General features: G+C 41.2%; 2 protein-coding genes, 2 long non-coding RNA genes and 1 pseudogene across 11 annotated transcripts; 3 read left to right on the forward strand and 2 right to left on the reverse strand.

Moving 5' to 3' along the window:
* Positions 1–37034: 37034 nt before the first annotated feature.
* Positions 37035–128738, reverse strand: INTS7 (integrator complex subunit 7). Of its 2 annotated transcripts, XM_053209810.1 has the most exons (20): positions 128486–128738; positions 116650–116779; positions 115691–115837; positions 108479–108616; positions 101163–101209; positions 97191–97390; positions 96581–96703; positions 79563–79680; positions 74777–74911; positions 71657–71754; positions 68892–69131; positions 67186–67323; positions 65906–66112; positions 55791–55985; positions 55185–55289; positions 54069–54136; positions 46634–46766; positions 42856–42954; positions 41390–41575; positions 37035–38309 (listed from the first exon to the last, which is right to left on the reverse strand). In XM_053209810.1, exons 1-20 carry the CDS (start codon positions 128577–128579, stop codon positions 38022–38024), a joined length of 2889 nt encoding a protein of 962 aa, XP_053065785.1. In that variant the 5' UTR covers positions 128580–128738; the 3' UTR covers positions 37035–38021. The 2 variants fall into 2 exon arrangements, with proteins under 2 accessions (XP_053065785.1, XP_053065786.1); XM_053209811.1 differs by lacking the exons at positions 115691–115837; positions 116650–116779; positions 128486–128738 and adding an exon at positions 111456–111579.
* Positions 128739–128876: 138 nt separating this feature from the next.
* Positions 128877–177206, forward strand: DTL (denticleless E3 ubiquitin protein ligase homolog). Of its 7 annotated transcripts, XR_008293385.1 has the most exons (17): positions 128877–129082; positions 133880–134005; positions 135039–135137; positions 136393–136454; positions 136539–136659; positions 139540–139605; positions 140784–140896; positions 142126–142199; positions 143508–143611; positions 143901–144005; positions 147173–147285; positions 153738–153827; positions 156406–156541; positions 165993–166825; positions 168732–168842; positions 168945–169037; positions 176934–177206. XR_008293385.1 is itself a non-coding variant. In XM_015062916.3 (16 exons), exons 1-15 carry the CDS (start codon positions 129031–129033, stop codon positions 168828–168830), a joined length of 2193 nt encoding a protein of 730 aa, XP_014918402.1. In that variant the 5' UTR covers positions 128877–129030; the 3' UTR covers positions 168831–168842; positions 176934–177206. The 7 variants fall into 7 exon arrangements, 5 of the variants coding, with proteins under 5 accessions (XP_014918402.1, XP_026930284.1, XP_014918401.1 ...); XR_008293384.1 differs by having other exon boundaries at positions 168732–169037; XM_015062916.3 differs by lacking the exon at positions 168945–169037.
* A 22546-nt stretch (positions 177207–199752) lies between these two features.
* On the forward strand, positions 199753–279927 carry LOC113603839 (uncharacterized). Its single transcript, XR_008293039.1, has 4 exons — positions 199753–205768; positions 222696–222756; positions 223956–224122; positions 279645–279927. It is a non-coding gene; the product is annotated as an uncharacterized LOC113603839 (long non-coding RNA).
* LOC113603838 (40S ribosomal protein S10-like) lies at positions 214587–217233 on the forward strand (annotated as a pseudogene).
* On the reverse strand, positions 253462–267155 carry LOC106966822 (uncharacterized). The gene is made up of 3 exons (XR_001428847.3): positions 267057–267155; positions 261769–261822; positions 253462–253762 (listed from the first exon to the last, which is right to left on the reverse strand). It is a non-coding gene; the product is annotated as an uncharacterized LOC106966822 (long non-coding RNA).
* Positions 279928–288358: the final 8431 nt, after the last annotated feature.

A 288358-nucleotide genomic window follows, 5' to 3' on the forward strand; every position in this document is an offset into this window, starting at 1 on the left:
TCCCCCAAAGCTGGCCCCGGGCTGACTTGAGGCATAATCACTCCCCTGTACATCCCACTGAATGTTACTTGTATCTACGTTATAGCGCTGTGTTCTGCTTTGCTTTGTAGTGGTTTATAAAGGTCTAACTTCCTTGCAGACTTTGTTTCTTTGGAGCAGGACCAAGTTTTACCCACCTTTAGGAGGCAGCTTGGCAGAGGGCCAGCAGCAGAGGCCAGGAGATCAGAGAAACCTGGAGCGAATCTTGGCTCACCAGTGACTGACTAAATAAATGACTTATACAAGGAGTGATACCCAAAGGTGTTGCCAGTTTACATTTATGACTTAACCCAGAGACTAAAATAGTTTCAGATTACTTCCCTACCCGCTCTCATAAATAGATAGATAGATGGCTGGCTGGCTGGCTGGCTGGCTGGCTAGATAAAGATATCAATCTCAATCATTCTTTCTTCACACACACACACACACACACACACACACACAATCAGCTCTGCTTCTTTCTGTAATTGCCCTCATTTTCTCCTACTATAAATGAGCTTCCTCCATACAAGTGGTGGCAGTGGTTTCAAATACTTTGATTTCTTTAATTTCTGCTCAGCAACTCAGAGGGAAAGAGGACTTCTCTTTCTCCATATTAGTATGTATGAGCCCAAAGAAGTCTCTGATTAGCCATATCTGGGTTGTATGACCACCCTTGGGAGGGGAGAAGGGCTTTGTATTGGCAGTCCCACCAGAATCTACTGGTGCAATGGGGAGAGGAAATTCCCTAGAGGGAAGGGTCTTTGTAAATGCTGTTAACAAAAATAAGAATTGAGGTGTGTGTGGGGGGAGGGGTGGGGGTGAGGGGGGAAGGTGCTGAATTTGGTCAGACAAAATAGCAGCCATCTATTTCAATCAACAGGATGCTATATGTAAGGCAACAGGGCCTGGTACGAAAATAGACATTAAACTGAGCCACCCATGTCTTCCATTTTTGGCAGCTTCCAGTCCCTCTGTTCTTGGTGTCTCCTACCTCCTTTCTTAAGTATTTTTGTCCCAGGCACACCCAAAGTTACTTCTGGGACTGTAGGGAAACTGCAGCCAAAGGGGACACAAAGGACCCTGCACCGCTTGACTCCATCCAGGAGCAGGAGAGAAAATACGCTTTCATTCTGGAATAGAAGGAAGGCTCACAGGGAAATCCGAAAGCTGCAGTGGTAAAGGAAAGTGAGCAGAGAGGCCATTATCAGGCCTACTCTCTTAGTGCTTGAGGAATCGTGAGCCGGGGCACAGCAAGTCCCATCAAAATTAGTGGCAGGATGGGGTGCCTGGGTGGCACAGTTAGTTGAGCGGCTGACTCTTGATTCAGGCTCAGGTCATGGTCTCACGGTTCTGGGGATTGAGCTCCGTGCTGGGCTCTGTGCTGGCAGCACAGAGCCTGCTTGAGATTCTCTGTCTCTTTCTGTCCACCCCTCCCCTGCTTGCTCTCACGCTGTCTCTAAAAAATCAATAAATATGGGCGCCTGGGTGGCTCAGTCGGTTGAGTATTTAACTTCGGCTCAGGTCAAGACCTCACGGCTTGTGAGTTCGAGCCCCGCGTCGGGTTCTGTGCTGACAGCTCGGAGCCTGGAACCTGCTTCGCTTCTGTGTCTCCCTCTCTCTCTGCCCCTCCCCTGCTTGTGCTCTTTCTTTCTCTCTTTCAAAAATAAACATTAAAAAAAATCAATAAATAAACTTTTTTTTTTTTTAATTACAGGAGAAAAAGAATTAGTGGCAGGGTTCAGGGAAGGGCCAATAGACTGATAGGTGGGGTTTCCTTTCTCCTTCCCCTCCTCCCTCTCCTCCTGCTTCTTCTCTTCTCTGCGGTTTTTCCACCGTATCAGGGAACTCAAGGCAGTGTTTCTCCCCTTGCCAGAGGCTCGGCACAAAGAGTGCCCCACTCAAGGGCTGAGGTGTTTAATCAGGAAGCAGAGAGTGATTTAACTCAGGCCCAGATAAGGCCTGGGGGTGGAGGGCATGCCAGGTTTCAATCCAGTAACCTGCACGGTGGGGCTTTGCTCTGAGTCCGGGACAGAGAAGACACCTGTGCAGGAGGGGTTGCTGACAGACCCAGGCTTGGGTTTGAGCAAGTTGGCCCTGGTGACGGACTCAGAGCCAATGGGAACCATTTCCCCAGCACTGGGAAGAGTCAACACCTACACAAGGGTTTGTACTGAGTCCGTGATGATTTTCTGTTTCTGGTTTTGTTTTTGTTTTTCCGTTGGAAGCACACTCCAATAAGACTGGAAGTGCAGAGAGAAAGAGATAATATATGGTTTCCCCAGTTCTCGGCCATAGCTGGGGGCTGAGTGATGCAGGAGGTTGGGGACAGGAGAAAGTAAACGATGGAAGTTTAAGGCCCCCCTCCCAGGCAGCTGTGATGTACTGAAAAGAGAAGGGATGTGGAATCAGGAGATCTGAATTTAAAGTCCGACTCAACTTCTTACTCACTGGGTGATCTTGGACAAGTTACTTGGCTCCTCTGTGCCTCAGTTTCCTCATTGGAAAGAAGAGAGACAATAGTATTTCAAAGGGTTGTTGTCAGCACGAAAAGAGTAAATACTGCTAATGTATTATTCCATTTCTCTGGGCCTACTAACTTCCTCAGGAAGCTGGAGAATGTAGTTGTTAAGGGCTTCGACGGTGGAATTTGACAGAGCTGACTTTAAATGGCCATTTTGAATCACAAATAGAGATATTTACGTCTGGAATGATCAAATACCTGGGATTTGCTTCAAAATAATGCCGGAAGTGGAGAGCCAGCGGGGTCTCACAGAAACCAGACTGGCCAGAGGTTGATAATTATTGAGGCCGGGTGATGGATACATGGGGGTTTATCAGAGAATTGCCCTACCTTGTATATACAGGCGGTCTTCACTTTGCATGGTTCTGATATGCATGGATTGCGGTTGCCATGGTTTAGTTAGATAACAACAGTCCGTCCACAACACAGTTCAAATTTCAGTTACCACGGTATATTAACCGTGAGTAATTGCGTAGAGCACACGTTCTGCTGCCAGCTCTTCAGTGCTCAAATCACTGCATAAAAACCCGACGCATGTCACGATCAGTGAGCTGTCACATCACTTCTTTTAAAGGCTGTCGCTTGGTTGTTGGTCACCGCCCATCTGTTGTTGGGCTCATTGGCAGACAGGGAAGCATGTGCTGAGTTGCCTGCCTGTCCCCCAGGAATAAACCCACACGACATTGTACAAAAATGGATAATCGAAAGAGAGCATTGGCCGACAGAGATGGACATGCACCAGAGATATGGAAAGTGATAATACTGAAGGTGAAATGGGAGATCACGACTGTGGGTATGTTGGTGTTCCCGCCATCCGAGACCACAGATACAGCTGGAGGATGTCGGCAAAGGCAAGCTCAGGGACATACGTGCTTGTGACGAAAAGGATGATGGTGTCTGAGAGGAAGTGACACCAGGAAAATGTTCACATGGAAGGCACTCTGGGAGGTGTTTCACAAAATGGAAAGTCCAAATGATAAAATGTTGGAAACTGATCCAGTCTTAGAAAGGAAGTTGACAGTTTGCCAAGGCATTAAAAAAATGCTCAGTCTGTGTTGTATGTTACATGAGGAGAGGCACTGTTCAAACTACTCCTGATATGTTTTTTTTTTTAGAAAGAAATAAAATACTTTTCTTTGTGATGTGTCTAATGTTTTAAGTTGCAGGGTACTAAATAAACATTAGCATTGCTTTTTTTTTTTTTTTCATGTCCCGATACATTTACAACTGGCAGAGAATTTTAAATGTTTTGACAAAAATATTTGAAGGTCGGGGCACCTGGATGGCTCAGTCGGTTAAGCGTCCCAACTTCGGCTCAGGTCATGATCCCACAGTCCATGAGTTCGAGCCCTGCATCAGGCTCTGTTCTGACGGCTTAGAGCCTGGAGCCTGCTTCAGATTCTGTGTCTCCATCTCTCTCTCTCTCTCTCTCTCTCTCTCTCTCCGCCCCTCCCCCTCTGGTGCTCTCTCTCAAAAATAAATAAATAAACATTTAAAAAAATATTTGAAGGTCACCAAACAATTGTAATTTTTCTCATTGTTTACAAACATCCCTTTGCACGGTTTCAGCTCTCAGGGCCGTTTTAACAGTCCTGTGCACTGTGGTGAGTGCGTTTTCCATTTAGACATTTTTCAATACTGAATAGTTTTTTTCTCATCCCTATTACCCACTTTTTAATGCAAACTAACTTTCCTGTGCCTCATCTGTCAAATGGGAACAGTAAGAGTAATCACTTTGCTGTGTTGCTGTGAAGTTTTAACAAGTTAACGCCTGTCGGATACTCAGCAGAGTGAACGACGACGGCAGTAAAGCATTTAATGCATGTCGGCCGCTGTTCTATTTATTCGCCTGGACCAGAGACAGATAAAAGACACTGAGAGATCACCAAGTATCACTGTGTTATAATAATCACCACTGCTACCGTCAGATGTCTCAGTCGTTTCCTGTTTACCTACTTCCTTAAAATGCTGCCCAGAGTACTACGCAGGACATTTCAGACATTTTCATTTGGATGTTTGAATGTTACTATAGACCTGACTAATTTCCTGCCTCCTTCCTCTGAACTGCATTTCTCCTCCTGTGCTCTGGATCCAACACACTTAGCCTCCGTATCTTTCAAAAATGCATCTGTCATGATTCAGCTCCTTGACCCTCAGGTAGCACAAGTGGCCTTCTCCTCTAGCATTTTCTCCTCCTTCTCCTGTAGCATTTTGCATCTCTCCTGTCACTCTTTGCTTGTTTGTTTGTTTAATTACTTATTTGTTTAGAAAGAGAGAGTGCCTGCACATAAGCACAAGCGGGGGAGGGCAGAGAGAGAGAGAGAGGGAGAGAGAGAATCCTAAATAATCTCTGCGATCTTAGTAGAGCCCGACGTGGGGCTCGAACTCAGGAACCGTGAAATCATGACCTGAGCCAAAATCAAGAGTGGGATGTATAGCCGACTGAGCCACCCAGGCCCCCCCCACCCCCCGCCTCCTGTCACTTTTCATTATGAGCAGATTACAACCCGGTCTCCCCCTTTCAACTGTAAACTCCTTGCAGAGGGAGACTGTAATAGGAAAATGGCACCGCATCCTTTGTGCGATTCCCTGACACCACCCTGATTTTCACTCAGGTGTTTACTTTCTGGCCTATTAGCTTTGGGGAAGGATGACTCTACTCCCCCACCCCAACCAAAAATATGGGATTTTATTGCCTAGAGGTAGTTCCTGTTGTGCTGAGGCAATTGGTTTAGGCTTGGGTTTCTGAACCAGTCAATGCATGACATTTCTTTGGATGTGGGGATTGGTTTTGAAAGGAGCACATGGTCCAGTTGGACCAATGAAAAATGGAGTTAACTTTGCTAGGTGCTTCTGGGAAAAAAGTGTCTTTGCTTTTAAAAGTGAACCTCCAGGGGTCCCTGGAGGACAGTGGCTCAGTCGGTTAAGCATTCGACTCTTGATTTTGGCTCTGGTCATCATCTCACAGTTCTGTTTGTGAGCTCGAGCCCCGCATCCGGCTCTGCACTGACAGTGTGGAGCCTCCTTGGGATTCTCTCTCTCCTTCCTCTGTTCCTCCCCCACTTCTGCTCTCTCTCTCTCTCTCTCAAAATAAATACGCTTTAAAAAAAAATTAAAAAAGAAAAAGTGAACCTCCATAGAAAGCTTTCCTCTCTTTGGGAAATCCTGGCCTTTAGAAGAGCTGTGTCACAACGTGGGAAGCCAACCTGAAGATGAGGTCACTATGCAGAGGGAAGATGACCCAGGAGCCACTGAATTAATCCAACACTGAAGCCTGAACTTCTGTAGACATGAGCCAAAAAAACATTACTTATTAATTGGAGCCTCATTCTCTGGAACTTGCCACGCAAGGGTACTGAACTGAACTTTATCTTCAACTCTGTATCCACTGTAGCGTCTGTGATATGGCAGGCAAGAAATGCTTGTTGGCTTGGATAAACTCCTGATCCTAGTACAGTTCCCTTCTGGCTCTCTGCATCTTGTCTGTAGAGCAATTCTCCTCACACAGGTCTCTGAAAGCTCCCCTCCTCACCTGAGCTTCTGATTTGAATAGTTTATTTTTCTAAAACTGAAACAGAGCTGCCTGAAGTGACGGGAACGTTCTTGTGTACCCAGTCCTGCTCTCTCTTGGAATTTCCTTGATGAACACTGGCAAATCTGAACTCATGGACTCCCCTTTTTTAGACTCTGGTCTGCCACTTTTTAGATTGCAAGTGTAGTCACTTCAAAATACTTTCATGAAATGTTAACTGTATTACTTCCCAGCACTAACTTTGCAATCACCAGAATCTAATCAATCAGCTGCCTGCAAATTGCATTTTAGGGTAGGTTGTTGTTGTTAAGTATTCAATCACCAAATACTCGAGTTGCAAAATCCCACACTATGGAATGACATAATTTTTAGAAAGTTTTCTGTTTATTTTCTTCATCTCTGGATATGGATTATTAAGAGCTTTGTTGTTATTAAGTAACATTTCTTAACTTAAATATATTGTCCTTTGTCTAATTTATACCTGTCCCATCAGTTATTGTTTTATTTAATTTTTTAATTTAAGTTTATTTAAGTAATCTCTACACCCAACATGAGGCTTAAACTCACAACTCTGAGAACAAGAGTTACATGCTCTTCCAATTGAGCCAGCCAGGCACCCCTCATTTTTTTTTTTTAAATGGTACTCCCCTACCTTAGGGATAGTAAATAGGCCCAGAGATTAACACTGATCCTAACACAGATACCTGTAGGCCGCCTAGAAATGGTTTTGCGTGAGAGTATCATCCAATCACATTGCCCTATACTATGCTTGGGCAGATAATTAGACCATCTCTCAGACATTCTGAGTATGAACCATAGATAGGGAAATGCACACTGAGGAATTAAAAAAATTAAGCTTAATCACATTAAAATTAAGTACTTCTCATCATCATCAGAAGACCAGATAGTGAGTGAAAAGATGAGCCCCGAGGTGGGAGAAAATATTTGCAACATTATGTAATAATTGTTACATAAAAGAATTCCTAAAAGTTAATATGAAAGAGACAGACAACCCAATAGTTCTACTCAAAAGTTTTGAATAGGCACAAAAGGGCAAGTCCAGATGGCCAATAAATAATATAAAAAGATATTTAACATCATTAGAAGTTGGGAAATGTGAATTAAACCCCAACAACACAACGTTATGCCTCTCCCAGTTAGACGATATTAGAAGATCCAGAAATAACACATCAGACAAGGGTATGGGACAAAGGGAACACAAATACACTGTAGGAGGGGCTGTAATTGGCACAATCACTATGAGAGTTTGACATTACGGAGTAATTAATGACCCATTAATTGTACCCCTAAGAATCTACCCTAGAGAACTCTGTCCACTTGTGCACCAAGAAATATGTAAAAGAATGTTCATAACATGATAACAAAAAAACCCAGAAACAACCTAAATATCTATAAAAGATAGAATGGCTAAATTATGGTGTATTCTTACAAAGGAATACCACCAGCCAATGAAAATGACCAATAGCTACATGCAAACAACGTGATTAATCCCAGCTGGCAAGAAGTGGTAAAGAGTATGGAAGAGGTATGTCCATTGACCTTCGTGGCTGATGGCTTTGCCTTCTTGAGGTTATTCTGCCATCTATTTTTCTTCCTGGCAGCATTTGAAGTGAGCTCTGGATTAAGCCCTCTTTGGTGCCATGCAAATTTCACAGCTGGCTTCCTACTGGGGCATATGTCAGAGGCTCAAGGCCAAGGGTTTCTTTATGCCTTGAAGAGTTAGAGATTTTTTTTTTTTTTCTGGATGAGGCTTGTTTCTTTGGCAATGTAAAAGTCTAAAAACCGTAAAAGCTTCAGTCAGTTCCATGAACCAGTCACCATTCCCAAAGTTCTTTTCTGAACATCGTTCGTAAAGCTGCTTTATTTCTTTGTTTCCTTGATTGATCAATAACTCTCTCTCTCTCTCTCTCTCTCTCTCTCTCTCTCTCTCATTTTAATAGTGGCTACCTTGAGTCCATCTGAAATGATAGGCTTCAGGGTAAATTCCTAGACCCTTAGTCTCACCTTTGCCACAGGCCTGGCTCTTGGTTCGGCTAAGAAGTATTAACTGACCTTTGAAAAATGCTCTAGACAACTATAGTTTTATATCTTCTTGTTTTGGGTAGAGAGGCAATTGACTTTAAAGATCCCTATTTCTGGGTTCATGGTGGTCTGGCCAGTGTTTGCCAGCACTCTGTTGCAGTGTATTACTAAAAAGCAGGAAGGAGCAGCCAGTATATACTAACAATGTGGTTTTATGCAACGACTTCATGTAGATTTAGGGACTTAGGCAAGTGGTCTGTCCTTCAAATAATGGCAGGTGACAATCTTGACAAGTTTTTGCCCCAGCATAACAAGGACACTGTCTCTCTAGTAAACCACATCAATTATCTTATCTCCCAACTGCTAAGCCAATGCCACATATTTTTGCTTTTTATAATAACAATACCATACTTTTGGTACCAATTTCTGTATTCATTAGGGTGAGGTTAGTTTGCTCTAACAAAGAGACCCATCAAAAATCCCATGCCTTAGAGAAGACAGAAGTTTAGTTCTTTGTCAGGTGACAGTCCAAGGTGAGTGCTCCAGGCAGTGGGGGGCTCTGATCTACCTGACATTTAAGGATCGAAGTTTCTTCCATTTTGTGCCTTCTCCATCGCCTAGGCCTTGATGTTGTCTGCATGGTCAAAGTTAAGTCATGACCTTATTTGGATCCCCGTGTGTGGGAAGAGGGGAAAGAATAAGAACGAGGCACAGCCTGTTCACAGGTAGAGGCCTATGGCATACGGCCCTTCTGCTCACAGTTTTGGTTTTTTTGGAAGAAATTTAGCCACGTGGCCATTATATCAAGGAAGGCTGGGAGATGTGGCAAGGATAAAGGAGAGAACAGATATCAGTAGGCAATTGAAGTTATATTATCCCCAAAATTTCCATCTGAAGCCTTCAACTTACTTTTCAGCTCTGAGAATAGAATGAGATTACAGATATTGATCATACACTCAGAGCTACATAGAAGATCAGAAAAACAAAAGGAAATTCCCTCGTGTATATTATTAGCTGAAAAGCTGAACAATGTCACAAGCATTTTGCTGAAATGCTGGGCCATTGAGATTTTGAATAATATCTAGCAAGCCAGACATAGTAAAAGAAATTAATTAATTCATTATTAGTAATTGAAGGTACCTAAAATTTCATAGATAGACTCTTAGAAAGTTGTATTCCAAGAAAGAAAGAAAGAAGAATAAGAAAGGGAGAAAGAGAGAAAGAAGGAAAGAAAGAAGAAGGAAGGACGGAAGAGAAAGAAAGAAAGAAGAGAAAGAAAGGGAGAAAGAAAGGAAAGAAAGGAAGGAAGGAAGAGAAAGAAAGAAGGAAAGAAAGAAAGAAAGAAAGAAAGAAAGAAAGAAAGAAAGAAAGAAAAGAAGGAAACAAAGAAAGAAAGAAAAAGAGAGAAAGAAAAGAAAAAAGAAGGAGGGAGGGAGGGAAGAAGGGAAAGGAGAGAGAAAGGAAGAGCCTACAACAGTGCCTGGTATAAAGTAGGTCCTTAAATGTCAGTTTCCCTCTCTTCTGTCATATTTATTCCTCTCTGGCGGCTGCCTCGGTTCACCTAAAAAGAAGGTGATGTGATGCAGAGGGGGCTGTTGCCTCCCAGAGAACCCAAAGACTCAGAGGGCAAGGCAGCAGCACTGAAGTTGCATTCAGGGTTGCCCACCGGGGACCAGTACCCTGGCCACCATGAGGTGGGGGTGGCCAATATAACCCCCACGGAGCTGCTTCTCACTCATGGAGGCCTCTGCTGGCTGGCAAGCCTCTCCCCTCTCCTGTTCTCCCCCGTCTGCTCCAATTCCATCTTCTCAAGCCACTGTCTCTGCCTTGTTGTGAAAGACCTTCAGCAGCTGGGGCCAGAGGCGGGGGAGCTCGCCTAGTGCGCTGTGCGCAGCCGCGGCCTGACTGGTGGGGACGGCGGCGATCTCCCAGTGGCCACTTGGGAGGTTCTTGTTTGCTCTGTCAAAAAGTTGAGGAACGTGATGCGATGGATTTTTCCAAGTTCAATGAGGCCAATTAAATAGATATCTCTATTCCTGGACGTTTGAGTAAATTCCTGTCTGTTTGTGTAATGGATTCATTCACGTTGAATCCAAAGCCCTGTGTTGAACTATGTCCACTGTCAGGAGGGGGCCGGCCACAACGAGAGGAGGGAAAAGGACAGGACAGTGAAGAAACTGCCATCAGAGAAACTACCTGTGAAAGAATAAGCACGGTATCATTATTTTGAGCTCTGTAAAACAAACACAAAACATACACCCCAAAACCCCCACGAATCGACACCAGTTGTACGTAAAACCTTGTGCTAGGGATGAGAAAGAGAGCGAAAGGAAGGCCTTCGCTTTACAGCCTGTCAGGCAGACAAGGACAAAACAGGGAAGAAAAACTTGTCCCAAAAGAAATGATATTAGTGAAGTAAAACAGTATTGCTGGTGTGTCAGCACATTCGTGTGAAGAGACCCTGAATGAAATGAGTCCAGGAGAGAAATGCGTTGGTTTAATGATTCGTCCACAAACGCTTATCAAGCACCAACCATGTGCCATCCACTGCGACAGGGGCTAGAGACACAAAAACAAATAGGACGCAGACTCTGCCCCAAGGCCCTTCCAAGACAGGTAGCTTGGAAGACGAAGCAGGAATATGTCATAAGAGCTCTCACCGACATTGGTACAAGGTTCAGGCGATTCCAATGAGGTGGGGAGCCTGTGGGCAGAGCCAGGAAGAGGCTTTCGAGAAGGTCTAGCAAGGGTGACAGCAGCAGTGTATAGGGAGCAGGTCCAGGGTGAGATGCTGCGGTAGCTGCTAGGGGCTTAGGAACCCAAGTTCCCAAAGCATCTGTTTCTGTGGCGTGCCGTTGAAACCTGGAGAGCGACAACATCATGGGAAAGGTGCACGTTCTGGGGGCGATGTGATGTGGGGAACTATTAAACGGTCTGAGCGAGTTGAGCAGCTGCTGAACAGCCCTCTCCCCTCATCAGCGCAGCTGGTTATGAGACAGATGACCCCTGACAGGCACAGAAACCACCTTGATGAAGCAGAGAGCACGCCGTCCCGCCAAACCTCCTTTTAGGAAGTGTCACCCTAAAACTGCCACTCTGGAGCAGACAGAAAGGGGCTGGGAGATCCCCATGGACGAACCTAAGTTGGAAGACTGGCCCCTTGGTTAACAGATGGACAAAACACCGTATTAGTTCAAAACTTACTGGTTGCCAGGAATAGACGCTCAAGCTAGTGTATGCAAAAAGGGTCAACTTAACTTAAAGATAGAGGGCTGTCTCTTAATACTGGAGGGCAGGAAGGCATCCAGGTCCCAGGAAAGAACGGAGCCGTGGAAGTGGTGACTGCTTACCAGGCAGCACGTGGTGCACTCTCCCTGTCTCTGTTTCTCTGCGTATCTGATTTCTCTGTCTGTCTTTCTGTCTCTTCTGTTCTCTGTCTCAGCATAACAGAATATGGCCACCCACAGTGTCCTTGTGTCTATTTTACAGTTCACGGAAAGCTAAGATCTCTCTTTGGACACAGTTCCGGATGCCTGGGGGGAGAGCTCGGACTCAGCTGAGGTCAGGAGAGCAGGGTTCATGCTAAACAGATGGCTGCTGAGGCAAGGGGCAGTTCCAAGGTTCGTGTGAGTGAGGCAGGCACGCCAAAGGAGGTCGGCCATTGCTCCTCCTTCCTCTGGACCCTGATCCCTGAAAATAATAGGCATTGCTCTACCTGGTTACTGACTAGATTTGATGAGCCAATATATGTGAAGCAACTACCATATAGTAGATCCTTAGTAAATGGAAGTGGTTACAATGATAGTAAATATAGAATGTGATCTATTTTTAGGAAAGCCCAACCCAGGAGACTGGCACGCAGCCTTCTTTCCTTCACCAGAGCTGTTCACGTTAACACGAAGCTATGGAGCAAGGCCTCTCTTCGTTTGCCTCCCCCCCGCAACTGTGCCCCCCAGGCTCTTATTTCTCATCTCTTAGTTGCAACTGGAAGCTCTCCCCACCTCAAGCTCTCTTTGCTATTACAAATCAATCATTTATATTTTGGGCCCCTGCCAGGCCCACAGGTACTCATCTGTAATGACAGTATTTAAGAATGTTAAGTTTATACAGTGATTATGTGTCTTTCCTCTTTTATTAAACTTTAAACCTGTGGTCTGAGGGGCACCTGGGTGGCTCAGTCGGTTGAGCAACCGACTTCGAATCAGGTCCTGATCTCACGGTTGGTGGGTTCGAGCCCCACGTCGGGCTCTGTGCTGACAGCTCGGAGCCTGGAGCCTGCTTTGGATTCTGTGTCTCCCTCTCTCTCTGCCCCTCCCCCGCTCACGCTCTGTCTCTGTCTCAGAAATAAATAAGCATTAAAAAAAAAAAAAACAACTTTAAACCTGTGGTCCGAGAGACCACATCTTAATACTCCAGACATTGTCGTGTATCTATTGTTCACTTGATGATATTTGTTGACTTATCATGTTTTCGCAGCAAGGGCCATATCCACTTATAGTCTCATTAGAGGAATCTCAAGAACTCATTTATTTTCGGTCACTGCCTTTAGCCAAGACAAGGCTGAAGCTTCCTAAATAAATGGTCATATGTTTTATTTTCACTCCCATGTAAGCCTACGGTCATACAGCCTGGGATTTGGAAGGGATTTGGGAAGGGTCTTAGGTCAGGTACCTCCCCAAGGCAGAATTTCTCTCTCTAGGAACGCTGAGACATGGGCATCTGGTCTCTACTTGCACAGGGAGTTTATTACCTTGCTGGGAAGCTCATTCCAGCTTTATTCTTTTACAACCTAGAAAGTTCTTCTTTGTTGAAGAATCTCACATCTGCCTTTGTGTCACTTCCATAAAATGTTCCTACTTGTTTAGGACTAATACTAATGCCTCTTCCCCATGGCACCTCTCCTCGCATTTGGAATGAGGGCTCAGGTCACTGTATCATGACTCCTCTAAGCCTCTTCAACCCAAGTATACTTAAATCCTTCTCCACGAGAAACAGTTTAGAGACCCTTTGTCTCCTCTTTCACGCCTTCATATGTTGTGTTTTCCTTTGTGAATCTTTCTTAGAGTTCAGAATCCAGCACTTCATGTAACACTTCAGTGTGGTCTGATTGCTGAGGGGAGTAGGATTAGGACCTTTGTTCTACATGTAGCTGCTGTGATTTTATTAATGCTGTGTAGATTTGAGCTAGTGTTTTTCCTTCTTCTTCTTCTTCTTCTTCTTCTTCTTCTTCTTTTGGTAGAACTATCACAATTTTAGCTCATATTCATTTTAAATCTTCATATACTTTTTCAAAATATGGAAATTACTGGGGCGTCTGGCTGGCTCAGTCAGTGGAGCATGTAACTCTTGATCTCGGGGTTGTGAGTTCGAGCCCCATGTGGGATGCAGAAGTTACTTAAAAATGAAATCTTTTTTAAAAATATGGAAATTACTCTTTTTTATAAATGTAACATACGTTATTCTGGAAAATTCAGGGAGAAAAAAGCAAAACATGAAAGGATAAATAAGAGAATAACAACCATATTGTAACCATCCTCTTAAAGATAACCATCATTTACATCTTGGTATGTACTCTTCCACACATCATTCTCTATGCATAAACATGCATATGCATACATGTGCATGCATGAGCGTGCACACACACACACACACACACACTGACAGACATGGAGGTAAACCTCTGTGGTCAATTAGAGATGGCTGCAAATTCTTTGCCGCTCCTCTCATTGATAGGTGAGGTCTATTTCCTCTCCTCTGTGTCTGGGCTGGGCCTGAGTCTGGTTTTTGTTGTTTTTTTTTAAAGTTTATTTATTTTGAGAGAGAGAAAAGCAAGAAGGGGAGGGGCAGAGAAAGAGAGAGAGAGAGAGTATCCCAAGCAGGCTCTGTTTGACATGGGGCCCAAACCCACGAACAGTGAGATCATGACCTGAGCCAAAACCAAGAGCTGGATGCTTTTTTTTTTTAACGTTTATTTATTTTTGAGACAGAGAGAGACAGAGCATGAAGAGGGGAGGGGCAGAGAGAGAGGGAGACACAGAATCCGGAACGGGCTCCAGGCTCTGAGCTGTCAGCACAGAGCCTGACGCAGGGCTCGAACTCATGGACTGTGAGATCATGACCTGAGCCAAAGTCGGACGCTTAACCGACCGAGCCACCCAGGCGCCCCAGCCAAGAGCTGGATGCTTAACCGGCTGAGCCACCCAGGCACCCCAAGGGATAGTTTTTTGGGTTTTTTTTTAACAGCAATAGATAACTGAAACAATTACATATAATGACAGCAAATGTTTCTACAGTATTTTCTATGTGCCAGGCACAGTTATAAATCCTTTATACATATTCACTCACATAATCCTCACAGTAACCCTATGAGACAAGTACTATAATTACATAGCACTGTTCCCATTTTACAGATGCGGAAACTGAGGCACAGGGAAAGAAGAAGCTTGCTCAGGGCCACATAGTGAGTAAACGGTAAGGCTGGGATCCGAACCCATGCAGTCAATTAGGTTCCAATGTCTGTGCTCTAATCCACCATACCCGCTGCCTCTCTGCTGCTTTCTCTCATTTTAGATACTGTGAACAACTTTCAGTGTCAATAAATATCAATCTGTAAAATCATACTTAAGGGCCACATGTTGAAATCTGTTGAAATCTCAATTTGATCATCTAAAGTATTAGCAATCTCTTGCAATTCTGAGGTCCTCTTTGTTGGATATATATGCTACTGAAGTCTTCAAGTTGATAAAATTTGTTGACTAAATCAGAGTTCAGGAGTGAGCCCTCTTGAACCCAGATGAGATCTCCTTCCAGGATAACATCATTTGACAATACTTTGTACAGATTATTCAGCAATGTCTTATTTTCTCATACACTGGTTCCCAGGCACAGGCTGGGAGATGTGCCACATAAAATCATGTGAGCGCTTGTTAAAATACAGATTCTCAGGCTTTGTGCCAGACTCCCTCATAAGAGACTCTCTGAAAATGGAGCCCAGGAATCTGCCTTCTAGTAACCCTTCACACACGATGCTGGTAGCAGCTAGATTTGGGAACCATTGATCTAACCTCCCTTTCTCCTTTTCGTCCATATTGGTAGCTCCATCAAATCCCATGCCAAATTCCACGTACACTAGGCCTGTGGGAACACTCTAATAACCATTTCGAGAGATGTCCCAGCTTGGCTGTTAACCGGCTATATGATTTCATCTCTGGACTTTTTTCACCTGTAAAATAAGGAGGTGGGATTAATTATTTGTGGGTGCCATGGTGTGCCCACACATTCTTTCTTCAAGACCGAGTCACTCATCCCCTCAGCTCTTGGGAGTGTTGGCTGCTGACAGTTCACAGGTGGTCCAAGGTCACACCTCGTCTGGGAGCATAGCCTATATCCCTGACTGGTTGATGAGGTAGACAGACCCAGCGCCCTAGCCTCAGGGTGAGCCAACTCTAAAGAGCCAGTCTATGGGGGCGGACCTGAGATTTTTTGCATCTGCATTACAGTTCAATCCTGTTTCTATCCCCTTCACTCGCCCAATCGCCATCTCAGTCTGTTTCCTACGGAGCTGATTACCACAGTGAACTTTTGCTCCTGATTTGGATTGAATTGATAGCACAGACTCTTTTCTCACACTTTTTCAAACATCCTGGGCTCTCTGTTGAACTTCAAGGGCATTCTCCTCTTTATCCTCCTCCCATTCATTCTCCATTCCCTGAAGAAATTTTTATTGTACTCCTACTGTGTGCCAGATCCTGAGCTCAGCCTGAGCATTCAGAGACCTGGTTGTGTCTCCAATAGAAGAAAGAGAGCAAGTACTTAGGACCTTAGTGTCTCTTCTGTCTCTTTGTCACTGTTAACACTGTGCTGTTTCCCAAACTGTGGGTCTAGCCCATCTTCTTGCTCTGAACATGACCCAGTGGGCCTTTTTATTGCCCTGGTCATGATTGGCAAGGCCCACCTTTGTAGGGGCTTTAACCTTCCTGACACCATTCTTCTGGGTTTGTGTCTCTCCTTGTATTACCTTCTTTGCTTTTGGGTTCCTCGTTCCAGCTCTTGGCAAGGGCCAACAGAAATATTTCGTTCATTTAAGATACTAGTGTCTATTTCATGGTTACTGGGATTGGGATAGTGAAGGATCTGAGGGGGAAGGATCTTGAGGTCTTCCAGAAGGGCTAGGGTAAAAGTAAGGGAGCAGAGCTTAAACTGGCATCCAATAATCCATCTAGGACCTCCCTACCTCAGGCAAAATAAATCAGCCACATTTGCTGCTGCCACCCTTCTCTTTTATCACCTCCAGCAATTTCTCCCCACTCCTCTTCATGGATTTACAGCCTCCCTGCTTTCTGTTCTGCACACTCCCCCCTCCCTATGCTGTCAGTCATTTTCATTTTTCACTTGCATGAGACTGAGTCGTAATGCATCTTGTCTAGGGTTTATCACATTTGAAGCGTGTTCTTATACCACATTGCAACATAGGGACAAAGAATCAATAGACATTAAGAAAATAGAGGGCTCTTTTCAGCCCTTGCAATCACATCATGTCCAAGAGCTATTCAGTGAACAGATATAATAATCTAGAAAGAAAGTAGAAGGAATCCAAACCCACCATTCTCATTGTATAGATGAAGAAACCAATGAACAGTGAGGTCAAGCAGATTTTCAAACATCCCACAGCAGTAATCACTAGAGCAGGAAAAATTAATGGATGGTACATTTGGGGAAGGGCTTTGCCTGTAGGAGGTACTCATTTATGGATACTGCCTAAGTGTATTTTGATTACATACGGAAGTAGACCTATTCTTATTAGTCAGGCCTCTTTTCTCTGCTGCTTCTCCATGGTAGGTCAAGACCAAGCCTTGGTCTTTTTGACTGGCTTTTTGACTGGGTCTTTTTGACCCAGTCTACCCTTTTTGACTGGGTCAGGAGCAAAAGAACCCAGGTTCCAGCCCACCTGGTTCCAGCCTGTACAAGCTGTCTGACCTTAAAAACACCATTTAACCACATATCCTTAGTTTCCCAGCCTGGTCTTGCCCTGGGTATCAGGCAAGACAAAGCACACAAAATCTCTCTGAAGGATGGAGAGCACTTTACAGCACGAAGAGCTGTTTTCCATTCTGCCTGTGCACTGGAATCCTTCATGGAACTTGAAATAGGGAGTGGGGGGTACTGGGGCTGGGACTCAGTGTCTGGGAACTCTTTAAAAAGCTCCATAAGTAATTTTGATGCACAGCCAAGCATGGAAACCACTGACAAAGTATAAAAGACAAATAGGAGAGGAGAAATAAATGATATTATTAGCCAAAAAGAAGTCTTAGATTATCTGATTAAGGTGGTTAACAGATAACCTAAAGAACAATGAAATTGTCTGCCTTTTTCAGAGCCCCCAGAACCCTAATCTCAGATTCCTTTCCTCCTCCTAGAAAAGATGTCTGTTACTTCAGTGACACTCCTTTTACCTCAAAGTACACACACACACACACACACACACATCATGAATCATCTCAACCCACCTCCATGCTGAAGTCAGATTCCAAGTAATGTCTTATATTCTTTGACCTCTGAGTAACAATGCTGCCCCTGTTCTGTCCTTTCAGGTCCAGGAAAACCATCTGATTAGGCCATGGAGAGAGTAACCCAAATCTCCACAGGGCGATCTATAAACCAGCCTGCTAATGTGCTCCCTGGGGAATATTCTGTCAGAGTCCTAGTTCCTCTTTGAAAGTAATTGAATGGCTCTGAGCAAACTGTCCAATCGCTAGGTCTCTCAGATAATTGTTGTCACCTGATCGTCACCCTCACCAAGCATTTCCTTCCCTGGAGCAGTTCTCTTTGGAATACCAGTTAAGTATGGTCAGAAACTGGCTGCAGCAGCTATAACATTAAAGAAAATGAACCAGAAGGAGAAGAATGAATTTGGGGGAACACTTCATTCAGTCCCTGAGACACCAATGGAGACAGTTGGTACTTCTGTCTGCCCAGCACATCTCTCCCCTCTTCTGGGAATGGAGCTTCATTCCTTGGGAGAAAGCCTTTCTTCCTCTGCATGGTTCTGGGTGGCTGACCAAAGTACCCTGGATTGTTCCTCTGAGGCCACAGGGGTGGACCTGTCCCCTGACTTATTTAACCATAATAACATCCTACTCACCTGGCCACAGCAATTGGTCTGGGGATTATCCAAGGACTGATCAAAAAAAAAAAAAAAATAATAATAATAATAATCAGGGATTAAAAAAAATAAAGCTGGTGGGGAAACTGTCTTTTCTTTCTGGTCAAGTGGCTGTATAACTGTGACACCAGAGCTGCCACATGAGAAGGCGGAAAGGATGAGGCTGCCATCCAGAGATGAGGTTGTGAGAGAGAGAAGGAAATGAAAGAGTATGTTTTTATGGGGTCAAGTTTTGTCTGACTTGGCATCATCCGGCAACTATTCTTTTGATTCTTTGAGTTGCCCCAAGATTTTTGCCCAAAGCCTCTTTTTTTTTTTTTTTTTTTTTTTTTACTTAAGCCAGTTTGTATTAGAATTTCTGTCACTTGCAACCCAGAGTCTTGATGGACAGAAACACTTTGACAGCATTCCTCTCTACCATCGACTTTTCTGAAACTTCAAAAATGTGTCTGTGAATCTCAGAACTGAGTGTGTTCCTGTCTTTCCCAGATCACAGTGTGGGATTGCTGGATGATCACCTTGATTATTCTGGGAACTGTGTTTCCCAGCACCCCCTTCCCTGAATGACTCTGGTTAGGGTGGCTAGAAGTGAAGTGGCATGAGACGGTGAGGGCAGCAGTGAAGCAGCCGCCATCTTGTGCTGAAGGCCACTGTTGGCTGGAGCTGGTGAGGGACACAGAGATTCAGCCAGGCTCCTGTGTGTCCCCGTTCTTCCCTGCCCCTCTGGGACTGCCAGCCCTGCTGACCAACAGTGACCCCATGCCCACTCTCAGACATTTTGCTGCAAACTCACAGAGGCAAGAGCTGCAAAGAGCCAATGAACTCCAAAGAGTCAATCCTTCCAAAGATTCTGCATGAGCCCTGGAAGGCCCCATTCCACAGCTCGACCTGCCTTGCTTTCTGTAAGCTCCACTTGGTTCAGCCACACCAAGACTGGTTAGTGACTTCCGTGATCTTTTAGATTTTTACTCTCCCAGCTCCACACCCCCATTGTGAAAGAGCTTATTTATTATGATAAATTCCGTATTCTGTACTAGTCATAGTAGTTCTGCTTCCAGAGTTCAATTCTGACTCATACAAGTGGCATCGGGTGGACCCAGACACAGAAGCTTCCTGATTCCTTTCTTTGCTTGGTACCTACACTCAGTCCATCCGTCTTTGTAATTCTCCTCCTCTCTGTTCACTACAACTCCTTCATCTTCTCCCGGCTCGCCCATGTGTTCGTGGGAAGACCTGACTCTGTTCCTGATCACCTTACCATTGTGCTATTTGCTGTCTCATGCCAATTTCCCCCCGACCTCAGTCTGACTCACTTTCACACTATTTCCTGCTCTCCCTTCCAATCACAAGACTGCAGGCAGTCTAGAGGTTTAACACACACTGCAATCCAGTTAAGGCAAAGGCCAGGATGTCCTACCCAGAGGCTCCCACTCCTGATTTCCATCTAGGAAATGTCATTAAAGAACAAAAAAGAGAACTTAATGGGTACTGTGTGTTGTCAATAAATATTTTTAAAATGAATTAATATAGTAAAAACTATTTGAGTTGAAAATTACCAAGCAATATTTAAAAAATCAACATGGCATACTATTGGCCCATTGAACGCTGCAGGCATGGGTTTGAAATTTCCACTGTGATGGGCTCAAGGTCTCTTCCAGCTTTGTGATAATAGCTCAAAGTCCAGAACTACTAATCCCTGCCCAGCCATTGCTCAATGTGCAACCTCTGTTGAGTCAGCTGGCCTTTCTAGGCTTTGGCAAGTCTATCTGGATCCATGAAGTCAACAGAGAAAAATCTTAAAACTGTGGTGTGTCAGGCTTGGAAGCAACCTTAGGGGTTACCCGTAATTTGGAAGCTGCTTCTTGCTTATTTCCATCCAATCCCTCTGGCAGTATTAACCCTTCCAGCTGGAGCCATGTGGCCATGGGGCGCTGTGCCACCATTGTAGGAAGAAGCCGGGGATGGTGGTTTGTGCCTCTGTTGGGACTCTGTCCAAGAGAAGAACAAGTCTAACAGCAGACTTTTCTTCATATAGAATTAGGCAACCTAAATTTTAAAAAGGATACTGTTACCCAGTTGACATGGGACATGAACAGCAAGTGAGTACTGAGGGAACTTGGACCATGCGAGAGGAAGAATAATTTATTACAAGCAAGAATAAAGCAAGTAGCTACCAGTATTGAGCATCTACAACGGGGTGTGTTAACATTTAATCTTCACAACGACCCCATGAGTGAGGCTGTGCTGCCTCAAACTTACAAATTTACAGATGAGATCCAGCAATTTCGAGTAACGTGCCTCAGGTGGCACAGCTGGTAAGTGGCAGATTTGGGATACCAGACACTTTGGAGTGACCCCAACCTCTGTTCTCTTCCCGTATATAATAACCCTGTACCTCTATACCTGTCTCTCAGTCATAGTTGATTCAGGGTCCTTTCTAGTTTTTTGGTAAGAAAGGAATTAGAAGCCAACACTTTGTATCATTATATTGTGTGTGTGTGTATATATATATATATATATATATATATATACACACATATATCATATTGTATCATATCAGTGGTTGGTTGGGTAAATTTATAATTAAACAATGAAATGCTCTTTCAGTCATTCAGATTTGGTTATTCTTCCCTCTTCCTTCTTTTTGTCTATATACACTCCCCACTGTAAAACTCCTCTGGCTTTTTGGGCTACTAGGTGGATTCTGCCAGGTCATTGAAATCAAGATTGTATATCCCAACCAGGTGAGCAGGGACCTTTAACTGAGGTTGGTTTGACAATATTTTCTTGGTTCACATCCATTCGTATCTGTCCTCAGGACCTCCTGGAGTGCTATGGGCAGGCCAGCAGAGCCCTGACTGCAGCCCAGAGAGGAAAATGACTTGCCCAGTCAGTAAGTGGCAAAGTGAGTACCAAAGGCCAAGTTCCTTGACTCTTGTGTGCATGTTTTGATGTTCCTTTCATACATGTAGGATGCATTTTTACCCAGGCCTAATGCGGAGCAGGGTTGGGAGATGTTAGCCACCCTCTCTTCAACTCTAACAGCACCCCGTCCCTCCACACACTCACCTTTTACTTGGCCATGAACAGCTGATGTTCCCCTAGTTCAGGTAAATTCTGTGCAAAGATGACAAGCTGGGTCCCCAAGCCCACCCTTTCCCTACCAATGAGGGGCCTAAGTCCTTCCTGTATCGAAATTCTGGAGCCACCATAACTGCCTCTTCTAGGAGACTGTCAGCTTCTTCCCAAGGACAGGAAATAGAACCCCTCCCCCCACCGCTTTCTCTGATGTCCCCAGAAGTATAATGTGAGCTCTGCATAGTGTAGACTTACAATGAATATTTGCTCCCGGGCCTGCTGCTGGAGTGGCCAACTATGCTCAGTCCCAATTAAGGAAGCTTGTGTATTTGAAAACCAGGATTCCTTGCATAGTCTCTCTAGGACAAGCCAGGAGTTAAATAATAAGATGAATTTCAATTTTTCATGGCTCATATCACTTCGATGCTATATATCATGGATTCCTACCCTACACTGTGGATTCCTCAAGCAAAGCCACCATGTGTCAGCACGTAGTTGCTACTCCGTGTTTGCTAAGTGAATGACTCAGAATCTGGATACATGATCCTTATAGTACCTAATAGCATACCTAAGGGCAGCACACCTTACTTGAAAAGACGTCCGACTGTACTATCACATAACAGTGAGTGATTACATAATGCTTTTTACCATCAGAGAGAGATAAACAAATGGAATTTACAACACAGTGTAAAATATGAAGGCGATCATTGGTCACCTCTGTGCCTTCTGCTTTTCACATTGTAGTGAGGTGACTGTTATAAGAAAGGATGGTACACATTTCAGGACGGCTGTAGACATACACTGGGTTATCTGCTCAGTTGTTATCTTCTCGGGGTACAGTTCAACCTGCCCCAACCCCCTCCAAACACATCCGCTCACCACACCCCTTGGTGTGGTCCAGGCAGCCATGTTTATGCAGTGACCTGCTCGGGTTCTCTCTTGTAAGAATTTGGAATTTGAAATATAGAGACACAAAGAAAGGAGGCTGTCTGGAGAGGCAGACCCATTAGTGGCAGCCCCACTGGAGGGGAGGTTCACACACACACACACACACACACACTCACAGAATTGAAATGGAATCAGAAAACTTGGTAGTTCTCAGGATTCAATATATAGAATCTGAAAGTGAATTAATCTTTTCTCCCTGTTGCTTTCTACACCTCCATGGTAAAAATAACAATAAAAGCTTGTATTTTATTTCATATTTCGAATGATTCTAGAAGCCCATGGAGGGCAAGAATGCACTTACCTTTCTACTTCCCATGGGCTTAACGAATCCCTGACCCTCCTCAGGCACTCAGTGAACATTGATGTAGCTGAAGTAACTTGATTGACCGTATTGACAAAAACAGTGAATTTGCACGTTCCTGGGGTAAACAATATTAAGACTCTACTCACGTTTAATCACGTATCTGCTTTAACAACGACACCACAAGGATGAAAGGGAAATTCCTGTGGGATGTTTTAGTGGCTTTCTCTGCCCTCAGGCTTCCCCACTGCCTGTGTCCCCAGGGACCCCACAGGGGACACACCGTTGGGAAAGGGTACAGAGAGCAATCGGGGCCTGCAGTCCGTGGATACACCCTGAGCAGACTCTCTCCAGGCCCAGGCTGACCTTCTGAACTTTTGAACCAGCTCTTTGGGCACAGAGAGTCCAGAGGCTCTGGAGAGAGTTGACAATGAGCTGGGGGCGTGGAGCCTGGACAGAAGGTGGGTGGGTGTGGAGGGTGACAGCTCACCCCTGAGGACACAGTTGGCAGAGACCTTCAGTGGTTGCCTACAGGTGAGTAGCCTCCTGTCTGAAGAGTTTGTTAGTTCACTGCACTGGCCGCCTAAAGTCACTCATGAAGGACTGAGGGATGGTCTTGGTGAGGTGGGGAAGGGTGCAGAGTCAAGGCCGGCAGTCCCAGGGGTCAAAGCATTCGGGGTGTGGAAACCTATCCCCCTGCACTCCACATCAGGTGTCCTTCAGTTCCCTCGTTCCTGCCCTCTGGGAGGCCCTGCCCTGATAAACAGCTATGGAATGTCGACACACATGTGAATGTGCTTGCAGCTGAAGCTCTTGAACATTCAAATGCCTTCCCTGCTGGATCATCTCTGAAAGAAGTTGGACAAAGGAGAGGGGAATGGACCCAGGGAGCTTAAGAAATGTTTTTGTAAACCTGTATCCGGCCACACTAAATATGTATGCAATGTAGGTGGGCCTTGCACTCTGGGGGGGTTTCCATTCATGTGTTAGGATTTCAGTGATAAGAAAATATATTTTTAAGTTCTTTTTCCATGCCTGTGATGTATCTTGGAAAGTTAGCAGCTGGGGAGATTTTTTTTTCCTCCTGCATCCTATTTAAAAAAAAAAAAATTAAAACAAACCTTTTGATTTTTTAAAGTAATTATGTGTACCATTTAGAAAAAGCTACCTTATTAATATTTTGATAGACTTCCCAGACTCTTACTTACACACCTATACATGAAAAGATACAGCTTTAAGAATATGAGATCATACCATACTGTTTCATAACCTGACTTTTTTTTATGCAAGAATCTATAGTGAACCTATGTCCATGGACATCAAAAGATGTACATCATCATCATCAATCTTAATAGTTACATAGTATTCTATTTTATGGAGTTAGTGTAATTTGATCAATTCCTATTGACAAAACTTTATATTGTTTCCAATTTTTGTCTTACTAAACCACGTTTGATGTTCTTTTATAATATCTTTGCTCTCTCGTCTCTATCTTAGGGAAACTTCTTAGAAGAAGTATAATTTTTACATGGATAGGAGAGACATTCTCGTTTCTAGAAAAGTTGTATTGATGTATATCAATACATTAATTGGCAGGGGCCAATGCATTGGCAGGGGCCTCCCAACAGCAGTTGTGTCCAAGTCTTTTAAAAATAATTTTAAGGATACCTGGGTGGCTCAGCCAGTTAAGCGTCTGACTTCTGCTCAGATCATGATCTCATGGTTTGTGGCTTTGAGTCCTGCATCAGGCTCTGTGCTGACAGCCCAAGAGCCTGGAGCCTGCTTCAGATTCTCTGTCTCCCTCTCTTTCTGCCCCTTTCAAGCTTGTGCGCGCTCTCTCTCTCTCTCTCTCTCTCTAAAAAAAAAAAAAAAAAAAAAAAAAATTAATTTTTTAATTTTAATTTTGTTTCTATTAAATACATGAAAATGATATTTCTAACATGTGAAGGACATAAAGACTGATAAAACATCTGTGAATTTACCATCTAGCTTAAGAGCTAAAAGATCATAACCACCCAAAGCCCCCATCCTGCTCCTCAGAAGAATCTACCTTCCTGAATTGAGTCTCTACCAGCCCCTTGCTTTTCTTTAGTTTCACCACATATGCTCATATTCTTTAACAATATATGACTTAGTTTTGCATGCTTTTTCCTCATGTAAATGAAATAATGCTTTGTGTGTGTATTCTTTGAGGACTTGCTCTTAAAAAACATTTACAAGTGAAGTATATCATGCATACAAAAAAGTGCACTTATCATGAAGGTTTAGCTTGATGAATTTTCTCAGAATGAACACATCCTTAGATCAAGACACAACATTGTTAGTGCCATAGAAATGCACCTCAGCCCTGACCCGGTTACTACGTCCTTCCAAAGGGAACCAATATTCTGACTTGGAACACCATAACATTCATATAAATGGAATCAGAGTGACTAACTTCATACACTCAACTTCATGCATGTTGCTACCTGTATCTGTAATCATTTGTTGTTAGCATTGTATAGTGTTCTATTGTGAATATATCATAATTTATATATCTACCTATTGATGGATATTTGGGTTCATTCCAGTGTTTGCTGTTACAAATAAAGATGTTACAAACATTCTCCCATGTGTCTACTTATGCCCAGATGCAAAGTTTCCTTGAGGAGGAATACGGAATGGAATTGTAGGGTCATAGAATATAATTATAGTTACCCTTACTAGGTAACATTAAATGTGAATTCACCATATCGCTAAAAATAAAAATCTATGCCAATCTAATAGCTGAAAACAAGGAAATCTTTTTGTTTAAATTTGGATTTCTTTCATTACATTTATTTCATTATAACGTTTTTAAAAGCTGTTCATTAGCCATTTGTAATTTTTATTTTGTGGATTTTCTGGATCCTCAACCCATTTTTCTGTTGGGTGCTATTATTTTTCTTAATGATTTTCAAAGACTTTTATATATTAAGGATAGTACTCATTAGTCTATTATGAATATTGCAAATATATCCCCTACCATTTGTTCTTTTTATCTTATAGTTTGGGTTATGGTGTTTTTTTTTTTCATTCAGGAGTTTGAAATTTTTGTGCAATCAGAGCCACCATTCTTTGCAGATCCTGTCCTTTCTTCTGTCAGAGCAATGCTTCAACATATTTTTCCATGTTGGATGATCTGTTTGTTAAGGGAGCTTTATTTTTCACAGATACAGTGCATCTGGGTGGTTTTCTAAAGTTGCTGCCCAGCGGTAGCAATGGCTGGGTCAAGATGTGACCCAGATGGGACTTCTGCTATGCAGAGTTTAGAAGCAAAAGTGGTGATGAATTTTCTAGTATCTGGAGACCCATCTTCGTCATACAGAGAATGAAAAGTAACCTGAACTGTGCTAAGGCCAATTCTTTCCATCTTATGCAAGGGATGTGGAAGTAATGGTTGTTTCTCTCCAGAACCCAGCAAACAGGCTAGGCTCATTAGAGCAGGGAAATGTCACCCAAGTGAGAACACCTGAGGGACAAAACTGGGCCGCCTACAACGACCGACCGAATCAACTCTCCTGGCATGGGCTCCCCTCCCACAGGGGTTGTTGACTGCTCAGGCTTTTACAATTCTCAAGCCCTGTTCCAAGGAGCTTTTGTGGTTTAAATCAATGTGCTTCTGGGAATAAGTGCCCTTATTATTCCTAGTTTCCATTATTTGCCGTGGTCTTATACCACTGTGACATAATATCCTTTGTGCAGCTGAACAATAACAGTCCTTTCAGGAATCCCTAAGAGCTTTCTAATTAAGACCCACAACCACATGACAGATGGAGAAACTGAAGCCCAGGGACAGGGATGACAGAGCTTCACCTTGGTCACAAAGGGGCCAAGCCCAGGTCTGGCTCCTACCGGAGACTGCAGGGCCCGGGCCACACTACTCATGGAGGAAATGCACCTCTGCAGCAGTGACTGCAGTAATTATCAGGTTGCCCAAGTGCATGGCCGGGACTGTTGGGCCCTTTTAGTACTGCTTAGGCTCCCCCGGGCAGTTGAACTATCGAGTTGAGGACTGAGAACTAGAAATGCCCATTGGGCTGGGCAAGAGCTCTTGAGTTTGCAATCTGTTCTCAGTGGCTTGGCTCCCAGGACCACAAACTGTACCATGGCTAGGTCATTTGAATTCTCAAGAAAGTAAACTTGACCGATGGCCTACCATGTGTCAGGCACCAGGAATGCAAAGATGAACTTCCAATCCCCCCCTTGGATGTTCACAACCTAGACAGAAGAGGAGACAGATATGTAAGTGGGGAGTTACAAGAAGCTGAGGGCTTTAATGGAGAGTAGACCAGAAGCTAGGGTGGTGCCCAGCTCTGTGGGGCTTTCAGGGAAAGCTTTATGGAGAGGCAAACTCTCCACCTGGGTAAATCTTTAGAGGTGATCTGAACTTGCTAGGCAGAGCCATAGGGAAGAGAGCAGTGCATGCTGAAAGCCAAGTGTGCACACAGGCCTAATATGTGAAATGCATGGAGGTTCAGGGAACGGTTAGGATGCCAACGTGTCTAAAGTGGGGCAAGGTAATCCTATTGTTCTTCCTCTCTTCTATGTTAATGCTTTTTTTTTTTTTTTTTTTGAGAGAGAGAGAGAGATTGGCTAAGCGTGGAGCCTGAGCCTGATGTGGGGCTTGAACTCATGACGGTGAGATCATGACCTGAGCTGAAATCAAGAGGCCATGCTTAACTGACTGAGCCACGCAGGCTCCCCTTTCTCTTCTATTAAAAAAAAAAAATTTTTTTTTTAATGTTTAATTTTGAGAGAGAGACAGAACATGAGCAGGGGAAGGGCAGAGAGAGAGGGAAAAACAGGCTCCAGGCTCCGAGGTGGCAGCACAGAGCCTGATGTGGGGCTTGAACCCACGAACTGTGAGATCATGACCTGAGCTGAAGTCAGACACTTAATCGCCTGAGCCACCCAGGCGCCCCTTTCTCTTCTATTTTTATAGGCCAAACTCTATCTTTTTTTATTCTTGATATCTTCCCTATGGATGTTAAAAAGACTAAACATGGGTTTTTTGTTTTTGGGTTTGTCTTTGCATTATTGCTTTAACCTGTCACTCTTCAGGGCATTGTGGATGCCTCTGACTAGGGAAAGATCAAGTATTGGGGAGTGCCCAGATGAAAAGCACAAAGATAAATGTTTTCCTGCATTATAAGGACACAAGGGTGGCTTACGGAACCTTGGACAGGAAGTCAGCTGGGCTGTCTTCTTTTATATAGCCAAAAACATGGCCCTGGATGGCTCCTGAGGTTACCTGCTCCAGGCTCTGTCACCCAGAGGGAGGTTCCATTTGTGGATTAGAAGCTGGCAAAAGCACATGGGGATGCGAGGGGGAAACGCGAGATGGCCAGCAACGTAATAGAAGACCCGTACGGGAGTGGAAGCATCAGATTTGAACTGTCAGAGTCTGATTTGTAGCTGGCTCTGGAGTCAGGCTAGATTGGGGTGGCGAGAAACCAAAAGCCACCTCCGCTTCCTCTCCTTCCCCTTTCTTCCTTGGTGCCCTCCATTGCCCATTTCACCTCCCATGGGCTTTTCTGGACGGCACTTTATATACCTCCTGAGTCAATGAGAATAATGATGCAGAGTGCTTCTCAGTGTCCCCTCTGTGCACGCTTGGCACCTCAGCCAGCCCTCAGCACCACGGACAAACACTGTCACCCTGACGTATGTGACGACTACCCGCCAAAGCTTCCTGAGAGCGCGGACTCTACCCAGGCAGTGCCCTGCATAGAACAAGCACTCAATCAGTCCACGGAGACGAAAGGCAGGGAGAGAGCAAGGGATGAAGAGAGGATGGACCGGGAAGAACCCGGCCAGAAACCAAAGCTCGCAAAGTATCAACGCATTCTAAGTTCTGACCAATTCCAGCTGCTGCTGGAGGAGAGTGAAGAGGACTCCAAGGAAAGAGCCGAATAAATGATCTTTAAATTTTTTTTTTTTTACTTGGGGTACCTGGGTGGCTCAGTCAGTTAAGGGTCCGACTTTTGATTTCGGCTCGAGTCGTGATCTCATGTTTGTGAGTTCAAGCCCTGCATTGGGCTCTGCACTGATAGCATGGAGCCTACTTAGGATTATCTATTTCTCAATCTCTCTCTCAAAAATAAATAAACATTAAAAACAATTTTTTTTTTCTCATGAGCTCTAGGCACTGGTCCTCTCCCTCCTGCCTCAGGCCTTAGATCAGAACCTGAGCTGTACTCTGGACCTCTGCTGGGCCCCGTGATACCTATAGGCTGTGCTCCCACCATTACACTGCTCAGAGCTCAGAAACAGCAGAAAGCTGGTTCCACACCTCTGATCTCTAAGGTGAACAGTGGGCCGGCGGGCAGATCAGACAGGGCTGCTCCTTGCAGGGATGAGTGAGGGCTGAAGGCCAGAGAATAGCCACAGGCCAGTGGGGTGGGGGCGGACAGTGGAGGGAGCCATTTGTTCTCATCAGCAGGACATGGTAACATTAGCTACTATGTGTCTTCCTTTATGCCTGCCCAAGGGCCAAGCAGCCTGACTGCTTCACACAATATTGAATAGGATACGGGCCATGCAGGAATCCTGCACCTGGCTGGAGAATCTGCCCACGGAGGGATGAACAGATTTTTCAGTGATGCCGAGAGGAGCATTCAAGTGGAGGGAAGATATGAACAAAACCATGGCAGTGAAAAAGTGCAGACTGAGTTCTGGGGATGTCCAAGAAGCCAGTTTTCCCACAGACTGGGCTATCCACGCAAGTGTGGCCAGAGGTGAGGCCCTCCCGGCCGCTATGCTGACGTCTCCTTGGCCGGCGGGAGGCGGGGAGGGGGGGGGTCTTCAATGACACACTGACGAATTGGGGCTGTTTCGAGAACCCAGTGGGAATGAAAGTTTTGGTCCAGACGAGTGAATTGGGAAGCAATGGGAAGTATGGATTCCTGAGGAGACAGAGACTGGCAGCAAGGAAAATAGGAAGTGAAGGTGATATCCAGGAAGACATAATGAGGTTGCGAGCAAGCATGATGGTTGTGGGGACAGAAGGAGAGAATGTTGTGAAGGCCAGTCTCCCTCCCTCAAAAGTAGGGCAGCTCCTCCCTTTGGCTAGACACGTATCTCATATACACACACACAGACACTCACGGAGGAGGTGAGAGGAAACATAACCTCTTCGCCACCCCTCTCTTCTCAGCCGTCAAGCCTGACCCCCGCCCCCCAGCCCTCCTCCCACCTCGGTTCCCTTGTCCTTCTGGGCAGTGTCCAGAGGCATTTACCCTAAAGCCAGGAAGAGTCAAGCAGGGGTTATTAATATCTGCAGCCGCAGTGCCTGAGTACTGTCTGGAGGGCACGTGCCTGGTGGGGAGGAGGGCCACACCCCGTCTCCCAGGCAGAGCCCTCAGCTGGGGACGCTGCAGCCGCCAAGAGCTCCTGCTGATGGAATGGGCCAGGAGGTCCGAAAGTCCGTCCTTCTGCCTCCAGAGAGGTAACTGGCAAACACATCCTTCTGTTTGGACCGAATAGCTCACACAGTCCAAATGCCTCCTTCCTTTAGTATTTAATTATTTTCACAGTTCACGAAGTTCTTCCTTCTAGCCAACCTAAACATCTCAATCTTCGGCCTCTGTGCCTCATGGTCCGAGTTTGGGGGTAATGGCAAACTCTGATCAGTAGGAAAATAGTTACGTTCTGTCAGAAAGCGTCCATTGAATCCTGGGGCTTCTGTCCAGTAGATTTGATGGCAAAGAACTAAGTTTGGATATAAGCCCACTTATTTTGCAGCTGCTAAATAACTCCGAATGACAGAGAAGCCTGGGTTGGCTCATTGCACTGGTGACATTTCTCTATTTTTCCCTCCCCACCGGGCCCAAAGATGATGCTGACAAGGATGCCGATAAATGTAAATGCCCTCCTCCCAAGAGAGAATAATAAATTTCTAGTGAGTCTAAGACATTTTAGTACTTTTAGGTCCTCAAATGCCCTGGGACGTCATCTTCCTTTAAGATGGAGATGAGATGATCTGAGACAAACATCACTGTTTCAGAAGGCTGGTTTCTCTTCTTGCTGTTCTCTGGGCCACCAGGCCACACTGGCCACTTGACCAGAGAGGCCGAAGGCAACATTTGGTGGGTCCTTGCCAAGGAGCAGGCTTGGTACATGTATCATTTACATTTAATACTGACAACTCTCCAAAGGGCAGTCATCAGCCCCATTTCACAGATGAAGCACCCAGGGCTCCCAGAGGCAGTATGAAAGGAAACAGAGACCCTGAAAATAGCCAAATGGCTGACGTGGGGCATGGGACAGCATAGGGAGCTGTCTGTTCCTATGAACGGGACGTGGCAACTTTAGCCACCATTTGTCCACATTTGTGCCAACCCTGAAGGCTGGGCAGCAGACCGTACCCAAGACTGGGTTGGATACTGGTCACACAAGGGGACCAGCTCTCGTGTCTGGCTGAAGGATCAGGGCAACGGGGCCTCTGCCAGGTCTGGAGGGTCTGGTATAGCTGGGGTCAGGGGAGACTGTTTTGATTAGAGCTATTTCCCTATGACCGTGGTTTGGGGGAGTTTTCCATTTCCCTCAAACACAGAGAAGCAGGAGGCTGACTGCCATGAGGGGTTTAAGTTGGAGAGAAGGAAGAACTTAGCAAGGCGTGAAGATGATAGATACAAAAGGAGCCGGCATCAGGCTAAGCGCTTTACCGAAGGGCCGCACTGGAAACTGCGAGGGCTCTAGCCTCGACAGTCCTGTCCAAACATTCTTTTCCCCTTTCATTGGAGCAAATGATCAGAAGCTCAGATCCACCAGCATAAATCAAGAGCACGGTGGGTTTCTCACAGCCTTCCCTCCCGCGGTCTGTGCAAACACAAGTGTCAGGGCCATAAACCCAAGGAGCTTGTCCATCATAAGCCCAGTTCCGGGTACCCTGGACGCATTCGATAAACATTTATTTGGTGAATGAATAAAAAAGGTCACCTGTTCTCAAAATTGTTTGTGTCCTTGTTGGCTGTGCCTTTGGCACAGATCTGGGGAATCTGTCCAAATTCACAAACTCCAGTTCAGACGAATGTTGCTGACTGAGCTACAGAGCCCTGTGATGTCAGCTGAGGTAGCTTTAGTGCTCAGGAGGAAGGAAAAGTGCTTTCCATCAGCTACTCCTGGCCCCAGCCGCTTGAGGGAGGAAGGAGAGGTACTGCTTAGGACAGACTCATGGGCCCTCTCCTGTGTCAAGGGCCCTCAAGGAGAGATTCCTGATGAGCTCACTCCCTGAGAGACGATTCTAGCCAGGGCAAATATGCTTTTGAGCATCCCAGGGGACACTGTAACCACTAAGCAGGATAGATCTGATGTTGCTTAAGTGATTCTGTGATGACAGATTTCTCCCTAAGGCCCTGATACCTTGGAATGTGACATTGGGGGTTTGTGTCATTGAACAGCCTGGCTAGAAGCAGCAGTGGTTTCTGCAACATGAGACAATATTTAATTCTTTTTGAGTGTAAGCTCCTATCTCCTTGAGGCCAAATACTGACTTTACACTTTAGGAGTGTATCTTTTTTCCAAATGCTCTTGTGTTCCTCTCTGGCTTCCAAGGAATAGGTACCCAATAGGTCTCTGATTACGTCAAGAAGCTGTCTGAGGAGGAAGGGACACTTGCATTTCCAAGTGCTGCAACAGGAGAAAATGCCAAATGATGGCCGCTTTCTAATCGCCTAAGAGCCAGTCCTGTTGCATACAAGGGGAGACACTATTAGAATTTCAGGAATGGCATCTTTTGGGCTCTCTCGATAAGCTTTTTTTTAATTAAAAAAATTTTTTTTTAACATTTATTCATTTTTTAAGAGACAGAGACAGTGCAAATGGGGGAAGGACAGAGAGAGGAAGACACAGAATCCAAAGCAGGCTCCAGGCTCTGAGTTGTCAGCACAGAGCCATACGCGGGGCCGAAGTTGGACGCTTACCCGACTGAGCCACCCAGGCGCCCCTCTCACTAGCTTTTATAAAGCCCTCTCCACGTTCTGTAGAAATACAAGTCTCCTTCTGTCAAGAGACTACAAGTTGCTTGAGGGCTCTATCAGTTTTTTGCATTTCCCACACCTAGCTCAGAGCCTGGTATAGCGTGGAGCTCACATCAGGGAGGCCCTTCTCCTCAGGTCCCCCGCTTGCATTTGTACAGTAGGCTTTTCATCTACTCTTGTCCTATGTGTGGGTGTTGGGAGGGTTCAGAACTGACCTTCCTAACACATGACATCTGCCTTTGTTACTGGCTGGGGGTGGGAAGGGAAAGCCAGGTGGGGGACACAAGTCTTAGCAATGCGTCATCACTTTGCTCATCTCCCCAGAGTGAGAGGACGAATAAGGCAAAAAGCATCATTAGCGTCACTGCTTCCAGGGATGGGGGTCGACTTGGGGCAGTACTGCCTGTCCTCACCTTCCATGACACACAACTAGACATTGCTATCTTCTCGCGATTCCTCAGCCTAATTTAGCTCTATGATGTCTTGGTTTTCCATTTGAAATATTTTTGCTTCTTGCCACAAAGAACCTTCATCAAAACCCACCCATGAATCTCCCAAGAAAACCAAAAGGTGAGGTAGAGAATATTTTCTCTCTGTAAAACAATCTGATTTTCTTTAACTCATCCTGACTTCTGAGGGTAGAGATGTTCATTTTGCTGACTGATTCATTTCCTAATACCAAATGAGTTAGTATTATTTTACCTTTATAATTTGCTAAAAATAACTGCAAACAACAATAAAAATATTTTTAGTCTCCGTTTGCCAGCTAAGTACTACAAGACGAAAGCTAGCCCTTGTAGACAGGATCTGAGAGGAAAACAGTCCCTCAACTCGTTTCATCAAGTTTCAATCTTTAACCAAGCCTAAACAGAGGACAGTTATTGCACAACAAACTTGACTGGACATGACAGAATTGCTTTGGGGGAGATTAGCAAGGAAGCAGGAAGGGAAAAGATATAGACTGAAAAATGTTTTGTACCTGCAGTAGATTTGAAAAAAGTAAATTTACATTTAGCATTCTACATTAGAATGTGGAAATCAATGGCTCCAGGCCTTCATATATTAGTTAAGGAGAAAAACATGTCTCATTCTGTTTAAATCCCAACCGCAATTAAAAATTAAACTGCTCATAGAATGAATACGTTAGACCAGGAGATACTACGGGGTAATAATGGCCGAGGTGCACTCAAGCCAATAAAATACACAGCCCATGGAGTTAAAGGTCTTTGTGTTCTTGAGCAAGAAGTGAAAAGGGAGACCATGACCTCTGGCTGTTGGGAGGAGATCTAAGCCCACTCACCAGACTTTTGGACCTCGTACTTTGAATGTTGATGATTGACAAAGGCTAAATCCAAGGGTTAACTACAGAAAGAACAGGGCTGGGTGTCTGAGCAGCACAGTATTCCTAGGAGCAAAGCACACCCACGAACCCCGAGTACCTTCCTTGTCATTTACAGTCTTCCATGTGAAACCTTCAGGACATCAAAAAATTCCAGTGTAGACAGACCTCTTATCTAGAAATCTATTTAAGAGTTATCTAGGCCCTAAGGGAATAGAGAATTTTATTTCTTCGCACTCTTGCACGGTCCCAATTTTGCAGGCAGTAGCCATGTGAGGCTCTTTAAATTTAACTGAACTAAAAGCAAATAAAAGATTCAGTCACAGTAGCCATATTTTAGATGTTCAATAACTACATATGGCTAGTGGCTATATTGGAAGGCCAGACTTAGAACATTTCCCTCATCACGGAACCTTCTATCGGACAAGCGCTGCATATACGCTACATACCAAGCGGCAGGATCCTCTCACTCCCAATGCTGGCCAGTGTTGGCACAGAAAGACCAAGGGACGAATCTAAGGATCCATGGCAAGGGAGTCTTAAAAATACAACTCAAACTGGCATCTCTGGGACTCTCATCTGGGCATCTTGGTTTCTTCTTCTAGGAACTATACCACAAGGTGAAAAGTCACTTAGTGCCTCTAGCTGCAAATTACCTGCCACCTTGGTTAGTCTGTGCTAGAAAGGTCATTATCACAAGACCTCTTAGGTCAAGCTGGAATATAACAGTACTTTAATTTCTAAATGGTCAATATACTATTGCTGTCACCATTGAAGACAATCAGCAGCTTTGGAAAGTATTTTCATGATCTTCTTCATACATGTCTTTAAATATTTTAATTAATAGGATTTATAGTATTGGTTGTAGACAGGAATTCCGTTTTGTTTGGGTCAACATTATTTTGTTATTACCCCACATACCCAAATTGAGAATGTGGGAAGATAAGCTTAAATGTGTGTTTAGTAGCAGAGGAAGGTAACTTTTATTATGAATAAATAAAATGCTAAGAATAAGAACTGATCTAACACTGTGAAAAATAATATTCGGGAGGGTATAATAATAGAAGTAACAATGCTAGTGAACCTGTATATCTGCTTACTCTATGCTAGGGTTATTCTAATTGCTTTCCTATACTACGTCTATGTTAACTCACTTAATCCTCACACCTATCCCATGAAGCACTATTAAACTTCTCAATTTTAGGAGTAAGGAAACTGAGGCAGAGAGATATCAAGTATCAAGTAGCCTGTGCAAGGTCACAAAGTTAGGTACGTAGGATTTGGACCCAGACAGTGTAGCTCCAAAGGCTGTGCTCCGACCCCCCAGGTTATAATGCAAAATGACTAAACACAGAAAAATCAGCCCTGTCTTCCCTAGAATCGATCAGCCAATACCCTTTTTTATCCATATTTGTAAATTCACAGAACACGCTCACTTCACAATCAGTATACATGTATCTTTCGTTCCTTCATCTTTCTTTTTCATTTATAATTATAGTGTAGAAATTATAAACACAATTTCCCCTTACTTCAAATAATTGCTTAACAGTTGATGCCAGAAATGCAGTAGACGTGATACCAAACATAAAATCAGAATTCTAACCCTGGGTCTAACGGACACACTCAATTAAAATAGCCTTTTTTGCTTCACAGAGTTATTTTCATACTTTGAACTATTTGGATTCGTTTTTATTAATAATTCCTACAGTGCACCAAATCAAAGAGTTTATAACTACAGCTATCAAAAGCTGGTCTTTTAAGAACATAAAATTTGGGGGGCACCTGGGTGGCTCAGTCGGTTGAGCGTCTGACTCCACCTCAGGTCATGATCTCACGGTTTTTGAGTTCGAGCCCCACGTCGGGCCTTGTGCTGATAGCTTGGAGCCTGGAGCTGCCTCGAATTCTGTGTCTCCCTCTCTCTCTGCCCCTCCCCTGTTCGTGTCCTGTCTCTCTCTCTCTCAAAAAAACAATAAACGGTTTAAAAAAAAAAAAGAACATAAAATTTGGGCAGGTCTCAAGGGAACTGGGGAGGGCTGGCGGCTTACAAGATTTGCCTCTTGAGAATTCTGCTTCAAAACAGTACCAGAAACCCGACAGTGACATGATAAAATTTCATGCTGAAAATAGACAATTAAAAAAAAAAATTCTCCCCTAATTTAAGAGTCTTTTTTTTTTTTTGGTCTTTTAGTCTTTCAGTCACCTGATAAAAACTCTAGATTGACTTGAAGAGATCCAGTCTAATTCAGTCATTCTAGAGACAAGGAAACTAGCCTAGAGAGATTGAGTAACTTGCCCAAGGTAACTCAGCTAATTCATCAGAGCTAAAAGGACAACCTGTGCTTGCTGGGTCAGCTCTTTTTCCACGCCTGGCAGGTCAAGGGGTTCGTAGCCTCCTCCACATCCCTCTGGCGGTTCTTCCTAAAGCCTGTGCCCTCAGATGCTATCACAACTGTGCACACTGTGCACTGTGTACAATGGGGCTGAACATAAAGGGATGCCATCCACAGTCAACACTGGAGATTCGTACGTTTTGCCATGATGTTCTGGCTGGCCAACGGCGAAGAGGGACAATAGCTCACCCGAGCCCGGCAATCTCAGAGGGACCCGAATCGCCAATCACTTCTCATCCCTGGAGGCAACATGACAAGGGAAAAAGAAATACCAACTCATTTTTTTTTTCTTTGAGCCAATGTTGACTTTAAAGGGAAAAAAAGTGCAAAACACAAACAAAGAAAATGGGAGATTTATTTAAAAAGGGAACCTCTATGAGGGTTGATGGGGGGTGGGAGGGTGGGGGATGGGTATTGAGGGCACCTTTTGGGATGAGCAATGGGTGTTGTATGGAAACCAATTTGACAATAAACTTCATATATTGAAAAAAAAAGAAAAAGAAAAAGAAATAAATAAATAAAAAGGGAACCTCTAGGGAAGGTGCCCAGCTCCATCTCGGGAACTGCTTCCAGCCCAACTGCCCCACACACGTCATGAACATACATGCGCAACCCTACGATCCCTGATGTTTGGAAACCATGATCCCAAGCACTGAATGATCCCAAACCGAGAACGAACAGGTAAAATACATCTAGTATACTGTGTTAAGACAGGAAAGTTTATTATTATTATATTTTATATAATGGTTTTCAACCAGTATTGAGATAGAAAAAAAGGGATTTTCTGGCTAACCAGAAAATTTCTATTCCCTGAGCATCCCAACTAATTGAGGTTGTGCTATAGATTGTTTTTTCTAGACAATCAAGTCTAGCATTACATAACTTAAGAAGAAACCAAACCAATCAAAAGATCTGCCCTCCTAATTTAAAAGATTAAGATATTACATGTGAGTGGTTTTTTTCACTCTTGGAAATAATGTAAAAAGTCTATAATATAAACAAATATTAGAAAACACAAATGATTACTTGCCAATCTTTGTAACTGTTAGCTGGTTTTGGGGGGGGTCAATTAAATACTGAAACAATAAATTAAGATTGCTTTAGCATGGAGAAATATAGGTGAATAGTTGAAATAATGTAGCGGGATGTTTCAATTCTGCTAGACTGCTTCCTCTCAAAATGCAGAAAACTGGATGTTTCAGGGGACACACTGAAGTCAGTCGAGGGGAGAACTGTCTCTACTCCCACAGACTCCTCCGTACCAACTAGTCAGCACTTCCCGATGCCTAGCTCAGAATGCGAGGTCTGTGCCAGGTAGTGAGTGATGTGTTTTGGTGGAGAAATCAGTCAAATATATGCATTCAGTGATCCCAACACATGACTTTTCTTGAAAGAGAAAGAAAGGCTCAGCAACAGAAAAACAATGAAAATGTCAAATAGAAGATAAAGGACATGGTTTGAGAAGGAACAAGGGGAAAGCGTCTTTCTGGCTAGGAACCCAATTATTTCTCAAATTAAATTTTTAAAGAAAAACCAACTCTTTTTTTTCGCCAGAGTATTACATTATAGAAACCAATGAATAGATGGACTCCACATTCTTTTATATCTTAATCCATATGAAGAATCAAATTATTTTTGCCCATTTGATCAATTCCTGTAAAGTCTGTAGTGCATTCATCATGTGGCTAAAACCGTGAGTAGGCATTTCGTTGTTGCTGCTGTTGTAATGGTTGTTGGGCCTGCTGTTGTTGTAGGCGAATTTGCTGGGAATAAGGGTCTTCCAGGGATTTTACAAATATGGTAGTTCTGGGACCCGTCTTCCATACAATACCATTGGCATCTTTCACAGAAGATTCCACTGTAATGTTGTGTGTTCCAAGGATAGCAAAGTTCAACAGAAATTGAGTACTGAAGTAATCATTATGAGGTTCAACCCTCTGCTCCATCTCATTGGTCATATTGTCAATGGGTATCTGAAACGAAAAAATTGTTAAATAATAGTAATAGCTAATATGTACTGAGGTTACTTACTGTGAGGTAGGCCCTGTACTAAGCGCTTACTTAATCCCTGCAAACAACCAAGAGGTGCAGGTACTATTATTATCCTTGTTTTACAGATAAAAACACTGAGGCAGAGAGGTTAAGTCATTTCTCCAAGGTCACAGCTAATGAGTAGTGGAACTGGCATCTGAACCAAGGCAGGTGAACTCCAGAGCCTACACTCTTTATCACTAAGTGATACTACCTCCTCACTACCAGAACAAGCTCCCAGAGCCTGTCTCGACCCCTTCATATGCTGCCTTTCCTCCTTGTGAAGGAGCTCAGGACACGCCTCTTCAAAACAATGCTGCTTTGGCACATTGATTCTTTTCAACTAAAGGCACTTGCGAAACAGAGGATATAGGAAGGGTCTCTGACCTTGCCATTTTTACATAAAACAGGCCATAAAACCTCCCATGAGAAAGGTGCCTTCTCTGTACCAAGAGAAGGAGAACATCCTTATCACCAGAGACTGGGAATCAAGGTTGAAATGCACGGACTGCCGCCCCATCTCTCTCCCAGTCACTCCCCACCTCTTTACTGCCCATTTGTCTTAAGTCTCCACAAATTTACTGTTTCCTTGTCTAAAAGTTACATAAGCTTTCTGCTCTGGTCACTTCTCTGGGTTTCCATTGTCTGTGAAGACTCCCATGTATGTGTACAATTCTAACAAACTCGTATGCTTTTCTCCTGTTAATGTGCCTTAATGTTAGTTTAATCGTAGGCCCAGCTGGAGACCTTAAGAGGGTGGAAGAGAATATTCCCCTCTTACACTTGCTTACCCAACCCCAACTCTGATTCCCATCTTTCTTTAGTCTGTAAAGAGAAATTCTGAAGAAACAGAGTACAATCACCTGTTTCAGGGAGTTTAAAATCTAAGAGACTGAAAAAGAACATAACTCTAAGTAAATACAAGTTGGGGTTCCTCCTCCTAGCCAGTCTGATTTTGTATTACTTAATACAGTCAACCCTCCCTCTTTAAAACAAATTAATTTTATAACTTGTACAGTGCTCATTTAATAATCAGTGTCTTGTTCAGATGGGCAGCACAATATATTCTAAAACACAGATTTATGGGCTTGTTCACTTATGTAGCTTGACACTCATGCCTTTGTCCTTCAAAGAACAGAGTAACACTTGCTGGTATACCCTGACCTGTACCTAAGATTGAAGTATGTTAAGAGAGACACTTATTCTGAGAATGCATACACAGGTAACCTTAATGAATATTTGGCCAGATTGTTCTACATTTATGTGTGTGTTTCTGTTGTATAATTAATGATATAAATGTGCCCTGAAGCTTTGTGACTCAGGAAACAGGTTAATCTTTCCGTAACAGCAATGGAATGAAGTCACTGACCAATTCAAGATCTTAGATTTATAAGCCCGGTTTTGTTTGTTTGCACAACTTCTATAGGGGTTTTATGTCCCTAAACAACATGCCTACCAAACAAGAACTTCCTTAAAAGGACCAGAAATAGGCCAAGGCAACCTGATCGCTCTGAATGGATGATGCATTTCAAGTTGAGAACTCACTGCATGTAACACAACAGAGCCATCCTGTCCTACATAACTTATATCAGCTTCCAGGCATTAAGCAATGCCTCCAGAGGTAAGTCAATAAGCAGAAGACTGGTTTGAAGGTTTTTTTCTTAAGAGTGGAAATCATATGCAAGGAACAATAAGAATCATCGTTACTGTTCTCTCAAACTCAAAGTGAGGAGACAGCTGTTGAAAGGGGTAAGTTAACTATGTAAATTCTCACTAGGATCTTCTGTGACAATAGGGATCACCCACGAACATAGCAGTTGTACTCCAAATACAGTACATCATTCATCAAATATTTGCTACATAAGGCACCATGCTCCGTGTTGTGGGAGTCAGAGAGGAAGAGAAGAGAATGAAGGCTGAGCCATATCAGAGTGGGCAAAGAAGGAGGAGAAAGTTACCAAAGTAAAGAAAGTAAAAACGGCCTAAGCCACACCTTCTCTTGGGTTTTTAGCCTAAAACCACCAAAGAGAATAAAATGCTCTCTTTTTATATTTCTACTAATACTCCTTTCCTTGCTATGGAGCTCAGTTCAAGCGTGCCCACAATAAACCCAGATACAACCAATGTGGGCATCTGAACAACTCCGTCCCTACAACTGTGTACTTGTTCCCTTGTTCCATTGACTGTGAATAAACCATCAAGGAACCAGAAAGAGATGTCCACAGAAAGGAACACTCTGCATTTGGAATACTGGTATTCCATGGTACTCAGCATCCCGGTCTCGGCTAACAAAGCAAGCACGATTTTTGGTTACCTACCTCGTGATTTCTCAAAGCAGCCAATTCCTAGGGTTACACCCTTAAGGAAAGATTTTACTTTATCTGACCATGCCTGTCAATGTTGTATAGCCTTTTGGAGGGAAAATGCTAAAATTCCCTTAAAATAGAGAAAAATAATTCGATGTGTGCTTTTTGGGGGAAAGGGAGCACTTATTCCCTCAGTCCTGAGGTTTCCCTCCGTGTGGAGGGACTTTTCATTAGATGGGCAGTATTGGTCTCCAGGGAAGGAGGTAAATCCTACTGATGGGGAGTTTCTGGGTAGGAACTGAGCATGGGGAGCTAAGATCTTCTCTTTGCCTTCTCTGGGACTCAGGGCGCTCCTTCCTACCATCAGTTTTACAGGGGCAGGCTCTTGTGTGTGCGGGCTGAGGCTGGTGGGAAAATTCAGTGGTACAAAGCTAGAAGTCCCTGTTGCCAGATACCTGAGCGGGGTTTCCCGACAGCTATAATAATAAAACTCGTATTTGATTACTGTCTGCCTGGATGTTTCTCCATCAGCTGGCTCAGGCAGGGAAAAGAGAAGTGCTGTTCACGAGCCCCCTCAAGCCTCAGAATGTGCTTTTAACTTGTGTCCGTATCTCATCTGTTAGGAGGTGTAACTGCAGTCTGCTTAACACTAGAAAACCTCCATTAATGTAAGTTGATAAAATCCACATCATAACTCTGCCTCTTTTCTAAATTACCTTGTAGTCTTGTCCAGATTTACTCTGTAGTGTAGAGGAAACATTCAGACAGACGGACTGAATTTTGCGGAAGAGTCCTGGTTTTGATCCATGTTGAACCACTCCCTCTACCTTTAGTGCCAGCTGCTGGTTATTCTGGACCGCGATGGGCTCTGCAGGGTTCCGGGGGGATGGCGACAGAGCAAGCTAGAATACCAACATTAAAATAAATGCTAACAAGCAAGAGCAAGCTCTCTTCCGACAGACAAGTTTGTGCTAATTATCATTTATAGGTTAAAACGTTACACATACAACTAACGACCTGGCTATGCCAGGACAACCAGGCAGATGTACCTTTAAGGTCAAGAGTTCCTTCTCCTAATGCTTCCTTTTAAATACCACTGTGTTTTCTACGTCAAACCCCAGCTCCGTGTGAGGGTAAAAGAGGATTAGAAAAAAGTGAAGGCACTATTCTTGCCCATTTCTGTGGTGGGGCCTTTCTTTGACAAGGAACCAATTCCAGTACAGAAATGCATCATGTAAATTTTCATATCTAGAGGCTGTCCTCCGGTCTTTCATAATTTTAAATACACTAAATTCAAAGGCAAACGTACTTAATATTCTAGGGTTACACATACAGTCAAGTCACAATGGTATAAAAGTCCATTTTAAACCTCTCATTAGAGTAGTTTTTTATTTAAAAACATATTTAAAATCCCCAATACACTTAAACTACTGAAAGCCCAAATTCTGCTAAATGAAGAGATGGAAGAAATTGGGTTTTTCTGATAATGTGGAGCATTGCCTCAATCAACCCTGCACACATCTTACCTAAGGTAATCAATTTTCCTTGTTATTCACGTCATTCTGAAATGCAACCCAAAACATTCGAATGGATATGCAAAGTGCACGGAAGACATTTACTGCCAGGGATAACCTAGAAAACCTCTTGCGGGTGACAGTTTTCCTCCTTTCCCAAAAATTCCATTCTCTGAATTAAAAATACATTTTTGAATGTTGAGTGGCTTGCATATTTTCAAATACTAGCTCTTCTCATTGGCCAGCTCCTCAAAACTGGATATTCACAGACAAAAGTGCCCTGGAGGTAGGACTGGTGATGTTTTATTGGACCTGATTTATTCTGGGTCTGGAAAGTCCAATCACACACGGACTCAACTCAAGATCCTTGTAGGTGACTATCATGAAACCTCTCAAATTATTCTTGGAGACAAGGGACAGAGCTCCAGGTACCCAAACACCCGTCTCGCTGCATCTGGCACTGACAGGTCACAAGGGAGAGGGTTTAATCCCCAAATCCCGTTCCTTTCACCAAACCACTCAGTAAAGGGAGAAGAAATTCACAACTAAAGGCTGTAAGTTTCATCAAAACCAAAGGTAAGATCCTGAAGCAGAGCTCTATCCCACATACTCTTCAAAAGATAACTGGGTTTTTAACCAGTATTAACCTCTATTCTTGCTATTATTACCTTGATGCTGGTAGACTGCAGTTTCTGGAAAAAATATCTCTGAAATGAAAGAGGAACTTTCAGCAAGGAAATGATGGCATTGCAGAGGCATGCTGTATGCTGGGGGGAAGAAAAGAAACTAAGTCAAATAAAAATAAATTTCCAAATTTCATCAACAAATGGTACTTTAAGGAAGAAGTTTAAAAAACAGAAATGGTTGGGGCACCTGGGTGGCTCAGTTGGTTAAGCGTCCGACTTTGGCTCAGGTCATGATCTCACGATCTGTGAGTTCAAGCCCCGCGTCGGGCTCTGTGCTGACAGCTCAGAGCCTGGAGCCTGCTTCGGATTCTGTGTTTCCCTCTCTCTCTCTCTCTCTGCCCCTCCCCCACTCATGCTCTGTCTCTTTCCATCTCTCAAAAATGAATAAACGTTAAAAAAAAATTTTTTTTAAAGTACAGATGGTCCTATGATTATTGCAAAGGTACATACCTATCAGGAAATAGGCATAACACCCAAATGTTTGCCAAATCTCTCATGTCAAGGAATACAATAGCAGATTTTTACTTTACTTTGAAGTATATTCGATAAAATAAAAAGTAAATGTAGAAGAAAATCCTCAAGGCAAAATAATGCACAAACTTTGCATTTCCATAGCACTTAGAGCTATTAGATATATTATTATATAATGATTTTAGTTACTACAATATAGAGTAACTATTGTATGTTAAAGTAGGATAAAGAAAATATGGTAAAGAAGCCAGAGCAGTATATTGATGTCCGAGGCCAGACCGCAAATCCCACGAACCCTGACATCCTCATTCTTCCATCCCATCTCCATCTCCATCTCCACATGGTGGCTTCCCTGTCCCTATAGCCCCAGAGTGAGCAATGGGGGAAACTTACTGGAATTCAGATGAAGAATGACAATACAGTCCAACTCTATGGAATTCCGAAATTTTAATAGAATACTTTATTTCAAATATCTATTTCACAAATTTAACTGAGTTTTGAAAATCCCAGCATAGCTGAAGAGAATCACTACAATGAATCCTTTGAGTCTTAGTAAGAGGAGCCACACAACTAGAACTTAAAAGAGTTCTGAGATATTATATGTATGTATGTATGTATGTATGTATGTATGTATGTATGTATTTAAAACCACTTTATTGAGGTATGACCGACATACAAAAAACTTTACGTATTTAATGTATCCAACTTGGTGAGTTTGGAGATGAGCATACAACTGTAACACCATCAAAGATACTGCAAAGATCACCCAGTCTAATCCTCAATTCTGCTGATAACACAGGTCACCCAGACAGGTAATGGGACAAGCTGGGACTAGAACCTGGGTTGCTTGACTCTTAGTTCAGTGATTTGTTTTCTATTTCACCAATGGTTTGCAAACTTAAGAGAAAAAAAATTACAGCACCATCAGAACACTTGTAACTTGAGGTGACCTAGAACTGCTCCTGTTGGTGTACCCTCCCCTCCCCTTCTCAGTCTACTTCCCCACCAGTGGCCTGAAGTTGCAAGCCACTCTACTGTGCTGTCTGCCCTTCTGAGCTGCTGATTCCAAGCACAGTGCCACCTAGTTGCCTATGTTTGTGAACAATTTTAAACAGCTGGGCATTAAGGCTCTAGGCCAGAAGAATCCACTCCTTATTGGTTTCAGGCTGTTGAACATTTCGTGCCCAAGAGACTCCTAATACAAATGCCAGGTCTATTACTTGAGAAAACCACAACACAGATTCAAACACATTGGGTCTATTTCTTCAGGTTTAACTGCTAAGGCAACATTATTCACCTTCCTGCAACGAGGAATCTGGGAAGCACTTGCAGGGACATCCTACTGGTGGCGGAAGTCTGATGCTAACAGTATTTTAGGAGAGAAACCTCTTTAAAGGCTGGACTTAGGGGACCCAAGTGCCCTCAGGCTGTTCTGGGGCAAAAAGGCACCATTCTCTCTTTTAAAAGAATGGAGGCAGATTTTGCAATTCCCCATATGGAGAGTGTGGAGTGCCTCTGAGGCCGATGGCCCCTTGGGCACATGTGCATAGGTGTGTTAGGAGCAGATTACCATTATAGTTAACAGTCTGGAAATAGGGAGGCACACAGTGTAGTTAGTAAGCCAGAAGGAGGACTAGCATAGCACCAACACGCTCTTCTTTGTTGAGTCTGATACTTTACAGCCTTTGTATTTTTTTTAAAGTTTATTTGAGAGAGAGAGAGAGAGAGAGAGAGAGAGAGAGAGAGAGAGAGAGAAGGCATGTGCAAGAGTAGGGGAAGGGGCAGAGAGAGAATCCCAAGCTGTGGGGCTTGAACACACGAACCGTGAGAGCATGACCCAAGCTGAAACCAAGAGTCGGATGCTCAACCGAATGAACCACCCAGGTGCCCCCAGCCTTTATATTTTTTGACATCTAATCAATGTCTTGCATGGATGTGTGTATTTCCTTCAAAGAGAATCTTTACTCTGTCCCTTAGCAACCAAGTCTCTGTCAAACAACCACCCAGGTCAATTCAACTCAGCAAATACATACTGACGATCTTATGTCAGGGAATGTATCTGTCCTGAAAATCTAATCTAACTCTTCAACAACATATCTTACCAATTTCTTCTTAAACACCTGATAACGGGTGAGAGTACAGAGCGAGAAGAGCGGGAGCCAGAAAAGAGCTACAGGGAATGTCAGCATCTAATGGGTGGCCAGGGCAAGGGAAACTCTCCAAGGTACAAGGTCACAGATGGGTTGTTATGGGCTGAATGTGTGGCTTCCCCAAACTCCTGCATTGAAGCCCTATCTCCCAATATGTCGGTAATTGGAGGCACGGCTTTTGGGAGGGTATGAGGGTTGGATGAGGTCATGAGGATGGGGCCCCATGATGCGATTAGTGTCCTTACAAGAAAAAAAGAGACCAGAGCTCCCTTTCTCTTCCACGTGTGAGGGCACAGTGAGAAGGTGGCTGTCCACAAGCCAGCAAGAGGGTTGTCACCAGGAACCAAACTGGCCGCCACCTTTGTTCTGGACTTTCCGGCCCCTACAACCATGAGAGAGAAGTGCCTATTGTTTAAGCCAGCCTGTCTACGGGTATTTTGATACAGGAGCCTGAGCCGACTAAGACACTTGGGGAATGGCCAGACAGGGAGGAGAAAATCTGGGTGAGGGTGTGTCAGTCTGTCCTGTGATGGAGGAAACTGAAGGAAGAGGAAGAGCTGAACAGGGCCAAAGGCAATAGATTCAGCAGGCTAAAAGGACATCAGTGGCATCATCTGGCAGGAAGTGATTCACTGCCTTGTAGATGACAAGCACAGTTCTTTCTGTTTCAATTGGCCAGTGGTTCTCAACCCTGGTGGCAGGACAGAATCAATCACCTGGGAGCTTTTTATAAATACTAATGCCTGGGCCTCAGCTGCAGAGATTCAAAGTTACTTGGTCTGGAGTGGGGCCTGGGTAGTGATTTATTTTTTTTAAAAAACTCCCAAAGTGATTCTAACGTGTAGCCAGGGTTGAGAACTATTGCAACTTCAGTTCAATTGTTAAAAGGAAAAAAAAAAAGTGCATTCTGGTAGAGCAGATTTGACACATTAACGTAACTCTATAGCAGTGAGAGATGTGCTAAGTGCTCCATGGATTAGCTCATTTCATCCTCACAGCAATTATTAACCCTTATAAAATAGGCACAGCAGAAAACAGGCAGAGAGGGGAATTCGATGAATTCCCATGGTTAGTAAGTGTTGGATAAAAACCCACTTCTATCTATGTAATGAAAACTCAATAAAACAAATGTCACTTGCCATGTAAGAAACAGGGGTATATTTCCGATTGAGTGATTCCACTTCCTCCAAGACATGATTATACACAGACATCATTCTCCTCTCATATTCACTGTCAGCATAGGCTGCTCCAGTAGATCCGTATTCCTGGAAACTGAGGTCAAATCAGTATCAATTAATCAACCAAAATAGTCACTACTTCAATGTCTACATGTGTCAGGCACTTTGCACATGTTCTCATTTAATTTGTAAAATAACGACGTAGGCACGGTTGTTTCCATTTTACAGGTGGGGGGAAATTGAGGCTTGGAGAGGTTAAGTAATAAGCCTGGAATTCAAACCCAGACTTGACTTCAAATTCTGTAAGTCTAATCACTTTGGTGTTAGGTAGTAGAAAAATGTTTAAACCCTGTCTGTGCCATGAGGGGAAGGAGACCTAAGACATTTGAAAAGGTAATTATCCATAAGTGCCAAATAACCAGTGAAGATCTATAAATAACAGATCAGCACATGGAGAGAGGGGAGGAATGCCACAGAACAGACAGGTCCTGAGCAAATCAGCGGGCAAGCAGGATGGAGATGTGGAGAGGTGGAAGTGTGCAGGGCATTTGTGGCTGTGGAAACGGCATGGATCCACAGCATGGATGTGACAGGCACAGGCATGTTCAGGGGAGAGCTAGTATATAGAGCATGCTGGAAAGTTTTACCGAGATTCCTTCTTTCTTCCTCTACTGCCTCAGACCTAAAAGTGTTTTTGAAAGTCTTCCTAAGTGAAAAAAGAAAGCAAACCTTTTGTATTCCAACTAAACTTCAAGGGGGTTATTCGAAAGTGCAACATAGGTAATTCAGCCACACTGGGCATAACACTGTTCTTATTATTCCCTTATTATCCTTTTTAAGAAACGTTTATTTGTTTAGAGAGAGTGTGAGCATGCGAGTGAGCAGGGGAGGGGCAGAGACAGAGAGAGGTAGAGAATCCCAAGCAGGCTCCATGCTGTCAGCACAGAGCCCAACGTGGGACTCAATGTCACAAACCATGAGATCATGACCTGAGCCAAAACTAAGAGTCAGACACTCAACTCACGGAGCCACCCAGGCGCCCCTCTCTTATTATCCTCTTAACATCAAGTGGTGTGTTAAAGGCATAACTAAAGCACTTCCCTTAGGTACTTTATACAGGTTATTTCAGTTAACCACCACAACCACTCTAGGAGACAGGCATCACAAGTTACCTATAATTCATGCATATGCGGCTCAATGTGATGAAATCACATGCATATATTTATACAGCTAGGAGTGAATGACAAGGGATTCATGTTCGTATTGGCCTGGCTCCAAAGCTTTGTTTCCTGCTCTGTACTATATCTTAAGTTCGAATAAGACAAGAACTGAACCTCATTTATAGGACTTTAAGGAAAACTATACACACAAAGCATAAAGAAACTAAAGTCTTTTACGGAGTTACCTGCTACCAAAAGGGTCTAAATTCAGAATATACTGCTCTACCTCCCACTAAAGCATTCATTTACTTAAGAAATAAATTTCATTAAGATGTAAGTTGAAGGACCTTGGTACCTTTGTCAAAAATCAAATGATCACATATGTGAGTGGTCTCTCCATTCTACCATCAAACAAATATCATATAGTCTTAATTACTATAGCTTCATAGTAAGACTTGAAATGTTTATTAAGCCCTCCGCTTCAGCTTTTCTCCTTTATTATGCAATATGGTAAATTACACCGTTTGGTCTTCTATTGTTAACCTGGTATTCCTGGGATAAAACCTACTTAGTTCTGATGCATTATCTTTTGTATATTGCTGGATTCAATCTGTACATGTTAAAAGTTTTTGTGTCTGTGTTCATGAAAACTGTTATTCCCTTATGGCTTTTAATAGCTGTAGGACTTGGTCTGGTGTTCTTGATTTCTGGTATCGGTAATTTGTGTTCCTTTACCACTCAGACTAACTGGTTCTATCAGTTTCATTGTCTTTTCTAAGAGCCAGCTTTTGGTTTCATTGATTTTCTCCACTATTTATTTCTAATTCATTTATCAGTGCTCATATTTTTGTTACTTCTTTCCTTCAAATTATTTTGAGTTTAATTTGCTTTCTTTTTGTAGCATCAGATAAGGTAGAAACTTAGATCACTGATTTTAAACTTTTTATGTTATATAAAAACATTTAAAGCTGTCAATTTCCCTCTAGGCTCTGCATTCGCTGCATCCCACAAGTTTTGATATGTGTTCTCATTTTCATCCTGTTTTAACATATTTTCTAATTTTTCTTCTGATTTCTTGACCAGTTAGGTTATTCAGAAGTCTTATTTAATATTTAAATGTGTGGGGATTTTCTGGAGATCGTTTTTGTTAGTCAATTCTAACTTAATTGTCAGATATCATATTCTGTATGATTTCAATGCTTTTAAAAGTTCATTGAGATTTGTTTTCTAGCCCAGTGTATGGTTTATCTCATTAAATGTTCCAAATGCACTTGAAAAGAACATATACACTGCTGTTGGTGCATGTCAATTAGGTCAAGATGATTGATAGTGTTGTTCCAGTCTTCTACATCCTAAGAAATTTTCTGACAAGCTGTTCTTTAATTACTCACAGAGGAAGTGTTGAAAACTTGATAATCGTGGATTTATTTCTCCTTTCAGTTCTGCCAGTTTTTGCTTCATATGTTTCTTTGTACATATTTAGAATTATGTCTTCTTGATGGATGGATTCCTTTATTATGATGAAATGTACCTTGTACTGAGGTCTATTTTGTATGATATTAATATGGTCACTTCAGCTTTTAGAGTTTCAGGATATATACTTTTCTGTCCTTATGTTTACTTTTATCTGTGTCCTTATAATGGGTTACTTGTGGTGAGCAGACAGTTGGGTTTGCTTTTGTATTCAGTAGGGTAATCTCTGATTTTATTTAGAGTAAGACTACATTTACTGTAATAGCGGTTATGGTTGGGTTTATGGCTACCATCTCGTAATTTGTTTTCTACTTTTCCATCTGTTCATGGTTTCTTTTTATGCTGTCTTCCCCCATCTTCTTTTGGATTAACTGGGTTTGTTTCTGTTGTTTTTAGTATTTCATTTTATCTCATCTCCTGGCTTGTTTTATTTTTTAGTGGTTGCTCTAGAGTTTATTCGTCCTTAGTTTATCACAAGTTATCTTCAAATAATTTTCTATATGCTACTTCATGTAAAACATAAAAATCATACAGCAATCCCCTCCCTGTCATGTCTTATTTCCTACATTTTACTTCCACATGTTATAAACTCCCATAGGTATTATTGTTTTGAATGATCAACACTTTAAAAAAATGAAAGAAGTCTTTTACATTTAGTGACATATTGACCATTTCCAGTGCCCTTCACTCTGTTTTGTAGCTCTAAGTTTACAGTGGAAATGGTTTCACTTCAGCCTGAAGAACTTAACATTTCTAGTAGTGCACATCTGGTGGTAACAAGTTTTCTCAGATTTTGTCTGAAAAGGCCTTTATTTAGTCTTAATTACTGAAGGATAATTTTTACTGAATATAGAATACTGGGTTACCTTTTTCACTTTCATAACTTTAACGATGTTCTAATTGTCTTCTTGCTTGCATTATTTCTGATGAGAAATCAGTGGATTTCTGATCTTTCTTCCCTTCTACGCACTCCCTTTCTCCATTTAAATTTTTTCTCTTCATCATTGGTTTTCAGCAATTTGATTACAATGTATGGCTTGTTATGGTTTTCTTTGTTTACCTTACTTGTGGTTTGTTAAGCTTCTTGAATCTGTGGGTTTACATTTTTAATTAAACATTAAAAAACTTCAGCCATTTAAATATTTCCCTTTCCTTCATTCCCCTCTTTCTAGGATTTGTGGTTGCATGTATATATTAGTACAAATGATACTGTTCCACAGGCTAGTTTTGACTCTGTTGTTTTTCAGGCTGTTTTTTATTTCACTGTCCGGTCTGGGTAGTTTTTATTGTTATGTCTTCCAAGTTCACTGAACTTTTCTCTTGCAATATCGAATGTACCATTAAACCTAACCCAAAGTTGAATTCTATATCCATCAAAATTATCTTTCAAAAATAAAGGCAAAATCAAGATACTGTATTTTCTAGCTCTAGAAATTCCATTTGGTCCTTTTTACATCTTTAATTTTTCTCCTAATTATGTTATCTTTTACCTTTAAATCTCTGAAAATATTAGTAATAGCTATTCTAGAGTCCAACTCTGTAAATTCCATCATCTGTCATTTGTTGTCTTTTTCCTAAATGACTTAATTTTCTCCTGGTTATGTCACATTTTCCTGCTTCCTCTCATGTCTAATAATTCTTGATCTGATGCTACAAGTGTGGATTTTATACTGTTGAACTTTTTATTTTATTGTCTTTAGAGAATGTTAAATTTTGTTTCGGTAGACAGTCAAGTTACTTGTATATAATCCTGATTCATTTAAAGCTTATCTGAAAGACTGCTCTAGACTTAGTTTAGCCCTACTGCTAAGGTGGTGTGACCCTTCTGGTGTTTCTTCTGAATGCTCTCAGTGTTCAATAAGGTCTCTCCATTTGGCTAGGTGGAACTCAAAACATTTCTCAGACATGTGTGAACTCTAGGAATTGTTCAGCTTATAACTTCTGGTCATCATTCTTCCCCCAGTAGTTGTTTTTTGCCTGGCCTTGTGCAGTTACCCTTACATATGTGTATCTTAGTACACATATGCTAATCTTCAGCCAAAGAATCACAGCCTATGAAATTTCTGGAGCTCTTTCCCTGGAAAGCTGCTTTCTCTCCCCTGTATTCTGTCCTGCAAGTTCTAGCTTCTTCTGGTTCCCTGAACCCTGATTCCTATCTCTTCAACTAAGCAAGACCACTGTGTTCTGCTGAGTGCCTCCAGGGAAAAGAAAGGAAAGACTATGGTAGGGTTTACCTTTTTGTGTCCCTTCACCAAGGGATGACATTCCTGAATTTCCTATTGTCCAATGTCTGTAAACAGTTAACTGTTTACAGTTTTACATAAAATTTTATGTTTTATCCAGGTTTTAGTTGTTCGCAGTAAAAGGAAAAGTCCAGTCTATTTATTCTGTCATAGCCAGGAAGTGTTCGCTTATCTTTTAGGCAGTAACATAAAGATTAAGTGCAAAGGACTCATTACAAATAAAAAGTCAGAATAGAAAAATGCAATGAACCACCATCTCAAAATATTTCTTCTTGATAATTCTAAAAAGTTGGAATGAGGTAGACAATTCATAATTATAAACATCTACCCTGTCATAATCCATATTTACTGTTATTGGTTCAGGCACTATATTAGGTGCTAGAGATACAAAGCTGAATAGTAAGACAAAATGCCTTCTTCCAAAAAAGCTTCTAGGCTATGAAAAAGATAGACACATTTTTGTAAAAACTACAGTGAAATACCTATGTTATGCCTCCTTTTCTTGAGTTTTTTTTTAAATTAACTTTTAAGTTTATATCCAAGTGAGTTAGCATGTAGGGCAATAATGATTTCAAGAGTAGATTCCAGTGATTCATCCCCTATGTATAACACCCAGTGCTCATCCCAACAAGGGTCTTCCTTAATGTCCCTTGCCCCATTTAGCCCATCCCCCCCCCAACCCCTCTGGCAACCCTCAGTTTGCTCTCCATATTTAAGAGTCTCTTCTGTTTTGTCCCCCCCCCCTTTTTATATTATTTTTGCTTCCTTTCCTTATTTTCATCTGTTTTATATCTTAAATTCCACATATGAATGAAGTCATACGATATCTGTCTTTCTCTAATTTTGCCTAGGATAATACCTTCTAGTTCCATCCACGTAGTTGCAAATGGTAAGATTCATTCTTTTTGATTGTCGAGTAATACTCCATTGTATATATATACCATACCTTCTTTACCTATTCATCAGTCGATGGGCATTTGGGCTTTTTCCATACTTTGGCTATTGTCGATAGTGCTGCTATGAACATTAGGGTGCATGTGTCCCTTCAAAACAGCACACCTGTATCCCTTGGATAAATACCTAGTAGAGCAATTGCTGGTCACAGGGTAGTTCCATTTTTAATTTTTTGAGGAACCTCCATACTGACTTCCAGAGTGGCTGTGCCAGTTTGCATTCCCACCAGCAGTGCAAAAGAGGTCCTCTTGAGGTTCTTTTTTAGCTGCAAGTCCTTCTTTACTTGGAAGGCACAGAATATATAATATCGAGAACAGAAGTTTTAGGAGGAAGCCACTCTTAGCAGTTGTATACTATTGAGAATGAAACCCAAAGAACCCTCCTTCAAGGTACAAGCTTTCTTTTCCAACTTTTCCCTGCTATGAAGGGCAGAGGCTAGAAGAACTGGTTTGGAGAGTGAGGGGGCGGAGAAGAGTGAGAAAGAGAGTAGCAGCATGAGTAAGCTGGCTGGATAACTCCCTTCACCCCATCCCTGCTGACAGTGCACCCAATCTCTGTTAAAAAGTCAATCAAGAGAAAAACATGCCTATCATACCAGTCAACAGTACAATGATATCTGGGTGCTAAGAAGTAAAATGAGTATGGCACAATAAAAAATGGTGTGATGTGAGTCTTGAATCAGCAATTAATTGGCAAAGACTCTGTAAAGTACATGAAAGTGTAAGCACACTTTGAAACTTAAAAGGAAGGGGTTTGTTTTTTTAAAAACAAGCACTGCAGGTCTGAAGGGAAAATGAACACTGGTGAGAACAGGATAAAAGGAAAAATAAGCAAATATTAGTATGTTATGAAAATATTAAAATGGATCAGATGAATGGGGAAAAAGATAGCCAAGCGGCCTAGTCTAGGAGTAGGCAGAATTTTAAGACAGAAGCAAGGACTTTGCTATTGTCCGGAAAGGAAATGGTGAGTGAATGCTTCAGGGTAGAGAAATTTTACCCTGCTTTGTTGATTGTATTCTTTGAGAAAGCTGACCCTGGAATCACAGGCCTTATTAGACTGGAAATTACAGACACCTGAAAATGCACATTCCAAAACAGAATAGTATAATGGGAAAAAAACAAAAAAACAAACAAAAAAACCAGTGGAACATTCCTGAATAATTAGTTAATGGAAGAGGAGAGAAGAATATTAATGAAGCAAAAATAGGAATATCTTTTTGTTTAGGAAACCAAGGAATAAAAATGTCAAGCTTAATTATATTATTAACCCAGTTTTCCAGACCAAAATTTAGTTACAGTATACAAGAAGAAAATATTCAAATTTGAAAGAATTTCTTCTTAGTTATTTTTCCAGGTCAGTGTTTTAAAAATAGGAGGCAGGAGGTAAATAAACAATGGAGTCGGAAAAATCCATGTTTTGTCAGTAGCTGTGACCTCAGGTAAATACTGGAGAAGTCCCTGTTCTTTGTTCTTCTGTAAAACCTCTTCCAAAACACTGTTGTGATGACTAGGTAAGATAACATATTTGAAAATGTACTTCAATGTAAACTATTATTAGAAATACCTTGCTGATTCTGGATCCAAAATGAGGGCTTCTATTGCATGAGATATCAATAAACAGCTCTGCTGCTGTCTGGATGGATGTTAAGGTTATACATGAAAAGAGAGAAATCCACATAGACTTTATATTCTCTGAAGTTCAAGTCGAGATGAGGACCACATTTTAAGTGAAGGCAACAATAATGTTATCAAATCAAATAGTTTGGGACTCTATTTTTTCCCCCTTTTATTGTTTATAATAGTGACTCTCACATTCTGTTCCAGGAAGAGTACTCCAGAGGCCGCCTAATGTGGGGGTGGGGTAGGGGGCGGGAACCAAGCAACAGGCCCTGTGATTCAATCACAGAAACGGTTTTCTTCTGCTTAGATGTAGAAGTTTCACTGATAAAAGTTAAAAACAGCAACAACCAAAATGGTCTCTAGATACCCCAGAGGTTCCTAAGCTGGGGCTCAAGGGATCTGTTAACCCTACTGCAACTTTACAAATCTGCTGGGGGGTGTGCATAAATGCATTCTGGAGAGGAGAGGGTCCACAGCATTCATAAGGTTTTTACTTAGAAACCCAAAAGGCCCAGAACTACTGGTTTATAGGCCCTACAACTTAAAAACAATTTATCTCTGCCCTCCTTTCAAAAAGGGTTTGAGGCTGCTAATAAGAAAATACGGAAAACCCAAGGAAGGCTTAGGGAACAAAAGGGACAATGAAGATTATGGAATAATAGATCATTAATAAAGGTGATGGGAACCAGGGTTGTTCACCATGAAGAAAACAGAAGTGATGCGAAAGAGAAAATGGTTTTCTGGTGGGAAAATGTGTCACGTTTTCTGCTGCAGCTCAAGTGAGCACCAAGTATGTGGCACTGGGGGACCCGGGTTTTGGATGCTCTTCTTAGCGGTGGAGAAAGGCCACAACTGAGTCACTATTAATTTTTAAAGCCTGGCCGAAGTTAAAAAGTACAACTGTACTGCTCATACTAGATTTCAAAAGAGAAGTTATTAATTATAATACATTTGTAGGCTTATCTACTATATATTTTTTAGTCAAGCACATCTGAAGCATTAACTCTACATTTAAAAGAATACTTCCAGAGAACAAGAAATAACGAGGCGGCTTAGGATATAGTTCCACATTCCTCAAAGTTGCTGAATCAGCATCAAAAGATGCCTGGTAAAGATCCCCATATCGGGAAGCAAGGCTTCGGAATTCTTCCATGGACTGTTTCATCTGAAAAGAAGGAAAAGTATCCATTACCAGAAACAAACATGCTATCATTATTGTATAATAACAGACCACAAAAAAAAAAAAACAAAAAACAACCCTCCTCAAACAAACAAACAAATCCAAAAGTAGTTCAACTCTTTTCATTTCCATTCCATTCATTCTTACAAACGTTGTTAAATAAAATTAACAAAGATGGTAAACGTTCAAGGAAATATAATAATACATATAATACACAGAAACAAAAAACATTGCTTTTTTAGCTTCCAGTTCCACTAAAACAATTAATACAGTTATAAACATGCAGCACCTAGTGAGACATCTTCAATCATTTTGCCACTAAAAAAATGTCAGCCTATTTTTGGCAAGACAGATGAGTTAATAAGCATTTGATAGTTAATGTCTTTTAGTCAAACCGCTGATTTCAGAATTTTTCATCTCACAACTAACCTCAAAAACCTCTAAAGTATAAATAAACACTGCACTGAAAATAAAGTTAAGACACACCTGATTGGAGATGCGACCACACCTCTGAAGGTCATTCCCTAAGGTCATGGCAATGGTTGTAGCAATTGCAGGTGGAGGGCTTGTCTTTAGGCTATTGCAAGTACAGATAAGTTGAGAGAAGGCTTGTAGAAGGTCAATCCTGAGTTTTACAAATTCACACTGAAAACTTAAAGGATTCAGTGGTGTACTGGCAGCCTGAGGGGAAAAAGATATATATAAGACAAAATAAACGTAAGAGCAAGATGGGGCCAGACAAAAAGTATTCGGCACCGTTTGTGCATAAGAGCAGTAGCTCTAACACTGATGGATAAACAAACACCTACATCATACGAGGAATGATGTAATATTAGAAAGAAAAACTTAGCATACTTAGCATCAGCTCTGAAAAACTGTTTCATCAGCATTCAGGTTCTTTACTACCTACATTCACAGTCTCTACAGCATGTGGGTTGGTTCGATCATCACCAGTAGGTTATCATTTGAGGGACACTTCAAGGACATTATCATTCTTCCAAAACCCCCTTATCACCACCTTACTTTCTTTAAAAAAAAAGATTTTTTTTTAGGGGCACCTGGGCAGCTCAGTCGGTTGGGCGTCGGACTTCGACTCAGGTCATGATATCGCGGTCCGTGGGTTCGAGCCCCACGTCGGGCTCTGTGCTGACAGCTCAGAGCCTGGAGCCTGTTTCAGATTCTGTGTCTCCCTCTCTCTCTGACTCTCTCCCATTCGTGCTCTGTCTCTCTCTGTCTCAAAAATAAATAAATGTTAAAAAAAAAATTAAAAAAAAATTTTTTTTAACGTTTATTTATTTTTGACAAATGGAGCGGAAGCAGGGGAGGGGTAAAGAGAGAAGGAGACACAGAATTCCAAGCAGGTTCCATGTTGTCAGCACAGAGCCCGACGTGGGGCTCGAACCCACGAACCGTGAGATCATGACCTGAGCCAAAGTCAGAGGCTTAACCAACTGAGCCACCCCAGGTACCCCACCACCTTCCTACCTTTCTAACCTGAAATTCTCATCACTGGAATCATGAATAGGATTTTTAAAAGTTGGGAAGTGAAGGAGGAAAGAAAGATAAGGGCAGAAGAAACATGGTGCTAGACAGTCACTGTTAAAAAAACATGTTGTCTCATAGCTGCATTTTCCCACTGTGAGCCCAGATTAATACTAAAAAGAATTTCTGAGTAGACATGTTTAGAATGCACAGAGAGGCTAATGGAAGGAAGAACAGTTCAAAACACACAAATAAGTTTCAACGAAGATGGAGAAGTATCAGGGTACTTATCTAGGGTCCTGGATAGTAAAAGCAACATTTGCTACGTAGAGGGGGCAAAAAATGTTAAGTCAAGCCAGAGACTCATTGGCAACGAACCAGGACAACTTTTAACTACTCAGCAACTACTCTAGCAGAGAACCCAGCATGGTGCTTTCAACACAAGGCATACCAAAAATATGCTAAATTAACAATAAATGGAGGCATAGTGAAAATAATTTTCCTCTGATATGACTAGCTTAAAACATGCTGATGCTGTTTGCTCCTTAGATACTACCTCACTTAATACTATCCTTTCAGCAGGAGAGCAACGCATTTGACTTAGGGAAGTCAGGTACAATATTACCATCTAGCCAAGTATCACATATTGACCTTAGTGTACTTCTCTCTACTTTTAATGTCAAATAGTAAGTTTTGTTATTTGGTAGTATTCATATTTTACTCTAGGACTTAGCCACTCCCTAGAACACACACCTGCTCTAGTATCCTTCTTAAATTCCAAGGTCCTTGATGATATTTAAAAGCTACATATAAATAGAGCTATAGTAGTTAGAGGTAATAATTGTACTCAATATAGTGAATTCTGTGGTTTTCATGCTTTTGGGATGTCTGTTCTAATCATGACACAGCATAGATTAGGAGATTAAACAGATCAGCTCAATTGTTTTTAATTCCTTAGAGATTTAATTTGCTCTTATAAGACCTCCTCTGCTCCTTAAACGATCTCCTTAAACCTGCTATTTTTAACTTACTGCTTGTCAGTAACTTTACAATGGTCAGGAATACAAGTAGGTGTATATGATACTTTTATATAAATACAGACCATCTAACCAGACAAAAAACACTGGCAATCTTGTGCCAACATGCATTATAAAACTGAAAGAGAAGCAAGATGTTGTTACAATGAGGGAGATTTACTGCAATTCTGGATTTATTTTTGAATATTTTATTGATGATGTAAGATGGTCACCTTGAAAGTGACTGGGCATCTTGGATTGTGTTAAACTGAAGGAAAGCAATGCTAGATATAACACATGTTCAGAAGAACACAGAAAAGATAGATTTGTCATAGAGGTCAGAGGCTTTACGGTAAGATCACCCATGAAAGACAGAAACTGTGTAAGAAATAAAACTTAGATTTATAGCAGTATGCATAATGCTAATAAGGAATATAAAGAATATTATTTACTTTTCTTTGTATTGAAACTAAAGCTTAAACAGAAGTTGGGAATCTAAGGTTAACAGGTAAAGCAAAAATTATGTGTAACTAATATTACCCTTGCAACTTCCTCAAGGAGGAATGATATTCAGTGAATTCAACACATGCCAATGAAGGAACAACAGACTCAGAGCTCTCCCTAAGGCTTACTCTGAGGCATCAGCTAATTGGGAAGAGCTATCCCCACTATTTGGATTGCTATTTTACTTCCCCGTTAAATAACTATTTTTCTCCTTCCTTGCTTTTTTTTCCCTTCCTTCTTTCTTTTCCCCTAAACATTTACAGTTAAATCTTTGTTAGGTATGCAAATAACACTACTTAACTGTTGACTTGTAGTACTTACCCAATTTTCCTTTTTTATTTTTAAAGTTTATTTCCTTTGAGAGACAGAGAGACAGAGAGAGACAGAGCATGAGTCGGGGAGAGGCAGAGAGGGAGACACAGAATTCAAAGCAGGTTCCAGGCTCCAGCACAGAGCCCTACGCAGGGCTTGAACCCATGAACCGTGAGATCATGACCTGAGCCAAAGTTAGATGCTTAACTGACTGAGCCACCCAGGTGCCCCCCCCACCCAATTTTCTAAATGGAGCTACCTAAAGAAACCAACATGGCTTAAAAGAAAGCTATCTGATGAGCCCAGTTAAAAAACAGGGTGTGTGTGTGTATGTGTAAGCCATAATGCAAACTTTGGACCTGGCAACCACCATTGTACTTTTGTTCCTATAAATCCGACTTCTTTACATATCTCGTACAAGTGGAATCACGTATCATGTGTCTTTTTGTGTCTGGCTTATTTTGCTTACTATAAGCTCAGATTTTGAAAGAATAAGCCAAGCATAAAGCAATCATGGCCTAGACCGTTTTAGACCAGGCCTCCTGCTAACAACAGCAGTGAAGACTGAATACAATATTAAGAACATCTATTTGAAAGCACTGAAGAGCTTAAGGCAAAAAAGGATTTTGAAGTAAAAAATCATGGAGAGATGGAAAGTGCAAGGAGGTGAGACTAACATTTGGTAACATTTTCTCCCTTGAGATATTTGCTAACTTGCAAGCTGCTCCTGAGAGTCTGAGAAGCTGAGCAGAATTGCTGGCAATCTCCTAGGACCAAGGGGGTGCTGGGAAGAACAATTTCAGGCTTTTGGCTATAACCTCAAAGGGCTACGCCCCAGGAGTCAGGAGAACCCAAAAGTGTACTGGCTCTCTCCAGGACTGAAGCCTAGCTTTGAATCAGTTCAGTCCTTGGTTGGATTAAGGTGATCTTACCCTAACTGCCTGCCAAGGGCAAAGAAAGAGATGTAAGGCTCTGGATGATGTAATCGGATACTTTTTCATCCACAGTGTCCAAAACCAAATAAAAAATTACCTAGCATACAAAAAAGACAAAATTCTCCAAACCAAGAGGCAGAAAAATCAGTCTAAGACACAAGCCACAATGGATCCAGAAAACAGAACATCAGACATGAATTAGTTAAAAGAAAGTAAATGGCAAGACAGAGTCCTGGCAGAGAACTGGAAAATATAAAATAGCCAAATGGAAATTCTGGAACTGAAAAAAAAAAACACAACAAATGAAATTAAGGACCTAATGAATAGGTCTGACAGCAGATCAGACACAATGTAAGAATCACTGAATTGGAAGATAGGTCAGAAGAACATACATAGAGCTAAGAATAGAGAGATAAAAAGATGGAAAATGCAGAAGAGAATGTAAGAGAAAAATGAAACATGGTGAAAAGAGTTATTGTAGGTATCTGGAGTCCTAAATGAAAGAGAAAGGGACAGAAGCTATAGCTGAAGAGACAATGGCCAAATGTTTGAAAATGATCAAAGTCATCAAGCCATAAATTCAAGAAACACTATGAACCCCAAAAAGCATTTATACTGGTAAGAGTCTGAGCTGGAAACCACCATGGGAAACTTTTGGTGGTATTTATTAAGGCTGAATCTCAGTATATCTTATGACACAGCACTACCATTCAGAAGAAATGCACACATCTACCAAAAGATGTACATTAGAATATTCATATCAAATTACTCTTAACAGTCCCAAACTGGAAATAATCCAAATGTTCCCCAGTGATATCAAAGATAAACAAATTGCTTTAACAGTCACCAAAAGAATATCACAGAGCAATGAAAATGAATGAATTACCACAATATGTAAAAACAATAAAATGAATGAATAAACATAAAGCTGAGCAAAACAAGCTACAAAGGTAAAGGAAGCATGAACTGGGGAAAAAAATTTTTAAACAAAAACCATAAAGGAAGAAAGACCAATAACTTAGACCATTAAGTCTTAGACTACTAAGAACTACTGTTCATCAAAAGATAGAAAGTGGGGAATAAAAGCTACAAAATAAGATATTTGCAACTCATATCACCTATAAAAAAACTAGTATCCAGAACATATAAGGAACTCTGACAAATCAGTAAGATAACCAGCCTGCTAGGAAAATGAACAAAAAACTTCAACTTTCACTTCTATGAAACATCTTTTCTCTCTCTCTCTCTCTCTCTCTCTCACACACACACACACACACGCACGCACGCACGAGCGCGTGCACACACACACACACACACAAAATACAAGTGGCCAAATATGAAACAAATGTTCAATTGTTTCAAGAAAATAAAAAGGCAACTACTGAATGGGAGAAAAGATTTGCAAATCCTATATCTGACAAGGGGCTAATATCCAAAATATATAAAGAACTCTTATTAACCCAATAACAAAACAAAACAAAACAAAACAAAACAAACAACAATCTGATTACAAAATTAGTAGATCTGACTAGACATTTTTCCAAAGAAGACATAAAGATGGCCAAGAGGTACATGAAAAGATGCTCATCATCACTAATCATCAGGGAAATGCAAATCAAAACCACAAGATATCACTTCATATCTGTTAGAATAACCATCATCAAAAAGATAAGAAATAAATATTATCAAGGATGTGGAGAGAAGGAAACTCTGATATACTGTTAGTGGGAATGTAAACTGGTGTTAGCCACTATGGAAAACGGTATGGAAGGTTTCTCAAAAAACTAAAAACAGAACTACCATATAATCCAGCAATTCCACATCTGGGTATTCATCTGAAGAAAACAAAAACATTATCTCATATATGCACCCCATGTTCATTACAGCATTATTTACAATAGATATGGCAACAACCCAAACGTCCATCAACAGATGAATGGATACAGGAAATGTGGTGCATATATATAATGGAATATTATTCAGTCATAAAAAAGTGAAAATTTTGCCATCTGCAATAACACCGATGGACCATGAGGGCATTATGCTAAGTGAAATAAGTCAGACAAAGACCAATGTTGTATGATCTCATTTATATGTGGAATACAAAACAAAAAACAAACAAAAAAAACCCCAAGCTCATAAATACAGGGAATAGATTTGTGGTTGCCAGAGGTGGGGAGGTGGGGGGGGGGTGGGGTGGTAGGTAGGTGGGTGAAATGGGTGAAGGGGGTCAAAAGTATAAACTCCCAGGTATAAAATAAATAAATCATGGGGATATTGTGTATAGTATGGTGAGTATAGTTAATAATACTGTATTGCATGTTTCAAAGGTGCTAAGAGAGTAGATCTTAAGTTGTCAGCACGAGAAAAATTTTTACAACTATGTATGCTGATGATGGATATTAACTAACTACACTTACTGTAGTGATCATCTTACAATATATACAAATATTGAATCATTGTGTTATATACCTGAAACCAGTATGTTACATGTCATTTATACCTAATAAATAAGAAAATAAGTAAGTAAAATGTTTAATTGAATTAATGACTTGAGAAATGTCAATCAGAACTTCTAGAATATACCAAGTCAGGAGAACAATGCAGAGCAACAGAACTCTTATACCCTGCTGGGAGGACTAGAAGTTTGTAAACCACTGTAGAGAGGCTCCTGGTATTAGTTAGTCAGTTGAAGGTACACATAACCTTGCCATTATCCTCCTAGAAAATATATCAGAGCAGTATTTCTTAGCAGAGGCAGGAGTGTCCTGGGCATTTCAGGATTAAAGCCAGTAGCAGTCCCCCTTACCCTATGACAAAGAGAAACATCCCCACACACTTTGGAGCAGGGGACAGATACACCGCTTTGATTGAGGCCTACTGCCCCAGGAGAGGGTTTTCAACCTCAGTGTACCAGCCACATTTTGAACCAAGTAATTCTTTGTTGAGGGGACTTGTCCTGTGGACTGTTGGATGTTTAGCAGCATCTCTGGCCTGTGCTCGCTATAAATGCCAGTAATACCATGACAAATCACGATGACCAAAAATGTCTCTAGACATTGCCAAATGTCCTCTGGAAGGATGAAATCATCCCCAACTGAGAATGACTGTCCTAGAGAAAGCTTTACACAGGTGTATCGAAAGACATGTACAAGCATGTTCACAGCAGTACTGTTATACTAGCAAAAAACTGGAAAAATGAAAATTTCTATCAACACTAGGAAGGGCAAATATTCATATGATATAAGAATATACAGCAGTAAAACTGACCTAGAGCTTCACACAACAAGATGAATAAATCTTAAGAACATCATTTAGATGGGGGAGCCTGGGTGGCTCAGTCGGTTGAGCGTCCAGCTCTTGGTTTCAGCTCAGGTCACGATCTCACGGTACATGGGATCAAGGCCCGAGCCAGGCTCTGTGCTGACAGCGCGAAGCCTGCTTGGGCTTCTCTCAACCTCTCACTCTGCCCCTCCCCTCATGCACGCTGTCCCTCGCACACTCTCTCTCTCTCAAAATCAATAAAACTTTAAAAAAAAAAAAAAGAACATAATTTAGATAAAGCAAGTTGAATACAAATATGTAGGATTTCTTTTTATATATAAAATTCAAAAATGACATAAAATGGTACCTTGTCTAGAATTACAAAAAAGCGCATTAAAATTATAAAGAAGGGCGAGGGAACGGTACACACAAGATGCAGGATGGTGGTTACCTTTGTAGGGTAGGAAATGGTCTGCAAACATGGAGGAATATGCATGAATTTTAGAAGCTATGGTAATGTCCCATTTCCTGAAGATGACAGGTATACTTGGATATTTGTTACACTTTTATATACCCTCTACAATGCATATGGAGATGTTCTACATATTCACTCTTTCAAAATAGATAAAGTTAACAATCCACCATCGTAGGCAGAATGCTAAGATGGTTCCTCTGGTTCATATCCCTTGGTATCCACATCTTCAGTAATCTCTGAGTGTGAATGAAACCTGTTACTTGTTTCTAACTAGTGCAATGTGACAAAGGTGATGAATTGGGGGGATGTAATTTAGATCCTTAATGAAGTGACTCTGTATCAATCAAACGAGAGATTCGTATATTCTGGATGGAGCTCCCCTAATCAGGTGAGCCCATTAAAAGACAGTCTTGAAGGTGAGAGATCTTCCTGCTGGACTTGAAGCTTCCACAGATTCTACAGCTGTGAGGAAATGAATTCTGCAAACGTGAGTTCTGAAGAGGACCCTGCGCTTCCTTGAGCCTCAGACAAGACTGGCCCTGGCAGACACCATGACTGCAACCAGGTCAATATGAGCCGAGGACCCAGCTAAGCCATGTCTGGACTTCTGGCTCATGGACACAGTGAAATAATAAATGAGTGTTGTCTTAAGTCACTAAATTTGTGGTGATTTGTTACACAGCACAGAAAACTAAAATACTTTTTACAATTTTTATTCTTAAGTAGCAAGATAACTGTATCATTAATCACTGTGTTGGGAAATTAGCTACCCAGCGTCGCTGTAGGGTCCCCGTAAGCACAGAATGTTGAGCTTCTCTTGTTTAGTTTGGCTGAAGGAGGTAATTCACAGAGCTGTACAATCTCACATCAGCTCATTCACGTGGCAGGAGTAGAAGGGCATCTGTGCTCATATCTTCTCAGTTACAAAGATGCAAAGCTAGTATCAAATCCACACTTGCCCAATGAATGACAAAAATAAAATCTTTACAAAAACCCTGATGGTATAGTACAATCAGAAATGTGGAAAGTTCCAAATGACTGTAAGGATCATATGCCTTCTTCTCTAACCTGTTATCAAGAAGAGAGTCATTTCCTGATTTTTTTTTTTTTTTTTTTAACCTCAAAGCAGCATCTGGCACATAGTAAGTGCTTATGGTCTGTTGACTAAAAGAACCCCATTTCAAAAGGAGATGATGTGAGGCCCAATAACCTGCCTTAGGTCATAATATGTTAACGGCAGAGCGGAGATGAAGACAGGGGCTTTCTGTCTGTCAACTGAGTACTTTCTTTCTATGTCAGAATTCAATCCTTAATTACTGCCAAGCCTCATTAAATACACATACCACACAAATCATTAGAAGACTATTAAATATTCAACAGGATTTTCATAATATTAATTCTGTCTGCTTCACTGTTCTCTGAGCTTCTTTCACGGATGGAACCATTTTCTGTGCTGAATAAACAAGCTGCACGTGAACTAGAAAATGAAATAATTTTACTGATCGCAACCAATAACCATACCTTTTGATTTTCTGAGGCATTTATTAGCCTGATATAGGTAACAACACTCTTTTCCTGGAATAATCAAGAGGAAAGAATCACAGTAGTCCCTGCTACTGGGAGCACCATGAGCTAGAGAGAAGCCATTTGTGTATTCCCGTTTTTAAAACAGCTGCTGATTAATCCTAGCTAAAAAAGAAATTATACTTCAAAAGATATGTACCACAGGAGTCTGAATATTCTGTCTCTTTTGTGACATCTGTTTACTCTTTATTCTACTTCAGAGCATCTCTTTTGGGATGGCCCACCATTAAGAATAGTTTAGACTATGTGATAAACATATGTAAACAGGTACCAAAAGTTTTATGGTTCCATGTAAATATATACAATCTTAAAAGTTGGGTGACAATACTTACAAATTGTCTAATTTTGATTATATAAACTCTTTACTCTTGAGGGGAAAAAAAAATCTTTGCATTAATACAGAACACGCTCCTCTTGGATATAGGTTCTTACTTTGGAATACGACTCATTTCAAGGAAACATAAGAAATGTTAATGGTCTGCCCTTCCTGCAACCCCTTTACTCTCCTGGCAGAGAAAACAAAAAACAGTAGCTGGCTGACTATTAATTTGAATAGGAGGATATCACAAAGGGGTAAAAAATGGGACGCTAGCATCCTTGATAATTCCTTCTTTGTCTACAAAGTAAGAAACTCTAGTTTCTTAGTGAGCAGCTTCCAGGCATGAAATAGGGGGCAGGGAGTTACATGTGATGGTTGGTACTGAGCCAGTACGTCTTATTACTAGGAGTCTAGAGAGGAAATACCTATCTCCATGTGTCCTTTCTGCATGGATTCAGTAATCCTTCTTCTCTGTGGTACCTAGTACTTGACAAAAACAAATGATAAACTTCCATCAACTTATGAATATTAAAAAGTGGGGGAGGGGTTAAGGATTTACTACCATGTCCTATTTATTGTTTTAATATTGCTAAATCTATTTATCAGCAGATTTTTCAAGGTAGTTAGAACAGAATAACCCAAAAAGAAAAGGGAGACCATTCTCACACGAATCAAGTTATCACCACCAAAGGAGAATTAAGAGTACTTACTGTTAAGGAAGCAATCCCTTTGTGGTAGAATTTTAAAGACTCAGCAATGCAAGAAAGTGCTGAACTATAGTTCTCCTCTTGCAACCCGGTGAGGCACTGTTCTGCATGTGAGAACTCCTTCAGACTATTCAGCCAGAAGTAGAAATGTTCTGAGGCAACCTGAGTCAGCAAACTCTGATAAAGCTCTCTGGCCATGTCATGGTTACCCTAAAAAGGGGGGGGGGGGGGTGTGCACATGATGAGATTCTTACATTTGAATTAGGTAGTGAGGCAGCTAAAAGACAAACTCAAACCTTGGATAAGTTTTAACAATCATTCTTCACATTATATAATTCTTTGAGACTCAGTCTAAGTATTTCTTCAGAGAAAATATGCTGAGCTGCTTTTATATAACAGAATGCCTGAAGTTCTTTTCTAAAACAGTTCCAAAGAGAAAATAAATGGAATGAACTATAACTCACATCTAGAATTTTAGTTCAAACTATAGAAAGTATGAACACCTACTGTATGTCATTCGGTATGAGCTAGTTAGTGCAGTGGGGAGGTGGGATGTGAACTCCAGTAAGTTCCCTGAAGTGATTATTAGCAGCACCGCGAATGCCTCTCAAAATGACCAAGGGAGGGGAGCTGTTGGGGGGAACGTGAGCTCGGTATCCTGCAGTGCCTGGATGCTTGGGGGTATTGACTATAACCAAGAATTGTTCTCTCGATAGAGCTCCTCCCCACATTTGAGAAACACCGTAAAATGAGAACATGTGTTACAATATCTAGAATAACACTTCTCAAACTTGCTCTCTGGTCTTATCCCCAAAGGATTTCTATACTGTCCAAGCTCTATATTTCTCTCAAACAAAATAAAAATTGTTAGGCTTTTCATATGGCTGAGAAGGGAACAGCCTACTAAAACGTGCCCCTATCTCCAAATAAGAATGACAAGGTTGGAGAGAGAGAAGGAAGAAAGATCTGGTGTACTGATGATGGAGGATGGAAGTGGTGGGTGGGAGGCAGCTGTGGTTATGAGAATACAGGGCAAAATGAAGTGGCTGAAACCCTTCAGCCAAAAAGAGTTCATATTTTTGGAATTCCCGTGGAACTTTCCCCATAACAACACACGAGAAAAGTTATAAACTAGGTCCTTTCCATTATCATCTTTCAATCCCGTGACTAAAACATACTTCCATATTTACTTTCCATCTTGACTAGGGGTGACAATCACACAATCAAAGGTTTGTAACCTGTCACTTTCACCAACCCAGTTCACACAGAAGGATAACACGTACCATTCTGGATGCCTGTCTGGCAATTCGGTAAACAGTCCATCCATTGGAGACACTTTCGAGCTGCTGCTTAATTACTGCCTTTACTTCAGCGGATAGTGCTTTCTGACTTGCTACAAATATCACAGTGGCCAAACTCACCTAATGTTGAGAAAGAAGTAAGAAAAATAAGGAAGAAAACATGTAATTCTATCCAATGTCATAGATAACTTTAACCAAAAGGGAGAAAAATTAGAACCCATCAAAAAAGAACAAAATTTGTTTTCCTTTGACATTTATTAATTTTCCACTTCCAAGTCATTAAGCAATTTATCCCATTGCTCAGAGTATTGTTTGTAATAGCAAATAATCAGAAACAATGCCCATAAATACGGATAAGGAGATTATGATATCACACAGTGAAATACCATATAGTAGTGAAAGGGGTAAACCAGAGATACCCTTATCTATTAGATGGCTCCCACCAAACAGGCAAAGAGACAACATGCAAAAGATTTCATGTAGCAAAATAACCTTTATATAAAGTTAAAAATATGAAAAGAATATTGTTTATTACTTAGGATATATACCAAGGTACTAAATGTATAACATGCATGGGAACGATGAACACCAAATGCAGGACAGTGGTTAGCTCTGGGAGAAGGAAGAAGATACTATTAGGGAGGTACATAGGGAAGTACAATTCAACTGTACTGGTAAGATTTTTTTTCTTAAGCTAGGTGACGGATGCAAATGTTTTCATATTATTCCTTATGCTTTAATATTATGTTTCATAATTTAAAACTGTCTCACAGTAGTACTAACAAAAAAGGGACAAAGAACATTAGTTGAAAATGCTGCTTCAATAAAAAATAAACTTGGCTAACTGTGTCTTAGTATTCTGAAGCTGATATGTACAAAGGTCCACATAAGCTGGGATAACTGTATGATGTCATTCCCGTGGCTACTGCCACTTGGTCATCAAGGGTAACTTTTCCTGGTAGGAATGAAATGGGGGTAATCTTTTATACAATTCTCCCCGGAGGATTAAATATAAAATGAGCTTGAGCAAGAAATCTCATTACACTTTTCTCCAAGCCCTAAATTCAGATGACCACAATATGAAGTGGCCAACTTAAGGCTTACATCTCATTTATGCTTATTTAGAGCGAAGCCTACTCTCAGCCCTGGAGAACTTCCAACTACACGTTATTATATAGCTTCCCTGTCTTCTGTTTCTAAGCATGCACCTTTCCCAACCCCCGGACTATACTGAAACCTAAACAGGATTCTAAACAGCTACAGAGGTCCTGAATTGGAAAAGAGGAATTTGAGCTAATTTATGGTCACTGTTATCATTACGTCTTTAACTTACATTTTTGAAAGTACAAAATAGGGTTTAGTTCATTACTGCTTTGCATTAGAAAGGAAAAAAAAATTATTTTCACTTTGTAATAAAACAAAAATATCAGACTGGAGGCTTGGCTACACTAAGCGACTTGACAGGGCTTGGGAAGAATGCAATTTTAGATTTGAACTAAACAGAGCTTTGTAAATCGAAAGTGGAAATAGTCAAAAGCTCACAGTTCCAATTCTGTTCTGACTTCAGCAGATTCTTGGTCTTACATAATTAATCTAAGTAGAGTCAAACAGTAACGTTGACTTCCTAAAGTAATTCCCACTACACCAGATCTATTCATCCCCAGCAGGTTCAAAAGGTGGCTCTTTACCAGAAGTTCCTGCTGCTTGTCTGTGGCTGACCGTCCGATCACCTTGTAGAGCTCCATGAGGTCCCCGAGCATTCCGTCGCCCAGCACTGGCAGCTGCATGGCAATGGCCGCCAGGCAATGGCACATCAGGATCCGCGCGGCATCCTGAGCACTGTGCAGCTGGGTCAACAAGGTCTCAACCACTGACTGGCTAAGATGAGGCCTGCCCTTGGCTAGCTTCACCATACAATTCAGAGCAATCTGCACATTGAATAAAAGATCGACCAGTTACATGCTGAAGGTATTAACTGAAGCTTTAAAGAAAAGAACTTCGTACAAGTGATTAGGAAATATCAAGGAAAAGGTTTTCTGTGGGCATAACATTTTCCTGCCTAAGAAACACACGGCATACTGAATCTTATTATCAGAATCTGAAAGTGAGCCATGTTTAAATGAGAGTAAGTCGGGACTGTATATTAACCACTCATTTCAAGGTAGGCCTATTTAAAAAAAAGATTTGAGATCAAAATCACAACAAGGAAGAGGCCATATACATGCCAAATGGGATATCACCATGCTGCACTTTCGTTACTTTTCAAAAACTGCTTCTGAAGTATGGTTTGTAAACTTCCCTATACCAGCATCATCCAGGATGCTAATGAACATACAGATTTCCGAACCCCACCTGTCCCAAACTTAACAGATTAACTTTTTTTAGTATTTGGGTTACTAGGAGTTTAAAGTTCAAAAAAGGTGTCCTAAATGACACTGAGGCACACTGAAGTGGGAAGAGACTTCTAATTTTCTTTCTTTCTTACTTCTCACCTGAAATCCAAAAATCAATTGGCTTTAGAACTTCCATTCGGTCCAGTTAATGGCATCGACTAATATCCCAGCCACCAAAACCAGAAACCAGAAGTCCTCTCATTTTTATGTAGCCAGCTGACTGCTACATTTAGTCATTTCCATTTTCGCCAAATCTTCAATATCCACCTCCTTCCCATTCTCTCTACCACAACATAAATCTCTTCCTAATCTCCATCTCTTGAAAGCATGGGCCTGTTAACCCACCTTCACACTACACCCATGTAGCTTTCAGTATGTGTTAGGAAGACACAATGAGGTCTTCAGAACCAGACAGGTCCAGAGTTGAAAATCAGCCTGCCCTTGATCAGCTAGGTATCTTTCAACAGGTTATTTTATCTTTCTGAATCTTAATTTCCTCGTGAGCATTAAAGAGGGACAAATTTCACTAGATTGGTTTTTTGTAAAGAAAAAAATATGTATACAAGTTGTCAACAAAGTATGGCACATAACAGACATATTTAAATAACAATAATAACTACAACAAATGTTACAGCATGTCCATTACTTTAGAAATTTTAATATCCCCTCAACTACCTTGAGAATCAAGACAAAGTTCCTTGGCATCAGGTCTGGTAACCTGCTTGACAGAGCAGATCTTCCAGATCTTCTAATTGTGTCATGTAGCCACAGGGGGCTATTCACCATCTTCCAACATGAGAGGTAGATTGCTGTTTTCATAACTTCTATAACAGTCATCCCTTGGATTCAAATGATCTTTCCTCAATACTGAAATTCTACCCCATCTTTCAAGGTTTAACTCACAAGACAGCTACTCGTTCAAATCTTCCCTAACATCCTTAGTTCAACTGAATCACTCTTAACTCTGTCCTCTCATTAGAATTGAACTTTGATTCGTACTCCAGGGAACTTAGTGCATTCTGTTTGGTATTATTGTCCCTTAGATAAATGTCAGTGTGTTCTAGATGGGGAACTCCTCTAATACAGAGACCTTTCTTGACCATCTATGTATGTCCCATGGTGCTGAGGCCAGTGTTTTATTGACACCTACAACTGGTAAGAAAAGGATTTGGTTTGTTTTCTTTCTCTCTTTTTTAAAACTTTTATGTAAATGTATTGTGGCTCCAAAGGGATTCTGGGGATGAATCATTTGCCAAACACATTTTTATTTAACTAATATCTTTACTGTTCATCACTGTGACATACCTTTTCTTAACATTCTAAACTAAGTTATGACTTACTTCGAACTGAATCATACTTAGACAAGCTATCATTCTTATAATCTCTAATATCTGCCTAATAGCCTTTTACTTCTATTAGCCCCACCTTTCTTAATTTTGTACCGTCACAAATTGTATTTCATATTTCACTCCAATAAGAGTAGGCTCATTTCACATCTTAAAAGCCTTAAAAATCTCCAGTGTCATAATAAATTTTAAATATCTCTTTTAAAATCTCTTATCAGTGTTACCTCAGATTATAAACTTCTGTAAGTACAGGGGCTCTGCCTATTTAATTTTGCCTTATGTTGCCTAGGACCTTCATATGTATTTACTTCAACTAAATAAAGACTGTCAACTGAAGGCAAAATAGGCCAAAGTTTGGATTTTTACTTTGTCTATTCTTTGGAATAACAATGGTCAAATCGATAATTTTGAAAGTGAAGATCAAGGGCAAATTGTGTGTTTAAGCCAGAGTTGACAAACTACTGCCGTTTGGCCAACACCTGCCTGGTTTTGTAAATAAAGTTTTACTGCTGTACCACCACACTTTCTTTCTTCCCCTTATGCACACCATCCATGGCTGCTTTGTCCTATAACTGTAGAACTGAGTAGTCGTGACAAGGGTGTATAGCCTGCAAAACTTAAAATATTTACTATTTGGCCCTTTATAGAGAGACTGCCAATCCCTAGTTGAGGCAATAAAAACAGGCATTATATTAAAATAAATGATATTTTCACCTTTAACGTGGCTTGAGCACCTGGACTATCATCTTGACTACAAAGTACCAAAAGGGATTCCAGGCCAAAGACAGCATCTTGTTCCAGTGCCAAAAGGTCTAGAGGAAAAACACTAAGTTTTACAGTGGTCAAATGGAGAAGATTAAATACACACACACACACACACAAACACACACACACACACACACACACACTTAGAAGAAAAAACATTAAGGACTGGAAGATATAGGGAACACTGTCATGTGTAAAGCTAACCTTCCTGAAAAAGTACATGCGCCATTACTTATGAAATGTAAAGGCTATCTTTAGACTTCCACTTTCCACTACTTTACTAATGATTATAAAAATGTATATATTACATCAAACTAAAAACTTTCTGCGCAGCAAAGGAAACCATTAACAAAATGAAAAGGCATCCTGCTGAATGGGATAAAATATGTGCAAATCATGTATGTGGTAAGGGGTTAATATCCAAAATATATAAAGAACTCATATGCAGCAGCAAAAAACAAACTATCCGATTAAAAACTGGGTAGAGGACCTGAAAAATCATTTTTCTGAAGGACACATCCAGAGGGCCAATAAGTACACGAAAAGAGGCTCAACATCACCAATCATCAGGGAAATGTAAATCAAAACGACCATGAGAGACCGCCTCACACCTGTTAGAATGGCTGCTGTCGAAAAGACAAGAAAGAACAAGCTGGTGAGGATGTGGAGAAAAAGGAACCCTTGTGCACTGCTGGTGAGAATGCATATTGATGCAACTGCTCTGGAAGGCAGCATGGAGGTTCTTCAGAAAACTGAAAACAGAACTAGTATATGATCCAGCAATTCCATTTCTGGATATTTACTCACAGAAAATAAAAATGATAACTCAAAAAGACATATGCACCTTCATGTTCATTACAGCATTATTTATAACAGCCAAGATATGGAAACAACCAATAAGATGATGGATAAAGAAAATGTGGTATTGATACACAAAGGGTCATTATTCAGCCACAAAAAGAAGGAAAACCTGACATTTGAGACAACATGGATCGATACTGAAGGCATAATGTTAAGTGAAATAAGTCAGACAGAAAAAGACATATGATCATATGATTTCACTTATACGTGGAATCTAAAACAAACAAATGAACAAGCAAAAAGCAAAAGCAAAAGCAAACAAAAACCGAGCTCGTAAGTACAAAGAACAGACTGGTGGTTGCCAGAGGCAGGTGGCAGGTAAAAATGGGAGAAGAGAGTTGAAAGGTGCAAACCTCTAGCTATGAGATGAGTAAGTCATGGGATGTATTGTATAGCATGGTGAGTATAGTTAATAACACTATATTGCATATTTGAAAGTTGTTAAAAGGGTAGATCTTAAAAGTTCTCATCACAAGAAGAAAATTTTATAACTGTATATAGTGACTGACGTTAAACAGACTAACTGTGGTGATCATTTCACAATATATGCAAATATCAAATCATTGTGTCATACACCTGAAACTAATATTTAAAAAAAGATATATATACCCACATTAAATCAAGAGCTAAAGCCGTAAAGGTATAAATAAAGCATAACTGAAACAGGGTCACCAGCTTCGCTGAGGAAAATACTAGGAACGGCAAACCATGTCTTCTAAACTAGACATAAATCTTTAATCTTCTTTCCTAACTGGACAGATTATGCTTGTCTACTTTCACCTACAAGGTAACTTTCTAATGAAAACTGCACCCCTTTTAGGAAGTAATGAAGATGCCACATAATCTTATTAATGTTTTAAGTCAGACCACAAAGAACAAATTCCTTAAGATGTCTCATGTAATAGAGTACTACAGCATCTTTCCACTGCCATGGGGCTAAAATTTCTCTAGAAGCTCTAGAAAGTTCTGAATATATTAGTTAACCATATTTAGGTTAATATGTATGAGCTTTGAGAACACAGTTTTCTACGTTACATGGTAGAAAACACTCATAACTATTTAAAAAATAAAACAGGTTTAATTATTCAAATAAGAATCAACATTTAAAGAACAATTTAAAGAAATGTTATCTGAATTAGTATAAGGCTTGACAAACAGTGTTAAGACTACTGAAGGTCAGGATGCTAGAGAAAAAAAATAGGTACTAAGAATGAGCAGTGCTGACATTTTGTGGGGCTAAGATTTCTATTTAGGATCCTTAATAAAGATCAAAATAAACACTGTAACACAAGAAATATCCAAAATGCATTTCTAGTTTTGAACACCAGCATGAACTTATTCAAGCCTTTATTTAGATCAAAGATGTTAGGAATATAATAAAATGTAAGCATTTTCTTTTTTTCTTTCTTTCTTTCTTTCTTTCTTTCTTTCTTTCTTTCTTTCTTTCTTTCTTTCTTTTCTTTTCTTTTCTTTTCCTTTTCTTTTCCTTTTTTTTTTTTTTCTGAGAGAGAGAAAGAGCTCCAGCAGGGAAGAGGGGAAGGGGGAGAGATCTAGAGTGAACCTTAACCAGGCTCTACGGTCCACAGAACCCCAAGTGGGACTCAATCTCAGAACCCTGGGATTACGACCTGGGTCCAAATCAAGAGTCTGCCAACCACTTAACCAATTGAGCCACCCAGGCACCCCTAAGCATTTTCTATTCATATCTTAAATTATGCAAATCAGTTTAACTTTAAATACCCAGAGACAAATTCTATGCCAATTTAATTCATATTACTGTTAACTCATTTGCCCCTAGGTGAAACTATTTGTTACTTAAGCCCCTTGTTAACTTAAAGTATTTTTTCCTAAATTTTTCAGGCTTTTGTACAGGTGAACAAACTGTCATACCACAGGGCAGTCATAAGCGATTCCTACCCACAGCACCATCCACGCAAAGTTCAGCACTGAGAGGAAATGGGCAATGCTCCATGAAACCTTTCAGTTTCACAATCTCAATCCCAAGGTCCTCATTTTCATATTTTTATTTTTCATGGGATTAAGTAGTCTTGAGAAAACCTGCTCTAAGAACACTTCAGGAGGCAACCAGTAGGTAAAAGCACAAGTGCTAAAAATAATAAGGGATTAAAAAACCAAAGACACATACACAATTCCACCAAAACTTCAATTTGAAAGTTTATATATAGTATCAGTCCTGATCAAACTGACCTTTTTCTTGACAGGAGACAGTTATATTAGTTAGGACTCGCACTCCATGAGCTGCAATGCCCCTGTTGTTATGGTAACAGCATTCTTGGGCTAATCGGACCAAGTCAGAAGATCTGGGGGAAGAACCCACGTTTCCTAAACAAGAAGAGAAAAGTAGCACCGATTTAATTCACTCATATAGTCCAAAAGCAATTCAACGTCTAGGTTCATTTTTCTCATTTTCAAAGGAAAATTTCTACTCCATCTACTTCTACTCCATCATCAATAAAAACAATCATTCCCGCTTCTCTTGTCAAGGTACTTAGAACAGGTATATGTGATAGTCTGTAATGATTAGGATCTAAAATAATATAGGACTTTCCCACAAAAATATTAATAAAAACTGACTAAGGAGTACAGCAAAAGCCAAAACAACTAAAGATTGGTTCTGGGGAACCCATTGGTTCTCATTAAAATTAGGATGTCAATACAGGCTTCTAATCAGGTAAACCTGACCTTTAAGAGAGGAAAGAAAAAGAGAAACAAAACTTTTAAAGTTTGTTTTTCTTACCTCAATGGCTGGCATAGAGTTAAGGTTTACACAGAATTCATGATTTTAGAACTGGAAAGGATTCTGACATCACATGATTCAATGCTTTTTACAGAAGAAAGTGAAGCCCAAAGATTTTAAGCATCTTGCCCCTGAGATCATAAAATCTGTTACTTATGTCCTACCCCTGTGCTTTATACCTTATGCTCTCTGCTGTAGATTGCAGTGACTTTTAAAATTCACACTTGAAATTCTGTAACGTAAAATCAGTTATTTATGTCCTACCCCTGTGCTTTATACCTGACGCTCTATGCTGTAGATTGCAGTGACCTTTAAAATTCACACTTGAAATTCTGTAACGTAAGGCTTATGTTGCAAATATTTTTACATACAGTAGAGAAGCTCTCAGGTATAAGTGAGTGAGCTTCAAGTAGATTAAAGCTTTTCAACTTTTTAGCAGTCTCTTGTTCCTGCCTTCCTTTTTCCATTCTTGCTTATTTTCCATGATTCCTATCAACTTCAACCTTGCCTCTCCTACCAAGGTTGATCATATCTTTTGAGGCTGAAGGGGGACATCATTACTACTTACAACTGGCATAAACCAAGACTACCTCAGGCAGTGTGGGACATATATCGCCTTACTGGTCCCCAGTTTAACATAAAAATACTAGCTCAGGTAAAGCCTCAGTGTTTTTAAAATATTTGAAAAGCTTTTCAAAACTATGGCACTTGTATTTCCTCCATTCTTTTTCTTTCCTATGTGATTTGGACAAAACAGACTCATTTATAAATTTACAAATGTGTTCTGCAACTTACATTTTTCCTTTTTTTCTATGAAGCGTCATCATAGGACACTTGGCAAAAAAAACCATAAAAATCCAAAGAAAAAAACAAAAATCATCCCAAATCCCACAAATGAGTGTGGCATTATTTCATTAGCTTTCTAAAGTGTTTCCTTTAAATAAATTTTTTTCCCTTTACGCACATCAACACAATTTAAAAATTCACACATACTCATGATAAGTAGATAGTGGCCAATACTCTGCCTTTAAAATATAGTATTTTGTGGCATTTTTCTATGTTAACTGTTTCAGGGAAAATATTACTTTTAAATTTAATTTTTTTATTTACTTAGAAATTATTTGCTAAGATAAATCCAACTGGTTCAAAAGGTTCAACAAATATTAGAAAAAGGTATAAAGTCAGTGAATGAGAAGTCTTCTTCATGCACCCAATGTTATCAGTTCCTTGTGTATCATTCCAGGCTCTATAAATTTGCAAGTGCACATATTTTGCTATTGCTTTCTCCTTTTACAGTTTTGCATCTTGCTTTTTCTTTAAACATTGTATCATGGAGATTGTTCCATGCCATACATTCTTTTTAATAAATTACACTGACTTCTATTGCCGTTGTATAACATTATTTCTTTAATGCGGTCCCTACTGATGGATTTTTTTATGCTCTTACACCCCTGCTGATGGATAGTATTTTGCTATTACATATAATGATGCTATGAATACCCTCGTACATCTGTCATTTGTCAAATATGTGACTATATTAGTAGGATAAATTCCTAGAAGTGAAATTTCTGGCTCATTTATAATTTTGATGAGTATTTCCAAATCACCTATGCAGACTAATAATTCACAACCCATGAGCAATGAATGAGAGTCGTGGTTCACCCACACCCCTGCTATCAAACTTCTGAATCTATGCCAATCTGATGGACTGGTAAAGTATTTCAGTGTGGCTTTGTTTGGCATTCTTCTTAGGTATGTGCGACACTGAACATCTTACATGCTTACGAGCCATTCGTTAGTGATTTAGATGCAAAATTTAATTTTGTTTTACAAACTATCCTGCTTACATTGAAAAAATCTAAGCAATGAAAACATACTTAAACATTTACCATTGCTTACGGGAATAGTCCAATTTTGTAAAATCCTTGACTTTTAATTTCCTATAAGCATTACCTAATGTGGTTATTTAAACCTTTTGCTTAATTCCATATAGAAACTGCAATTTAATAAAATTCAACATTCAATAAAAGGACAAAGCTCAAGAAGTGCTTGAATACTACAACCTGACAAAGCTTATACATGACTTTCAAAAAATAAAGAAAAAGAAAGTCATTTTACATCTAGGTCATTTAGTATAACACTGCACCCTAAGTCAGAACTTTTGGGTTCAGGCCCAGGCTAAGGCACTTTATAATGTGTGCCTTTGGACATATCACTGCAAATCTGTAAGCCTCGATTTTAATACTTATAAACTCCTCTGCATGTGCCTTACTTGAAAGGCTACTTGTACAGAAGCAATGAGACCTTGCATGGGAAGGCACTTATAAGTTATAAGACACAACTAATACTCTGCTTACCACAGCTTTCTTCAGGTAGGATGTCGGTCAAGGATAGTAAGTATCAGCTGAGAAACTGAGACTGGCTGATTCATGTAGAAAAAGAACTTAGGGAAAGCGTAATGGGCATGTGATTGTTGATAAAAAAGGCTGTGATAATACATCCCTTGCAGGCAAGCCCCTCTGCAATGCAATTTTCTAATTCCTTGCCTCAAGAGGTGTTTATTTCTCCACTTATTTAGACTTGGCTGTGTGACTTGCCCTGGCTACTGAGACATGAAGAAACATGTGCAAGCGAAACGCGAAGAAGTGCTTCTGTGCTGGTGGCCTGCCTTCTTTTGGCTGCTGTGAGGACCCTGAGGACACGATGTTAACAAAGCTAAGCTGGCCTGCTGAGAGTCCCAAGCAGGAGAACCATGGTGCCTCTGCTGAAAGCCTTTCACACTCCAGCTGGTGAATGAGACTACTTTAGACCGTCCAGTCTGGTCCAGGTTCCAGAGGACTGCAGTTTTCTGAGTAAAAGCCAATCAAAATTGCTGATATACAGAATCAGAGCAAACACGATGGTTTTAAGCCACTAAGTTTTGAGGTGATTTATTTTGTAGCAATGGATAACTGTAGAAATACCTCACAGAATGGGGCGCTTGGGTGGCTCAGTCGGTTGGGCGTCTGACTGAGGCTCAAGGTCATGATCTCACGGTCTGTGAGTTTGAGCCCCATGTCGGGCTCTGTGCTGACAGCTCATAGCTTGGAACCTGCTTCTAATTCTGTGTCTCCCTCGCTCTCTACCCCTCCCCCAGTCACGCTCTATCTCTGACTCTCTCAAAAATAAACAAACATTAAAAAGAAAACTTTTTTAAAAAGAAATACCTCACAGAATTACTGGAAAGGCTAGAAAACTAAGCTTAGAAAATAGGAAACAGGCAAGGCTAGAGACCAACCAAGATCACTGCCCAAACCATGCACAGAATGAGTTCAGTGAAGATATTGCCACCACTGGCACTGATTCCTCAACGTCACAACTTACACTGCTGCCAAAGGGACCACGCATGACACAGCAAACGCCCACTGCCTACGGCAGATCCTACAAACTGGATGTGGCCGTGGTCACCGCGGTATCACTAGTATGTATTCTCCCACTTCCCAACTTTTTTTTTTTTAATTTTTTTAAATGTTTATTTAATTTTGAGAGACAGAGGCAGAGACAGAGCACAAGTAGGGGAGGGGGAGGGGGGAGACAGAGAGAGAGAGAGAGAGAGAGAGAGAGAGACAGAACCCGAAGCAGGCTCCAGGCTCTGAGCTGTCCGCACAAAGCCCGATGGGGGGCTCGAACCCACAAACTATGAGATTAAGACCTGAATTAAAGTCAGATGTTTAACTGACTGAGCCACCCAAGCACCCCAATAAAGGCATTCTGAAGTTAAATCATCTGGAATAGGCAACTAGGAAGTCATTATTGAACTGGGGTAAAGTTTTATTTTAATCATTTTCCAGAGGGATGACATATACCTAAAAGAGGGCATGTGACATTTGCTTTTAAACATCACCACCATTTGGCCTTTGAAATGTACTTAAATCCAAAGGGCACTTTGAGTCAGAGGCATACAAAAGCAAACAAGCTATGTTAAGTATCTGCAAAAATACTGTTTCACCTACATATAATTCAAAACAGGGCAAATCTAGAAAACCAATATCCTTGAATTATAATCAAAGGTGCAAGATTTTATGACAACAGACATTAGTTAAGAAATCCTTTCCAAATCAATCACTAGCATATAACAGAGTATGAGATTGGAACCGTCCTGGATTCTAAGGCTTTACAGAAGAAGCAACATGACCCATCAGCATGAAAAAAGGGATTACCACATTGTCCATATGCTCTCCCCTGTCTTCGCCTTACCTGAAGCTATGCTGAAGTAATGTTTGATGGCAATGGTCCCTGACAGTGTGGAAAGGACAGACAACATCCCAAGTTTCAGGCTGTCATAAGGAGTCTGGAGGGCACATTCACAGAGTGCCTGAAATACAGAGGAGTAAAGAACGCAGAAGTTGAAATGCCAATATACTTTAAAATTGTCTAGTTGTTTTAAATGTTCTAGCTTTTAGAAAAATTGTATCTTTTCCCCCCCATGATAAAAACTTAGGTCAAACTGCCACAGCCAAGAGGACCCTAAGGAAACATGTTAGCTAAATATAATGTAGTTTCCTAGATGGGCTCCTGGAACAGAAAAAGGACACCAAGTAACAACTAAAGGAACCAGAATAAGGAATGAACTTTGATTAATAATAATAATGTATCAACAGTTTATTAATTTTAAAAAATGTGCCATACTAATGATAATTACCAATAATAGGGGTTAACTGGATGTGGGGTGTGTGGAGATCCTCTGTATTGTCTTTCCCATTTTTCTGTAAATCTACACCTATTATGAAGAATAAAGTCTATTTAAAAAAAAAAAAAGGTCATCATGACTGATTTTTTATTAAGCCCAGTGTATAAATTACGTACTATTTAGTCCTCACAAGCAGAACCTCTACCACACTCTGCTTACTTGAGAGATACGTATGTTAGTTCATGTATGTATATTTAAAAAAAAATAGAATGTGGCAATTCTATCTACTATACAAGTGAATGAGCTGTCTCTTCTCCATTTCGGGTCATCTACTCTATGCCTAAGATGATCTGAAGAATTACGAAAAAGAAGATGCTTTTCTTTCAGCACAGTCAGCTATAAATATAAGCTTATACTACAGGGACTCCTGCCTCATCCTGTATATTTACTCTTGGGACATGTCTTGTAAGTAGTCAAATAACTTCCCTGCTAAATTCAACTAATTCCCATTCTCCAACAAGGGCAAAGGTTCAGAAGATGGCAAAACTTAAAGACCAGGGGAAAAATAAAAAATAAAATTCCAGAAAGGGTTAATAAACTTTATAAAATATAAAATAAACTTAGTATGTCCCAGATAAAAATATCAAAATCTTGGGAATGGGGAGATTTAGATCATCTGTTTCTAAAGATCATATGGAAAAATAAAAATCAGAAAATATCCAGAAAAATTCTGATAAAGTATAATGACGGACAAAATAAGCCCTACCAAATATAAAATGTATAATAAACCTGTAGAAGTCAAGGTTTTTCATATCATGGACAGAGAAATCAATCAGAGAGAACTGGTCCCAGAAATGGATTCAACTACACATAGAATTTAATATACGATAACGGCATTTCAAATCAGAGGGGCTTTTAAATCAACAGTTCAAGGACAACTGGCGAGTCATTTGGGTAAGATAAAACTAGACTCTTGTTTCTTTTTTGTCACAAATAAAAACCAAAACTATAAAAACTACTAAGGGATCAACATGGGAAAAGAAAAAGTAAAAATATAATTGACAAACCTGGAAAAAAAAAATATTCCCATCATGTAAGGTCAATGAAGGCCCAATAACCTTAATATACAAAAAGTTCTTACTAATAAATAGACAACCCAATAGAAAAATGAGTAGTTCACAGATAGTATTTATACAAAATGGTTTTTGTATATAAAATGGCTTTTAAATATAAGAAGTTAAACCTCACTCATAATTTGAAAATTTTAAATTAAGAGACTTTTTTTCACCAGATTAGACAAGTTTAATAAAATACAATACTGAAAACAGTGTGGGATACAGGTGTTCTCATGCATTGCTGATAGAATGGTAAAATGGCGTAAATTTCACTGGTGGGTAAGTGGCATTAAATCTAAAAATTTTAAATGTACATATCATTGGACCCAAGGACTCCTTTTTTAGAAATGGTACATTCATAAAGGTGATTTTTTTTTTTAAACCAACTAGTCAATGTAGCAATGTAATCAGTAACAGTAAAAGTACTAAAAACAACTCTAATGTCCGTCCGTCCGTGGGACTGGAAATATAAAGGGAGTACCACACAGCTGGTAAAAGAACGCAGTAGATCTAAGTGCTACCATGAGATGTTTCCCAAGATGTACTATTGATAAAAGGTTCAGAACATGTATATACTGTATTTCCATTTTCATACAGAAAGAAGATGGGACATACACATGCTTGCATATGGATGACAAATGACAAAATTCAGAAGGATATGTAAGAAAATAGTAACGCTGACCACCTCTGTGGGCGAGGGCTGGAGGAAGAGATGATTTGTATCTCATTCACTGTGCACTTTGAACTCTGAATTTTTTATCATGTGCACATGTACTTTTTCAACTGAAACAAAAACCTAGTTAATAAGAAAAGCAGCAGCAGCAGAAGCAAATAATCCCGGGAGAAATGCAAAAGTAGTTTCTGGTCATGGAAGGGAAGACTGTGATCAAGATGAAGCAAACAAGAACTGTGGCAATTAGATCTGAATATGGAGTATTTATTTGTGACCTAAGAGGAGGTATGTCCAAAAGAGATGAAGGCTAAGAGAGAGAAACACTGCATAAGGAAGATTAGGTCAGATTAAGGATGATGTTGAAAGTTAGGCAGAGTAATTTAGACTTAATGAGAAAGGTAAAAGGAAGCCACTGGAGAGGAATAACGTTATTAAAAGCATTAGGGAAGATTATTCTGGCAATGATAAACACAGTTGAGAGCCAAGGAGCCAACCTACAGACTATGGCAGTAATCCAGGCAGGTGGTGATGGACAATAGCCTGAACCACAGCTTGATGGTAGGAATGGAGACTGGAGTGTGAATATGAAAGACGTTTTGAAACAGATTATGTATGAGGGAATCAACAAGGACTCAAGGACTACTACAAAATTTCAAACCTGATGACAAGAGCATGTTGATTCCATTTTTGAAGATTGAGAATTTACGGTAATAATCTAATTTCAGAGGAAAGATGGAAATAGGAAGAGATATAAAGTCCAAGGAGAAATATCTACCAAGCATTTGGAATCTGACAAGAAGCAGATTTTTAACTGGAAGACTCACACTGGAATTCTGGCCCTGCCACTTACCATCTCTGTGATCTGAGCCAATTACTGAAATCTTTGAGTCTCAACTTCTTTGTCTGCAAAATGGGGGTAAAGATGTATACCAAATTGCTTTCATGTAAAACATCTCTGGAAAAACATACAAGAAATTAGGCATTGGTTGCCATTGGGCAAAGGAGCTGAGGGGATGGCAGAAGAGTAAGTGGGAAATATTTTACATATATATATAGATAATACATATATATACACATGTGTGTGTATATATCTGTATCTATATCTATGGACCCTTTTGCAGCTTTTGAATTTTCACACATGAATGTATTGGCATAAAAAGAAATAAATGTTAAAATAAAAGGGGGGGGCGACGTTTATTGTCTATAATAATAGAAAGTCCAAGAATTCTGTAAGCTCTACAAGCTACGATGCTGGAGAGTAGTTCAGCTCAAGGAGAAGGACTAGAACGCCCAGGCTGATGTGAAGGGGAGCAGTCAGACTGGCACAAAATAAATGGGAGGAAGCACCCAGCTTCAACTCAACCCAAAGATTCAACTCCAAAGAAAAGGAGGGGTGAAGAATCCAAAGATGATACAGTTTCACGAGTGGAAAAACTGAGTGAGGGCAGTTCAGTGCAAAGAAGCCAAGAGAAGGGGCAGGCTGAAGGGGCCATGACGAAGGCAGAAAAGCCTCCGGATTTAGCATTAAGAACACTGGCGACGTTTTAAGTGCCTAAGCAGAAGCAATAGGGAAACAGATCTAAATGCAAGTGTATGAAAGAAAGAGTGAAGGATTAAGAAATAAGAGAAGACACAGATGCTGTTTTTGAAGTACAGAAGAAAGCAATTTTTAAAAAAGTGATTATCGTTAGGTAATACCACAGTCTTTTTTTATTTATTCAAATACTTAAGCCATTTCCACTTATCTATGTCTTATTCCCTAAACTGTCCTGCCTTTAACTTACTTGTGCTTAAGAATAAAACCCTCAGCCAAACAGCCCCAGAAGTTAAGGACTATGTCTTATATTTCTATGTATTAAAAATTATGCCTTGTAGAGTGCTCTGTGTATTAGGAGACATTTAACCTTTTGGGACGATCAAGAAGGCATATGTGAGACATTTATGAAAACGATATTAATGATTTTTAAAAAGCAAGAAGAATTTTACCATTTAAAAAATTGAGGGAAAATATTAGAAAATTAATGTTATCTTCTAATTTCTGTCATTCAGCACAGTACTGGGTACTAAAATGCTCCCAGTAAATACATACTGATTTCAAGGTTCATTAATTCAGATCAGTAAGCTTAACAGAGCACATCACAAAGTTCCCCAGGGATGGCACATCAATCCTATGTCAGTGATGAACTCTGGCTCAAGTTTCTGTTCCAAGGACATAGCCTATTACAAACTGTTCTTACCAGGGCCATTTTCACATTGACAAAAAGGAAAACTAACTCTTCAAACAGAGCACCCTTTCTCACTCACCACGACAATCTTCTTCACTATTTGGTCTGAATTTCTCTCTCTAGGCTGGCTTACCTCACTTCTCAACTAAAGCTCTGTCCTGAATTACCGTTTTCTGGGTCAGTTCCTAAATAGGGGCTTCTCCTCTACCCTAGAATGGGACTGGCCACCAGGGATGTGTTCCAGAAAAGCATGGCAAAAATTTTATAATCTTTAAGGTACAGAAAAACATTATGTTTCAAAGTACTCTGCCAGAGACATAATCTCTCAAAATGTCTCCATTCTACTAACCACAAAGAAAAAGATGTAAAAGAACTAATTCTCAGGCTTAACTTGTCATTCCTCCTAATATCAGATAAGGTACAAATCAGAGCTCTCAGGAGATATAAAACCAAAAATAAAATTATGTCTTTGAAAATATCCAGAATAATCTTTTGCTTCGTAACAGACAGGTTGTATAAATCAACTTCTTCAGATAAGATTATAACATCAAAATAAGTGTAAGCTATTAACACAAATTAACACCAACTAAAATGGATATTTATATTAGCAAGCATACAAAATCCAAACAAAAATATAAACACATGAAAAAATATTTTTGTTCTTATGAAATTAATTCTGTTTTTGGCTATTTTAATAAAAATACACTATATTAGGCCTTCATTTTGTGTTTTTAGAACATTTAGAGTGAAAGGATTTCCTTTAAATCTGGAATATATGATTCCATATGTTAATTATAATACCTACCATCACACCAGCAAAAGTAGCAATGAAATAGACACAATCACCCTTGAAGTACCAAAACCCAAAAATTGATCAGCGGTGGATGCGACTGGATGAGAGGCAGGAAAAAAGGAGGGAGGGAAGGGGGGAAGAAGGAAGCCCTAGAAAAAATATAATTACTCTTGGTAATTGGGAGTAAAACTCAAATTTGAAACCAACAAATATCATTATCACTGTTTTCCTCTGTTCTATTTCAATATTTTCAAAAATATATCTAGGCTGTGAGGTAGTGATTATTTGACCATATCTATTTAATTAAGATCAATATGCTCAGGTTTCAGGCACAGGAAAAAATTCTTTGTGAGAGAAACAAATATTAAAAAATACATATTTTCAATTAAAATTAATCAAAGAAAAAAGTTAATCAAAGAAAAAAGAAAGATAAATCAGAATTAAAAACTCAAGGGAAGATGTGGTAAAATGAAGAAATACTAGCAAGCTGTGAAATCAACAAACTAGTTAACATTTAAGTGACTGTTAATGTGGCTGTGAAGTTCAGTGCATATATTATGAAAAAACTTATTACAAAAAAAAAAATCCCACTGCATAGCATTAAAAAAAAAAAAAGATTGATCATTAAATTCCAGATTATTTTAATAAGATATAGGAAAGAGTGAAGGGGAGGAAAAAAGAGAATTCAAGTCTGCTAAAATTTGCAACATTTCAATGACCACACTTTTCATTCTTAACAGACAGACATGTTCTTACATTACTATATATTGAGTACAGATATAAGTAAAGTAAAAACAAATGTTTAATTAGCATGTAAAAATCTTTTTAATTCACTAGAACATAAAGGAATAAAGAAAACAATCAAAGTAACAAAGGAAAGTAATGGAGAAAGGAAACAAAAAAGAATGTATAAGAACAATAGGAAGATGGGGAAAGTAAGCAAAAACATCAGGTATATCAATAAATGCAAATAATTTATGTTACACTATTTAAAAAGACTCAGATTAAGTCTAAAGAGGTAAATTTAACTATGTGCTATTTATAAGGATTAAACCCAAATGACAGAGAAAAGTCAATAATAAAATTGACAGACTAATGAATACATGCAAAGAAAAATAAGTAGCAATGTTAATGATATATAAAGAATCAGAGACAAAAAGCTTTCATGTTTTATTTATTTTTGAGAGACAGGGACAGACAGAGCATGAGCAGGGGAGGGGCAGAGAGAGAGGGAGACACAGAATCCGAAGTAGGCTCCAAGCTCTGAGCTGTCAGCACAGAGCCCCATGTGGGGCTCAAACTCACAAACTGTGAGATCAGGCCCTGAGCTGAAGTCGGACACCTAACCAACTGAGCCACCCAGGAGCCCCTAGAGGCAAAAAGCTTTAAATAGGATAGAGGATTCCTTTACATTAATAAGTTCTATTTGTGCAATAAGAGCATTAAGATAAAAATTTTTTTTTTTTGTTACCGTTTACTTTTTTTTTTTTACTTTTTTTTTTATTTTTTAGCGTTTATTTATTTTTGAGACAGAGAGAGACAAAGCATGAACGGGGGAGGGTCAGAGAGAGGGAGACACAGAATCCGAAACAGGCTCCAGGCTCTGAGCTGTCAGCACAGAGCCCGATGCGGGGCTCAAACTCACGGACCGCGAGATCATGACCTGGGCCGAAGTCGGCCGCCTAACCAACTGAGCCACCCAGGAGCCCCTAGAGGCAAAAAGCTTTAAATAGGATAGAGGATTCCTTTATATTAATAAGTTCTATTTGTGCAATAAGAGCATTAAGATTAAAAAAATTTTTTTTTGTTACTGTTTATTTACTTTTAAAGAGAGAGAGTGAAGAGTGCACACGTGAGCAGGGAAGGGGCAGAGAGAGGGGGAGACCCAAAATCCAAAGCAGGCTCCAGGCTCTGAGCTGTCAGCACAGAGCCCAACGCAGGGCTTGAACTCACAGACCACGAGATCATGACCTGAGCTGAAGTCGGACACTCAACAGTCTGAGCCACCCAGGCGCCCCTAAGATTTTTAAATTAAAATACAAATGGGTGTGAGAAGAGAATAAATATCAAAACTCCATAGATCAAAAGGAAAAAAAAAAACTAATTTAAAATGGTATACTTGAGTACTATCAATAAAGTAGATTCAATATAGCTTTATACTAAAATGCTATATTAGTAATATATATAGTACGTAGTATACATATACAATATGTAACATTACATGTAATATGTAATATTAACACAATACATATATATAACATGTAACATTATATACTTGTCTACATATTATACTACATATAACATATCTGATATAATTAATATAGAAAATATACCTTCTTTTTAAATCCTTTGAACTACAGTTGACACAGGGGTGAGGGTGCTGACTCCCTACACAGTAGAACATGGTAGTCTGACAGATCTATATATAAAATCCATGTATAAGTGGACCCATGCAGTTCAAACACATGTTGTTCAATGGTCAACCATATTTATAAAAAGTGATCCTACACTGGGTCTCAAAGAAACTTTAAAATTAGAAATAACAGAAGGTTGGCAACAACAAAAATTCCATGAATACAAAAAACTGATAACTTCAAAAACAGAAACTTCCAGTTATAAGATCAGTTGGTATCAGGTGTGGAACATACAACATGACTACAGTCAACACTGCTGTGTGATGTATATGAAAGTTGTTAAGAGAGTAAAGCGTAAGAGCTCTCATCGTAAGAAAACTTTTTTCTATTGTTCCTGCATGAGATGACGGACACTAAGTAAACTTACTTTGGTCATTATTTCACAATAAATGTAAGTGAAAGCATGCTGCACGCCTTCAACTTATACAGTGATGTGTGTCAAGTGTATCTCAATAAAACTGGAAAAAAACAATACGAATAAAGAAAAAAATTAATTTCAGGGTCACAGAAGAAATAAAAATTGCTCTCTAGGAAATCTAAGAAAACAATCATTTATAATACCACCAAAACCCACGAACTACTTAGGAATAAATCTAACAGAATGTTACAAGATTTGGATGCTTTAAACTAAGAACTGCTGATGATAAACTAAAACCTAAATAAACAGAGAGAGATATTTTGTTCATGGATCAGAAAACTCAATACTATTAAGATGTCAGCTCTTTTCAAACTGATTTATAGATGCAAATACCAATCAAAATCCTAGCAAGGTTTTTTGCAGAGACTGACAAATTGATTCTAAATTTTATATGAAAAGGCAAAGGACCTAGAACACCTAAAATAATTTTGATAAATACAAAGGTAGAGGACTCACACCACCTGATTCCAAGACTTACTATAAAGGTACAGTAATCAAGATAGTGTGCTATTGGGGTGCCTGGCTGGCTCAGTCAGAAGAGCATGGGACTCTTGCTCTCAGGGTCGTGAGTTGGAGCCCCACACTGGGTGTAGAGATTACTTAAATAAATAAAACTAAAAAAACCCCAAGACAGTGTGCTATTCATTTAAGGATAGACACATAGATCAAAGAAACAGAACCCAGAAACAGACTTATGTCAATATGGTCAAAGAATTTTTAACAAAGATGCTAAGGTAAGTCAATGAAGAAAGGACAGTCTTCTCAACAAAAGGTGTGGGATGATTGCCTATCTAAATGCGTATCAATCCCTACCTTGTACTTGAGTAGACAACAGTCAACTCAAAATGGATCACACAGAGCTAAATATAAAACCACAGTTATAAAACTTCTAGAAAAAAACACAGGGCAAAATCTCTGTGACCTTGGATCAGGTAAAGATTTCCTAGATAAAACAAAAAACACAACCTAAAAAAGTGAAAAAAAAAATTGATAAACTGAATTTCATCAAAGTAAATAACTTCTACTCTCTAGAAGATACTGTAAAGACACATACTGGCAGGAAATACTTGTAAAATACATATCTGATAAAGCATCTGTATTCAGAATATATAAAAACCTCAGTAACAAGAACACCATCTTTAAAAAAATGCATAAAAGATTAAAATAGGCACTTCACCAAAGAAATATAGATGACAAGCCTGAAAGATACTCATCATTAGTCATTAGGGAAATGCAAATTAAAACCATGATGTGATACCACTGCATACCTGATAAAATGGCTAAAATTACAAAGCCCTATGATAGAAAGTGCTAGCAAAGATAGAGAACTAGAACTCTTACATACTGCTGGTGGGAATGTAAAATGGTACAGTCAGCATGGAAAACAGCTTGGCAGTATCTTACAAAGTTAGTAATATATTTACCACACAACCCACCAGTTCAAGTCCTAGGTATTTACCTCAGAAATGTCTCCCAAAGACCTGTACAATAGTAGCTTGATTTATAATAACAAAAACTGGAAACAATCCAAGTGTCCCTCACCCTGTGAATGAATAAGCAAATGGTGGTACGTCCATACACTGGGATACTACTTAGCAATAAAAAGGAACAAATTACTGCTTAATGCAGCAACATGAATGAATATCAAAAGCATTATGCTAAGTAAAAAAAAGTCATATCCAGAAGGCTACATACTGTGTGATTGCATTTATATTCTAGAAAGGCAAAATTATAGGGACAGAAATCAGATTGGTGGTTGTTAGGAGCTGGGGGAAGGACTGACTACAGAGGAGCCTGAAGGAACTTTTGGGGTGATGAAAATGTTCTATATGTCAATTGTGGTGGTGGTTACATAACTACACACACTTATTAGAACTCATTGATCAGTATACCTAGAAAGGTTTCTGTAAATAAATTATACCACAATAAACCTGACTTCTAAAAAATGCTTTTCAAATTAATGGCAATGAGAGCACCAGAAGCCATAATTTATAGAATTTAGGCAATCTGCACTACGGGGAAAATTAATAGCCTTAACTGCTTTCATTATTAAACAAGAATAAAAATAAGTGTTCTAAGCCCTTGAAAAAGATAAGAAAGCCATGCCTGTGCAAAGTCAAATCAAGAAAAGGGAGACATAAACACAAAGAATAAGAAAAAATAAAGATAAAATTTCAAATACAAAAACACTAAAAATTATAAAGGTTCTCTATATTGATACTAATGAATCTGAGAAGTGAATTAAATGGAAAACATCAAAACTGGTTGAAGAAAAGGTAGAAAAGATAGGGCAATACCTATATAAATAATTGGAAATATTCTCAAAATACTATCCCTGGAGAAAGTTCCAGGTTCAGATGGGTTTCTGATACCTTTTAAGCAGTATCCTTAGGAGACAGAAAATTTCTGTCATAGCTATTCACCTCACCATTCCAGAATATAGAAAGATAAAGATCCCAATTCATTTTATTAAGACAGCACCACCCGAACCCTACAATCTGTCAAAGTATACAGGAAGGAAAATGATAGAAAAATCTTACCTTTAATACAGTTTTTTAGAGCTACTCTTACAATAGCATTTTTTTTCTTTTTTTTTTTAGACAGAGTACAAATGGTAGAGGGAAAGAGAATCCTAAGCAGGCTCAATGCCCAGCAAGGAGCCTGACACAGAGCTGGACGCCACAACCCCAAGGTCACAACCTGAGCTGAAACCAAGTCAGATGCCCAACCGACTGAGCCACCCCGGCGCCTCTTAAAAAAGCACTTATATATATATGCCAGAAACTATATGTATATACACTGCTTTGCTCAAATATCTTATCTGGCAATCCTCTATTACCCTAGCTTAATGGCACTTCTGTTTCTTTAAACTCCTCCCATGATAAAAACAAAAAGCAGACAACATACACTTTAGCAGTACAGTCTCAATTCTTTGCTCTTTAAAGCAGAACTCCTGTATGTTTTATTTAGTTTTTAGTTTTTATGTAAATTCCAGTTAGTTAACATACAGTGTAATACTAGTTTCAGGAGTACAATTTAGTGACTCAACACTTGGTGCTCATCACAAGTACGTTCCTAAATCTCCATCACCTATTTAACTCATGCGCCACCCCCCATCCTCTCCACCAACCCCCTGATAACCATCAGTTTGTTCTTTATAGTTCAGAGTCTGTCTCTTGGTTTGCCTCTCCCCATTTTCCCCCATGATTGTTTGTTTCTTAAATTCCACCTGAGTGAAATCATATGGGATTTGTCTTACTCTGACTGACCTATTTTGTAAAGCAGAACTCCTTTAAAAGAACCTTCTAGGGGCACCTGGGTGGCTCAGTTGGTTAAACATCCAACTCTTGATTTCAGCTGAGGTCATGATCTCCCGGTCCTGAGTTCAAGCTCCACTCCACACTGAATGTGGAGCCTGCTTAAGATTCTCTCTCTCCCCCTTTCCCCTCCCGCATGCTCGTTCTCTTGTTTTCTCTCTCTCCCTCTGAAATTAAAAACAAAACAAAAACCTCAAACTTAAAAAAGAAATAAAAAATAGGGGCAGCTGGGTGGCTCAGTAGGTTAAGTGTCCAACCCTTGATGCGGGCTCAGGTCATGATCTCATGGTTCGTGGGTTCAAGCCCCACAATGGGCTCTCTGCTGTGTCAGCTCGGATCCTGCTTGGAATTCTCTTTCCCTCTCTCTCTCTGCCCCTCCCCCACTCGTGCACATGCAAGCACTCTCTCTCAAAATAAATAAACTTAAAAAATTTTTCAAGAAAAAATTTTTTAAAACCCACTTTCTATATTCACAGTCTGTATTTTTCCTGTTTTCCTCCAACCAGTCTTGTGCCCACAATACTCCAATAAAACTGCTCTCATGCAGGTCATTAATGACTTCGTTTTGCTAATTGCAAAGGTGAATTATCAGTCCTCATATCCTGAAGAATACAAATATAGTGCAGTATCCCTCATGGTTGATTATAACCTTCTTCCTATAAAATAATACTATCTTGACTTATCTCCTGCCTCACAGGCTGCATATCAGGTTGCTTTGCTGGTTCTTTCTTATTTCATCGTTCCTTGAATCTCATCTATACTCTCTCCCTAGGTGACTCATCTGGTCTCATGACTTTAAATACCATCTATAAATTGATGACTCCCATATTTACAATTTCAGGTAGATCTGTTCACTAAACTCCCAACTCCTTGACATCTCTACTTGGATGTCTGACACTGTAAACGTCATTTGTTCAGAACTGAACTCCTGATCCTCAAGAAAAAAGCCTCCCAGAATCTTACTCAATCCAAGTAAATTTGTTGAAGCCAAAAGCCTTGAGTCATTCTTTCTTTCTCTTACACTCTACGTATAATTTGCCAGTAAATCCGTCAGCTTTGCCTTTAAAATATATCCAGAATATTACCACTTCTCGCTGCTATCTCCACTGCTCCCCCGGGTTCAGATAAAGACAGTATTTTCTAATTGGAATATTTGCAACTGCCTCCTAAATGTTCTCCCTGCTTCTGCCCTTGTGTCCCTACAATCTAGTCTCAATATATCTAAGTCAGAGAGAGTCTCTTAGAACAAGTATACTAATGTCCTCTGCACCCCACCCCCATCACCCTGGTAACCACTGTTTTAGTTTTCCTAAGTTTGGCCTTTCCAGATTCCACAAATAAGTGACATCATAGAGTATTTGTCTCTCTCTGTCTAACCTGGGGGTGGGAGGATAGGACAGATGTTGTGTAAGGGTACAAATTTATGAGTAAAATAAGTCCTAGAGATCTAATGTATCATACAGTGAATATGGAAAACAATGTTGTATGATCATCATCAAGCTTGCTAAGACTCTAGAACTTAACTATTCCAAACACTAAAATTAAGAAATGATAATTATGTAATGTGATGGTGCTAATTATCACAACAATGGCAATCGTATTACAATATGGAAGTGTCCCATAATAACATGCTTAAATTAACACAATGTGATATGTCAAATATATTTCAATGAAAAAATAATAATGGCCTGTGCTAAAGTCCTTCCTTACAAAGGACTCAAAGGCCCTAAATGATCTGCTACCCCCTCCACCCATCTTACACTGTATGTACAGCCACACTGATCTCACACTTATGAATGCTCTCACATCAGGACCTTTTTCTTGCTGTTTTCCCTGCTGGTAATGTTCTTCTTTCAGAGGCTCACAAAGTTGGGATCCCTCCTTTACGTCCCTGCTAAAGTGTCAGCTTCTCAGTGAGCGCTCCCCTGACCACCCTACATAAAACTAGAACCTCCCTCTTCCTCACTCACTGATCTTCTTCCCTGACTTTATTTTTCCCCACAACATGAATCACTACCTGGTCTCTCCACCCAGCAGAAGCAAACGCAAACCTTCTCTAGAGAAATTATTCTTTAGAAGATTCCCACACACACTTCTCCAAGGAAAATGAGGAGCTCAAAGTAAAAAACAGCCAAGTATATAAGGAAAAAGGGTACTACAAAAGAGGGCCAAGAGAAATAGAGAGCAGAGACAGGTCTGAAAAGACCTTAGATAAGCTGGAGAGATAATTACTGGACTAAAACATGGACGGGAGAAATTATTCAGAGCACGGCACAGAGAGTTAAAGAGGCGGAAAAAAGATAAAGATTACGGGGGTGATTACGAGAAGGGCTAACATACATTTAACTGGACATCCGGGAGGAAAGGCAAGATAGACTGGCAACATCTGCAAAAATGATGGCTGACAATTTCCCAAAAGTGTTGAAAAACACCATTCTTATGTTTCAAGAAAATCAATAGCCGAGACAGTTTAAACAGAAGAAATCCACAGATGGTTCACTGTGCAGACCGTCAAATTAAACAGAGAAAATTTAAAGCAGCAAAAAAGTTCCTTCCAAAGAGTACTGCCATTCTCAGCAGTAATAATGAAAATCAGTAGACGGCAGAATGGTATCCTCGAGGCCCTGGGCATTATTCTACCCCCAGAGAAAGTATCTTTCAAGATTGAGGGCAAAATAAAGACATTTTCAGACAAGCAAATACTGGGAGAGCTTACCACCACAGACCCTCACTAAAGGACTTCCCAATCAATCAATCAATCAACCAACCAAAAAAAATCAATCAATCAATCAATCAATAAGGGACTTTCCAAAGGCAGGAAAAAAAAGTATCCCAGAGAGAAAGCCTGAAGAGCAAAGACGGTGGAAGGTCCAAATGATCAATGAATTTATAAAACAACCAAACTGATAAGACAGAATTAAGACACATGACAACAATATGTAAGAGTTTAGAGGAATATAAATGAGTAGTGTGTTGTAAGGTCTTTGTAGCAGAATTAACATAAGATATATCTGAAACATACAGATAAAGACTAGAAGTAAAAAGATGATACTCTACCATGTAGGTACATCCCGAAGAAAACTGAAGTAACTATATTAGTATCAGACAAAACAGACTAAGGTAAAAGATAAACTGCAGAAAACTAAATAAATGCAATGTATTTATTCATGTATTAGAAGACGTAACACTGTAAAAACATCAATTGCTTACAAACTGATCTTTCCATTCAATGTAATCCCAATGAAATGATCAGCTTTTTTTTCAAGTTTTATTTATTTTGAGAGAGAGAGAGAGAGAGGGAAAGGGGGGAGGGGCAGAAAGAGGAAGAGAGGGAGAGAATCCCATGCAGGTTCCGCACTGTCAGTGCAGAGCCCCACGCAGGGGGCTAAACTCACAAATCATGAGATCATGACCTGAGATGAAATCAAGTCAGATGCTTAACTGACCAAGGCACCCAGGCATCCCTCTCAGCATTTTTTTTTTTTTTTTAAACCTGGAACTTGATCAGCTGCTTCTGAAATTTATATAGAATGCCAAGGACCAATAAAGTACAAGTATCCAGAATATACAAAGAATGACTACAAATCAACAGAAAAGTAATCAAGACTTGAATAGCTGTGTCACAAAAGAGGAAATCCAAATGATCAATAAACATATTAAAAGGATGTTCAACTTCTTTAGTAATCAAGGAATTAGAAATTAAAACTACAACTTCTAAACTGGTAAAAATGTAAAGGTCTGGTAATTCTAAGTGTTGGCAAGGAAGTGGACCAATGGGCACTCACCTTATTAGGAATGTAAACTGGCTCAATCAATTTGGAACACAGTTTGACATTAACTGGTAGAGCTGAAGATCTACATATTCTAGAAGTCAGCAGTTTCACTCTTAAGTATACAAAGAAAGCCCAGCACATATGTGCCAAGAGATAAAGAATGCTCATAGCAGCACTGTTTGCAAGTGCCCGTGTTGGAAATAACCCATCAAAAGCAAATAAACTGTGGTCCATTCGTATAATGGAAAACTACACAGCCATTAAAGGGAAAAAAAAAAACAAACATGCAAACACATGGATGAGTCTCATCAGTACGATGTTAAGCAAAAGAAATAAAAACAAAAACTAAACGTTATTTTTCAGGGAAGCATATATAGGTGGTAAAACAATAAAGAGTGAAGAAACGATTATCACAAAAGTCAAAATAGCAGTTTCCTCTGGGTAGGTGTTCTGGTTCTGAGGGAAGGTGGCAGGGGTCTGTGAGCCTGCAGTCCTCTATTTCTAGCTGGATGGTGGCTACATTGTTTTCATTTACAATTATTTAAACCATTAAACCATATTTTACATACTTTTTTGTATGTGTGATGTGTCATACAATAAAGAGGCAAATGTGAAGGAATAATACAACACTTTCACTGGGTTTGCTTCCCTACTGTAGCCGAGTACATTCTCTTCTTGGAAAGACAGTATTATTTAGTGGAAAAAGCATTAGAGGACAGAGCTCTCTTAATTAAAATCTCAATTAAGTCCCCTTAAGAAGCTCTCTTAAGCATATTAAGTCTCTCTGAACCCTAATTTGTTCACCCCCTAAATGCAAATACTAACACCTGCCCTTATCTCTTGGGATAGTCGGGCCTACCAATCACAACATACGGAAACGTGTTTAGAAAACTGCAAACAAAAAACCCAAATTAACACGGCACCTTAGCTTCATGATCTGAAATTCAAAGGTTTTTGTTGCACTGTAGCTATGATGACACCAAAAGATAATAAAATCCGTGAAAATAAAGGTTACATTCTAATAATCTTCCATTTCACTTCAAACATTTTTTAGAAATGGTGCATCTGTTAACAGTAATGAATAAACAAATTTCTTCTTTTGAGAAGAAATATAAAACATTAACTTGACCTAAAAAATGTTATAAAAGATGCCACATTAAAAGTCTAGAGATTGATTGGGGCACCTGGGTGGCTCAGTCCATTAAGTCTGACTCTTGATCTCAGCTCAGGTCATGATCTCACGGTTCAGGGGATCGAGCCCTGTGTCAGGCTCTGCACTGATGGTGTGGAGCCTGCTTGGGATTCTCTCTTTCCCTCTCTCTCTCTGTCCCTTCCCTGCTCTCTCTCTTGCTCTCAAAATAAGTAAATAACCTTAATAAAAGTCTAGAGATTGAGACCTGCTCCTGCATTTACAAAATAAAACTTAAGAATGTCCTTCCTCTCTATAAAAAGAAAAAATATACTTTGCTGAGTTACGCTTCCAGTACCTTCTCCCTAATCACAGCTGGCACCAACTGTTCTCCCTAAAGTGAGTAAAGGAGACAGGAATTAAATAAATGATTTTCCTGGGCTTCTCATGTAGCCTTAGTGCTGCTATGGGAAAAGTAACAGGAAACTGAGAGGCAAAGTCTAACTCACTAAAACAAACAATGCACAAAAGGATAAAAGTTTCAGGTATTTATTTTGCCACTTAAAAAATAACTTCTGCCGTACGTATCGACACTGTTCTTAATATTTTTTTCAAATTCAAACATTTAAAAGATGACAAAGATGGTACAAAAATGGAAAGTAGAACAATTTATGACAATGTTGCATTATTTTTCTATATAAAATATTAATGTTGAAAGTTCTACATACCTGAATATTTTCCCTACTCCAAGTGTGTGGTGTTTTATTGGCAAGTAATTTCAGATCTTGAATAGCAAGTCTCTTTACTGCCTTCCTAGGGTCATTCTTCAAATACTGCAATAGTAGCTGAATCTATGAAAGAAAGGTCATTCATGAACAACACTGCCACTGAAATTACCATTAGGGATGTACTACCGTTTAGTGAAGCTTTTAGATCTGAGACAGGACTCATTTCAGATTACAGCCCTATCACTTATCAGCTATGGGTCCATGTTTGGGCCAGTTTCTCCTCGTGCATAAAAGTATACTTATAATCCTTTAACTCGTAAGATTCTAGCACAGAACCTGGCCTTTTAATCTTTACTGCCAACTCCATGCTCTGCCAAGTGCCCTCACTTCTACTTCATGTTCTTAAAGGGCTCCCAAGAATTACTACTGTGGATGCAGAAAGAAAAAAGCAAGCAAAAGGAAATCAAAGTCATCTTTATCAGAGAAAGGGACCTTAATATTATCAAAACTTAGGAGTTAGTTAAAACTTAGGGGTTACTTAAATTTCTTGGTTTATACTTAATAGGAAAGTTTACTGAAGAAAAGGCAGTTTAAAGAAAACTGAAATTACCTGCTTAGGCGTATCAACCAAAGATGAAGCGGCAAGCAGAGTAAAAGTGTGCAAAGAAACAATCACCATCTTGGTGGAGGGATAGGACGTGACCAGCTGCTGTAAAAGCTGACGTGCGCTGGACGCCAGGATCGCATCATGGTGCATGTGCTGAAGGATGGGGATTAACTTCAGCTTCAAGTCAACTGGTGTGGCTAACCCTGGATGCAAAAGGAATCGTTAGGAACAGATTTCTGATTATCATCCTTGATAATATTTCACATTTAAAAGGTCTGATTTGGGGCGCCTGGGTGGCTCAGTCGGTTGAGCATCCAACTTCAGATCAGGTCATGATCTCGGGGTTCAGGAGTTCAAGCCCCACGTCTGTCTCTGTGCTGACAGCTCGGAGCCTGGGACCTGCTTCAGATTCTGTCTCCCTCTCTCTCTCTGCCCCTCCCCTACTTGTGATCTGTCTCTCTCTCTCTCTCTCAAAAATAAACATTAAAAAAAAATTAAAAGAAAAAAAGGTCTGATTCACTTAGCAAAATGACCATTTAAAAACAAATAGTATACTAATGTTACATTTACGACATCAAAGATAATTATAGTAAAGCTAACCCCCAATTAAGTTTGATAGTTTTCTTCCAAAGCATTTATCTTAACATTAGTTTTTTGGTGAGTATGAAACTACATGCTGACAGTAGAAAATGCCTTTAAAAGGCACAGCAGGGGCGCCTGGGTGGCGCAGTCGGTTAAGCATCCGACTTCAGCCAGGTCACGATCTCGCGGTCCGTGAGTTCGAGCCCCGCGTCAGGCTCTGGGCTGATGGCTCAGAGCCTGGAGCCTGTTTCCGATTCTGTGTCTCCCTCTCTCTCTGCCCCTCCCCCGTTCATGCTCTGTCTCTCTCTGTCCCAAAAATAAATAAACGTTGAAAAAAAAAATTTTTTTTTAAATAATAAAAGGCACAGCAGAAAGCAAAGTTTATTATTTGCTATCTATTTCTTCCCACAGCATACTAAAAAGATATATGCATGCAGGTACATATACATATGTACACACATACTCAATGGCTACAATTTAATTATATTTACAGTTTTAATTATTTCCTTCAACACTAAGTCAAGACCTGGATGTGAACGGACTGTGTATGGAGGGGTTCTGAAGTTCTCTGAACTTAGTGTGGCAATGCCTTTTTTTTACCTCCTCCACGGCAGGCATTCCATGAGGATTAAGTCCAGCGTATCTTTTGCTGTCAACACCGTAGCTACACAAAAACATGTTTTCTTCTGCAGCATGGCTTTGTGATGATAAAGAACAAAAACCTGTAGATCATAATTCACCACATATATGCCAAAAGCTAATTCATACTCTGCGGAACACTGTTTTCCCATTGTGAAGTCACCGTTAGTGAGAATATATAAGAACATTCCAACATCCAGGGGTGCCTTCCATCGACAACTCCCTTGCTGTGTGGCCTGTTTAGGTCTGGCCAAAGCAGAGAGCCCCAGGAGATGGAGGGAAGAAAAATGAGGCCAGAGTATGGACTCCCTGGTTTCCTTTCTGTAGCCATATCCTGCTTATGTTATTAATGTTTTGATCCTTACAGCACCAAATGCGTTTGACACTGCTGGCCATTCTGTCTTTGAAACTCTTCTCTCTTGAAGGCATACTCTTCCTGGCTTTTGTCCTTCTTCTGGCTATTCCTTCTCAATCTCTCTGTATTCATCTCTTTTAGCCACACTTTAATTTCTGGTATTCCTTGGGGTTGGTAATACACTTTTCTTCTCACCCTCAGTACTTTCCTTGAGTGAGGTGATATATTCCCATGGCTTCCATTATCAGCTATATGCTAAAGACTACCTCCTCCTACCCCTCCACCCTGCCCCTGAACTTCAGATACATGAATCCCATTACCTCCTGGTCACCTCCACTGGGATGTCTGGTCAGAAGCATTTTGTACTTACTGGGGCGCAGAGAACTTCTGGTCTTCCCCACAAAAAAATGGGAAAATTTTTCCCATTTTAGTTTAGGACAGGTGCATCATTATAGAGCCTTTCTTGATTTTCTTACTTCTCTCACACCCCACATCCAAATTTATTAGCAAATCCTATTGATCGTAGCTTTAAAATACAAGCCACATCTGACGATGCCATTCTGTTCCCATTGCTGTCCCTCTGGCCGACTTCGACCACCATCTCCAGACTGAATTACTGCAAAGTTCTCCTAAGTATTTTCTCTACTTACACCTTTCCCCATGGCAGACTCCCATCTCATATCCCTCCCTCCTTCCTCTGCAAATCTATGCTCAACCCAGCAGTCAGTGGAATTTTTCGCATTGATAGACATTTTTACTGGTTTAGGGACACTCAAGAAGTTTTCCTTGGCAGAAACACAAGCAACTTAAACTTAAATGTAAGGATGCGTTTATTACTAAGACTCCCCTGCCATTTCCCTATCTTGGGCTCCAGCCTTCCTCCACCCTACTCCTGTGCTTTTTTTCCCTCTTTCTCTTTCAACCCCCTAGAGTTCCTGTTCTTTTGCTTAAATTTTTTTATAGATAAAACTTGAGAAACAATAATGAATCTTAAGTGTGCAAACTAGCGGGTTTCTACATGTGAATATACCCTAATAACTATCACCCAAATACACACAATACTCCCGCACCGGCATAGGAAGGTCATGGGCATAGCTTCCACCAACTCCCTTGCGATTTGCCCACTGTCTGAGTTTAGCCAGTGTAGAGCCCCAGCAGGGTATAGGAGGAAGAAGAAAGACGTCAGAGTATTTATTCCCTGAGTCCCTCTCCACAGGGCCACATCAGGTCATAGCACACTGAAGGTCAGTTTTTCAAAGTGGCCTTCTTGACATGACTTCACGCTTCTGGTAATCACTCCCTCTTTGCACCCTTGGGTGCAGGACTACACTATCCCCTACAGCTCATCCTGCCCACAACTTTGTAAATCGTTGCTTCCTTAAACTCTCCTTGGATTATTTTAATTCAAGTGTGATATCTGTTCCCTGCTGAGCTCTTGTCTGACAGAGCAAGCGTTTGATAAAAACTACTCAACAAATGAGTGACGCATCCTTTTAATGATAGCTTTCTGCAGTAGAGCCCTTTTCTGGCAGTGAGAAAAAAACACAAAGGAATAAAGGAGAACAGGACAAAGCTCAACCATTGTATCCTGGTCTTCAGGTAATTTTAACGTGGCTCCATTACCTTTTCTGTAAAAGAGACCTAACAGCATTACCTGTCAACGTCTGCCAAGTTGTACAACTCAAAGGAACGTCACTTAGAAAAATACAAAGGATCTGGTGCTCTCTAGAGCTGTGCAGTGCTGGAGCCCCAGAGCCCCCTTTAATGAGCAGGAGGGTAAATGGGGTTAATACACATGAAGCGTAATATGGAAGATGAGATTAGAAAACGAGGGCCTTGTAGGCCATGGTAAGGAATCTGGATTTGAGTTTAGCTGCAACTGGAAGAAGACACTGGAGGAACATGAACAGAGTAAGAAACGAACTCCAGAACTTCTAACAGCCCTCCGCTCCCCAGATCAGACTGTTCTTCCCCTAAATATCTGCATCTCTCACACAAATATCACTCCACTAGTGGCCTTCCTTGACCAGCATATACAAAATATAAAGCACCCCCTTCCACCCTGGGATGGGGACTCTACTCTGGGAGCTCCCTGTCCCTACCCTGCTTTTTTTTCCATAGCAACTGTTATATTTTATTTTTATTTGTCTATTGCCACCCCCCCCACTTCTGCCACTAGAATGTAGGTTACAGGAGGGCAAGGACTTTGTTTTGTTCATTACTGTATCCTAAGCACCCAGAACAGCTCTGGCATTTAGAAGACGCTTAATAAATATTATTTAAATGAATAAGTAAATGAATGGTGACAAGCACACAGTAAGTACTTAATAAATGGCAGCAGCTATTATTAATACAAATCCCAGTAAGTCACTTCATAATACTAAACGAAGCACACATACCTTGAATCATTTCACTGATTTTGTTACAGATTCCTACAGCAAAATCCCTTTGAAAAAAGAGAGAACAGCAAAAACTTTAAAACCAAGAAAAATTACATTTGCTGACGTTTTCTTCTTTTTCCAGTTTAATACATTATTTATTTTATTGTATTATTAATGATTTTTTTAAAATATATGAAATTTATTGTCAAATTGGTTTCCATACAACACCCAGTGCTCATCCCAACAGGTGCTCTCCTCAATATCCATCCCCCACCCTCCCCTCCCTCCCACCCCCCATCAGCCCTCAGTTTGTTCTCAGTTTTTAAGAGTCTCTTACGCTTTGCTGACGTTTTCGAAGGACTTAAAGAGAACAAAATCAACACAATATTACAAATCGTAACAAGGGTCTGGTACAGGGGGTGGGGTGAGAACTGCAACTGACGCCTAAACTTCCACCAGCGAACGACTCTGTCAACACTATTCTCAAGTGGCGTTCAAGGAACGATGCTCCGACTTACGAGTGCTGCTGCACGCATCCTGCATCACCGAGCCCCACTGCCTAAAAGATTCAAGGTCACTATCTCAGTTCGCCATGTTTTAGGAAAGGCTTTTAATTACGAAAAGCTTTTAATACCATAAGCTGACTATACAAGCAATAAAACAGATTTTAAATACTCTAAGTTTTAGAAAAGCAGACTAACTATGAAATAGAAAAGTGGTAGGAAATATGGGCAGAATCTTACCAAGAGCTGAACTATTTAAAGTTAGCCATGTTTGGGGTTTTTTTTTTTATATTATATACATGTAAAGTATTTTCCAAGGGGCTGCTTTTGATTCTGTCTTTACAAAAATATGAGTGTTGCAAAAGTTATTAATAACATGAATATTTGGGATAGGACGTTACATCATATATAAGGAAATATGATACAGATAATATGATCAAGCTTGGCTCATTTAGCCATGATAAATGATATGTTAAGACATAAAATACTTCCCCTCTGCAGTTCAGTGGATGTCCACATAAGATATTTCCTGCCATTAAGATATTTGCCACTTTCAGTTTCATTCTCTCATAAGCTCAGTGTTTTCCAGAGGCTACATGATGCATAATGACACCATCTCTTGACAGCTAATGGAATGTGTAATTGTGCATTCTTGTGTTTTCTAGAATTTTCCAAGGTAGTAGGTTTAGTATATGAACACACTCTGAGATTAACTCAGTTTGTTCTCAATTCTCCTGTGTTGTTACTATATTTGACTGTATCTATTTTTTTTTTAATGTTTATTTTTGAGAGAGAGAGAGAGAGCGAGCACGAGGCAGGGAGAGGCAGAGAGAGAGACACAGAATCTGAAGCAGGCTCCAGGCTCTGAGCTGTCAGCACAGAGCCCCACGCAGGGCTGGAACTCATGAACTGCAAGATCATGATCTGAGCCAAAGTGGGACGCTTAACTGACTGAGCCACCCAGGCGTCCCTTGACTATATCTATTATTATCTTTAGAATCTCATTATCATTCATCATTATTTTGAAGTCCTGAGGTTTTCCTTATGTTTATAGAGAAACATATCAGGAAGTACACATTGTCATGTTTTGCATTAAATTTTGAAAGATTTTCCTAAAATTTTATCTAAAGTTGCTTTTGTTTCAGAATTCAATAATATTTTATGACAAAATAAAATAAAGTTTATTTGCAAAGTCTTTTTTTATAATTAAAAAAAAAAAAAAATCACTGGCCAGAGATTAGAAGGCTTGTTTTCTCAACACAACCTGTACTGTCTAGGTCTAAAGATGCTGAAAAAAGCTAAAACTGACAGATCAGAGAGTTTTCTAATGTGTGGAAAGAAAGAACCTATTCTAAAGGAAAGCAAAATTGTAAATAAAAAAAATAAGACTAAAGCTATCCTTGATTTTTTTAGATGTTTATAATTTAACTTATCGTGCCTCATGATATAAAACATTTCAAAATGTATTATGGTACCAGTTAACTCTTGGTTTCATTTTGAGACTATTCAGCATTTTTTTAAAAGGACTATTTTAAATGGGCTCTTTAAACGCAAAATATTGATTTTCAAACCAAAAATAAGAACAGGGTGAGTTATAATGCACTGGCTGGAGAAGTGCACCTAACATACGAGACATGTGCAGCTGAGCATTGATAATGCTGAAAACCTGGATGAAAAGTCAGTAAAAGAAGTCAAGGCACTGCCACTTTTCAACATTAGAGTAACTTATGAAATAAAAGATTTAGCTGCAAACAGGAAGACTAAGTAACAGCTCAACTGCAGAGTTTTATTTCTGCATACAGACGGACAAATCAACAGACATGGCGAGACATGCTCTTCTGGTTGTATCAGCATCACCTAATCATAAAACCTCGTCTTTTATGTGAACTCTGGGCAATCAACATGATTTGTGCTGAAATTTTCAAAGTGAGTAACTTTTTTTTGGTTGTTTTTAAATCTTCTGGTTTTTCTGGAACACCAATGCTGCCATCTTCACCACTGGTACCAAAGTAACGATTGAAATTGCTAGCACCTCACCAAGAGCCAAGGCAGTGTCCCCAAACTGAACTACGGTCATTGCACTGCTGACTGCTGCACACTCACATGAAAAGGAAGAAAGGAAGTCAGATGTGCTTACAAATGTCCCTGATAAAACAGTGGAAATTACTAATTTTATTGAATTTCAAACCTTGAGCAAGTGTCTTTTTAATATTATCGGACAAAATGGAAGGCACACATAAAGTACACACTGGATGTCTCCAGGATAAGACCCCAGCAGCTGTTTCAATTATGATATGAATTAGCCATTTTTTTCCATAAAACTTCATGGTTATTCAGACATGGCTATTTGGTAGACATTTTCTCAAAAGACGAATAAAGCCAGCTTGTAAATTCACAGAAAATAACAGGGGAAAATTTTTTGCCAATCTGAACTTCTAAGCAAAAATCAGGATTTCAGAAAACTTGCAACTATGGCCATGAGTTTGACAGCTTAATATTTAAAGACTTTCCTGATGAGATCGGTGGTGAGAGTAACAAATGTGAACCTCTGATATGATACATACAGTGAGGTGTGTCAACATTTGGATGATGTGCATAACACAGTGAACCAATACTTTCCAAAAGACAAATGCGTAAGTTATAAAACCAGACATGGGTAAGAGAGTCCAATGGATTTCAGCATAATAAAGTACAAGTTCATGGATACGGTTTTAGAGCCCACACTGCAGTTTAATTTTAAGAAACCACACTTGTCTGGTTTTGGTATAGCATCAAAGAAAAATATCCGTAATTACCTATCAAGCCTTTAAAAATATTTCTTTCTTAGATACCATATGTTTTCACTCTTATGTGGATCCTGAGAAACTTAACAGAAGACCATGGGGGAGGAGAAGAAAAAAAAAAAAAAGAGGTTAGAGAGGGAGGGAGCCAAAACATAAGAGACTCTTAAAAACTGAGAACAAACTGAGAGTTGATGGGGGGTGGGAGAGAGAGGGGGGTGGGTGATGGGTATTGAGGAGGGCACCTGTTGGGATGAGCACTGGGTGTTGTATGGAAACCAATTTGACAATAAATTTCATGTTTAAAAATAAAATAAAATAAAACCCCTATAATAAAATAAATAAATAAAAATAAATAAAAATATTCCTTTCTTTTCCAACTATATATCTGTGTGAGGTTGGATTTTTTTCATACACTTTAACCAAAATAACATATTGCCAGCAGAAATGTTGAGTACAGAAACAGATATTAGAATCCAGCCAGCCATTAAAGAGATTTCCAAGAAAGGTATATCAATGCTACTCATCTCACAAAACTGCTTTTTTATTTTGGAAAATAATTATTTTCATAGCAGTATTTTTACATTAACATCTTTAGAGAACTGTTATTTTAAAAATGAATTAGTAAGTACTTTAAAAATTTAGACATTTAAATTTCTAATAGTGTAAATATCAATCACTGTAGTCCACATAAACAAGCTCTTTGAGGACCTCAATAATGCTTGAAAAGTGTAAAGAGATTCTAATACCAAATAGTTGGAAAACTACTGTTTTAAGATAGCAATTTCACATTTGATAAGAAAAAGTTAAGTTATAAATGTCTTTTAGGTATAAGGTAAAAGGTGTATCAGGTCTGTATATACAACTCATCCACATTTCAGAATGCTCTCATACTTGTTATCCCTTCTTCTTAGAATATTCTTCCTCTCACTTGCTGCCTCTTTATCACCCAGTTTCAGCTCAAATGTCATTCGTCAGAGAGGCCTTCCCTGATCACCCTACTTAAAGCAGTTCATTCAGGTCATTATCACAATGATGAAATTATTTTTATCACAAAATGGTTTTAGTTTTTCATATATTAACACGCATCTAAAACTATTCTGTGTTTACATAACAATAGGGCCATGATCTTCTCTACCCCTGTATTCCTGGGTGTTTAGAATAGTTATCTGGATATGGTGGATATTCAAGAAGAATTTTTTTCACTAACTATATAACTTTTATGCAACTCAAAATTTAAAAATCTGTTACAGGGCTTTAGGGCCAATGAACTGCAAATTAGAAGCCTGCAGTTTTCTTATCTTTTCCTTTCTTTTCTTTTCTCTTTCTTTCCTTTCACTTATCCAGTAACACTTTTTAAAATTCTTAATGTCAACACTAAGAATGTACGTTAAAAATATATAGTCTCATGGTAATAAGATTATAAACAGAATAATCAGATTTTCCAGCCCCCCCCCCCCAAAAAAAGTCAGATCTCACAACATTGCACCTACATTCCTGCCCTGTCACAATCAGCTGGGGCCAAGGGGCATGCAGCTACCACTTTTAGATGGCAAGTGCACTATTCAGTTCAGCACAGTGGCCACAAGAGGGCACCTTTCTCATTGACAATGCATCCCCATTCTCTGAAGGCATTTGGGTTTCCAACTCCTGCTTTGTGACCCGGTGACTAGCTCTTTAAATATATAAAATCCTAACCTTTTTTAGAACAAGTGAGATGTGATTATGATACTAGACAGGGGGAGAACAGTGTTAAATAAATTCTTAAGGTCTTATTTGGCCAGTTGCTCTAATCCATTTAAGATCCAAAATTGACAGAGATACTAAGACAAAAACCCATCAGTACTGGTTGAGATATCTGATCTCAGGCCAGGTCTGTCATCATTTCAGAAGAAGAGGTAAACGCTAATCTCAAAAAGATACAGTTCATCATACAATTTTACACTCTGATACATTTTGATAAGCCCTTCAGCCTTCCCTACTGTGCTATTTTGGTATTTTTAAACATCACAAATTATATCATATTGAAACCTTTTACATTAGAAACTGCTTCTACATAAACTGTCAATTTAAATGTTTACTGGTCATCAATTCTATAAACAAAGAATCATGTTTCTATGTTATTTGGTCTTAATCTTTTCTAAAACAGATTAGAAATTCCATAGCTGGTAAAATTGGCTTCTGATTATAACATAAGAGAAAATCTGAAGTAAAGATGATTCTCATTAAATCAAATATAATAGCTAAATTACAAATCTATCATCTAAATTTTGAAACTAAATTTAGAAAACTATTTTGGAGGGGCACCTGGGTGGCTCAGTGGGTTAAGCGTCTGACTTCGGTTCAGATCATGATCTCTCGGCTTGTGAGTTTGACCCCACGTCGGGCTCTGTGCTGACAGCTCAGAGCCTAGAGCCTGTTTCAGATTCTGTGTCTCCCTCTCTCTCTGTCCCTCCCCTGCTCATGCTCTGTCTCTCTCTGTCTCAAAAATAAACAAACATTAGAAATTAAAAAAAAAAAAAAGAAAAACTATTTTGGAGCTACAGAAAGTAGCAAATTTACTCAGATTATAAAGTACTGACACTTTGTCAGTGGTAATCAGATAACCATTCACTAGATATAATTCTTATCCAATAAAAATAATTTTTAAAAAGTTCTCTCAATAGTAATTACTCTCAATAAGAAAAAAAACATTAGTTTTCAAAAGCACAAATAAGAATTGTATTTACTCAGATATCTCTCTTCCTCAATTACTGCCACACCTACTAATTTTGAGCAGGACATTAAAAATTACATGCTTTCTATTCTCCATTCTCCTTTTCCAATGAATAATCCTATGATTCTGAAGGTTTGATAGGAGCAGCTGAAGAAATGAATACTCATATAGCTAAAATCTGAATAAAGAAAATTGGTGATTATTTCAAGTTTTATCCAAATTTAGCAGAGATTCTTAATAGGAAATGCTATTCTTTAATTTCAAAAATAACATCATTCATCTGATTGTAAAGTCCAAACCTGCTCCTGACAGTATATACAGAAATTTATAAAAAGTAAAATTAAAATAAGATACCAAGTTATCACCCAGAGACAATATTTGATCTATATATCCTTTGTCTTTTTCCATTCCATCAATACAAACACACATTTCTTAAAAAATATATTCTATACTATCCCATAAGCTATGATGTACCCTGTTTTCAAATACATTTCTAAAATATATTTGTTAAGAACTGATATAACACTTCATTGTATGATCATATTTATCTACATACATTGGTTAGAAGTTAGGTTGCTACTAATCTTTTTTGTTTTTATAACACTGCAACTAGCATCCTTGCAAATAATTATCAGTACACTTTGCTGATTCCTTGGGATAAGTTCTCAGAAGTGGATTTTATAGGTCCACTTAAGGGGAAAAAGGATGGACATGTTTAAGGCAAAATGCATACTACCAAAATGTCCTCCAGAGCAATGCTACTTTTGATTATCAGTCAGTAAAGGGGATAATATATTTTTTTAGAGAGAGTAATTTAACAAGTCAAACAGTAACATAATCATGGTCAACACTGCATCCAAAAAAAAAAAAAAAAAAAAACTGTCCTACAAGATAATAGTGTAGGATATGACATCCCAAATAGGTTAAACCTGGTTTCAGCTCGAGTTACTATCTCTGTCAAACTATCCACAGCTCTAATGCCAAACAGCCAACCTTGAAGAGACAACAGGAAAGTAGCAATTGAGCATCCGACCCGTGTATGTTTGGGGAGGGTGCCTCGGTGGACAGAACTTCTGTTCCTCAATGAAGCCCTCCCTAACTACTCCAATCTGTGCTGATCTGTCCTTCTGGAAATTCTCATTTATTACAGTTAATGCCAACATATGTACTTTTCTATTACATGTACTGAGGTTCTGTTTCCCCAACATGATGTAAACTCTCTTGGAAAATACGCCTCGCCATTTATATTTTCCTCTTAGTGTTTATGTACAGTGATGAGTTATTCCTTCAAAACCTCTTCTCGGGAAGCCAAATTATTAAAAGGCTGATGCTTACTTTGACTGTGCAGAAAAGTTTGCAGCAGCAAAAACGGCAGCTTCAACTTCTACGTTATCATGTGAATCCAGACTCTGCCGGATACTATGATGAGCATTCTTCCTCTCAGGAATTATTGATGCCAGACTTCCCAACATCCTACAGAGAAAAAGAAACCCAAGAATAACAGAAATACCTTAAGCTAAAAATCAAGAGAGGAAGAAGCAAAGCAAAGCTAGATACCAAAATTAAAATTTGTAGGTAATTCCTTAAACCTCAGGTTAATAAAGCATCAATTTTAGGAACCAAGCAGTGACTCAAATTCTAAACTTTTCCATACTCCAATATGTCAGAAAAATTAACATGGCTTATCTAACATAAGCAAAATTTAAAATTATCATCCTGAAGTACATTCCAGGTACCAGGTGGAGCCCAGAAACTTCTGAATTATTAAAGCATCAAAATACCAATTTTCCAATGTTCTATAAGTAAGTCCATTTTAGCAGAGCAACATTTTTGCTATTAAGCAGATCCACAATGTAAAAAAAGTAAGATTTCCAATTTTTTTTTCCACATCAGTAAATACTGATTGCATGATCTTCAAATCTGTCTTCAACACCAAGAGAAAAGAGGTAGAGGATGTTCCCTGGGGCTCATATTGGAGTCTGCGAGGGTGAGGAAGGTAGAGTCTGGAAAAACACAGGCTACTTTATAATAAACTGTCAATTTGGGAAAGGGAAAAAAAAAATCTATTGTTTGTAACATAAACTACAGAAGGTAGAGCTTGAAAGATGTTTTCAGCAGAAAGGCGTGGATTTTAGAGGGCTTCAAAACACTGCAATGAACAAAACAGAGTTCTTACAGGGACAACCTTTGTCTAAGTCAATGTCCTAAGTACCTTCCAACTTGACACGCCATCACTATCTTATGGAGGTTTGACTGGACAGAAGTGTTAGAGTTTATACAAAACAAAATACTAAAACGGACTAAATATGTGATTTGTATTCAATTTGAAAATAAAGTTTTGAAATTACATAGACATTTTTCAAAAGAAATAAATGGCTTGTGATATATTTTATACAAGAGAAAATGAGATTAGGCTAATATTGACACATTTGGATTAACAGTTTGTTGCTATTTAAATATAAAAGGGCAAAACAAGCATAATCCCACTGGTCACTACTTTCTGAAGATATTTCTGGTAATATTATAAATAACTTGTAGCACTACATTTCAAATGTTATAAATACCTTCCAGCTTCTTCTCCTTCCATTTGCTTTGATAAGTCTAGATTTTTTAAAAATATTTTTGAGAGAGAGTGAGAGCAAAAGTGAGGGAGAAAGAGAATCCCAACAAGCCCTGCGCTGTCAGAGCAGAGCCTGACCCGGGGCTCAAACTCACGAACCGTGAGATCATGCCCTGAGCCGAAATCAAGAGTCGGATGTTTATTAACCAACTGAGCCACCCAGGCACCCCTGTTTTAATTGGTAAGTCTAAAGTAATGGGTAAAAAAAAACATCTTTGAAATATCATCTCTTCCTTGTCCTTTCTCCTTTTTAAGTTTAAATCATTCTGACTCTAAAAACTCCTTAGCATTTGAGAGACATCACTTTTTGCTTTTCTTCATGAGTTTAATCTTATTAATACATTCTTCTAGAAAGCAGTCTCCTTGAGATCAGAGTTCTCACTTAAATCTATGTTCCTTAAAACACACAACAAACTTTCTACTCAACGGGTACTTAATGTTGATCTATCATTTACCAGCCCCATCTTTTCTTTATAGACTTTGTTTTTCTCAACAGACTCGTTTTTCAGTTTTTCATTGTGCTATTACCAGGGTCTTCAATGAAAAATCATATTCCTATAAAATGTTAAGATCATTTCTGTATTATATCTTTTTATTTATAAAAAAAAGTATTATAATCAAGCATTTCATGATAGAAGGAATGAATATATAATCACTAATATGCTTCATACATTTCAAAGATAGATTTTTAACAGCCAGTTTCTTTACATTTCTATGGTGACTGAAAACTTTTTTTTTTCTTTTTTGGCATGTGTTGTATTTTGCCCACATAGGAAGTAAGTGAATCCATTAGGGCAGGTATCATTTTTCTCATTTTACAGCAGGGAAAGTGATTTATGAAATGTCAGCACATCAGAATGTGAGTTGGGACCAAAACTGTTCTCCCTATGCATACAGCCAAACTTCTCTTCAGTTGAGCAGGCCACTGTTTCCCAAATGGGGTTTCAAAATGCTGACATCTTTTTTTTTTTTAATTACAAAAGTACTTAAATTACTTTTCCATTTTAAAAGCAGAATATTTTGAAGACCTCGTGGTATAAACTAAAAGCATATGTACAGTGGTTAGTGGCTATAACATGAGCACACTCGCAGCCTACTCACTTGGCTTTACACTGCCAGCATCTGGGGTGGTTTTGACAGTTACCCAGTTTGGAACTTTCTTTATTCTGAGGCATACATTATTTTAGTTACAGACAGAAAACATAAGAAACAATTATGTTGAGACATAACTTAACGAAGAGTATAAAAAATGGTAGTAATTCTGTTCATGGCATTCAGGCCCTAAAAGAAGTTTCTGTCTATTCTTAAATATGATACGTAAAACATGCACCTGACAAAGGACTGGTATTGAGAATATATCAAGAAATCCTACAATTCTGTAATAAAAAGACAAGTAAAATCTTAAAATCTAAGCAATCTAACAAAAGAACGGGCAAGTGATTTGAACAACTACTCCCCAAAAAGAGAGAGAAAAACCGTGAGAAAAAGCTCAACATCATTACCATCAGGGAAACGCAAGTCAAAACTGCTACACACCCATCAGAATGGCTAATGTAGAAGATAAGACACACCAAAGGCTGGCAAGAAGGTGAAGTAACCAGAACTCACATACTGTTGGTCAGAATATAAAATGGTTACAATCGCTTTGGAAAAAGGCTTGGCAGTTTCTTATAAAATTAAATATACACCTACCCTATGGTTCAGCAATTTCACTCCTAAGTATATATTTGTCAGAAAGGGAAGCATGTTCGCAACAGGTCTTGGACAAGAAGGTTCATAGCAACTTTACTTATGATAGCTGTAAATTGGAAAGAGCCTAAGAGTTCATCAGTAAGAGAACAAATAAACTGTTACTGTCACACAATGGAAAAGTACTCAGCAATAAAAACAAACATGTTAATGACATACAAAATGGATTAATATCAAAAAACGAAAAGAAGCCTTACACAAAAGGATACCCACTGTATGAGGCCACTTACATGACATTTGAAAACAGATGAAAACTTATCTAGGTAACAGGAAAAACTCAGACCAGCAGTGGCCTCTGGGGAGGTGGACGAGAGAAGTGAGTAGGATGGAGCATGAAGGAATATTCTGGAGTAAGTTCTATACCTTGATAGTGGTTGGAGTTACTTGAAGCATCTGTCAGTACTCAGTAAATTAACTGACATTAAAGAACCAGATAACCCTGTAAACAAACTGAACTCTAGCTAATGATAAGCATGCTAAAGTATCCAAAGGAAAGCATACGGTCTGTAATTTACTAGGAAATGCATTAGAAAAAGTTTTTTGCTCTTTTGTTAAAATTTATAGTAAAGTGTTACTGGAAAAGAAAGGAATCTACATTTTAATATATTTAGTCCCAAGTCAAACATGTGATTTAAATTTTTTTATTGACAATTCATGCTTTTTCTTACATAAGCAGTAAATGATATGGTGTTTGTTACTTGCTGAAGCACAAAATTAGTTTTCTTTATAATTTCTAAAAGATTGTATTTTTATATTTTTTTAACTTTATTTTTTTTAATTTACATCCAAATTAGTTAGCACACAGTGCAACAATGATTTCACGAGTAGATTCCTTAATGCCCCTTACCCATTTAGCCCATCCCCCCTCCCACAACCCCTCCAGTAACCTTCTGTTTGTTCTCCATATTTAAGAGTCTCTTATGCTTTGTCCCCCTCCCTGTTTTTATATTATTTTTGCTTCCTTTCCCTTATGTTCATCTGCTTTCTCTTAAAGTCCTCATATGAGTGAAGTCATAGGATATCTGTCTTTCTCTAATTTTGCTTAGCATAATACCCTCTAGTTCCATCCACGTAGTTGCAAATGGCAAGATTTCATTCTTTTTGATTGCCGAGTAATACTCCAGTGTGTGTGTACACCACCTCTTTATCCATTCATCCATCGATGGACTTTTGGGCTCTTTCCATACTTTGGCTACTGTTGATAGTGCTGCTATAAAGAGTGGGGTGCATATGTCCCTTTGAAACAGTATACCTGTATCCCATGGATAAATGCCTAGTAGTGCAATTGCTGGGTCGTAGGGTAGTTCTATTTTCAATTTTTTGAGGAACCTCCGTACTGTTTTCCAGAGTGGCCGCACCAGCTTGCATTCCCACCAACAACGCAAAAGAGATCCTCTTTCTCCGCATCCTCATCAACATCTGTTGTTGCCTGAGTTGTTAATTTAGCCATTCTGACAGGTGTAAGGTGGTATCTCATTGTGGTTTTGATTTCTATTTCCCTGATGATGAGTGATGTTAAGCATTTTTTCATGTGTCAGTTGGCCATCTGGACGTCTTATTTGGAAAAATGTCTATTCATGTCTTTTGCCCGTTTCTTCACTGGATTATTTGTTTTTTGGATGTTGAGTTTGATAAGTTCTTATAGATTTTGGACACTAACCCTTTATCTGATATGTCATTTGCAAATATAAAAGATTGTATTTTTAAAACTTTATAATGTAATATTAAATAATACACTAAATTAAAAAATACTTTTTTACTTTAAGTCATTTCTTATATGATGAAAAAACAATGAAATCATGAAAAAAATTTCTAAGGCTATTCAAAAATGTTCTATTTTTGTGAAAAGTGTTTGATATTCTCATATTGATACTACAATTTCAGTTTTGAGTTATTATAAAAACACTTTTTTTTTTTTGGTTTGGTATTTACAATTCTGCAAACTTTACAAAACGATCGGATCACCCCTTATTCCCAATCATCAAGCTCTTTATCCTCTTCCTAAAGTGCCTACGCCAAGAATGTTTTCAAAACAGGTCCCTATATTTGGCAAAAGCATCTGAGGCCTTATCTATCTGAAGACCTTCTTATTGTACTACATTTTAAATGGCAACTGGATTACATAACATTCTTAGCTCAAATTTCTTTTAGTACTTTTTGCATCAAGTGTTAATGTTGAAACCTATTACTTCAATCTGAATTTTTTCCCTTTAAAGTGATCTAAATAAGTAAATCCTCTCTTTCTGGAAGCTTTCTAGAAATCTCTGGTTATTCAATGAAGAACTGTGGCAAAGCCCAGTTGCCATGACTTAGAAAGGGCAAGCATGCAAAATGAATGGAATATTCAAATATTAATCTATATTCTTCTCAAAATATTCAAACTAGGTCTAAATTATTTATGAAATCATTCCCCTATTTACATTCTATTTTTTCTCTCTTTTTTTTTTTTTGTCTTCTGATCAAAATAAATAAATAAACAATGTATACATGTGGAAAATAACTCAAACATTACAAAACCACTCGGAAGTCTCTTGTAATCCATAGCCCAATGACCCCTGACAAAACTCATCACTGTTAACAGTATATATTCCTTCAGATTTTTTTCTGAGCCTGTATAAACACATATATTAATATTATAGACAAAAATGAGTTAATAAAATGAACATCACTTGACTGTTTTTTTTTAACTTAGTATCTCTATGTTAAACACATACTTACTTCATTCTTTAAAAGGTATACAGTGGTCCATAAATTAACTATTCCCATATCGACACATCATTTTTCACCTTTTACAAAAATGATACTATGATCATCTGTATACATATATCCACCAACTTTTAAAAATGATTTATAGCAAACAATTTCTGTAAGTGAATTTGCTGAATCAAAAGGTAAGAATATCTTGGGTCTGGGTAGTCAGTTAAGCATCCATCTAACTCTTGATTCGGCTCAGGTCATGATCTCACGGTTTGTGACACTGAGCCCCACATGGGGCTCTGTGCTGGCAGCGTGGAGCCTGCTTGGGATTCTCTCTCTACCCCTCCCTCACTTGTGTGTGAGTGTTGACTCTCTCTCTCTCTCTCTCTCTCTCTCAAAAATAAACAAAAAAAAGGTAAGATATCTTTAAATCTTTTATATATGGTTTTTAAAAGATAAAGCCAATTTACTGTCTTTAAAATATCACACTGTGCTCAAAATTTAATCAGAATGACAAAAGCACTTAATCCTGAACAAGAGGGAAGCGCTGGCTCCTGATGGAAAAACTTAGGGAAAAAGTGATATCCTAGACTTCCTGGCTAAAAAGAGGATTGTCTGAACAAGGCAAGTCAGAAATGAGCCCTATAATTTAGGAAAGTCAATTTCAAAAGTCTAAACATTACACATACATTCCATAGACGGCAGACCTAAAAAGAAAATATGGTTGAAACTGGATAGAAGGCTTATAGTATAAAATTCTGACAGAATTTAAAAAAAAATTTTTTTAGATGCCAAGAAAGAAAAGGCTGAACAAACAACAGTAGTTGTATTTGGCATTCTCCAAGGGGTTCAAATACAAATGACTGCATATAAAAATGAGCACGTAACAGGGGGGCCTGGGTGGTTTAGTCAGTTAAGCATCCGACGTCAGCTCAGGTCATGATCTCACAGTTCATGAGTTTGAACCCCATGTCAGGCTCTGTGCTGACAGCTTGGAGCCTGGAGCCTGCTTTGGATTCTGTGTCTCCCTCTCTGTGCCCCTCCTCAGCTTACTCTCTCTCTCTCTCTCTCTTTCTCTCTCTCTCAAAAATAAAACATTAAAAAAATTTTTTTTTAAAAAATGAGCACATAACCACGGATGAATACAAAAACTGACTTGAAACAGAACAAAGTCAGGAAGAGCTCAAAATCAGGTGAGGCTAAGCTAGATTCAGATCCAAGTTATCTGATCAGAACACCAACTTAGGAAAAGGAATGTTTCAAACACACAAGTTAGGCAATAATTCACAACCAAACAGTATCATAGATGGTAACTGAAAAGCATGTATAGATTAGGATGGTTACCATATTTCTGCCTGGAGTCTTAATTGAAAAAATAAATTAGTACCATCCAAAATGAAAAAAGTACATATATTGCCTTTCTTGAGTACATAATTACAGCCCAAAGAATCTTGTGGATTCATTATAGCAACAGAGTATACCGGAGTGTGATGGCTCTTGCCACAGGATCGTTACTATGAATCACAGAGAAAATTCTCTTCACAAATTCATCCACATTCAGAATCTTCTCCAAATGCTTCTCACTCTGTTGAGTAACTTTAAGGACACACAACCTCAGGAAATTGTTTCTACGAAGAAGCAGAGAAAAGGTAAATGAGACCACCTTAGGAAAGTAATATTTAATTAGGAATCAAAGCAACACATGATTTTAAATGTTAGCAATGGGGCAATGTTTTTCAATCTTATCATTTTTTTCTCTCATCACTAAAAGAGTTGAAGCCTATGCTTTGAATACGAAGCATAAGCAGTTAGCAATGCCTACAGTTCTGGGGCCAGACACCAAGAGGGTAGAATCAGAAAGAGAAGCTGTAGCGATGAACCTCATCTCTTCAATTGTATTATAACCATGGCCGGGAGCTCAGATGGTCTTCCTCTTCTAGCAAGCTAATTCTACAAATCTCTTCTCCTTCAAGTCTGACCCGGTGTGTATATAAGTACCTGAGTGCATGAAAAATGGTGGAAAGTAGGAGGGACTGGTGGGGAGAAAACAAACCAACCAACCAGCAGGGATTTATCCAGTGCTCCCATGTTTTAGGAACCTCACAGTAACATGCAATCTTGTGTTACAAAATATTAAGTCAGAAACTTCTCAAAACAACCTGTATAAATCAGACACTTCCAAAATATACAACAATACATTAAGATCATCTTAATTTGATTTATCCTGTTCCCCAAAGAAGTACCCTCTGACTTGTGACTTCATTTGTGCTTAAAACACCATTATATTTCACACCAAAGTGTTGCAAACTGCCATGTGCATCCACTAAAATGGTCACTGACCACGTGGAAGTCCTAAAGCGCAAAAAGAATAAAGACCACAATATTAAACAAAGAAACGTGAACAAATACTTTAGGATGCCGAGGCTTTAAAAAGACTTACCCAACTCTGAAAACATCAGCTAACTTTAGGAATGCGGAATTGATGAGAATAGGGAATGGATACTTCTGAAAGAGCCTGGGAAAGCGAACAACTGCTTCACATTGCTCGCCAAGCTTGCCAGATCTTAGACCTACAAAAAGCACGAAAACAGAAGAATAGCTTACAAATCTGCGGTTACAACAAGGCAAAAATAGCAAATACCAACACAGCATTCCACAGTAAAATTACTTATACCATAAAATAACATTCACAACAATTAGGTAAGTTACAATTGTAACTCATGATCTTTTATAAATAATAGGCCAGATAGTAATTTGGTAAACTGTCACTTTTAGATATAAACTAATGAAGAAGAAACAATTTTTTTAAAAAAGGTTGAGTAGTTTAAGAATATTTGGGGCCATAAAATAAGTCTCAACAAATTTAAAAGGACTGAAATCATACCTTGTTATGTTCTCTGACCATAATGGAATTAAGTTAGAAATCTCTAAGAGAAAAATATCTAGAAACTTCCCAAATATTTGGAAATTAAAAAACTTATACATAAGCCATGGGTGAAAGGGAAATTAGAAAAATATATTGGGGTGCCTGGCTGACTGAGTCGGTTAAGCATCCAACTCTTGATCTTGGCTCATGGTTCATGGGATTGAGCCCCACATTGGGCTCTGCACTGACAGCACGGAGCCTGCTTGGGATTCCCTCTCCCTCTCTCTCTGCCCATCTCCCGCTCATGTGAATGCCCACAGGCACTCTTCCTCTCTCTCAAAATAAATAAGCAAAAAATAAACTTCACAAAGAAATGTCTTCAACTGAATGAAAAAGAAAGCACAACCTAAGGGAGGCAGCTAATGCAATTCTTCAAGAAACCTAACACTAAATGCTTTATATTAGGGAAGAAGAAAGGTTTCAAAGCAATGATGTAACAAAGGGGCCAAGATAATTCAATGTTGAAAGGATACTCTTTTTAACAAACTATCCTGGGACAACGGAATATCCATATGCAAAAATAAATAAATAAATAAATAAATAAATAAATAAATAAAACCTTGATCCTTAATTTGCACCATACACAAAAATTAACTCAAAAATGAACCATAGGCCTAAATGTAAGAGCTAAAATTATAAACCATATGAAGAAAATACAGAGACAATCTTTATGAGCTTGGGTTAAGCAAAGACTTCTTAGATAAAACACAAAAAGCATAAACCATAAAATAAAAAAGTATTAAACTCCATCAAAATTAAAAACTTCTGCTCTTTGGGGTGCCTGAGTAGCTCAGTTGGTTAAGCGTCCAACTTTGGCTCAGGTTATGATCATTCGGTTCATGGGTTCAAGTCCCACGTCAGGTTCTAAGCCGACAGCTGGGAACCTGGAGTCTACTTCAGATTCTGTGTCTCCTTCTCTCTCTCTCTGTCTCTCCCCCACTTGTGTGTACTCGCTCTCCCTCAAAAATAAATACACATTAAAAAAAAAAAAAAAACTTCTCTTCAAAAGATACTGTTAAGAGAATGAAAAGACAAGCCACATACCAGAAGAAAATATTTAGAGAACACATATCTGATAAAGGACAATGCGGAGGCCACTTTTAGGCAACAGGCTCGACCAATGGAAACCTGAGTAAGGTAAAAGGGTCCTTGGTGACTATGGAGCTGAATGCAAACGGGAAGACCCACCTCAAAATATCCATAAGCCCTAGCTGACCAATGGGCTACTTATGACGAGGCACAAGTACCAAAAAAGGAAAATTCCGTATGTTCCCATGCCTCTTCACTTCCCACCCGCTTAAATCCAGTCCCCCAACTTTGCCTACTCGCTTGTCTCTCCTTTGCTATCCTGCCCCGAAGTTCTCTTGCAGTGTATTCAATAAACTTCTATCTCCTTTGTTCTGCCTTGGGTGAATTCTTACACCACCCACATCTCCAGCCTCTACCCTATAGGGTCACTCCACAGACATCATCCATACTTCTTCTGCCTCAGTAAGATGATAACCCGATTTTTAATTTTTATTTATTTAATAATTTTAACGTTTATTTATTTTTGAGAGACAGAGAGACAGAGTGTGAGCGGGGGAGGGGCAGAGAGAGGGGGACACAGAATCTGAGGCACGCTCCAGTCTCCAAGCTGTCAGCACAGAGCCCGACGTGGGGCTCGAACCCACGAACTGTGAGATTGTGATCTGAAGTCATATGCTTAACTGACTCAGCCACCCAGGTAACCCTAGAAGACAACCTGATTTATTTATTTATTTTTATTTATTTATTTTTTTTAATTTTACATTTATTGATTTTTGAGAGACAAAGTGAGACAGAGCATGAGCCGGGGGTGGGGGCGGGGGGGGGGGAGAGAGAGAGAGAGAGAGAGAGAGAGAGAGAGAGAGAGAACAAGACACAGAATCTGAAGCAGGCTCTAGGCTCTGAGCAAGTGTTCAGCACAGAGCCCCATGCGGGGCTTGAACCATGAGATCATGACCTGAGCTGAAGTCAAATGCTCAACCGACTGAGCCACCCAGGCGCCCCACAACCTGATTGTTTTAAATGGGCAAGATATGAAGAGAAATTTCATTAAAGAACAAATATAAATGGCACACACATGCAAGTTAACAGATGTTCAACACGGCTGGTCATCAGGGAAATGTAAATTAAAAACCACATCAAGATGGCACTACATACCCACTAGAATGGCAAAAAATGTTATGACAGACAATAGCAAGTGCTAATGAGGCTATGGAGCAACTATAACTCTCATATATTGCTGGTGGGAATACAAAACTATACAACTCCTTGGAAAACAGTTTGGTTGTTTTTTATAAAGGTGATCATTTACCTACTGTCCACTCAGCAATCCTACTTCTAAATATTTACCCAGGTGCATTGAGAATATTCGTCTGTACAAATACCTGTATTCAACTGCTCACAGTAGCTTTATTCATAATGGCCCCCAATTGGAAAAAACCCAAATGTCCATCAACTGGTGAATAAATAAACAAACTGTGGTCTATCCACACAAGGGACTACCACTCAGCAATAAAAAGGAAACAAATACTGCTTCATGCAACAACATGGGTAGATCTCAAAATCACTAGGCTAAGTAAAAGAAGTCAGACCCAAAAAAGACTACAAAACTTTAAGACTGTTTTATATAACATTCAAGGAAAGGCAAAACTTTGGGACAGAGAACAGATCAGTAATTGTCAGGGGCTTGAGAGAGAAAATTGACTGCAAAGGGGTACAGGGAAAGTTTTTGGGGTGAAGGAAATGTTTTATATCTTGTTTGTTTTTTTTTTTAAGTTTATTTTGAGAGAGAGAAAGAGAAAAAGAACAGGGAGAGCTTGAGCGGGGGAGGGGGGAGAGAGAGAATCCCAGGCATGCTCCGTGCTGTCCATGCAGGCTGGATGTGGGGCTCGAACTCACTAACCGTGAGACCACAACCTGAGCCGAAATCAAGAGTCAAATGCTCAACCAACTGAGCCACCCAGGCACCCCAGAAACATTCTATGTCTTGACTGTGGTAGTGGTTTCATGACTGCATGCATTTGGTGACTTTAATTATACATAAATTATACCTCAATTAACCTGATTTTTTTAACGTAAAAAAAAAAGCAACCAACAAATTACAAAGTTAATGTTCAATTCCTGAAAAAATATTTATTTAGAATGAGTATCTTAATATGGTATTAATATAATCAGCTTCAAATATTTCTTTCTTTTAGTATTTTAGCATTTACAAATTGCTAATTATATATATCTAAATCTGGGCAAGAATAGGGGCGCTACAATCTCTCTGTTCAGTAAAGTCTGCCCGCTGTTAGAAAATGACAAAGAAAATACTCATCTGGGGACTCTTTACTGGGTGTGACTACGCTTCAATACAAAAGACAATCAGAGTAAATCTGCACAGGCAATTCCTACAACGTATTAATGGTTTGAGTTTTGTAAACGCACTCTTGTTGGTTATTTGGTACTTGGAATATATTTCCTTGTAGGAAAAAAAAAAGCACTGTCAGCACTCATCATATTCCAGAATCCAATAACAACTTATAATAAAAGTTCCCATGGGAAAATTAATTCAAATTTCTAATTGAGATATTTAGAACATATCCCTTCTTTGCCTGCTCCCCCTTTCCTCTGCCCCCCACCTCCATACATAGAAGAACTGCCACTAAAGCTCTAGAACTCTTCTCCCAACCAAACACACCTTGCCAACGGAAATGTTCTAGGTACCTGGCAGTGGCTCATGTAGGCTTAAAAGCTTTTCTAAAGGCCTGACTTGACAGAGGGTTCCAGAGACACACACACAGGGCAGTAAAGACAAAAGGGAAGGGGAGATAAGGAAGGGCAAGTCTGAGGATGCAGGTGAGAGAACAGAGAAGTAACAGATATGTTTGTGCATGTGTGCTAGGGGAACCTATTGGGATGATGCAGCCATTGGACTTTTTTCCTCCTCTTCTCTCTGCCAGCAGTTCAGTGACGCAAAAGGGAGTAAAATTCTGTTTGTAATGAATTAAACCTTGGTTGGGATGAAAAAACGTAAAGTAGGAGGCAGCCCATGTAGAGGGAGTTTCCTGACAGAGTATGATCTGTTTTACATTCCCTTAAAAAGCAAAAACACAGATTACACTGATTTGTTTAAACATGGTGATTTAAAATGTACCAAAGATAATTTTGAATTTGGCCAGAGAAATGTTTTGATTTCTCTAATACTGTCTAATTTTATTTCTTTAAGATAAAATAGACCCTCATTCCTGTAACACAGCCAACCAAAATAAATAAGTAAAAGAAGAGTAAATTTCTTGCTTATTTTCTGATGTAAGAGCTTTTGGAAAAAGGAAACAAGAAGCTAGGTTGACTCTGAGGGACAGAAGCTAAGATTCAAGGGAAGAGGAAAATGCACGAAGACCTAGGATTTGGCAACAATCCTGAACTGGGGCTGTGGTACCCATCTTGCTTGCTCTGGGCCAGTTTCAATTTCATAATAAACCAAGCACCTGAAAATAGGCACTCAGCACAATCAGATCATGTAAGAAGGGCTGTTCACTTTATTTCTGTTGCTAGCTACAACCAACCTGAGGAAGAATGCCCTGATCATAAGACCAATGATCGTGAGAATGCCACTATAAAAACAGACATTAAGGTGTAGGGATGTGATTGCTGTTTCTACATCTTTCTTTGTATTCTCCCACCAAAGAAACGGAGCTCTCCTTTTTTATTTTTTAAATGTTCATTTTTGAGAGAGAGAGAGAGAGAGAGAGAGAGAGAGAGCGAGTGTGCACGCACGAGTGGGGAAGGGGCAGACAGAGAGGGAGAGAGAGAATCTCAAGGAGGCTCCACACTGTCAGCGCAGAGCCCGACAAGGGGCTCGATCTCATGAATCATGAGATCATGACCTGAGCTGAAATCAAGAGTTGGACGCTCAACTAAATGAGCCACCTTTTATCTCCATTTTAAAGAAGACACAGGCAAAGACTAGTTAAGCAACTTGCCCAAGGAACAAAAGCTAATAAATGGCAGATGCGGGATTCAAGTCCTGGCAATCTGGCTCCAGAGCCTATGGTCCTAAACTATTAAGCTAAAATACATCTCTAGCATGCAACTAGAGAGTAGAAGTTAAGATTTAAAAAGGGATTATTTGATTATGATTTTAGAGTGCTCTAATTCTGAGGGATAACAAATTCTAGGGAACTGAGGAAGAATAACATAAATTATGGTAAACATGGGGGTTGTTATGTACATGAATCAAGTTTTCAAAACAACACACATTTCCAGGCAGCATGTATCAGTCAGAGTTCTTAGCTTCAAGCCACACAAGCTAACTGGCTGATTAGGCAGAACATGAGTTTATTAAAAACCTAATAAACAGTTTCGAGGCTAAACATCTAAGAACACCTAATACTGCACTGCCAGACTGATGAGATGAGAAGTCTTGTTGCTGGGAAACTCGGGATGCAACTATTAGCTCTGCTGTCATCCAGGAACGCTGTAGCCATTGCTGCCGTTACTGTCCACTCACACCGCAGCCACAGTCACTGCCAGGGCACGGAACTGTGAGTGTGCCCTCAAGTACATCTTCGTGCATTGCTAACCTCCTGTATCACAGAGCCCGGAGGAGGTCTCTCTGACTGGCAGAGCTGAGTTCACATCTCGCGCTTTGCAAAGTTAACTAGAAAGGTGAGTTTTGGCTTCCACTCTGGTGAGACAGGGCTCTTGGTGTGAGTCATTCCTCAAGCACAGGAGGAGCGATCACAAGATGTTAAGTGACCACCAACATGACTAATACCCACCACAAAGAACACTGCTAATACACATTACCATCCAAGCACGTTTTAAGAGAGTTTGGTATGTACGTTCGCTTTAGCTGAGGGGTGAGGATGATTTAAAATGGAACCATAACACATATGTATCTTGAAGTGTATTCATTAAAAATGGGGGTAGGGAAGAAGAAATACCAACATTAAGTATGCACCACACATTGTAAGATAACCTAACATCCCACAGCTTAATAAATTGATCATGGCAAGTCTCAGTAAATTATATTTAAAAAGCGGGAACAGAAACAACAGAAATGATAGTCAACTCAACTGATAATGAACAATAAAACATCCTTCACCCAAATTTCATAAATTGTCTATAACTGTGTATGGTGGGATGTATGCAATACTGTACAGCCAGAATAGTGATTCAGAATCATAAACAAATTAGTTTTATTTTATGAATACCAACTTTCAGTAATATTTAACGATGCAGTTTGTAAGTTACAAAATCGTCAAAATAGTAGCTCTTACCCACATATAAAAATGAGTCTATGGATTTCAGTAAGAACTGAAGAAAGGCCTTGGGTTTTTGGAATAGTTCATGACCCATCAAGTAATCACCAATCAGGATTTGAGATGTTAAGACTTTCCATTCCACGTGACCTTCTTACAGGTCCACCTCTTGATACTCTCAGACTAAATATGGTCTGGTGGTACAGATTCTCAAGAGAGAATCTGGTTGACTCAGTGTGGGTCACATGTCCCCTTCTGAATCAGTCAGTTCTGGCATGGAATGGGTCACCTGGTACAGACTTTGTTGCAGAGGCCTGTCTCTTGAGTAGGGGATATGGAGATACTTCCACAGCCTCGTATTTGTTTATCGTAACACCAACTACGTCTGTGCCAAAATGGACAGTGTAATAGCAATCTGTGGTTTTCAGTCTGAGACTTCACAGGTTTGGAATACAGGTGAGGTGATAGCATCTAAGGGGAAAATAAGGGAGAATAAATAGTCGTCCTGATTTGTATCAGTTTTCTATTTCATAAATTTTTCAAAGAGCACGCCTCAAAATTTCATGCAGCAGTAAGTTCACCAACACCTCAAGTAGCAACTCCATCTCTTATATTTCCTCTGTTCCCATAGCCCAGCTGCAAGAAAGGGAACCACTCCCTTCCTGGTTGCTCTTTCACCTCATCCTTTCCAAGGCCAACCTTACAGGAATCAGGCTGAGTGATGTCATTTAAAGGACACTCCTTTTCACTCAGGGTGAAGGAGATCTTGCATAGGTTTTCCTAAATCATTAGGACACTTTCTGTCAGTTCAGACTATGCAGAAGTTATATTAATGAGAAAGTTATACTGATCAATGTAAATGATGTATGTCCTTTATAATGCCTGGATTAATGATTATCCATATTCTGAAATGTGGCAGATAAATTTAAGTTTACTTGATTATAACATTTAACTCCGTATGTGCTTAGTCTTCACAGCTCAGTCAGCATGGTTATCAGCTAAAAACTCTAAAAAAGGGACATACCACCGAAAGACCTCTACAAAGCAGCTAGAGTGATCACTAAAAATGTAAACCAATCTCATGTCAGTCCTCTGCTTAAAAATTTTCAGTGTCTTCTCAATGCACTTGGCATAAAATCCAAACTTCTTGTCCTGACTAACAAGGCCATACATGATTTAGCCCTGTTTCCTTCTTAAAGCTGTGCTGTTCACTACGATAGCCCCAAGTCCAAGTACAGTGACTAACACAATGTAGGCGATCTGTAAATATTTGCTGAATGAATGAATGGCTATCACCTGATTATTTTTCTGTGTTACTAACTACATCTGGAAGGAATGGACTTGTGTCAGCTTCAAAATGGCATCCACTGGGGCGCCTGGGTGGCTCAGTCGGTTAAGCGGCCGACTTCGGCTCAGGTCATGATCTCGCGGTCCGTGAGTTCGAGCCCCGCGTCGGGCTCTGTGCTGACAGCTCAGAGCCTGGAGCCTGTTTCAGATTCTGTGTCTCCCTCTCTCTGACCCTCCCCTGTTCATGCTCTGTCTCTCTCTGTCTCAAAAATAAATAAACGTTAAAAAAAATTAAAAAAAAAAAAAGGCATCCATTTATTCCTTGAGAGATCAGAAACAAATAGCTTAACTGCCATGCTTGCTCAAAAGGCTCAGAACAAAGTGCAAGAAATCATAAATGACATCTCCCAAGTGTGTATCTTAGGACACGAGTGCCACAGATATTTCCTTATAATGGAGTTCAAGTGTCACATCTGTACATCTAACTGCCTACACAACATCTCCATTTGGATGACTAAGAGATGTCTCAAATTTAGCAGTCCCAAACTGATTTCACTTTCATCCACTCAGTAAATGCCAATACATACTTCTAGTAGATCAGACCAAACACCTCTGAGTTTCTCTTATTGGCTCTACCTTCAGAATATATCCAGAATCTCAGCACTTCACATATCTTCACTGAAATCACCCTGGACCAAACCACTGTTTTCTTCTTCCTGGATTGTGACAATTGCCTCACTAGTTTCCTCACTTCCATCCCTGGCTCTCCCACTTCAATGTACTCTCAACACAGCAGTCAGACTGATCCTTCTCAAAATTAAGTCAGATATGCCACACCTGTGCTGAAAATTCCCTATGGTTTCCCATCTCAGAATTAAAGCCAATCATTTCAATGGCTTGTATTGCCCTACACGTACTGGCTCCTGGCTATCTTTTTATCTTCAATGTCTATCACTCTGCTCCAGAAACAGCATGCAAAACAGGCTCCAACCTCAGGGCCTTTGCACTTGCTGTTCCTCTATTTGACCAGTAAGGCCTGTCCCTCACTATCCGACATAAAATAACAAACCAGGGGCACCTGGGCAGCTCAGTTAAGCGTCAGACTTAGACTTAGTTCATGATCTCAGTTTGTGGGTTCAAACTCCACGTTGGGCTCTGTGCTGACAGCTCAGAGCCTGGAGCCTGCATTGGATTCTGTGTCTCCCTCTTTCTCCCTGCCCCTCCCCCACTCACATGCTGTCTCTCTCAAAAGTAAATAAAAGTAAAAAAATAAATAAATAAAATAACCAACCCCAATCCCACACCCAGTTTTCTCCAGCCCCCTTCATTAGTTTCACTTTTCTTTACAGTATGTATCACTACCTGTCACAATATATGCTTACTATATTTGCTTATTGCCTGTTTTCTCTGTCCCAAATATAAGCTCTCCAGATGCAGGGGCTTCATTTCGTTTTGTCACTGTTTCCCTAGTACAAAGCCTGATGAAATAAGTTGTGTGTGTGAATGTGAGTGTACATTTTGGGGGGTGCAAGGGAGGGACATGAAGAGGGGCTATGGACTAAGAACCTCCTATTAAAATACTTGAGAAACTATTCCTTGGAATACAATTTGGGGAACTCTGGTCTAGACGTTTGGGAATTAAAACAAAGTCAGAACTTGTAGCCTTCTGACCCTATGACCTTTGGCTCATAAAACAGAAATACTTTAACAGATACAGGATGAAATGACTCAATAGTTAAAATACTAAACTATATTCTAATGAAACTGGCCATTCCTGTAATCTAATTTCATAACAGCTTTAAAAGGGGAGCATGGTGAAGCGAAAAAGAACAAAAGTTTTGTTCTTTTTTTTTAATGTTTATTTATTTTTAAGAGAAAGAGAGATAGAGCACGAGTGGGGGAAGGGCAGAGAGCGAGGGAGACACAGAGTCCGAAGCAGACTCCAGGCTCTGAGCTGGCAGCACAGAGCCCGACGCGGGGCTCAAACTCACCAACTGTGAGATCATGACCTGAGCCAAAGTCGGACCCTCAACCGACTGAGCCACCCAGGCGCCCCCACAAGTTTTGTTCTTATATTGTTCAAATTATCTTTCTGAGCCTGAGACATCTGGGGAATACTCACCTGGGGTACTGCTGGGAGACTTGAACACGATCACTTGCTTAATACCCAGGACTGACTGCCGGTTTATAGTTAAACACTCAATAATCATGCATTTATTTCTTACAGATATGAAATACCGTATGCTATATCAACTTCTAAAAAGCAAAAATTGTGTTATATATTTTTTAACACAATGTCAAATTTTGGGGAATTCTAGATTTCTCAACTTCTTCAGAGCCTGATCCTGATCTTTGTTCTACAACCACTGTCCTACTGTCATGAAATGAGCCCACCTGGACCAGAGTGGTAGAAAATGTCTTTAGAATTGGTAGAGTTATTAGATATCCAGACCTGCAACTTTCACTGGGAAATAGGAAGGAATTTCCAGAATGAAAAGATTACGTGGTGTTTAAAAATCACATTTACTATTATAATTTCATATTTCATAGGGGAAACAGCTCACGGCTTTGGTAAGAGAAAGCAAAGCCCAGCATCATTTTCTTGGCTGATGAGGATGTACTAAAGATAATGTGACTCAACCAAAGGAATATCTCATTGGAGTGCTGTGACATCTTTATGTTGATCAAAAGAAGTTAAAAGCTTTTTCTGATAAACTCTTATCTAGACCAACCTACTAGAAATGTTTACAGGTTAAAAAACAAAAAAACGAAATCCCAAAAAGTTGACAGTGTCCACGTCAGAGAGCTGGGAAATGGCTCAAAGTGGACTTAAAGACAGATCCTTCTAAGCTGTAGACCCAATCCTCGATAAAGTATACATTGGCTCTGGTCAATGAAGAATTAACTGTATACCAGGTGACAAAACGTTTCCTCCATTCAATAAAAATCACTGAAGTACACTGAAAGAAAGGTTTAATACTTTAGTTCTTTACCGTCAAATATTTGCCTTTGCCTCCCACATCCATCTCTAAGAAGGCATATCTCTTTAGCATTTAATAAAGGCTTCCTTTGCATACAATTACATCAATATTTACAACAGTCTTGCCAGCTCAATGGTACTGAACCCACTTTGGAGACAAAATACATAGGTTAGGTGAACTTAGGTGACCTGTCCATGATAATAAAATTTGTGGCATTGGAATTTCACTCAGTCTAACTCCAAAACTCCTTCGACTACACCAAGCAGCCCTCGCACCTCTCACCCCTTCTCCGACAGGAAAAGAGAACTCGTGGAATTTACAAAAAAAGGGGCGATGCTTTTTGGATTTTTTTAGCCATATTTAACCTGCCTACTAACCCGTAGGTAACAGAGTTACAGAAATAAAATACAACGCTATAAAGTGGGTGTAAGATTATTATTTAGCACTCCTGGTGAAGACCTTGTCTCAACTGAACGTATTGAAAAACAATTTCACAATTTAAATTTACATTTTTACAAACTGCTTGGAAAATCGGGGAACCGTGCCCTCAAGTGATCAAATCGCGCCCATCACTGGAGCTCGCTACTTGTTCAACTGGTGCAAAGCCAAGCCAGCAACGTTGCAATTTCCCTGCAATCTACCAGAGCTGCAAAAGCTCTGGATTCACCAAAAGCATGGGTGCTCGCCCCCGCCCTCTCTTTCTCCCAGGAAAACTAGGCGCATGCGCCTGTCCGGCGGCCACCACCGCCTGGTGGCGCCAGTGCCCCCCACACCCGTTTCACCCGCTCAGCCCGCTCTTTCGAATACCTTTGTCTAATTCCATAAGGGCAGAGTTAGCATCCAGCTCCTGTTCGCCATAGCCGGCATCTGCCAGGAAAGACTTAGTTGAGTTTGACGCCATGACCCGAATAGTTACTCGACAAGCCTATTTAAAAAGATTGCAAACTCTGCCCCAGCACCGCCATCTTCTTCCACCACCTCGCGGATTTTTCCTCCGCGCTATGTCAAGCCCTGTTACGCATGCGCCCTGGTCTCCCCGCCGTTCGCCAGCGCCTCTGCGGCCCCCCGCGCAGGCGCTCAGGGAGCTCCAGAACTCTGGGTTCCCGCGGCTCGGAGAAAAGGAGGCGGGGATTGGAAGGGGGAAGTGACTCGGAGGCGCCCGGACGCCGCGGCGAGAGCCAATCAGAGGGCGTGACGTCAGTTTGGCGGGGAGTTTGGTGGCCGGGGCTTACAGTGGCGGGAGTTGGAGGCAATAACTAGTCGTGTTCAGAGGGGCGCAAGCTACGATTTCTGCAGAACCTAGGGGCATTTCCACGGCTTTTCCTGCAGTTGAACCTTTTCCTCTGGCCCAGATGCTTTTCAATTCGGTGCTCCGCCAGCCCCAGTTCGGCGTCCCGAGAAATGGTGAGTAACGGCCCTAACCGCTACTTGTTGCTGGCGGGCTTCACCTCCCCCGAACAACACCGCGGACCAAGGCCGACTCCAACTCTGTTTCCCAGCCCCCGAGTTCTCCCACGGCCAAAGTGAGTTCGTGTTAGTGAGAACTACTGAAGAAAGCTGCACTTTCCTGTCCTTGGGACACTTTTAATCGTAATCGGGAGTTTTTAACTTGTAATACGGGCCGACGGAGGGAGGAAAGTTGAATCGGCTGGCCTTCTTTACGGCTTCTGTCTATATTGCACATTAACTGGACAATGCGTGCATTTGAGTGTGTGTGTGTGCGGTTTAACAGCTTTGTGAGATCTTCAAGACTCATTTACGGACCCATTTGTTAATTCATTGATTCATTTGTTGTAGAACTTTAGTAAGCCCTACTGTTTGCTGTATACGCTGGTGAATATGATTCGCTATTAAAGAACTCAGTCAAGCAGAGAAGACAGAACATCTGCTTCCAGCATGGTCAAAAAAAATGTTCCCCCTGATTACTGCATGTGCATAAAAATTCGAAATTACACAGTGAAAAATGCCCTTAACCACATCCCCCAGAGATAATCACTGATAGCAGATTAAAGTATATTATTACAAATGTTTTTCGATGCCAAGGTAGTATGTATTGTTATTTACAGAAATGGGATTGAAATGCTTTGTTTGTTTCGTTTTTCACTGTAGCGGTATAACTTGGGGATGTTTCTGTGTTAGTGGTATGTAGAAATCCAACTTACTCGCTACAGTTGTTGGGGTTCCTTAGGTTAAAACATTGGCAATAGGAGTTTTGAGCTCAGGTTTAAGTATCATCAACCTGAATGAAACTTTCTGGTGAAAGTTTCTGACCAGGGAGTTACTACCCAGACTGAGGTTGGATAGAAATGAAATCCCATTCATTTAAAAAGTGACTAGGTCTTCTTTCCCCCTTGACATCATGTGGAAAACAAAAAGAATCTGAGAAGGGAACTTTTTATATTATTAAGGCAAAGGTCTAGGAAAAGGATATTGAGAAGTAGTAGACTGAGGAATAGTCCCTCAGTTTCTTGCCCCCATTCTGAACTTTGTACCACCCTTACCTACTTCCCCCTTGTATATTTTTCTGATGGTACTCGAAATGCCCCTCTCTGACTCACCTGGGACCTTGCTTAAGTACCTTCTCTGTGCCCTATGTCCTGAGTGGCAGTACTGCCCAGTGGATAAGAGCTCTATCTTTGGAGTTAAACTGCCTGAGTTTTAATTCCAGCACGAGTCCTTACTATCTGTGAGACCTGAGGCAAGCTATTGGGGCTATAGTTAGCCCTATTTTGTAACAGATTTTTTCCTCATTCTCTCAGTATATCTGTCTACTTCCCCTCTCTCTCTCATTCACAAATACTCATTTATTGTTATGTGTCAGACTCTGAAATTCATTCATTGTTATATACTATGCACTGAATTTTGTGGGACCTTCTTCTTTCCCCTTCCATGTTGGCGTTCCATTCTAGGCCCCTTTTCTCCTTCTGCCTACTCCTATGGATGATCATAGCCACAACCAGGCCTTCTTCCCCTACTACCTGCAACCTTCCATTCCCTATACTTTACATCCATTCCTATAAAAGCTGTGTGAGTATCTTCACCCGGCAGGTCAGTCTCACAAACATCTCAGACTCAAGTACTCAAAACGGAACTTTTTTCTCAAACCTGGTCTATTACATACTTTAGGGAGTTGTCCCATTATTTGAAACTAGTCTTCTTAGCCAGAAACTTGAGTCAATCAAAATTCCTCTGTTGTCCACAAGATACAGAAAGTTCTCTTAAAACCTCTTGAATCTGTCCTCTCTATTCCCACTGATTTTGCCTCATCAGTGTATCTTGGATCTGTTCTATGCTTACCATTCCATTTCCACTGATAACTTCTTGTCTTTACTAAATAACAAGTTTCCTAAATGGTCTCTTAGTTTCTCTCTCTCCAGTTTATGCTCCACATTGCTGCTAACAGTCTTTCTAAAGTGGACATCTGATTACTCCTCTATCTATTTTTAAATTGTTATCTAAAAGTTTTTATCATAGGTTTAAACTTACTGAAATTTTAAAATAAAAAATTAAAATGTATCTAATAGGATATAAAAACTAGTGATTTGATGATCACATCAATCATTTTTTAAAAATATGAACAAACTCTTTAACTGCCATATTTTGCATGTACAGTTGAACCTTGAGCAACATGGGGGTTAGAGTCATCAATGCCACACAGTCAAAATTCCACCATAACTTTTGACTTCTCCACAGCTTTACTAATAGCCTCCTGTTAACTGGAAGGAAGCCTTACCAATAACATAGTTAACGCATGATTTCTATGTTATGCATATTATATACTGTATTTTTACGATAAAACTAGAGAAAAGTTATTATTAAGAAAATCATTAGGAAGAGAAAATTCATTTACAGTACTGTATTTGTCAAAAAAAATCCACATGTCAAGGGACTCGCACAGTTCAAACCTGTGTTCAAGGTCAGCTATAGTTGCTTTTTCTCTTGATTTTATTTCCACTGTCTTTCACAGGATTTATCCTAATGTAATTTGATTCTAGGCTTGAAAAGTTATTTTACTGACCACACTGTCAAAATTTTCTGTAATCATAAGGCTCTAAGTGTCAAAAGTTTCTTCTGAATTGTTACAGTTATTAGTATGCAAGTTATCAAAACAATATGGACTATTAATTTTGATAAGTAATTATGAAGCAAAAAGTAAAATTTCATTGGAAGTATATCTTAAAGAGATGAATTGGGCTATTTATGATGCCTTTATTAAAGGAATTATCCTATTTTCTCTTAATTGGAGTCCCATAAGTTTTTATACTTTGGATCAACACAAGTTTTAAGATTGGGACATGGAAATGCCTTTCTTTTGAAAAGTAGAAGAAAGACAGTGATGAAGGCAGAGGAGGGAAAAGAGCCACAACCTTCTCAGACATTATAGAAATGCACATATATCAAATGATTCACTGAAAACTCTCATATCTTAGATACTCCTTGAAAAATTGGCGTGTAATTCTAGGGGCTTAAATTGTACATCGAGGAAAGAACAGGCTTTTCCAAGTGAGTGTTATGGGGAAAAGAATTATACATTCGTATTGGAAACTGCAAAGCACAATAAGGATCCAACAGTTGGTTAAGAGAGCCGTCTACAACTGTTTGTTATAGGGAGTGCAGAAATGTAAGGGTGGATAGGGACAAGTTACCAAGCCCTGTTAGGCCTTTTGTGCATATTAGTCCATAAGCAGTAAGGTAGAGTTTGAAGGAGTCCCTGTGTAATTGCAGAGAATTGCATCTCCAGAGCTTATCCTGTTCAGTTCTGCCTAAATTGTTAAAGACTTGGTCCTTTAGACTCTTTGTGTTGCAATCATTAGATTATTATATTTTTTAATCCCAAACTACAAGTGTACATTTACATGACTTTAGAATACAGGTTTTTGTTTTAAAATTCATCCTGTAGATGTATATTTTACAACATAACTGTTGTATTCTTCCTTTAATGGTCTTTTAATGGCTGACCTTGAGGTAATACCTGACCTTGAGGTAATATCCCCAGGAATAATGACTAAATCTGGATTGTATTCTTTGCTTCTTTTGTACCGATTCTTTCCGGTTATCTCTAGGAACACCAAAGCTAGATGTGTCTGAGGTATGTCAGACTAAGAGGTCTTCTCCAAACAGTATTTTTGATGAAAGTGGAAATTAAAAGTACCCTAAAATGTAAGAGGGTTTATTAATTATTTAGACAGCTCTCAATAGAATGTAACTTCATTGTCCTCTGGTGCTTAATAAACATTTAGTTCTCAGTTCTCAGTTTAAAATATTTAAATATTTTAAATATTTTAAATGTATTGACCCCTATATCTAAATGATAAAACAAATCTTTCAAGATTGCTTACTGTTTATTTAGGACCATAGTGCGCATTAGATCTCTGACCCAAGTCGAATAAATTCTCCCTGTACCCTGAATTTCTTCCTCTCTCTTGTATATTCAGTGAAAACTTACTCATCTCTCAACTTCGATTTCTAGAGACTCTAAAGACTTCCCTGACCCTACCACTACCCAGGGTTTAACCGATTGTACTCTAGGGGTAGGTACGTAATGCCTCACATGAAAACTGCTCTAATGTACTTTAAGATACTGTGACTTGTTGCTGTTAACATTTTAGAATCCTAGAATTTCAGCACTGGTAAGGAAAGAGGAAATGGAATTAGAATTTACTTGTGAATATGTTAGTGGCTAGGTGGGCACATTTACCTACATTATTTCCTTTAACTCTTTGACCATTGGATTATGTACGATATTTCTAGTAATTTAAGAGTTTGCGGTGATGTTGATTTAGAAACTCTGGAAACAATTTTTAATTGAAGAGAAGGGCAGTTTTAATGGTTGCAGTAATCTTTGTGGTTGTCACCAAAGGGTGGAGGAGAGGTAAGATCTTTTTTAATGTGCAAAGGCCACTTGCTTTTTAAAATCTCCACTGTACAAAGGAGAGTCTCCATTTAAAATGGATTAAGACTCCATTTAAGCCTAAAGCTGTACCTCACCAGAAGTTGAGTGCGCTCTTTCATTTCTACCTTTCTACCTCAGATTCCCTTAGGGAAATATCAGAAACTGTATTCTAGAGGATCCTGGATAGTGAGTGGATCTATATAAAGTATGTAAAGCTGTTAAAAACAGATATGTACCTCTGTGCTTGTTTAAAGTACTGATATGTGATGATATATTGGAATTCTATAAGGAATTGTGTCTTACTTTAGGATGGTCTTCACAGTACCCTCTACAGTCCCTTCTAACTGGTTATCAGTGCAACTGTAATGATGAGCACACTTCTTATGGAGAAACAGGAGTCCCAGTTCCTCCTTTTGGATGTACCTTCTCTTCTGGTAAGAGAATTACTATCTAATCTAGGCTTGCTCAGAAATAATCTGTTTCACACTTAGAGAAGAAATAATACTGGCTGTCCCCCTTTCAAGAAAAAGTAAGTTAGATAGATGGTAGAGTTTTTCTATGTGTTTTTTTTAATGTTTATTTTTTATTTTTGAGACAGAAACAGAGCATGAGCAGGGGAGGGGCAGAGAAAGAGGGAGACACAGAATCCGAAGCAGGCTCCAGGCTCTGAGCTGTCAGCACAGAGCTTGACATGGGGCTCGAACTCACCAACCGTGAGATCATGACCTAAGCTGAAGTCGGTCACTTAACGACTGAGCCACCCAGGTGCCCCTAGAATTTTTCTAATAACTGTTCTATGATTTATGAAATAGGTTTTTCTTAATCTCTATGCATAATTATAGATTTCCTCTAAAGCATAGACTATTATAGCATTATAGCATTGTTGGTTTTGTTGTTTTTTAATTGATACTGGGAAAGGATTGCAAAGGTTCAGCCATCATGAAAAACTGTTTTGCCCAGTAGGTACACCTTTTGGTCTGATGGAATCTCTCTCTTTCTATAATGCATTGAGGAACATATGAACAGAAATAGAAGTACTTGTCCCCACGGTTAATGATTTAAGAGAGGAAAAGTAAAAGGGTATGAAAAGGAAATTTAACTAGTAGACTCAACTTGCTGGTGGCTTGTATCACATGCTTTTCTTCGCCATTGGTCAGTACCACTCTTACTTTGTTTAAGTACTACCCTTCTCTAAATAAGAGATTATCTGAAGATAATTTTGGTGGTTTTGAGTCATTCACTGAATTAGATATTATGGCAAATTTTAAGCAGTCTTTAATTCAAATAACGTCTCTACCATATCAAATGCTATTTGGGTAGAATCCTCTTTCCTCTTTTCAAACAGATTCTTTGTGTTTAACTAGTAGCATTCAGTTAATCTATAGTGTATTGTTTTTAGAGCTTTATACTCAGCTTTAAAATTTTTGTGTTACTTTTTATATATTTTATTTTTTATTTCTTATTTAGCTCCCAATATGGAGCATATACTAGCAGTTGCCAATGAAGAAGGCTTCGTTAGGTTATATAACACAGAATCACAAGCCAATCGAAAGAAGTGTGTCAAAGGTAAGTCTAGGTCTAAACTTGTTGTTTTAACATTATTCTGAATTCATAAAGCCTCATGTAAATTGTTATTTGGATATATTACCAATTATATTCACTTCTTTTTTTTTTTTAATTTTTTTTTTTTAATGTTTATTTCTGAGACCGAGATAGAGCATGAGTGGGGGAGGGGCAGAGAGAGGGAGACACAGAATCCAAAGCAGGCTCCAGGCTCTAAGCTGTCAGCACAGAGCCCGACGTGGGGCTCAAACCCACAAACCGTGAGATCATGACCTGAGCTGAAGTCGGTCACTCAACCGACTGAGCCACCCAGGTGCCCCTATTCACTTCTGATTAAGTCTGTTCAGGGACCAGGCCGAAAGTAAACGGTGGACTGCCTTTCTGTCAATATTATTAACTATGGCAATACCTTTACTGAAAGTTTAAAAAAAAAACACACACACACATTTTAGGATTAAAAACAGTTCTTCTTTTAAGAAGTTAAATCTTTTACACTTAACGTGATTGGAGGAAACATCACTTTCAAGTATTTATGTTGCCCAAGCATTTCCCAAGGAAAAGTTCTGCTGACCTTAAGAAGCTAATAGTTTGGAACTAGTTAAGGCAAGTGTGGAGATAAATAAAACAGGCTATAAATGATGTAGATGTACAAGAAAAATGCCACAGGTGTCAAAAGGAAAGCTTTCGTGTAGTAAAGATGGCAAGGAAAATTTTTCATGAAGTGTAGGATATTTGAGTTGGACTATGGTATTTAAACCAATGGAGGTGGAATAGGACACGCCAGGTGGAGGCAAAAGCATCAGCAGAGCCCTAGAGATAAGAAAGCATAGGCTACAATTAGGGAATAGGGAGTGATCCAGTTTGGTTGGAATAAGGTATATGGAGAACAGTGAGAGATAAACCTTGCAACAGAGATAAAGACCAAAGTATGCAGAACCTTGTATGTCAAACTAGTTTACATTGCATTCAGAGAGCATGATGAAGATTTTTGAACTGGAAATGTTTCAGAAACATTCCATTTTAGAGAGTATATTACTAGTCACCTCATGGAAGGGAATTTGATATCAAATGGTAGTTCTCCATAGTAGTAAAGGGAATGTATAATGTCTGTGTGTACACAAGTTCTCTTTGGCCCATGGACTGTGGGGTGCTGATGACTGATCTTTTCACAACAGCTTTCAAGAAATTCAGATGGCTGTTGATATGGCTACCCCGAACATAGTCTAGACATTTCACATTCACCATTTTCTTTGTTTAGAATGGATGGCTCACTGGAATGCTGTCTTTGATCTGGCCTGGGTTCCTGGTGAACTTAAGCTTGTAAGTGACTTTCATTTTATTGGAATTTGGGTAAACACTGGTAAAGCATTTCTTTATTAAATTATGATACCTCATTTTTGAAAGGTTACAGCAGCAGGTGATCAAACAGCCAAATTTTGGGATGTAAAAGCTGGTGAGCTGATTGGAACATGCAAAGGTCATCAGTGCAGCCTCAAATCAGTTGCCTTTTCTAAGTTTGAGAAAGGTAGGTTTGTACCTTTCCTCTTTCATGTCCTTAACCTTTGTAGTGAGTTAATAAGAAGCTGTGATTGTTTCCTCCCTTTCCCCTGTCAGAGTTGCTACTTTACCTACATAGATGATTGAGAGTCTCATGACTGAAACCCGTGAAATAAAGTTGGCTTTTAGTCCCGTTCTTATGGACATTATCTCCAGTTTGTCCCTGTTAAGAATCTTCAGATAATTTTTTTCTATAATCTTGCAGATAAGGTAAATACTTATAAACAGCCACAATACCTCTGTACAACTTCGAGTGTCCTTTAAAATCAAAACCTGTACTGGACACTGGTTAACTCTATTTATAAATTAGATACTTTACTTGTAAAATTTTAATTAAATGGGGTGTGAGGATAGAGTGGGAAACTTGATAAAATGGGCATGATTCTCTACCTAAAAATTTACTATTTAATTACTTTAAATGGCCCAATTCTCTAATATGTTTTCAACCATTATTTACTCGCAATTGATCTTTCTATATTTATTTTGCTATTATAATAGAGAAAGAAGATATAAAGAGTGATATAATACAGAACAGTGCTGTAGTAGCTAGGGAAAAACAGGATTGTCTGAATGAGCTCTTCATTTCTGTTCACTTCTTTTCTCCTTCCTCTATTAGTTTCTCACTGAATTTTTTTTTTTTTTAACAAAAAGACCAACAAACATTGATCTCAAAGAAGTGGCTGAACTAATCTGATTTTTACCTCAGTGGTAAAGACAAGTATTGCAGTCTCCTTTATCATTAAGAAATATTCTATTTTTAAAAGGAACATTTTCATTTATTCACATGAGCACTCAGGAAAATCAAACTGAGTTGTTGAGCTGATATGTACTCAAAAAAATGTCAATTTTAATTGACTATGGTTGCTTTTGAGAGCGGAACCTTGAAGAAAAATAAATGGCATAGTTTTTACCTCTAAGTTTTCATTCATACATCTGTTGTATAAAGTTAGGTGTTTGTGTTCTGATTTACTACTGTGTCAGAGTTTGCTGTGAGTTTATAAAAATAAGATGAAAATTTACCTTACAAAGTAAATTTATTTAAAGAGTAATAGGAAAGGGAAACACTGTATCTTTTGGTCCCTTCGCTTAATTTCTTTAAAACTCTATACAGTAAGTCTATGCCAATGTGGTCAAGTAGAAAAAAGCACTGTGTTAGAAATTGGGGCTGGTGGCTTTTATCATGTCTCCCAGTAGTCTGTAGGTGCTCCAGCATGAATTATCTGGTTGGATACTGCCCCCAAGGCCACATAGTTTGGTTGGTAAACACAGATTAGATTTTAGATCCTTCAGCCAAATGCCTTTGTACAGGGCACACTTTTACAACCATACGTAGAACCCCTGTTTTAATGTGGTTTCTGCCTCTAAACTCTTGGGCAAAGTCATTTTTATTTCCCTGGACTTTCATTTGTTGATATTTTTGTTTTAACAGGCAATTAACTCAATAGTAGTTAGATGGCAGGCTGTTAGACATACAGAAGGGTCAGACCCCATTTTCAGTTCTTCAACATAAGCCTTAATTACCAGCTGCCTTTGGTTTTCCCTTGCATATATGGTTCAGGGGTCAACCAGAGACTTGTGCTAAATTTAATTTTTTTTAATGTTTATTTATTTTTAGAGACAGTATGAGCAGAGGAGAGGCACAGAGAGAGGGAGACACAGAATCTGAAGCAGGCTCCAGGCTCTGAGCTGTCAGCACAGAGCCCAACATGGGGCCCGAACTCACAAGCTGTGAGATCATGACCTGAACCGAAGTCGGAGGCTTAACCGACTGAGCCACCCAGGTGCCCTGTGCTTTAAATTTAAACACAGAATTAGAGTTACCCTTTCTCTGGCTCTCTCTGGAGTTCCCCTCTCACTCTGGCAGCTCTTGTTGCCTCAGTCTCCTTTTCCTAGTTCCTATGGCTTGAAAGATGGCAGATATTTTATTGGCATCTTAGCTGCCTGGTACTGCTCATGCAACTGTGGTTACCTTCAAGGCAAAACTACAAAAAAACAGTAATTTAGCCCAGGCCAATCATTTGCATCAGGTGTAAACTCCCCTCCAAAAATTGCATGTTTTTGTTCAGTTTCTAAACAGCCCTCAGGTAGTTGGTTTTTATATTTTGTCCAAAATTTATAGCTAATGCAGGTAAAGATTGGTTCGGTAAGGGCTCACTCTTTCACACAGGAAACAGTCTTTTTGGTTTAGTTTTTAAAGAGTAAAACATTACAGATAAGTTGAAGTTCCCCTATGTTCCCTTCTCTAATCCCATTGCCCTTTTTTCTAACCTAGAGGCAACCTCTTGTACCATTTTGTGTAGATCTGGTCCATATTTTAATACTGAGACAGTATAGCTTGGAGATTTGGAGAGTGGGCTCTCGATTTATTCTGCTAAGAATATCTTTATAAGTTACTTATCTTCTCTATGCCTTAGTTTTCTTATCAATAAAATGGGGATAGTAATAACCCCCTAAGAGGGTTGATAACAAGGATTGAGATAATTTATATAAAGCACATGGGTTAGTATGTAGCGCTTAGTAAGCTCTCAGTATATTTTGGTTACTGTTTGTTTATCATTATTCTTTCCATAAGCATACCATATATAGTGTTTTGTGTGGTTTTAAGAATATTTACACAGAGGGATTGTTCTGTAAAGTGTTCTTTTCAGCATAAACATTTTGAGTTCTTTGTAGTCTTTTCCCTTCACGGCTTGTTTTCTCTTATTGTTAAGCCATGTATTTTTTTCGATTTTAATCTCCTCTGCCAATTACAGTGCGTAGCATATAGTACATGCTCTAGGAAACTTAAATTGAAATGCATGCATTATTGACTGGTTTTGTTAACTTCTTATAAACTATTTCCCCATAGCCGTCTTCTGTACAGGTGGAAGAGATGGCAACATTATGGTCTGGGACACCAGGTGCAACAAAAAAGGTAGCCTAGTTCCATTTTAGTTTTGATAAATGTAGGATCACCCCATACTTACGTTGATTGAGTTAGTGATTTCATATAGTTACCACCAGGGGGCACATGTTCACAATCCCCCATTTCTGCTCACTGTTCAAATTCTCATTGTGTTGCAAGTATTACCCTCCATATTTACTTCTGTTGTCTTCTGAACTGCAATAATTTACCTAAACTATTGATGGGATTATTAATACATGGGCTCACTGGGAGATGATCTTTTAGTTTAAAAATTATTTGGCTTTAAAGAATTGGATTAAACATAATTATGCTCACACTGCCCCCATGATACCATTAAGCAGAATGCAATGATCGTATCTCTGCTTGCTTTTTTAAAAATAACTTATTTATTTTTAACAGACTATTTTTCAGAGGGCTTTTAGATACACAGCAAAATGGAGCAGAAAATCCAGAATTTTCTCTGTACTGGTCTACTCCCTATCCTTACAGCCTTTCCCACTGTCAGCATCCCACAGCTGAGCTGTGGACATTTGTCAAAATTGATACACCTGCACTGATACATCATTAGTACCCAGTGTCCCTCTGTACTTTACATTAGGGTTCTCTCTCAGTATTGTACATTCTGTTGGCTTTGACAAACATGATGACATGTATCTATAATTATGGTATCATGCAGACTAGTTTCACAACGCTAAAATTCCCCTGTGCTCTGCGTATTCATCCTGACCCTTGGCAACCACTGATCTTTTACTGGCTCCATAGTTTTGCTTCTTTCAGTATGTCATATAATTGGAATCTTACATATGTAGCCTTTTGAGATTTGCTTCTCTCACTTAATACATATTTAAGGTTCCTCCATGTCTATTCGTGGCTTGGTAGCTCATTTCTTTTTACCACTGAATAATATGCCATTGTCTGGATAGACCACAGTTTACTTATATATTCATCTCCTGAAAGACATCTTGATTGCTTCTAAGTTTTGGCAGTTAGGAATAAAGCTGCTCTAAATATCCATATGTTTATTTCTTTTTGATATATTATAATCTCACTGAAAGAAATGTAATGCAGTAGCTCCCAGCTTCTTTCACTTTTAGGAATACAATTTTGGGATCTTATACATAAATGTTATATTCAGCATGGGAATAAAGTTCTGAAACCTAAATCAGTTTGTTCGAAATATCTTTCAGATGGATTTTATAGGCAAGTGAATCAAATCAGTGGAGCTCACAATACCTTAGACAAGCAAACCCCTTCAAAACCTAAGAAGAAACAGAATTCAAAAGGACTTGCTCCTTCTGTGGTAAGGTTTTATAGCTGTGTACATGTGTGCATCTTAACAGGATAGAATCTCATTTTACAGAACTTCTTGGGCATAAAATAGGAGCTATAGATTAAATGAATGAGAATCTTCATTTCCTCTTGGTATCAGTGGTTTATTACTTAATACTCAATACCTACAGTACTACAGTAGTAGTTCTCAAACTGTAGGGTGCAACACAGTCACCTGGAAGTATAGTAAAAAGTCATCTTCCTGAGCCTCATCCCTAGAGACCTCCATACATACACGTATCTAGAGTATAATGTAATTCATTAGAAAAGGGGGGATGGTTTGAAGAAGCATATTAAGTACCTTGATAGAGTTTTCTTTAGGAGGAGGGAATCCCTGTTGTTTTCATAACTACAGGAAATATGTAGGTTTTTAATATTTTTTTAAACATTTGGCAAAATATTAAATATATTGAGACATTTAGGTAGAATATAGTATCTCTCTGAAAATTTGTAGTCAAAGCTTAAACAATGCCCATAATATACCTTTTCTCTTTCAAAAAAAAAAAAAAATCACCATTTTTTTGGTGGGTCTTATTGTGTTTATTTTGCTAATATTCCTGGTCTGTAGGATTCAAATTAATATGTTAGAGAAATGTGTTTACTAATTAAAATTGTAAACCATGAATAGGACACAGGCATGAGAAGAAACTGACAGGGTTAACGTGATTTTTGGAGGCCAGATGAAGTTAAAATTAATATCATTTTAGACAATCAGATTCTGAGCCAAGGAAATTTGTTAATGACAATTAGGAGGTAAAACTCTACTGAGCTCCTTTGAATTTTTCAGAGCATGTAGTCATTTTTTATCCATAATTCTTTAGACACTCCTATATGATAGTTTAGGTAGATGGTGACATTTTACAGATGAAACAGGCACAGGGAAGTTAAATGAGTTTTCTAAGAATACACAGCTTATTAGTAGGGCTGATTTTAAGTAGAACCAGTTTGTTTCTTGAGTACAAGGCAAAGTCAACACTATGTACTGTAACTTAATGATGTTTAGGTCATTTTCACACAAAATTACTTCTTGGTCAGGATAAATATCTGATTTAGGATTATTGGAAAGGGAAAATTTAGTCTAACTCAGAGTTTGGGTGAGGGGGAAGCCATCATTTTAGCATCTTGGTTTCTTTGTGGTGAAGATTATGATACCCAAAATAGGACTTTCTGCCATTCTTTTTCTGCCTCTGGTGCTGTTAGGATTTCCAGCAGAGTGTTACTGTGGTCCTCTTTCAAGATGAGAATACATTAGTCTCGGCGGGAGCTGTGGATGGGTAAGAGCCTTGCTTCTTTTGATGAGATCTCTTTCATAAACATAGGGAAGTCACCTAGTCCCGTTAAAATTGAATGTGTGTGCTTTTAACTTTCGACATAGTGAATATCCAGCTGAGAACTACAGATGACACTGAAAAATACCTAGTTAGGACTTTTGCTCAAAAAATTAAATGAGGTAATGTATCACACTGAGCACATTACCTAGCACACAGGAGCATTGTTGGCTGCTATTGCTGTTGTAGAGAAGCTGGATGGGTAGCTCACTTGTCCATGCGGTAGAATTTAGGCAGTGGGTCTTATTTTGAGGAGTAAGATTTCTGTTATTTTGGATTTTATCTTCTCAGGTTTAGTAATAACCCTAAAAGAAGAAATCTGATTCTGGGTATATAATGGGCATTTCAAGGAGTAATAAGGCCTAATGACTTTCACATACCTACCATCCGTGATTGGTCTGAATGTTTGGTTTTCAAATAAGTTTGTGGTACTTCTTGATTGGTTGCTTTGTTAGAATAAAAATTCTTTGAATGTTTTTTTAAGCACCCTTCTTTGCCCTCTTATTTGCTCATTGTATCTCTGAAGACATCCCTACCTTCGAAACTAATTTAGGATGATGGCTTAATGAACTAGGATTTCTGTTGTCTCTTCTGGACACCAAAACTTGTCTGTGGACCAAATTCTCAGGCACAAATGAAGGATTATCTGAAGGTTATTAGTAATGCTTCTGAATGGCTGTGAAAGCTTGCTCTGTTTGTTTGCAAGGATACTGCCCTTTTATACCAAACTTGGGTTTTTTTCAGTTTGCCTATAAACTAGATGTTGAGGATTAAGACAATTATACCAATAAGTGAAATGAAGAAATACTTCATTTCACTGGAAAATTTATTTAGATTACTTAAGGATTTATATAGAGAGATAACCATAGGGACAGGGCTTATTCCTTATGATGTTAGAGGTTACATGCAGAGTGTTAATGGCTTAGGAAGCATTTATTTTGTTTTGTTTCTGAAAACAATGAAACAATGACCATCGGAACCCAACCTTCATCTTCCTTTTCTGCTCCCTTAAAGTAAACTCAAGGTAACCCATCACTGGGTCAGATCACATCTGTTTCCGTTCTGCTTAAGTTGTTAGCCTGACATTGGAAATAACGGTATGAGATAGTTCAATCTGTTTCCCAGTGAGATATCCTCATTATACCTGATTGATGAGCCAGAGGAGTCAGATTAAAAGTCATTTCACATTCAATGTAGTTGAAACTGGTTGGAGTTGGGTGGCTACAAAATAACTTTCTTTACCTTGGTTTTTAGGGTAATCAAAATATGGGATTTACGGAAGAATTATACTGCTTATCGACAGGAACCCATAGCATCCAAGTCTTTTCTGTACCCAGGTAGCAGCACTCGAAAACTAGGTAAGCCTCTTTATAACCTGTAGGACTTTTTTTAGATGTGCGAGTTTTTGTTAAAATTTTAAAAATAAATATCAAGCTGGTTTTCAGCAACACAGACTTAAAGCTAACATGTCATTGTATCTTTTTGAAATTAGAAAGATAAACATTCTGAAGAATATTTTTGGTTTATATATATTTGGGGGAAGACAAATTCTGATAATCTTGTGGAATGTTCTTTTTGCCTCCACATTTTCACTTCTGTTCTACTCACTGTCATCAGGACATGCTAACTAAAGTTTCCTTTTTCTAGGATACTCAAGTCTGATTTTGGATTCCACGGGCTCTACTTTATTTGCTAACTGCACAGATGACAACATCTACATGTTCAATATGACTGGATTAAAGACTTCTCCAGGTAAGATCTTAGCAACTTCAAATCTCCTACCCAAAAACTACTATGGAAGTGTTTGTTAATGATAATTTAATATTGGCCTTTTTTCTAAACCAAATTTATGAAGACGTATTAGGACCTTGAGGTCTTTGATTAGTTCTAGTGATGTTTTGATAGATACATTTCTCTGTGGTAATTGCACAAGTAAACAGAATCCTGCTATGGTGATTTAATTTTATGTTAACGGTGAGTCTTTCCTGAAATTATGTCCCTTTGACTATATTTAGATTTATCTCAATTTTTGTGATACAGAAAGCTGGTCTGCTTAGCTTTTGTCTTGTTTGGGGGTTGTTTGTTAAAATTAGGGGGCTGAAGTTTTTAAGCCCCTAAATAGTTTTTATCTACTCAGCCTCCTTAAATTTATCTCTCGCCTTTTTTTTTTCTTCAAGAAACCTCGCCTTTTTTTTTTCTTCAAGAAAATTAAAATTGGAATTTGGTGTTCAAAGTTGATACATGACATTTTTTAAAAAGAAGTGAAAATTTCTTAGACATCATCGAAAAGGGTTATTTGGGTTACATAATGTAAGAATATTATCAATTACTTAGGCAAGCTACGTATTCGTAACCTGGTTCTTGCTCAGGTCAGAAACAGACTTTGAATTCTATAACCAATCCCCAAAGTTACCTAGTTCCCATTAAAGTAAGATGTGTTGATAAATAAGGAACGTTAAAATAGTATAGAATTTAGCTGGGCTCTTACAGAAGTTTCCAAAGACTGCCCCAAGCCATTATTAGGATTTTGAATTCTATGACAGCTTCACAGTTGGTATTTCTAACACCCTGGATGGTTCTGGTGTTTGTCTAAACAAGAACAAGGTTATTTGGAAAGGGGAAGCGGTATATAACTTCTTTTCCTATTTTCCTGAGTCAAGCCAGAACTTGGATAGCTTTTAATTTAAATAGCCATATAAAATAGACTTTTTAAAATTTTTCTCCGAAAAATAAAAATATAATCCCAATTGTGTTATCAAATATACAAGAGCTCCTTTTTTTAAAAAAATTTTTTAATGTTGTTAATTTTTGAGAGAGAGAGAGAGTGGGGGAGGGGGAGCAAGAGTTGGAGACAGAATCTGAAGCAGGCTCTAGGCTCCAAGCTGTTAGCACAGAGCCTGACTTGGGGCTTGAACTCACAAGCCGTGAGATCATGACCTGAGCTTAAGTTGGACGCTCAACCGACTAAGCCACCCAACGCCCCACAAGAGCTCTTTTTGTGTCATTTTTTTTTATGGTGTGGCCCTAAAGGGGGGCTTGAGTTTAGTTTGTCCCTCTGTCATCGAACAAATATGCCCAATGCTACTTTACTAATAATTTAGTGACCTTTTTCCTGTGCTCCTAAAATAATATTAGATAGATAGATAGATAGATAACGTTCCTTAGAAATTGAGTGACAGATGTGTGTGTGACATCTGGTAATTGCTTATCTTTTTCAAAACTTCAGAGGGTCCTGGGGCCCCTGGGTGGCTCAGTCGGTTGGGCGACTGACTTCGGCTCAGGTCGTGATCTCACGGTTTGTGGGTTCGAGCCCCGCATCTGGCTCTGTGCTGACAGCTCAGAGCCTGGAGCCTGCTTCCAATTCTGTGTCTCCCTCTCTCTGTACCTCCCCTGCTCATGCTCTGTCTCTCTCTGACTCTCAAAAAATAAATAAATGTTAATAAAAAAATTTTTTAATTAAAAATACTTCAGAGGGTCCTGGGCTTAATATTTCATTTCCCATGCTTTTAATTCACAATATTTTATTATACTAAGTGATGTTCATAAGGATGACTCTGAACTACTTCAGTAAAGCATTTTCAGAGCCCAAATTATTAATTTAAGTTAAGCTAATCAAAGCCAATACAGGTTTAAGGATTTTTCAAAAGGTGTGAAGCATTTACAGTGTACATTATTAGACCAGCAGAGGGCAGTAAACACTTACTGGTTTAGTGGGAAATTTGGTCTGTAGTTTTCCATTCATAGTTAGAGTTGAAAAAAATAAATATAGTTTTGGAGTTGGATTCAGAACAAAGGAGGCTGTTTATTTTGTGAGGATTTATCTATCATAATAGGTGAAAAGAAAATTATATCTGAATTGATTCACATTCTACTTCCACATTGAGAGTGTTGCGGTGGAAACTATTTAATATGTAGGCTTTTTCTTGAAAAGCAAAAACTACAAGATCTTTTTCCAGTTTTATTCTGGTAAAAGGAAGAGGTTTCTATGACCACTTAAGGAAAGCTATTAAGTCCCTTAATAATTCCTATTTCCTTTCTGTTAGAAGATTGGAGTGAATTTTTTTTCCTGTTTATATGTATCCTTAAATTCTCCAATAAGTGAGATTATTTTTCTTATATTTCCTATTAGTGTTCTCATACCAGAGGCCTCAGGTTTTGGTCTGAGGGTAGAAGAACCTGTCAAGCACATTGTGCTAGATTGGATTACTTGCCCTTTTACCACAGGTAGTAAGAAGTCTAAACCTGAAGGCTAAAACGAACCTAGTTGGAGTATCTTACGTGTGAACATATAGTTTACCCCATTAGCTACTTCTTTCCAGCCTTTTTAAAGTGTGGAATTAAAAAGACTCCTACAAAAAAATTAAGATAGATTCCTACATCCCAAATGACCTGTCCCTAAATCTTAACTCTTTTCACTGATTACTGCTTATTCATGCAACAAATGTTTGAAAATCTACTCTGTTCAAAGCACTGTGAGGTCTAGTGAGGAAAGAATAAAATAGGAAATTTGTCCTTGAGATTTGAAGTCTTAGAGGAAGAAGGACCAATGTATTATACAATGGAAAAGCCCTTCCTCAGGGTGGGGAAAGAGGGGTCTAATAAAGGCATTTTACTAAGAGTGGAGACTGGTTCCATTCTTCTTAGGAATATTTTTCATCACTTTCTCTTCTATAGCCAGCTCTATACCAAGTATTTGGGCTTAGGTCATGAGAGTGCGTCTAATATAAAGCTTCTCTCTGAGACTTCCTTTACTTTTGTGACAATGTCCAATTCCTTTTAATTTAGTGAAAATAGCTTGACTGTCTGTTTCAATAGTCAATACGCTAATAAAACTTGTTAGAACATGTATACTGTCTGCATTTATTTGAACACTGGAAATAATAAGAACCAAGTAATTTTATTTTTTCCCCCTCTGGCAGTGGCTATCTTCAATGGACATCAAAACTCTACCTTCTATGTTAAATCCAGTCTTAGTCCAGATGACCAGTTTTTAGTCAGTGGCTCAAGTGATGAAGCTGCCTATATCTGGAAGGTAAGTTGCCAAACTTCCCTCACAAAGAGGCTAAAGAGACTGAAGTGTTCTTACAAATATTTTTTCTAAGATGAGCAAGTTGAATGCAAACACGTACCGTTAACTTTCTTTACATCAGATGTTTAATACAAGTTGCTTCTTGCTTCTTAACATAGCCAAACCTCTCCCTGTCAGAATATAACACACTTTCATGGCCAGAGCTTCTCAGAAATGACAATCCGTGTCCTCCAGGAGTTTCACAGATTATCAGGAAATTGAGAATTCAGAAGACCGGAGAGAGTCTTAACTACTTTGTCCTACTTCCTGGAAAAACATGTTGGACTGCCTTTCTGCCTTGATCATGAGATCAAGCCCCATGTCAGGCTCTGCGCTGAGCATGGAGCTTCCTTGGGATTCTCTTTCTCCCTCTCTCTCTGCCTCTCCCCTGCTTGCACACACACTCTCTCTCAAAATAAGTAAATAAAAATTTTTTAGAAATATCTTCAAAATACAGTATTTTAATCCCCAGGATCCTATACCCAAATTAACCATAGAGCCTTACACAAAACACTCAAAAATATTTGTATGGCAATTGTATCCTTTACTCTTTCATAAGTGTTCAATCTTAAGGTTACTAGAATAGAATAGATGCTTTATCAAGTTTATATATATATATTTTTTTAAGTTTATTATTTTGAGAGAGAGAGAGAGAGTGCGGGGGAGGGACAGAGATAGAGGGAAAGAGAGAATCCAAATCCCAAGCAGGCGCTGCACTACAGTCAGCACAGAGCCCAAAGCAGGGCTCAAACTCATGAACCGTGAGATTCATGCCCTGAGCTAAAATCAAGAGTCAGACGCTTAACCAGCTGAGCTGTCCAGGTGCTTCTCACTTTTGTATATATTTAATAGCATTATTTAATTTTTTTATTTTACTGATTTCCCATTTCACAAGTTTATAATATTTTTTTACTTTTTTTTTTTTTTTTTTAACGTTTATTTGTTTTTGAGAGACTGAGAGAGCATGAGCAGGGGAGGGGCAGAGAGAGAGGGAGACACAGAATCCGAGGCAGGCTCCAGGCTCTGAGCTGTCAGCACACAGCCTGACACAGGGCTCTACCTCATGAATTGTGAGATCATGACTTGGGTTGAGGTTGGACACTTAACTGACTGAGCCACCCAGGTGCCCCAATATTTTTTTATTTTTTAAATAACAATGATACCTAAGTGACTACTATAAGGTAAGAAATTTAAAGCTGGTGGGGTCATCTGGGTGGCTCAGTCCATTAAGCGCCTGACTTCAGCTCCAGTCATGATCTTGTGGTTTGTGAGTTCAAGCCCCAAGTTGGCTCTGTGTTGACAGCGTAGAGCCTGCTTCGGATCCTCTCTTTCTCTCTCTCTCTCTCTCTCTCTCTCTCTCTCTCTCTCTCTGTGTCTCTCAAAAATAAACATTAAAAAATATATTAAAAAGAAATTTAAAGCTTTCCATTTGACATTAGTGGAGAAAACTGAAATACTACACAAGTAGCACTTGCTGACCACTGAAAAGTAGCTCTTGTGGGACTAATTAATTATAGAAGTGTCTGGGAGTTCAGAGAAATAAGAGTAATATGGCATTGTTTTCCTAGGGCTAGAAATTAATTATCTTCTAGGTTGCCCTGTAATATCATAAATGTCCCTGACATTGGTGAATTAAATGATCAGAATTCACACATTTTGGATCTTAGAGTCATAATGTCTCAAACTTCATAGACCCAGATTCAATGTTATCAAATCCCTTCTTAGGAGGCAATTACATCATTCATAAGTCCTGCCAACCTGTAGGAAGTCGTATCTTTAATGTTGGCTTAGGACAGGGTAGAATCTGTCAGGTATGAAGGATAAGTCTTCAGCTTAATTTCATCTGGTCCTGGGGGACACACTAAAAAATGATTTCTCTGAATACCTAGAAGTACAAAAATGCAACACTACCTTAAGAGTTTTTAGTCACAATATCCTAGATGGTCACATGGTGGAGACGTTGTTCTATCCAAATTGCTTTTGTGTTGTACTTGCCTCTTTTCCTACAAGCACGTTTCTTTTTTTTATTTATTGTATTTTTATTTTTTTTAATGTTTATTTATTTTTGAGAGACAGAGCATGAGCAGGGGAGGCGGGGAGAGAGAGAGGGAAACACAGAATCTGAAGCAGGCTCCAGGCTCTGAGCTGTCAGCACAGAGCCCAAAGCAGGGTTGAACTCACAAGCTGTGAGATCATGACCTGAGCCAAAGCTGGACGCTTAACCGACCAAGCCCCCCAGGCACCCCTACTTATTGTATTTTTAAATGAAAATTTGCTTGTAAAATATATGCTTGAGACCCTGATTCATAAGAGTTTTTACTTAGTTTCTTGTCTACAAAATTTTCTGATACGAGTTTTAAACTTTGATGATATAGGTTAGCAACACTAATGCTTTCTTCTAATATTTTAAGTTTTGAGTTTCAAATTTGATCTTAATGCTTATTTTTCTTTTTGTTTTTCCTTTCTCCTCTCACTATCTTGTCTTCATTCCTTTTTCTATTTGACTTCCAACTTAGCAGGAAGATTTTATTCCTACCAAAGTCTGTATCTTTTTAAGTTTTTTAATTCTTTAAAAGAAAATTACACATACAAAAAAGCATAATAAAAGATTATGCAAAAAATACTTAATGCACTGATCATTATTAAAAATCTTTTAAAATAAGTTTTTTATTACATATATGTTATTATGCATATAATTGTATATTATACATGGGTGTATGTGTTTACAGATATATTTTATTGTCAATTCTATTTCCTTTAGTACACAAACTGTTTTATTTCGTTTCAGGGAATAAGGGTGGAGGTATAGTTTCTTTAGAGACATGCAGTAAAGATACTTGGCTGTTGTTAGTAACCCATTTTCAGATGTCTACTCAGTGGCTATCACATACATGAGTGACCCTTTCTAAATTCCTAGGCAGGGTCACATGTCAGTGCTGAATGATGTGGTTCAGACATGATGTTCTCCTGCCTGTCCACACATAACTCAATGTGCAGGCTCTGATATTTGAGATCCTGGCAAGCTCACTGCTCCTAAAATTGAATTTGCCTAGTGACGTGGCTCAGTTTCTCTTTTCCATGATTAAAAAATAAGGTGGGGGTGTAGTTTAAAACCATTCCATGCAAGCTGAGTATCCAGGCTGTTAGGTTATCTTATAGCTCTGCTGTGTTTCCAGCAGTCAGAATTCCTTCAAGTGTTGGGATTTTTCCTATGTTAAAAAGCCCATGGGCACAAGAAAACAGTGAAATAAAGGAGTTTCAGATCTTAAGACAGAAGAGAATAGCCTTCTAATCCTTACCACTGCTCAGCAAAGGGGAGATATAATATAGTTAGGCTCTCTGATACTGAGGCCCAAGGCTTCAAAATACAGTTAATAGATTTTTTTCTTTTTAATTTCTTATCCCTCACCTCCTTTTCCTGGTTCATTTCTGTTATAGCCGCTGAATAGTATTGAAGTGGTTATAAATAAACTCATTTGGCACAGTCAATTCTACCGCTGACTGGCGAAACATTGAGCCTGACACTTTAGGAAGTGTAAATGATCTCATGGCAGAAATAAAGATGAGATTTGGTTTCTCACTGGGCATAGTAAGGAGATTTTGGGGGGAAAGATGCTCATCTTTTTTGCACGTTTAAGGATACAAAATGTTTATTACATGCGTAGCTTAGAGCCAGTTCTTTCTACCTGTTGCGTGTATAGTTCGAGGAGTTTTACCACGGAGACTCTTCATGCCTTGAAGCAAAGTCTGTATAACAGCTAGAATATGTAAGAGAGGGCAGTTTTCCATGGTTTGACCCTCTCCAGGATGCACAGGTGTAAATGTCTCTTGGACTTAGTTTCCTCTTCCTACTTAAAAATAGAGAGAGGCTTAAAAAAATGAAATCATGTAAAGACAGTAATGTTTTATAAAAATGAAGTGACCATAAATAAAAACTTACTTGAATAAAAAGGAAGGATTTAAAAACAACTGGAGCTTCACCAGAGGACATTTTATCTCCTTCAAGTAGTCAGCAAGGGTACTATACCACGCTAGTATAGTCCTAAACTGCGAAAGCGCTTGTAACTACCATTCAGATAAACTTGCTGGATAGTACCTCTCATTTCAGCCTACCTCATGTCCTTCTCTCCACTTTTTTTTTGTTGAGATAGAATTCATAGAATATAAGGTTCATCATTTTAGTCATTTGTCAATTGTACAGTTCAGGGATTTTGAGTATAATCACAATATTGTGCAACCACCATCACTATTTCATTCCCAGATGTTTTCATTACTCCAAAACGAAACACTATACCTTTTAATAAGAGTCGCTCTCTGTTCTTCCCTGCCTTCAGCCTCTGGCAAGCACTAACCTCTGTTCTGTCTATGGTTTTGCCTCTTCTGGACATATCCTACACATAGAGTCACACAGTGTTTTCAAGATTCATCATGTTGTTGCAGATATCAGTACTCCATTCCTTTTTATGGCTGAGTATTCACTGTATGTATTGACCGCATTTTACTTAGGCCTTTATTAGTTGGTAGATATTTAAATTATTTCACTTTTTTGGCTTTATGAATAAAGCACCTATGAGCGTTCATGTACAAGTGTTTGAACATACATTTTCAGCTCTTCTGTGTGTATATCTGAGAATGTAAATGCTGGGTCGTCTAGTAATTAATTCTATGTTTAACTTTTGGAGGAACCTTCTCCCCCCACGTTTGAAGCTATGTAAAGTGCCTGGCTCAACAAATGCTGACTTTTATTGTCATTATTATTCCTATCTTATCAGTTTGTCAAAAGTTTTTCCAAGGGATCTTTTGTTTTTTCTCTTAGATCCTATAGGTAAATGCAAAAATGTACATGGATTCTATTGGCAGATATTTGTTTGTTTTTTAATTTATTTTAATCCTTTGTATACACGTTTAGGTTTCCTTAGGTATTACAATGCCTAGGAAATTGAAGAAGAGCCAGTATCATGAAATGACAAGCTAGAGGCCATAAGCAGAGTAAACCAATGCAGTAGAGTAATGTGTTCCTACCAGGGAGGGTCAAAAGAACATTAGGGTTTTCTCTCCCTTTTAATTTGCTGCTACCCATTCTGCTTGGGCCTTGGGTGAAGAGAAACTTAATGGGCTGGGGCCATCCCAAAGAGAGAAGGATGGAGAATTTCTGTGACTCCTGAAATGAAAGTCTTTTCTAAAATATGCTACCTTGTGAGAGAATGAGTTATTGCTCTCTGTGCTATTGTAGGAGGCAGAAAGTGAGATCCTTTTTGTTAATACTCAGGAAAAAGCTTTTTCTGTGAAACTCTAATTAACCCAGCAAGGCAAATTAGACTCTGTTCTCTCTCTTCTTTTGCTTTTTGAATCATTACCTGTGCCATTTAACCCAAGAGAGGAGTAGTAATGATTGAGTTGGAGAACCTTATGAATCAGTGTGTTGAATATCTTCACTACAATTGAAGGAAATCTATTAAGTTTACTTAGTCATTCTTGCAAATATTCTTTCCAGAGTCGCCTCCGCTTTCTTCATACAGATGAGCAATGATTCAGAGCCTTGGGAAAATGAAAAGGGAATAATTTCTCTTTTTCAAACACATGTGCTAATAATAGTTAAATGAGTTTGTGCCATATTGTGCTGGTTAATTCTCATGGCCTCTGAAAGGGATTGACAGCTCTCGAATGAATCAACTGTCAAATGCAGATCACTAATGGCATCCTGTGAGGGGGGGAATCTGATCCTTAGTCATGTGTGTTGTACTGTGTAATATGACCCTTGATTCATTAAAACATAGCAGAACTTAACTGAAAATTCAAGAGTTCTTTAATCAAATTAACCAAAATGAAATTGTAAAAGATTCTTTTTTTTCCAAAAAGGATACCAAAGTGCCATGTAAAAGTATATGGCTTATAGTCCTTCAAAATGAAGGGATGACTTTGGTAAAAATCAGTGAGTCTTTTGGATGAAAGACTGTCCTCTTGTTGCAGGAGAACTGGTAGTATGTCTGAAATGCCTTCAGGGTTTAGCTGATGCAGTATTCCCAGAAGTCACTGATTAGAGAAGATCTGAAAATGCCTAGGCTATGTAAAAACAGGGCTCCCTTGAAGTGCACACTACCTAGCAGCTGAACCCCATCCTTGTAGAAGGTTACCAGCTAAGAAGTGAGGGAAAATGTCATTCTTGAATTTTAGTCAAAATATATATAGATAGGTAGTCCTGTCCTGGTATCTGAGTTCATATCTGTTTTCTCAGATCGGTGGCAGAAATATTTTGCCCATTGGAACTCTTTTCTGAGCTATAACTAGGCATACTTAAGAGACGTTTGGTAACAAAGCTATCTAAGGCACAAATATGGAGAGATTCAAAGGCTCTATCTGGGAGACCTAGCACTGCTCTGCTGACTTGTTTTTTTCTTTTTTTGATGGTGTAATAGGTCTCCACACCCTGGCATCCTCCTACGGTACTCCAGGGTCACTCTCAAGAGGTCACATCTGTGTGCTGGTGTCCATCAGACTTCACAAAGGTTTGTAAATAAATCTCTGTAGTTGATTTAAAAAGTGGATCACAGATTTGTAGATTTTCCCAAGGTTATTTTGAGTGTTATACAGACTTCAACGTTTAAATAGAGATCAAAAGAACTAGAGGCCATCCAGGATCTATGTCAGCATTAATCATACACATTCTACTTTTCTCCACCAGTAGAGAAACTTACACTAAAGAATAAGAATGGATTTCTTGATTCCTTGGAAGTCATTGTTTTCCTAAACGTAGAATTAAGTTTTTAACGTAATTAAATTTTATCCGAAACTCTAAAGTAAAAAGAAAATTTTAAGGTGAAAAAACTAGTTTTATTAACTATCTACATATTATCAATGTGACATATTAAAGGTAACATCTCGACTGTTCTTCACAATCCAATTTAGTGTTCACATGCCTAAACAATGCTTGCTGTGAAGTCTTAATGTGCTAGGTTATCTATGGCAAAACTACATAAGTAGCTCTAAAATGTTTTAGACATTTCTCACTTAAAAAAAAAAATTAACAGTAATACTTAAAAACAAAATCCTGAAATGTAGAAAGACCAGAAACATAATCATAATCTTTATGTACATGTAGGGCTTTCATACAAAGCGGCCCAAGTTCCAGTCACTCTCCTGGCCTCTACTTCCCCTGGTCTTTGGGTTATTGGGATTTACAAGAAATATCACTTCTGTGGAGATCTCCCCTTTCATGTATGAAGTTTTGAGGTTTTGTTCCCATCTGTTTTTATCTTCCAGAAACTTTTTATGGTCTGCTCTACTCAAGGCATCTCTGCTAGCTTTCCAGTACTGCTGCTGTGGATTTCTTTTTATTTCTGTATCCCTATATAACCATTTCTGTGGTCAGCCTCGTGATAGGCCTTTTTTTTTTTTTTAACTTAATCGTTTTAATCACCAATAATTATATCCCAATGACATTTTCCTTCTGAGATTCCATGTAACTTCCAGTGAAATATCTGCTTTTAATATATTTTCTATTTTGTAGAATTGGGATAGTTTTTTAATTTTTCAGTTATTTATGTCATCTTTTTTCAACCACCATATATTGTCCTCATGTATATGCACAGGAAAGACTCCTAGGAAATGACAGGGCTGTTTACCTATACTCATCTAGTGACTACCCTTTTAAAAGTTTTTTTTAAATAATTTTGCTCCTAGGGACACCTGGGTGGCTCAGTCGGTTAAGTGTCCGAGTGTCCGACTTTGGCTCAGGTCATGATCTCACGGCTCTTGGGTTCAAGCCCCATGTCGGGCTCTGTGCTGATAGCTCAGAGCCTGGAGCCTGCTTTGGATTCTGTGCCTCCCTCTCCCTCTCTTCCCCTCCCCTGCTCATGCTCTGTCTCTCTCTGTCTCTCAAAAGTAAATAAACATTAAAATAAAATAAAATAATTTTGCTCCCAGCCTAGAGTTAGGAAGGTAAGTATGGTATAAAAACAAAAGCCTCTGAAATTGGAAAAACATAATATTTCAGTTCTAGCTTTGCCACTTAATTGTGGTGACATTGGGCAAACAACTTTATTCTAACCTGCAGATGAGGTTATTTGAGTTCAAGGTTTTTTACATTGTGAGTATTAAACAAGTTAAAAAATGTAAATTGTCAGATGCACAGTAGGTGCTCTGGAACTAATAACTCTTATTAATAGACCATAGAGTAACTGGGGATTCCAGGCATTTCTTGTTGAGCAGTTAAATATGTGTGTCTTCTTTTGGCCTCCCAGTAAGGAAAGGAAAAAGCTGCCAGTCTCTTGGGGGCCAAGACTTAAGAGAACGTGTGTTCTTTTTTTCTCCCTCTTTAGTGACTGAAATAGAGAAATTATATAAACAAATGCTGGGGAACAGCTCTGGTACCAGTGGCCATTTGCCACAAGCTCTTCAGGCTGGACTTTCTCTGCCATAAAAGGCTGGGACCAAGATCGGGAATGGTCAGATATTTTTAAAGGGGCAAAGGTTATTTTTAACTTCTTTCAGCCTAGTGAACTTGTTGTTTTCCCAGATCGCTCCTTTACCTATTTAAAAAGAATCTCAAAGGAATGGTTTCATTCTACTTGTCACAGCTTCCTAGAGTCATGAACTAAGCCTGATCTTGGAAATGATCCCATTACTTTAGCAGTAAGCCAGATCATGTATAATTCAGAAGAAAGTGGTAGAAATTGAATGGTGACATGTACTGGTTTATCATTTAAGAGGGAGAGTAAAAAAGGTATTATAATTATATATGTCATAGTTCTATAGAAAGTTATAAAGATAATGACTAGCCCAAGTTTTTAAGGCAAAAATGAAATGAACTTGGTTTTATAGTAGGGCATTAGGTCAGGTAATAAATGACTGGTAATGAAAGACATACCAGCAGAATTATTAAGAAACTATAGAGAGTCCTTTGGAAATCTGGAGTGATTCCTGAAAGCAAAGAATGGAAGTATATGATTTTTCAGATATCATTATTCTATATCCTGGTGTGTCAGACAGAATAATTCTCCTTATGAGTCCTTAAGATCTACAAAATTTTTCCTTTGTTGTAAGTCTTTGATTGAAACTTCTTGACTCCCTTCCTGGTTCTCATAGATTGCTACCTGCTCTGATGACAATACACTGAAAATCTGGCGTTTGAATAGAGGCTTAGAGGAGAAATCAGGAGGAGATAAGCTCTCCATAGTGGGTTGGGCATCTCAGAAGAAAAAAGAGGCGAGAGCTGACCTAGGTAAGGATCCCATGCATTTTTCTAAGTTGTTCATGGTTTAATTGGTTTCATTCTACAGTACAGAGTGATAAGCTAGATTTCATCTTGTCTTGGTATATTTTTAAAGGAAAGCACCATCTTTTTGACATTCATTCTTTTCAATACATATTTTCTGAGCACTACTATGTTTATCATCTATACGAAGCACTGCAATCCAGTGGTGGATTTATTTTCAAAATTTTTATTGAACATTTACTATGTGCTAGGCACTGTTCTGAGTTGCTGGAGATTTAGCAATGAACAAAAGAATCAAAAAACCCAAAGACATAAACGAAGCTTACAGATTAGTATGAGCGGCATAGAAACAAGTTAAAGTAAAATATGTACTATGTCAAATCATGAGTACTTGAGAAAAAAAAAAAGAACACTGGGAAATTAGGTGCCCAGGGAGGTCTAAATGTTTAGATGACATTTGAGTAAAAGAAGTGAAATAGTGAGCCACGTGGACATTTTGAAGAACATTCCAGGCAGACAAGTGCAAAAGCCCTAAAGTAGGAGCAGGCCTGACGTATTTTTTTGTTCCTTGAAGGGGCTAATATGGCTATAGCCCCTGTGGCTGGTGCAAGCTAAGGAGAGGGAGGGGAATAGTAATGGGAAATGAGGTTCTTCTACAATTTGGCTTTTGTTCTGACAGACAGAAAGCTATTGCAGGGTTTTAAATAGACGAGTATCATGATCTGACTTTGCTTGATCATTCTTACTCCTGTGTTGAAAACAAATTGTAAAGGGAGCAGTATAAAAGCTGGAAGCTAATTTTAATGTCGTTTTGAAATAATCCAGGAAGCCATGATGGTGACTTGGACAGAGGGGTAGCAAAAGATATGGTAAGAAGTCTTCAAATTCTGGATATATGTACAAGGTGGAGCCAACAGAACATGGTGTGGAATCAGATGTGGGATGTAAGGGAGAATTACTAAGGATGACTTCAGAGCTTAGGGCTTGTAAAACTAGAAGAATGGAATTGCCATTGACCTAAACAGGAATCACTGCAGAAGGAACAGGTTTGGGAGGGAATAGCAGAAGTTCCCTTTGGATATGTTGTTTGATGTGATTATTAGACATTCAAATGGAGATGTCAGAGAGGGAGTTAGATGTTAATTTTGCAGTTTGGGGCTAACTAAAGCTATAAATTTGGGGTCCATCATCATAGAGCAAGGAAGCTATAGCTAAGGTAGAGAATAGGTCTGGGGTCTGAGCCTTGGAACACCCCAATGTTTAGAGATTAGAGAGGTGAAGAAACAGACAAACCAGAGAAGTTAGAGAAAAAAACCAGGAGAGTACTGTATTTTGGGACCCAAGTAAGTAATGGAGAGGGGATCCATTTGGTCAAATGTTTTTAGCATTCCACCTAAGACAAGGACTGAAACGACCTTTGGATTTGGCAGTGTGGGGATTATTTGGTGACTTCCATGAGAGCAATTTTGGTGGAGTGTCATGGTCTGATGGATGTTCAGGAGGATCAGAGAAGAGAACTTGGAGACTACAAGTATAGAAGGCTCTATCAAGGAGTTTTGCTAGAAAGGAAAGGAGAGAAATAAAAGTGGTGGCTGAAGGAAGAAGCAGCATTTGTTTCTGTTTTGTTTTAATAGGAATATAGCATTTTGGAGTACCTGGGTGGCTCAGTCAGTTAAGCGTCGGACTTTGGCCCAGGTCATGATCTCACACTCCGTGAGTTCAAGCCCCATGTTGGGTTCTGTGCTGACAGTGAAGAGTCTGGTTAAGATTTATTTTCTCTCTCTCTCTCTCTCTCTCTCTCTCTCTCTCTCTGTCCCTCCCCCTCTCCCCCCTCCCCCACTCTTGCTTGCACTCTGTCTCTCAAAAGTAAACGTTTAAAAAAATTTTTATTTAAGCAGTATAGCATTTTGTATGTGATTGGAAGGATCCTATAGAGAGAGAAACTTGATGCAGGGAAATTTACTAGAGCAGTGTTCTCAAGTAAGTGTGAAGAGATGGTATCGAATTCACAAGTAGAAGGGTAGGACTTTGCTAAGAGTGTGGATAGTTCATCCATAATAATTAGAGAGAAGGTGGAACATACAGGCACAGTGAAGGTAGATCAGAACCTATGGAAGTTGATAGCTTCTATTTTCTTAGTAAGATAGGAATCAGGATCATCAACTGAAAATAAGGGTAAGGGAGGAAGTGGTTGAGATTTGAGGAGAGTTAAGTGAGTCTGAAATAGTCACGCAGAGAAAAGAAGAGAAAGTGGACCAGGGAAATACGGTTGTTGGGCAGTGGGTCAACTTGAGGCTAGTGGTCATGAATTGCAAGTGAGCAGTGTCTAATGGTTGTCTGCTGCCCAGGTACAGATACACTATAGGTGCGGAGTTGCATTTAACCAGAGGTGTGGTTTAAATCCACAAGTGTAAAGTGAGAGGAGGGCCAAGGAAGTTGAGGGTAGATATGAGAGGATGGTTGTAATGGTTGACTGCAGGATTTAAACTGGGTAAGGAAGGAAGTGAGCATATAGTGGCACTAGGGGATAGTGTCAAAGTGGGAAGATAAATGAATTGAGGATCCCCTAGAGATGAGGGATTTTGGAGATTGATCACTAAAGTGAACTGTAATATAGGTGGTGGTTGAAACTGAGATAACAGGATTTGCAGATTGGTAGTAATAAGGTCAAGGAGTAAGTGGCTTGAGTGAATTAAAGGACAAGGCTATAGAAACCAAGGCATTGGAAAGACCATGTATGTGGATTTTGTAATAACCATGAATTGACAGAGACCGTATTGAAGAGAGTGATAGTACACCAAGAGCAAAACTCTTCCAAGCACTGGACCAGACAGAGGGGATTCTCATGTTATCAACAGATATATAGTAATAAGCTGGAAATTCAAGCTTAAAGATTCATTTTACGTTAACCATCAAGGCCTAAGCTAATGGGGAATTGAAGATGAGACCAAAAATATGCCCATTTTTCTAATGACTTAGTTCTTTAGTCTCTTAAAAGATGCTATAAGCAGAACTGGATTCCAGGGGAGGGTCTTTTACTTGTGGGTCTGCTTTAGTAAAGCCTTTGATGCCTTTATTTTTTAGTGTTTGGTGTTTCCTCTCTTTAAAAAAATTTTTCTTTTATTAGTATTATATAAGTTTAAAAAGCCAGCAAGTCCTTCAACAGTGAACGAGATAAACAGTCCCTAGATGCCCTGCCCCATAGTTCCCTTTTCTCAGGGACAGCCACTCTCAAATCTTCTAGCTGATTCTTTGATATGTGTGTCTATATCTCTGAATAGTATTTGTGCATTTCTGTTTCTTTTGATTTTTGTTTTGTTTTCAACTTTATCTACTGACGTCTCACTTTGTGAGATGAGGATTTCGCTCTCTGTGTCCCCACCATTACCAAGCCTCTGCATGCTCCGCATTCCCCTATCTTCCCAATACAGGATCATAATTTTGGTTTGAACAGGAGTTAGCTTTTTGTCTTTGGTTTTTTTCTATTCAGAAGGGAGTTAGATAGTAAACTGCTGTTACTTTTTATTTCCTGAACTTTTTTTCCCCCTTGAGGCTCTTTTTTTTTTTTTTTTTTTTTTTTTAAGAGACTTGTCAAGATGTATTTACCTACCGTAAGTCCACCCATTTAAAGTATACAGTGCAGTGGCCTTTAGTATATTGAGTTAGGCAGTCATCAACACAATCTCATTCTGGAATATTTTCATTATCCAAAATGAGGGTTCCAATTTCCCTATATCTTTATCAGCACTTGTTATTGTCTAATTAATTACAGCCCTCCTAGTGAATGTGAAGTGGTATCCATTGTGGTTTAGATTTGAATTTCCTTAATGGCTAACAATATTGAGCATTTTTTCCTGTGCTTATTATTTGCCATTTGTATATTTTCTTTGGAGAAATGCCTCTGCACATCTTTTGCCCAAATTTTAATTGGACTATTTGTCTTTTTAATGTTGAGTTGTAAGTGTTCTTTATATACTCTGGATATAAGCCCTTTGTCATATAACGATTTGCAAATATTCTCTTATTCTGTAGGTTGTCTTTTTACTTCCCTAATGATGTCCTTTGACACAAAATTTTCTAATTCTGATGAAATCCAACTTACCTGTTTTATCCTTTGTCAATTTGTGCTTTTGATGTTGTATCTAAGAAACCATTTCTTAACCCAAGGTCACAAAGAGATTTTTAGTTTTAAGCCATCTGGTCCATTTTGTGTTTATTTTTGTGTACGATATAAGTTAAGGATCTAAATTCATTCTTTTATACATGGATATCCAGGTTTCTCAGTATCATTTTTAACAGAGACTATTCTTTACTCCATTAAATTATTTTCATACCCTTGCCAAAAATCAATTGACCATAAATGTAAGGATTTATTTCTAGATTCTCATGCTGTTCCATTGATGTATATGTCTATCCTTAGGCTGATACTACATTGTCTTGATTACTATAGCTTTGTAGCAAGTTTTTGAAATTGGAAACTCTGGGTCCCCCAATTTTCTTCTTTTTCAAGATTATTTTGGTTATTCTTGGTCACTTGTATTTCTATACAGATACTAGAACCAGCTTGTCAATTTCTACAAAATAGTTCCCTGAGATTTTGATAGGCATTATATCAAATCTATAGTTCAGTTTGGGGAATACTGCCATCTTAAAGGTGTGTTAACTTTTGTGATCCGTGAACATAGATGTCTATCAGCTGCCTTGTCTTTATATTTACTTATCTATCCCTAATTTGGGAAAACAAAAAAGAGAAGAATCATGTGAGTAAAAAGCCATCAGTGTTTCTACCACTTACAAATAATTTTAATTAACATTTTAACTTATTTTTGAGATTTTCCTCCTTTTCCACAGAGATTCTTATTAATAGAATCATGTTTATACTGTAAATACATTTGGATTTCTTGGGGATGTCTTCCCTGAACATGACGTTCTAAGCACTTTCTGTGTTATCTTTTTAGCAAAATATTTAAAATAGTCCACTGAGTAAATGTTCCACAGTTTATCTAGCTATTCTCTCGTAGTTGGACATTTTGTTTCCAAAATTCTGTGAAACTTTTTTCTGAATTTAGGGTTCCCTCATCCCATTAAAATAGATTCCCAGAGGTGGCATTTCTATGTTAATTGCTGTAACCATTTTAAGAGTATTAATGAAAAGTGAAGTTGCTTTTAATTATTTTTAGTGTATCATTAATTATTCTTGGTTTTGGAAGCCAAGTCACAAAAAGAGTTATACATGTTGACCAAGTTTGGACTATAATAATAGCGACCACATTCAGCCATTATTGAGTATGAGCATAGACAATCTAAAGACCCACTTGGATTATCTTACTTAGTTTCCCAAACAGCCGAAACTAAAGCTCAAGGAAGTTAGGTTCGTCTAAGATCCCGCACAGCTGTGAAGTTTGTAGTAGAACCAGACTTCAAACACTTGCAGTCTGGTTTTAGAGTGCGTGCTTGGTCAGTGCTGACAGCTCAGAGCCTGGAGCCTGCTTCAGATTCTTTATCTCCCTCTCTCTCTCTGCCCTTTCCTCACCCACACTCTGTCTCTCCATTTCTTAAAAAATAAATAAACATTTAGAGTGCATGCTTGGAAGCACTCTCCAGTACTGCCTCCTTTAAAACCCAACACAGGAAAGCGTAGTTCAAGTTAAGACCCAACCAAGATTTCTCCATTCAGGGTGCTGCTAGAGTTACTCTGAAGAGCACTAAAGAAAATCAACCCCACTTGAATGCCAAAGGTTGGCACATTGGCTATTCAGCCCTGTAATCCAGCTTCCAGCAGCAGAGTGGCTGCTGTTAATCACACTACCAGTTTGAAAATGATGGTTCTCTGCTTTCCCAAGCTTCTAATTGCCACCCCAATCCTTCACTGTTGTCCTGGGCTTCGGATCTTCTCTTCTGGCCCTCTTAACACACCAACTAGAAGGCTTTAAACCCGAGGCACAGCGCCTTTTCCTTCTGCCCTACTTTTCCCAGCCAGCACCTGCTCTATCGCTTACTATTGTGTCACTGTTTCAGCCAGTGATCTCAGTACTGTCAAGGCAAATGGTTCTCAACCCTGGCTGTGCATCTTAACCAGTTGTGGAGCTTTTTAAAAGTTTGTGTGTCCCCGGAGATTATTCAGTAGGTCTGGGGTGGTGGCCAAGTACCTGTATTCTTAAAAAGCTCCAAGTAATTCTGGTATGCAGCCAGGATTGAGAACCTCTGGTCTAGGCATTATTGAGTGACAAAGATGATTGTCCTTATCTTGAAGAGAAGGAAACCTTACCTGTACTATCTCATGTGCTTGCCATAGTCTTGCAAGTCTGCAGAATGCTTACAGAGTCTGTTTTTTGATGCATGGAACCTCACTGTCATCCTTCTCAGCAGTAATGAAATTTCACAAACATTGTTTAATAATTCTTTGCTGGGTACTACAGGGGCCCTAGACCTAAAAATGAGTAAATTATCATCACCTGCCTTCTAGGTGCTCACGGTCTAGTGCAGGAGGCAGATACAAAAGCCCTGTAGTACATTGTAAACATTTCTCTTAGCTGTATAAACAAAAGGAGCCTACTTCCTGTGGGAGAGGAGGAAAGAAGTTTGTGAAATCTTCACAATGAAGTTAACGGCTGTCATCAGAGCCTGAAACATGAGGAGAAGTTTTACCTGGCCAAGAAGGGGCAGACTTGGCAAGAAAGCCACATGAACAAAGACAGAGATGTGACAGTGCACAGCTTGTTCAGGAAGCAGTGAGTAGTCTCCTGTAACAGGATCCTAAAGTAGCAGTACATGATATGACTGGAAAGGTAGGCTGAGGCCAAATGGCAAACTCTTATACAGAAAGAAGCTGCAAAGTGACTGATTATTAGTAAGCTTTCTATAATTCCTCAAAAGAACTGACTTGCAGGAGGCCCTTAGGGCAGTAATGCAGTCTGTGATACCGTGTCCTCAGATCTCACACAGTGCTTCGGGTCAATGGGGGTTCAGTAGATGATGTACTACCGGCCATGTTATATTTAAATCGAGGGACCATATAGTGACATACTGTGTAACTGTTAAAAAGAATGCAGTGTGTCTAAGTTTATAGAGATATAGAGGAAAAACACTGTTTAGAGAAAAGAAGAAATTTCAGAATGTGTGTATGTGGTGTGTGTTTGTGTAATAATCCATTGTTGGGTTTTTAAGATCTGATATACCTTTGTGTGGTAATAGGCATCTAGAAAATTGTGGGATGCACACAAGTAAAATGAGGTTGAAAAGAGGGCTTTTTACTTTTCGCTTAATTTCCCTTTGAAACTGAATTTTTTTTACCATGAAATTTTATTATCTTAATAATCTTATTACTATTTTTTTAAAAAGATTGAAATTTGGTGCAGAGTTTTGTTAACCTTCAAAGTTAATAAAATCTTCTCTTTGAAACCCCATGGTCCACTTCTTCCTCCATTTAACATCCTAAAGGAAGAGAAATGCCCAGCTTTCCACCACATCAGATCTCCCTCTGACCCTTAGTAAACACTTCAGATGTCTGCTACTCAGGTATCAGAAACTTAGATACCTGCTTAGCCCAGGGCCCAGCTTTTCCTTCTCCCCTAATCCTGTGTTAGAATGTGCCTGTTCTAAGACCCATGCTATTTTAGGACTTTCTCCCTTAACCCTACCCTTCAGCCCACTCTCGTGGAACTAATAACTGTAGGGACTGTGCAGTGACTGTTGATCTGTGCTGAAGAGTGACACAAATGAAAAGTTTCTGTCCTCCTGAAATAATGACTAATCAAGCTCTAGAGTATGAGAGCTATCACCAGATGCTTCAGGGACAGTCCCTGTCACTAACTCTCCTTCTGGAGCACGTTACTCCAGAATGGGATTTTCCAGTAAAATGATCTTAATTGAAAGAGCAGTATCACTTTGGCCATTTCTTTTTTTTTTTTTTTTTTTTTTTTTTTTTTTTTAACATTTATTTATTTTTGAGACAGAGCATGAATGGGGGGAGGGCCAGAGAGAGAGGGAGACACAGAATCTGAAGCAGGCTCCAGGCTCTGAGCTGTCAGCACAGAGCCTGATGCAGGGCTCGAACTCACGGACTGTGAGATCGTGACCTGAGCGAAGTCGGACGTTCAACCGACTGAGCCACCCAGGCGCCCCTGGCCATTTCTGAACGTATAGTTGATGGGGAAAGTTTAGGCAAAAGTCAGTTTGTAGAATTTCTCTGTCTCAAGGCAAAACTGCTTGATGAGTAAAAAGCACAGGGTAGAACATACAGGGTAACTAAATGACTGAAATTAGTGCTTGTGAATCTGTATTCTAGTGATTGTCTTATGTCAGCTCATCCTAAATTCAGTTGCATATAAATGCAATTCAAATGTAATTAAACTGAATTAAATATCAGAGTTATAATTCAAAGAGTTTGTGACTTAGAAATAATTGATGGCCTTTCCTTGTTACTAGAGACAGGAACACTATTTCAGAAATCTAGAAAGCTCAGAAGGAAAGTAAGAAAATACAGAGTTGTCTGTGGTGGGGCCAAAGTGGGAAGAAGCATGAAGTTTATAAGAATTTTCCTCAAGGGCTTGCCATTGCTTGTAAACAAGGGACAAGACACATAGAGAAGAGTTCTGTCCACTGACTTGCTTTACTGAGAGCAAGCATTTGGTTTTGGAAATGTTCTTTGGCATTCTTTGACTTGCGGAAAGTAGCCATCTATAAATTAAGGTGGAAAGCCAAGTAAGGCCTAATAACTTTAACAAGCAATTGATGGGATTATTTCCTGTGGACATTAAAAGCTCTCCATTTCACAGATATGGAAACTGAAGCAGAAGCAGAGGAGGTAAAGGGTTGTGTTCAAGTCAGTAGTAAATGGTCGTGCCAAATTTTAGACCAGTGCACTTATGTTTGGGAACCACTGTGCAGTGCCCCCCTGCCCTCACATTGCTCCAAAGCATATACAGGAATTGTAATGGCAACTTTACTTGTGAAAATAAAATATCATTAACAACTTAAATGTCTTGCTGTTACCTTAGAATACTTGGTAGCTAGTAAAAATTATAATGTACATCTATATTAATGTGGGGAAGGTCCATTATATGCTAAGAAGCAGGTTACTGAATAGTATATACATTATGGTCTCTTTTGTATAGAAAAAATTTGAGGTGTATAACGTATATATCACATGCACAAGTATAGAAAAAATGCTGTAAGTGGTGTACCTGGATGCTTTAAAATTTTCCCTTTAATATTTCTATATTTTCTAGATTATTACAAGTAAATGTTTTACAACAGAGTGGTTGGGAGGCTGGCAGTTAGGAAAGGGGAAGGAAAATGCTGAAAGGGTGTGGTAAGAATCAAGTGATTTATGTAATCGACTCACTGGGAAATCCATTCCTATATGAGTAAGTTAGTTATAATTTTCCTTGGTGAGAACTCAGGGATTTTCTATGGCTTTCTCTTCTGATTTTTGTGACCCTCTGTTCTTTTTCAGTAACAGTGACAAGTAGCCAGAGCACTCCTGCCAAAGCCCCCAGAGTAAAGAGCAGTCCATCTATTTCTTCCCCATCATCAGCAGCTTGTGCTCCAAGCTGTGCAGGAGACCTCCCTCTTCCTTCAAATACTCCCACATTCTCTATTAAAACCCCTCCTGCCAAAGCCCGGTCTCCCATCAGCAGAAGAGGCTCTGTGTCCTCGATCTCTCCCAAGCCACCCTCGTCTTTCAAGATGTCCATTAGAAACTGGATGACCCGAACACCATCCTCCTCACCACCCATCACGCCACCTGCTTCTGAAACCAAGATCACTTCTCCAAGAAAAGCCCTCATTCCTGTGAGCCTAAAATCATCCCAAGCAGTGGCTTGCTCTGAGTCCAGAAATCGAGTCAAGAGGAGGCTGGACTCAAGTTGTCTGGAGAGTGTGAAACAGAAGTGTGTGAAGAGTTGCAACTGTGTGACTGAGCTTGATGACCCAGTTGAAAAGCTTCATTTGGATCTGTGCTGCCTTGCTGGTAGCCAGGAAGACCTTGGTAAGGACTCTCTAGGTCCTCCCAAACCAAGCAAGATTGAAGGAGCTAGTATGAGTATCTCAGAGCCTCCTTCTCCCGCCAGTCCTTATGCTTCAGAAAGCTGCGGAACACTACCTCTTCCTTTGGGATCTTGTGGAGAAGGGTCTGAGGTGGTAGGCAAAGAGAATAGCTCCCCGGAGAATAAAAACTGGTTATTGGCCATGGCGGCCAAACGGAAGGCTGAGAATTCATCTCCCCGAAGTCCATCCTCCCAGACCCCCAATTCTAGGAGACAGAGTGGAAAGACTTCTCCAGGCCCGGTAAGTCGGCAGTGGTGGGAAGATGCATTTCCTAACTTGAAAGGAGCCAGTGAGAACATAGATTCTCTAACTTGAGGAGGTCAAGCACAAATCCCTTCTCAGAAGTCAGGATTTTTTTTTTTTTCTTTTTTTTTTTTTTTTTTTCAGTAAATCTATTTATACCTAGGGTTGCCAGATTTAGCACATAAAAATTCAGGACAAATATTGCGTGGGACATATTTATACTAAAAATTCTTTATACTGAAAGGTTATTTGTTTGAAATTCAAATGTAACTAGGTGTTGCTGTATTTCATTATCTAGCAACCCGATTTACTCCCATTAAAATCCCCTCCGTGAAGGTCCATACCACTCAGCCCTGGTGTCTGTTTCCTCAAAGCCTTCATCATGCTCTAATATATCAATTCAAAAATATCTTCCCTCTTCTTTGTTTGGCATTATTCCCTCCCCACCTAACCCCTGCGTTTTTTGTTTTTTTTTCTTTTCCCCATTAGCCAGCCCCTGGCAACCACTTTTTATAGGTTCCCTCCCCTTTTTATAGATAAAACTGACATTCATGGGCAAGTTACCAACATCCATGAATAGATTTCCAGTTTGGTCATTATGGTTTATGATTATTTCAAATACAGTGAAACTTAGATACTTAAAGCAATTTAAATGCAGAATCCTTCCAGATTTTTATGATTTTCCCCCCATTTTTTTACCGTCACCTTGCTCACACCAGTATTTTTGGCAATTCATCTATATCTATACTTTTTAAACATTCAGGTTAGTTTCACTTATCTTTTTAAGACTACTGTTGTCATTGACTGACACAATATTGAAGTTAAATAATTTCAAAAACACATATTGCTGGCAGAAATAGGTTTGTGAACCTTAAAAAGCAAATGACCTATTGAAATGGTGGAGGGAGAAGTAGCTATGAGCATTGAGTGAGTATGGGCACAGGTCAGAGGGACTAGAAAGCTTCAGGTAATCAGTTTGCAAGTGGGGGGGGGGTAGGTTCACAAAGTTTCTGCTCTGATTCATAGTGGTTCTTGCTCTGTGTTAAGAAGGTGGTACAATGATTAAAATTCAATCTAAAAGCTGGAGAGCCTCAAGCCAGCTCTAGTTTAATAAGTGTTCATATCCCCCATCCTACTGTCCTGAAGCCTGTCCCATAATTTTAGGGAAAATAAACTAGAAATATTTTAAAGATTACTTAAAACACAGAATCCAACCAAGATCTTGCTACAGAACATGGGGAAAGAAAACAGGTATCAGGAATCTTTTCTTTCTTCTCCTAAAATTATCTTTGTATCTGTTTTTTGCCCCTGACCAAAATCCTTTTTTTCCAGAACTGATCTCAGCTGTGTGTTATCAGAAAAGTAATTTCAGTGAAAAATTGTTTTCACTAATATGTACATTATAAAGGCTTTTAAAAATAGTGTGCCAGTCCCATATATTTCCGGTTTTATAATTTCAATCTTTGAAGCTAAAGTTTCTTTAGAAGGTTTTTCTTCTTTATGTGCATAATGATAAGACTTCCTCAGAAAAGGGTAGCAGCTGCCATTTGAATCCCTGTCCCATTTGTAAATGGGGGGGGGGGTGATTTACTCATTTCTTTCAAAGAGGAGGGTTATTATAGCCTTTAGGTCTTATCAGGAGGTTAACTAGTAAATATTTTCAGTTCACATGAAAAATCTATGCCTTCCATTCTTACATACATCTATTAAATTTTTATTAAATTCAGTACAAATCAGCCAAAAGAGACATTGCCCTCAAAGTATTTGGAACTTGAAAGCTGGCTGACTAAATAATCAAATTTCTAGGCATCCCAACTTAAAATACCCTTTACTGATAACTTGCTGAAGTAACAGCTGAACTTTATCTTAGAAAATCTCTGAAATCTAAACTTTCTTTTTCTAGGTCACTATTACTCCCAGCTCCATGAGGAAAATCTGTACATACTTCCATAGAAAATCTCAAGATGACTACTGTAGTCCCGAACAGTCAACAGAATTATAGATTCTAATCTGAGTGAGTTAACTGAACTTTGGCCCCTTAAAACAAGACAAAAAATACAACAGAGTGATTCAGTAACTCTGATCTTTAAGAAAGCTACCATTCTTTCATTTTCAGAGAAAAATCGTTTCAACTCTGAAGCTTACCTACTCTGGTTCTAAGCTTATATGCAGCTTCCTTGGGGTGAATGCTGTGTTTAAATTCCATAAAGTAAGTTTGTCACTCTGTAACATTTTGAATGAGTAGTCTTCACTTTTTAAATTATGCCTCTTCTCTACAATAATGACATCCCAGCTCATAGAGGCAAAAAGTAAGACTTGTCTCTTGTTACTCTGAGACTGTGGGTACACAGTGGAAAATATCTGTTGGTCACAGCAGGAGGCCTGTCTGTGAAGGCCAAGTGCTGAAGAAGTCTTCTGCTGGGGACCCCTGGATCTGTGCTGCCTCAAACAAATATAATTTCATTTAAAATTTATATAATCTTTTCACTACACTTTTGGCTTTTTTGTTTTGTTTTGTTTTTAGTATGTGTAAAAATGTGATGTTCAGATAAGTACATTTATATTGATTCAGTGTTAAAATACAGTCTTCTTAAGTTAAAATCATCTTTATTTTCAGAGCAGTGATAAATGTCGACGCTTTGGAGAAACTAGGAGAACAACACTAGAAACCTTTACCTGGCCTTTTTCCCCCAAATATATCTCCCATATGAGACTATGACCCTTATATTTTTTACTAAGCAATTTACTATGTAGCAACCCAACATCATGTTCTATAAGAGGTTATGGTTTTGCCACTTACTAGACAAAGATACTTATAAAATCAATAGTCCTGCATGGAAGCTGGGGTGTGAAATCATCTTCAGTTCTCTAGGGGCTGCAAGTTTTTCAAAATATAAGTCATCAGATTTTAAGAAAAAGTAATCATCTCTGATTGATACTTTTATAAAAGAAGATAGGTCTGAACTGAAAACCCAGAACCTAAAAAACAACTCTTGGCTTTTTAACTTGATTTTTTGGATTTTCTTCATGTATATATATGAAAAAAACAAAAAACAGTGACCCGCTAGAATAGCCCTGAGCTGAAAAGTCATGGAAATTTCTCTAGATATTTAATGTAGAAGATGTTTAGACTGACTCTAAGTTAATAGTGTACAGAATATCTTGAGCATCTTCTCCTTTAACCAACAGTTACATGTCGATCATCTTGAATTGAACTGTTGTTTTATATTTGTCCCCTTTATAAGCTCATAGAAACAAGTTCCATGTACTTTCTATGTGCTACATCCTTAGAAGGGACTCCCCTAACAATCATGAAACTTGATTCATTTTATCCATAACCCTGAGAAATGTGTAGAGTTTATTCATATTTTTGTCATAATTTAAAAATCTGTTCTTAATGACAACTTTTTAATTCCTTTGCTTCCTATAAGTCAAGCTTGTAACAACCTGCACTACATATGTTGATTACGCGTGGTTTTCTCCAAGGAGAAAAATAAGTAAAGGGAAGCCACAGAATTGCTGTTTTTGAAACAAAGCACTCCATAGCATTAACTGAGTATTTAGGAATTTTACTTATAATTGGTGTTTGATTTTTGAATGTTAGGCTATGGGAAGGTGTTGCTTATGACCATATCTACTAATAATGGTATCTGTCTCTTGCTTTGAACGCCAAGTGGAGGGGAAAAAGGATAACTAGATAATTACATTCTTTGTATCCTTGAACATCTAACAGCTCTGCTGAGTGAAATTGGGGTAAATGTGGCTGGCAGGAACTGTGCTGAGAGTCTACTGGCTGTAACACGTCCCACTTGTAAAACTAGTACTTCAAATGGGTGCCAAAGGTCAAATGTAATGAGATAATAATTATCCCTGCCTCTGTCAGTGTCAGACTTTGAGCTGATCCTGAATAATAAAGCTTTTTACCTTATCTGATATCCTTTTCTGAGCTTTTTGCATTAACCTAGAAGCAGTCTACACAAAAGAACTATAGTAGTAATCAAGAATCCCTTCTACTTGTTCATTGAATAAAATTTGTTTATTCCCAAGGATATGATCTAGTTCAAGCTGAAAGAAGTTTTAATAAATATTGTCTTGCTTGGTCAGACCTTGAGCGCTTAAGATGGCTTGAATTACTTGATGAAGTAGGGTGGAGTGATGTAGTTCTTTTTCTAAACAAGTATTTCCAGTCCAAGCTTTTCCATTTGAATACACTCCAAGCATTATTGCTACAGTGCTGTATTAGAGTTTCCTTTGGCTGTTTCATCACAGGCCCTTAATTTACTTTTGTGAGGGTTGACTAATTAGTCCTTTAAAATGTTTCCTTTAATCTGGGCTGCACATTTAACTGATGATAAATCAAAACCATCTGTAGCTATCCCTGTTGGACTGGCAGAGGGTGAGTTCAGCTCACTACCCCATCTCTAGCCCTAAAAGCTTAAAACTTCACTAAGACTTTCGGGAAACCCAGTATAGGAGGCATTTTTTAAAACCTCAGCTGGGCAATATAGATGCCTGGAGATAACTTTTTAGTGTGTGTGTGTGTGTGTGTGTGTGTGTGTGTGTTGTTTAGTCCCCAGCTTGAAATCAGCCTATGGTCATGATCTTGTACGGTCATATATCAGTTCAGCATGTGCTTTTTGAGAGCCTATCCTAGCAGATAAACTGCTACTCTCAGATCTGTTTTTCCTGGACTTCCCTTCACACTGCTCATAAAGCAAAGGCTGAGTAGCCTCATAGAATGAGTTCACAACTAGGTAGCATGCGCAGCATTTTACAGCTGTGCATCAGAAGAGAGATTAGAGGAGAATGTCATGTTGGGGAAACGGAGTTATTGTCCTCCACATGGCAATTCAAGGGCTGAATATGGGTCCAGTGAGCTCTTGCTCATCAGCTCTCCCTACTTCTCAACAGGTCTCCATAGGAGGTTCTTTGGCTGCCTAGGTTTGGATCATGCCACATTGTGAACTAACTAACCATCACTCATTAAATTCTTGGGAATTATGGAAAACCCTGCTTTATGCATTATTAGCTCTTTAGATACTGGATAAAAGTTATGGGGAGGCCAAACACAACATCTTGCTGGACATGATGTGAGTCTAATGCTTCGTTAGATCTAGTGCTAGGAATACAAGCTCAGCATTGTTCTAAGGAACCCATTTTGTTGTCTAAAGTGGCAGAAAAGCCTTTTTTATTTCTGAGCTATGTTTAAATGCTTGTTAAAAAGTGCAAGGGTCGTTAGGGAATGTGGTGGGGTAAAGTCAGCCTTTTAAAAAAAATCACCTGAGCATATTAAGCAGCTTGTTCAGATCAGTATGCTTACAGCAAGTATATAGAACACAAATAAGAAGTATTATATTATTAAAGAATAGGCTTATTCCATCCCCAGAGCTTACCCCTCCCATTTCCTGGCTAAGCCAAGAAAGAGGATTTCAAGGATATATAACCAGGTTCTTTATTTTGAATTTCAAAGGTTTAGTATTCCATTTATACTTCATTTCTCTTTAATTTCCTTAACTTGCCACATGCCCCTTCCTGTTTTGACATTCTAAATAATTTGTATTCAAGCCATTTTGTGGACTATGAATAGCACATTTCAAAGTGCCTTTGACTGGAAGGCTTTCAATTCAGTCAACATTTTATTCATCACCTGGGTGCCAAGCCCCGTGTGAGGCACCTGGTCTGCAGAGTTCTTCTCTTTATTTTCGGTTGTCAAAGGAGTCACTTTACCTGTGGCACTTCGGTAGACTAAAGTCAGCATTTGAGAGAAACAGGCAAAGATCAGATTTTCAAGTCCTTTGAGTGAAGTTGTTTGTGAGCAGCTGTAAATGTAGCAAGTGCTGTCTGGAAGCCACATAGACTGTTCCCTCCAGGAAGTTCATTCAGCAGCTTCTTGGAGCACCTTAACTTTTCAAAGTAAAATGCTTTTCTCATGCATGGTTCTATTATATTCTTTACAATATTACGAATGATGGTTAAAAACATATTCTCTGTAGCCAAACTGCCTAGCTTTGAATCCAAGCCCTAGCTGTGTGATGTTGGGCAAGTTCCTTAACCTCTCTGTGAAGCGGTTTTTCTCATTTGTAAAATGGGATTGTGCGGTTATTATAGGTATAGCTCTTGGGACAGTGCCTGGCACATAATAGCTAACATTTATTGAACAATTACTGTTAGCTATTATTCTCAAAGTAGAGAGAGCAAGATTCTATCCTTATTGAATAAATGGGCATAAAGGTTTAACTTTTTGTTTCTAAATCATTCCTGTCCATTCCCGTTCCACTAGAGCCATGGTCCTCAAAGGTATGGGAACTAAATAAGAATCACTTGGGAAGCTTTTTTGTTGTTGTTAGTGTTGCTTCGGTCTTCTAGTCCTGACACTTTTCAAAAGGAGCAAATAGACCTCTGGGTGGGAGGACAAAACCCTCCAGTTTCACAGGTGTTTGATATTCATGAATCTTTCCCACCAGGTACACATGAAAATTACAGAGGTTATTTCATATGTGGCCTCAGCCAATGTTCAAAGAGGTATAATTTGCAAATCTGTATCCTGCACTCCTAAGCAAGCCATGCATTTGCTCACACAGAGCCCATCCTCCCATTTCCTGACTGCTGCCCCCAGCTCACGATACTGTTTAACACGTGTTCACCCCTAGGGAGGAAGCCACAGCTGGCTCACCATTAATGCCGACTCTTGATCACTTGTTAGGCTGTTGTGTTCCCTGGCCAGTGGGAAGGCAAATAAGAGATGAAGCTCAAAGCAGGCCGTGTGGCTGTCTTAGTTGGATGCAAGATTCAAACATTTGACTGAGGAGTAATGTGTAGACTCTAGATTCTTTTTTCTCACTTAATGAGATTCTTCCGTGGGCTTCTGTTTGGTGCCAGTGATACCTGTTGCCAGTGTCACACCAGTGCCAAAATACCAGTTGTGAAGGTTTCAGACTCAACATTGGGGTTTCTCTTGGCATCTGAGCACCAAATTATGCTGCCACTGCCACTGCTGCTGCCGCTGTTCAAGACTCTGGTTTCCAAATGGGAACTTGTAGTTCTAGAATGGGGCATTCTTTTATTAGCTGGTATCTGCACCTCTGCAAACAGATGATCCCACCATGCTCAGCCCCCTTCATGGGTTGGTGCCAAAATTATCAATTCAAATGAAGATGATAAGGGCTACTTTTTTTTCCCTGTTATCAGCCTTTTAATCTTTCTTAATGTTTGTTTTTGAGAGAGAGCGCAAGAGGGAGAGGAGCAGAGAGGGAGACACAGAATCCAAAGCAGGCTGCAGGCTCTAAGCTGTCAGTGCAGAGCCCAGTGGTGGGGCTTGAACTCATGAACCGCGAGATCATGACCTGAGCCAAAGTCAGCCACCCTGGGCGCCCCAGCCTACTCACTTTTAAAGTCATAGTGTAAAAGTACCGTAATTGTACAAATCAGCCCTTCCCCTAACAATATACTACCAGACAATATATGTTACTGAAACAACAAACTATAAATAAATTATCTGGCCTTGCTATGTTGACCTGTAGTTAGCAAATATTGTCATAACACATCATTCAATAATCATTCCAAACCACTCTTCCCCTTTTCAATTTCTTTTCTACCTTTTTTCTATAACCTACAGTGCACTCACAATATTCCAAGAATTATTTAATAAGAAGCATAATATGGCTTATTAAGCATAACGGTGAAATAGTGATGATACAGGAACTGAAATAATTAAAACTAAAATCCAGTAAGGCACTGTTGCCTCTGTAATGGGTCGTTGTTTGGCCCACCAGTTGATGTCGAGTTGGAAATGCCGCTTCCTCAAAAGCCTTATTGAATTTAGATAACTTTATGTGGAAGTAAGAGACTCAGAGTCCAAAAATCACTGTCTTTACAAGGGTTGACTTAACAGACAAGTCGAAGCGAACGTTAATAACTTCAGGGTAGGGGTAAGGAGAGGATGGCAATGCTAAACATTTCTCAGCTCCCTAATGAGGCGATTAGGTATTGGCCTTGAAGTGTTGAACCTGTAATTAAGTTTCTGGCTTTGGAAAACTAGGTCCTAAAAGCAAGAGATACAAGCAACAAAGTCTGGAATCCTATATGGAGAGTTTAGAGGATAAGGAAAATTAGAATGTGGTTTTTTGACAATTAGGAATGGTTTCTGTTGCAGCCAACTCTCTTGTACAACAAGTTTCACAAGAGGGTGCCATTTAGAGCAGCTTGTTAATTTGAGCTATCCTCTGGTGTCCTCTTGCCTTCCTGTTTACTTTGACAGTATTTCTAGTCCCATTCACTTTTTCCTTCTTCATGTTATGTTGCCCGCTGAACTCTGTTGAATAGTGCTTAAAGTCAGGGCTGTGTATTTGATTCCCAGATGGGCCAATTCACTTCACCCTGTCCTGTGGCCACAGGCGGCATCCCACTTGCCTACCCTAGCCAGCTGCTCCAGCAAGGAGTGAGAAAAGTATTTAGGCTCAGTATAAACACTGGAGACAAACTCATAGAATATCTCCTCACTACCTCACTACATTTTGAAAGGCTGTCTTTCTCCTTAAAGACCAAGTTTATAAACCTCTTTTGACCAAATTTATATAGATTGTTTCATGTAATACACACAATTGCCCTATAGGTAGGTATAATTTGTTATCCACATTTTGACAGATAAAGAAACTAAAGTACAAAGAGGTTAAGTAATCAGCCCAAGGACACATAGCCAGCACTTTGTGGATTTGGTCTGACTCGAAGCCCACAGTCTTAATTCCCATACTATAATGCCTCACAGAAAGAAACTTGTCCCTGGCCCTCTATTAATCAAATACACGCTTTCTATTTTGCACACACTTAGAAGAACTCTCAAAATGTTCCAAATATATTTTCTCTTTGAGTAATAAATGAAAAAATGTTACTTCTTGGAGAGGAAACCATTCTTAACTACCAGAGGAGAGTGATGCGCAGCACTAGAAGCTAGCATCAGTACCGATAATGTGTGTTAATAGGAACCTAAGATTAACACGATTGAAGGTTGGAAAAAAGGAGCGAAGAATTCTGAACAAAATTCTTCAGAAAAGAAAAGTAGAGAAAGGCTTGCTCACAAATGTAGGGGAGAGACTGAAGAATGGAGATGAGGATATACATACCCTCCGACCCAGCAATTTCACCCCTGTACTCTAGGGAAGCTCACATGCCCAGGGCACGAAAACAAAGATGGTCAGAGTGTCATTGTTTACACTGGCCAAAGCCTGGAAACAACCCAGATAACCAGCCAGGGTAGAATGGGTAAACTTGGATACTCATGATAGAACACTATGTAACCATGAAATGAAAAAGAATAAACTAGCTACACACAGCAAGAATGAGTGTTAGAACGGTGAGCAGAAGAAACAAGCAAATGCATGTGATATGATTTTGTTCATGTCAAGTGTTAACAAAAAATGCAATACTGAACTAGTATGGAAGCGTACATACATGGGTGGTAAAAGGCAAAACAAGGATCATGATCACAATAAATCAAGACGGTGGATCCCTCTGGAAGATTGTATACTTGGGAAGTAACGGGGACTTCCTAGGATGTGGCAAGGTTCTCTCTTCCCCAGCTTGGTGGTCACATGGGTGTTTGCTTTATAATTATGTCTTGCATTTATGTTATACACATATTTCTGGATGTTTTATGATTCATGTTTTTAAAGGCTTTTGAAAAGGAATGAAGATTAAATAGTTCTATAGAGAAGATTAGGCAAGATGTGGGGATAGAGAAATTCTAGATAGATTTGATAATAACAATTATTCAAATAGAATAAGCTACTAGGGAAGTCTGTGGGATCTTTTTAATACTCTGTAAGGAAAAAGGAGAATCCTCTGTTCCCTCAAAGCAGAAGGATGAACCTGACTTGCATTCACTATATTCATTCAGTTTAAAAGAAAAGAACTGATCCTTTAGTAAACCATACAATTGCTCAGATATGGGGTTGGGATTTCCATAATTGGGACTGAGCCAGAAGCTAGCAAGCAGGACGAGTTAGAAGAGAAGGTCCTGCAGCATTTGACCTTCTAAAAGTTTCACACTAAGTACATTTCTTTTTTTTTTTTCCTTCTTCCCCACTCATATTTTCTTTCTCTTTCCAAGATTCGTCATCAAATCAAGGCAGAAATGGGCCATGGAAATCAAATTCTTACTTTCAAATGAAGAAACTGGCCTGGGGAAGTTAACCAGTTTGACTAAGGTCACAAAACTAGATAGTGGCAGAATCCGTTCTGGCACCCCACATTGTTTGTACCCTAGTCTTCCTGATCTACTAGCCATTTCTCTACGTACCATTTTTAAGATCCAGTTTGAACCCTCCCTCCTTCCTGTAAGAGGTATTCACAGATTTTCCTAAATAAACCTTCCTTCCACTCAGCCTCATGCGTGGTGCCTTGTTTTAATGCCCTCAGTAGTGCTTATCACATTTGTCTCAGAATTACAGATTGTATCCTCCTAAATGTCAAATTGGTCTAATTCATTTCTACATACCTAGCGTTAGGCTCATCGGAGCCAATTATTAAATACTCAGGAATTTTGTGAGCTGGTCATTAAAATGTAGGTAACTGGAAATCGGTCCTGGTGAGAGTCTTTGCACCATGGAGTAAACAAAAGCTGCAAATCAGGGCTTCCCCCCCGCCCCGCCCCCAGGGAGCCAGGTTACCAGCACATCACTGTACGAATCCCACCACCACCAGCAGCCACCTCTAGACTTGCTGTGATGCAGAGCAGTCGCAAGGAGCACGAAGAAGGAAGGATCCAGTACAAGTGAAGACCAAAAAGTAACAAGAATTCAAAAAGCATCAGTTCAGGAGCCCAAGGAAGAGAATGTTTTGAGAAATAGGTGATTCACTCTGCAGACAAGTCAGGAAGATGAGAGCTTGAATAAGGCCAGCACATCTTTGCCTTCTCAAGAGCTTTTTCAGTAGCATAATAAGGATGAGATGTGGCTGGGAATGAAAAAATGGGGGTGGTTAGGAAATAGGCAGTAAATGTAGATGCCTTTAAAAAAAAATGGCAGTCTTCCTTATTAAGCAGCTATTTCTGAATACCTACTGTGTGTCAAGCCTTGCACTAAACAAAGATGACATACAGGCCCATCTTCAAGCTGCTCCCCGGTGCTTAGGGCAGACAAGAGAATATTGAACACGCTGTGATGAGGGCTCTGATGAAGACAGATGTGGGGCCTGTGGGAGCACATCAGACAGCCTGTGCATTCAGGGAAAGTGTCATACCAAAGCTGACCGAGCTGAGCCTTAGAGAAGAAACATTTTCTAGATGGTAAGTGAAGGAGGGACATTCCTCACAAAGGAAATAGTGGTCTGAGGGTGTGAGGAAGAGTGGCCTGTCTGAGGAACTCTTGAGTAGTTCCATTTCCTGTTAGAGCTGGAGCAGAGGGAACATATAAAACACCAGCAGATGAGGCTGCAGAGGCCAGCAGGGCTCAGGGCATAGACACCCCTACAGTGCCGCCATACTGAGTTTGAACTTTATGTCAAAGGCCCTGGACAGCCACTGAATGACTAAGCAGGGGATAAGCACAACCATTTTTTTTTTTTTTAGAAAGATGATGCTGGTAGCAATGTGGAGGGTCCATTGGAAAGGGACCAGACGTCAGGCAGTTCACCCAGTCAGAAGGAGACTAGTAATCTAAGCGGTAAGGAGGGTGGGCCTGAAGTGAAGTAATGGGGGTGCATAACAAGGATATTGCCGATTTGAGAGATACTCTTGAAATGGCAAACTAGTGTTTTCCTAAGTGGGTAAAAGAGGAATCATGAATCCCAGGATCCTGGCACTGGCAATGGGGTAACAGTGGTATCATTTGGGGAAGGGAGATACAGAGGTGATAGGATTATAAGATTGTTTTCCTTGGGGACACCTAATGGACAGCCATTGGAGATGCCCCATCGGTAGTTGCATGTATACAATTGGAGCTCTGGAGAGCCGTCTGGAGTGGAAAGGATTTTTGGTGTGAAAAGAATAGTTACAAGGGGAGCTCACAGAGATCAGCCAGAAAGACAATGTGTAGCATGGTAGCTCTCAAACGAGCAAGTACCCCACCAGTTTTTGATTCAGGGTATCTGAGGTGGGACCTGAAAAATACGCATTTCTAACAAGTTCCCAGACTGTGCTGATGCTGCTGGTCTGGGAATCACACTTGGAGAACCATCAGTATAAAGAAAAGCCAGCATTTGGGGGTGATTAAAGAAAGAAGTGACAGAAGTGAGTGAGGAGGAGTCATTTTAGGAAGAGATGGTCAGGATAACGTTTCAGGAAACAAAATTCAATAAAGTCAGGCAAGATGAAGAACAAATAACGTCAACTGCATTTGGCAATTTAGAGGATACTACTGGAGCCAGGTGGCAGTATCACGGAGAAAGGGGGAGATGGTCATTGTAGTTTACTCTCCAAGGAGTCTGACTGAGAAAAGTGAGAAAGGATAGATGCTGGGGAGCAGGTCATGATCAGGAAAAGATCGGCTGATGGTAAAAATGGAGTAAACGTATAGCTAGGCAAAAGGAGGGTGTGGAAAAGAAGGAAAAGGAACAAATGCTTTGAGTGCCTAATCTGTGCCAGGCTCTACGCTAGGCTCTTTAATAAATACAACCCTTTAAGTGGATTATTATTATTTCCATTTTACAGAGAAAGAAACTAAACCTCTAAATTTAAATAATTTGCCCATAGAAGATAACGAGTAGTAAAGGAGGGATTTAAATCCCAGCCTCCAAAGCCAGTTCACATGGAAATGGCTGGAAATAACCATTATGAGAATTACAGTGTCTTCCCTCCCTAGAGAATGGAGACCAGGACACTGCAGCCCAGGGATGCAGCCAGGGATTCTAAGCCCTTAGAATGACCCAGGGCTATGGTAGATGTTGTCTAGAGGGAAGCTATATGGGAACTGATTCAATCAGAAATGAGGCAGGAGAAGATAGAATTCCCTGAGATTCTAGATATTCACTGGGACTTCTGCGGCGATGCCTTTGGTCTCTGATCTACATTGACCAAAAATAATAGTCAGAGTTGAAATGCACATATGTCCAATTAGGAGTGAACAAAAGTTGACTTAAAAGATTGCTGAACTGCAGCAGGAGCTCTGATGAAAGTCAACTGACTTTGTGCAGAGTTAATGATCATCTTATGATGAGACATGATATAATGTCTCGCCCAGATTGCCTAATCTTGACTGCTACTTGCTAATTCTGTGACTTTCTGCAATTTACTTCATCTTTCTGAGCCCCCATTTGCTCACCAGGTGAGAGAAGTATTCACAGTATTGTCCTCATTGTTATTGGGTAGGGGTTGAATGAGTCAGTATGTGTCAAGTGCCTAGACAAGTGCAAGATGTGTGCTAAGTTTTAACTTCTTATAACTTCCGGGGTGGCAAAATTCCTACCTTGAAGAGCACGCAGTGGGGAAAGAGAATCAGACACACATGCTCTTAATGGGATGGTTTGTCAAGGGCTCAGGTACACAGGAAGCTGGTCAGTTTCCAAAAGAGCTCAGCAATCTGGTAGCAGAGGCAAAGAAAGCTGAGCTGGGGATTAGCAAGGATGGGAAGGCAGCAGCAAGGAAGCACCCAGGGAAGAATAAAGAAAGGGATCCATGAGCACTCCGGGACAGCCAGTAGGTCCAGGCTGGATATGGAGGAAGTGGGAGATTCTGGGGAGGGTGGAGGAAGAAATACCTCGACAGGTAGAAAAAAAGTCGCTTAGGTTGTGGTCCAAGTAGGGCTGTGAGAATTTGAGATGACGGGGGCCATTCTGGTACCCATCTCCAAATCACGTTCATCACAGTGACTCATAGGTTGGGCAGAATTTAGTCGTGTAGTTTTTCAAAATGATGGTGAACCCAGGGTATCTGAAGGGTCCCCCTCACTTCACAGGGATGCAGTGGCCAAGAAAGCTGTGAGGCAGGCATTAAGCCACTGAGGAGGATAAGAGTGCAGGAAATCAGGATACGGTTGGATGGACAAGGTGGCCAGTAAGATGGGATGCTGTGCCCAAGAGGGATGGGGGAGCATGGTCTGGGGAAACAACGGGAACTTGGAGAATGCCAGTTTGTTCTCCTGACCTTGAAAACCAGGGAAGGGAGAGAAACTGCCCTCTCTGGAGAGGGCCAGAGGGCAAAGCAGGGCAGGTGTTCATTTAGGACAAGAAGGTGGAAAGAGTGTGTGTTGAAAAGGTGGGGAAGGTAAGGAAGTGTGTTCACCGGTTAACACGCTGTACCGTCCAGGGGCAAGGAGACACATGTTCAAAGGCCTAGAAACAGTTAAGTAAAGCCCCGTCCTGTGGTAGGATTACTGCCTGGCAGGAGGTGAGAGTCAGAGGCCAGGCCATGCAGCTCTGCCTGGGCCCACCACGCCAGGACAGGACCCTGCCAGAAGAAAGAACCGTGGCCTCCTGGGTCAGTGCACTCGGCCTATTTCTGTACATTCAGGCTGCTGAGTAATGGCTCCAAAGGCAGTGCCAGCATCTCACAGGGCGCAAGGGGAAAGTGAGAAGTAGGGCTTGGCACCTTATTTTGGGACCTGCCGTCACAGGCCCAGCCCTCCAGTTCCATGTGCCTGACACTCAGCTACAGCTCTCACTGTGAGTCTGGATGACCAGCCCTGCAGGTCTGGCTGAGATGCCCAGGCAGCCCTCAAGAAAGAAGAGTTGTGCGGTTTCCCCAGAGAGAGAATTCTGAGTACTTACTCCCTGAAGGAGAATTGCCAGTCATTCCAATTGGTCAACCCACTAGGCTAGTGCCTCAGCTTGAAGACCCTCAGAAGTGAATCCTCAGAAGTGAATCTTCTCTCCCTGCTCACATGGTCTTCTAAATACCATAAAATGACAATGACCCAGCTCTAAACCTGAGGTATCAAGGTGTGTAGTTTGAGCCAGAGTGTTCTTTGAGCAAGATTCCAAAGGGGTGGGGGGGGTGGGGCGGGGAGGCGGAATCCACCTGTCCTCTCCCAGCCAGTCCCCTGTGTGTCTCTGGTGATGTACATGTGTGACTGCCAGCTAGGGCTAGGGCTCAGTCTAATGTGGGGACAGTTACATATATATAGAGGTCAAACCTGTGATCCCATGAGCACAGGGCTCTAGCAACTTGCACTAACTAGCCCTGAAAGCCCTTGGGACAAGACTTTGGGTTAGTTGCTGCTGAACAGGTATGTCCAAAGACTCCCCTAGAGATACTTGTGGCTTCTTTATTGTAAATCTGGTTGCCTAAAACCCTCCAACCTCCCTTAGATCCATTCAAGGCCCCCAAGTCTGGACTCTAGGTGAATCCCCATTAGTATCTTGACTTCCTCTATACCTCCCCCTTTTCTTTAAAAAAAATTTTTTTAAGTTTATTCATTTTTCAGAGACAAAGCGTGAGTGGAGGAGGGGCAGAGAGAGAGGGAGACACAGAATCCGAAACAGGCTTCAGGCTCTGAGCTGTCAGCACAGAGCCCGACGCAGAGTTCGAACTCACAACCGTGAGATCATGACCTGAGCCGAAGTCAGGCACTCAACCGACTGAGCCACACAGGCGCCCCTATACCTCCCCCTTTTCTTAAAAAGTAAACCCTGTTCACTTCTTGGGATTTCTTCTTATGAATTCAAGTTTCTTTTCTTATATTAAATACTCCTAAGAAATAAAGGACTTGGTATCCAACAGGTTTGAGTGGTTTGCAGTAAACTCAAGAACTCTGCAGCACAGCAGGGATTAGAGCCCAATGGGGGCTCTGCCTCTTTCAGTTGACCCACCCCCTGCCTGCTTGCCTCTGGATTTGTGCCAATCTAAGAACCAAACCATGGATGGCCACAGGTATGGGCTCCTTCTCCATCACTGCCATCTGTCTCTCTGTGACAGGCTTGGACATCACTGCATCAGGTAGAGATTATCATACTAGGGGAACTTTTCTGACCCAGACCTCTGGCAACTGCTTTCTACTCTTTCTACAAGTTTGACTTCTTTTTTTTCTTTTTTTAGTTTTTAGATTCCACATGCAGTATTTGTCTTTATCTGCCTTCCCTTAGCAAAATGCCCTCAAGCCCTCAAGGTCCATCCAGGCTGTAAGACGTCCTTTTTCCTTATGGCTGAGTATATCTTCTTTATTCATTCATCTATTGATGGACACTTGTTTCCATACCTTGACTATTGTGAATAATGCTACAATGAGCATCGGAGTGCAGATAATGCTTCAAGATCCTGTTTTCCTTTCTTTTGGAAAAATAATCAGCAGTGGGATTGTTGCATCAAATGGGAGTTCTATTTTTAAATTTTTTGAGGAGCCTCCATATTGTTTTCCATACTGACTACAACAATTTATATTCCCACCAACAGTGTACAAGGGTTCCCTTTTCCCTACATCCTCTTCAGTACTTGTTATGTCTTATCTTTTTGATGATAGTCTTTCTAACAGTAACCGGCATGAGGTGCTATCTTAATTGTGGTTTTGATTTGTATTTCTCTGATAGTTAGTGATGCTGAGTACTTTTTTCATGTATTTATTGGCTATCTGTATATCTTTGGGGAAATGTCTATTCAGTTCCTCCGCCCATTTTTTAATTGAATTGTTTGGGGTGTTTTGTTTTGTTTTTGCTATTGAGTTGTGTGTGAGTTCTTTATATATTTTGTATATTACCCCTTATCAGATATATGATATACAAATATTTTCTCCTGTTCAGTAGGTTGCCTTTTCCTTTTGTTAATGGTTTCCTTTGCTCTTCAGAAGCTTCTTAGTTTGATGTAGTCTCACTTGTTTATTTTTGCTTTTGTTGTCTTTGCTTTTGGTGTCAAATTAAAAACATCATTACCAGACCAATGTCAAAAAATTTAACCCTCTATGCTTTCTTCTAGGAATCTTATGGTTTCAGGTCTCATGTTTAAGTCTCTCATCTATTTGAGTTGATGTTTGTATATGGTGTAAAACAGGAGTCTAGTTTCATTCTTTTGCATGTGGCTGCCTAGTTTTCCTAGCACTCTTTATTGAAGAGACTGTCCTCCCCATTATATATCCTTGGCTCCTTTGTTGAACTGTAATTGACCATATATGCATGGGTTTATCTCTGGACTCTCTATTCTATTCCCATTGATCTATGTGTCTGTTTTTATGCCAGTACCATAGTGTTTTTGATTACTATAGCTTTGTAATACAGTTTTAAATCAGGAAGTGTGATGCTTCCTGCTTTGTTCTTCTTTCACAACATTTCTTTGGCTCTTTGGGGTCTTCTGTGGTTCCATATAAATTCTAGGATTGTTCTATTTCTGTGAAAAATTCCATTGGAATTTTGATAGGGATTGCATTGAATCTGTAGATTGCCTTGGGTAGTACAGACATTTTAACATTAATTCTTCTAATCCATGAATATGAACTATCTGTCCATTTATTTATTTCTTTGATATCTTTCATCACTTATAGTTTACAGCATATGGATTATTCACCTCCTTGGTTAAATTTATTCTTAGGTATTTTATTCTTTTGATGTAATTGTAAATGGAGTGGTTTTCTTAATTTCCCTCTGATCATTATTAGTGCATAGAAACATAACTGATTTTTGTATATTGATCTTTATTGAATTTGTTTATTAGTTCTTACAGTTGTTTAGTGGAGTCTTGGGGGGGGTCTCTATATAATATCATGTCATCTGCAAATAGAGACAGTTTTACTTCTTTTGTACTGATTCAGGTGTCTTATTTCTTTTCTTGCCTAATTGCTCTGGCTAGGACTTCTAACACTGTGTTAAATTACAGTACTGAGAGTGAGCATCCTTGTCTTGTTCCTAATCTTAATGGAAAAGCTTTCTGCTTTTTACTGTTGAGTATATTAGCTATGTGCTTGTCATATATGGCCTTTCTTATGTTGAGGTACATTCTCTCTATACCCTGTTATTGAAATTTCACGTAATCTTTACAACAACATAGCAAGGGGGTACTTTTATCAGCCCCCTCTTAAAGGTCAGAAAACTAACCTCACAGTTTACAAAGGTTGAATAACTTCCCCAAAGTTTGCAAATGGCGAAACCAGAACTGAACCCAGCAGTCTGACCCCCACAAAGCCCCTTGTGAGAGCTGAAGTAGCAGAAGGCCACGGGGAAGCAAGCTGTAACTGTGGCTCCTCCAGCCTGCAGCTTGCCCAGAGAGAGCCATCCTGTGGTGTCTGTATTATTCATTTGGCCATGGATAATACTGCATGTTATACTATACTTTCCTGTGTGTGTGGCTTAGTATTTTTAAAAATACATTGTGAGCTCCTTGAGATAGGGATCATGTTCCACTATAGCACTGCACAAACGCCAAGCAAATAGTTCAATAAATACACTGTATTTATCCACTGAGGCTCAAAATTACCTGAGGAGAGAGACATGCAACAAGAAAATCAGAACTACATCTTAAAGATCTTCTAGGCTTAGAGTTTGAGTTTGTAGTTGAGGAAACTGAGGCCTAAAAAGTGCAGTCAGAGCCATGGAGGTTCAACACTTTCTTCAGAGTGGAGCCATCCTAAATTATTCTCTCTCTCCTCTGACCCCCTCCTCTGGAACCAGTGCTGGGACTCTGTGTATATCATCCAATGTGTGTTAAGACCTCAGGATCCAGTTCCCATAAAACAATTAAAATCTGGTATCATTCCAGTTCCGTCAGATTTATACCCAGACTATACCAGACTTACAATCAGAGGAAGCCTTAGAAATCATCCCATTCAACTGTCAGGTTGTAGATGAAGCAACAGGCCCAGAGATGGCAAGTGATATGCGAGTCCTTGTCAGCTGGCCAGTACCTTATCATTTAAATGAGGTTCATCTGTCTAGAGGGAGCAAAGACACATAGGAAAGACACATTGGCCTTTTTCTAGTTGGAGCATGTATGTCGGGGGAAGGGAGGGGCGGGAGTGTGACTGTCTTCCCAAGGCCAGCTTGTTCCCAAAGCCAGTCTGCCTGGGAAACATTGTCTACAATTCAGCAGAACCAATAATGGCTCACCCTGTGTGTACCCTTTCGCCTCTCTCCTCTATGCAGTAGAAGTTACAGCTGAGTCCTGTGCAGGAGCTGGAACCTGATTCTTCCACTCCTTCCATCCCACCAGCCCTTCCCTTCCCAGTGCCAACTCTGGCCCAGCGACCAGGTTAGGAATGTCACACATGCACAAATTATAACTTGGCTTCCATGTTTTCTCCTCCTTGGGTTAAAAGCTTAGAGCTGAAGAAAATCAGTATCTCCATTCTATTTTGCTTTCCACAGAAGCCAAGGGCCAGAGGAAAGAGAAGCCCCGTTGCTTCTGACAGGCAGTACTGGCAATAGAGTATTGAGTGAGTAGGGTATTAAAGAAGGCTGTTTGTCCTCTCACTGGAGCTTAACAGTGACCTTCCTCAGGGAGTCAAGCCCTGTCCCTCCCATGCACTCACAAGCACAGTATGGATCAAGAAGCAGCACTTATAAAAAGACCTTTCTGAAAACTGAAAGGGATTGTTCCTGACAAGCCTACAGAAACAGCAAAGAGCATATATGGAAGGCTGAGCTCTACATGGGGGAATCTGTCAGGCTAACAAAAGACCCGCTCTCCCAGGGACAGGAAGTTTGGAAGGTGGACTTTAGGGATACTCATTTAGTGGGGACAGAGGAACCTTCTTCCCATTTCCCTCTGGCTATGTTTCCACAGAAGAGCTGGGCAAAGGCCACCTAGGCTCAGAAGCAAGTGGCAGAAATTTTCATCTCCTGTATGGCCAAATCCCAACAACAGGTGAACCTTTCTATCTGCTTCCTTCTTGCCTGCACCCAAGAAACCAAATACTACTGAAGAAAGTCTGACTGCCAGAGAGATGGGTTCCACTACAATTCAGGATCGCCACCCCCAAATGGGACAAAGCATGATTGAAAGTTTACTACTTGTCTCTGGTCAGCTCACACTCCTACTATGGACAACTGTTTCAAACCTTTCCCACTCCCCTGACCCTTCTGACGCCCTCTACACAAACCCTCATTGTTGAGTCCTTCCTTTGTATTGCCAAATGTTTAAAGCTACCCACACGTTTACCCTTCCTTCATGCTTCTTTTTACAATTGAAAAGTGTTTCTTCCTACTAACTAACCAAGAACAATTCCACCACTTGTGTTTTATAGCCCATCCTCACCCACGTTTTCATGAATCTCATCTGTAATTTATCCGGTCTTACTCTTGTGTATCTAGTCTTTCTCTCTTTACTGGATCCAAACAAACTCATATCTCTCTCAATAAAAAAAGAATCCCTGGGGTGCCTGGGTGACTCAGTTGGTTAAGCATCCGACTTTAGCTCAGGTCATGATCTCACGGTTCGTGAGTTCAAGCCCCGTGCCAGGCTCTGTGCTGACAGCTCAGAGCCTGGAGCCCTTCTTCAGATTCTGTGTCTCCCTCTCCCTCTTCCCCTCCCCCACTTGTGCTCTCTCAGAAATAATAAATGAATAAACTTTATAAAAAATAAAGGATCCCTGAACATACATCCTCTATCTGTGGCCTTCTGTCTCTCATTCTTTACACAATCTAATTCCTCACAGTAGTTCCACTTTCTCACCTCCCATCTACCTTTCAACCCACTCCAGTCTGGCTTTTGCTCTCGTTAATCTGCTAAAACAGCTCTTGCAGTGGTCATTAGTGATATCCATGGTCAATATAATGGTCATGTTTCGGTCCTCATCTTGCCTCTTCAGCATTGGACTCTATCGAATGGTTGAATGACCATTCCTTCTTTCTTAAAAAAATATCTTCCCCTGCCTTCTATGACACAATACTTTTCATATATCTTTGACCTGATCTTTGACCCTGATCTTGCTAAGTCTCTTTTGCAGGCTCATCCTTCTCTACCTAGCCATTAGTTGTTAGAGTTCAAGGTACGGAGTTCTCTTAAGTCTGTTTATTCGAGAGTGCTTTTAAACACCACACTGTACTGCCTTGTTAAAATATTTATATCAGCAATATATATTGTAAACATCTTCCCATATCTGCAAAATTATTTTACTGAGTGCTTACCATTGTTGTACATACTATAACTTATTTATTTCATCTACTCTTAGGCATGTAGTAGGTCATTTCTAATATTTTACTTTTATAGATAGTGCTATGATAAAATTCCTTATCTAGTCCTTTTTATGTGTGACTAGATGAATAATGTTAATATTGATTACCACTCTCCAGTCAATAATAAATTGCTATGGGGAAATTGAAGATATTTTGGAAATATGCACTTAGTGTTTTGAGGCCAAAGGCAGAGTACAACAACCAAGTTTCCCACACAGTAATACTGTGCAGGACAGAATCTTTGATAGAAGAAACTGGCTTTGTCAAGGATTATATGAATGCTACTTCCCTGTTCTTCTGAGCTCTCAATATGGGAGTTGCTATCACAGATGATAAGAGGGTTTGGCCACACCACTGCTCACTGTGGAAGTCATGGCATTCGCCTTATTCCTACTCTATACTTTGGCAGGAATCAGTCCTGATGGAGCCAGATGGATTTCAAATGACTCCAGAGTACTCTGAGGACATGGATTGGCTAGAGCAGTTTCTAAGGCCCAATACCAATCCTGGAACTGATCTGTCAGGCCCAGGCTGGGAGGGCCACAGGATAAAACAGGTCAGCAGAAGTCAGAGCCAGAAAATCAGCAAGACAGGACGGGGCATAGTTGTGGGAGTAAGAGAGAATCATGGGGATGGGGGAGAGGCAGAGTTAGCACAAACAACTCCAGGGTTCCTCTTCATCTCCCCAAATATTTAATATTGGAGTGTCCCAGGACTCAGTCCTTGGACTTCTGTTTTCCACCCACTCTCTTCCTGGGTGATCTCATTCAGACTCATGGCTTCTCATGCCATCTATACAGAGACAGTTCCCAATTGTATATTTCTAGCCTGATCTCCAACCTGAACGCCTGACTCCTATATCCAGTTGAAAAGTTGACATCCCCACCTGGATGTTTAACTGAACTTCTAATTTTACCCCTCCCCCCACCACACACACACACACACACACACACACACATACACACACACACACCCTATTCTGATCTAACCTCAGGTAACAGCAATGCCACCCTTCTAGTTTCAGGCCAAAAACTTGAAGTCATCCTTGACATCTCTTTTTTTCTCACAACCTGTATCCAACTCATAATCAAATGCTGTTGACTTTATCTTCAGAATATATTCAGGCTCTGCTTTCACCTATGAAAAAATGGGACTTACTCTCTCACCATAACCAACTGAAAAACTGGCTCAAAGATATGAAACAACCATTTTTAGACATTGGACAAGAGTCAAGACAGGACTGTGATCCGTGAAGGAAGGGAAACAAATGAGATGAACCCTCAATTGTGGAGGAAACTTTTGGATTCCTCAGCCTCCATTACAGCACCAATGCAATTTTACGAATTGCTTTGGAAAACCCTAACAGAGCCCAGTGGTCTTGCTGAACTGAGGAGGCAAATTAGAGTTTGTGGAAGCCGAGTCAGCTAAAAATTTGTAGATAAATGCCCAAAAGGAAGGAGCTATATGGAGAAAGAGCTCTGTATAAGGAGTTGAGTCTTTGAATGAACACCAGTCTGTGCATGCACAGGGTGACATTTCACAAGACCAGACCAAAAAGAAAAAAAACTGCTGCAGAAAGGCTAATTCCTGGGAACTATGAGCTGAAAAATTCCTAGGGCTCATTCGTGACTGGGAATTATTCAAGTTCTTACCAGCCTGAGTAGAGAGACCTTGTTGTGGCAGATTGTACCTTCCAAAGATGACCCAATATCTCCTATACCACATACTCTTCTAAAGTGTGACTTGCTATTCCCACATCAAGAAGTAGAGTCTGATTTCTTTTTTACCTTTAATCAGGGAAAGTTTGTGACTTTTCCTACCAACTGAACAAGGTGGTGATGCTGTATTGACTTTGAGGCAAGGTTGGAAAGGCTATGTAGCTTCCAGACTCGCATGTCAACTACCACATTTCCCTCAGCTCATACTTGTGACCATGTGGTAGGGCTCTTCCAATCAGCTGATAGAAGAGGAAGAAGCTGAGATTGGGTCACAGATGGGACAAGCCACAAGTGGACTGGTGCTGCATTACAGCCTATCCAGGGGCAGCCCTGAAAAACAGTGGTGAGGAGAAACCTTCATAATAGAGCTTTCATGCACCTGTAGCTCTCTTGTAAGAAAAGAGAAATAGTTTAAGGTAAAGAATATACAGATGGTGGTGAGTAGCCTGGCTGTATTGACCAGGGACCTGGGAAGGACAAAGCTTAGGAGATAAGAGCCAGGGAGGTCTGAGGGAGAGGCATGTGATAGATCTATGGAAGTAGGCATGAAGTATGAAGTATTTTGCCACATATTAATGGCCACCAGAAAGCAACTGCCACTAAACCCAAATAGAATGTCTCAGCTAGTTGATCTCAGATACTTTCTGTCACTGGCTAACTCTGTGCAGACTCCAAGTTACAAAGGCTAGTCTAGCTGCTGCCTCCACAAACGACCAACCTACCAGGAACAGAAGCTAATGCTCAGCCCCCAGTACAGCACCATCCTCTGAGGACACGAGCCAACCACTTGTGGCAAGTTGATGCCCTGGAGCTTTTTCATCTTAGAAGAGGAAACCATTTGACTGGCCTTAAGACATATTTCATTAACTCAAATGCATATACATAACTCTTACATTGACTCAAAATGGATCATGGGCTTACATGTAGAATGTAAAGCTATAAAACTTACAGGAAAAAAAAAAACAGGAGAAAATGTTTAGGATCTAGAACTAGGCAAAGAGTTTTTTACTTGACACCAAAAGCATGACCCACAAGGAAAAATTGATAAATTTGACCTCATCAAAATGTAAGACTTTTGTTCTGTGAGAGACCCTATAAAAAGGGTTAAAAAACAAACTATAATTGGGAGAAAATATTTGCAAAGCATATATCTGACAGAGAACTAGTATCTAAAAATATACATATATAAAAATCTTAAAACTCAACAGTGAAAAAAATCAATTATAAAATGGGCAAAAAAATGAACAGACATTTCACTGAAGATCTACAGATGGCCAATAAGCACGTGGAAAGATGTTAATATCATTCGCCAATAGAGAAATATGAACTAAAGCCACAATGAAATATCACTACATGCTTACTAAAAAAAGTGGTGACATCAAATGCTGGTGAGGATGGAGAAAAACTGGATCACTCACATATTGCTGGAGAGAATGTAAAATGGTCCAGTTGCACTGGAAAACAGTTTGATAGTCTTTTTAATAAAACTAAACATATAATTGTCATATGGCCCAGCAATTGCACTCTTGGCCCTTTATTCCGGAGAAGTTAAGACTTAATGTTCACACAAACAGCTATATACAAATATGCAGAGGAGCTTTATTCATTATAACCAAAAAACTAAAAACAGCCCAGATGTCCTTCAGTGAATAAATGGTTAAACAAAGGATGGTATATTCATATCATGGAATACTTGGCAATAAAAGGAACGAACTATTAATGGATGGGACTTGGATGAATCTTCAGGGAACTATGCTGAGTGGGAAAAAAGCCAATTCCAAAAACTTGCGTACCGTATGATTCTGTTTATAAAACATTTTTGAAATGACAAAATTTTAGCAATGGAGAACAGATCAATGGTTGTCGGGCATTAGGGATGGGGGAGTGTGGTTATACAAGGCCAATACAGGGATTCTTGCAGGGATGGAACTGTTCTGTATCTTGACTGCAGTAGTGGGTATACTAACCCACGTGTATGACAAAATTGTGTAGAACTAAGGGTGTGTGCACAACCACACACACATACACACACACACACACACACACACAAATTAGTGTAAGTAAAATTGGGGCAATCTGAGTTGTATCACAGTTGATATCCCAGTTGTGACCTTGTGCTATAGTTTTGCAAGATGTACATTGAGGGAAACTGGGATCTCTGGTACATGGATCTCTGGTTTAATTTTAACAGCTGCGTGTGCATTTATAATTATCAAGTAAAGATTTAATTTAAAAACAGTATATTCCTGGTTGATATTCCATATTTGGTTTTGCCTTTTCTACTGATGGAGCCTTGGCCAATACCACAACTCAAAGGTTTACAGAACATTAGACCCACTGACATGGGATTGAGCATGACCTTGCCTTGGACCATGGGCCTTGCTTTTTAGCAAAGGAGATATGGGAGTGGGTATCCCCTCCCATATACAGGACCACGGTATGCCCTAGTGCTATACCCAGAAGCTGCTGGCCTGATAGAGTGGCAAAGTGGCTGCTTAAAGATGCAGCTCAGGTACCAATTTGGAATTGATATCCTACAAAGTTGGGGTGTTGTCCCCCAGGAGGTGATCTCACCCTGAGCACAACCATTATATGGTACTGTGCCTTCAATAGGCAGAATACATAGGTCCAGGAACCAAGAGGAAGACCCATTCACCATCACTCCAGTGACCTGCTTGAGGAATCTGTACTTCCCGTCCCTGCAACTTACAGCTTTGTGGGTCTAGAGGCCCTGGTTCCCAAAGGGAGAATGCTTCTACTAGGAGGAGGCACATTAGGGGTTCCAGTAAGCTTTAAGCCACAGCTTCTGCCTGGTCACTTCAGGCTCCTCCTGCCAAGAGACTGACAGACAGGAAAGGATCACTACATTGGCCAAGGTGATTGACCCTAATCAGCAGGATGCTGTGTTACACCCTGGGGGAAGGGAAGACTATCTTTGGCACTCACATAATCCACTGGGGTGTCTCTGGATACTCTCCTGATTATAAAGGTAAATGGAAAAGTGCATCAATGTTGATCTAGGAAGGACATGGTGACCCACTGCTCAGATCCCTTAGGGATGAGGGTCTGGGTCACAACACCAGGTAAGCCACTTGGAACAGTGTGCCAGCCCCGGATGAGGGGACTCTAGAATAGGTAGTACAGGAGGGAGATGATGAGTATTGGTTGTGGCCTCAAGACTAGCTGAAGTAGTGGAGACAGGGAGGGGTGTGGCTAGTTCATCCCACTAACCTTCCATAAGTTTCCCAAGGAAACAGACCAGCTATAGTTCTAGAGAAACTATGCCCAGATGGAGTGGATTTGAACAACAGAAGAGGTGATTTATAGTGGATACTGTGAGGTAGCATCCAGATCCCCTCCCTTCAAGACTAAGACATGGATTCCCTCAGCATCCATGAGTGTTGCCTGTTGATGGCTCATAGCTCTGTCCCTCTCTGGACAATGTTGTCAGCTAAAGGGAGCTTCCGTGGCTTATTTCCACACCCCTTGCTGGGGGCAGGCCACATCTGAAAACTGGTCACTGTGCTTCAGTTTGGAAATCTCTGTCTAAGAAGCTTCTCAAAATTAACTCATTCAAAACCAAACTCTCAGAGTCTTCTCTAAACCTGTCCCCTCTCCCCATTTCAGTAAACACCAATTCCGTGCTTCCAATTGTCCGGTCTAAAACCTTAGGAGTTTTCCTTGACTCCTCTCTTTTTCTGGTTCCCTGGACATCTTAATATACCAGCAAATCTTGGTGGCTTTACCTTCATATCCTCAATGTAACCACTTCTCAGCATCACCTTTGCTAACCTTCTGGTCCAAATCCCTATAAATTCTCTCCTAACTGGCCTCCCTGCTTCTCTGCTTGCCTCCTCCCATCTATTCCATGCAGGCAACCAAAGTGATACTGTTAAGAGCTAAGTCAGATCATGTCATTCTTCTAACAAGTTCTTCTAGTGGCTTCTCATCACACTTGTAGTACAAGCTAGAATCTTTACAACAGCCTACAAAGCCCTACATGATCTGGCCCTGCGCCACCTGTCTAACTTCAACTCCTGCACACTCCAGCCTCTGGCTTCCATTCTGTTCCTCACACTCGTGAGAAGGTCTTGGTATTTGCCTTTCATTCTGCCTGGAATGCTATTCCCCCAGATAGCTCCATGGCTCTATCCCTCACTTCCTTTGGGGCTCCTCTTCAATATCACCTTATCTAAGACATGTTTACTGATCACCTTCTAGGTAATAGAAACTCCCCTCTCACCTTATCACCACTGGCTCTCCCTACTCATCTTTCTTAGCACTTATCACCAGATATACATTGTTTGTTTCTTATCTATTTCCCCCCACTAGAAGACAAGCTGCATGAGGACAGGGACTTTGTCCTTTTTGTTCATTGTAGTATGTCTCCAGTTCCTATAACAGGACCAGGTTCCTATAAATACTAAAAAATATATATATATTTGTCGGGTGAACCAATAAAGTTTCAGGCACTTTATAATTTAGGCTTTCATACTACCCTTCCCCCACTCCAAAGCAGCTACATCCTAAAGTTCAGACACACTGAGACCACCACAGAAATACCCAGTCATGTGTGACACACACCCTCACTGATCCAATAAATATCTTAGGGGGGAAAAAGCCTCTTCAATTGTGAATTCATTCTTCTGAGCCATTTTGGTTGCAAAGATTCAAGAAGAAGGAATTGGGGCTCCTGGGTGGCTCAGGTGGTTCAGCGTCCGACTCTTAGTTTCGCCTCAGGTCATGATCTCACAGTTTGTGGGCACGAGCCCCTCATGGGGCTCTGTGCTAAGAGCCCAGAACCTGGAGCCCGCTTCATATTCTGTGTCTCCCTCTCTCTCTGCCCCTCCCCTGCGCACTCTCTATCTCTCTGTCTCAAAAATAAATAAATAAACATTAACAAAGAAGGAAGAGGAGTGCCTGGGTGGCTCAGTTGGATAAGAGTCTGACTCTTGATTTCACCTCAGGTCATGATCTCATGGTTCATCGGTTCGAGCCCAGCATCAGGCTCTGTGCTGACAGCATGAAGCCTGCTTGGGATTCTCTGTCTCACTCTGTGTCTCTGTCCCTCCACACGCGCGCGTGCTGTCTCTCTCTCTCTCTCTCAAAAATAAATAAACATTTAAAAAAAGGAGGGGGGAAGAAGGAAGAGACCCAAGCCTGCATGAATAGCTTATGGCCTGACACCATATCCAACCTATCCATTAGGCACAGCGTTGAGGGCCCATGATACTTCTAGGGGCCACAAAAATATAATTTTAATTTGTTAGAATCAGAAGAAAAGAATTATAAGAATAATAATGAATATAATAATAAATCCAGATTGGATTATATCCATCTTTATACCAATGTAGTCATAAAATAGAATTTTTAATACTTTTTTATGAAAGAAGCAACCCAGGAAGACAAAAGGGACCCATGAGAGTCATAATGTGGCCCTGCTTGACACAGCTCACCTCTAAGGCTCTGGGGAATATTGAGGGCCAGCATGACAGGAAGGAGAGGAACTGATGTCCAACATGCTTTCTCACTTATTTGTCACCCCCACTTAGCATTACAGCCCCATGTTATCAAAGGGGAAACTGAGACCCTGAAAAGTTAAATGACTAGGATTTGAGCCTAGGCCATTGGAGACCAAGCCACCGGTGAACTTACCGCCCTGCTAATGGTGCCTGCAAAGCCACAGGCACAGAGATGCGGTTAGACACTTTCCTCAGATCTGCCCCTGCCTGCCAGAGGCTGTGCCCCACACTGGGTCCTGCCCCCTGAGTCACCCCAGCTCCACCCTGCTCTTTGCGAGCCTGAATTTCCCTTGTCTACTTTGTAGATGCCAAGCCCCTGCCCCACCCCGGCTCCCGATCTTAATCATGAAACTTGGGAAAAACAGGGTCAAGTTGCATTGCCTCACCCTATGAACAGGCAGGCCTGATTGCCCTCTCCTGCCTGTCAGTACTTCCAGAGAACAGTAACTTAGTCCTGAAGGAGCAAAGAACAGCCTAGGAGGGATTCGTGCTTCCTGCCGCAGGCTGTGTGCCTCCTCCTCCATCCTTGTGCCCATGAAAAGGTCTTCAAAGACTCTGAGGGCCTCTTCTGTCTGTACCTAATCCTCCTCAGCACAAGCTTAAGGGTGAGTTCTCTCCTGAGGCCCAAGCAGAAGTTCTCAAATGGAGCCCTCCTGTTATTCTCCCCTCCACCTCTGCCCGTATTTGGTGAACCCTCAAATAGGAATGGCTGGGTCGTAGTCAACATCCAGGAGGAGGGCTAGAAAGTGTAGCATGGACTCGGGAACAGAGGGGCCTAGCGGAATCCCAGCTGCGGATAAATAATTTGACCTCTCCAGATGTAACTAAAACTTGCTAAACACTAACAGTGAACAAGAGATTCATCACATGCTTAATACGCAATCTGGACTAGAGTTGCGCGGACAAATGTTAGTGATCTTTCATGCCTGCTGTCTTCCACTCTAATTTGCCTGGTTCTGTAGTTAACCTTTTCCCGGTTTGCGTCTCATTAATGCATTACACGTTTATTGAACACTTGCTATATGTCAATCAATATGTAGGCATTGGAGACACAACGCTGAACAGAAAATATCTTTGCCTTTGAGCATCTTGTGCTCTGGTGGGGATTGTAGAGAAGTGAACAGTCAGCTACAATACAGTGTGGTCATTGTGCAGCTCTAGATCTCAGTCAATGGTGTCGCCAATTAGGGAACCAAAAACTCAGATGGCAGAGAAGCGATTAGCCTTTAAAAATTGGGTAGTACAGGGGCGCCTGGGTGGCTCAGTCGGTTAAGCGTCCAACTTCAGCTCAGGTCATGATCTCACAGCTTGTGGGTTCAAGCCCCGCATTGGGCTCTGTGCTGACATCTCAGAGCCTGGAACTACTTCAGATTCTGTGTTTCCCTCTCTCTCTGCCCCTCCCCTGCTCACACTCTTTCTCTCTCTCTCTCTCTCTCACACACGCACATACACACACACACACACAAATAAGTAAATAAAAGTGAAAAAAATTTTAATTGGGTAGTACATAGATAAATAAGACACCAAATCATTGGTACACAAGATGGACCAGGACGGATAATAACAGGACCCTGTAACCTAGCATTTGGCCATTTTATAAAGTAGACAGCGTAAACCTAGTTGTTCCTGGCTATTCCTCCTAAAAGTGAAAGCCCTATTAGGGTCCTGGGGATTTAGCCCTATGAGTTTTCTATTTTTTTTTAATTTTTTTAAACATTTATTTATATTTGAGAGGCAGAGAGAAACAGAGCATGAGTGGGGGAAGGGCAGAGAGAGAGGGAGACACAGAATCTGAAGCAGGCTCCAGGCTCTGAGCTGTCAGCACAGAGCCCAACATGGGGCTCGAACCCACAAACAATGAGATCATGACCTGAGCCGAAGTCAGACACTCAACCCACTGAGCCACCCAGGTGCCCCAGCCCCAGGAGTTTTCTAAATTTATAATAGATTATTTTTTATCAGGACTGGTTTTATGAGTAAATAGAATAGGTTGCCACCCATGTGTATGTTCTGAGAGAAATGGGAGGGACCTCAGCTGCATACCAAAATGCCTCTTTATGTCACCATTCCTAGAAGTCCATCATTAGAGTCAGTCCTTAGGGATGGTTTTAGCTCTCAGAGTCTTCCTGTAAAGGCATGTAGTCCATAGAGAAATGAGCCATTGCTCTCGCTGTTTCTTTTCCTAGGTTGCTCTTTTCCGTATATTCAAATCCTATCTGTCATTCAGTCCCAGAACACTTCCTCAGTGGTTTTTTTCTAGCCTGGCCTTGTCTTTAGGCTTTGAGTTGCTGGTACAAGCCTTTGATCCAGCAGGCATGACCTTATGTGGCTTCTTGGTTGGACTCTGTGTGTGTGTGTGTGTGTGTGTGTGTGTGTGTACACTCTTCCTAATTAGTGTCTATCAACTGTTAGTTCATTTGTCTATTGCATTATAAACCACTTAAACTTATAAACTTAAAATGATTTTTACTCACAACTCTACAATACAGGCTGGGATCAGTTGTGTGGTCCTTTTGCTGGCTCAATGTGTCTCACGTAGCTGCGGTCATCTGGAAGCTCGGTCTTGATGGGAGATTCCAAGAGAGCTTCATTCACATGTCAGATACCTCAGCCGAGGAAATTAGAACCACTGGGGGCAGGCTGGCCCTTTTCTCCATGTGATGCCTCATTCTTCAAGGCCTCTCCACATGGTCTCCTCTCTTGCTCGTTGTCCTGGGCCTCCCTACAGCATGGCAGCTAAGTTCAAAAAGAGAGCATTTCAAGAAGTAGAGCTCCATTATGCTAGTACTTACCTACTTGCTTCATGTTTGTTAATATCTCCTTGATTGAGAAAGCCACCAGCTTACCCAAGAATCAATGTGGGCTTCAAAAGGGTAATACTAGTGGGAGATGTGGTTTTTGGTGTGCCACCAATGTGTACCACAGTTTATAAACACTTAGAGTAGAGATTGCATCTTTTATTTTTTTAAATAATAGCCTGGAGTATATTGGTAGGTGCTAAATGGATATTTGTTGACTGACAAGTGTTGAGTATTGTTAACTGCCAGGCAAGCAGGAACTAGAGGTTGCTCCATGAGGAAAGCAGAGGCCTAAAAGGAAAGGTTTTTGAACACCAAATACAAATTGGTGGGTTTTGGTGAATTTAACTAATGCCTTTGCTGTTGATTTCAAGACCAGAAAAATGTAAGCAACAAATACCATAAGAAACCAAAGTATACTCAGTTCAGCACTATGTTAAGCTTCATGGAGGATATAGACGAAAACAGGACCTTTGAGGTCATTCAAGAAATGAGAAGTGAAAGCAGGATAACTTAAATATTACCAGACCAAATAATATCCCTAACACAGTGTATGGCACATAATAGACACTCAAGAAATGTTCTGGAAAAAGGAACAAGATGTGGTCAGGAAGGGAAAGATAGGGAAGTCCAGGGTTTGGCAAACTACAACCTACAGGCCAAATCTGGCTTTCCAACTGTTTTTGTGAATAAGTTTTATTGTAACACTGCCATGGCCTTTTTTTTTTTTTTTTAACATATTATCCATGATTCCTTTTGCCTTACAACAGCAGAATTAAGTAGTTGTGACAAAGACCGTAAGTCCTGCAAGGCATGAATATGTACTAGCTGGCCCTTTACAGATGAAGTTTGCCAAACTAAGGATTCAGTGAATGCTTCCTAGACTCCGTAAAACTGGTACAATTTTCGTTGATGGAGGAGAAGGTAGGTGAGCACTAGGTTAGACGGAAGATAAAATACTTTGTGCTCAAAACTGAATAGTTCTGGTCCCTGTGAAAAACCCATCCCCCCCCCCCCCCCCCCCCCCCGCCACAGGCAAGGGTTTGTGCTGATATGCAATAATCTCAGGCTCTGGGCCCCTGTTTAGACTAGTGGTCCAGGTAATTCCTTCTGGCTTTCTCCTCCTCTCCTCACCCTGTTTTGCACATCTTCCTCTACATTTTTGACTTGTGGTGAGGCAAAGTATCCAGATATTGAACTTGGACATCAGGGAACCATTGACAAGGTAGATGCACTTTCCATTTGGATACATATCTGGGTTCACAGGAGGAAAGGGAACATCTAACTCGAAAGAGAAAGGGCTTGGTTCTTTAATCCTTATTTCTTCAGTTTACATGGGCCTCAAGAGGTCATCTTGGTCATTCCTCTGTTCCAGACTGGGTTGAGCTTAAATCACCTCCTAGATCTAAATCACACACACATATGGATATACACAGATACACACCCCTCTCTGTGCCTCACGGCCACATGCTTAAAAATATCATAGCCCCTCTCCAGAGCTCACTTACCCATAGGCACAGTGCTGAGGGCCCATGATATTTTAGGGACCAACAAAAATGGTGGGTTTTTTTTTGTTTTGTTTTTAATGTTCTTATTTGTTTTTGAAAGAGAAAGAGGCAGAGTGCAAGCGAGGCAGGGGCAGAGAGAGGAAGACACGGAATCTGAAGCAGGCTCCAGTCTCTGAGCTGTCAGCACAAGAGCCCAGAGTGGGGCTGGAACCCATGAACCCTGAGATTGTGATCTGAGCCGAAGTCGGACGCTTAACTGACTGAGTCACCAGGAGCCCCAAAATGTTTTAACTTCTTTTAAAACCAGAAGGAAAAATATATATATATATATATATATATATATATATATATATATATATAATATTAATGGACATAGAATAAGAATCCAGAGTGAATTACTGCTAATCCGTATACCAATTATATAAAACATAATTTTCAATATTTTTGTATGGAGGGAGGAGCCCGCAAAGGCAAAAGCGCCAAGGGCCAGTGAAAGCCATAATGCAACCCTCTTTTCCTCAAATAACATGTTTCAGGGCCCACAAACTTTATGGAGAGAGAATGCTTTGCAAGATCCGAGCGGAGTTCCTCATGACCATGTCCTTCTTTGGCGCAGTCCTTGGGAGAATGGAACACAGCCGGCTTTGACCTTTGAGTCAGAATAAAAAACAAAAAAGCTCTCTGGGAAGGAAGCAGAGGCTTGCAGCTAGACGAGAAGAGGGCTGGTGTTGATTCAATTGGCCCCAGGGCCTGGCAAGCCCAGACTGCCAAGCAGTGCCCCTGTCACCAGTGTGTCCGCTCTCAGCAGAGCAGAGCCCAGCTCAGACCCTTCATAAATAAATATTGCTTCAGGCCCAAGTGTGTTGACTTAAGAAAGCTTCACCTTTCCCTGGCAATGCAGATTGTTCTGGGGGGAGCAGCACTCCAGCTAAGAGTTCTCCAGGGAGCGAACACAGCCTGGAATTTGCTTTCAAGCTTGGTCAAGCTTTTGGAGCGCTAAGTGCTCCATCTTTCAGAAGCCAAGGTTTCCGTTTGTTGATTAACCAGCTGCTTTAATTTTCCTCCAATCCCCCAAGTCCCCCCTACTTCCCTTTGTTTTTGCCTCACAGCGGTCCTTTATGGAAGAGTGGGGTGACTGAAATTTGCTTTCCTTAGGGCAGCTGGTGCCACTTAAAACACAACTTAAAATTTACCTGGACGGTCTTTGTTATGGGGTGAGTTGTGTCCCCTCTGCAAAGGTGTGTTGAAGTCCTAGTCCTTAGTACCTCAGAACATGACTCTATCTGGAAATAGCCTCACTGCAGATGAAATTGAGTTAAGATGGCGTTGCGCTAATCTGATGTGACTGGTTTCCTCATGAAAAGAACATTACTGTGTGAAGAGACAGAGACACAGAGACAGAAGACCGTCATGGAAAAACAGAAGCAGAGAAAGGAGTTCTGCTGTGAGAAGCCAAGAAACAGCTGGGGCCACCAGCAGTGGACAAGACAAGGAAAGATCATCTTGTAGAGGCTTTGGAGGGAGCGTGACCCTGCCAATACCTTGATATCAGACCTCTAGCCTTCAGAACCGTGAGAGAATAAACTTCTGTTGTTTTAAGCTACCAATTTGTGGTACTTTGTCCCGGCAGCCCTAGGAAACTATACAGTCTTCAAAGCAAATAATCCACACAGCTAGAACCTCAAGAATCAGTTGACTGATGTATAGTAATCACACTGAGCCCTTGTTCAGTGTAAAAACCTTACTTCTCAAAGTTCTTCTTTCCCCATTATCTCACTTTTGAATACTTTGTGACCCAGGGCAGATTTTTATGATCCCTCATTTTACAGATGGCAAAATCTGGAACTCAGGATGTAAATCATTTACCCCAAGTCATACGTTAAGTGTCTCTGTGGGTTAGAAGAAAACAATGAGTAATAGAAATTCAAAATCAGCCCTGCCTCTGACTAGACTTATAGGGCCTTTGGTGAGTTACCTGTGTATCTGAACTTTGGAATTTCAAGTACGGTCACTACATTTGCTTAAAGAGCATTAAAAATTACCTTAAACATGAAAAACAAGAAAAGGTCATAATATCGGAATAAAAGACACATCTTTCAAATTCAATAAATTTAGTTAGTTTTTTTTTTAAATCACTACTTTGTCTCCCCTGACCCCCAGAAGACAGATAAAAGGATTGGCATTTGGGAACCACTTCTGAAATCTCTCTAGGCCTCATTTACCTTATCAGAGAGTGTTGGATTTCTCCTTGAGTCCCTTCTACCACTTCACGGTTTATGATTCTCTGACTCAAGCCCAGATTCTCTTTCTACTGACACATCTGGAAACAAGAACCCCTGGGTGTGCGTGGCGACAGCCAGAGTTCCCTGATCAGGGGAACCGGTTGAATGAATGTCCAGCTTCTGTCCTGAGACCACAATATAGCCTGTGTTCTCTGAGAGAGCAACCAGGGGTTGCTGTGATGGCCTCAGGTAAGCTGTGGGAAGAACTGCCTTCCTCTTAGAAAGCGACCCCTCCCAATTTGAGGCAAAACAGTTTGGGATTTGATGTGCAAACTGCAGCCAGCTTTCTCCCTGCACCTCCTGCCAGCAGGCTGGCTCTGGCTGGCTTTGCTCTCCCCCTCAGCTGGAGAGCCCCTTGGGCTACCAGGCCATCAGTCCCCACGGGTCACCTGGTTGGAAAAGCCAACCTAAAGAATCCCAGGCTTCCACCACAGGCTGCCACTGGGCTAAGCCTGAAGCTTGAACGTGCCCCATGGCTACGGTCAATGATTTTATGCTCATCGATGATAATAATAATCTTTTGCACACCATTTTTGAACTATTTTTAAAATGCAATATCTTTTGGGGTGCCTGGGTGGCTCAGTGGGATAAGCGCCAACTCTTGATTTCCACTCAGGTCGTGATCTCACAGTTCGTGGGTTTGAGCCCCACATCGGGCTCTGCACTGACAATTTGGGGTCTGCTTGGGATTATCTCTCTCCCTCTCTCTGCACCCCCTCTCAAACATAACTAAATAAACATTTAAAATCCAATATCTTCTTAGCATAATATCATTGCTCAGAGAGATCTTCATGAAAGAGATAGGACTGAAAGGGCTCCCCGAAGAGGCAGGTGGTATTTGATGGGAGAGTAGAGGTGGGAAGGATGGTGTGGTCTGTGGGGGGACTAAAGGACAGTCTGGAGGGTGGGAGGCGTGGTGTTTACAGCTAGGGAAAGCCCTGCCTGAAGGGGACGCTGAATTCCCACAGGGAGAAGAGGGGATGAGCCAGAAGTATAGAGATGTCACAGGCTTCTGAGGCAGACACACTGGGTCACACCCTAGTTCGCTAGTGTTTTCTGCCACCGCCTGCCCCCTCACTGTGAGGGAAAGCTCTCCAAGGCCGGAAAAGTTAAGGGATCATGAAAGATCCGGACAGGGCAGGAACGGAATGAATCTGACAGGCAGGGGTTCTATTAAAACGTCCTTCAGGGAAACAGTCAGACTACCTCCACCCTCTCAATCTTTTGACCTGGTTGTGTTTAGTCCCTCCTTTTCCCTGAGGGAAAACAGCCAGGGTAACAAAAATCCAAGGAAATCAACAGGTCTTCAGACAGACTTGACTCCTCTAAGGCCCTCTGACCAAATGACCAAGCCAAAGAACCATCCTTCTTCCCCTTTGCTCTCAGGCAGGGTCCACAACAAGGGCTGAGGAAGTGACCTGAAATTCAGCCCTTCCCTTCTTGGAAGGAGCTTATCATGTCAAGGAGGAAAGCTTTAAAAATGCACTCCTTTTTCAGTGCAGAAGGAAAAAGGAGTGGGGGGAAGAATTTACTGTCCTGCAATAGTTTTCAGAATATAGAGGAAAAATATTTTCTACAATAGGGCACCTGCTCCCCCCAATCTGAGTGGAGAGTCTGCAGCCTTAAAGAGAACTTTCTCTAGAAAATTTCGCCTCTACTTTCATAATTGTCCCAATTGGAAACCTAGAGGAATTTTTATCATACATGATGTTGATGTGTTTATTTCTTTACTATGTTTTGTTTGCCCACCATTTCCTGTTGCACCTGTTGAGATCCAGATTTGGTAGTGTGTGAGGAAGTGAGGCATGCCAACCTAGGAACCAGAGGAAGACTGGGAGCAAACACCTAATTAAAATGTATTTGGTTTTCCATGACTTTATTTAAATTTGCAATTTTTTAATGAAAGCAATATATGTACCCTGTCAATTTGGCATTTTTACTATGAAAGTAACTTAAGTACCAATTATAGAGTTTAAAATGAGTATAGGCTCAAAATAAAAATAAAAATAAAATAAAATAAAATAAAATAAAATAAAATAAAATAAAATAAAAATGGTTCCCATATGGTCTTGTTCTCCCCATATCTGACCACGGTAATTGGTTCTTTATACATTTTATATAAAAAAGCATTTATGCATATATAACTATGAGATGTATCCTTTCTTTAAAACAGAAACACAAATGGAACCAATGCTATGCATAGTGTTATATAACTTGCTTTTCTCACTTAAAAAGCTTCCTTGGAGAGTCTTCTTTTTTTTTTTTTTAAGTTTGTATGTTTATTTTGAAAGAGAGAGAGCAGAGGAGGAACAGAGAGAGAGAGAATCCAAAGTAGGCTCTGTGCTGACAGCACAGGGCTTGAACAGACAGGGCTTGAACCCACGAACCATGAGATCATCACCTGAGCCAGAACCAAGAGTCAGAAGCTTAACTGACTGAGCCACCTCAGTGCCCCTGGAGATTATTATTTATTGGTAGTATGATCATATGTCCCATACCAGACAGTCCTGATCTACACATTCTAAACCAGCATACTTATCAATAGAATCCCTTCCACTCTCAAGAAAGTATCAGTTTGGATAAAGCTTCTGGTCACTCTACGTGTCAGGCCAAATGGATCTTTTTTGCTTTCCACAACATGGAATGTCATACCATGGATGCCTCAAATGTAACGAATCACCCATCCATGAACATTTATTTCTAGTTTTTAACAACTAGAAACCATTCAACAGAGGGCCTCCTTGTACACTTATCTTTGAACTCCTATGAGGACACACGTACACAGTAAGTTCCCAGCAGTGAAAATTGCTGGGCCTAAAGATTTTTGTCTGTTAGATTTTTTCTGCAAAAATACTTTTATTTGCTTTCTAATTGAGGTATTATATTCTGTTGTATAAATATATCACAATTTATTTATCCACCTTTTACATTTTGAGCACTCTCGCCAAATACTTCTCCAAAAAGAAGTAACTATAGGCATAGGGACCAGCCCAGAGTAGCCCAGACCCTCCCCCACCTCTTCACTGGACTTCTGATGGGCCAGGTCACAATCCCCCACCCCTGGTGACAGCAGGTTCTCATCTGGCTCCTCCCCTTCTCCTGCGGGTACCCAGCCTGCTTCCTCTAGAAGGCACTGCCTGGCTCCCCCACTGAGGCTGGGATGGGGCCCCTTCCATACAGTCCCAGCACCTGCTACTTCTCTGATCACTGCACTCATCACATTGAACGATAATTTCGTCTTTAATTCCCATCTTCCCACTTGAACTCTATGTTAAGTAAGAAATTAACAAATGTTACTGTAACAAATGACCACAAACTGAGTGGCTTAAAACAGGACAAATTTACTATCGTACTGTTCTGGAGGTCAGAAGTCTAAAATAGGTTTCCTTGGGGTAAAAACAAGCTGCGTGTAGGGCTGTGTTCCTTCTGGAGGGTCTAGATAGAATCTGGTTTTTTGGTTTTTCCAGCATCTAGATTCTGCCCTCATTCCTTGGCTCATGGCTGCTTCCGTCTTCAAAGGCAGCAACAACCAGTTGAATCTTCCTTACGTCACATCTCTCTGACACCGACTCTTCTGCCTCCTCCTCCTCCTCCATTTAAGGATCCTTGTGATCATATTGGGTCCACCTGAGTAACCCAGGATACTCTCTCTATTTAAAACATTTTTTTTACATTTATTTATTTTTGAGAAACAGAGTGAGACAAAGCGTGAGCGGGGGAGGGGCAGAGAGGGAAGGACACACAGAATCTGAAGCAGGCTCCAGGCTCTGAGCAAGCGGTCAGCACAGAGCCTGATGCAGGGCTCGAACCCACGACCCGTGAGATCGTGACCTGAGCTGAAGTCGGTCGCTCAACCAATTGAGCCACCCAGGCACCCCTACTCTCTCTATTTTAAAGTCAGTTGATTAGCGACTTTAATTCCATCTGTAACCTTAATTCCTTTTGCCATGTTGCATAGTATATTGACAGCATTCAAGGATTAAGACATGGACATCTTTGGGATCCATTATTCTGCCTACCACAACCTCCAAGCTCTGCGAAGACAGAAAATGTTTCATAGTCTCTGTTGTATCCCCAGTACCTGGAGCAGGGTAAGTATTCAATAACTGTTTCTCAATTCCCCGCTTCCTCCCCTGTGCTATTCTTGCAGGTCTGGTAAAGAGGGCTGGCACTAGGGCTCCACAAGAAGGCACTTTGGTGTCTACTCATCAAAGTGGGCTAGGGGCGCCTGGGTGGCTCAGTCGGTTAAGCATCCGCATCCAACTTCAGCTCAGGTCACGATCTCGAGGTCCATAAGTTCAAGCCCCGAGTCGGGCTCCGGGCTGATGGCTCAGAGCCTGGAGCCTGCTTCCGATTCTGTGTCTCCCTCTCTCTCTGCCCCTCCCCCATTCGTGCTCTGTCTCTCTCTGTCTCAAAAATAAATAAATGTTAAAAAAAAATAAATAAAATAAAACAAAACATAAAAATTCTACAAAAAAAAAAAAAGGTGGGCTAGAAAACCTCATTGTGGAAGCTGAACAGCCCTTTTCCAAAAGATAGGAGCCATATCATAGATGTCATTCAAGGCAGGGACCATGTCTTCTATATGTGTGTTCCCTAGCACGGAGAACCTGGCATACTTTTCGAACTCAGTGTGTGTTTGTTGAGTGGGTCACGGTGGGACAGAAGTCCAATTGGGGCAGAAAAGCTAGTAGCAAGGTATCCACTAGGGCAGTGAGTCAAGGTGAGAGAAGTAGAAGTCCTTTGGGGGTCACTCCCATGTGACCACAGGTATCTGAAGCTGGCAGGGGTGTATCAGTGAGGCCCAGATTGCTAGTGTGGAGAATCAGATCAGTGAGGAAATCAGCAGCCAGAGACAAGGCAGTGTGACAGCAAGAGAAGGGGCAGGGGCTGGGTTCAAGAACGTGGGTGTGGGTGGAGGTTAAAATTGAGGGAGCATATCAGGAACCTGTTGGAGAGTAGGAGCAAGCTTGACCATGCCAGCTTCCTGCTCCATACCCCCAGGTATTTATATCATTCCTCTGTGCCGAGCATCTTGACCTAGCCACACGCCCCTGGACACTGGATGGTGCCCATGGCATGGGAGCAGGAGCAGCAGCAGTGAGGGGCTCTGTCCCAGACATGAGCTGGGGACAATACAACAAGTGGCGGTCACAGTAGATACAGAGCTGAATATGACACAGTCACCATCCTTGGGAAATCACAATTTAGGGCAACAGTCAGGCACTAACCCACTATTATGCAAGGTAGTAGATTAGAATAAAAGGGGACTAAACTGAAAGTTCTTTAAAAAAAAAAAAAAGGCCTCATTTACTCTTCGCAGTAATCCATGTGGTAGATGTTATTTCCTCCATCTTATAAACGAGAAACAGGAGACTCAGAGAGGGAAGGTACTTTGCCCAAGGTCACACAGGTAGTAAATAGTAGAGCCAAGCTACAAGTTTTCGATTTCTCTTACTCTCTCTGTTTTGCTATATTGCCGAGCACAGCACCAAGCATATAATTCTTAAGTTCTTGTACTTTGCACACATTTCTATTATAGCTCTATTTTAGCACTAAGCTCTTGGTAGAATAATCACATCTCGCTCATGCCAAACAGGACTTGCAACAGGATAGTTATATGTTTCTGAACCTCCTTTCCTACCAAAATGTGAACTCCTGGAGAGAGGAGCTTCAGTAGTTGCTCCCTTTGCTGTGGTTTTGCTTTTCATGGTTTCAGTTAGCTGCAGTCAACCGTGGTCTGGAAGCAGACGATCCTCCGTCTGACATAGCCACAGAAGGTCAGCTGTGGCCTAATGCTACATCACAATTCCTTCATCACTCGTTTCATTCCATCTCATAAGGTAGGCATTTTATCATCTTATATTATCACAGGAAGAGTGAGTACAGTACAATAAGGTATTGAGAGAGAGAGAGAGAGAGAGAGAGACCACATTCACATAACTTTTACTTTAGTATGTTGTTATCATTGTTCTATTTTGTCATTGGGTAAGTTGTTAATCTCTCATCATGCCTAATGTATATGTTAAACATTATCATAGGTATATAAGTATAGAAAAAATAGTATATACAGAGTTTGGTACTATCCACAGTTTCAGGCATCCACTGGGTGTCTTGGAACTAATCCTTCATGAATAAAAGTGAGCTAGTGTATATCCTCTTTACCTATTAGCCTCACACATAGTAGGTGTTCAGTAACTTGGAGTATGAATAAGTGAAGTTTAATAATCTATGCTATTATAATCTATGGACAGGATGGAGAACAAAGAGGTTCTGGGCTGAAATGGTGGGGACCCTCTTTTTCTTCTCAATGTTAGTATAGTGCCTGGCACATTAAAAGTACTCATGGGACACCTCGGTGGCTCAGTTGGTTAAGCGTCCAACTCTTGGATTCGGCTCAGATCATGATCCCAGGGTTGTGGGATTGAGCCCCGCATCGGGCTCTGTGCTGAACATGGAGCCTGCTTAAAATTCTCTCTCTCTGCCCCTCCCCCCACTCACATGTTCTCTCTCTCTCTCTCTCTCTGTCTAAAATTTTTAAAAAGCATAAACATTAGTTGAACAAACAAACAAATGAATGGATCCTGCATTTACATTCCTGCATTTTAGAATCCTAATTCTCATTATAACAGTAAAATCCTATCCACTCTGGGCAGTTCTAGAACCAGTAGAGATACTGTGGTACATTCTGGGGATCCTCCCAGCCCAAGGAATTTCACACTGTGTCTACAGAATACCCCATCTCCAAAGAGACTACACCTCAGTTCCAAGTAGTTGCACCACAGTCATAAACACAACCACAAAGGGATAGAAACAAACCACTATGAGTGGGAGGCCCAACTGCTCCCAACCAGGGGAAAGCATTTCTAAACAAACACAAAGGGGCTTACACCTGCTCCAGATCCTGCCAAAACAATACAAAGCAGACCCATGAAAGTCAGACTGTCACCAAGTGAGAACCCAATGGGGCCAAACAGGAAGTTTCCTGGAGAAGAAGAGATTCCAGGGATTAATGGTGGTCAGAGATTGCTCTAATTCTACTGTCTTCAGGAAATATTATTGCACAGTCGAATGAGTCCTACAATTCAGGCACATCATATAGTTTCAAGCAGAGATGATAATAAGAATAACTGACTTTTCCTGAGTGATTGCTGACTACCAGGTTCAGCACTAAGCACTCTTTAACATGAGCTCACTTACTTTTTATGGCAGTCCTGAGACCTGAGACCTGCTAACACCGGACAGGGTGGTAATCAAGTCATGGGACCAGCAAGGTAGGTGAGAGAAAAGTTAAGGCGAACACAGTACGACAGCTCAGGGCAAGAAGTCCAGATGGCCACCGGCAAGAGACCCGGCACGTGTCTGCCAGACCCGACTCCTTAAACTGACGACTCCCAAGACACCAGGGTTATTTGAGGAAGTTTTCAAAAGACAGCTTTTTTTGGGTCCTCCTAAGATTGACCAAATCTGAATTCCTTTTTTTAAAAAATGTTTATTTATTTATTTTTGAGAGAGAGAGAGAGAGAGAGAGAGAGAGAGAGAGAGAGAGAGAGCGAACACAAGCTGGGCAGGGGCAGAGAGAGAGAGGGAGACACAGAATCCGAAGCAGGGTCCAGGCTCCATTCTGTCAGCACAGAGCCCTATGCAGGGCTCAAACCCACGAACTGTGAGATCATGACCTGAGCCGAAGTCAGATGCTCAACTGACTGAGCCACCCAGATCCCCCCTAAATGTGAATTTCTGAGAGCAGGGCTTAGAAATCTGTATTTTAACCTATATTTTTAAATATATATATTTAAAAATCTCTATTTTTAAAAAAGCACCCTGAATTAACTCCAATTTGTGTGGATATATTTAATACACAAAGGGCCTTAAGGAAAGTGCAAATGTTGAAGTAACTCAGGACTCTGCGTTGGCTTATTCCCAAACTGCTTTCCTTTAATACCAGCTCTACCTGGTCCCATGGCTCTGAAACCTCAGCATTCTGGTGTTTCTCTGGACTACACTCAGTCTTTGAATCTGAGTCAGTCTGCAACTCCCTAGGATTAACTTGACTCCCTCTGACATTTAGTGCTACCCCAGGTGCCTATGTCCTTCCACCCAGGCTTTGCATCCAGCCAAAGCTGTGCTGAGCCTCATTAGTGAGGGTGTGGGAAGGGACACTTTGGATTCAGAATACCAACAATCAGAGCATCACATAATAAGATGAGGGCACTATAAGGTCTGTCCCAACCAAAGACTTGATATCTACTTTCTATTAGGAGAGGAATGAATCCCTTACAGTCCTGAGCCTACAGATAAGAGGATACATGTGAGGAGGAGAATGAGAGGTCTGAGCTTAAAGGTGGAGCTAGGATCATCTCAACAGGTTCTGAATCCTGTTCATGGGCCTTCCTTCTGCATCAGTAACCATCTCCACCAACCCCTGTCTCTGGTCTTTGCTGCAGGCAAACCCCTCTGCTTATTCTTGGCAACCATCCCTGATACATAGACAAAAATAGGCCAGCTGGCCTCTGCGAGCACTTTGCCTTCACTGATGAGAAACAAACGCCCATTTGGTTTACTTTCCCTTCAAATGTCCAGGAAGCCTCTTGACAGAAGATACTGGGAAGGTTTAGTAAAGGCCAAGGGTTTAAGTTTTGAAATCTAAACCATTTGACAGGCCCTGCTAAGGTGGTGAAAGCCAAGAAACTTATGGTCAAGTTGAAACCCTCCTACTTTAGGTCTCGCTAGATGTGGTAAGACATTCATCAGGATTGCTTAAGTGCAGAAAAAAAAATCAAATACAGTGAAACAGCTTTGTGCTCTATAGAAGAAAGAACTTGCTACTAGAGCCTTTCATCAAGAGGAAGAGTAGGCCCTGGGGAGGCATGAAAATATTTTCACTGGCTGTGACTCCAACTCATTATCTATTAGCCATGCCACAGGTGTGAGGTTGGAACAAGATGACCTTTAAGGTATCTTCTAATCCCTAAATCCATAACTGTGATCATTATTACCATAAACCATGAACTTACAAAATTTTAATCCTAGGAATATTTTTGGATGTTTCAGTCATTGAGAATCCAAGCAGCCTCAGCTCTGAGCAATGTCTGCTAATCAGCTTTCTTTTTTAAAACAGTATCTGGGGGCACCTGGGTGGCTTAGTCAGTTAAGTGTCTGACTCTTGATTTCAGCTCAGGTCATGATCTTACGGTTCTTGAGATCAAACCCTGTGTTGGGCTCTGCCTGCTTGGGATTCTCTCTCTCTCCTTCTCTTTCTGCCCCTCCTCTGCTTGTTCTCTCTCTCTCTCTCCCTCCCTTTCTCTCAAAATAAATACACATTAAAAAAATAAAACAGTATCTGTCTTGTACACATTTTTCCCTCTGTCTGAAACACTCTGACCCTAGTTATCTGCATGTCTTGTTCCCTCTTTTCCTTCAAGTATTCGTTCAGTTGTCACCTTTGCAGTGAGGCCTTACTAGACCATCCTATTTATCCAGCCTATCCTTTAATTGTAGTGTTTAGATCATTTATATTTAGTGTAATTATAGATACAACTGCGTTTAAGTCTACTCTCTTGCTATTTATTTTTAATGTATTCTAGCTCTTCTCTGCTTCTTTTTATCTCCCTTCCTGCTTTTATTTGTATATAGCAAAACATTTTTTAGTATTCCATTTTAGCTATTTCTCATGGGGTTTTGTTTCTTTTAGTGGTTTCTCTAGAAGTCAAAATATATATTCCTAACATCACAACCATATTTTGAAGTAATATTATAATATTATATCACTTCATGTACAAGGTAAGAAACATACAATAATATATTTACTCCCTTTCTGGCTTCCGTGCTATTGTTATAATATGTTAATTATTTCTACATGTTATAAGCCCCACAAATTCTTAATTTTTGGTTAAAAGTCAATTGTATGGACTCATTGAACTCCTATTCAATGACTTATAATGTTACTATTTTTTTTCTTCAATCTTCAAACTGTCCCCCATTTGGTCAGTAGGAATCCCTTCATGTTATCTCCTGTGTCCTTTCGATATGTTAGTACTTTGTTACTTTGTTACTTCTGGTAACAAGCCCTAGGCTCATCTTATACTTCCCTGCCCTTACCCTGAAATCAGCCATTTCTCCAAGAAGTTTTGATTCCTTTTAGTGGAAGATGATAATCATAAGCCAGGATCTGGGTACTCAGTGTGCTCCTTCCTTCTGGAGTGTCATTTATTGCTTCTAGGCCTTTGTCCTTTCAATGGATAGAACTCGGAAATTATAAATGTAAATGTAAATATCAATAAATATAAATAATATAAATATACATAAACATGCACATGTGTATCTATTTCCATATCTATCTATCAAAAACCATGAGATATAACCAATGCCTCCAATTCCAACCCAATATTGCAGGGTTTATCTTCCCCATTCCATCCTCGTAACTCTCTTCACTAGCAGAGAGGATTGGCTTTCATTATCCTGAATATATTACGTATTTGCTTAGTCCACCTGTATGTAACCAATGTCCTGGCTGTTCTGGGCCCAGTCCTTGGTCCTTAAGTCCCACTGATTTCCACCAGTGACATCAGGGCTGACTTTTTGTCCTTTGGCCCCCCTAATCCCTGCTGGCCATGTTGGGGCAAAAACCTAGGCCCTGATGAAGGACTCAGTAGCCCTAACATAGAAGCAAAAGAGACGGCTGGATTGATTCAAGAGTGGTGGCCGGTAAAGAAGATGCAATGGGAAAAATCAGGGACCTTGGATGCTAAGAAGGCCACGGGATATGTCACAGGTTTCATGCAGAATGTAGAAGAAAAATATGTCAGGAGGCATGCTGCATTGGTTGAAATGGAGGGGTGAGAGCACTGGAGAGCCTGATAAAATCAGAGAATAGGTATGGTGGGAATCTGGGAAACCCAGTCATTTCCAACTAGTTAGCCAAATGTCTGATTATATCTACACGTGAACCACGCTACAGTGATTCCACTGGAACTTTTACTGTCAAGTGGGTCACATCCGGGAGAGCTGCCATTAAACGTTTTTCCAAACGGGTTGCAGGTGCTTCCCCTCCAGTAAATTAAATCCCTAATAACAGAACTAAAGGAAGCACATGTACACAGACTGAATATAATACTGGCCCCCAATCAAAAATCATCAGGAAGTCAAACTTCAAGGCAAGCCCCTGTCCTGAAATGACTCTTTCATGATCAGACAGCACAGGTATCAAAGAGAAAAGGCATAGATGGACCTTTGGCCAGTTCCTGAACCCAGAAGGTCTGAGGTTCTGAGACACCACCTGGAAATTGGATTGGTTAAAATAAATAAATGAGTAAATAAGCCGGAGCTGGGCTTTGCAGACCGAGTAGGATTTCTGTCGATAAGAGGGAGAAGGAGTCGAGTTCACATGGGAAGCAACTAAATCACGGATCTAAAGCGAGCCACAAACGCACCAGAACTGTGTGACAGAACAGTGGATACATCTGCTCCACTGGATGTGACACAGGTCAGGGCCTTGGCAGAGTCGCGTCTCCATCCAAAGCCAGGCGCTTGGTGCCACTTGGCAGTATCTGTGTTGTCAGTTTCCTCCTTTCTTCCCTATGATGGCTTTTCAAAATCTCCCCTCTCAGAACACAGCCTTACTGGCTTCAGTAATAGACATCAAGACTATCAGTCATGAACTTCCTTGATCTCGTTCCTCTGCACCTACAAATTATTGCATTAAAATTTTTTATTATCTTTTAAAGTAATCTCTACACCTCTATTTAAGTAATTTCATGACCCTGAGATTAAGAGTTTCATGCTCTAGGGGCACCTGGGGAGCTCAGTCAGTTAAGCATCCAACTGAGGCTCAGGTCGTGATCTCACAGTTTGTGATTTCGAGCCCCGCGTCACGCTCTGTGCTGACAATTTGGCCCTGGAGCCTGCGTCAGATTCTGTGTCTCCCTCTATGCCCCTCCCCCACTCACGCTCTGTCTCTCTGTGTCTCGAAAATAAATAAGCATTAAAAAAACAAAAAAGAGTTGCATGCTGTACCGACTGAGCCAGCCAGGTGCCCCCAAATTATTGCATTTATATCTATTCACAACTTCTTTCCTTCCCGATCACAGGAAGACACATCCTGTCCAAGGCTAATTCTTCAAACTGCATTCCGACCCCTTTTCCGTCTCCCTCCCCAGAAACATTGTTGCCACAGTTATCACCCTCAGCACCTTTCAGGCTTTTTCAAAAGCCGTGAACAGGCAAATGTCTGTCCCACCAGAAGCGCATGAAATTTTCATCCTATACCCTTTAGCTATTTCCTTTTCTTTATCTTTTCTTGAATAGCAACACTTTTTTGTTGTTGTTAAATATCATTTTACGTGTTTTTCTAATTATAAAAGTAGTACACGTTCCTTATAGACTATTTGCACAAAACTGTACTGAAAGAACTTTTGTAATCTTGCCACTCATTCTTGGGTTTCCATGTATATATGGCTGTCTAACACTTCACAGCTGGTATTTTGCTGAGTGCTGTGTGCCCAGCTCACGGTGATCCAATGAGAGACTTACCCACAGATGTGCATCGAGTCAGTGGCATAGTCTAGATTCAGTCTTAGCAAGTCTGGCTTGAGAGCATAAGCTCCTAAATTAGCTCCTTATGCTTCTAATTTACACCCAAATCAGAATCCTATACAATAGGCAGAGGGAGAATTTTTCAGTACCACAAAATAATGTCTCAGAAATGTGTTTTCTAAGCATAACCAAGATTTTCAATATAATGGCTGGCCAGTCTCCAGTCAGCTGTCAGCCCACTGGCACCTTTGCCCTCATCCTCACCGCTCAACAACACACACTGACCCCACAGAGCTAAAGGCAACCTCTTTGATGCCAAATCCAATGGACACTTTAGAACCCTTCTCTTTCTTGACCCCCGAGCAATATTTGAGACCATTATCCCTTCCTTCCTTCTGTCATTTAGTCAGTAAGTATTTATTGAGCACCAATTATATTCTAAGCACAGTGCCAAGTATCAGAAACTTCCTTTTCTATTGATTTCCAGGACATATTCTCCTTTGCTTTCCTCCTCCTTCTCTGACCATGTTTTCTTAGTCTCAAACTTCATGTCCCCCTGGTCCTCAGCCTCATGTTAGGGTCTTCACCAGGGTCTCTCTGCCCTGGCTGTGCCTTAGAATCACCTGTGGCACATGCCTGGAGATTCTGATTCGGGGTGGAGCCTAGGCATCAATATTTGAAGATGTCACATGTCTTCCACTCAACAGTTGATTTTCCTCCTGTGTTCCTCATCCCAGGAAATGGCATACCTCTCCGTCCACTTGCTGAAGCTGGAAGCCTTTCCTTCTCTTCCTCTTCCAATCAACCACTATGTCCTGTTGATTCTATCCACCTTTCACATGTCTCCATCTCCATTGTCATTACTTACATTCAGACCATCATCATTTCTTAGCTGGATTATTGAAAATACCCTCCCAGTTGATCTTGCCTCCGACCTTGCCTCACTCCAATCTCTTTGTTATTTTTGTTGTTCCACAATGAAAATAACTTTGCAGTTTCTTTCCTGGTTATACAAGTAATACATGATCAATATAAAAATAAGACAATCATACCAAAATAAGGAAGAAAGAAAATGATTACCTGAAATCTCACTACCCTGAGATACTTCTGTTCCTCTGTCAGCTTTTTAACATTGATCAATCTTATGAGAAGAGAGTCTGAACCTTGTCTCTTGCTGGGATTCAGATGCCTCAGGATGGCCCTCAGGGAGGGAGAATTTTAAGTAGGAACAAAGAGGGCTCAGAAGGAGTGAATATATAATTGGAAATAAATGGTATAATATCATAATGCTGCTTTGTTCTGAATAGAAGGCACTTAAAAATTTTTTTTCTATACCTTCCCTTCTCTCTCTTTCTTTACTCCCTGCACCCCACCCCTACGCCAGTTAATCAATGCTAAGAACTTGGTATGTACACTTCCACTTTTCTTCATGCTCACATAATCGTATATTGTGTTTGCCTCCTCACAACAGTGACCAGCTACAGAGGTTTCATTCCTTGAGGGTTTATGCTTATATGAACAAAGCCCAGGGCTCCATAAAGTGATCAGGGAGCCAGGTTCCTTCAAACTGTCTGCCTTGCGATCTTTCACACGGTCATATCTTCAAAGCCATAAAAAATGTTTGTAAAAGTGCCAGCTATCACATTCCCATTTCAGATAAAAAAAGAGAATACCACTCCCCAGCCCCAGCCCCAGACGTGGCAGCCAACGAGATGTTGATGCCCAAGGAGAGCCGTATTGTCATTATGAACTCCTTTTCAAGAAGGGAGCGACGATAAGCCAAGGAAGACATCCACATGCCTAAACCCCCCGAGCCAGCAGACAAGAATGTGCCCAATCTTCACATCATGAAGGCCATGTAGTCTCTCAAATCACGGGGCCACGTAAAGGAACAATTTGCCTGGAGACATTTCTGCTGGTATCTTACCAGCCAGGGTATCCAGTATCTCTGTGACTACCTCCATCTGCCCCCTGAGATCGTGCCTGCCGCTCTGTGTCACAGCCGTCCTGAGATGGCAGGCCAGGGCCCGAAGGTCTGGAGGGAGAGAGACCTGAAAGACTCACCTGAGGGGACACTGACAGAGACACCTACAGATGAAGGGCTGTGTCCCTTGGTGCCAACAAGGAAGCTGAGGCCGGAGCTGGGTCAGCAACTGAATTCCAGTTTAGAGGCGGATTTGGTCATGGTCAGCCACCTCAGTAAAAGTGGAAGAGATGGTTTTCTGTTAAATAAATCTGTAGGCAGAAAAAGAAAAAAGAAAGAAAGAGAAAGAAAGAAGAAAAAAGAGAGAAAGAAAAAGAAAAAAAGAAAGAAAAGGGGAAGACCAATAGCAAGAAAGAGCTTCACCAAACACTCAGTCCAAAACTCCCATTATACCTCATTGGCCACTCCGATCTGCAAGACAAGGCAGGAGAAATGTACACACACACACACACACACACACATGCACATACACGCACACACACATACATGCCAACACACAAAAGATGTTAGGGTTTTTGTTTTGCTGTTAGCAGCAAAATTGAATTGGAGGACACATACACTGTTGCATACAGCTCTTCCTACTTAATCATATTTAGTGGAAATCCCTCCAAGTCACTGAGTATAGATGTAGCCTATACTTTTTAAATGGCTCCGTTACTCCTCATGATATGTGCATGCTATAATGTATTCAATCATTCCCCTAATGGTGGGCATTCGCTTCTTTTCAGTGTTTTGCCAACCACAAACAACAGCAAAAAATACCTTTGTACATGTATCTTTTCAACCGTGATTTATTTCTGTAGACTAGATTCCCAGCAGTCGGATTGCTGGGTTGAAGGCCATATATGTTTAACTGTTATAGTCTTTCCCTGATTGCCAAATAGTTTGCAGCAATTCATATTTCATCCAGCAATGGATGAATAGCCGTTTCCTCTTCACTTTCACCAGTAGTAGGTGTTATCACTGTTCTTAATTTTTACCAGTCCAGAGGGTATATAAAGTGCTATTATATTACTACTTCAATTTTAATTAGCATCTTTAAATATATTTTTTGGACATTTGGATTTTTCTTCTATGAATTGCATTCATATTATTTACCCATCTCTATCAGGTTTGTCTTTTCAAATCAGTTTCTTTTTCTTTTTTTAAGTTTATTTATTTATTATAAGAGTGTGTGTGAGAGCAGGGGAGGGGCAGAGAGAGAGGGAGAGAGAGAATCCCAAGCAACCTCTGCACTGTCAACGTGGTGCCCGATGTGGGGCTCAAACTCACCAACTGTGAGATCAGGACCTGAGCCGAAATCAGGAGTCAGACACTTAAGTGAGCCACCCAGGCACCATTCAAATCAGTTTCTGAGAGCTCTTTGTATATTATGGATATTAATCCCTAACTAGTATAGTGCAATGTGTATACTAATAGACTATATAAAAACTCGATTGGATCCTCTTTGTCTGCAGCATAAAATCTAAATAGCTTAACAAATCCAGGTGTGTTGTCTGAGCAGGAGATGTTATTTAGATGCCTTTGATGAGAACAGTTAGGCAACGCCCTCCTCTCCGTGTATCTATTTACACCCACTGATTTACACAGAAGTTGAACAGTCCGGCCTATGAGAAAGAGTCTGAATCTTGTCCCTAGTTGGATTTCAGTAATCTGATGGGCCCGAAGGAGTCATGATTATAAGTAGCAGGGGGACCCAAGAATTAAGTCATCATATAGAAGAAGGTGTCTGGCCCCTCAGATCAAATCCAGTAGTTAGGCCAGAGTGCCCAAGGGGAATGGCATTCTGGGTTCATGGTGGAAGCTAATGCTGTAACTTGCCTCACTAACCACTTTGGCAGCATGTGTGCTCCTGTAAGAAAGTGGAGTGGGGAGAACTTCTGTGGAAGTTTGGAAAGCTGTTGGTGTGCAGTCAAGCAGCCTTACTGGGGAAACTTTATTTGAACGTTACCCAACAAGGGCATTTTCCCAGAGGGTTTGCTAGATCCGTGGCAATCATCTCTGGTCTTTAGATGCAGCAGTGATGCTCCAGTGTCAACACTATAAAGCTCAATAGACTGCTAGGTATTTGTGACAACGATAGGACGGAACTTCCAGCCTTGTGTTGGTACCCTTGTTGAAGCATTAAAGCCTGGGACTGCAGGATTCCAGCCTCGCTAGACATGGGCAGGTGATAACCTAGACCATTTCACCAAAACATGGAAGTACTCCCTGAAGAGTCTTCTAAGGACTTGGTGGAAAAGACCCTGAAAATACCTGATATTTTGCAAAGATCTCAACTTCCTTTAGTCAAGCTGATGGGATGCTGAGCTTGGGAGAGCTGGATATTGATGCTGGTGGCGTTGCCCCTGCACACACTGACTGGCGAAGCCTGAAACTGGTCGCTTCCATTCTCATTGTACCTGTTATGGCTCCTGCCAACTCTCTGGCCTCACCTCCTGCATTTTCTCTGTCCCTCTCGAAGTTTTGGATTTGCTACACCAGTAGGAAACTCCTCCAAGCACCACCCTTTGCCTACTATAACTTTGCTGATGCAGCTCTCTGCCCCTGAAACACCCAACCCCTCAGCCACATTATTTACTGGCTAACTCCTGTCAGCTACTACCTCTTTCAGGAAGCTTTCCTTAATTCTTCCCATCCGGGTTTCAGGTCCCTCCTTAATGTTCTCATAGCATCCTACATGCTCCCACACCCACCCCTTCTATTAGACTGGAAGCTACTTTCCTCAGCATTGAGTACAGTGCTTGACATATAATGGATGGTCGGTAATGCTTATTAAATGAGTGAATTAATGAATGAAAAATTAAATGTCTACATGTGCTCAATGCTGTACTCATTTCTTCGAAGAGAAATAAAGGGCATATCCTCTACCCTCAAGTGACTGATAACTCAGTTGAGAAGATAGAGGTGTTTTTTTTTTTTTATTTTTGTTTTGCTTTTTTCTCCCCCCAAAACTAGCAAATAATTATATGCCTTTAAGATTAATTGCTTAAGAGCATTGAGGGCTGGGAAAAGGGAACATAATGAAGTCACATACATCAGGAGAAAGGAATGCCCTATTCTGTTCATGAACATCTTTATATGGTACAAAAATAGCCTCCAAACATGTATCAAATATTGACTATGTGAAGCCTGTTGTGCCAGTCATAGATGCTACAAATTGGGAACATTACTGTCTTTGGAGACTTATTATCTAATTGGAACCACCCCAGATTCTATTTGGAAGTAGGCAGGGCATACACAATAATCAAACAGGTAACAAACAAGTACCATACCTCTAATGACAGGACAAGGTAGCTACATAAAGAGAAAGCAGGGGTGCCTGGGTGGCTCAGTCGGTTAAGTGTCCAACTGCAGCTCAGGTCATGATCTTGCAGTTTGGGAGTTCGAGCCCCACACTGAGCTCTGTGCTGACAGCTCAGAGCCTGGAACCTGCTTTGGATTCTCTCTCTCCCGCTCTCTCTGCCCCTTCTCCCACCCTCTCTCTCAAAAATAAACATTTTTTAAAAAGATAAGGCAAATCAGTTTGCATGTATTAAAAGAGCAAAGATTAAAGCAGAGATAATATCCAGCTGTGTGGGCATGGGGTGAAGTGAGTACTTTTGCAACTACTCGCAGAAGGGCAAATTGGTACCTATTTTCTGGAGGGCAATTTGGCTCCGTATATCAAGACTTTCAAAAATATTCCTACTGTTTTGACCCACTGGTTCTATTTCTAGTAATTTATATTAAGGAAATCATCAGAGGCATGGACACTTATGGACAAAGATAGTAATAGCAGTGTTATTTTTAATAGAAAAAAATAAAAATAGTCTAAATGTCGAACAATAGGGAATCGACTAAGTAACTTATGATTCATCTGTATGACAGACATTATACGGCCATTAAAATCCATGTCGTTCTCAGAATTTTAGCATCATGGGAAATTTCTCACAGCATAACATTAAGTGAAAAAGTACACAAAACTATATATACCTGTCATCTCCCACATTTTGTGGTTGCGAAAGGAAATACCCCCAAGATGTTAGCAGTGGTGGAATTATAGCTCTTTTTTTTTCTAAAAGTATTTATTATTTTACAGTTAGAAAATGGTTTTAATGTTTTAATGAAAGAAAATTGCTAGGACAAGGTAGTTAATGCTAAAAGCAAGAGGAGTCAGTGGCCGTAAAGTCACATTCCCACGGAATGGCTAAGAATTGCACCCAGTCTTGGCTTTCGTGCCGTGTAGCTATAGCCTCGTCCTCTACAGCCTTCACAGTGTTTGAGAGGGGAGGGAATGATGAACAAAACAAAGACAGGGGACTTGAGAGACTTCCCATGAAATCTTGTCATGGTCAAGTGTTTCATGGAAAGTCTGTGGGTGAGACCATGGCAGTCAGCATCCCATACCCTGTGTCCCTATGTACCCCTTTTCTTTTGTTTTCTTTTTCTTTTCTTTTCATTTTTGTCACCCTTGTTGAAGAAAAGACTGGAACAACATGTCTTGAGAGGGTTTGGGAGGCGAGGAGAAAGGATTCTCACACTCACATCAGCAAGTGGGGATCATCACTTCTATCCCTAGAAATCTGTAATGACTATTCAGGAACATCTGACCTGCCCCAGGCACAATGGGATCAACAGTGTCCCAGTTCTTTTGACCTCATGGGGAAGGGAAACTAAGGTAAGGATTGACAAGCAGAGAAGAAGGAATAGGCTCAGATGTTAGCCCAGCAAGTCAACCCAGTAATTACAATGCTTCAAGCAGATGACCAATGCAAAAGCTAGCTTCCATTTGTATCCCTTTTGCCCCCAGTTCATTAAGGGCTTTTACATTCATTATTTTATTGGATCCTAACCAGAACCCTGTGAGAGAGGCACTAGTGTCCTCGTTTTACAGCTGAGATCTTTGAGGCTCAACAAGATGAATGGATCCGCCCAAGGTCTCTCTCAGTTAATAAGAGCTGGCGCTGGAACCCGGGACTTGTGATTGATTCCTCTTTATTTTTTTTAATGTTTGTTTGTTTGTTTGTTTGTTTATTTTTGAGAGACACAGAGAGAGATGGCATGAGCGGGGAGGGGCAAAGAGAGGGAGACAGAGAATCCCAAGCAGGCTCTGAGCCGTCAGCACAGAACCCGACGTGGGGCTCCATCTCACCACAGCGAGACCATGACCTGAGCCGAAATCCAGAGTCGGACACTTAACCAGCTGAGACACCCAGGCGCCCCTGATCCCTCTTTCTCATTTGACACACTGAGCTGTAAGAGATACATTTTCATACAAGAACACACAAGGAATATTAAAAAGCAAGAAGAAAAATGGAAGTGTGTTTACAAAAAGTTGGTTCACGTGATCTTAACCAATAGTTCCCCTTTTGAGATTCCTTTTCATTTCTCAGCCCTTATCATCAATGCCCAGGAGACATACCACAGACAGCACCGAGGCACCACCTCTGGACCTTAATGCCGTGTTTGTGTTGTGTTATTCAGGCACAGTTGCAGAGCCTGGGCTTGGTGGGAGTTTCCAAAGGTGGCCCTATTTGCCAAACGCAGTGCTCAGGCATGGGCCGTGTGGCCCATGTGTCCTAGGCCTGCCACGGGCTCTATGTGGAGGAGTCTCTGGACAGGCTGCCATCTTGGACAGGCAATCTGGGTTCAGGCTGCCTCCCCTCCAGATGGCACTTCATTAGAGAAAAGCACAGTTAAGGCCCCACATGGGGCACACCTGTTTATCCAGCTCCATCTCGGATCCTGCCTTCCCAATGTGCCTCTGACAGGCACAGAAGTGAAACACATGGAGCTCCTTTTGGCCTAATGCTGTTTATTGTCACATTTAATTCTCAGCCCCACTGTATGGAGTGATTGTCTGCATTTTATAATTAAGGATCCTGTGGAATCAGGGAGTTCAAGCAACTTGTTCAAGGAAACATGACTAGTAAGTGGCCCATGTAGTATTTGAGCCCAGCTCTTTCCGGCAACAGAAACCAGGCACTTTTCAATGTGCTACCCAGCCTCTTCAGGCAACAGGAACTCTGCAGACACCTCAGCTCACTCCAATCTATTGACCAACTTGAATGTGTTACCACTGCCGAGCAGGGGAGTGTACACGAAGACACATTCATAGATCATGCATGAGACAGGAGATAGCTCCTTTTCATTCAGCCAAGTAGATTTGAAATCCCCCTTTTCTAGAAAACGTTCCTGGCCCCACCTGAATCCACTTAGCTATAGAACATCATACCTCCCTCCTTCCCTGTTTTAACCGCCGAATGATTGTCCTTTGAGACAGTTACAGAGCAGTGGCAGAAGCATTTCAGACCACCCGCAAGGCAACTGCCTGCATGTTTGCATGGGGGATCCTGTCACAGGATTTTGGCCCACAGAAGGCAGGGGCCTGGGCTGCCTGAGTCACCGTAGGTAAGGCAGCAAATCCCAAATCAGCCCTGAGTCATCCGCACCCACCCCTCTCTCACTGCCAGCCACCTTTCCAGGGGTAACACCTGAATCACCTTCTCTGCCTTCAGGAAGTGCACATCTTAACCGAAACAATAGCAGAGTCTCTCCTCAGAAGATTTGCAGCCTCAGGTAAGAAAAAATAGTTCTTTTCATAGAGTTTTCTCTGTTCGGTGGGCTCCATAATTAGTTCTTTGGGCTTTCGACTAGAATCACCTGCCTTTTCCCACATGTATGCCCTCTGTGTCCAGTCTTCGGCCCTCCTGTCGGTGGTCTGGGGCCTGGCTGAGGTCTACAAAGATCACGCTTAAGGCAAAAAGTGGAGGGGCACCTGGGTGGCTCAGTCAGTTAAGCCTTTGACTTCGGCTCAGGTCACGATCTCACCGCTCGTCAGTTTGAGCCCTGCGTCGGGCCCTGTGCTGATAGCTCAGAGCCTGGAGCCTGCTTCAGATTCCATCTCTCTCCCTCTCTCTCTCTCTCTCTCTCTCTCTCTGCCTCTCTGCCCCTCCCCTGCTCATGCGCTCTCTCTCTTTCTCTCTCAAAAATAAATAAAAACATGAAAAAAAAATTTTTAAAGGCAGACAGTGGAGGCTTGATTCCATCGCTACATTTCCTGCTGCTTAGCATTTCTGCATTTTCAGTGTATGTTTATCCGGTCTCCTCCAATAAACCAGAATAGCAGAATGTTAGGGATGGGAGGAACTTTAGGTCACAAAGCACCTCCACAGTCTATTCCTAGATACCTCCTGGGTTTTTGGCACTTGATCCAGAACTCCCTCCCATCACCACAGCAGTTCCCAGGGGAAACCTCTTTTTTTTTTTGCCTCGTATCTTTCCCTCCAAATCTTTGCTCTTGCGCCAAATTCAGTGCTCCGTGTTGCCGACCAGAGAAGCAGAATCTTCTGGCTCTTCTCACCCTAGAGGGACCTCCCAGGTTAGCCAACAGAACTGCAGGCACAGGCATGGCTGTTGGGCTCACTTTGGCTGTGCCAAGGCATGGCGGGCATGACTCCTCTGAGGGTACAAGCCTCCTCCGGTCCCCGCTCCTCTGCCACCATAACAGCCCTAGCCCCTTCCTCCCCAGAATAAGCTGCCCTTGTTCCTGGGGGCAGGGGAGTGGGCCTCCACTCTAGAGTCTCTTCTGTAGCATCTTCTGGACAAGTCTTGGCCCCCACACGTCCCAGCCCAGGAATCTCAGCAATCTGTGCCCACTGATGGCTTCGGTTGGCTATGGTGCTGACGCCCTGAAGAGGATTAACGAGCTTCCCGGGCCTGTCGGTTGACTCTGCCTTGGGAAGCCGTCCAATCCAGAGCTGGGTCTTTCCCCACAGCGCGGCATGCTTTGCTATGACTCAGAGCCTGCAAATGCTGAAAATACTACCACCATGTTCCTCGGGATGACAAATCCTCCCAAATGCTATCACTACGGACTTCCTTCCATGGCAGGCTTCGTGCCCAGTCTGCAAGTCAGCGTAAGCCCTAAGGCTCTGGGCTTCAGGTGAGTCTGTTTTTTATGTTAGTTTTCAACAGTGGTTTGGATAATCCAAAGAGACAGATTATCTAGAAGTAATTTAAATAATTAAATCTCTCTCTGGAGTGTGTTGGGTGATTTATTTGTTTTAGGGAGAGCATTTACCTTCCTAATGATACTTAATTTAGAGTAATGAGAGAAAGAAATGGCATTCCATCATCCCAGGTTAGATAGACAGGCCTGGAGGTGCAGGAGAAAGGGGATCCCGGGGGGCAGAAACAATGTGCTCAGCATTCACTGCAGCCAGAGGAACCCCCTACTCACTTCCTACCCAGGCTGTTACATGGGCTCACTGTCATTGCTCCCAGGGATAGGTTGGCACATCTTGCCATCTTCCCATTGGTGTGGAGAGGCCTGCCATCTTGGGAGCCACAGAGGAGTGAATCAGGGAGGAAAAGAAGTACTTCTTACATCCAGGATGTGGGAGCTGTATCCCAAAGCAAAAAACGGTAGGATAGAATGCTCCTCCTGTAGTAAGTATGAGAAGATACCCTTGAGGGAGAGAGCAGGCTCTGGAGCTCATGAATGACCAACTCCCTCTTGCCTTTTCTAGGATCTCAGAACTCTTAGCCTTGAACTTCAGGACATAAAAAGATTCCAGTGAGCAGGAAGGGGACAAGGCAGGCAGATAGCGTGAGAACTGTACAAGATTCAAACTGAGAAGAAAAGGGTTGCCTCTTGATGGCTCTGGGATCTTAGGCAAGTTATTAACTTCTCTGGCTTTCTAGGTACTCTTCTGAAAAAATGAAAACAGTAACAATAATAAGAGTATCGTATCTAGCTTACAGATGAGTGGCAGCTAAATAATAATGTTTATGAAAGTATTTTGGAAGCTGTAAGGTCCTGTGAAAATTTCAGTTATTACCATACCTCCGAGTGGCTCACTGAGACCCAGCCACAGACCTGGATAGGCAACTCAAGGCACATGTCACATCCATGTTTGAAGGACTGTGTGTTCGGTACATAAGGGGTATTTTCAGGTGTGTATAACAGGCCTCCCGTACTCATGGGGGATACGTTCACAGACCCGCAGGGGATGCCTGCAACCATAGATAGTACCAAACCCTATATACACTGTGTTTTTTTCCTGTGCGTACATGTCTACGATAAAGTTTATAAACTAGTCACAGTAAGAGATTAACAACAAAAGCTAGTAATGAGCCAGAACAATTATAACGATATGTTGTAATGAAAGTTACATGGATGTGATCTCTCTCAAAATCTCTCACTGTACTGTGCTCGCCCTTCTTGTGAGGATGTGAGATGAGAAACATGCCTTTATGATGAGATGAAGTGAGGCGAATGACACAGACATTGCAACATAGCGTTAGGCTACTATTGACTCTCTGATGACAGGTCAGAAGGAGGATCCTCTGCTTCCAGACCACAGTTGGCAAGAGGTGACTGCGACTGCAGAAGGCAAAACCACGGTTAAGGGGGGGTACTCAGTCACTGCCATTCTCATTCTGACGTAGGTAGAGATGGCCTTCCTGCACATGGTCCTTTCTCAGATTCCTGACATTTGGATGAATTTGCTAATGATTCTAGATCGTGGCGTCTTCATAAATGCTTGGCAGTAGAATTACCATCTACTTTGGAAGCCAGGTTGGAATCTGCCCAGACTCTCAGTAAGAGGGTACTTCCAAACACTCTATGTGGGGTCCCTTGTCCAAGATCCTTTCTTCGGTGGATGGCGAGGTGGTGGAGTGGGCAAGAGTGGCAGGGGGTGACGAGGGGCTTGGGGGAGGGGGGTGATAGCCACTGCTGATCTCAGGCTTTCCCATGGACTATTGTCTTTTCCCACAGAGGAGAGGGAAAAGAAAATCATGACCGAAGCATTGGGATACCCTGAGTTTTCCTTCCCTGATCTGAACCCTCATTCCCATCTCTCATTGTGTCCCTTTCTTTGTTCTGACCATGGATCCCACCCCTGGCTTTAGTGTTTCTGCTCTCTTGTCCTCTTATCTTAAAGCCACAGGGCCTCTGGAATCAAATGGCAGACTCCTTCAGAGGAAAATAAGCTATGTGCTCTGGGACCTGCAGGCTCTCATTATTGCTGAGAACAGGGACAACAGGTTCACCTGGATGTTGTCAAATGGGTTGTTCTCATTTAGGTTAAGCCTGGCTGTTCCTATGTCTTCACAGACCTGTGTTCCCTACCTGTCCAAATTTGATGGAGTCTTAATCCTTTTTTCTACACATTCTTCTCATCACCTATTAGTCCTTCAATCATGTATCCACCACCTCCCAGTGCTTCCTACCCTTCATGGTAACTTGGCAAATGTCAAACTGTCTTCAATGAGCATAGTGAGTCTACAGACAGATTCTTCATTAGGATTTAGTAAATCAAATTTTCAGAAGGTTCCTATCGTGTTGTATGTAGGCTGAGTTCCCTAGGAGGAAAGCCTAATGTGGAGATTCTTGTGCAGGTGACTTTCGGGGAGAGTGTTCTAGAAGAATCATCAAAGGAGGACAGGGAGCAGGATAAGGAGGGGAAGCAGCTAGGCAGGAATGTGGTTTCAGGAGAAATGTGGCCTCCACCTGGTCCTTCTGGCAGCTCTGGAATATAAATGGCACCGCAGTTTGTCCTACATTGAGTCAAGGAGGTAGGTGCTTTTGTCTCCCCACACCCGTCAGCCATTGACTGTAGGCTGTGGAGGGAGGAGTGTCATTCCCAGGCATGCGGGGAGGTGGCTCCATTGGGCAAAGGTGTGCGTTGTCAGCAGCACCTGCAGGGGCTAGAGGAAGGACACCGCTGATGGTAAAAGGGACCCTGGCGGTAGCAACAGCCTCTGCTACATACCCTCTGTCTCTTTAATGCCAGTCCTGGAATTCTGCCATATTGAAAGAATTCTAAGTACAGAAAGGAAAAAGAAAAATCAAAGATGTTTACTGCAGTGTCATTTATGATAAAACATTTCAAAATGCAAGAACCTAAGTTTCAACAGGACAGGAATAAGTAAGTTAATTATATAATGGTACAGTTAAGTAAATAAATTACACACTTGCATGGTATTCTTTGCCCCACAAAGCCTTGGCCCCCTTGTCTCTTCCCTGATTTTATCTGGCATGACTCTTCCCCTTGCTCGCTATACTCTACCCAAACTGGTCTCCTCTCTGTTCCTCCAGTACCCTAGGCTCCCTACTTTCCTGGGGCTCCTGCACTAATGTTCCCTCTGCCCAGAATGCTTTGCACATGGCTGCTCTTAACTCAGGGAGTAGACTCCATATCTCAGAGAGGACTTCTCTAAATACCCATCTTCAATAGCTGTCCTTGTCACTCTCTAACATATTGCCCTGTTTTATAGCTCTTATCACTGTGGTTTGCTCATTTATTTCTTATCTTTTACCTGTCTTCCCTCCACTAGAGCAAAACCTCTGTGAAAATGGCAATCTTACCTGTTCAGTTCACTGCTTTATTCAGAGCCTGGAGCATAAGAGTTACTCAACTGATAGCTTTTTGATAAGTAAATGATTGTAAACACAGTTTAAAACAATGTCTATAAAAATTATACAGTGAAATGGAAAAATGACCAAAATCTACTGTTAAATGAAAACATCATGATGTAAAATGTGTATGTTATATCATTATATCTGCATGGAGAAAACTTCTGCTTTTGGCCATAATGGAGTAATGAGAGAGAGAGAGAGAGAGAGAGAGAGAGAGAGAGAGAGAGAGAGAATGAATATGGGTGGGTGAGGGGCAGAGGGAGAGACACACACACAGAATCCAAAGCAGGCTCCAGGCCCTGAGCTGTCAGCACAGAGCCCGATGTGGGGCTCGAACTCACAAGCTGTAAGATCATGACCTGAGCTGAAGTCAGATGCTTAACCAACTGAGCCACTCAGGCATTCCATCTCTCTTTTTTTTTTTTTTTTTTTTTTGAGAGACAGAGAGTGAGTGGGGGAGGGGCAGAGAGAGAGAGAGAGAGAGAGAGAGAGAGAGGGAGAATCCCAAGCAGGCTCCACATTGTCAGCATGGAGCCCAATGTGGGGCTTAAACTCACAAACCATGAGATCATGACCTAAGCCAAAACCAAGAGTCTGATGCTTAACCGACTGAGCCACCCAGGCACCCCAGGAATTTATTTTCTTAACTTAAACTTAAAGCTAAAAATCTGGACAAACTATGACACAATGGTTTCAGGTTTTGGGCCATAGTGACCACAGGGCTGTGTCACTTAGAGAAGGGAAAAAAAACACACCCAAGGTCAATTCCACAGTCGCTTCAGCTTACCAGCTGGAGGAAGTCTCCAGGCTGCACCATGGGGAGGCAGAACCCAAGCAGCCTGGTGGTCTCACTGGCTTGACAGATTGGAATTCAGGGAAGCCAAGATGGCTAGAGTTGGAGAGGCAGCATATTAGAAAGGATGGACCCACCCAGAGGGAGAGCTCTGAAGGTCTGTAGATCAAGTCTTTGGCTGAGTAGTGATTCAGGCACGTGTGAGACAATAATACATGAAGCTGGTGGGAAGGGTCAGTTAGAGAGGGAGCACAACAATGGAAAGCAAGAGCCCCCATATTCCTGGAGCTCACAGAATTCTGTTCCCCTTAGCCAGACTGGAAAGACCTCATAATACACACGGCGTCTGGGAGACTCCTCAGAAAGGCATTGCCCTAGCAGTGGAGCTAATTTGTTCTGAACTCACTGTTGTTCAGGATCCACCCTAACAAAGCTTAAAGCAAGCCTTGCAGGAACCAAACTGACTTTAGGCAACTTATCTGCATGCCAGAACACGTAGCGCCTCACTTCAGGGATTACAACAAAATGCAGTAACCAACAATGTAAAATTCACCATGTCCCACAACCAAGCAAAATTTGCCAAGCATGCATCAACGTAGGATAATATTATCCATAACTGGGAGAAAGATCAATTAGTAGAAACAGACCCAGAAAGGACAGAGAATATGGATTCAGCAGACAAGAGCATTAACACAGCTATTGTAAACATGCTTCGTGTGCTGAGGAAGACAGAGGGAAACATAAACACAATGAAGGGAAAAATGGAAGATGCAAAAAAAGATCTAAAAATTTCTAGAGATGAAAACTACAATATCTAAATGAGAAGTATGCTGAATGGGATTAAAAACAGTTCAGATAATATAAAATAAAAGATCAGTGCATTAAAGACATAGCAGTAGAAACTGTCCAAAGGAAAAAAAGACTAAGAAAAAAATCCCTTCAGTTACCTGTGAGTCAGTATCAAGTAGTATAGCATACTTGAAATTTGAGTTCCAGGAGAGGAGGGAGAACAGAAAAAAAATTTGAAGAAAATAATGGCTGAAATGTTCCCAAAGTTGATGAAAACTATAAACTTACAGATACAATAAGCTCAAGAAATTCCAAGCAGAATAAACATAAAGAAAACTGCATCAAGGCACACCATAATCAAATTGCTAAAAGCTAGTGATAAAAGTTAAAATCATGAAAGTAAGGGGAAAAGAAGGAATGTACAGAGGAGTAAAAGACAAGAATGATAGCATTCTTTTGTCAGAAACTTTGCAAGTTAGCAACAGTGGGTCATCTTTACAATGCTGAAGGTAAAAACTATCAACCTAGAAGTATATACCTTATGAAAATATCTTTTCAGGAAAAAAAAGCAAAAACAAATACTCTCTCGGACAAAGAAAAGGCAATAATAATTGGTTGCCCGGAAGACTTGCACTGGAAGTAATGTTAAAGGGGGTTCGTCAGGTGGAAGGTGATGGAAATTTGGATCTACACCAAGGAATAAAGAGCACCAGAAATGTCAAATTGTAGGGCAAATATAAAAGAAAATTATCTTGCTTTTAAATTTCTTTAAAAGATAATTGATTAATATAAAAATCATTACAGTGTATCTTGGGGTTCACAGAGTATGTTGGAGTAAAACATATGACAATAGCACAAAAGATAGGAGGGAAGAAATGAAATTAAACTGTTGTAAGTTGCTCTTACTATACATGAAGTGACATAAAACTAAAACATTGTTCGAAGGCAGACTGGGATAAGATGTGTGCTATAAACCATAGAGAGCAAGCACCAAAGAAAAATTTTTAAGAGATACAGTTAATAAGCCAATAGTGGAAATAAAATGGAATCATAAAAAAAAAATCAATCCAAAAAAAGACAAAGAGGAAAAAAGAAACAAAGAACAAATGAGACATGTAGAAAACAATAGCTCAGGGGCCCCTGGGTGGCTCAGTTGGTTAAGTGTTGGACTCCGGCTAGGGTCATGATCTTGTGGTTTGTGAGTTCAAGCCCCACGTCGGGCTCTGTGCTGACAGCTCAGAGCCTGGAGCCTGCTTCAGATTCTGTGTCTCCCTCTCTCTCATCCCCTCCCCACTAGCACTCTGTCTCTGTCCCTCTCTCTCAAAAATAAATAAACATTTTTAAAAAAGGAAACAATAGCTTGAACATTTCAACCAATGCACATGAATAACACGTCTCCCAACCTCCTGATTTGAGGGAAGGAAAGCCACTTGGTTCAGCTAGGGTCACACCTCAGCCTCCCAAGTGGAAAGGGAGTTATGGTGTAAATCATGGTATGAATCATGGCTATACCAGACACCTCCCCAAGACAACCTTCCTGAACACCATCCTAAAGGACACCACTAAGGAAAACACCCTTGGACCTTCATTTGTCATTCAGAAAAGTCTGTCAATCAGCCAGCCCATCAGACAAATAGTAACAATGAACGCCACTTGTATAAAGAGAATAGCAGGTGTGTCAGGATAGACCGAGAGGGTCCCAAGACCACACCTGTGCAGGAGTATCTCTCAACCAAGATTTCTTCCTGTGTCCATCTTCTACCTTCACAGGCACTGGAGAGGTAGGGTCTTCTGAGACCGCCATGAAAATGAATAGTGAATGGAGGGGGGGATTCCATGTCATTTGCATGTTATCATCGATTAATTAGATTAACTAGAGTATACCTTGAAACTACCAACTCTAGGAGAAAGAACTCTTTTACCAGTAAGTTTTATGTGTTGCCAGGAAGCCAGCAATTGTGGGCAAGAAGGTTGCAGCAGGAAGAGGAAATTATACCCTGAAGACCAACACTCCTGTTTCAATTTGCCCTTGGGCTAGTCCCGTTGAGTCTTTATGGTAGAGTGTTGTGGTTCTTAGTCCTTTTCAGCCAGAGACACGTCTTTGACCACTAGAATTTGGAACGGAATATTTGGGGGAAAATTATCATAAGGCTCAATAAGACACCACAGCCAGCAGTGATTTTTGCCTTCAGTCATTGCTAGAGCATAACAAGCCCTCACAGCGTCTCCACCAACCACAGACAGAACATTCACTTTTGGCCCTTTGGTCCCTTTACATCACCATGTCGCTGTTTGAAAAGATCCTGTTTATTGCCATTCTCTTACATAATCCCAAGACGAAGGTCTCATATGTTCCAGTCAGAGAGTAGAGTTTTTTGGTTTTTGGTTTTTCATGAATTTTCTTGAGGAAGGGTAGGAGGGTAGTTTCTGGCTCCATGGTCCAACATCCCTCTTTCTAAAAGAAAGTTCATATCCCTCTGTGTACCCTGTACATGATCTGCTTGACTCAGCATTCATTCTGACGTATGGCGAACCCTAAGCTGTAGCAAAAAATTAACTTTGCGCATTAACCAACATTCAGCAACTCCGTATGAGAAGATCTGCAGGAGCAGAGAGAGTAAATAGGAAACAGAGTTCCAGCCCCAGGAAGTTCAACTTGATTCAGTCAAGGTCGCACACCTGCCACATCCAAGGTCCCGAGCCTGAGTGGGTCACACAGAGTGGGCTTCTGTCACCAGCAGGAGCCTTTGCCTTGAGCCATATCACTGAGTTGGGGCAGGGCCAGTTACGAGTAAGGAAACCATCCACGTACGTCAGAGATATGTTTTCTCTTTTTCCTTCGGGAAGATGTTCTTGGGAATTCTTTGCCAGGAAGTCTGTCACTTCCTGCCCCAATGATGAGATTTCCGAAAGGCATAAATAGCTTCTCTTGCCACATGGAATTGGCTGAATATGCCTCCATGCTACAGAAGGCAGGCCTCAGGGAGGGTGCTTTCCAGCAGCAGGGAAGGGGCATCAGGAGCTGCGGGACGAGCTCCAGGGGCTTGGCCAGGGGGCTGGGGGGGGGGGGGGGGCTTGAGGGCTAAAGGGAAAGGGCAGAAGGACCCGGAAAAGGGGCCAGTCTGCTGAAGAAACTGCCAGAAGAAATGTGCTGAGAGTGTGGGGAAGCACATGAGAAGAAAGAGTAAAAGACAAAGAAGAGTAAGAAAATGCATTTGTAAGAAAGGGTCTCAGAGGACACAGCAAAGCTCTAAAAGACATGTCAGTCATGGGTCAGTAAGGGGTCAGTGAGTGACACAGGGTGAGCCACACAAGGGAGGAGCTCCAGTGTGCAAGAAAGGGAAGAAAACAATAACTAGTAGGGCTGCAAGCTGTGACAGTCACCTGTCATGACACTGGTCATGCTAGAGTGAAGGGCTCCCCAAGTGTGGGCTTGATGCCGCATTCAACTTTGTGTTGTGTACACATTGCTTTTTGCGTAGTCTAGTGTGTCTTAAGTTCTGTTGGTAGTTTATCCATGGCGGTGAGTAAGTTATTATACAATACATCCTGTTGTGCTAAAGGTACTGGTGTGCCCCGGCAAGAGGGACACCTGCCTTGGGTCTATGCTTTAGACTTTTCCTGTTCAAAATACGGTCCTGTACCGCCAGGACTGGGATCACCCCTGAGTTTTTAGAAATGCAGACTCTCAGGCCTTACCCGGACCTACTAAATAAGATCCCAGGAGATTCACACGCGCATTAGTGTCTGAGAAACGTGCTTCCTCCAGCCGCATCTCTCCTCGCTGGAAGAGGAGTCCTCAGGGCCAAGGAGATATGGCCACTCAGAGCCCACCTCCTCTTTTAGACCATGCTTCAGGTAGCTGGGATGCCGGAATCCTTTGCACAAATAGCCCTGCCTCATCCTGCCTTCAGGGTGTATGTGACTTTCCCCAGGCTCATCCTCCTAGGGTCAACCTCCCTGCCAGTGTGAGATCAAGTTGTCTTGGGGCAGCTGTTTGCAGGGGATGTGGACAGAGGTCGGACTGCAGGATGGAGTTTGCACATGAGGTACCTGAGAGAGAGCCAGGAACAGGAAGAGGAGCAGGGAGCGGGCGGGAGGCAGGAATCATCGTTACCTGTGCTGCCCCACTCCAGTGCAGAACCCCAAGGAGTTCAAGCATTCTGAATTTGAAATGGTCCTTCCAGGTCAACCTGAAGGTATATTTGTCAAGGTAGGAGAATAAAACGTACTCAATGGTTTATTCTCTCGATTCATAACTTTTATATATTTAGATCTGTGTATATGGGACGCCATGTGTGCTTTTGTCTGGGCCCCACAAATGTTTTTGTTGTACCTAAAATACACAAATCTGGGAAGAGCCAGATGACCATCATCACATCAGTTTGTCCCCAAGCAGGATAGGACTGTCCCCAAATGAGGACAAAACACGGATTCTTGAAGGTGGAGCAAAAACAGACCAAGAATCGGCCTCCAACAGAAATATAAGTAGTATATCTTCTGAGCCCAGGGGAGAAAGAGATTACTTCAGCCAGGGAGGTTTCCAGTGTGAAAGCTGGAACTTCTGGGATGATGGGTGTTTTTAGAAGTGGCAATTTTGGCAGCAACAAGGTGGAAAGGGGCAGTGGGCAGCTCAGTCTTGCTGGAGGACTGGATGTATCCAAAAAGTCCCAAGGGCCAAGTGTGCAGAAGTGGGAAGGCCCAGGGTCTTTGTTTAGAAGATCAACATCTCCCAAAGTGCTCTGAAGCCGCCCTTATGCCTTGAGAAGTCACTAGGATGTTACCAATATTTTTCTTATAAAATTCATTTAAATACATGTATTAAAAAGATATATACATGTGATATATACTGTGAATCTACATGTGAAATAAATTAATTTAGACACAAGACCTTATGCTCTCCACAAAAATATCATAGAACTAAAAGTAAAGCACAAAATTGTAAAACTCCTAGAAGACAACATAAGAGAAAACCTGGATGACCTTGGGTGTGGCAATGGCTTTTTAAATACAACACGAAAGGCACGATATATGAAAGAAATGACTGATGAGCTGGACTTCATCACAATTAAAAATTTCTGTTTTGCAAAAGGCAATGTCAGGAGAATAAGCCAAGACACAGACTGGGAGGAAATATTTGCAAAAAGACACGTCTGATAAAGGGCTGTTATCCACAATATACAAAGAACTCTTAAAACTCAACATTAAGAAAAGAAACAACCCCGTTTTAAAAGTGGACAAAAATGTAAACAAACACTTCACCAAAGAAGATATACAGATGGCAAGTAAGCATATGTAAAGATGTTAGGCATTATGTGTCGTTAGAGAATTACAAATTAAACTGCAATGAGATACCACTATGTCCCTGTTAGAATGGCCAAAATGCAGAACACTGATAACACCAAATGCTGGGAAGGATGTGGAGAAACAAGAACTCTCATTCATTGCCAGTGGGAATGCAAAAATGATACAGTCACTTTGGAGATAGTTTGGCGGTTTCTGAAAAAACTGAACATACTCTTACCATGTGATCCAGCCATTGCCCTCCTTGGCATTTATCCAAATGAATTGAAAACTTATGTCCACACAAAAACCTGCACACAGATGCTCATAGCAACTTTATTCACAATTTCCAAAACTTGGAAGCAGCCAAGATGTCCTTTGATAGGTGAAGAGATAGATAAACTGTGGTCCATCAGACAATGGAGTATCGTTCAGCACTGAAAAGAAATGAGCTATCAAACCATGAAAAGATATGAAAAAATCTTCAATGCATATTACTAAGTGAAAGGAACCGATCTGAAAAGGCTACGTATATACTGTATGATTCCAATTATATGGCATTCTGGAAAAGGCAGGTCTATGGAGACAGTAGAAAGATTAGTGGTTGCCAGAGGAACCACTGTTAGGGGGAAAAGGGATAAAGAGGCAGAGCAAGAGGATTTTCAGGGCAGTGAAAATATTCTGTACAGTTCTACAGTGGTGGGTACATCATTATACATTCGTCAAAACCCATAGAATGTCCAACACCAAGAGTGAACCCCAATATAAACTTGGGAATTTGGGTGATGATGATGTGACAATATAAATTTACTTATTGTAGCAAATGTACCACTCTACTGCAGGATGTTGATAGTGGGGGAGACTGTGTGTGTGTGCGGGCCATGGGGTTTATGGAAACTCTCTGTACTTTCTGCTCAATTTTGCTATGAATCTGAAATTCCTCTAAAAAATAAAGTCAGGAGGAAAAGGAGGAGGAGAAGGAGAAATAGAGAAGGAGGAGAAGGAAGAAGAAGAGGAAGATGAATGATGTGAATAAATCAGTGGGGGAAAAAAGACAAGTCTCCTGTGCTGAAGAATTCCAAATAATTGCATAGGCACCCCACCCTCAGGAAGGTCAAGCATAACTCCTTACTCCTTCAGTGTGGGCTATGCAGTGACTTCCTTCTAATGAGTACAGCATGGAAAGGGGTGGAAGGAGTCACTTTGTAATGAGAAATCTGACAAACATGACCTCAGCCAGGCGATCAAGGTCAACATCAAAAAAAGATTAAGTCATGTTGATAATATGTACCTTTTATATAATGTGGTGAAAATGATACTTTACCTCTGTGGTCTTTTTCCTAAAAACCCATAATCCTCCTAATCATGAGAAAAACAGGAACATTCTACAGAACGCCTAACTCCTGTGCCTCAAAACTGTCAAGGTCATCAAAAACAAGGAAAGTCTAGGAAACTGTCATAGCCAAGAGGAGCCTAAGGATGTGACAACTAAATGGAATGTGGCATCCTAGAGGAGATCCTGGTATACAAAAAGGACACTTGATAAAAACTAAGGAAATCCGAAGTAAGAATGGACATTGGTTAATAATAATGTATCAATATTGGTTCATTAATTGTAACAAATGTAGCATACCAGTGTATGGGGTACACAGGAACTCTCTGTACTATTTTTGCAATTTTTATGTCAATCTAAAGGTATTCTAAAAGAAAGTTTTATTTTTTTTTAACATATTGAACATACTTGCATGGTTTCTAAAGGCAAGTGGCCTTTAGAAATGTTGTGTCCAAGTGAGCCCCATGGGCAGGCAAGACACTGCGCACCTGTGCTCAGTGGGAGCTGAGAGGAGGTAACAACACTGATCAATCAACAATCATCTCTCATTAGGCATCTTGTGTATTATTTCAGCATTCATTGTAGTGTTTAGTGTTTATCGTGGCCTAGACATTTACACACCCATTCCCTACAATTCTGTGCTGAGCAGGAGGATGTGGTATAGTGTTTGTCTTAGTCTGTTTGAGCCGCCATAACAAACACCATAAACCAGTGCCTTAAACATCAGAAATTCATTTCTCGTGGTTCCAGAGGCTGAAGTCCAAGATCAAGGTGCTGACAGGGTAGGTTTCGATCTGAGGCCTCTTTTCTTGGTTTGTAGTTTACCTCCATCTTAGTGTGTGCTTACATGACCTCTTCCCTGTACACACAAAGAGGAGAGAGACAGACAGAGAAAGGCAGACAGAGACAGAAGAGTTCTTCTATTAACAAGGGTGCTAATCCCATCATGGGGAAGGGCACTAATGCCATCATGAGGACCCCACCCTTATAACTTCATCTAAACCTTTGCCTCCCAAAGACCCCATCTCCAAATACCATCATTGGAGTTAGAGCTTCAACATAGACATTTTGGGAATGGGAGTAGACACAGCCTTTTAGTCCTCAACGGTGGGTGAGGCCCATGTCAGCTTTATAGAGTCCAACTAACTACCTTGACTCAAACCCTGACATTACCCCTTACTAGCTCTGTGACCTTGAACAATTCACTCCACGCCTGGCTGTGCCTCTGTTTCCTCATCTGTAAAATGGGAGATATTAACAATACCTACCTTGTAGGTTGCTTTGAGGGTAAATGTCAGTATAAAATGTTTAGAACGGTGTTGGCATGTTAAGTATCAGCAAATGCTAGCTACTATCATTATTATGATGTAATTGATGAGCTCCTACTGGTATTTTTCTCAATATCTTATATATAAAAAATGTTCTGAAGTCAGATATGTTTGAGGGAGACTGCAACAATGGGGAGGCTTTTGAAAAAATATTTTGGGCGGGAGGGTCTGTCTCCAGTGTTCAACTTTCCCTGCAGATGCGCCCATCAAAGACACCCGGCCCAAGTGGCCATTTCCTTCCTTTGTTCCTTACCTCACTTGGACGGCTGGAATTTAATGTTCTTGGCACGTTCTGACTTTTAACTTAGAGGGAAAAGAATGAAGTCACGTGTTCAACTGTGTAATATTATTAACGTTCTCGGCTCCACCTCAGATTCTTTTTCAAAGGCAGAAAATTATAAATAAAAACAGACATCTAATGAATCTAGCACTTAGTTATGCATTCAATCCCATTTGAATTCCAAGTTCAATTTTGATTTCTTAACAAATGCCTAACTCTATATCATAGTTAATGTTACTGGTTATTTTCCTCCTCACCTAACTTGTGGTATAGCAGAGTTATTGACTGCCCTCATCCTTCCATTAGGCTAAAATAGCTTAACCCATCTTCCACCCTAAGTTTGTACTCTCCCATTTTCCATTTTCAACTTGCTACTCTTATTTTAAAGCTTGGTATTGTATACAGACTGAACTTTAAAGTTTATTTATTTTATTTGAGAGAGAGAGAGAGAAGGAGAGAGAGAGTGTGCATGGGTGTTTGTGGGGTGGGGAGCAAGGGGCAGAGAGAGAGAGAGAGAGAGAGAGAGAGAGAGAGAGAATCCTAGGCAGTCTCCACACTTAACATGGAAGCCAACGCAGGGCTCGATCCCACGACCCTGGAATCATGACCTGAGCTGAAATCAAGAGTCCAGACACTCAACTGACTGAGCCATTCAGGTGGCCCCAGACTGTGCTTTTTTTTTTTTTTTTAAGTTTATTTATTTTGAGAAACAGAGTGGGGGAAAGGCATTGAAGAGAGAATCCCAAGCAGGCTCTGCACTGTCAGTGCAAAGCCTAACACGGGGCTCAAACTCACAAACCATGAGATCATGACCTGAGCCAAAGTCGGATGCTTCACTGACAGAGCCAACAAGGTGCCCCATCAGACTGCACTTTTTAAAAAAAGTTTTTAATTGTGGTAAAAATGCACATAACATAAAACTTATCATCTTAAGCATGTAAATGCATGGTTCAGCCTGGATTGCATGTTTTTGCTTTTTAAGTCCTCAGATGCCTGGTAACACCTCCAGAAGGAAGCTGTGGAGAGTTTTTCTTTGCTTCCTTTTTTTTTTAATGGTCCACCTCTATTCAACAGGAAAAGGTTTGGTTTTCTAAGAAAATCTTAGTAATCTGGATAATGGTAATTGCTCTCATAAACCTCTCTAAACAGCTGATAGTACTTTCTGTTTCCCTGATAACTTATCTCTTGAATAAAAAGATAAACATCACTTTTTTGGCCTTCTGATAAGGGAAAAAACAGGACAGATGAATGTGGTTCCTGTCTGGCCACAAAAAAGGGAACCAGGTATAGAGTCAGTGAAGTGCAGTGTCCCAGGGCATGCTGGGAAGCAGAAGCAGGGAGGCCCTGGACCATGGCTGATAGAGAGCCTGTTGCCCTGGTCTCCTCTCAAGAGTTCTATGCTCGGCTCAGCTAGACATTGTTACTCACACTTCACCCTGCCTGTGAAGGGTCTACAGTCAAGTCAGGAAGGTGAGGTGCATGTATATAAATGTAGTAAAAAAGCAGCTCAAGGCCATCTTTAAGAGGCAAATGAATGGTACAGATAGTAAATGCAGAAACTCTGTGGATTGGAGGGTTAGAGGAAGCTTCTTAGGAGAAGTGGGATTCCTGAGTTACCTTGAAAGATGGGTAGGTTGTTGGAGAAACAGGTGAATTAAGGTCCTGTTGCTAGAGGAAAGTATATAAACAAAGGAGAAAAGAACATGGAGTATTGAGAAGACCTTTATCTCCCCAAACCATTTACTATTGATTTCCATATTTTCCTCAACTTAAGTTGGTTGGATTGGCTTTTGCCATTTGCAAAGGCTGTTTTTTCTTTCCACCTCTCCTTGAATCCCTAAGACAACCTCCAGCATTTACCTTTTTATATTTCTGTGGGCGAAAAACAGATTTGTCTTTTCCCCTTTTTGAATGTTGGCTTCCTGAGGGTAGAGGAATACAAGGAGATACTCTTTGCCTGAACCTAGCCATGTACCCACCATGTACCCAAGATTAGACTTCTCTCCTGGCAAGAGATGCCTGTGAGTAGTATTGAGGAGTGATCGTACTTTCAGATACTCCTGTGGTGCCTATGACTAGCTAACCTTGGGGAAGGTCTCCTCCATCACTGACTTCGAGCTTCTCCAAACAGAGATCACGTGTAGAGTTTTCATGACTGTGTTTATTCAACAGCAACACTGACCAGTCTGGTCTCAGAGTCAGGACTGGCTCAAGTCTGGACCCTGGAGGCATTGATCAACTTTGTGGTCTCTCCTTGACCCTTTTGGGTCTCAGTCTGGTTAGTCAACGTATCCTGGTCACGTGGGTCAGCCAAAAAGAAAGGGCTTCTGGGCAGAATGCCATTAGGAAGGTTGTCCCTCAAGAAACAACACACCCTTTTATTTATGGTCTTTTCCTAATCCCCCATCAAATCAGATTTTGCTTTCTCACACTACTGAGGTGAAAGAGACAAAGACTCGTGTTTAATATGCAAAAGCAGTAGCTCACATCCAAATTGCTATTATTCCTGTAAAAAGGCTTCTTTCAGTGCTTTAAAATCCTTTAGCTATTTACTTGCATTGCATGGGTTACATTTACCTATTTTGTTGTTGTTGTTGCAAGTTTTGTATAGCATAATCACAAGGGAAGGGAAACAGTTCTAGACTATTTCTTTTGCTAGCCAGCCATCCCATTGAATTTTTATTTTAAAAAGAAGGAGAAAGGGAAGAAGAAGAAGAAGAAAATTCTACCTTGATTTCATGTAAAGGAATTGCATAATATTTGAATTAAAAATAATTATATTTCATCATACTTTTTATCATATTTGCCAAGACAGATGATGAAGTCATTGACACACGCAAGTATAAAAGCACAATATGCCTTCAATTTCTTTTGATTTCCTCCTCTACAGAATGAAAGGTTTGCCCTGAATAGATTATTTTTAAGTTTCCTTCTAGGTTAATATTTATGATTCTACAAGAAGATATAATGTTGGGGCGCCTGGGTGGCGCAGTCGGTTAAGCGTCCGACTTCAGCCAGGTCACGATCTCGCGGTCCGGGAGTTGGAGCCCCGCGTCAGGCTCTGGGCTGATGGCTCAGAGCCTGGAGCCTGTTTCCGATTCTGTGTCTCCCTCTCTCTCTGCCCCTCCCCCGTTCATGCTCTGTCTCTCTCTGTCCCAAAAATAAATAAACGTTGAAAAAAAAAATTAAAAAAAAAAAAAGAAGATATAATGTTGTTTTTGTTAGAAATTCAAGATGGTAACATCATTAAAAAAACAAAAACTAGGAGAGACCAAAATTTGGCCTGGAGTAGATTGGTGCCCACTACTTGAGACCGCCCAGTTCTAAGAATGGTTGGCATTAGCATGGACCAAGGAAGAGTCAGCAGCCCTTCCACGGAGTCCTTCCACCTGAAGTTTAGCATTTGCAGCCAAGGGTTGCAAACTCAAATGCCTCCTGGGTTTTGAGGCAGGTAATGAAAGTGTGTGAAGTGGTGGAGTGTGAGTCCAAGGTGAACGGTCAGAGCCCCGGCCCCTACCTAAGAGTATGTAAATAAATAAATAAATAAATCCTATAAGGCTTTGTTGGTCAAAGCACACAAACGAATCTGTGGCTCTATCTGGCCCATAAACCACTAGCCTCCCACTCTTAAATTCTAATTTAGCCAATCTCTTTATTTATTTTTTAATTTTTTAATTTATTTTTGAGAGAGACAGAGACAGAATGCGAGTGGGCTAGGGGCAGAGAGAGAGAGACACAGAAGCAGAAGCAGCCTCTAGGCTCTGAGGTATCAGCAAAGAGCCCGACATGGGGCTGGAACTCACGAACGGCGAGATCATGACCTGAGCCGAAGTTGGACGCTCAACCGACTGAGCCACCCAGGCACCCCTCTTTATTTTTTAAGTAAAACGTGAGGCCAAGAGAGTGGCAATAATTTGCTGGAAGTCACACGCTGTTTAATGCTACAACAAGGATGGGAAGCCAGGTTTGATTCCCAAGTCAGTGTTCTTCCGCCTGATTCTCCCCTAACTTGGATCTGCTCCAGCCAAGCAAGTCTACTGATTGTCCAAACACAGAATGGATTGTGGTCTTGCTGCCCTTATCTGAAAATTTGTTATAATAATACCTACTTCATAAAGGTAAAAGGAGATCTACATTAAAGTCACTTTTTAAAAATGCAGGCATGCTATTAGCCATTATTAAATCACGAACAGCACCATTCAGGAGCCACATAGATCATTTTAAATTGTCTAGTAGCCACGTTAACATAAGTAAAGCAGATACATAAAAATTTGTAATACATATAAAAATTATTGAGAAATTTACCTTCTTGTTTCATACAAATCTTCAAAATCTGGTACGTATTTTATGCTTACAGCACATCTTGATTTGGACAATCACATTTCAAGTGCCCAATAGCTACTGTGGCTACCGTATTGGACAGTGAAGTTCTGGAAGGTTCCTTTTTGTTCCATTCTCCCTCTGCTCACAGCCAACCAAAGAAGAGCAAAAGTCCCCAGAGGTTTGCTTCTTTCAAGCCTCCTATTGCTGGTTAATTAAATCTCTAAGCAACGCTGAGTCACTTGCAACTGCAGAAGACAATTTAAGAATCTGTCTCAAAGCCAAGAACATAGCTCCCCCCGTACAAGGAGGGGAGGGCAAGTCCTTTGGGCTAGATGCCTTGAAGGAGGAAGTCTGCATTGAATCAGGTGCTCCTGTGGGAGGGGGAAGATAAGTCTTTGACAAGGAGAGAGGAAAGCAGAGAAGAAAAAGGGTCTTATTAGGGTCACTGTTTCCTTCCAGGCTGCTGTAAAGGAGAGTCTATAGTGTTTCACTCAATCCTCACCACTGGTCCGTGAGGTGAATACTATGTTATTCCCATTTTATAGAGGAGGAAACTGAATCATAGAAAAGGTCATGTAGCTTGCCTGAGGTCGGGTAGCTAGTAATCAGTAGAGCTTGTGCTCAATCCCTAGTTCTTAACCATTAAGCTGTACTTAGGGTGTTGTCACACCATCTCCAAATCCACATGGGTCACACGAATATTTACATGTTCAAAAAATGTGCGTGGGTGTTTGGTGTTTACATATAATTTATTATAGTCTGCACGACTGAATGGTCTATTTTCAGGCAAATGCCAATCTAAAACAGGGCACTACTTCCTAATAAAAGTGGTAGTTTCTTCATTTTTCTCTTTGCTAATCCTTTTCCCTCACCCACTGTTTCTGGCGGACTCCTGGGAGCAGAACTGTATGAGGGTGTGAAACAGAGCTAAGAAGAAGGAGGTGAATGCCAGAAATCAGCAGGGCTGGCTATCAGCCAAGGAGCTGGCTTATCTGTAGCATCTGGTTTGAGGTGGGAGAGGAGGGAAATATCAAAATTCTTGTTTGTCTATTAATTTTTCCTCCTGTGATACCTACTGTTAGAATGGACACTGATACTTGAAATCATGCAGTGTCTACAATCCACAGGTGGCTTCAGCTGAGATTATACTTGGTTATTTCTCAATACAGATGGTCCTCGACTTAAGATGGTTCAACTTAGGGGGCGTTTGGGAGGCTCAGGTGGTTGTGTGTTTGACTCTTGGTTTCGGCTCAGGTCATGATCTCACAGATCATGAGCTTGAGCCCTGCATCGGGCTCTGTGTTGACAGAGTAGAGCCTGCTTGGGATTCTCTCTCTCCCTCTCTCTCTCTCTCTGCCCCTCCTCACTCATGTTCTCTTGCGTACATGCTCTTTCTCTCAAATAAACTGTAAAAAGAAAAAAAAGATGGTTCACCTTGGGATTTTTCTACTCTATGATAACGAGAAAGTGATAAGCATTCAGTAGAAATCATACTTTGAATTTTGATCTTTTCCCCAGTCTAGCGATATTCAGTATGATACTCTCTTGTGATGCTAACATCAGCCATAATCACGGAAGTAAACAACCGATACACTTACAACCATTCTGTACCCACACAACCATGCTCTTCTTCACTTTCAGTACACTATTCAATCAGTTACATGAAACATTAAACACTTTAATATAAAATAGGCTTTGTGTTAGATGATGTTGCCCAATTGTAGGCTAACGGAAGCCTTCTGGGCATGTTTAAGGTAGGCTAGGCGAAGTGATGATGTCCAGTAGGTTAGGTACATTAAATGCATTTTCAACTTACAATTTTTTCAACTTACAATGGGTTTATTGAGGTGTAACCCCATCCTAAGTCAAGGAAGATTTTTATTCTCCAAGATGGTGGCCAGAACTAGTACAAAGAAAGAAGCCATTCACAGACTCAGCCTGGGGGTGTCCTGAAGCAAAATGAGAATGACTTGGGTGTTATTTACAGCTTCAGACTCCACAGGATGAAAGACACCCAACAGAAACACCCAGGACACCCCCAGATTGGGTGCGGTCCGTGAATGGCTCATTTCTTTGGGCGCCTTCATAGTGTTCTCTTCACCTCTCGGTTATGTACTTATTGAAACCCCTGGCATATGGTTGGTTTCCAATACCTTTGAACCACAACACTTAGAGCCCACTAGTGGAATCATTTTATAAAAAATAATAGCTGTCACTCATATATTTCTTTATAGAACATTTTCATAAACCTTATTTGTGTAATTGTCACAAATTCTCTGATTATGAAGCAGGAAAGGAAAATCTTATATTTTCCTGGAAAAAAGTAAATAAACAAACTGAAGTTCAAAGGGCTTAAGTAAATGGCCCAAGGTTCGTGCAGTTATTAAGTGGAAGGTCTGTCTCTTGAATTCAGGTTTCAGGTTCCAAATCTCAAGTGTTATGTATTGCCTGGGGGAGAAGCTGGAAAGCTGGAAACCACCTCTTGTTTGCCACCTGCCCAGTCAAGCCAGAGATGGACAGAGCTGCCTTTTAGAGATACCTTAACAGAGCTACCCCTCTCTAAGTGAATCTCACTTCCAGCCCAGTAACAAGCCGCTCCACTGGTTCAGCACCCATGACTGAGGACCATCTTGGTGCCAGGTGCTGTGCTAAGTGCTGGGGATGTAAAGAGTAATAAGGCAGGTGAGGAGCCCACCTGGCAGTAGGGGTTCCTGGATTCTCTGCTGCACATCTGACACGGAGATGGGGGAAGTGGGTGTGATCTTGGAAACAGGGAAAGAGGCATCAATGATCAGAATAAAGGCAAAATGTCGACAAGAGCCCCAAAGCAAGAAAAGTCATAATGTGAATAACAAAGAGACAACAGCAAAGGAACTGAAACTGACTTCTTTCTGAGCTGCCCCTCTCCCCACCCCTGTTCCCAATATCCCCTGTTAGAATGTCTTGTGGGTAGAAAGTTCTTGGTAAAGATTGGCCGTATCTTGTGCTGGTTGGCCCCAAGAGCAACGGGGGAGATTTCCCCTTTGAGGGCTTCCTCCTCACCTGGACAGGTAGGGGATTCCTGCCGGGGTGTTGAGGTGGGATCTGCTTCTGAAAATGGACAGGAGTTGTTTTTGTTTTTGTTTTTTTTTAATTTTTATTTTGAGAGAGAGGGCAGGAGGAGCGGAAAGAGAGGGAGAGACAGAGAATCCCAAGCAGACTCTGCACTGCCAGTGCAGAGCCCAATGTGGGGCTCGAACTCATGAACTGTGAGATCATTATATGAGCTGAAATCAAGAGTCGGACGCTTAACTGACTGAGCAACCCAGGTGCCCCCTGGAGTTTATTTTTTAGCAGGGAAGAAGCCAATGAACCTCTCCCCACTGCCTGTCGCTGTCCCCACCCAGCTTCCCTGCTACCACCACCTCTGAGTGGATACCAATCCTCAGTGACCCACCCTCCAGGACCCCTGACCAACAACCTGGCAGCTGTTCTTCCTGTGGAAAATTTAGTTTCCTTCAACTCCTGAAGGTCAGCTGCATGACTGAACAGTTGCTGCCAGGGATGCTCGCAAAAGTTTGGTTTTCCATCTTCCCAGAGGGCACTGGTGTTGAAAGAAGCCAGGCCTCCCTCCTGACAAGACAAGTGATGCTGACATTGCCTGACCACCAGGCACTGCTGGGCCTAAATTAATCCTCACCAGAAGCTTAAAGAAAGCTATAATGATCTCTACTACAGAGATGGGGAAACTGAGGCTCAGAGAGAAGTGCTTTCCACAAAGTCACACAGCCAGCAAGTGACGGCCTGAGTTTCCTCACTGACCTGTCTGGCTTCAAAGCCCATACCTTTCCCACCATATTGCTTGCCCCTTGGTATTCTGGGCACCATACAGATAACAACTTAATATTCTGGTGCACCAGTGCCAGGGGACAATTGTGGCTGGTTTGTTACCCCTCCTGTCTTGGGAAAATAAATCTGCTCAGCCTGTAGTGTTTTCCTAGTGGGAATAACTCACTAACCACAGGGCTGAGGTTGATAGGATATTTTGAAACAAACAAAATTTTCAACATTTCCTTTCTCTCCTACCCCAAGTTAGATGTCAAAGACGTTCCAGCTCCTCTGCTCGTCGTCAGACCCAATGGTTCCTGGCGTTCACCTCCTCCTCCTTTGCTCTGTCTCCCCACCAACCAGTTTCACTTCCAAGAGTTCATCAGAAACAGTGAGCGGGTGAAAAGGAATAGCAAAGAGAGAAATTAAGAAAATACCACTTTATTGGGGAGCACTGGTACTGTTTTAGATGGAAGTTTGCCCAAAAATAGACCATTCAGTCATGCAGATAATAATAGTGTTAGCTAGGACTTGGTTTTGCCAATGGGCCAGGCACGATTTCAAGTGATTTGCAAATATGAACTCATTTAATCTTTACAAGAGCCCCACCAGATAGGTTTATGACTAGCCTCATTTTCCGTAAGGGGACACCAAAGCACAGGAAGTTTGAGCACAAGAAGGTGAGCCGTGAGCTGAACCCAGGGAGTCCTGCACCGAAGCGACCTGGGCAAGCCACTAACCCTGGGGACAGCCTCTAGGACCAGGATGGACTCTGCCCAGAAAGAGGGGCAGCATGCCGAGTGACCTTTCACTGGTCACTGCCTCTTCTCCAACTTGCTCTCCAGGATTACCAGGTCATTAGTGGTTTTTCCAAGGGTTCAGGAAGAAGGAGACTTTCAATTTTTTATTCTATTTTGTTATAAGGACAACTTTTAAAAAAAGGTGAAAATCATGACGAGATATAAAACAAACACATGTTCGAGGTTGTTTAAGGGGTGCCTGGGTGGCTTGGTCAGTTAAGCATCTGACTTCAGGCCGGGTCATGATCTCACAGTTTGTGAGTTTGAGCGCTGCGTCTTGGGCTCCGCACTGACAGCTCAGAGCCTGGAGCCTGCTTCAAGTTCTGTGTCTCCCTCTCTCTCTGCCCCTGCCCCACACACTCTCTCTCTCACTCACTCTCTCTCAAAAATAAACATTAAAAAAAATTTTTTTAAGATTGTTTAAACTTATTATTCATGAGAGGACTAGGCAGATGTTACAATTGGTTCAAAGGAATCCAAAGGACAGCAGATTTATAGATCAGGAATATTGAAAAGAATTTGTAAATGGATGCAAAACTGGCTTTTCTAGGGTGGAGAGAGGGGGACGTCGTCCCTCCACTGGACGGAATTCACTTCTGTGTCTATGGACAAACATTATTTTGCTTTGCTATCAGTACTCTTTACAGAATTGTAAAATAAATCAAATGCAATGAAAGGCTAGAATCAGATCATCCTAAAGAGTCGGCTCTAAGCAGAGCATGGCTTTCTATTGGAGACATTTAATAATTTTTTTTCTTATTCCTAATTTCCTTACATTCTGCATTGCTAGGATCTTTACAACATGTATATGTCACTGTATTATTTGAGTAATTAGTATATGTTAACTCTGCTTTTTTAAAAATTTTTTTGAATTTATTTTTGATAGAGAGAGACAGAGCACAAGTCGGGGAGGGGCAGAGAGAGAGGAGACACAGAATCGGAAGCAGGCTCCAGGCTCTGAGCTGCCAGCACAGAGTCCGACGCAGGGCTCGAACTCACAGACCACGAGATCATGACCTGAGCCGAAGTCTGACGCTTAACCAACCGAGCCACCCAGGCGCTCCGCTTTTTAAAAAAAGAATACAAGCCTAACACCCTCTTCATTCTCTTACCTTTTTTCTACCCCCAATACTTCTTTCTTTTCCTCATTCCACTGATACTAAATGTATTTAATTTATGTTCTGTTTCGATAATTCCAGTATCTGAAGTCTTTGTGACCCAATTCTTCTGTTTGTTGTTTCTGTTGACTCTCACTCATGGCACTTTGTTTCCTTGTGTGTTTCATAATTTGTTTTTGAAAACTGTGGGCTTATATTTATTGGATCTTTATCTGATGGAATTTTTCAAGGCCTGGCCAAGGGTGGTATCTTCCTCCAGAGAGGATCTATATTTGCTTCTTCTAAGCACTCAGAATCACGGCCTACCCAGGATCAATTTAAATGTAATTCTCAATTGGAGGTCTTCAGAATATGCAAGTAGAGTGAATTTGGACCCAAAACCTGAGTTGAGGGCTGGTTTGTGATGACTCACAGCTCAAGGAAACATTTTTTCTCTCAAACTGAGAGCAAAAGCCAAGACAAGTGATTCTTTGGTCTGTCCCTTTGGAGGGTACCCCACTCACACTGCAGCTCTGCCCTTCAGAAGCCCAGCTTTGAGCTGCAGTCTCTGATCTGATCCTTCAGCTTGTGTGGGCTCTGTGGTTTCCAGAAACTGAGAGATTTCTCTCAGAGTGCTTTTGCCTTTAGTACTCGCTTACCTCTCTAAACTTGCTATTGCTTTGATTTTTTTTGCCTTTTAGTTTTTCCTTTTCTGTGTGTGCACACACCCACGCAAGCACACACAGGAATGTCAGCTCAGCAGTACGTTTTAATAGTTTAAAAAATGTTTTTAGTATTTTTAGATATTTCAGGTATTTGGTAGTGATGGGATTTTTAAGAATAGCTGGCCTACCATATTGCAGGAAGTAGAAGTTACCCGTTATTTCTAAAGTAGTGGCATAGGGTAATGAACCTGGGATCTGGGCTAATTTATTCAAAATGGCTCCCATGTGCCAGACTGCACTAGAGACCAGTGAACAAAGTTCTGACCTTGCCTTCAGGGTCCTGCCTGGTCCCATCTTCTTCATGAAGTTACAACTAGATTGAATTTGGGCTAAGCTGATTATCAACTGTATTAACTTAAATGCATTTCTAAACCTATAAAAAAGGAGATAGGGGTGCCTGGTTGGCTTGGTCTGGTGAGCATCCAACTTCGGCTCAGGTCATGATCTCGCGGTCCGTGAGTTCGGGCCCCGTGTCGGGCTCTGTGCTGACAGCTCAGAGCCTGGAGCCTGCTTCGGCTTCTGTGTCTCCTGCTCTCTCTGCCCCTCCCCCGCTTACACTCTGTCTCTCTCTCTCCAAAATAAATAAACATTAAAAAATATTAAAAAAAAAAATAAAGGAGATAGCTACCTCATGGGCAATGCTGAAGACTAGGTGAACTTAACCTACAAACATCAGTTAGGATGATTTCTGAAGAAAATATATCACATGACTTTTCCTAAACCAGCCATTGTCAAGGGAAATAGAAATATCATAATTGGCTTAGACCAATTAATACCTACCTTTGGAATTGGAGACAGGTCACTTTCCTCTGACCCTCAAAAGGAAAGAATTGATGAACAAAACTGAGGTTCTGTTAGCAAGGATGAAAGAGAAATGGAAGTTGAGAGTTGAAGAGGTTCTGTTAGCAAGGATGAAAGAGAAATGAAGTTCCCACTACAGTCCGCGAATGCCCAGGACAATGGCAACCAGCCAGCAGTTATATGTCCAAAAAATGTTAGTTACTAGTTCTCTCAACTACAACCAAAACTAATCTATACAAACTGGCTTGAGGTCAACCCCTTAATACAACTATTCACCTGGAAATCCAACCATCTGACAGGTGCCAATGAAAATTTTTTCAAAAGCTCGAGCCTGACCGCCTCCCATGGTGGATGCCAGCTCTTCACACCTTGCTCCGCGCTGCACAGCACATCGCCAGGCAGGTGTTCTCGGGCTGATTCGTTGCTGCTCCTGCTGTCCTCTGTGTTGGTGGACCCCCTGAACTTCTGGACAGCCTTCATGCCACAACTGGCAAAGAAAGTCTCCTCTGGGATGGAGGCCCCGACGCACACACCCCCGTGCCTGGAAGAAGTGACTTCCAGCTGCGTCCCTTTCACTCCCAATAAATATGTAAGAAAGTAAAACACAAGAGAGACAGACAAAAAGCAGGCTTGGAAAGACAGAATAAGGAAAATGTACTTTCACAAAAGCAAGAGAGAAGAAAAGGAGGCAGAGGGAAAAACATCTCTCTGTGTCCACTTGAGCTCTGGGAAAACCAGATTTTTTAAACTATTCTTTTAGATTTAAGGATTTATTACTACTCCTTCCCTTCCTAATAGCCCTCTTTTCAGCAGTTTCTTTATTCATCTGGAAGCAGGAAGGATGAACAAAGGATCTTTCCTCCTCAAGAAACACCCCCTCCTTCCTTGTCTCCACACCCCTGTCCTAGGAATCCATGATTCCAGGAAACGTTTTCAGATAAGACAGTTCCGGTTACTGGAAAATCTTAAGGCTTTCCTCTATGGGTTTATAATGGCCTGGTCTCTGACTCACAAATAAAAGAGATTTACTGAGATAGTAACACCTTTTATGTAGTCTCAAGTCACTTCATCTCTCCCAGATTCACACTCCTCAGTCACACAGTGATGAAAGGTAGAATGGGTTAGTGTTTTCCAAACTGTATACGTGTGCATGTATGTAAGTGTGAATTCATGCATGCATGTGTGTGGAGGTACATATTGACATAACAGAACATCTTTTTGGATGATGACATCTTGTGTGAAACGCCATCATAAAAAACAGATAAAAACATATGTGCTTTTGTTGAAGGGAGGGTGGAAGGGATAAGGGTGGAAGAGGAGAAGAAGGGGGTCCTTAGAGGTCCCACCCTTGGGCCCGGCATCCCCTTGAAGTACTGCCCCAGGTGAGACCTTCCTGGGGCTATTAGACAACCTCTGGCCTAGCTGTTTTTTCTCTATGGTCCCTTCTGATCTAAAATCCTCCCTCCCTCCCTTTCTTCCCTCCCTCCTTCCTTCCTTCCTTCCCTCCCTCCCTCCTTCCTTCCTTCCTTCCCTCCCTCCCTCCTTCCTTCCTTCCTTCCCTCCTTCCTTCCTTCCTTCCCTCCCTCCTTCCTTCCTTCCTTCCCTCCCTCCTTCCTTCCTTCCCTCCCTCCTTCCTTCCTTCCCTCCCTCCTTCCTTCCTTCCCTCCCTCCTTCCTTCCTTCCCTCCCACCTTCCTTCCTTCCTTCCTTCCCTCCCTCCCTCCTTCCTTCCTTCCTTCCTTCCTTCCCTTATTCCTTCCTTCCTTCCTTCCCTCCCTCCTTCCTTCCTTCCCTCCCTCCTTCCTTCGTTCCCTCCCTCCTTCCTTCCCTCCCTCCTTCCTTCCTTCCTTCCCTCCCTCCTTCCTTCCTTCCTTCCCTCCCACCTTCCTTCCTTCCTTCCTTCCTTCCTTCCTTCCTTCCTTCCTTCCTCCCTTTCCTTCTTCCTCCCTTTCTTTCTCTTTCTTTCTTTCTTTCTTTGTTTCTTTCTTTCATTCTTTCTTAAAAAGTCTGATTATTCCCTTATAGATCACACAATAGCACAGCACACCTTTCATAGATATAAAGCAGGTTAAAATGTACTATTCCCTTCCTAACCTCATTTCTCTCTCTCTAGTAACTTTGAAAAAAAATTGATAGAGGGATATATATATGATTATATATATATGTATATATATATAATCATATATATGATTATATATATATACATATATATAAAATCATATATATGATTATATATATATAATCATATATAAGTATATATTTATAATATAAAAATACATATATATACCGTAAATATATATGAAATATATATATATAAATGATATGGAATATATATACGGAATAATATAACTAACACTTACCATCCATAATCAGAAAATTGTAATTTGACATAAAGACTTTTTTAAAGCAAAGAAATAAAACCTGGCAGACAAAGTTGAAGTTTTCTTTGTCTTCCCAATCCTGTTTTCTTCGTTCTCTCCTCAGGTAAACACTATCATGACTAAATAATGGCCCTCCAAAGGTATCCATGTGCCAAACTGTGGGTATGTTACCTTACATGGCAAATGGGAATTTGCAGATATAATTACATTAAGGATTTTGAGATGGAGAGATTGTTCTGGATTACCCACCTGAGCCCAATGTAATCACCCGTGTCTTTATTAGAGCCCAGTGTAATCACCAGAGGATCAGAGAGAAGACGTGATAATGGAAACAGAGGTTGGTGGGATGTGGCCAAGAGCCAAGGAATATGGGCAGCCTCTAGAAGCTAGAACAGGCAAGGATTCTCTCCCAGAGCCTCCAGAAGGAACACAGCCTTGCTGACCCATTGTAGACTTCTGACCTTGGGAACTGTAAGATGATAGAGTGGTGTTTTTGAAAGTTATTAAGTTTATGCCAATTAGAGAATATGTCAACAATAGAAAACTATTACAGTGAGTTAGACAGGTTTCCATCTGGTCCATGTTTTTGTACTTGGATTAGATAGATGATTGATTGATTGATTGATTGATAGATAATAGAGAAAGTAATTTTGTTTTAGGTTTTTCCTATACTCAATGTTTTTGAGAATATATGCATTTGATACGTAAACATTTAGTTCATCCAGCTCAACTGCTATTTAGTATTTTGTAATGAATATATCACAGTTTATTTATGTAGTTCTCTAAAATGGGAATTAGGATTTTTTTTATTTTTCACAGCAATAAACTTCCTTGTGCGTATTTCCTTACACACATACCTCCTTGTACACATATGCCAAAGGTCTACTAGAATATGTGTCTAGAATTTGTGATTCTGTCTTTAACCCGGCCTCAGATTTTAAAGTTATTAGCATATGTGCCCAGACTATTGACAGGGGCTCTCTGGGGAAGGGAATAGGATTTGAGGAAAGAATGGGGAGGAAAACCTTCACATTCACCTTAATGTTTTGATGTTTGAATTTTTTACAGGCATATATTACTATAGTGAGAAAGAAAAAAAAAACCTAGGTATTTAGGACTTAAAACAGAGGTTGAAAACCAGAGGTCCTTAGACTAGATACAGCTGGCAGACATGTTTTGCTTGACCCACACAGGTTTTTTAAAATATTGAAATATTCACTTATACTAAACAATAGGGTATTTCGTATAACTATCCAAAATTTCAACTTCTCTTGAAAAATTGGAAGAGTTGGAAATATCGGGCCTGCATTTTCACATGGCAACAATTGTCAGGAGCAAAGTCGAGCTGATTCCCCGAGTGAAATAAGTGTTCTCTCGTTTTGCCACAGTCCTCAGTCACCTCTATTGCCTTACACCTGCCCATATTACTCATGTATTTTATCTCCTGGACTTCTGTAGGCTTTTGAGGTTGCCACCCAACCTAGAGTTGCCAGATAAAAACCAGAACTTCCAGTTAAACTGGAACTTCAAATAAACAACAAATACTTTTTTTTAGCATAAGTATGTCCCAAATATTGCTAAGCTCCCTGTATTTTTATTTGCTAAATCTATCAACTCTAACCCCAGGTTTCCAGCTCTTGGTAGCCTGGCCTCCCCCATTCCAACTTTATCTCTTACTGATTTTCTTTATGCTCTGGCCAAACCAGACTGCTCACCAGTTTCCTGAACATGTTGTTTGCAATCTTCTTCTGACCTGGAGATCCCACCCCTGTTTGTCTCCAGCTACCTAAGATTAAATCGGTGCTCTTTATGATCAAGTTGAAGTTCAGGCTCCTATAGAAATTTTCTCTGCCTTAGAGATCGCTTCTTCCTCCTTATGCCACAGCACTATTAGAACTCACTTAGCATTTATCACTTTGAACTGCAGTGTTACTTACTTTTTCACAGGTAAGACATCTCCCCAAGTAGATTATAACCGTTAAGTTTTTACTTATTATTGTACCCCTAGTGCCTAACAAATGCTTTGTTGGTTGGTTGATAGGAGTATATAAGATGTAAGATGTACGGATAATGTATTAATGAGCTTTTCATAACAAATTACTCCAAAACTCAGTGATTTAAAATAACAAACATTTAATCTAGTTCATGATTCTGTGGGTTGGTTGGGTGGTTCTTCTGGGCTGGGCTAGTTTGGTTGAGGCTAGATGTCTGGGACAGCCACACTCCTACGTCTGGGGCCTCAAGTGGAATGCTGGACCAAGGATGTGGCTGGAGCCTCTTTCCATGTGGTGCTGCTCATCCTCAATGAGAAGGGGCCAGGCTTGTTCACATGGTGGTAAAGAGATCCCACCAGCAAGAGCCTCTGCTGTGTCAATTTTGCAATTGTCCCATTCGCCAAATAAGGTCATTTAGCCAGGCCTGGATTCAATAGATAGAGAAATAGACTCAGAGAAACAGACTCTGCTGCTAGTGGGAAGAGGGATAGAATCACACTGCAGAGAATGCATGCAGGGGGCAAGAACAAATGGGAGGCTATTATTGCAACGATGATAATAACAATAAAATAACAATAAATAAACAATGATAATGACAATAAAAACAATCAGATGATAATAAGAACCCAGCTTACAAAGTGCTTAGAAATTCATTTTGGGGCACCTGGGTGGCTCAGTGAGTTAAGCGTCCAACTTCGGCTCAGGTCATGATCTTACAGTTTGTGATTCGAGCCCCACATCAGGCTCTGTGCTAACAGCTCAGAGCCCTGGAGCCTGTTTTGGATTCTGTGTCTCCCTCTCTCTCTGCCTCTCCCCCGCTTGTGCTCTGTCTCTCTTTCTCCCTCTCAAAAATAAATAAACATTGAAACAATTTTTCTTTAAAGAAATTCATCTCAATTAAAGAAGCATGCTTACGTTCAATCTTGGTCTCTGCATATCGGTAAAACTGGACTTCTGGAATGCCAAACTCCTTCCCCCAGGGGCCTTTCCTATGCTGCTTTCTCTGCCCGGAATGCTCCTCTTCACCTCCTTGTCAGGCTAATTACTACATTTCCTTCAAGTCCTTTCCTGAAGTCACTTCCTTATGGGGAGCCTCCCCTGCCTCTTCAGACCAGTCCAGGTCTCCTGTTCTGCACCCTCAGAGCACCGTGGGCACTGCTTTTACGGGGCTCCCCACCATCGTCATCAATTACTGTGTTGGGTACTTACTTAATGTCATCTGTCCCTCTCAAAAGAAAGAGCTCTTGGGCAGAGACCGGATCTATCTTGTTCACTGTTGAATCCCCAACATCTAGCACCATGCCTAGCATATAGTAGGTGCTCAGTATCAGGAGAGTAAATGATTGAATATACAAACAAATGGCCTACAGTTTGCTCAGTGTAGAAGAGACCTGTTCAGAGCACCCTGAACTCTGTCAGGGTGGAAGTCATGGGAAACTGCAGTCGGTTGGGGAGATGAGAATGGGTTGCACAAAGTCATCCAAGAACAACTCAGGGCCAAATAAAGATTTAAATGCCAGCTGCTAGACTGTAATTGCTGTGGGAGATGAGGAAGAAGATATCGGGACAGGATGGGTGGTTATAGAAGGCTTCACATGGGAACTAGGCCCAGGGAAGGAACAGGATTTGGATGTGATGAAATTAGGGAAGGAGGCTAATAAGTCAAGGTCATGAGTTTGAGCCTCTTTGGCTCCAGTTATACTGGTATCTTCATAAGCTATTACTCACAAGGAGAATGAATGAGGATGGTTGGGCAGAGCCAATCCCACTGTCACTGAAACGTCCCTAGAAGATTATGTTTCAAAGGACATTGCAAAGTTGAGAGTTGTCCACACACATAAAAAACAGCCCATTCAGAACTCAGACTCCTCTGAGCCAGTAAAAGGGGATAACAGTAAATATCTGCTTCTGCTCTTCTGGAAACACTGTGGTCTAGATGCTCTCTCTTTTTTTCTTCCTCTCTTTCATGTTTAACTATTTATTATGACAACTTCTGAACATAAACAAAGAAGAAGGGTACAAGAAACCCCATCCCCAACTTCAAAATGCATCCACACTCTGCCATATTTCTTTCATCTCTCTCCCTCTCCAACCCTTTTTTTTTCCCCTGAAGCATTTTAAAGCAAATCCCAGATACAGTGTCATAACACTCCTAAATAATTCAGTATGCATCTCTAAAATAAATAAGGGCATTTTTTTAAATAACCACAATACCTTTCACATGCACGCAAAATAAGGCATAATTCCTCCGTATCATTTAATACCCAGTCCATATTTAATGTTTCTTGATCATCTAAGACATATCTTTTTACTGTTAGTTTATTTGAATCGGGATCTAAACAAAGTCCACACATTAATTTGGTCAACATGCCTCTTAAATCTCTTTTAATCTAGACTACTGTTAAATTAATTAAACAAGAAGGCCATTAGACTGATGTGGCTCTAATTCCCTGGCAGCCTACAAAAGCAAGCCCAAATCTAAGCCTGTAAATGCCTCAAGGTTATGAAATCAAAATGCTAAGGACAACCAGTTACAGTCAACTAGGCTTTAAGCTACAGTCAATCAAATAATTTTCTCTCTCTGTTTTTGTACTTTCTGTACATAAATCTTTCCTCTGACTCCTGTTGGTGGAGCACTCCTAACCACTTCTGGTTCGGTGCTACATAATCTGACTTGATCTTTGCTTAGATAAACTCCTCAAAATTTTAATATGCCTCAGTTTATCTTGTAACACTATGGATGTTCTCTTTGAATGGGCATCTCTTTGCTGACAACCCATCTTAGCCTCACCGCCTTTCTCTCTCTCCTGGATGGGCAGGGAGCTGAAAGATTAAGATTCCCATATGAGGAGAGGGTGGGAGGGATGGAGTGAGTATCAGCATCCTTAATCTTATGAAAAAAAAATTCTAATTGGCTTTGGAGGGAGCAGATTAAAATAAGAGACTCTTAAAAAACTGGAGCTGGCCTGCATGCTCTCTTAACATTTATGAATGAGAGGAATTTATGGAGATGTAAGAGTCTGATTCCTGTGCTCGCTTTGGCAGCACATATACTAAGAGTCTGATTCCTAAGGGCAAGAAAGGGAGGGTAAGTGAAAGGAAATCTGGTTGAATCTGAGGAACAACACAGAAGCACAGGCAGGACCAGCTACATCATTTGCAGGGCTCTGTACAAAGTAGAGGTCCCAGTCCCCTTATTCAAAAGTATTAGGAATGCGGGGGCGGGGGCTGGGTGGTTCAGTCAGTTAAGCATCCAACTCTTGGTTTCATCTCAGGTCATAATCTCATAGTTTGTGAGTTCAAACCCTGCATTGGGCCCTGCACTGATAGTGGAGAGCCTGCTGGGATTCATTCTCTCTGCCTCTCCTGCGTGTTCCCTCTCTTGGGAAAAAAAAAAAAAAAGTATTAGGAATTCCAAGATGGCAGCAGAGGAGCAGAAGAACATTAAACCAAGCATGGGTCCTTCTGAGCACAGGGACCTGTGTGAGTACATAGCCACATGCCCCCATGAAGCTGGCCCTGACATAGTCCAGGCCCAGGGAGGGGTTCTACAAGGCAATGCTTTACCAAGCTGTGTCTCATTTGCATTTCAGAGACATCCAAAGGCAATGGGAAACATTTCCACATTTGGTAGCCACTGCCAGCATCTCAGACTTAGCAGGATGCTTATGGGTGGTGAATGGCTTCTAGAAGGTCACAGAGATCAGCACTACATAGCTCTCAAATCGTGGATAGTGATGGGTCTGGATCCTTAGATGCTGGTCTACGTGAGCACAGGCTCTAGAGTCAGAGTGCCTGGCTACATATCCAGACTCTATCATTTATTGGTCACTGTGAAACCTTGGTCAAGTTGCTTGACCTCTCTGTGCTTTAGTCTCCTCATCTATAAAATGGGGCTAATAAAAGTACCTACCTCATAGAGTTGAGAATTAAGTTAGTTGATATTTGCTGGACTGTGGCAAGCATTATATGTGTTTGTTAAAATAAATCCAGGGGCTAGAGTTGGAAGGGTCCAGACAGAGCTCTGGTAGCCGTGCTACCTGCAGGACAAAGACGGACTGTGATCTTCTTAAAGAAGAAAGCTGTGCCTGGCATCCTCATTGTTCTTCCCAACAATTTACATAATGGTCATCCACTCAGTAAGTATTTATTCGGCACCTACTATGTGCCAGGCACTTACTGAGCGGAGAGCGAGCCACACGTGGTCCTTGTCCTTCTGGTGCTAATCGTCTAGAATAGGGAGGGCTCCACATGCAAAGTCAAGTCCTGCCTGGGTCTGGCACCAGGCCTGGCTCTAGATCCTCCACCTGTAGCCCACCACCAAGGCAGTTCAGAAGCTAGTGAGCAAGATTTGACTTCAGTATCCTGATTCCTTATTATTAATCTGCTATGTGATATTCTGTTTTTACTAAGTCCCTGCCTGACAATTCAGCATTCCTCTTGTAAGATCCAATAGTTTATTCCCCGCCCCAGGACCTAGATTCCCAGTTTGAGGTCCCCTACCTGTTAAGCCCCAAGATACTGTTAGCCTCCTGGCTGTTTGCCTAGGAGAAGCTCCCAGGTTCTTAGACTAGGTTGAGCCCACCTTTGGTTAAGCATAATTATGTCACATTGGCCTTCCCAGGCTGGCCTGGACCTACTGTGTGTCCACCTATCCAGTAAATAGTCTTACACCTTGCCCTTTTGTTCTCAACTCCTGGCTACTCCTTGAATCTGAACAGGTGTATGGCTTTGGATTCCCATATCACCAGTGTTCAATTCCAGGATATGAAGAATATGGGCAAGACAGGCTGTCAGAGGGAGCCTTTACCAATGTCAGTCTGACACTGACACCAGAGTCCTTTCCATCAACTAACAAATATTTGGCTACCAAGGACTTTGAGGGGCAGTTTGTGTTGGGATGGCTATGGAGGGTAAGACAGGGTCATGGAGGTAGAGGGAGAATGGTGATAGAGACACCAGCTGCTTTCCTGTTGGCCTGTTCCAACCCTGAGGTCACTTTGATGCTGCTCCAGCCAGCAGCCCAGGAACCCTGTCTAGCACACCACTGTCCTAGCTAAAGGCCTCCAGGCAACTGGGCTCTTCAGGTAGTCGGTGATACAAAGAAGTGGCAGGTTTAGAAGCTAAGTGAGAGTTTTTCTACATATCCTTCTCCTTCCCCAGATCTGCATTTCAGAACTTATGAAATGGTGAGGCTAAAAAAAAAAAAAAAAAAAAAGTTTCTCCAAGGTCACTTTGAAAGAAGCAATGTATATAAATTTCGCCCTTAGGGCCACAGAGCTACTGGTCCTGTTGATGAAGTGTTATTGGAACAGCAGAGAACCAGACACTGAAGGGATTACCTCCAGAAAATCAGAGAGGACTTCAACGTGTAAACCTGAATCCTTTGGCCCTGGGAAGGGAAGCAGCCCAGCCTGGGAAGAAGCCAAGCAGAACAGACGATGGAGAAGGTGGCCACGGCGCAGGGCCAGGACTTTTTATCCTATTAGCCCATGGCTTCCCAGCAACTTCTGAACAGAAGCATTCATCTTACAGAATTTCTGGGCTTCTTAAAAGGGGATAAATGAAGTCAGTCTTTTGGCTACATTTTCTCTATAAACTAAGACCTTGTAACAATTGATGTTTTTAAACAATTTTAAGCTTTAACACAATTGATGTTGATGTCTTAAAGGACCGGTTGACAAATTAATTCAACAATACTTCCTAAACAAAACCAAAGGCTGGTTGGGGAAGGGAGGGAGTAAGAAGTGTGACTTCCTGAAACCATACTATAGTGTAGAAGGATAAATTTTTTCAATCCTAGAAAATACAAAAAAATATATATATTTAGGAAGAAAGAAGTAACAATTTACAGACAATATAGGATATAAAGTTCTGAGGTGGCAGGAATGTTTCTCCTCGGGTATCTGGGAAGACTTGGGAAAGGCAGAATCTGAGCCTGGCCTTGCTGGTTGGGGAGGATCTAGATTTCTTCCACGTGATAAAGCACCAACTGGGTGTCAGGCACTGTGCTAAAAATTGGAACACAATGATGAGCACTGTGTGGGCTCTGTCCTCAAGGAAAGACTTACTGTCTATGTGGGCAGCAGGTGTGGGAACAGAGGACGAAGCAGAGCCCTGGAAAAGGTGTGATATTGGAAGGTGGCTAGGGAAGTAAGCTGGGGGCATGGAGTGTGTGTGTGTGTGTGTGTGTGTGTGTGTGTGTGTGTGTGTGGCATCTGATGTATGGAGAGAGAGAAAGAGAGATAGAGAAAGGTAGTTCTGGATGGGCTCCATTGAGGTTGTAACATTTGAGTTGAGTCTTGACGCTTCTGTGTACTCTATGGACTCAGAGGAATGGCATTATAGACAGGGGGAACAGTGAATGAGAAGGCATGGACAGAGGCCACTTAGTAAAGACAGGGTGAGAATTTAGAGAAGTCTGCGTAACTGGAACAAAGAATGCGTGTGGGCTGTGATAGCAGTTGAGTCTGGGAAAAGGAGGCAGGAGAAAGATCCTGAAGGCCTTGAGTGCCAAATAGTGTGTGATTTTATCACATGGGGGATCTGGGGCCAGCCATATTTTTAAGTAGGAGAGGGGTGGGTTCATGTTTACCTTTAGAAATATCATGGAGAGAATGGAGTCTTGGAGCTCAGAGAAGCAGGAGGAAGGGGACCAGTTCTGGGGGTTAGTGGGTTGGGCAGGAGGCACTGAGGCGTATAAGCAAGGAAATGGCAGCATCTCATGGGATGCTCACAGCTGGGTGGTGTGCGAGATGGGTTTAAGGCAAGAGAACTATCTGGGTTGAGGAAGACCGTTAGGAGAAATGCCCATGAAAGTCATTTATTTAAAAAAATTTTTTAAGTCTATTTATTTATCCTGAGAGATACAGAGATAGCATGAGTGGGGAAGGGGCAGAGAGAGAGGGAGAGACAGAGAATCCTAAGCAGGCTCCACACTGCCAACACAGAGCCCGTCATGGGGCTCCAACTCACGAAATTGTGAGATCATGTCCTGAACTGAAACCAAGAGTCGGACGCATAACCAACTGAGCCACCCAGGCACCCTGAAAGCCATTTATTTTAACAAATACTTTTCCATTGTTCCATTTCTTCCCGGAGGAGCACCTTTCATTTTGGAATTTTTAAAATAGCTGTCATTTCTGTAGCTTTCTGAGGTTTGGGTAATGATTTCCTTTTTCTCTCAGTTGAAATGGATTCTGCTTCACAGGAATCATCAGAGTTGACTTCAACTTTTTGTCTTCTGAGGGCTGCTTCAGAGTCCCTTGTTCGGGACTGAGGGAAAGTCTGTGATTGTCACAATGCTGTGAAGTTTCTAGAAATATGTACTGAAATCAGTTGGCACAATTGTGTTTATTTAAAAAAAATAAATTTCCCAGGGGCAGTCCCCAAATTCTGTATAAGGCGACCTTTTGCCTCGCTGTATAAATGGTTAGAACTGTAGAAATACTTAGAACTAGACAGATGTTTTCTGAGGTAGATCTGTCCTCACAGGAAAAGCTGGGCTGTAAGAAAAGGGCACTGAAGGAAGTGACTTTTGTTCTAATGCCAAATCCCTGGGAGACTGGTGTTTGCAAAGTTTACATCCTTTTGACTTTTTACATGATTTCTCTAACTCTTACATTTCATACACCAAGAGCAAAATAGAACTTGACCCTGGCTTACTACATGGTGAGTCTGCCAGGCTGGCCATGCAATGGGCTAGTTAGTCAGGAGACTGGAGCAGAGAGCAAGTAAGGTCGAGGTCATGGTTGAAACTCCTACAGAAGCCTATTGGCTGGGTACATCCTGGCCTCCACTCTTCGGCTCCGGTCCTAAGGGGGTAGTAAGGAGTAACAATGACTCAACAGAGCCCAGTCTCACTCTCTTAAATTGCCTTCCATGTCCTCAATGGTGGGTCAGTAATAGGAACTTCAGACATAAGGAGACCTTGATTAAGAAACCATTGGGAAGAAACGACCATTTTCTATCTCAGCTCTGATTTTTTTTCAGGCTTCTGTAGTGATATGGGGTGGCGTTAATTGTTGCACCTTTTCTACTAAACAGAAAATACTTTGCTGCTCCAGAGAGAAATACCTGCCTAACGTCTTTAATTTGCCCCCAAACAGTTGAGGGTGCATAGGGTTGGGCCATGCTTCCATTCCCCATTTTCTCTTTCTCTGACCTTTGCTCCACCAATGGCCTCTCCTTCCCTGGGAGCCCCCCTGAAGACCCTTCTCTCTATCAAAGCAGGAAAGGCTCTTACAATGGTTGTTTGTACTCACAGGTTGACAGATTGCCCTTCACGTCAATGATTTCTGTAACCATGACTTCAACTAGACATTGCATTTCAAAGTATTTCCTGGGAGGCCGTGGATAGAGAGTGGTGGTTAAAAGTGGGTAGTCTGAAACCAGATCACAGCCAGGCTGGGATCTGGTGCTGACACTTACCAGCTATGTGACGTGAGATAAGTACTTCACCTTGCCAAGCCTCGGTTCCCCTCTCTGTAAAGAAAAATCTGGAATGCAGTGTTGCTGTAAGGACTCAAGGAGAAAACCTGCTTTAGCTCGGAATTCCCTGGCACGTGATAAATATCAGCTATGATTATTTATTGGCTAATTGACACACAAATGGCCTTATTCTACTGAAATCCTTAGTATAACAGTGAGCAAGTAGTGAGAATCTTCTCAGTTTTTTTACAATGAGAAGCTTCGAACGTGTAGAAAAGTTGAAAGAATAGTGCAATTGACGCGCAAACCCTTCTCCTTAATTCTACAGTTATTTCCACAATTGTTTACATTTTGCTGTCCATATATATTTTTCTTAACCATTTCATAGTAAGGGGTACACAAGACCTCTAAATACTTCAACACATATCTCTTGAAAAAATAAGGATATTAATGAATAAGGGTATTCACAATCATCTTTATCACACTTAGGAAAATTAATGATAATCACCTTAATCACCTCATTCCAGTCCATGTACCATTTTCCAAAATGTTATATGTCCTCTAGTAGATTTTTTTTTCAAACAAGATCCAATCAAAATTCTTTTGAGTTTGGTCAAAATGTCTCTTTGTTCTCTTTTGATCTAGAGCAGTAGGTGTGTGGAAACTTAAAAACCACATCGTTACTGAAATCAGCTACATGAAAGGGTTGGCTGCCAGATAGGAACGTCCACAGCTTCCACCGAACCCCCCTGGCCCTGGCACTTTGCATACTGACACAGGCTCTGTGATATGACCGCATTGTTGGTTTGTCGAACAATAACTTGAGGTTAGGGACTTTTAATATTTCCTTCATATTCCCATCACCTGCACTGTACCCGACACAACAGGTGCTCAATAAAAGTGGATGGAGGGAAAAGAGGCAGAGAGGGAAGCAGGGAAAAAGAGGGTAGGAAGAAGGCTGGCCCAGGGAGGCATCTGCATCCATGCCTGGTAGGTGCCCGGGGGAGGACAATCTGATCTCCCGGAAGCACCCATTCTCCTTTGATTTGGGGAGGACAATCCTCTGCTGTGGCATGTGCCTTCCTCCCTCTTGTGCTCCTTTTCCGCATCTCCCACCTTCCTCACCTGAACACTAGGTGGGCTCATGTCAGACTTCCTGCTAACTCTAGTTTAATCTCTCCCTCTATTTCCAGGGACTAGATTAGCACTCGACAGTGTTTAAAAAGTAATCTATTTATCTTTTATCTTAATGTATCTTCTCCTACAACCACACTCACTTTTTCCAATACTCCCCTCCCACATGATTTCCACCTTCAGTAATGAAATTCCTGACCACAAAGTGAATCATGGGGAATACACACTCTTTGTTCAGAGAGATTTCATGGTGTTAATAAGGAGGCATGCTCTGATGAAACGAGAGGACCCAGATGGATTAGTTCCCAAAGCCAAGAGGAGTTGTCCTCCAAACAGAACCAACAAAGTTTAGCTTAGGCTTCACGGTCAAACTATTACTTCTAGTTGGTGGAGAGAGAACAGTGACCGAAATGACTGGAATAAACCAAAGTTTGTAGAGCAAGCTTTCTCCAGACCTCATATCTAATCCATCTCTAAAATTCCAAGGTAGACACAGGCAGAGAAGATAGAGATAATGAATTCAAGAAACTCAAGATTATCTGCATGGCATACTGACTAATCTTCATTCCAGGCTGATCTCGTTGATATGCTTCTCTGTCACCTCTCTTTGCTGAGCAGTTGGCTTCTATTCAAAGTACACAAGGCCATTTAATTATTAATCTGAGCAAAACAGTATTAGGAAAGTTAATCTGTTGAGTGTGTCTGTATGTGTACACTTGCGGATACTTTCTTGATTACCTGACATTTTTGTTTTGCTGTTTACCTCTCTGGGCCCCTTCTTCTCTCCATTTGTGGAGAGATCAATAAGGTTGTTATGACCAACAAGGAACTCCTAAGAATTTGTTGGTCCTTCTTCCCCTCTCCTTGGATGTGTGTGGAAATGTTTGTCAGCTGTGGGGGATTCAGGTACACAAGAAGTGACTGACCTTGATCTTTGAATGGACTCTGTGTCTGTGACCAGGAAAAAGTGCAGTGTTTGTGTTTGATGATGGTTTTATGCCCTGATGTCAGTAGAGAGTACTTTATAGGGCTTGCTGATGGCCAAGGGCTCTGGGAAACATAATGATTATTTAGCCAACTATTTTAATGAGTCTCTATAAACTCACTCCATTTTTATGTTAATAACAGGGAGGGAAACATTGGAAGATTAAATATAGAGGAGGATGGGTTTTAGCTTCATTGCTCAGGGCTATTGGGAATTCTATAGATTTAAGTCCATCCTATTCTCATTATTTTTTTCTTCCCATAACTCTCATCCTGTCTTATTCTTCCTTCCTTTCTTCCTTTCTTCATCTTTCTTGCTTCCTATCTTTCCCTTCCTTCCTTCTTCTTTCTTTCTACAACATTTATTGCATTCTTACTATGTACTAAACACAGTGCTAAATACTGGGGATACAGAGATGAATTACACATGGCCCTAGCCCTCCTGGAACTTGGTTTACTGGGGGAGGCAGACAGAGACAGAAGTCATTCCACTGTAATGGGTAATAATAGGGGTAAATTTAGTGGAGGGGCCCTTGGCTTGGGAAGGAAGGCAGGAAACTTCCTGAAAGAGATAATTGGGTGATTGACTAGGAGAGGAGCAGGGCCCAAGGCCAAGCCATTCATATGCTTTAAGAGCATTGGACAAAGGAATTGGGATGAAAGAATTTGGGGATGTGGGTCTTTCATGGATGGATGACAACCGATTTTGATGTCATGGGGTATGGTTAGGGTAGGGTAGAAATGATACCTTCTTCTACTCTGGTAACGTACAGGTGACCCATCCATGAAGTACTGGGTATGTTCCAAGGGGCCTGCTCAGATGGCTGACCCCAGGGAATCCTGGAAGAAATGAAAGCTAACATGAAGGAGAGATGACCCTTGAAGGCCAGTGCATGATATGTGCTCAGGGCTGAAGTGTCATATAAGGGGAAGCAGGCAGGTAGGGGTCAAGAGGTATGGATGAAGATCAGTGCTCACCAGGGTGGAACAGTGGGAGTCAGAAAGGTGGACTAGATCTCCTGGCCTTCTGACAAACAAATCCTACCTTGTGCTACAAATTTTACCAGGAGCTCAGGATTCAGGAGGAGTTCTTCCAGCCAGTAGTCAGATAAGTGGCCACATTTGTTCTTAGGGTCTCCAAGGGCAGAGCCCTATCTGGGCTGTTCCATGAGATACAGGAAGCAGGAGACCTTTTATAAACTCAAGAAGGTAATAAGGCATCTACTGAGGAAATTTAATTCCTGTTTCTTGGTAGAAAGAGTATATATGAGCCAGAAAGACTTAAATATCATGTCCAATAATAGCAACTGCAGTGATAGTAATAGCCACTGTATATTTCATGTCTACTCTGTAGCAGGGCACTTCATATATTATTTATTTTAACCATCACATGACTTAAAATGATATGTGATGATAGAAGTTCTTACAATTGCCTCCATTTTATAGATGGGGAAATCAGAGGTTGGAGAGGTCATAGGTAGCAAGCCCTAAAGTCTCATTTGAACCCATATCATTCTAACTCTAGAGCCCCTGATCCAAATTGCTTTCCTTACTGTGAATAAATAGTGCAGCTCATCTTTGACCTGAAATGGTGGAGTGCAGACACCCTAGGGACTGATGAACTACATTTCTACTGCACTACTAGTTGTTATGAAGATGCATAACTTTTAATTTTTTATTTCTCTAGTATAGTCTTAGTATACTTAAAAAATATTAGTATTAGCCAAGAACATATCATTTCAGGGGGAAAAAATACAGATTTGAAAACAGCCTCTCTGAAGTCTATTACATTGGTAGTTGTTATGGACTGAACATCTGTGTCCTCCACCAAATTCATACTTTGAAGTCCTTATCCCCAATGTGATGGTATTTGGAGATGGGGCCTTAGGGAGGTCACTAGGTTTAGATGTTGCCACGATGGTAGGGTCCCATGATGGGATTAATGCCTTTATAAGAAGAAGAAAGAGACACCAAAGCTCTTTCTTGATGTACACACGCTGATGAGTGGCCACGTAAGGACATAATGAAAAAGTGGCTATCTATAAGACAGGAAGAATGACGTCACCAAGAACTGAATGTGCCAGCACCTTGATCTTGGACTTCCCAGCCTCTAGAACTGTGAGAAGATAGATGTGTGTTGTGTAAGCCTCCCAGGCTATAGTATTTTGTTATAGCAGCCCAAATGGATCAAATCAATCGTTGATATCAGCATCTGGGTGGACATGTTCCTCCGCATGTGTGTGTCCGTGCAGTAAATCCTCTTTGAGGGTTGCTTACCTTATCTTGAGACCCCTCACTCCACACCTGAGATTTGGGTGTTCTTTTTCTTATTTATATTTATGAATAATTTATGCATAATGACTTTAACAAATCCTTCTAGGGAAAATCTATGAGTTGCCTTTGGATTCTTCAACAGATGCGATGTTGGGTGCTACCACCATCTGTAGCCCCCAGATGAATGAACAGGGAGGTATGTAGGTGGTTCTGGCCCAGGGAGGAAAGCTAGGATCTATACAAACCACTGGACTACCTGCCTCACTCCTTGCTCTGGGTGTCTCTGATGGGCCTGAGGGAGACATACCTCAAGAGTATGGCAGCTGCAGTCCCTTTGAACACAAACCAGACTCTCAAGCTGTGTGGTCTCCCAGGAATTTGCTACAGGGAGTCTGGTGTGCGTTGGGAGGGACTTCAGCTATAGTACCCTTGAGGTGGTGGAGAAACATATCCTGTAAAAACAGACGAGTGGAGAGCTGTGACTTGGGAGGGGGAACATCACGCCTCCAACTTCCTTAGCAACCAGGTCCCCCTCTGCAGAGGGGCCTCACCACTTCTCAACTGGAGTTGGCCCATGAAATCCTCAGGTGGAAGGAATCTGCAAAGGTCATTTAGCCGAGGGCTTCTCGGTCTGTGAGGTACATGTGTTTCACCTGGGAATTTTGTGGGGGCGGAAGGATTCGTATTGAGTAGGTCAAGGATGGGACCAGACAGTCAGCATCTTTAACAAGCTCCCCAGTGAGGCCGATGCTGCTTCTGGGGATCACACTTTGAATGACAAGGATTTACTCTATCCCTCTGTGTCAAGGTAGGCTGAATTTCAGTGACCATCTCGGTCAAATAAGAATCCATTCTGCTGCAGCGAAGGAAATTCTCTTGTCTAGCAGCTCTCTTACCTTGTAGAAGTTCTCACTCAGCGATGCCAAATCGCTTTACGCAAGTCAGTTGAGGCCATTTTGTCAGATTCTGCTCTCCGTAGAGATACAGATTCAAAGTAAGTAGCCCTCTCTCATACCACAATCCTCGGTTATTTCAAGACTACTAAGTCAGATCTATTTTTAAGAGCACCGCTTCTCCCTCTGTCCTTACACCTGCATTATCCACTTTGGTCAGGAGGAGTGAAACTACTGGGGCATGTTTGGCAGAGGAACCGGCATTTGGAAGCGTCATGGGGGGCTGCTCGCCCAGTCAGAGGGTCCTCACGCAGCCAGATACTATCCACTCTCCATTCTTTTTAATAAAGGGGATGGCAGAATTTATGCAAATTAAAATCTGACGAGAAGATGAAAATCCCTAACTTTTAGCCTCACCACTTATCAGGACATGGTCACGGTGCTGTTCGCAGGTAACAAGTGACCTAGTCTAGCAAAAGACATTTTCTCTTTTCTCCCTGGCTTTTTATTTCTCCCACTGGCAGACTTGGAAGCAAGGATTCAGTCATTTGCCACAGCCACGCAAAGGACCCCGAATAACCCACAATGTGAAGGAGAGATAGTAGATTGCATTTTCAGTATCCAGTAATTTGCGAAGTCTCTTCTGCCCCTGTTTTAATTCCCCTGAACTCTGTTTCCTGTCTGCCATCAGCTGTTTGCGCCTTTGTGTGACTGAATCAATGTGTTTCCTCTCTCAGGGGCACTTGTATCTTTTTTTAATATTTATTTATTTATTTATTTTAAAAGAGAGAGAGAGAATGTGAACAGGGGAGAGACAGAGAGAGAGGGAGAGAGAGAATCTCAAGCAGGCTCCTCTCTGTCAGTGCAGAGCCCGACGCGGGGCTCAGTCTCACAAATTGTGAAATCTGAACCGAGATCAAGAGTCAGATGCTTAACCGACTGAGCCACCCAGGCGAGGGGCACTTGTATATTTAAACTCTTCTCTCTGAGTAAGGAATGAGAAAATGTATCCTTTGTCACAGAGGCTAATGGTCTCCTGGTGACAGGTTATGTTATGTACCCCCTCGAATGGCCTCGTGGGATTCCTGCAGCCATTGCCTACACTAAAGATGCCACAGTCTACGGGTTCATGCTGATATCCTAGAGGAGGGACAGACTCTTCCAGTAGAATGTGAGGCTTCCAGCAGAGCCTGTGCAAGTTGCAGGTTTCCAGAGAGCAAGAGTATCCAGAAGTCTACCGTCACCCCAACCCCACCCTCTGCAGAACATCCTTCGTCATTTTAAGAAGGTAAAACGAGACAGCCAGAGCAGGGGACGAGATGGCAACTTCTGGTTTATTCTGACAGCGAGTGTGTAGGGAGCTTTGTGTGGGGAATATGACTCACTTGCCTCGGTCATGACTCTGAGCCCAGGATTCACAAGTGTTCCAAAGTTAGCAACCAACCTTGTATGCCCACAGAGTAGTAAGACGCTTCCCATTGAAAACACTCAACCAATGGGGAAATACATGGAGAAAGAGAAGGTTAAAGGAGCTATGGATTATTATAGTTTTTTCAGTTAGCCTGGAAAATCTTTCTAGAGAATATAGTCTTCTCTGCTTCACCATTTACTACCCTATTCATCCACCCATTCAAAAAGTTTTTACTGGAAGATTCCCAATGCCTAGCACTGTTCTGGGTGTGAGGGAGGCAACAATAATCAAGGAGTCCTTTCTCTCATGGAAATCACAATACAGTGGGGAAACCGTGGGAGGATGATTTCATCTCTTATAGTCTCCTCATCTACAAAATGGGGATAATACTGTCCTGCTTCATTGGATAAGGTGTGTAAAACAGTCATCAGGGTGCCTGGCCTCAGCAGACATTTACCTAATGTTAGCTGCCGGCTTCTGTTGAGGAACAACTGACGTGTGATTAAGATCATCGGTGTCCTGGGGGCACCTGGGTGGCTCAGTCGGTTAAGCGTCGGACTTCGGCTCGGGTCATGATCTCATGGTTTGTGGGTTTGAGCCCCATGTCAGGCTCAGAGCCTGGAGCCTGCTTCGGATTCTGTGTCTCCCTCTCTCTCAGCCCCTCCCCCACTCATGCTCTGTCTGTCTCAAAAATAAATAAACATAAAAAATTTTTTTAAAAATCACCACTGTCCTGATGTGCCCATTGGTGCCATAGTCCAGTCTCCCCACTGGGAGCCCAGGGCCTCAGCAAAGCTGTAGTTGGGAACTTAGCCCCACTGTGGATAGTACCAGAGATGCTGAGCTCAATATAAGCCTCCACCGTGTTAGAAAAACCTCCTCCCTCTCTAAAAGGAGCTGGCTGGGTAATCAGTGACTGCTTGGTGCAGATAATGGTGGTGACGATGATAAGAATCAGCAAAGTATAGGGGAGCCCGGGTGGCTCATTTGGTAAACGTCCAAGTCTTGGTTTCTGCTTGGGTCATGATCTCATGGTTTGTGGGTTCATGCCTCACGTTGAGCTCCATGCTGGCAGTGCAGAGCCTGCTTGGGATTCTCTGCCCCTCCCCTGCTCATACTCTCTCTCTCTCTCTCTCTCTCTCTCTCAAAATAAATAAACTTAAAAAAAATGTTTAAAAAGTATCTGTAAAATGGGGTGCCTGGGTGGCTCAATGGGTGAAGCGTCTGACTTCGGCTCAGATCATGATCTCACAGTTTGTGAGTTCGAGCCCCGTGTTGGGCTCTGTGCTGACAGCTCGGAGCCTGGAGCCTGCCTCAGATCCTGTGTCTCCCCCATCTCTGCCCCTCCCTGCTCATGCTCTGTGTCTCTCTGTCTCTCAATAATAAATAAACATTTTAAAAAAAGTATCTGTAAAGTGTAACTCAATTTTATAGTCAGTCATTTTATGGATTCAATGTTCTAGTCACCATTCATTTCCTCTTCAGTGCAGGGAACCACCCAATCAGACAGTTGCACAATGAAAAGAAGGTCTGAGAATGCCAAGGTGTGTCACTGGTTGTGGTCCCGCAGCCAGAAAGGGCAAAGGTGGATTGCCAAACCAGGGCTACCTAACTTCAGCTGAGAAACCCTGCTGCCTTCAGGCCTGCAATTTCTCTAGACCTCAGTTCTTCTCCTGGGTCTCTTCCTTGGTGAGGTCTCTGGATGCCTGCAGGCACTGATAGTTTCTGGTTTGAGTGCTTGCCTAAAACCGCTTACAAGTATCTGTTAACACAGTCTCATGGTATTATCATTACGCATTTGTGAATTTCTTTGTTTAATTTTATTTATTTTGTTTAACTGTACTCTTCTTGTTTTAAATGTGTTTATTTATTTTTGAGACACAGAGAGAGAGCATGAGCAGGGGAGGGGCAGAGAGAGAGGGAGACACAGAATCCAAAGCAGGCTCCAGGCTCCGAGTTGTCAGCCCAGAGCCCGACGCGGGGCTCGAACTCACGGAATGTGAGATCATGACCCGAGCCGCTTAACAGACTGAGCCACCCATCAGCCTCCTTTGTATGATTCCAGGCAAGAGCCTGAAATACTTCTGCCACCAGCCAGTTTCTCAGTCTCATTAACAACGGGCAAATCTTCCTCAGGGAGAAACAGTTTAAACACACAATGAGAAGCAGTAGTTTGCTCTAAGCAGCCTTGACAAGGTGCTTTAGATCATTGCTAAGTTTCTCTCCAGTTCTGGAGTTCTAGAATCTCAACTTTCTTGAGCCAGAGATAGTTTGGGGGGGGGGGGGGGCGAACAAACTCAGCAGGGAGAGGAAAAAAGAAAAAAAAAATTAGATGGCTTAGAAAGTGAGTACAGAGTGCGAGAAAAGCTTTGAGATTTTTCCGTTTGGAGATTTGGCTGCATTTAGAGCTGGTTTTCGGCTCTGCTGGGTTCACCTTTCTAAAAGGCATGCCGCCGTGGGACTTTAATCAGCTCACCCATCTAGCTAGTTGGTATGGCTTGAAACCAGCAAAGAACCAGGTAGTCAGGTCTGGCTCCTTGCTGTGCCTGCTGCTATTTCCAGCAGACCTGATCTGCACATCCCTAATTCTTTGTGGTCTTCGATGGCCTCCTTTCCCAAGGCCACTAAGCATTCTCCTGTCCTTTTACGTGGTCTTCTCTGTGTTGAGGTGTCACAGAGCCAGACGAGCCTGGTGTGAAATCCACCACAGGTTACTTATGTGACCCGAACATGTTTCACCTCTCTGGGCTTCGATTTTCCCCTCCATGAAATGGGCCCATATTAACCTATTAGCCATTACAGAGTTCCCATGAGAATGAAATGTGTGCATGCATACATGATCATACTTAAACATTAATCGAAAAGCTTTTGTGTAGGGATTAGGTACACAGCCGGGTGTGCCGCCGATTAGCTGTGGGAACTCAAGCAAGTTACTTGACTTCTCTGTGCCTCAGTTTCCTCATCTGTAAAATGGAGATAATAATACCATCTACTCCAATGACTTGGGGTAGTGATTAAGTGAGCTAAGAAGTAGAAGATGCTTGGAATAGTCATTGGCAGGTGGCAATTGTATGTGTCAGCTGTTACTATTATTATTAACACGACACAACACACCCAGCATAATGCTCGGTAAGCCCTGATACCTTTGGTACTGAACTTGCTGTCTGTCCTCTGGAGTGCCTCCCTTTCTAGTTGTCCTGCTCAGCTGAGCCTCTCTCCAGCTAATAGGAAACTGGGGCTCCAGGGGCTGTTCAGCAATCAGACGTTGAAGGCCCACGTTTGGTGGTCCAGGTAGGTGAGCACATGGGTCCAGAGGAGACCAAAGCCCTGAGAAGGACCAGCAACCTTCACTGCCTTCATTCCATTCTTTGTCCAGGGCTCTAGCCTCAGGGACACCCCAAGAGGGAAACTAGAGTGTGTGACCTGGGGGCCCTCCCAGGAAGCACGCAGGTTTGCTGCTTCCCTGAAGAGAGGAGTCCCCAAAACAGATTGTAACCCTATAGGGATATATATATATATGTATATATATATATATATATATAGTTTATATAGTATATATAGTTTATAGTATATATAGTATATAGTATTATATTTAGCTAATGAATAAACTGGACCCAGTATATAGTATATACTATAGTATATACTATAGTATATAGTATACAGTATAGTTTATAGTATATACAGTTTATAGTATATATAGTATATAGTATATATAGTATATATAGTTTATATATATAGTATATATATATATAAAGTTTATTCATTTATTTTCAGAGAGAGAGAGAGAAAATTAGTGGGGAAGGGGAAGAGAGGGGGAGAGAGAGAATCCCAAGCAGGCGCTGCGATAACAGTGTGGAGCCCGATGCAGGGCTTGAACCCAAAAACCATGAGATCATGACCCGAGCCGAAACCAAGAGTTGGATGCTTAACTGACTGAGGCACTCAGGCGCCCCTGTAGCCCTGTAGTTTGTCAGCTCTGGCACATGTCAAGGAGGCTCTGGGTTCACTTTGGCAGGGATGTTTTTCTAAGTCTGCAACCTAAAGTAGGCTACGACTTCCAGTCTCAAGAATTCGGCTCTGCATGGAGCGCCAGGCTTCCTCTTGCCAGCGGGGCTGCTGGTGCCCTACCATCCAAGGAGACTGGCTTGGGGGAGGCTGCCGTGGGGGAGGGGGAGCTGGGCTGCCGGCCCAGCTGACCACTACGCTGGTCCAAGCTGGCTGTGCTGGGGCTGCATGGAAAATACTCTCTCACCAAATGGCAGAATCAATCATGTATTGGGTGCTTACTCTGCACAAGACACTGTGGAGGGCACAGTGGAAACTAAGGTGTAACCCAAGCCCTTAAGGAAGTGAGGAATCTGGTGGAAAGAACAGAAGTACTTCAAGAGCAAACCAGGGGCGCCTGGGTGGCTCAGTCAGTTAAGCGTCTGACTTTGGCTCAGGTCATGATCTCACAGTCCATGAGTTTGAGCGCCACGTCGGGCTCTGTGCTGACAGCTCAGAGCCTGGAGCCTGCTTTGAATTCTGTGTCTCCCTCTCTCTCTGTCCCTCCCCTGCTCGTGCTCTGTCTCCCTCTCTCTCTCTCTCTCAAAAAATAAACATTAAAAAAAATTGTTTTGAGAGTAAACTAATAAAAGCAGGATATTTGAAGTCATCAGTATGTCCTTGAAGATAAGAGTGACCTGTAAGAGTCCTAAAATTCCCGAGATTCTAGGTAGAGCAGACAGTACCGGCAGAGGCAGGATACAAATACATCTGCTGTGTACTCGGCACTCTTCTAAAGCCTTTTACGTATATTAATGCATTTCGTTTTCACAGCAGCCTTTTGTAGTAGGCCTTATTGTCCTTATTTTCCGCACGGGGAAACTCAGGAACAGGGAGGCTAAGGGACTAGCCTGAGATTACACAGGTAAGAAGTACAGAGCCAGGATCCAAACCCAGGCTCTCGGGCTCCAGACACCACGGCCTCACCCTCCTTGTTAAGCTACCTGGAGCCAGGGAGGGTGAACCCCAGGAATCACATAACCCGCTGGTTATTTCAGTACATGAGGTTTACCCCACAGATTCATCCCCGTGCCTGTCCCTCTCTCCCCCCATGGAGGTTGCTCATAGGTCTCGCATTCGATACCCTGAGGGAGAATCTGCTCGCTCTGTTCAGCACCACCCAGGAAAGGAATCCCTCTCAGGGCACAGGACTCCTGCCAGGCCCCTCATAGGCTTTTGGCCAGCCTCCAGATGGCTGCCTTTGCGGAGGAGAGAATGCCAGTCCAGTCAGTTGTGACCAGGGTGGCAGGAGGTCATGTGGTACAGAGAAATCAAATGGTTCCCTGCAGGGCAAAAGAGCTTGACTAACACAGGAACCCGCAGGGAAGGGTGTGGAGGCTCTGCATCCTTTATCATGTTGAATTGTACTGTCTGCTAACACAGAAGTCTTAAAAAATACACACACAGACACACACACACACACACAGAGAAAGTATGTATGTATATATATGCACAAAGTATAGGGGATTGGTTGAATAAATTAAGGTACGCCCAAACAACAGATTACCGTACAGCTATTAAAATCACTGCTATATATTTATTAACATAGAAAGATGTTTTCAGGATGTCGAGGTCAACTTGAAAAGGAAAATGGATACTCTGATCCCATTTTCACTTTAAAAAATGTGTATTTGTGTGCAGAAAAAAAATTTCATTTATACACACAAAATATCGACGCTATCTTTGATAGGAAGGATTACAGATGAAACTCTTTCCTGTTTACTTATTTATATCTAAATTTTCTATAGTAAACATGTATTTCTTGTGTAATAAACGTATATCAAAAATCAAATCAAATGTTAAATAACCTTAATTTGTAAAAAGATTCATCTCACCTTAAACATGAGAAAACATGCCTGAATTTCTTGTTCTCTTTCCTTTTTGTCCCTCCTGGTTTTGGTGGAAAGCAAAGAGTATGCATTGTGGAGAATGATTCTAGGCCAGGAACTTACCTTTGAGTAATGGTTCATGAGGGCAAGAAGGGAGTTAAGAGATTATCTAGCCCGACCCCCTATTTAGCCAATGAATAAACTGGACCCATAGGCTTAGCTGGTCTTCTAAGTGCCTGACAGCAAAACCTCAGCTGGAATCCAGGTCCTCAGATGCCCAGACTAGGGCATATTCTACACCATCATGTCAGACCATTATATTTACCCTCTAGACACAGAAAGGGGACTGTAGTCATTTAGTGTGCAGGTGACAACTCTGAGTACAGAGTTAGCTATTAACACTGACCAAGATCAGTCCCTATTCTTTGGCTCTACTAAGAGGCAGATATGGGACATTGGGTTAACGTACTGTAGATCCCATAGTGAGAGTTAAGACATTGTAGTGAGTGATAGGAAGGTAATTCTGGTGCTCTCTTCTGGAAATCTCCTATCTGGAAAGCTCATGTGTGATTCCACATGAAGGCAGAGGCCTGGCCACAAGTCTTGTCCCCAGATTCCTTCCTCTTCTTCAGTAGCTGGGTCATGCATGCTGCCTGGAATATTTTCACTCTTCTTCCCAAGGCTCATCTTTCTGGAAAGTAGAGCAGTGACAGTAATTCAAAGTCAGCATCCTATAAACATTGTTCTTAGCCCTTTGTGAAACTGGTTTTGAGAAGCTGCACTGATAATATTGCTTCGTCAACTTCCCTAGAGAATTCTCAGCATTGGCACTATCTTATTAGTCAAGGCTTTTGGTTGCACACAATCAAAAAAACCCGCTTGAACTAGTTTAGGGGAAAGAGGGAATGTATCAGCTCATGGAATTCAAGGAAAGGTTGAGTATCTAAGCTATGCAAAGATCAGGAATACATGGAGCTAGGCCTCAGAAACCATGAGAATCAAAGACTTCAGTACCAGGCAGGCCTTTGTCTTTGCCTGTGGCCTCTGTTTCTCATTCACGGTTGCCTCACCCTCTTTCACGGCAACAGGCTACTCCACTTTCCATGGCCATATTTCCATCTGACAGTCTCTGTCACCAGAGATGAACTTTCCTGGTGATCTCTCACTTGTTCCAAGTTAAGAGATCCCAATGGGAGGGCCAGTGTGGGTAAGCTATGGGCAGGGTGCTGAGTCATATAAGAACATGACAATTCCAACATGAACATGGTGTTTGTTTGTCTAGGGGGAAAAGTGCAGAAAACTAGGAGGTATTTGCTGAGACAAGGATACCCTGTTCCACCTCCTTAGAGATAATGAGTTGAGAAGAACCTGAACAATCAGATGATGAGTGAAAATCCTTAAGAAGTCAAAATAGAACTCCTGAGTGGGAGGTGCCTGGCCGGGGACATCCATTCTTACGATGATTGACACCTAGTGGGAAAAAAAAAGCATAAAACCTGTAGCAAATCTATTTTTGACAGGGCCCCTAAAGAGGCACACCTGGGTATTTTAGGGCATGAGACAAGTTTCAAGAGCTGTGCTCCCCCTTTCCCAACCCACTCTTAGACAACTGAACTATGGGGGTAACAATCCTGTAATTTTAACTGTATTTATAAATCCCTGATCCTTTATGTAGGGCTTTTTTCTATTCTGTGCTTAGTCTGAATGTTGCTATTTTCACAGAGGAAATCAGAGGAAAGAGGCTATAATTATAGGTCAAACACAAGTTCCGGAAGCAGCAAAGGCAGCAGAGAGCCTATGGCTCCCTGCCCTCTTCCAGGTTGCACCCTGGACATCTACCCCTCTTTGCTCGGGCCTAGGTCAGTGCCTGTATCTTTATCCCCTTCTCTTTTCTCCCTTTGTTTTCCGGCTCAACAAAACACAAGACAGAAAGGGAAAGTTAGAAGTAAAAGCCCGTGAATTAAAATGGCACGATGCTTGGGCAGACCTGTCTTTTGGAGATAATTCAAATGGAAAAGAAAAGGAAAAAAAAAAAAAAAACCATTTCAGGTCATTGGCCTTTTTAAACAGACCGCCGGCAATATTTACTCCTCCTGAAATAGCACAGTCACATGAAATAAAACCGTGTTCGGTAAAGCCCGCGAAACAAAAGGACAATTTACAGGCTGGCACACTCACTGAGGGCCCTCTGTTTGCCGGCCGGATCAGGACTTCTGCTTCCTGGTTCTCCTGGCCACCTTCAGCCCAAAGTCTGTGGGAGGTCTGTGGGGGTCAAGGTCAGACTGCCATGGAGACCCTCCTGGACTTTTTCCCCCTCATATAATTTGGGAAGGTAGCTGGAGGGTTGAGAGCAGGGCTCTGACAAGGATGTGGCGAATGTGGCCTCCATCATAGATCCAGTGTCCAGAAGCCTAGGTTGCAAACATCATAGGAGAAGCTGTCAGTGGTGCCTGTCACCCTCCAGCATGGCTGCCTCTGTCTCCTCTCTGTCCTTTACCCCTGACTTCTTTATGTGTTACCTACGCCCCCCATCTTCCTCTGTCTACTCTCCTCCATTTTCCCCTCGCCCTTTCTTATATCCTCTCTTTGCGTTGTCTCCTTTCCTCTTAATTCTTCTGGGGCCCCCAGTGGACCTTTACTGAGTAGTCGTGCTGTAGCCTGAAAGGTCTGCTCAGGCTCCTGGTGGCGGGGTTAGTTAACCAGGCACAGACTAGGTCTGGGGTCATTGTGACTTCCCACTGAGACTCAGAACTCAATGAGAATTCAGGGGAACCTTCTCGGCCTCACTCTGAAACTCTTCTCCTCAGTTGCCCAAGATTCCTTTTAAAAAGCCAAAGCCAGGGGCGCCTGGGTGGCTCAGTTGATTAAGCATCCAACTGCTGATTTCTGCTCAGGTCATGATCTCACGGTTTGTGAGTTCAAGCACCCGATTCAGGCTCACTGCTGTCAGCATGGGGCCTACTTAGAATCCTCTGTCTCCCTCTCTCTGTGGCCCCTCCCCCACTCACATTCTCTGTCTTTCCCAAAAATAAATAAAACGTTTAAAAAAAAAACCATTTAGGGCACCTGGGTGGCTCAGTCTGTTGAGCATCTGACTCGATTTCAGCTCAGGTCATGACCTCACAGTTTGTGCGATTGAGTCCCATGTTGGGCTCCACACTGAGAGTGGGGCCTGCTTGGGATTCTCTGTCTCTGTCTCTCTCTCAAATAAATGTAAAATAAAATAAAACATAAAAAAAAGAGTGAATGTAGCTGAGCCCGTCTACTTTCACTTCTCCACGGCCAACACCTGCGTCTCTATGTCAAAGGGCTGTCCTCAGCCTGTCAGGATGTCCTTTGCCAGGGGACCCTGCAAGCTAAAGGGTCTGGACTGAACACACCAAAGGAGGAGCCCTCAGCCAGTGACTGACAGGTGCAGAGTACAAACATCTGACTCCAAGGGCTGACGTGCACTGTTGGTCCCTGGGGAGATTGGGCTCAGGTTACTCTCCGTGGGACTTCACTTGATATCAGTTCCTTCTGGGCTTCCACGTACGCCCCACGCTACTTTCCCACACCCCTACTGGTTTTTCGTGGAAACACAGCCTTAAAAATCACTCTCACATCAATCCTTGTTTTAGGGTGTGTTTGTTTTGTCTTGGGCTCCTTCCTACCTTGGTCTGGAGTATCAGAGTGAATGAGAGAGAGGAAGGGGAGGAAGTCCAGGCCCTCCCTCAGTCACCCGAGAAGCCTGTCATTACAAGCTGAAGGTGGGATCTTCTGAAAGGCCTGGGGGAGCAGGGGCAGCGCTCAGGCAGGGAGGGAGGCCATGTCCCCAAGTCTGCACAGGACATAGCTCTGGTGTATGTAGGGGGAAGGACTTGATAGGAACTGAATATCATTTGACACCTTAGGGTTTTCCACTTTGAAGAATACTAGATGACGAAACTGAGATGGGAGAACAGCATCTGCAAACTGGGCAGAGGCAGCAGCTGTGAGGCACTTTTCCCAAGTGGCTTCTGGGGAGCAGACGTCCATGAGCAGACCTGTGCCTGAGCACGTGGGAATCACCATCTTGGGTGCCCAGAAAAACCTGAGAAAAGTAAGGAAGTATTGATACGTGCAATAACATGGATGGGCTCTGTAAACACGCTAAATGAAAGAAGCTGGACGCAAAAGCCTACATAGCGTATGATTCCATTTACAGGAAATGTCCAGAACAGGCAAATCCATTCAGACAGAAAGTAGATTAGTGGTTGCCAGGGGCTGGAGCAAGAGGGGAACAAGAGTGACTGCTTAATGGAGAGGGTTTCTTTTTCAGTGATGACAAGGTTCTGGAATGAGTGATGATGTTTGCAAAACTTTGTGAATATACCAAAATCCACTAAACTGTGCACTTTTTTTTAAGTTTATTTATTTTCAGAGAGAAAGAAAGAGCACACTCAGGAAAGGAGCAGAGAAAGAGGGAGAGAGAGAATCCCAAGCTCCAGGAGCTCAAACCCATGAACCGTGAGATCATGACCTGAGCCGAGATCAAGAGCCAGTTGCTTAACTGACTAAGCCACCCAGCTACCCCCAAAACTGTGCACTTTAAAATGCTAAACCTGAAAGGGAGAGAGGGAGGGAATGAAGGAAAGAAGGAAAGGAAAAAAGGAAGGAAAGAAGGCAGGAAGGGAGGAGAGAGCGAATGAACAAAAGAATGGGAAACTTGGGGGCAGTGGAAGGAGGCGCTGGGGTCCTCATTCACCAGAGCTGCAAGTTAGTAAAATTTTGGATATTAATGTTATGCCCCTTCCTCTTTTGGGTGATGATTCGGATCATTAGTGCTATGCAAGTGTTGAAGGAGATCTGGCTATGTAGATTGTACATGGTAGGACCTCTGTGGCTGTACCTGGTGGCCCTGGTCAGCTATATATTTCCGTAAACTTCTTTAGTACGTAGGGTCTCCACTGCCCAAGATGGAGGGGTGAAGGCGATATAAGGAGACTTTTTTTCTAATTATTTCATGAGTGCCCATCTCATTTCCCCAATTACAATGTAAACTTCGGAGGGTAGAGATCATGTCTCTTGAGGGAATTAGGGATTCCCTCTTCTTTTCCACAGGAGCTCCTTGACCCTGTGACCTCCCCATGCTGACTCTAAACTTAAAGGAGGCCTGGGGCCTGGCAGCTGGGCCCACCCGTGTGAGTCTCCAACTCTGGACAAGGCTCTGTTCTACTTGCTGCTTCTCTCTCCAGGTCCTTCTCCAAAGGTCAGGGATGGCTCACAGGTCCAGAAATTCCCTTCATTTCTGTCCTGATACTCGGCATCGTTTGCTCCCTTCAACAGGAAAGCAAGTTTGATTTCTGGAGGCCATGTGGCACCCGCTTATTCTCGGTCACAATACATGCCAACGTGCGGCAGGCTGATTATGATCATACATTTGCTATTGTAAACTCCAGCAAGCTTGAGGCCTAAGCATTGAAGCCGGTTCAAAAGTCATCACAAGTTTTCTCTTCCAGGGGAAAAATAAAGAACTTCCAATTAAAGTGTAGAGTGGAGCTCCTTCCATCCCGTTCCGCTTGCCTTTCCTAAACTTTCAAGAATAAAAATAAATCAGTTTTCTGACGGCGGTTAGTTAGTTCCTTTCTATTCTAGAAACTTCCCAACTGTCCTTTGTGTGCTGTGCTGTGGGCTGGAGGCCTCTACTCCTGACCCCACTCCTCCACCCTGAGAAACAGGCTTGTGCAGCCAGCCTGTGCCTACAAGGGCCCACGTTTCATGGTCAGGGAGGCGGGGGCCCGGGGTGGGGGGGCGGTCTGTCTCCAGACACCCAGGTTGGGTGTTTACTTGAAGGCTTGGATGAATAGGAATGTCACTTCCTGGCTCCAGAGCTGGCAGCGTGCCTGCCCCTCCCTCCTGGCGGAGAGCCACAGATGGCCCGAGGTCCACATGTTCTCTGCACCGGCACGTTCTCAATGTCCCCAAGGCTGGGTCACATCTGGACTCAGAGTTTCTGCCCCCTGAGGGAGTATGTGTGTTTGTGTGTTTTATGTGTGCATTTGTGGGGTTTGTATATGCCTATTATAGGTTAGAGTGTTTGTATGTATGTGTGTGTGTGTGTGGCTGTATTTGGGGAGTTGAAGTGGCTAAGTGTATACAGAAATCAATATTTATTGTAAGACAGTCTAACAATAAATAAAAATATAAGTGAAAAAAACCCACTCAGTATCACCTTCATGAACATTCTTCCATGTCTCTCTCTTTAGATATAGATATAGATGAAGATATCTATATGTATTCTCTCTCTATATATGTACACACACACACATGTACATTTACATACACACATGCACACATATAGATGTGATTTTTTTCATAACTGGTCACAATATACTAGAAAGCTGTTTTCTAAGCACATAATGATAATGGGCATTACTGAGTGCTATGGACTAATCTCATTTAACCCTCATAACCATTCTACGTTGTGGGCACCATCAATATCCCCATTTCACAGATGAGGAGACTAAATCATAGACAGAGTAAATAAAGTTAGCGTCTGGGGAGTGGCCACACGGCTGGTAAGGGGGCAAAACCTGGATTTGGACTCATCTGACTCAAGGACTCTGCTCTTGACCCTACAGTCCAGCAACAGAAGTCAGCAAAAGCTGGCAAAAGTCTTGAAGTTCATTCATTCATTCTTTCATTCATTCAACGTTTACTGAGTGCCTCACATGGGCTAGATCATGGGGGCAAAATTACGAACAAGACACAGATCTTCTTGAGAGTCAAAGTCTTTTGAAGGAGACAGGGTGTAAAGAAATCATTGCAGCTCAGAGTCATGAGGCAAATTACAAAGAGAACAAGGAGTAAGCCATTAATACTACCCAAGGAGGTTGTCGAGGTGACATTTTAACTGTGTCTCCAAAAAAAAAAAAAAAAAAAAAGGAAAAAGAGAAGCTATTTGCTAGAGAGTTAAGCTGGGGAAGAGAAAAGCAGGAAAGGCCACTTCGGGCTGAGTAAATAGCATGTGCAAAGTACCAGAAATCTCAAGTGTGTGGTGTGGCTGCAGGTAGAGAGTAAGGGAAGGGAGCTGACAGATGAGAGAGAATTCAGACCATGGAGGCATGGATGCTCTGTTGAGAAGTATTTGCTTCCTTGTATCATCATGGGGGGCTACTGGAGTAGTGCGATCATGGTGGTGGCTTAAAAGGACAGGAGACAGCATTCTGGAGGAAGGTTTGAGTGGGGCAGGATGGGGAGCAGAGAACGTAGTTATGCATAGGGACAGTAAAGACAGTGGTTCTCAACTCTGACTGCCCAGGAGTATCACCCGAGGAAAGAGCCTGGAGCTCAAGAAACAGGCCTGAGCTGGAGATATTCTGGGGAGAGCCATGAACATCTGGGTAGAAAGTTGAAGCTATAGAAACAGATAGTGTTTTGATTCAATTGGTCTGGGGCACAGATGGGATACATGGTCGGCTTTAAGATCTCCCCAGTTGATTCTGTTTTGTTTTTTTTAATACTTATCTATTTTTGAGAGAGAAAGAGCACAAGTTGGTGGGGGGGGGGGTGGTTACTGAGAGAGAGTGAGACACAGAATCTGAAGCAGGCTCTAGGCTCTGAGCTGTCAGCACAGAGCCCAACACGGGACTCGAACCCACGACATGTGAGATCATGACCTGAGCTGAAGTCAGCCACCCAACCGACTGAGCTTCCCAGGCGCCCTCCCCAGTTGATTCTAATATGTACCCAACATGGTACAGGGCATGTTCCAGCGAGCAGGGGACCTTGGACAAGTTTCTTAATATCTTTAAGCCTTTGATTTTCTTGTCTGTGAAACAGGGATGGTATTAGCTTGTACTTAGAGAAGGTATTGAAATGTTTGAGCACTGTTCCCGGCACATAGTAAACATGTAGTGCCTCGTTAGCAATGATTCAGTGAAGTGATAGTGAGGATCGAAACTAAGTCAAAGGCAGGGGGGTTGCAAGGAGGATATGAATTATAAAGATATTTCAGCGGTGAAAATATGGGGCTTGATGAACAATTAGATAGAGGGAGGGTGAGGAAAAGAGAAGAATTGAAGAGAACTCCACAATTTCAAGCTTGCACAACTCAGAAGATGGTAACCCCATCTTGGATGATGGGGTCCAAGGCCAGAGGAAGGGATAAATGTTGAGATGGGGAAAATAAGTTAGGTTAGATATATTGAGCATGCTACCTGTGGAGGCATCTAGCAGGAAGCTGGAGTTATGGTCTGGAGCTCAAGAGAGTGGTCTGGGCTGCAGATATTTTGGGGGGAGCCATGCACATATGGGTAGAAAGTTGAAGCTAAAGAAGTAGCTAGTGGGGCACCTGGGTGGCTCAGTCAGTTAAGCATCCGACTTTGGCTCAGGTCATGATCTCGCAGTCCATGGGCTCGAGCCCCGCGTTGGGCTCTGTGATGACAGCTCAGAGCCTGGAGCCTGCTTCGGATTCTGTGTCTCCTTCTCTCTCTGACCCTCCCCTGCTCATGCTTTCTCCCTCTCTCTCTCTCTCTTTCTCTCTCAAAACTAAATAAACATAAAAAATTAAAAAAAAAAAAAAAAGAAGCAGCTGGTGTTTCTGTGGGAGGGTATATATAGTGAGAAGGAATACGGGCCAAGTCTAGAACAGGGTGAACGTCTACACTGAAGAGGTAGATAAGGGAGTCTGTCCCCCCAAGAATGAGGTAGGGGATAGGAAGCTGAAGTGACAGGAATTATCAGAAGGAAAACACTAAGAAATAGCTGGCTACTATCTGTAGGGAAAGACATAAGCCTGGGATAGGGAAAAGTCTAGTTGAGTGTATTGAGCAAGATAATAAGGTTTTTTATTTAGTCACTCTGAGTCTAGGATGCTCTTAAAAGAATTTCCCATTTTCTCATTTTTCCCACTCCTTCCAAAGGGTACATTTCCTTCCATTTCTGGATGCAACACTGTAGCAAGAGCCATAGCAAAAACTTCAGCCACGTCCTGCCTGTGGCAATCCTGTCCTGGGGCTGCTATGAACCCCCAGACCGGGCAGAGCTGCAGGCATACACTTTATATGCGGAGACCCTGGCTTGACGCTTTTAAGATCCAGGCTACGGGGGGCAGGCCCCCGCTGCCTGTCACTCCTCTCCAACTTCCTGTGACTCACAGAACCTAGCTGACCCCTTCCTCCATGGGAGGAAGCCACTCCTCTACCCTGCAGTCAGGCTCTCTCATCTCCACCACAAAACATGTCTTCAAAGTACCTCCTCACCACTGAAAGTTTTAGACAACTCAGGTCACACCCTGAGCCTCAGAAATGGGCAGCCTTGGGAATCAAAACTGCATAAAAGGCCTGAGCACCAGGGACTGTGGAAGACTTTCTGAGGCTCACATCTGATATTAGCGCTTCTCAAAGTTTGGTCCCTGGCCCAGCAGCATCACCTGGGAGCTTGTTAGAAACACAAATTCCCAGGGCCCATCCCAGACCTAATGAATCAGGAACTCTGGGAATGGAGCCCCCCAATCCAGTTGGAATCCAGTTGATTCCGATGCATGTTCAAGTTGGAGAACCACTATCCGGTATCATTAACAGCACTGGAAACATGAAGGTTAGGAATCCGTCTCTTTCTTTCTGTATGTCTCTCTCTAGTCCACAATTCTACAGACAGTAGTGCTTAATAATTGCTATTTAGCAAGTATTTATTGAGGATCTGGTATGTGAAAATCTCTTTATAACACTGAAACCAAACACACAGATACACACACACACACACACACACACACACACACTCACATACAAGTTAGGTCAGAGACAGTGTAAGGCAAGGTATAAAGGGTTGAAATGAGTGGTCTGTAAATGATACCACAAGGAAGTAATCAGCCAAATCTAGAATGTTAGGCATTGTACAGGACAGTTAACCTGGTTTGTTTATTTGGTCGGCTGGGTGGCTCAGTCGGTTAACCTTCTGACTTCGGCTCAGGTCATGATCTCATGGCTCATGAGTTTGAGCCCCGCGTCCGGCTCTGTGCTGACCGCTCGGAACCTGGAGCCTGCTCCAGATTCTGTGTCTCCCTCTCTCTCTGTCCTTCCCCAGCTCACACTCTCTCTCATTCTCTTAAAATTAAATAAATTAAAAAAAATGTTCTTTTTTGAGGTGCATGCTGAGATGTTTGGGAATAAATTGACATAACGTCTGGAATTTGCTTTAAAATGGTTCTCTCCCCCACTGCCCCCCCCCAAATAATTTGGAGGGAGAATAGATGAAATATGAAATAAAATATGGCAGAACTTGATGGCTGTTGAAAGCTGACAAAAGGGTTCATGAGGGTTTTTTTTTATATAAGTTTAGAAACTTTCATGATAAAAGTTTTTGGGTTTGCTTGCTTGTTTTGGAAGAAGTGGTGTAGACACAGATAGGACAGCTCCCAGGAGGGTGTTGGTGGTAAGGACCAGAACGGTTGGTGAAGGAGATGAAGCTGAGTACTTCCTTCTCTCCCGCCCCCCCCCAAAAGCTAGCCTCAGCCACACACCAAGCAGAGCGCGGTATTAAAAGCAGCCTGGGGCATCTGGGTGGCTCAGTTGGTTGAGTGTCCGGCTTCGGCTCAGTTCATGATCTCACAGTTGGTGGGTTCGAGCCCCACATCGGGCTCTGTGCTGACAGCTCGGAGCCTGGATCCTGCTTCGGATTCTGTGTCTCCCTCTCTCTCTGCCCTTCTCCCATTCAAACACTGTCTCTGTGTCTCTCAAAAATGAATAAACGTTAAAAAAAATTTTTTTTAAAGGGGCGCCTGGGTGGCTCAGTCGATTAAGCGTCTGGCTTCGGCTCAGGTCACGATCTCACCGTTCCTGAGTTCGAGCCCCGCGTCGGGCCCTGTGCTGACAGCTCGGAGCCTGGAGCCTGCTTCAGATTCTGTGTCCCCCTCTCTCTCTGCCCCACTCCTGCTTGTGCTCTGTCCTCTCTCTTTCAAAAATGAATCAACATTAAAAAAAAAAAAAATTAAAGCCTGGTGGGAGCAGCGGGTGTCTTTGGGGGAGTGGGGAGGCTGCCGGGGGAAGTTGGCAACCAGACCACAGAGGAATGTGGAGAATGGCCTGCTGGGTGTCTGGCTGAGCTCTGCGCTATAAGCCGTGATGGGGCTTCTGTGTAGAAAAGAGTGATGAAATCTGAGCTCTAGGTGAATTAATTTTGACATGCTGGGCAGGATGGAGTTAGTTGAGAAGTCTGGTAGGGGGTTGTTACGGAGGCATGAGGAAGTGATAAAGGCTGGGACGGCGTGGGGTGACTGTGACGAGGGCCCTCCGTAGAGTGACATTTCAGACGAATCAAGAATCAGCTGAATGTGTTGGTGCCCGTTTATGAAGCTAGCAGCTGTGAGTCAGAGATTGACTTTTTTTTTTAAGTTTATTTATGTATTTTGAGGGGGGGGGGCAGGGGGCAGAGAGAGAGGGAGAGAGAGAATCCCAAGCAGGCTCTGTGCGATCAGGGCAGAGGCCGACACAGGGCTCGAACTCATAAACCGCGAGATCATGACCTGAGCTGAAATCAAGAGTCGGAGGTTTAACTGACTGAGCCAACCAGGTGCCATGAGTCAGAGATTAATTTGAACATCTGGGCAGACGATGGTTCTCTTTAACAGAGTGAGGAGACCAGGCTGATTTTGAACATGTAGACGAAGTGTTGATTTTGCATGTGCAAATTCTGAGATGAAGACAGGACAACCGAGCTCCAGCATCTCAAGGAATAAACTGTTTCAAGGTCATTTCAGGGGGAGGTGAAGAGATTTAGAGTCCAATACATTGACTGGTTAAATCTTTCACTTCTGCACACCCTCCCCCAAATAAAGCCTGAATCGAGTTTGGAGACTGAAGTCCAAAAAGGATCTGAAACAGTGAGTGGTTGAGCAGAGATAAGAGGTGAAATGGAGGGGAGGGTGGGGGGCAGGTGGGTGTTTTCAGGGTGCTGAAGAAACCTTGCTTTTGAAATCCTGCCCTCCCTTGACTTTTGCTTCCTGTTGTGATAGGAGAACCTTCTCGGGGTTCCATGGGGCACGGTTCCAGCGGGTCATTCAGTGTGCACCGAGCTGCATCCTGGTTGGATAACTGACGGCTGGGGAAGGACATTAGATCAGGTCCTCCCTGCGGGTGGGGACCAGCTCTGTTACTCCAGCCCCAAGTACTGGGACACAGCGAGACCTTTCTGCAAATGTGTGGTAGCTGCTGATGACCACCCGGGTCCATGCCCCACAAAACCGGGGAACCGTTCTGTCATGATTATTTAATCACTGAGCTAACAAACAAGAAAAAAAAGTCACATGGGGCAGGATTTCAAGAGCAGAATTACTTCAGCCGCCTGTGGAAATAACGCTGGGTTGTGCAACAAGGCTTTTAGGGTAAAAGAGGCACATTAGATCTTGGTCTGACAGACCACTTTTTAAAACACAGCCCATCTCTCCCTCTTTGGAGCAGCAGATAGGACACTAGTGAGACACCCCCTTGCTACCGTCGCCCCAAAAGTCGGAGAGAAAGGTCTGATACTCTGCGACACCCCAGATGCCTTGTGTTGGTTTCTTTCTGATTCTCCTTTCCAGAAAATGATACCAAGAAGCCAATGAGACACAAGGTAGATTATTTTTTTTCTCAACTGCCTTCCTTCCTGCTAAACCCTCTCAAGCTCTGCCCCTCCCCTCTCCTTCCCCCCGCCCTCCCCCCACCACAAACCCACTTCCTCGCCAGAGTCCTAGCCAGCCCGCTAACACCCCATGTCTTCCCTGCCCCTGTGCTCCTCCTCCCACAGCTGCAGCTCAGGGGTCATGCCCAGGCAGCCTGATCCTGGCCGAATTTCTTACCTCACTCAGCAGCCCCGGACAGAGCTGGCACACCAAGCTGGGTCACCTTGGAAGAAGGCAGGCAGGAGGCACTGAGAGCACAGCTGACCTGGGCTCTGTCTTCTTGCCTTAATCATTTTAAATATGACTTCTTATCGCGACTGTTGTTAATATCGTTAACATAGAAAGAAGAGCTGCCATTCAGTGAGTACTCAGCTATATGCCAGGCACAGGGCTAAGTGCCTACATGTCTTTTCTCATTTAATCCCCCTCCCCACAGGCGAAGTGGGTGCTATCACCATCCCCTTTGTAAACGTGAGGAAATAAGGTTTAGAGATGTTAGGCAACCTGCCCAAGACCAGAGAGCAACCAGGTGGCTGTGCTGGGATGCCGGCTGGGTACGCCTAATTCTCGGTCCCCTGCCCTTCACCATCATGTCACCCTGCTTGAAAGGCATTTAGCCCGACTTATTCTCACCTGCTGAAGCAGGGAAGACCATTTCAAATAGGAGACTGTTCTTGGGAGGAAGCTGGTCACCAGGGATCCGGGGTCAGACTGCCCCAGAAGTCATTGGGACCTGGAACTGTTCATTTCCAGGGTAGTCTGCTCTTTCTCAAGTTTGGGGTCACCAAGCTCCAACTTCGCCAGGCCTCTGGGCCCATTTCCTACTTGGGTGGGTGGTAATAGGACCAAGGTCACATTTCTGATTCCTTGGTGGACCAGTTCACTTCCATTCCATTCTGTGGTCACAGATGGTAGTCCTAATTTTGGCCAGCATTTCTCAAGTGCAGACCACTGCGTGAGAACAAAAGTGGTTTAACATAGCCCTCTATTAAAAAAAAAAAAAAAAAAAAAAGAATAAGTAAGCCGTGAAAACATATACCCTACAGATGATGAGCAAGAGTTAGAGCCTCATATAAAGAGTTTTCTATATGCAATAGAGACTTAACGTTTTAGTGAATCCTAGTCCCTGAAAGGCCAAACGTCAACATTTACTCCTTCTCCCCCAAAAGGTATACCAGGTAATAGTTAGAGGTATGCCAACCCAGTTGAAATATCATGTTTTGTTTAATCGTTCTAAACTTGTTGAGGTCGTGACATACCATCTCATCAAACATCCTGGAGGCAGAAGTGAAATCTCTCAGTGTTCACTAGCTCAGCGTAGATCCAGTACAGGGCTCGGTATACAGTGGAAATGAATAGCTACAGGGAAGGCTGTACAAACTGGCCTCTTCCGCTGACG

The sequence above is a fragment of the Acinonyx jubatus genome, chromosome E4, assembly GCF_027475565.1.
Source record: "Acinonyx jubatus isolate Ajub_Pintada_27869175 chromosome E4, VMU_Ajub_asm_v1.0, whole genome shotgun sequence".
In the NCBI taxonomy this organism is placed as follows: Eukaryota; Metazoa; Chordata; class Mammalia; order Carnivora; family Felidae; genus Acinonyx; species Acinonyx jubatus.

Coding starts and splice junctions, on each gene's coding strand:
- INTS7 (XM_053209810.1), bottom strand. CDS start 128,579: ATGGCGTCAAACTCAACTAAGTCTTTCCTGGCAGATGCCGGCTATGGC. Junction 116,780..128,485: donor CCTTATGGAATTAGACAAAG/GTATTCGAAAGA, acceptor TGCTTTTTGTAG/GTCTAAGATCTGGCAAGCTT. Junction 101,210..108,478: donor AACTTTTCTGCACAGTCAAA/GTAAGCATCAGC, acceptor CTTTTTTCAAAG/GGATTTTGCTGTAGGAATCT.
- DTL (XM_015062916.3), top strand. CDS start 129,031: ATGCTTTTCAATTCGGTGCTCCGCCAGCCCCAGTTCGGCGTCCCGAGA. Junction 136,455..136,538: donor TTCCTGGTGAACTTAAGCTT/GTAAGTGACTTT, acceptor CATTTTTGAAAG/GTTACAGCAGCAGGTGATCA. Junction 166,826..168,731: donor GAAAGACTTCTCCAGGCCCG/GTAAGTCGGCAG, acceptor TTCTTTTTCTAG/GTCACTATTACTCCCAGCTC.